The 286,146-nt window shown below is 47.9% G+C and overlaps 2 protein-coding genes and 1 long non-coding RNA gene across 3 annotated transcripts; 1 reads left to right on the forward strand and 2 right to left on the reverse strand.

The window, feature by feature from the left end:
- The first annotated feature begins 48,254 nt into the window (after positions 1–48,254).
- ATRN (attractin) lies at positions 48,255–197,435 on the forward strand. Its single transcript, XM_038134564.1, has 29 exons — positions 48,255–48,609; positions 83,595–83,678; positions 85,814–85,927; positions 95,067–95,195; positions 97,120–97,325; positions 98,278–98,446; positions 99,817–99,907; positions 100,924–101,167; positions 102,642–102,825; positions 105,151–105,305; positions 109,664–109,748; positions 111,436–111,656; positions 112,823–112,944; positions 113,458–113,596; positions 115,607–115,788; positions 117,961–118,177; positions 119,296–119,481; positions 121,646–121,879; positions 122,542–122,679; positions 128,779–128,872; positions 130,175–130,227; positions 131,826–131,920; positions 132,842–132,920; positions 133,319–133,476; positions 153,750–153,811; positions 164,022–164,100; positions 177,770–177,877; positions 190,648–190,762; positions 192,241–197,435. The coding sequence occupies exons 1-29, from the start codon at positions 48,302–48,304 to the stop codon at positions 192,363–192,365; spliced, it is 4,176 nt and encodes a 1,391-aa protein (XP_037990492.1). The 5' UTR covers positions 48,255–48,301; the 3' UTR covers positions 192,366–197,435.
- Positions 179,631–187,417, reverse strand: LOC119700126. Its single transcript, XR_005256676.1, has 2 exons — positions 186,596–187,417; positions 179,631–186,243 (listed from the first exon to the last, which is right to left on the reverse strand). It is a non-coding gene; the product is annotated as an uncharacterized LOC119700126 (long non-coding RNA).
- A 6,789-nt stretch (positions 197,436–204,224) lies between the features above and the next one.
- LOC119700717 (GDNF family receptor alpha-4) lies at positions 204,225–276,846 on the reverse strand. Its single transcript, XM_038136250.1, has 8 exons — positions 276,350–276,846; positions 223,286–223,564; positions 220,195–220,275; positions 216,520–216,865; positions 213,332–213,441; positions 211,316–211,450; positions 210,952–211,109; positions 204,225–208,667 (listed from the first exon to the last, which is right to left on the reverse strand). Exons 1-8 carry the CDS (start codon positions 276,564–276,566, stop codon positions 208,521–208,523), a joined length of 1,473 nt encoding a protein of 490 aa, XP_037992178.1. The 5' UTR covers positions 276,567–276,846; the 3' UTR covers positions 204,225–208,520.
- Between the last annotated feature and the right edge of the window lie 9,300 nt (positions 276,847–286,146).

Genomic DNA, 286,146 nt, shown 5'->3' on the forward strand with positions numbered 1-286,146 from the left:
AATTTTATATCTACAATTTATATTCCCATTTCCATATTTATATCTCTGTTTTGCTTATTTACACTGGTATGGCTGGGAGGCGGGGAGACGGGACAGGACGAAAGGGGACGAAACGGGAGAGGCACGGCACTACTATTATGATTTAAATAACACCCCTGCCTCTACGCAAATGCAAGCCAAAAAGAACCCCTTTCTTTTAAACAGCATTTTAGTTTGAGAACATGCCCTATTTTTACATTGCCATTCCCATTTCAAATGTCTATGGATGGGTAGTGCTGTCTGTAGTCTATATTAGGTCTCTTCGGCTACACTCGGCTGTTCTCGACAACACTCGGCTATGCCCCGCTCTTCGGCTGCACTCGGCGACGGTCGGCTATTATCGGCTCTTCGGCTAAAGCCGGCTATTATCGGCTGCACTCGGCTCTTCGGCTGCACTCGGCTACCGTCGGCTACGCTCGGCTCTTCGGCTGCATTCGGCTACTCTCGGCTACGCCCGGCTACGCTCGGCTCTTCGGCTGCACTCGGCTGCACTCGGCTCAGCTGGATTTGCGCGCCCTTTTTGCCGCCATCTTGAGAAGGTCAAACCAGTCCGCGACACGCCACACTCAACAGGGCGGCGGGGAGGGGACCTCGGCAGGGAGATAGGCGTTTAGCGCCAATGCCTGTCACAAACCCGCCGAAATACGCCCGCCCGCGGCGCCGCTGAGCCCACAGCCCGTCTCCAAGTACCCGAAGCGCCACAGAAAATCCCGCTCGCGCCGGCGCCGGCGTTCCGTTCCGGCAGTCCAGTAGACGGACCGCGGTCCTGCGATTTGCGCGCCTTTTTTGCCGCCATCTTGAGAAGGTCAAACCAGTCCGCGACACGCCACACTCAACAGGGCGGCGGGGAGGGGACCTCGGCAGGGAGATAGGCGTTTAGCGCCAATGCCTGTCACAAACCCGCCGAAATACGCCCGCCCGCGGCGCCGCTGAGCCCACAGCCCGTCTCCAAGCTACCCGAAGCGCCACAGAAAATCCCGCTCGCGCCGGCGCCGGCGTTCCGTTCCGGCAGTCCAGTAGACGGACCGCGGTCCTCCGATTTGCGCGCCTTTTTTGCCGCCATCTTGAGAAGGTCAAGCCCGTCCGCGACACGCCGCGCCCGCCCTGCCGCCCGCCGCCGCACACAGGCGTGCCCGCCGAGCGCCGCTCGGCCGCCGAGCGCCGCTCGCCTGCACTACCGCGCTCTGCCCACAGGGTGGCAGCACCGCCGCCCGCCCCACCCCACGCCGCGGCGCTGCCGCCGGGGAAGGCGGCAAAAACCGGCAGCTGCCACCGCAACGGGAGCCGCCCCCGGCAAAAAAACCCTCCAGAATCAATGCCCCCCCGACAACGCGAAAGGAGAAAAAGAAAAAAAAAAACAAAAACAAAACCCTGCCTCTACCCAAATGAAAGCCAAAAAGAACCCCTTTCTTTTCAACTGCATTTAAGTTTGAAAAAACGCCATATTTTTATATTTACATTCCCATTTCCATTTAAAATGTCTATTGATGTGTAGTGCTATCTGTATTCTATATTACATCTCTTCCTATCCCTTCTATTTATCTATATTTTATATTTCTGGAAATATTTTTTAAATCGTGATTATATGTCTCTCTATGTAGAACTGTGTAACACTATCAAGATCTGTATTATTTAAAATAAAATAATTAAAATAATCAATTAAAATAAAAAACCCCGCCTCAAACCAAATAAAAAGCAACCCCCCCCCCCCCCCCTTGATTTAAACCATATTTTTTAGAGTATTACATTCAAGGTATTACTTGTAGTATAGTGGAAATTTTTTAGGCTATTACATTTTTCATAATTATATATTCATATTTCCATTTATATTTTTATTTATTATGTAGATTATACATGTTATATAAAATACCTTTTAATATATTTTTATATATACATAAATATATATACATATATATGTACATACTATTCTTAGATATCTCTCTTACTTCTATTAATTCATAGGTAATATTTATAGATATCATTATAGATATATTTGGATCTTTGGATTTGTATTTTTAGATTATTTCTATTTATGTTACTGAGTAAAAAACCTGCCTATCAACTAATAAAAACCAAAAAAACGCCCCGTTTATTTTAAACTGTATGTCATTATTTTTATATTTACGATCTATAGTTAGATATTTTTGCGTATATAGAATAGACTGTGTTTTGTATATGTTATACCAGGTTACAAGAACATACTATATATTACAGTTTGATTTGTTTCGATTCTTATGTTTACCCTTATAATGTGATCTTTTTAAATGGATATTTCTTTCTATTTTAAACTAGATATCGAACCCCATAAATTCACTAACCTAACACATCAGAACCACAAAAATGCTGCACCCTCCTCGGCACCGCCACGCGCTCACATCCCAGCACAACACAGAAAAACAGAGCCCGCTCCTGTTGCCAACAGAGCGGAGATCCCACAAGGCTTCCCCCGATTAGAAACTCAAACAAACCCATCTATAAAGAAATGTAAAAATCCCATTAGAGCTAGCCCAAAACCTCCGTGCTTCCTCATCATAAACTTCCTCCTCAATCAATTTCTCAGAAACCCAAAAAACTCCAATACACATCCAAAAGGAAAGAACTGCTAAGAAAAACAAAAACCTGTACAAAATAAATCAAACCAGCTCCCTAAACTCCAGACTGTACAACTGACCCTAAACATTACTAAAAAGACCCCCGAAGCTCTACCTTTATGCTAACTCACAAGTAATGAACAATAATCTGTAGAAATAATTTTAAATTTAAAAAAAAACTAATGAAAAGCATAAAAAAAATTCTAAGCTATTAAAATGTCAAAAAATATCACTGCTAAAATTTTAAAAAAATATATACTGCCTATAAACACCCACCATATAAATGCTCCTGTCCCCAAAAAGAAAACTAAACCCCCCCCCCCCCCCCCCACACCGGCTGCACACAACATGAAGCAAGACAATTAATTCTAAAAACCACCTTAAGCCACTACGTAAAAAAACCTTTCAAAAATTAAAAACTGCAGGTAACAAAAGCCATCCAATCACTTAAACACCCAAAACTCCAGCAGCCGAGCTGCCCCTACCAAATCTCTGTGTTTATACCTACGATAAACTAAGCCAAAATCCCAGCAATACATCTCAGAAGTCTATTAAAGAAACCTGTTGAAATTAATTCTGCCTCAAATACAAACCAAGCCATCCACAGAGTTATCTTCGCTCAAAAAACAAATGACACAGAGTTAACAACACCAAAAAAGAAGACAACACACCGTACACCACCAAAGAGTATCACGTTGAAGGAAAAAAAAATAAATTATTTGGCTTTTTTTCAAACTAACTTCTTTTATTAGCTAGAACTAAAGCTTTCAAAACTCCATACGTATCGCAAGCAACGTGCAGTTCTGGTTTCTCCCCGTACCCTCTTTGTACAAAGGGCCTGGGCACAGCACAGGGCCGGGATTCAATGGAATGAATGCATCCCCCACGACCTTTCAAAGAGCTCCGGCACCGCGGCTCGCAGATCCGGACTGCCGTGCTCAGCTACCCTCACGGCCACGTTCAAGCACAATCCACCAGATTGCTCAGAGAATTCCCACTAAAACTCAGCTATAATCACTGAGCAGAAAGTCCTTTGGGGTGCTGCTCCATCTCTCAGCTGCTCCGGGCAGAGGGAAGATGGCTTCTCGTCACGCACGGCAGCAGCAGCGATGGATCCTGGAGGTGGGGGGGGGGGGGGGGGGGAGGGTTGGGGTTTTTTTTGTGGATGTAAAAAAAAGGGTAATGAAATTAAACCAGGTCTGATATAAATGTCTTGAAGCGCCATTCGAGCTTCTTAAACCCAAGAAAACCGTTCCGATTCCTGAGTCCGGTCTTGCGCTGCCTCCTCGCTCTTTGTGCTCGCAGCCCGTTGCAGGAAGCTCTGCAGCCTTTCTTCCCCATCCTGTGTTAGAGAGGGGACAGCTATTAGGGGCACGCACACGCACAAACGGTCTTCAAAAAGATCAAATGCCTGCAGTAAAAATTACATAAGTAATATCCTCTCTCAAACTGTTCAAGAAAAGGGAAACTGGAGGTTTAATGTCCCTCTGAGGGATATGGGATAAAATCTTCCCCCTGAGTGTGCACACAGTAATAAAATACTGATTTTTTGGACCAAACGAGGTAGGTCTGTATGAGACCTACAGCTCAGGGGGCTTTCACGGCTCCCGGCGATGAGGACTGAGCACAGAAGAAAGTTAAAGATGAACTGTTAGTCCCCTGAATTATTGCCCTGATGTAGGGGTTTTTTTGGTTTGGTTTTTTTTTGGTTTGGTTTTTTTTTTTTTGGTTTTTTGGGGGTTTTTTTGGTGCTTTTTTTTTTTTTTTCCCCTGCTAAGAGACATACCAGCTTCTTCCCTTTGTTTCTGGGTTTCCAAGTCACCCTGTAATTCGTAACCTGCACCAAGCTGACACGGCTAAGTGAGGAATCCGGCTGCTGTGCTCCAAGCCACGTGTCCCTGGCGTGACGGGAAGTCAGGAGTACAGAAACAGCTGTGGAAGAAAGGTGAGAGGAAGATCAGAACAGATATGCTCCTAGTTCCCCACAGCATTACCGAGCCAAGCTGCTCGGTACCTCCAGGACTATGCTTTAAAAGAGCTCCCTAACTCTTTTCCCACCTGGAGTAGTGGAAAAACAACAACTCTACTCGCAAGAAGGAATGAACCATTTTCCTGTTCAATCAAGCGGTTTGAAATTGGACCCCTCAGATGCTCTCGCTGACCAGCAACAGGGATCAGCAGCCAGGCTCAAGTGGAGCTGGCTTTTAAATAGCACACAAACTTAAATTAGCAACAAGCAAAAAAAATATTCCTAACACAATAAACCCCAAAAGGCCTCAAACTACCAAAATAAAAATACCACCTAGTAAGAAACGTGAAGGCAAAAGAGAAACGTAACCAGAAACACTATCTCCCAAAGGATCCGTAACAATCAAACATATGCTCCGATCAAACAATCCAAAGAAATAAAAGCCCTGTAAGATAAGAAACAAGAATGCGACTAAAAAGATTAAAAACCCCTCACCAAGTAACTACACGACACTACCTCGAACCCACCGAAACAAACGCTGCATACTCAAGCTAACAAAAGGCACCACCACAGAATCCAAAACCTAACTTCTACTTCATGCTACGACCCATAAAACCCACGGTAAACCCTAGAAAACATCATAGCGGGGGGGGGGAAATTTAAAAAAAAAAAAAAATCCGACCACAAAACTGAATTCAAAACAACCTACTCATCAACACCTGAGCCGAGAACCATAACATTCGAGAAGTACAGCACATCCCGTACCATCCACCAGCTGCAAACAAAACAAAACGATACAATAAATTCCTAAAAGCCGCGTCAAAAGCAGGACATCAAAGACCTTTCCAAAATCGCTCCCCGCGCTCCCGGCGCCGGACGGAGCGGGGCTCCCGGCAGGAAAGCGGCTCCTCCGGCGGCTCCTCGGGCGCGCAGGGGCGGCGCCGCTCCGGGAGAGCCCCGGCTGCTCCCCCCTGCCCGGCGGGGCCGGCACCGGGCCCAGGGAGCCCCGGCAGTACCCGAGCCCCGCGCCCGGAGCGGACAGAGCGGCCGGCACCGGCCGGGACCAGCGCAGCGCCCGCGCCGCCTCTCCCGCCCGCCGGCCCGGCAAAGCCCCCCTCGGCTCCGCACGGCTCGCACCGGCGCGGCCCGGGCAGTCCCGCGGCAGCCCGGCCGCCCCAAATTCCCCTCCGCCTCAGCAGCTCCCCGGGCGGTGCCAGCCGGGCTCCCGCGCGGGAACGTTTGGGGCCGGGACACCGGCAGAAGAAGCGCCCTGGAATGCAGCGGCACAGCCCGACTTCAACCCTGCAAACGCTGCGAGAGCTGGAGGCTCCTGCAGTTGAACCCCCGAAACTGACTCAACAGGGGGTGCTCACCTCTCTTCAACAAGGGCAAATAAATGCGTTCTCCCCTTCAATTTCAACCCGTATTAAAGCAGAAAAGAAGAGGTTTTCCTCCAGTTGTGCTAAAAGAGGGTTTTTTACCTCAATTCAAACCCTTTAAAAGAAGGGACAATAGGGCTGCCCCCTCAAGTTAGACCTGCTGATGAAGAAAATGCCGGGGGCGGGGGGGGCTATCCTCAAATCAAACCCATAATATGACAAGAGTATTTTATTTTTCTGGGGGCACCGGGGAGGGATTGGCAAGATGAAATTGAAAAGGGAAAGAGAAAATTCCCCGCTACAAATCAACACGGGCTCACCTGCTTGGCTGCTGCTTCCCGGCACAAAGCTTTGTCCCTGGGCACCTCCTTTAAGCAATGCTCCACGCATCCAAGCGCGTATCCAGGTGTGCCCCAGACCCTGTCAGAAGCTCTCAGCGTCCTTCCATGAGACAGCCCCGGGAGCCCCCCATAAACCTCTCTACTCAGCAGCTCCATGCAAAAGAAAGCTGAGGCAAACCCTCCCCCTAAAACAGCCTCCCCTGACAGGAGCCGCCCCCTCATCATCCTCGCAGCTCACACCTGGGGCTGCTCTGAGCCCTCATCACCCTCACAGCTCACACCTGGGGCCACTCTGAGCCCTCATCATCCTCGCAGCTCACACCTGGGGCCACTCTGAGCCCTCTTCATCCTCACAGCTCACACCTGGGGCTGCTCTGAGCCCTCTTCATCCTCACAGCTCACACCTGGGGCTGCTCTGAGCCCTCTTCATCCTCACAGCTCACACCTGGGGCTGCTCTGAGCCCTCTTCATCCTCACAGCTCACACTTGGGGCTGTTGCCACGCTCCGACAGCACCTCTCCCTCTTCAGCACGCAGCCCACTTGTCACAGACACAGACCAAACAGAAATCTGCTACGGGTGTTGGCTTTTCTTAGTCCATCTGGTGACACAATTAAAACACATAGGTGCATTTGTGGCATTGAGGGAAAGCTTTCCAGTGGAGAAAACAGTCCTTCTGGTAGCCCCCTTTGATACACCTTCAGAAAAAGCAGAATCAGCACCAACTCCTAAGACCCCTGCTGAGGAACCCAGCCCTCCTTGGGACACCCAATGCAGCAGACCTCAAAAAAGGAGGGGAAAAGTCCAGCTTGGCATGGAAAAAGAGAGCATAAGTACACCAGCCTTTAGAAAAAGCCTTCACACAGCAATAGTGGGAACCTGTCACATTTCTTCTCTCCTTGCTTTCTGTGATGACATAAATATGAAGTAAAAACACATGAAACACAAGGCAGAGCTAGGATTTTACAGGTCTTCATTTTGGCACCCAGGATGACAAACGCCTCTCCTGGGACTGCGACACAATTTGGGGACTGGCAGAGAATGGAGGCAAAAGGTGCCAGAGAGCCCTTTCTATTCCCTTCAGCCCCTGCAGCTGTTCTTATGGTTTCAGGACACAGCTTGGTTCATTCCTAGATAAAAACGTTACGGCAGTATTTTCAAAAAAATTACCCATCTCTAATCAGAGTTTCCTACAATTCTGTACACAAATGAGTGGATAGAGAGAGGGTTTCTTCCCAAATGAAGGTAGAGATAAATTCCCATTCTTTACCAATACCTTTAAAAACGAAAAACTTGCCAGGTTTTAGTATTCTACACACACCCTCCCTGTGAATTCTGTGGCAGCTTTGGGTGCCTCTGGGGGACGGCACCCAGCATGACCCCCCTCACCCGCCACCCGCCTGCTCCTCCACCGCAGCGCGGCTCCCTCTCCTCGGGACCGTGGGGTGCCCCAAACGACATCAGAGCCCTGAGACTTCACCCCCTTTTCCTGACCCCCCAAGAAGGCACAAAACGAGTCAAGCTGCCCTGGACAGCAGCACAGCGCTTCCTTCAAGCCTTTTCCACATGTACATCCTCCCAGAAAGGGACTCTGCTGCAACAAGAAAGGGGGGGCAGCCCCCAGAAGGGTTCCTCCCCAGCCTCGCTGTCACAGGCGAGGGGCAGAGAGAGGGTGTGGAAGCAGAGAGGACACAGGAAAAAAAGGAAGAACAGGTGAAATTGGAAAAAAACAAACAAACAAAAAACCCCAACAAACAAACAAACAAAAAACCCCAACCTGGGATGGGCAGCAGGACAGAGAGGCATTAAAAAATAGCAGGAACAGGGAATGGGACAAAAGGATCCTGTGAGGAACAGTGGCACAGGGAGCACCAGAGAGCCACAGAGAATAAAAAGGAACACAAGTGAGGCAGGGAGAAGAACAAAGAGTGCCAAACACGTCAAGGACAGAGGGATACAGAGACACAAAGGGAAACCAGGTCTCAGAGGGGAAACGACCATGGCACGTGAGGCAAAATGCTTCTCCTCCAGTCACTACACAAGTGCAGCTTCCCTGCAATTTCATGCTCAGCGTCTCTTCCAGGCTCAACAGGTGAACAGGTACTCCCAACATCTCCTTCCTTTAGGCAGCACAGACCCATCGGGAGAACCTGGAATCCATGGATGGATCTAAACATGGGAGTCCCACTTACTACTCTCTCCACCTTTTCTCCAGCTTAGCCCTGGGCTGGGAAACAAAAGACAACAAACATTTAAAACCAAAACTTGATGCGTCTTGAGGATGCCCAGGCCCTTCCCACCAGCCTCCTGGCCTTTCCCCACTCTGAGGAACTGTGGAAATGCACATCCAGACCCAGGGCGGACAGCCTGGGATGTTTTCTGCACAACAAACGCCACAGTCCCGAGCACCAGAAGCCTGGAGATGCTCTGGATTGCAATTCACAGCCTCAGTGGATTCTACGTGGGAGAGCCAAGTCATTTGTGCCCAGAGGAAATAGAAGTCGCCATTTTTAATAGTTAAAATATCTGTCGAAGTTACTGGCTGCTTACGGCAGAAAGGTTCATATGGCATTCCACACTTAGGGATTTATCAGAAGTAGTTTCTGGTTCCTTCCTTTTGGAGCCCAGCTCCAAACGGGAAACTTCTCACGACTGCTCCTGAGAGAGGCAAGTGGAACTTCAGGAGCTCAGGGAAGCGACTCCCTCCCCTGAGTCATGTCTCACCTGCCCGAGCACCCACAGTGCTTTTGTACCACCTCTCTCCCTGCTTTCCACGTTCATTTAAATGGGAGAACCCTGCAAGCTCTGCCTCCAGCCGCATCCTCCCTGCGCCCCGGCACTGCCCCAGCTGCTCAGGCGCTGCTCGCCCCTGGCCACGGGGCCGGGCGGGGAAGCCGCAGGTTTGCTTTCGCAGGAAACGCTCAGCCGGGCGGCCCCAGGCGCCTCCCCGCCGCGCACGTCACGGCGCATGCGTTTCCCTTTCCACAACACCACGCATGCGCCCGGGGGGGGGGGGGGGGGGGGGAAGGGGGTTTCCCTTTCGCCCTTAATGCCCACGCGCAAAGGGCTTCGCTGGGAAAAGCGCATGCGCGATGTCCCCCCGCTGCAGTACCGCCGCTCGCCACCAGGTGTCCCCGGCGAGCCACTGCCAGAGCCCGCGCGTGCGGCACTGCGGCGCCGCGCGCCAGGCCCCGCTCGGCCCTCACACCGGGAGCGCCGGGGCTCAGGGCGCTGAAAGGGCTAATGCCGGATCAGAATAAATCATTAACGAGTTGCAAGACTTCCAAGTTTCTCTCCAACCATTCTTACATGGAAGTCTATGATTTTCCCTCCTTCTTCTGGCAAAATGAAATTAGCCAGCTGTGCACTGGTCCTAGTCCAGTCCAAGCACTCGAGGAATAAACATCTGCTCCTGTGTGCCAGCAAGAGCTTTCCTAGGTGAAAGAACTGAAAAAGACTTGGCATAGTGCATTTTTTCCTGGAATAAGAGCACAGGTAGATGCAGCCTGTCAGCACTCACAGCAATCCCTTCTCGTAACACAATTCTGGGCACCTTTGCAAACTGCCTCTGCCATGTGATTTTCTCCAGGAGAAACAAAGGAAATTTTCATGGCAGTTTGGAGATTATGTTATCACAAATGAAAGAAAGTAAAGAAGAAATATTTCCTGCAAGAGCCTTTGGGACCTTCTGGGCTGAACGGGGAAGGGGACATTGATTCCCTGCATTGTGAATACACAACAATGTCCAACATAGAGCACGGACTGTCAAGTGGGGTCTGACAGCACCACTCTCACAAACCTCCTTGTCATTCTCTCTTTCAGTGACTTTTGCAATCAAAGTCTGAAGCTGACAAGCCCAAAAGCTCTGTCCAGCTGCCCAGGAACAAAAGGATACTCCCAGGGATGAGGCACATTCCTAGCAAACAGTCCCAACACAACACAGAGGCACCACTGCAGCTCATGTGTGGGGCTGACAAGGGCTGCCAGGAGGGCACAGCCCCCAGGTGGGGTGGCAGTGGCAGTGACAGCAGCAAACTGCCACGGTCTGATGGCACAACAGAGAGACAAAGGCCAGCAATGCCCACGGGAGGTGTAGGCTTCATTCTGCTCCCTGTGCTGCCACATCCCAGCAGGGGCAGGGATATAAACTCCCATGATGAAACAAAATGCAGTGTCTGTTACCCTGATCTCAGCGTCTGGGGCCAAACCCCACACCTGCAGGTAAACACTGACCTGACCTGGATCAGTCTCACCTCCAACATGATCCCAGAGGTTTCTTGCCCAGGGCTAAGAGAAATCTGACATAATGTTAATAAATAAACTTTGCTGAGAGCAGCCACCATCCCAGTCCTTCAAGCTTTGCAAGATTTTGTAATGAACAGACCCAACTCCTCATCCTTATGTTATGTTTGCCCAATTATGCAATCACAAATAAAAAAACCAAACATAATTAAATGTAGCAGCAATTTTAATGAGGTCGTTTAGAATATATAAAATTGTATACACTCAAAATATTGGCAGTATAATTTGGTTAAAAAGAGGTATAATCTGGTTCTTATAATAGCGCATAAGCAAAAAAAAATTACCGCGGGGTATGGAGTGCAAGGGCTCTGGGACCCCTGCCACCTCACATACAAGGTCATTAATGTACAATTCCCCTTTTTATGCTGTGTACCATCACCATCTCCTCCCATTTTCGATTAGTCACATCCGTATCTCCACCCTCATCATCATCTTCATCACGCATGCGCCACCATTCCTTTGAGGTGGTCACACCACTCTTTGGGGGTCATCTGAGGAAGGCTTCTCCTCTTCCTCAGGTGTCCTTTATTTCACCTTTGGATTACACATGCACACCAAGCTGGTATAGTATGAGCCAAAACTAACATTATATAAGCCAATGCCATGTTCTAACATTAAAGCAATAAATCTCATAAAAATTAACATGTTCCTGATTTCCACCCAAGTTTTCCCTCTCTTTCAGATAAATTTAGTAATACTTATCTGCTACTCCTTCCTGTCCCGAACATCTGCAGGAGAAAAGGGGGGGGGAGTGGACCCCTTCCTTCTTCCTGGCATTTCACTTTTTAACCATTTTATTATCTCCAAATATTAATTACTGAATCAACATTGATTACTGTTTCAATTTTGTCAGCACAAATCAACACCTATTTATCACACTTATTCTAAATTTCTAACAGGTTTTGTTAGAAAGCTACTGGACAGTAAATCAGACAACAGAATTAAAAGTCTGCACAAGGAACAACACAAGGTTTCCCATGAAAAACAAAAGGTCCTTTTCTTTTCCTCATCACAGCACTGCACAGTATCTCCTTCCCGTTTTTGGCTGAAAAACGGGCCAGGAGCAGCAGAAGGCTGCCTTTGCCCACGCGAGGCAGCCCACTGTCAGCTCACCTCACACCTCCAGACAGGTGTTTGTGCCAAACTTTGTCTCTCTGCGCACCGCATCGGCACCAAACACCCCAAAGGCCAGAGCTGCGCACGGGAAAGGCCGGCCGGGGGAGCCGCTCCCGCTCCGGCCGATCCCGGCCCGGCGGCGCTTCTCGTGCCCACCCAGACACGGCCACCCGCTCCTGAGGGACCCCCGCCCTGCTCGGGGCTCTCCGTGTCCCCTCCTCAGGCGGAGCCGCCGGGCTGATCGCTCCCCGGGGCGGGGGGAGGCACCGAGCGCCCCACAGCGAGCCCGGCCACGCCCGGGAGCCGAGCCCCGAGCACCGATCCCCCGAGCCCAGAGCCGCCCCCGCAGCCCCGAGCCCGCCCCGCAGCCCCGAGCCGTCCCCGCAGCCCCGAGTCAGCCCCGAGCACCGATCCCCCGAGCCCAGAGCCGCCCCCGCAGCCCCGAGCCAGCCCCGAGCCCCGAGCCCAGAGCCAGCCCCGCAGCCCCGAGCTCCGAGACCCGCAGCCCCGAGCCCAGAGCCAGCCCCGCAGCCCCGAGCCCCGGGCCCGAGGCGTCCCTGCAGCCCCGAGCCAGCCCCGAGCTCAGAGCCCAGAGCCGCCCCCGCGGCCCCCCAGCCCCGGGCCCTGCGGCCCCACAGCCATCCCGCCCGAGGGGCGGGGCGGTGCAGCCGGTACCCATTCTTTACGGGAACAAGTTTAATTAATTCTGAGGCTTCCAACAATTGAATGAACAGTTTCCTTGGAGAACTTTTGAAAGAAGCCCCTGATTTGTCTCTCATAAGTGCTTAGGTGCTTTGACAATGCGCTGATTTTTTCCCCGCGTATTTTAGAGTAAGTTTGAGTTTACAGAAATAAATATGAATACTTATTGAAAACTCTGGAAAGTAGAGACAGAACAGAAAGGAAAGCTTTATTTGATAGTGAAATACTAAATTGTTTTAAATGAGCAATACCATAGCTGATGCCACAATGTAATGTCCATTAATGCATTTAGTTATATGAGCAAATGACACAGAGATTTACAAGGATTTGACTTACCAAGCACTCTCCACAACCGCAGATGCACAACTACAAGGAGTCTCTGTGTCCACTGGAATTGCACATATAATGCAAGTTGAGAATCATGACCTTGAGAGTGAGTAGTGGTTAAGAAAAGAGTTCATCTGGTCATAAATAATTAGAGAGATATTTAATTCTATGTGGAATAAGATTACTTAAATTTTTCAGAGAAGTAGCATTGCAGATGTTAATATCAGCAAATCAGCTATTGAGAGTTCTAAATATTTTGAAGGAAACAAACAAAAAGTCTGCCAGTTGCAGCTTTTCATTTTGTTTTATTCAATTTAGTCTAATTTAATTTCAATCCATGAAATTTAATTTCATTTCATCTCATTTTTAGAGTCTCATTTCACTCCATAAAATTTCATAGAATTTCATTTCACTAAATTTCATTCCATTAAATTTTAAAATTTATTTTAATTTAATTCTATAGAATTTATTTTCTTTTCATTTCACTTAATTCCAGAAAGTTTCGTTTCATTTAATGAAATTAAATGAAATCATAGATCTACTACTAAATTGTGATTTTGAAATGCAGTTCAGGGCATGACAGCAAGACAGCAAGAACAGGGGAATATAAATAATGCTGTGCCCTATAAATAATCCTCTGGAAGCCCAGCTTCCTTACACCCATGGGGAGTGCAGAGCGGGTACCTGCCCCGTCAGCATGAATCGAACCAGACACCCCAGGAAACAAACAGGTCTGCCTAGAGATCTGCCCAGCAGATGCCAAGCCTGGTGATCATCCCAGGCAGATTTGGTTGCAAGGTGGATTTGGGTGGGCAGGGAATGCACAGGAGGTACAGGGCTAAACCCACGGCTCCTCTTCCCCCTCCTGGGAAATCATGGGGTGTGTCTTCAGGACAGTAAGCAAGGGCTAGAAACTACCCAATGAAGTTTGACTTCCAACCACATTGATGGGAGCAACAGGTAATATAAAACCAATGAAAAGCTGTGGCTGCCTCCGGATCCCTGGGAGTGTTCCAAACCAGACTGGATAGGGCTTGGACCAGCCTGGGACAGTGGAAGGTGTCTCTCTCCCTGGCAGGGGGATGGAAGAAGATGGTCTTTAAAGTCCTTTCCAACCCAACCATTCTGTGATTCTACCTTAGCCCTTACTCACTACTTAGCTGAATTTTCACAGCCTTTATTGCATTGTCTCCATGTATTCACTCCTTACACATGGGGTTTTCTTTGTCCAAATGCAGCAACATCACCTTCGATTCCTTTCTTTGACCTTTATGTACCAGAGGTCTCCAGCCACCTCCTCAGCCCCACTTCTGAGGTGCCTTCTCACAACTGGTTTTTCCATGACCATCATGACGAAAGATCCCTGCCTTTTTTTCCCCCCAAGAAGTCATGCCTCCCAAAAAATAAACTGTCTCTTTACTTTTCTTTGGGTCAGGTCAACAGATTCTGTTTTCTCCTAGAGATCAATATCCAGATGTCTGGGTGATTATTGCAGCTTCATGAGTCTGCAGATGGAGGTCACCTCCAGGCTTGTTCATAAAACATCATAAAATGTTATCGGTTATATAGTGTCAACAGTGTGATAAGTGCAACATAAGGCAATTTCACTGCGGCAGCCAACTTCCAATCTCTTTTCCTCTTGCTGGTTTTGTATCCAGCTAAACGGAGCACTGTGCAATTGCTCAACTCCTCTAGGGTGGGAGATTTGAACTTCTTGTGGTCTGTAGGGTCTTGCAGTTGATTTCCAGCCCATCCAAGATTTATCTCCCATGGTAATGGGCTGGAAGAACCTTTGCAATTTCATTTTCCCCCCTTCAGTACTTCAGCCTGAATCCAGCTGTCTGCATTTATCCAATGGTAAACTTTCCTGGCTCCTACACCATCCTGCTGCAGCTGTGAGGATGTGTTGGGGATGGGAATGAGGAGTGGAAATAGCTTGAGACAGGGAAAGTATTTCTATTTCTGGCCAATCTGTCAAGAAATGAAGGCTTCAGGCAGCTTCTTGCCTCCAGCACTGTATGGGAATGTCCAAACCCTCTGAGCCCATGAAGGTACTGGAGTAGCCCTGGAGAGTCAGGGCTCAGAAGAAAATTTTGCTCCTGCTGCATCACAGATGTTGGGGCAAATAGAGTCTCCAATTAGGCAGAGCCTCAGCTGGCCAATTAGACACTTCCAAGGAGTTTTTCCTAGTGAATAAGTTATTTCCACTGCTGGGACAGTCTCTCGTGAGAGATACCAGCAGCAGTTTGGTTATTTTAATGCCTTAATTTAGTCTGTGTAAATATTATCAGAAAGTGACCTTTAGCATCTACCAGCACGAGGTGAAGTCCCTTGCTGCCCAAAAACTGGTTCCCAGAGCCTCTGAACCACTTACCATATATTTAACTCATGCAGGAGGTGTTTCATTCTAAAAGAGCAAACTGGAAACTGAAATAACTCACAATGAAACATGATTTAATGAAGAGGTGGCTGTGCATCTCCTCCAGGGTGGGCTTACACCAAGAAAGGATGAAACCAAAGAGCAGCTGAAGTCCCCATTTCATGACTTTATAGCACTTTCCAGTGCCTAAAGGTGCTCCAAAAGAGCTGGAGAGGGGCTTTGGACAACGATGTGGAGGGATAGGACAAAGAGAAAGGGCTTCACACCAACAGTAGGTGTAGATCAGATATTAGGAAGAAATTCTTCCCTGTAAGGATGGTGAGGCCCTGGCACAGGTTGTCCAGAGCATCTGTGGCTGACCTTGGATCCCTGGCAGTGTCCAAGACCACGCTGGATAGGGCTTGTAGCAGGATGTTCTAGTGGAAGGTGTCCCTGCCCATGGCAGGGGTCAGAACTGGGTGATTTTTAAGGCCCTTTCAACACAAATCATTCTGTGATTCTATAATTCTATTTACTGAGGCAGATCAAAGAGTTGAGCTTCCCTGACACTGAAGATTTAATTAAAACACAGCTTGAAAAAAAAAAAATAGGAAGGGCTCACAAGTACTCTAAAGGTATCAAATAAAAATATTTTAACATTTTAAGTTTAAGAGTGAGGACTTTTCATTTTTCATTTTAGAAGGGTTTCTTACTTCAGTCTCTTATGTACTAGAAAAGAAAACAGTCAAAATAGAAACAGAACACTTTGATTGACCAGAAGTTATGAGGGACTTTCAGTGTTTCTCTCCAGCAGAAGTTGTAATGTTTTCTCTAAATCAGAACAAGGACCTGCTTTGGAATTGTGGCATAGTTTCATGATGAAGTGGGTTGTCTCTGCAACCCTCTAGTGATTAGAGATTATTCACACACTGGGTTTGAGTGAAGCATAGTGAGGAACAACATACAGTCATTCAAGGCAGGAAATAGGGTATTTTATCTTATCTGTCTGTGATCAGTGACAGGACCCAAGAGAATGGCTGGAGCTGTGTTAGGGCAGGTTTAGGTGGAGATCAGGGAGAGGCTCTTCCCCCAGAGGGTGGTCAGACACTGCCCAGGCTCCCCATGGTCCCAGGGCTGCCAGAGCTCCAGGAGCGTTTGGGCAATGTGCTCAGGCACAGGGTGGGATTGTTGGGGTGTCCTGTGCAGAGCCAGGAGCTGGACTCAGTGATCCTGATGGATTCCTTCCAGCTCAGGACATTCTGTGCTTCTATGATTGATTTTATCTAATCAAGGCAATAATAGGCTGGAATACTTGGCTTCTCATCTCCAGCTTTCAGAAACAATGTGGAGATCTGTCAACACTGTCAAGGCCTAGAGTAATTATAAAATCAAGGAATGTTTTAGGTTGGAATGGACTTTAGAGATCATCTCATTCCACCCCCTGCCATGGGCAGAGACACCTTCTACTAGACCATGTTTCTCCAAGCCCCAGTGTCCAACCTGACCTTGGACACTTTCAGGGAAAGGAAGCTACAGCTGCTCTGGGCAACCTGTGCCAAGGTCTCACCACCCTTACAGAGAATAATGTCTTCTCAATATTCAATCTAATCTTGCCCTCTCTCACTTTAAACCCAGCTTTAAACTGAAAGTTTAAACTGAGCCCTCTGCTTCAGGCAGAAGCAGTGCAGCCCGCCATGTTCCCTAAGAAAATCCTGAAGCAATGGACCTGTACAAGCTCGGGGGATACAGTTAAAAAAATTTGGTGTCCCAGACTTGGTTCATGGGGCAATGAATTTCCTCCTCTCTTTGTTTCACTCACCTGCTTCTTGGGATCTTGGCCATTATGTGGTTCTCATGTATTTTTTTCCTGTAAGATTGAGCAAAAAAGAAAAGCAATTCAACAGCCCTGATTTTTTTTTTTTTTTGTTGTTTTGAACAATCTCAATGCTACCTGCATTGCAGTTCTGCAAGTTAATCTTGTGGATGCTTGTGCACACACAGCATCGGTATGATTGCAATCTGCACATGAAAACCAATTCAGTGCAGACAGGAGGGAGGCTCAGGGGGGAAACACAGCCAGAAATCAATTGACTCCAGTCTGTGTATCAAAAGCACTGGAGAGAATCCCATCAATAAGATATAAACCACAAAACACCTCTACCTCCCTCCCTCCCTCCTGAAGCATTTGATAAGTGAATATAAAATACATGAAGGTCACGAGAAAGGCAGCAGCACCTCTGTGTTGCTGTTAACGAGAAAAAGAGGCAGAGAAAGCAGCAGTAGGAGAAGAAAAAGGGATATCCAGGGAACTTTGGAGAGAATCACAGAATTTTTTTAAGTTGGAAAAGCCCTCTGAGATCACCAAGTCCAGTTGCTACCCCAGCATTGCCAAGGCCACCACCAACCCACATCTCCAAGTGCCACACCCACACAGCTTTCAAATCTCTCCAGGAATGGGGACTCCACCACTGCCCTGGGCAGCTGTGCCAGAGCTGGGCAGCCTTTCCAGGAAGACATTTTCCCTAATACACAACCCGCAACTTCTCTGGAGCAACTTGAGGCTGTCTCCTCCAGAGTGGATAAAAGAGATAGTGAAGGATTGTGGTTCACACTTGCAGGGATGAATATCTGTGGATGTGAGTAGGCACCTTTGACTCTCCTGCTCCAGCTTTGTGCCTCCTCCTTTCCAGGAAAATGGTATTTTCAAAATGTGGGGTGCCACAAAGAATCCACAAACCTGGGGGGGTGTGAAGTACAGGAGGGCAGGGAAGGAAAAAGCTGAAGAACAGCAAGTGAGCATTTTTCCAACCTCCTCTTCTTGATCCCCCAAGAAAGAAAAGCAGGGTTGAAATCTACATGTGGAATTTGCCTATGGAGCTGGTTAAAGCCACTGTGAATTAAGATTCAGTTACTTTGATGGGCACAGCATTCAGCAGGAACAGCAGAATACATGAGAATCTTTAGGCCCCTTGCTTCCTCATCAGCACTACCAGGAGGATTTCAGCCACGGACATGACTGCTTGGATTAGGTTTAATGTGGAAGAGACCCCTTGGATAGCACAAACAATATTCACATCAATGAAGACTGGAAAAGGAATGATCTGAAGAGTGACAGGTGGCAAAGAATGAGTGCTGAAAGTTTAGGTTATATAAGATGCAAAAGAAATATCAGATAACAAACAAACAGATAAGAAAGAAATATCAGATAAACAAAGAAGCAAAAAGCTGAGGTCTGGGTGCTATATTTGGGTGAAAACCACGACGACAATCCCCATCTGTCCATCTGACACTTTCTAGGTGAGAAAAAACAGCCTGAAATGGAACCTGAAGCAAGGAATTGCATGTTTTATCTTCTCTTTTCATTCTTATTCATTAAAAAAAAAGGACCAAAAGGCAATAATAACCTCCTTTGTCTTATCCTGCAAAATACTTTGCCTTCCCAAATCCATGAAAATGAAATTCCTTTTTTTCATACAGTTCTCTACCAGCTATTTTGTCTCCTGTGCAAGAGAGGGTTGAGTACAATAACATATAGATGCTTATATCTCTTAAAAGCCAATAAAGGTGCTACACAGAGAGAAAGCCACCACACACTGTCAGTTGCACTTGGCTCCTTGGCCACATCCAGGGGTTGCATCCCTGCTGCCATGCTTGGGGCCAGAGAAGCAAGGAGATCATGGAGACCTCATACTGTCACCCTGTCCCCTCTCCATCCTCCCCCTCTTTGGGCCAGAAGATCTTCTATCTTGGCCAATGGCCCTGAGATGCTCTAGCATCCTCCTCATGTCCCTGCTGAATGGGCATTCAGCTTGCAGCCTGCATTAGAGGCTTTTAAAAGAGGAATATCAGGAAATTACCAAAAAAAACAAGCTAAGAATTTTTTTTTACCCTTCCTATACAAGCACAGTTAATACTAAGGAAATTTACAGATCTGGACCAAAAAAAAGGAGGTTAAGACTGAGGAGCAATAACCTCAATGTTAATGAAAAGGGTTCAGAGATGCTGCAGAACCAGACTAGTTAATCAAACTAATTAAATGACTGTGAGATACACTAGTAGCATGGCTCAGTGAAATGAAGAGAAATAGACTAGAAATTATCTGTTCTCTTTCTAGAAATATACTGAATTTTGTTTCCCCTGCAGGTCCAGCCAGGCAGGTTTTAGCTGCTTAGAAATCCTTGTTGTTGTACAGACACAGGAGCCTGTCTTTATTTACCCAGGAATTCCTGTAATACACAAGCTCTTCAGGCAAACCCTTCTTTAGGATTTAAGCAGTATTTTTAATGGGCATTTGAATGAGAGCTGGCACCATGATTTTGCCTTTTCTTGTGGAAACAAGCAAGGCAGTGTATCATAAAGCAGTTAATTTTCCTTCACAAAGAGGACAGTTACAATTTACTGTCCCTGTTAATATCTTGGACTGCCTGGTGATGAAATATTTAATGCCAAGGTCTTTATGCCACCTGCCAACTTGCCAAGACCACAGGGGTGTGAATGAGGGTATTAATTACTGCAGGAGAAAGGAAAGGCTTGTAGAGGTCAGAGAACAGCCTCTGGTGGAGCCCAGAAGTAACAACAGCAAAACATTTGTGATGAACATGCTATTTCCATGGAAAACAGGCGATGCAGTGGAACAGGGAACAATTTCATAGCCTGGCTTCAGTGGCAGGTGCTTGCCTTGCTGGGCCAGGAGGATGGGCTGATAGTCACAGAATCATGGAATGGTTTGGACTGGAAGGGACCTCAAAGACCATCTAATTCCACCTTCTGCCATGGGCAGGGACACCTTCTACTATCCCAGGTTTCTCCAAGCTGCATCCAACCTGGCCTGGAACACTTCCAGGGATGGGGCAGCCAAAGCTTCTGTTGGCAACCTGTGCCAGAGGCTCACCATCCTCACAGCCAGGAATACCTTCCCAATATCCTATCTAACCCTGCACTCTGGCAGGGGGAAGCCATTCCCCCTTGTTCTGCAAGGCAATCAATGCCTGTGTCTAAATTCCTTCTCCAGCTCCCTTGGAACCTCTTTAGTCACTGGAGGCTTCTCAAAGGTCTCCCCAGAGTCTTCTTTTCTCCAGGCTGAACCACCCGAGCTCTCTAGGGTGAATGCAGGCAGAATACGACCTGACACGCTGTGGGCCAGGGTGTTGGTAGCAGTCGCATTAAATGGTGGCTGCAGTCCCACTGGAGTGATTGGATGTGTTTCTGTTGAAGCTGTGATCCTGTAGAAGGGCCTGGTCCTTCTCTGAAGATCCAGTGGTGGTTATGGAGGTCTTGTCCTCTGGGAATCCAGTGGCTAGTGCTGCTGCTGATGTTCCAGACCTCAGCTGATATCCAGGTAGGAATGCTTGGTTCCTCCCCCTGGGCGGAGCATCTCACAGTGGGGTGATGTAATTTTGAGTCATGCAGGGAGCCCTTGATGGCCCATTAGCAGAAGATATCCCCAGGAGGGAGCTATAGGGGATGAGTCATGGAGAGGAAAAAGAACACTGTCCCTCCTATCTTAGCAGCTTATGAAGATGGTAACAGAAGACGTACTTTTGGTTACCCTTACATTGTAACCTAAGAGACAAAGGATGTGCAGCTGTCTAGCAGAGTCCTGAAATGCTGCAGTTTGGAATTTATTTCAGGGAATCCCTTAAGTACATAGCTAATTTTAAGGACATGCTTAACTCCTTCCCTTGAGCAGGTTTTCTTTCCCCAGCCAGAACCAAGGCAAACACTGTCTTTTATTTCCAGGGTATTCATCTGGAATTTTTCACAAGCCTTGAACTCAATAACAGTACTTCTAATTTCTTACCAGAAAACAAGTTTCGGTGGTCAGTAAAATATGAGTCCACCTAGAAGGATGCAAGACATCCTTTGATTGGTGTTCCTCGAGTTGTCCTTGAAGAAGAGGGTGGAAGCGGACAGAATAACTTTATACAGCTGCTGGCATTGAATTATTAAAACCTTTATTAATACAGCATATTATCTGTCCATGTGCCTTCAGGCATTTTCTGTTCTTTTTCTGCTTTTAAAGCAATTAATCTTGCAACTGCTCATCATTTTCAGAGTCAGTCTTACAGCTCTGGAGAATGTGTGAAAATTAGAGAAACTGGAGTGAGCCAGTGGCAGAGGAGCTGAGGATTCACGCTTCCCACCAGTGGGGGCTTGCAGGATGGGACCATCCTCAGTGGGATGTTTTCTGGGGTATTTTATTGAAAATTGCAAGTTCCCATGCTGGGACTCTCATCCCTTGGAGAGCTGCTCCTGGCTGTTAGAAAATGCATTTTCCATGTCAGTCTATTCTTCCTTATATTAATTCCATTACTCTCAGCTCTCTCATCTACCCCTGAATCACTTATTTCTTGCTTGCAGCCCTAGTCTACTTCCTAAGTGCCAAACAGAAAATTGTGTTGTTTTTTTCTTTCTTGTCAAAGTACTCTAAAAATCTAATTCTTCATTTACTTCTAGGCTTCACAGCAATGTTTCACCTAATATGAAACTATTTGGGCCCCTATAAATAGTAAAAAGAGTTCAGGTCTTCACAGCCTTCCCACTTTAATGTCTCCCAGTAGGAGATATGGACCAGGATGCTGCCTTGGAGGCCTGTCCAGGGGGATCCCAGACTCGCAGGCAGAGGCCGGAATTGGGGGAATGCTCTTCTCCATCTCTCTGCCCACATCAGGGCAATTTTTTATAAGTAATGAAAGAGAAAAAGAGAAGGTTTCTTCATTGTTTTTCTCTGTTCTGAGTGAATGTTCTGCACTATCAGCTCGAGCTGTTCCCAGCGTCACCTTAGTGATTACTTAAGTGCTTCACACTCAGCTGAACAGCTTGATCAGGACACCACAGAGCCCTGAACCATGTCAGGATAGCAGCCAGCCTTGTTGCTATGGCAGGGAAGAGAAGTAGTTCAAGTTTAAGCCGTGATGCATGGGTTTTAACGACCCTCAGATTGTCCCAATGGGCTACAGCTTAGGGTTGAAGGTATCGTGTGGGTCTGCAGGGGCAGGATGGTGCAGCCACTCACATTTCCAGTAAAACAGGGCTTCACCAGTTCCTCCAGCAATCCCTCTGCCCAGATTCTGCAGGACTTTTGCCTGGTAAAAAGAATTTGGCATGAATTTTTAAATAGTCTGGAATCTTGATTCTGGCAAATTTATCCTCGCTGAGAAAGCTTCTCCTGGCTCCAGTACAGCTTGTGGAAGCTGAGCTGCTCCAAATGCTGTCATGGGGAGTTGCAAAGCCTCCTCTGAGCAGTGTGGAAAGGAGAGCCTCATGGCTCGGATGGGACTTCTCACAACAGGGATGTTGGAGCCAAATCACTTTGAGTGCTGAAGATCAGCTCAGCTGGAAGGTGCTACAGATCCAATGCTACTGATGAGTGATATACAAGGTGATTACATCCAGCTCCAAAAGGAACCTCAGAGGGGGATGATGAAGAGCTGCCGAGAAGGCCACTGGCCCCTGGGCTGGGCCAGCTCTGGGGTGGCAGCAGGGCCAGGGCAGTGCCCTTGTCCCCTGTGCTGGCACTGCCGGGACACCGCCAGTGCTGGGGCAGCTCTGGAGAGCCCTGCAGGGGCTGGAGCGTGGCCAGGGCAGGAACAGAGCTGGGAAGGGGCTGCAGAGTTCCCGAGGGAGCTGGGAAGGGGCTGCAGAGTTCCCGAGGGAGCTGGGAAGGGGCTGCAGAGTTCCTGAGGGAGCTGGGAAGGGGCTGCAGAGTTCCTGAGGGAGCTGGGAAGGGGCTCAGCCTGGAGCAAAGGAGGCTCAGGGGGCCCTTGTGGCTCTGCACAGCTCCTGCCAGGAGGGGACAGCCGGGGGGGTCGGGCTCTGCTCCAGGGAACAGAGACAGGAGGAGAGGGAACGGCCTCAGGCTGGGCCAGTGTAGGGTCAGGGTGGACAGTGGGGAAATTAGGGAAAGGGTTGTCCAGCCCTGGCACAGCTGCCCAGGGCAGTGGTCCACATCCCTAGAGGGGGATTTCAAAGGCCTGTGAATGTGGCACCTGGGGGCATGGGGCAGTGGTGGTCCTGGCAGTGCTGGGGTCACAGTTGGTCTCAATGGTCTTGGAGCTAAATGAGTCTAAATGTTGTTCTGGGGTTTGTGACAGAAGCACATCCTGGGGAAACCCCTGGCATTTGGGATGTGATTTCACAGCTCTTTCAGAAAAGGACTTGTTGCATGGGGAGGTCTCTGGGAGGGAGCAGAGGTGGTGTTGGTAGCAGTGCCTGCACAGCAGCAGGGTGGTGGCAGCAGGGTTTGCAGAGCAGCCAGGAGATGGAGCCCACATACAAGACACCACAGATTCCAATCTCCTGCCACTATCCCAGGGTGCTCCAAGTCCCATCCAACCTGGCCTTGAACGCTGCTAGAAATGGGACGGTCACAACTTCTCTTGGCAACCTGTGCCAGGGCCTCCCCACCTTCACAGGGAACAATTCCTTCCCAATATCCCATCTAACCCTGCCCTCTGGCAGTGGAAGCCATTCCCTGTGTTCTGTCCCTCTCCAACTTTCTTGTAGGCTCCCTTTTAGGCATGCAGCCTGATCTCACCTCTGCCAGTCCATGTTGAATGCAGAATTTCAGCCCGGTGTGGGGGTGCTTTGGTGAGGAGCAGCTCTGGGCGTCCCCATGTTAGGAGGTTTGCAGGATGGCTCATCCCACTGTGGAAACCCAGAATTTCTCTGTCTGTTCTGGGGTGCCCTGACCTTCAGGGGAGCACTGATTTGACCCTCAAAAATGGAGAAAGTTTCCTACAATTCAAGATAGACTGGAATCCACAAAAGTGTGAAATAGATTATAGAGAGTAGTGTAGGTGTATCACTTGGTGAGAAATTTAGGTTTTGGGATTTGTAGTATGTCGTGGATGGAAGCAAGATGGAAGACACAGGGTGTCATCCTGGGTTTCTTCTTCAGGCTTCTTTTTCCTTTCTCCTCATGGGTTTGGGTGGCATTTTGTAATTGGACAGAAAAGTCTGCATTGCGGGCTCCTCAGGATCATTTATTGGGTTAAGAGGGAAAATAATCTAGGTGTCAGTTCTTAATTGGATAGTTTAGTCTTAAAAGACCTTATAACAAGAGATTGTTAGCCATTTTGTGCCTTGTAATGAAAAGCTGCTGAACTCACAGTTGTGAGACTGTTTTGACTGATAAGAAATAATAAACACCTGAGTCTGAACATGAACTACCATCTCAAGTGTCTTCAATTCAGACCCAGAGAAACTGATATCCCACCTTTCCATCTTCTCAAGGGCAAAGAGCCCTGATGGACTTTTCTTGTTGGTCTCAACACCCCTGAGTGTCACATGCATCCAATGACCCAAATGCAGCTCCCTTGCACAGGGGGCACACGCTGGGTTGTGGGTGGGCTCAGGTCACACATCTGGCCTGAGTAAAGGGACACATGTGCAGCTCTTGTGACCACATAGAGAGTCCTCTGCTGTGTGATCACATCTCCAACATGTGACAAGAGAGCTGGTTTTGGGGCAGACCTTGTCACAAAAACAGTGGAAAAAGGAAGGAGAGCACCATTCCCCAGAGTCCACATGTGGTTTGTGGCCTCAGCCTGCAGAGTTTGTGGTCCAGCACGGCAATATTCCTTGCTACTGTCACCTCCACATAAAATAGACCCAGGGTTGCATTTGCCTGATGCTTCTCTGCCTCTGCTCTGTTTGCAGAAGCACAGTCCTGGCTGGGGCTCACACAAACCAATTTCCTCCTCTTGAAAGGTTGGTTTGCTCACACCACAGACAAGATGATGTGTCCTTCTGCCGTGACAAGCACACAGGAAGAATTTGGGAGCTTCCATATCATTACCTTCTGGCTCAGCAAGACACCCTGAGATATGGAAACAGAAAATCATCCCTGACTTTTAGATCACCCTTTCTGAGGAAGGTTGTAGGTTCCTCTTGCCGTGGCTGAGTACTCAGCTGCTTTGTCTCAGCGTCTCAAGGCAAGTGGTCCTTGGGGCACAGACCAACAAAAGAAAAACCCCTCCCTGCAAGGGTGAGACCATGCTTATAAGCTCAAGATGAAGTCACGTTTGTTTTATCATCCATAACATGCTCATGCCTCCCTCCAGAGAGCGCTTTTTCTTGGCTGTTAGGCCTTCCTCATGATGCCAAGTGACGAAAGGCAAGGAAAATCCTTTCCAGAACCAAAGAGCCTGTCTTGGGCTTGTGGTCTGATCACTAATATCCCATTAAGCAAAAAGGACTGGATTTCAGCAGTTGTTATTTTATATTTTCACAAGAAAACAGGATTTTCTTGGTCTGGGACATCTGCTCAGTGGTATCAGATGCTCTGCAGCAGAGCAGAAGGACCAAGACCCAAACTCCTTAACCCCCATTCCAGCCATAAGTATGATGAGCATCAGTGAAGTTTTTCAAGTCAGATCATCCACATCTCTTGCTCAGCTTCCCAAAGAGCTTCTCTCTTCGTTGTGAGGATGCTCTGTGCAGGAAGGTGGGAGCAATGGGTCTAACCCCAGCACATGAGAGCCTGGTACACCCGCTCCAGTACAAAACATCTCGTAGAGATTCGCGCTTCCCACAGCTCCCTCTGGGGAGGATCGCCCCAGCACATCCCACCCATCCGTGGGGCCCCCTGCTCATAATGCCCCTTTATAAGGCTTCACAAAGGCCTTCTTGGTTCATCTCCAGGCTGCTCCGAAAGGTTGCCAAGGGTGTCTTTGCAAACAATAAGGGGTCTGTGTTTGCAAGGCGGCTGCAGTCACAAATGCCTTTTTTGTGAGACCTGCAAATGAAAATAGCTCCTTCTTTCCCTGCAGATCTTCTGCTGTGTCTTCAAGTCACCTCTGAGGGCTGGAGTAGTGTGGCAGCCATGGGGCTGCTGGGGGGAGGAAGCTCTCTCCCTTTGCCGACATCCTTCCAGCTGAGTCCTGTCACGAGCTTTTTCTTGCTTGTGCAGTCCAAGAGGCTCAAAGAGCGCTTGGCATCACCTAGAAATGGTCTTCATGATGTAATTTTGTCAAGTAATTGAGCAAGCTGGATGGAAGTCCTGCTGGACTCCTTGGGATGTGGGTCTTCCCTAACCATGCCACCAAATCAGGCTCTTAGTGCCAGGAGACGTCCCAGTGAAAGGATCTCAGAGGGTGCTTGAATACATCTCCCAGATGAGGCCAGAGCTGCACAGCCACGTGGCACACTGCATTTCTGCTCTGAAAATCATTAACTCACTGAGCTGTGGAAAAGCAGTGCCCCCACAGGAATTTGGGGTGTCCAAGGTTCTGCAGTACTGGAAGGTGTCAAAAGGGCCTTGCAGGGAGTGGATTTACTGTGCAAATGAATTTTAATTATATAAAATAAATTAAATATTAACAATGAAGTTCTTTCCTGTGAGGATGGTGAGGCCCTGGCACAGGCTGCCCAGAGAAGCTGTGCCTGCCCCATCCCCGGGTTGGACAGGGCTTTGAGCACCCTGGGCTAGTGGAAGGTGTCCATGCCCATGGCAGGGGAATTGAAACTGGATAACCTTTAAATTCCTTTCCAACACAACCCTTCTGTGATTCTGTGATTTCCTGGGCTCAGCCTCCCAGAAGCCAGAAGAAAAAAGGTCTTATGAAAGTCACATTTCTCCTTCCAACTCAAGCAGTTTTATGTGTGGCAAATTTGGAAAGCTCAGCATTATTTAATTTTTTAAGCCCAAAGACACTTTTGGGGTGGCACAGGAAGGGGTGTTGAACTCGACTTAAAAACCCTCATATCACAGTCAGGCCAGCTTAGTAACACAGAGAGCCAGGACAGAGCCTGTCCAGCCTCAGATTCTTCTCTAACCCTGGCCAGCTCAGAGACTTCCTTCTGTCCCCAGTCAATGCCCTCTATTGAAGGTGGTTGTTAAAAAATATTAAAAAACTTCACAGAGGCAGGTAGCTGAGAACAGAGTTCAAGGCACCCAGGCATGTGTCCCTTGGAAGCAAAGGTCTACATGTGTCCACCAAGGTAGTGATACAAGTGGTCTGGAGCTGGAGCAGGCAGAAAATTGAAGGATATATGGCTCCATCGAGAAGCTGATGGACATGGGAACAGTTTGTGTGACTCAAGTTGGTGTCAAGGCTAAGATAATGCCTGATGAGTGCAACCCATCTCAGGCATCCTCAGGATGGATGGAGGAGAACACAGAGCAATCCAGGCAGAGAGTAAGCAGCTCATGCACACAAAGCACACTGTGGCTTCCCAGACTTCTAGGAGTCCAGATAAACCCCACAGCCTGGGGTGTGGCAACAGAGTGGAGGAATGGACCTGAATACACAAAAATAATTTAAAGAAAAGAGTTGCAAGATGGCTGTTATAGGACAAAGCCCCATCAAAGGTTGTATAGATGGATAGTTCTTCAGGACGAACCTGGTCCTGTACTGTGCTCCTTCCCAGGATCCAGCTGAGCTCTTCTATTTCCCCAGGCATTCCTACATGGCCGGTGCAACAATTCCATATTTTCCGCTCTCCAGATTGCAGGTGGGCTTAGGAAGCTACAAATACTTAAGAGAACTTGTCAAGAACTGGTTGTATACAAATAAATTTTAAAGTGGTCTTGTAAAGCCTTCTACTATCTCGACAGTGGGAGGATGACAGAGAGGACAGACAGAGGAGAGACAAGACTTCCTACACATTCACAGTGCAGGGATGGGGTGCAATTTGCAGGAAAAAGAAATCCAGCTGGATATAAGGAAGGAAAAATGCACCTTGAGGTTAACTGAACAGAGGAAGAGGAACAAGTATTTTAGGAATCTATGTAATGAGGTGAAACCACTGATCAGTGGTTTCAAGGCAGATGTATGAAGGCTTGACCAACCCTCATCAACACCCTGTCTTGAATTTTTATTTGTACTGCATAGGTAGAAGTGTTGGATTAATGGTTGGACTCAATGATCTTAGACCTCTTTTCCAACCTACGTGATTCTATGATTCTGAACCTGACCATATTATAACATACCTGATCACCAAACCAGCAGAAAAAAGCCTGACCAAGAAGCTTTGCAACTTCTTGAAGCCACCTACAGCTGGAGCAACACTTAATGTTCATTTGCTAAATTAACAACATCTCTAGATAATTCCCTCCCTGGTTGCAGAGGACCTTCCCATCAGAGCCTCTCCTCCATGCTGCCTTTGCCCCGTGGTCCATCAGAGGCCATTCCAAAGGACATGACCACAACCTCTGGTGCATGGGGAAATGTGGAGACAACAGACAGTCCCCCAGCCCCAACAGATGAATTATGCTGCAGCCAGAATGGTTTTCCTGAGAAAAGGGAAGAGTTTCACCCTTGTGCTTTGAGGGAACAGCATTGAGGCTGCTCGGACATGGAAAAGGCATCACCTGGAGCTAGAAAATGTCCAGCTGTCCAGATCGACTTTCTGCCAGCACATGAACTCATGTGCTGGATTTGTGATCAACAAAGGAAACCAAAAGTAAGTTCACTTGCTAAAGCCTGGGAGAGTGGAGAACTCCAGTCTGAGGGCAGAGAGATGTAAAATTCATGAGAAAATATTGCTGCACACTCCTCTGACCAACACTTCCCAACCCAGTATGTTTTCCCTGTCTTGCTCCCTGAAGAGCAACATCATCTATTAATGGTCCTAAATGGCCGAACACATGCTTGTCTCCTAGTGAATGACAAACAAAACCAGATGACCCATGAATGAAAAATAAGGTGGTGACATGCTCTGAGCAACATTGTTTGATGATAAAGAGATATTGTCATGGCAGGATGGATTGTCCTACAATAAAAAAATCAGTCCCAGGAGTGACGGACTTGGCTTGCAGACTCAGCTCTTGAGCAACCCTGACATGGGCATAAATAAATCACTGCAAAAAATCATCAGGGCTGAGAACAAACCAGAATTCACAATGGCTGCGTTCCCACGATGTGTTCATCAGCTTGCTGTGATTAGTTTAGTGGCCTCCCTAGGCTAGACAACCTACTTCAGCAAAGCTGTTGGGAGTAATTACCTCTTTCTCTGGTAATATCAGAGGGATTTGGGCATGGAGACCACACCCCTCCTTCCTTATAAAGTGCATGGTAGGAAGGCTGGGTGTGAGATGAACTGCTTGGACAGAGAATTTTTCTGCTGGCAAGTCCTCCAGGGCCTAATTATATATACTATAAACTCATTTACATTGGGAATATTCCCTCCTGACTCACAGCAAGAGGTGACCGGGTTTTGGCATGCAGAAAAGCACTGAGCCACAGCAGCCCCTGGCTCGCTGAGCTCAGATGTGCCAACATCTCCCTTGGGGCGATCTGGCACAGAGAACTCAAAGAGAAATTGGAAAAATTTGTCTTCACATTGTGCTGAATCCATAATTTTACTCCATTACTTTGTTAGTTGTAGTATCTGAGGATTGTGGAAGAAAAAGGAGAATCAGTGGATTTACATTCCAGCCCCTTCCAGGACTTTCTTTTTTCCAGAATTATTGAGATAGGAATATTTTGCTCAGGATTCAAGTTATGCCTTTGATGGATAGTCAGCAGGGAGGGACTAGGGCGATATGACTCCTGGGCCTAAATCTTGAGCCATCTCAGACCCAGCCTGGGAGGTCATAGCTGATCGCAGTGACCCAAAAAATGCAGCTTGCCTTATTAGCCCCATGGTAGGGATGTCTTCTTCAGAGTGGCATGACCAGTACATACTTTGTGGTTGCAACTTCAGATGCTTCTGCAAAACCAGATAATATTACTATTAATCATTGAATGGTTGGAAAGGGACCTTAAAGATCATCTCATTCCAACCCTTGCCATGTGCAGGGACACCTTCCACTAGACGAGGGTGCTCCAAGCCCTGTCCATCTTGGCCTGGGACAGTTCCAGGGATGGGGCAGCCACAGCCTCTCCAGGCAGCCTGTGTCAAGCTCACCAACCTCACTCACATGGAAGAATCTCTTTCCAATATCCCATCTAACCCTGTCCTCTGCCAGTGTGAAGCCATTCCCTTGTCCAAAGTCCCTCTCTTGAAACCACTTTAGGCACTAGAAGGGGTAGTAGGGTCTCCTTGAAGCCTTCTCCAGGCTGAACACCCTCAGCTCTCTCATCCTGCTAATAATAATTTAGTTATTATAGTTACTTATTAATAACTACTAAGAGAGATCAGCCTGTTCTCACAGAGAGAAATGCCTTCTTCCACAATTAAGTATTCTCCTCCAGGGAACCTTACAACCACTTCCTTTCAAGATGACCATCTCCTCTACCCAACTCACTAATGGGGATGGTCTTTATTAACCCCCTAAAAATCTCAGCCCCTGACTCACAAATTATTCTTTGCAGCTCTGTCCTAAATCTGGGCTCATCAAAGCCCTGACAGTGAGTGCAGCCCAGCTGGGAGATAGGATAAATATCCCATCATTTCTATCACATTTTGTAGCTCCCATGGCTGAGACTGGGCTATTAGGAGATGCTGCTCAGAGAGGGGAAGCATGAGGAAAAATTGCTGCCTTAGGGAGATGCAGGGAGTAATGAGGGAAGATAGCAGCACAGGGTACTGCTGGCATTGCCGCCTGAACACAGGCACAGATAACAGCCCTATGCATGCGGGAGATAAGTCCCATCTGTGCTGCCTGAATGTGAAACGGGATGTAGAACACGGATGTAAGGACAGGAGATGGAATTGTATCCTTTTGGCTGTGCTAGGACATTGGGCTAAACACAAGGTGCAGGAACATTTCCAGTGAGATGCTGTAGGAGGTTTCCCAGCATGTACCAGGAATGGTGTGGCCAGCAGGACCAGAGAGGTCATTCTTCCCCTGTACTCGGCACTGGTGAGGCCACACCCTGAGTGCTGTGTCCAGTTCTGGCCCCTTGGTTTAGGGAGGACCTTGAGATGATCAAACGTATTCAGAGAAGGGCAACAAGGCTAGTGAAGGGCCTGGAACACAAGTCCTGTGAAGAGCAGCTGAGGGACCTGGGAGTATTTAGCCTGGAGAAGAGGAGGCTCAGGGGAGACCTCATCACTGTGTGCAACTGCCTGAAAGAAGTTGTAGCCTGGTGGGGGTCGCTATCTTCTCCCAGGGAACAGTGACACAGGATGAGAGGCAACAGCCTCAAGCTGTGCCAGGGGAAATTTAGGCTAGATATTAGACGATGAAAATTCTTCACAGAAAGAGTGGTTTGGCATTGGATTGGGCTGCCCAGGAAGGTGGTGGAGTCACTATCCCTGGAGGTGTTTAAAAAAAGACTTGATGAGGCACACTCAGTGCCATGGTTTAGCTGATAAGGTAATGTTAGGTCACAGGTTGGACTTGATGATCTCAAAGGTTTTTTCCAACCTAGTTTATTCTGTGACGCTGTGATAATCCTTGATATCCTCCCTGGAAGTGTTCAAGGCCAGGTTGGACAGGGCTTGGAGCAACCTGGGCTAGTGGAAGGTGTCTCTGCCCGTGGTGGCGGGGGGGGTGGAACGAGATGGTCCTTTCCAACTCAACCCATTCTGTGATTGCCTGATCATTCTATGATTCTGGTGGTTAAGAATGCCAAGGGTGATGTGGGAGCTGAAGATGTGGAGAATGATGGATCACCAGCACTTGCAGTCAGTCAGGGCTGGGAGAAACATGTTGAAAAGATCTCCAAGAAAAATAATTTTAAAAATGCAAATGCCAAGCCTTGTATTAGTTATATATATTATAATTCCAAGTCTTGTATTAATCCTGCATTGAGTTTCTGAAATTCCTGACTCCAGGTTAGGAGAGGGTTAAAAGAAAGCTCTGAGCTCTCTGACTGCATGGGATGCTCTCAAGGATGAGCTGAAATCTCCCTGAAAGGCATCCTACCCTTTTGACCAGACCCAAAACAGAATGTCTCTCATCATTAAAGTCAGTTCTTCCAGGATGGTTAGGAGGGGCATTTTCATGGCTGATTAGCTCTGCAGAGCTCAGGCCAATTCAGCTGCTATGGGCAGATATATTGTTCTCCTGCCTTGCAGCAGCCAGCCTGTTTGCTGGAGTGGGAAATCACTTGGAGCAGAAGACACTGCACCAAAAATCTTGCACTGGGGACTGAAGAAGGACAAAGCTGCAAAGCCAGATCTCAAAGCCTGAAGTTTCTTGTTTGCTGTCCAGACAGTGTTTATGTGTCAGATTGTAGAATAATACAGTCACAGGATGGTTTGGGTTAGAAGGGACCTTAAAAATCATTGAGTTCCACCCCCTGCCATGGGCAGGGACACTTTTCACTATCCCAGGTTGTTCCAAGTCCTGTCCAACCTGGCCTTGGACACTTCCAGGGATGGGCAGCCACAGCTCCTCTGGACACCCTGTGCCAGGGCCTCACCACCTTCACAGGAAAAAATCTGTCTGCATTCAACTGGAGCTAAGCCACGAGCTGAGCTGGCTGAATGCTGGGAGTGGGGCAGGGAAGTGAGGCACTTGGATGCAGAAGTTAGGCCCTCAGATGCTCTGCTCTGGAAAGCCAAGTCTGATGTCACTAAGCTTTTCCTTTTCATTCCCTTCTTCTCTTTCGACTACACCAGAAAAAAACCAAATCCTATGCAATGAATTTTTACCTTGCCTCCCTATAGCAGTTCCCATTCAGAAGCAGCTGCGGTGCATTTTGGGGAAGCCAAGGGCTGACAGAAGCTGTGAGGCTGTGAATGTGGCAAGAGCTGATGCCTTCTCAAGGGTGTCTCCTCAAGTAAAAGGCTTTGTTCCCAGTTGTTCATGCACTTGCTTTAAATGTCGCACAAAAATCCTGCAAAGAGAAACTGCTGGAACTTGTCTGTGGCTGGGGTCAGCTGGGGAAGGGTGAGTGCACGGCACAGAGGGGATGGTCTCCTGCATGCAGAATGGGGGGTTTCTGGATACTTGAGGTGCTGTGGCCTGACTTTTGCAAGCTGGAAAGGAAATAAGGTTGCTGGGGCTGTAGGCAGCTGGTGCTAGCTGGAGTGGACTGCAGTGTGTTCCTACTAGCATCAGGGAGCTGGGATATATCAGGGGTAATGAGGAGGAGATGGGAAAGTACAGGACTTTATCCTGTGTCTGCAAGATATCTGTCATCTGAGAGCTGGATGCCAAAAGTCGATTTGTAAGATAAGTCATGGGACTATGATGCATTGTGCCAAGGGCCAGTGAGCTGCAGCCTTCATAAAATCATGGAATGATTTGGGTTCAAAACGACCTTAAAGACCATCCAGTTCTGATGCCCTGCTGTGAGCAGGGACACCTTCCACTGTCCCAGGCTGCTCCAAGCCCCATCCAGCCTGGCCTTGGACAGTCCCAGGGATGGGGCAGCCACAGCTTCTCTAGACAACCTGTCCAGAGAAGGGCCTCACCATCCTTAAAGTAAAGAACTTCTTCCTAATACCTAACCTACTTGTGGGTTTGATCCAGGCATTTGGTGCAGAAACTAGAGATGCCAGTGGGATGGACAAGTCCTCTGCATAAATACAGAAGATGTGAGGGACAGAGAAGATGTCTGGGAGCATCTGTGATTTCTGGGTGCTGACAGAGCTCTGGGGATGCTCTCTGTGAATTTGCTTTCATGTAGCTTAGTTTAACTCAGCAGTGAAGAAGATGGAAAGCAGAGGACTTGACAGGCCAATTTCTATCTGTCTGTAGATTCTTGGTCCTGATTCTGTCACCCTGTAGTGGAGACAGGCTAAAGCAAAGGTGACCTGAACTGTCTGGGATGAGCTATCCCAACTTGGTGGCCTGGTACAGTGGCTTAGGGCAGCATACACACAGGTCAGAGCACCCCAGGGGTGAGGTTCTCAAGACTCACATATTATAAACAGATCCTCTGATTTGCAGACCTACTGAGGAACACCACTAGACACTGTGAAGAGATTTACCAGTTAATATCTTGAGCCTTCCCAACAAGGTTTTGCATGGCCCCATCCCTTGCAGTGTCCAAGGGTAGGCTGGATGTGGCCGCGAGTAACCTGATCTAGTGAGTGGTATCCTTGCCCATGGGAGGGGGTTAAAACACATGTTCTTTAACTCCCTTCCAACCCAAAACATCCTGTGATTGTGTGATTCTAAGTGGTTGTCACTCCTGCACCTGGTCATCTCCACTGACGCTGGTTCAGTGGTTTCTCCACCCATCTGATGTTAGTTTCCCTCTGGAGACAAGAGGTGGCCACTGATCCATGAAACCCCATGGATCACCCCCACTTCATCCCATGTGAAGTGTCCACTAAGTGTCTCCTAAGTGGAGTTTGAGTTCATGTAACAGATCTCAGTCCTGGATGACAGAGGGTAAAACAAGTTAATGATCTCAGTGTCTACAAAGAGAGTTCATTTCCCTGAGAGTGCCTTGCTCTTGAGTCACCCTCATCCACCCTCCTGCCTTGCCTGTTTATCAGCTATCAGCACTTTCTAGGTAGACAGGGGATTTTTATAGGATGACCTCCCACAAGGCAAATCCTCTAAAAACAAACAGCACAGCATTTAATCACCATCTTCACAGCGATTCTCATCCAAACACAAGACCATTTATCCCCTCTAGGCCTTTTTAATCCTTTTCCTCTAATATGACCTACCAGGCTGAGGAAAGTAACACCAGCAGTCCCAGTTCTTGGATGAGGTGTTCCTCAGAAGTTTCTGCAACTTTTCTAGCCATCAACCAGGAGCTTGTCATGCTCTGTGAGATTGGGAAGAAGAAGGTGGAGATATTTTCACTCCAGGAAAAAGCATATAGAAATGAGAACTTCTTGCCCTAAACCAGAACAAAATGATATATTAACATCCCTCACAAAACAGCTTTAGAAGAAATCAAGGGCCATGAGCAACCTGATCTAGTCAGCAACATCCCTGCCCAGGACAGGGGTTTGGAACTAGGAGATCTTAAAGGCCCATTCCATGGTTTTGTGAAATAACCCTTCTCCAGGGCAGGGGACTCCCCAAAATGGTGTCAGAAAGCACAGATTGCAGCATGGTACCGGTAGGTAAATTAGGGAGTTTGAGGTGTTAAAGCACTGGCAAATTATGCAGAAAACAGGTTTGCCTCTGGATATTTGATTAAAATACTTCCTCTTCACCTTTATTCGGACATTTTTATAAGACAATGTAAAAATGTTAATATTCAACAATGCTGTTCTGTTTATTTAAGTAACAACAATTGAGCTTGCAGGTGTTTCCTGGAGAAAGCCTTCTGGTGAGGAGCTTTCATGTTAACTACTCATTCATCTTCCTGTGAACATCCTGGTTTGACACCATGGATATTGAGGCTGCGACACGATCACTGTTGAGACTATAATGTGATCACTTAATGGTAGGTTGTTACTTCTTAGCACTTAATTATGGCAAGGTGCTTGTTGTGTGTCATTAAAATAATTCCAGCATGAAAATTCCCATTCTTTACCCCCTGGTCTCCACTCATAATTCCTCTTATCACAAGGTGAATTATTTTCCCCTCATGGTCCTCACTCTTTACCTTGAATTCTGGTGCATGTGAATCACCTCTTTCTTGCTATTTTGCCCCAAAGGTAATCCATTCATTTCTAAGCAGAGGGAGAGTGAAGGAGTAATAAAAGTAAAACAGGGCTCATTGCGAAAAACAGACACTTTATGTGGTCATGAGGTTTCTGTGTGAGCCGAAGGCTTGAGAGGTAGTCTGAGGATTTGGGTTATCTGTGATGCTCTGAGAGCACATTGGTACTCCCCCATTGCTGCTGGGATCATCTACCCAGCTCATCTCTCAAACGCATTGCTCTTGTGACCCCATCCTTCCCCTGCCTCGCAGTCTGAGCCTGCACCAAACAAAGCACCTTCTTTGCCACTGTCACCTCTGTTCTCCATAGAGCTGCAGCCTTTTGCAGCCCCCAGAATTCTACATGACATTTTTGCATGCTTTTTCTTTAAGTTGTTCCTCAATCTTGCCAGTGCACTGCCCCCCACAGTGCCTAGAAGGTCACCTCTTGCTGAAGTCTGCAAAAATCACAGCTCTTCAGTTCTATGCTCACCATTCCTCTCACCTTCTTTGCTTGGCTCCTCCATTGGCCAAGTCCTTCCTGCCACTCACTTCTGAGGTTCCTGCAGAAAACATCTTTTGCTTTGCTTGACATCCTGCACACCAAACCTCTGATCTCAGCTGAGGCCCTGAAAGCACATCTGTTACGTGTATGAGGATGTCTAACATGCATGTTACAGGCTGGAGCCCTTCTACTCTGGAGACAGACTGGGAGAGCTGGGGGTGTCCACCCTGGAAAAGAGAAGGCTCTGGGGAGACCTTCCAGCATGTTTCAGCATCTAAAGGGGCTCCAGGACAATTGTAGAGGGGCCTTGGACAAGGGGGAATGGCTTCACACTGACAGAAGGCAGGGTTAGATGGGATATTGGGAAGGAATTGGGAAGAAATTAATCCCTGTGCGGATGGTGAGGCCCTGGCACAGGTTACACAGAGATGGTGTCTGGTGCCCCTGGATCCCTGGCAGTGTCCAAGGCCAGGCTGGACAGGACTTGGAGCAGCCTGTTCTAGGGGAAGGTGTCCCTGCCCATGGCAGGGTATTGGAATGAGATGATTCTGGGATTCTACAAACTGCAGAAATCTACAGATTTTTGAGCTGCTGTATATGGGTGTCTGCAGCCCTGTGGTGTGTACTCTCTCCTGGATTTTAAAAGCTTTCCAAAGACTGCAGATAATTGGATCTCACACTCATCTGCAGACCAAAGCATGGCACAGTTTTCTGATTTCCTGTTTCAAAGACAAAATTTGCTTTGAACGTTTGTTTTGTACATCTTTCTTACAGGCCCCTTAGAAGTACTGACAGGTTGCAATAAGGTCTCCCTGGAGCCTTCTCTTCTCCAGGCTGAACAATTGCAAGTTCCTCAGCCTTTCCACATAGGAGACTTGTGATCAATTCTCTACTATCTACAGAAAAAACCTCTGAAGAAGACATAATCACAGGATGGGTTGGAGTGGAAGGGCATTAAAAGACAAATCTCATTCCAACCCCCTGCCCTGGGCAGGGACACCTTCCACTAGACCAGGTTGCTTCAACCTGGCCTTGAGCACTCCCACAGATGGGGCAGCCACAGCTTCTCTGGGCAGCCTGTACTAGTGCCTTACCTCCCTCACAGGGAAGGATTCCTTCCTGAAATCTCATCTAAGCATCTTCCAGTTGCTGCCAGTTTCACAGGCCTGCTGAGGTGAGTCCCACCCTTTGGGACAGAGGCAATGCTATCCATAAAATATCAAGTAACCTGTAAACCCCATGCAGCACTTCTGGCCTGGAGCAAGGATGGCGTTTGAGGCTCCAGAAAAGCCCTCACCTCTTACTCATTGCTGAAGCACAGTTCAGCCAAGGAATGCATTTTCCTGCTTCTCACTGACTGTTCAGGACTTAACCACAACAACTTCCCAATGCCAATCTCTGGACATCGTTAGCAAACCTGGTGGCCATATCAGCAGCTGACGCTGGTCCTTCAAGGTGGCTATTATTCCATGTGCTTATTAGTATATTTATCTGCCAGTACCAAACACAAGCTGACTCACAGATTCCCAGATAATGCTTCTATCCAATGTTATTTCTAAAACACACAGTACTGTTATAAAGACAACCCTGGGGCGTGTCTCATTGTGGAAAAGCCTGCTGTTTTCAGTCTGCATTCTCAAACACAGCAGCAGCCAGTTTTGTGTGCTCAGGGTAGACCCTTTCAGCAGAGTCTGCACAAGACAGTTCTGCTCCTTCTAAACCAGCATTTCATGTTTTGGCAGGTGTCTCGTCATCTCCCAACAGCTGTGAACCTGCACTTGCAGTTGTGCTGAATTGGAGGTGTTTTTTCCCCATTCCTTTGCCTCCCACCTTTCGTCCTCATCCGTCTTTGCTCAGACTGGACGCTCACGTGATCATGCTGAGGAGATCTCAAAGCAGTGCAAGAAATGTCAAAAGTCTTTTCCATATTTATTTCATAGATCACAACATTTTACATTTAAGCCACATTTATTTAAACTGGGGAAAAAAATTAAATCCAGCCCTCCAGACCTTTCTGGATTATAATGAAAGACTGTTTCCTCCCAAGGATTTCCACGGCAATCTCCTTCTTGAGTCAAATGTTCTGCTTCCTTGAACAGCTGCACAGGGCTCAAATTGCAGTAGCCATCACCTCACATTGTGCCACACAGCTGAGCTTTTCCAGCACAACCGGGAGCCCAGAGATGCGAGACCCTCTGGGACTGTGAATGGGGTAGGAGTACAGTCTGCACCCAAGGCAACAGGATGGAACCAAAATACAGGAAGTCAGCCTCCATGAGCTGATGGTCCCTTCTTGCCTCTGACTCCATGAACTGTCATAAATCCTACACAAAACAGTTGTATGGTGGCATCTGTTTCCTAATCTGTTCACTCCTCTCTCCCTTTCCCCACGACCCCTCTACCCAGATTTTGCAATGACTCACCCAGTGGGGCAAAGGCTGCTGCAGGTCTGCTCCAAGCAGTTATTCCTCCCCTCTGTGCTACCCAAAACCCATGCCCTGGTGGTACTCCTCCTGATGGAGTTACACTGTCTCTCCCAGGGAGATCAAGGGAACCAAGATGCTTCCTAGGTTCCTTTACTCCTAAAATTGGTTTAATCCCCTGTTAACCCCTGTTAATATGTAGGTATCTTCAGCCATACTGCAGTTAAGTTGCATGAAACTATTAATCTTGATTTAGTGCTCAGAGGTGCTGACTAGTCATGTACCTTCAGGCCCCAATTACTTCTCCAAGGTGGTTTGAGCTACATGGTGGAAGGGAGAGGGTTGGAAGGGGAGATTTCTTCCAATTCCAATTTTCCTGCGATTCCACAGTTCTGCTTACTTCATCCATAAGAATTCAGCCCTGTATTTTGTGTGTTCTCTGTATGTCCACCCCCTTCTTTTAGGCATTTCCTACTCTCCAGTGCTATTCATGCAACCTCTAGCAAAATACCTGCTTCAACTCTGTTATTATCCTGGGCTCTATTATCCCAATTATACTTTGCCCAACTATTTTGGACAGGTGTTTGGAGAACTGGTTTCAGTGTAAAATCAGTAACTCTTTACTGGTTTGACCTGTCACGACAGGAGGAAGCAAAATGTGTTGATATAATCTAAACCTCAAGTTCCTTGTGTGCTGTTTCAACAGGCCACAGACCAGCCCATGGGGAAGTTCCCCTCTTCTTCAGCTGTAGGCACAATTCAACTACACATCCATCCCCTCCCATGGAAGCCAGGCAGACCAGTCATTCTCCGAATGATGAGTCCATGTATAAAAGTTTGGATAAAGTGTAGTTTCATAAACTTTTTATAAATGTGAGGCTCTGAATCCCAGAGATTCCATGGCTAAGGAAACTCATTTAGCCCGAGGTGGCTGAACAACAGGGTTTGCATATGTTCTGCCAACACAGTCGTCAGCCAGTTATTAAGTTGATTTAAACCAGCATAACTTCACCCAGGGAAGCAAGCAGCCCACCCAGATCACTTACTGCTGAATGCTGCTGCTCCAGTACTAATTTTACTAAGAGAATCATAGAATCACAGAATGGTTTGGATTGGAAGGGCCCTTAAAGACCATCTCATTCCACCTCCAAGCCCCATGGCCAGGGACACCTTCCACTAGACCAGGTTGCTCCAAGCCCCATCCCACCTGGCCTTGGACCCTTCCAGGGATGAGGCAGCAAAAGCTTCTGTGGGCAATTTCTTCCTAATATCCTGTCTAACCTGCTCTATGACAGTGGGAATCTGTCCCCCCTTTTTTGTCACTCCAGGCTATTTTTCAGAGTCCCACTCCAGCTCTCTTGGAGTCCCTTTATTCACAGAATATTTAAAATTGGTCAGGTTGGAAGCAAGCACAGTGGGTCATCTGGTCCAACTTCCCTGCCCAAAAAGGGCCATCCTAGAGTACACAGCACAGGATTGCATCCAGATGGTTCTTCAGTATCTTCAGGCACTGGAGGAGCCTCAAAACTCTCCCTGGAGCTTTCTCATCTCCAGGCTGAACAATCCCAACTCTCACTGCCTGTCTCCAGAGCAGAGGTACAGTACCATACCATGAAAAGGAGCTGCCCTCCTATAGCTGATGGTATTTGACTGGTATGAAGCTGGAGCTCCCTTCAGGCAAGAAGCAGAGATTTTTGACAGGGAGTCACCAAAACAGCCCTGGAGCCCAAGGCTGGTGTCTCCTGACACAGCTGTTTCCTTGGCTGTAGCCAGGGAAGGTGGTTAATGCTTCAACCAGCTGAGAAAATGGAGCTCAGTATCTTCTCCCAGAGAGTGAATACCATTCCAAGATCTGTCCCAAAAGCTGGAAGGAAGCAACTTGATATGTGAGCCAGAGGGGAGAGAGAGAGAATTGGTGGTGGAATTGCACCCAGCAGAGGCTGGATATTGTTCAGGGTCTGTCTGTGCTGCAGCTGGAAACACACCTGCATCCCTGGAGCAGTGCCTGACCTCCCCATAGTCCCTCTGACGGGGCCATGTCTGTTCCCATGAAGTAAAAAACGCCAAGGGAATGGCAGTACCAGGGACTGACTAGGGAAGGTGTTTCCACCCCAGATATGTGAGTCAGCCAGTGCTAGGCTGCAAGTCAAGGGCAGCAATCACGTTTCCTTGTAGCTGTGTCGGAGAGGGTTGGGCAGCACTGCTTAACTCCCAACAGAAAGGGCTGAGGCAAGGAAGTGTTGCACTTCTGGAGCCTCTGCAAATGAGTTGGGGAAGAGGAGAGGATGAGGAGGCACTAATCCAATAGCATGTCCTTCCCTTCTTCCTCTTCCTCGTCAGTAAATCTCTCTAGGGGAGGTGAGACCTCCTCAGACATGTGGCACCATCTGCCTGCCTGTGCACCCTCGGGATGGTGTTAGCAGCGTGAGTCTTGCACCCATTGTGGGGCTGCCAGTGCTCCTGCTCTATCAAACCACCACGGGCACCCAGCTGAGGTTATCTCAAAATATGCCAGGACTTTGGAGGAATAGTTTTACAGATATTATGGCTCTGGGCTGGGAGCCACACTTCCCAGGTCTGGCCCTAATTTTAGTACCTGGTCTACATAAATCAACATTTTCCCAAACAGATATCTTGGTTTCATAGTTACCCAACTTGAGGCCATCGAATGCTGCTCTTCAGAGCCTACACATCTTCCCCCTAAAATCAGATGGAGGTAAATGAATTCCATGAGTCTCTGTCAAAACATGACCACAAATAGAAAATCTACAAGAGACAGGGCAGATACACTGCAAGTAACTTGGCTGCTGAGATACTATTTGCTGAACCTGGATGGATCCAGCAGCCTTCCTGATTCTACATATGATCTTTAATGTCCCTTCCAAGTTAAAACATTCTATGATCCTATGAAATACTGTTTATTTTGAGTTATATGGAAAACCAAACACCAAACTTCTGTAATCATTAGAATCCTTCCAGGGTCCTGCACATAACCCAAGTCCACATGATGTTTTCACAGTCTCACTAACCACTGTGTCCTCAACAGCTTTGGAAGAGTGCATTGTGCTTCATTTTCTCTCCCCATTTCTGTGCTTCAACAAAGTTTTATTAATAGCTTTCCCCTATCCTAAAAATCTAAAGCAACTGTGCAGATGTAGTTATTATTCTGCTACTCATCATTAATGTGCCTGCAAATCTCTCAGACCTTTGCTCCTGGCAGCACTTGAGTTACTTTATTTCTGCCCTTATTAAGCACTTTTTCAAAGGACCTTTGGCCATCCACATCTAAATAAAGGAATAAGAGAGATCAAACTAGACCTCTAGCAAACTCTGAATTTATACCTAAATGTGCTTAATAATTGGATTTGTACAGTCAAACATGCTCACAGCAGGACTTCCATTTGGGTGGGTAGAAAATAGAGGGTTTCTGTGCTTATGCCTGCCATTCTGACATTGGTATCAGCTCGGGAACTTGGGTGGAAAAGCTCTTATGGTATGAGAGGGAATTGTGCCAGTGTGAGGTCTGGGACAGGATCAAGGGAACCAAGACAAAACAAAGGTGAGTTGTTTGCAGGAAATCTGGAGAATAAAAGCAAAAAAATTTTAACAAGTCCTTTAAATGACCCAGTGAGTATTTTGAAGGAAGAATTGGGGCCATTCAGCCTGGAGAAGAGAAGGCTTCAGGGAGACCTTTGAGCACCTTCCAGTGTCCAAAGGGGTTGCCAGACAGCTGGAGAGAAACCTAGAACAAGGGCCTGGAATGACAGCCACTGGAATGACTTCCACTGCCAGAGGGCAGGTTAGAGTCGATATTAGCAAAAATTCTTCCCTGTGAGGGTGGTGAGGCCCTGGCACAGGCTGCCCAGAGAAGCTGTTTGCCCCATCCCTGGGAGTGTTCAAAGCCAGGTTGGAGAGGGCTTGGAGCAATCTGGGACAGTAGCCCCACCCACGGCAGGGGGTGGAACAAGATGGTCTTTAAGGTTCCTTTCAACCTAAACCGTTCTGGGATTTTACGATAAGACCACAAGGCAGTTTTAACATGTACAGTTGCCTCACATACCTCCACAGGCAGCAAACAATCATCTTGAGTGAATACATTTTGGTCTGGGCATGACTGTGTTTGGATTCAGACTTCACCGGTGCTGAGGAAGTGAAACACTCAGAAGTGAAGGAAAGAAGAGCTTTGAGGAAAATGGAAGGGCCTTCAACAGAAGAGACAGGGTGCAAGGTGCTGAGGATTTGGGTATGTGGGCAGAAGTTGTAATGGGTGTAAATAGCAGGTTGGGTGAGGAGTAGAAAAAAAGGCGATGCTGGGTTACGAGATAATTGGAAAGAGTTGATTCCAGGCCCTTGGCTAGGGAGTTATTTCTGAAGTTCAGGACTCCTGTGAGCTCATCTCAGCAGCAGATAAAAAGCTTGTACAATGCAGCATTATGCTTATGGTTTCATGTGATTTTTGATCTCTGATATCACCATGACTTGATCCATTGTGATAAACATACCATTGAACCAGCCTCCTAGGGCAGATTCACTGTTTACATGCCTGTGATACCCAGCTCAGCCATGACTCAGCCATCAGCAATGATGTTCTGACCTTATTAATACCAATGTAAATCTTCTTACTGCAGACATAATTTCACCCCAGAGGCCAATTCATTAATTAGCATATCCGGCTATCCTGTCATTGCGCATATTATGGGTAGTAACCTGGCTTATATACAGAGCAAATATGTGCTGAGTAAATATGGATTCAACTACACACATAATGACAACAGATGGGGCCATAAATGTTTGGCAGCAAGAGTGAACAGAGGTGAGTGTAACTCCTCATACTTCAGTGCTGGTGGTACTTGCTTGTTGTGCTTGCTTGTTTATAGTTGTCTAAAATTAATGTTCATGGAAATGGTTGTTGAATTGGTTGTTTATTTCACATACTGCATTAAGTTGTGTGACTCATAGAATATCATGGATAGAGTAGCCTGAGTGGGAAAGGATCCACAAGGATCATCAAGTACAACTCCTGGCTCTGCACAGGACACGCCACAAACCCCACTCTGTGCCTGAGAGCATTGTCCAAATGCTTCTGGAGCTTGCCAGCCCTGGGCCTCCACAAACCCTGGGGAGCCTGTTCAGTATCTGACCACCCTCTGGGGGAAGAATCTTTTCCTAATATTCACCTAAACCTTCCATGACACAGCTTCAGCCATTCCCTTTGGTCCTGTCCATGGTCACCAGAGAGCCAGGTCACCAGGTCACATCAGTCACTGAGGTGTTGCTCTGATGACGTTATGTTTTTAGCTGTGATACACAGGCCTTTCCATCCCTCAAAGCGATCCCCTCCCTATGTGTAGTTTGCAAAACCACCATTGTCCTGCTGTGCCCGTTGCCAGGAAAGGGTGTTTTAATCATTCTAGTATATCTATGATGAAATATTTTTGTCTTTTGAAATAAAAATAGGCAAGTCAGAACTCTGGGCTAACCTAACTCCTCTCCTTCCAAACAATATTTCATGTCAGCAAGTTGCCTGTAAATAATTTTAAAAAACCCCAAACAAAACAAAACAAACAAAAAAAACCCAAACCAAAAACAAAACAAGAAACCAAACCAAACCAACAACAACAACAACAACAACAAACCAGAAACATTTTTGAACAATTTTTGCATGTTAAAATAAAACAGATTTAAGTTAATATAACAATAATTGTTTCCTGCAGCTAGTGTTTGATACAGACAGTGACAGGGAGGACATCACTAACAAGGTTAGGAAAGGGTTTCTTCTCTTGTGCAACAATCACAGATGTTACTCTTCTCCCAAGTATTTGAGATTTGCCACAGGCAGCTGATGAACGCTCTATTAGGTGGGCTGTTGCTTTATTGTCAGAACTCTCTCTTCCTGTTCTCATTTACTGGGTGACCCTTCTTAACACTTTTTTAAAGTGATTTAAAGTTTGCTTGATGAAAAACAACGATCAACCACTGCACAAATCTAACAATTCCAGCTATCTGGTAGAAAACCTTTTGATTCTCCAAATGCAAAAACCTTTTGCCCAGGTTGCCCAGGAAAGTTGTGGCTGCCCTGTCCCTGGAAGCGTTCAAGACTAGCTTGGACAGGCCTTGGAGGAATCTGATCTATGGGGTGGTGTCCCTGCCCATGGCAAGGGGCTGGAATGAGACGAGCTTTGAGATCCCTTCCAACACAAACCATTTTGTGATTCTGTGATTCTATGACTGTTAAGGAACTACTGTGGGGAAAAGGGTGGGGAGAGATCCAAGGATAGATGGCATCTTGTGCTTTATCCATCTAGCTGGACAAAAACCCACATAAACTGTTGAGCACAGAAGCAGTTCGCTAAATCTGACACCAGTGAAGAGAAATTCAACTGATAATCTAGGATGGGAACAATTTCTCCAAGTTTATTTAGACCCTTACCCAATGTTTTTACTTTCTGTCTTTTGTGCAACAGAAAGCTATGTTTGGCAAGAAAGGAGGGAGCAGATGTTGTGAAAATATAAATACTGTTATCCCTGATAACTGCAAGTGAACACAAACAGATGTAAGGAGATACAAAGTAGAGGATGGGGGTAAGACTTGACAGCAGATGCCAACCCCAGCCCTGAGCTGGCTATATCTGGATAATCCATGCAGTGTTTTGGAGCCATACCAGCAACACTTCCACTGGTTGGAACCTTTTGGCATCACTTGGTGGGAGCAACTTGTGCTGGCAGCACCTGTGTGACTGTGCTGGGTTTGGGTTACCAGGCTGATCCGGGGGTGGCTCCTGTGAGGAGGTGCTGGAGCTTCCCTCCATGTCTGATGGAGCTGTGGAGAGTGTGGGGGTGCAGAGAGATCCACGTGCAGCTCATGAACACCCCATGGCAGAGCATGAGGATGCCCAAAGGAGGCTGTGCTCCCATGGGAAGTCCACACTGGAGGAGGGGCAGAGTGTGAGATAATCCAACCCCTGAGGAGGAAGGTGCGCAGTGACAACGTGTGATGGACACAGCCCCATTCCCTGTCCCCCTGCACCTCTTGGAAGGAGAAGGGAGAGAAACATGAGGAAAATTGAGCCTGGGAAGGAAGGAGGCATAGAGGGAAAAGTGATTTAGGATTGGAGTTTATTTCTTGTTGCCCTGCTCTAACTGGATTGGTAATAAATTAAATTGATTTCTTCCATCTCTTTTGCCCATGACAGTAACTGGTGACTGATCTCTCCCTGCCCTTATCCCAACTATGAGCCTTTCATCATATTTTCTTCCCCTGCCCAGCTGAGGAGGGGAGTGAGAGCAGTTTTAGGAGGCACCTGGTGTCCAGCCAGGGTCACCCCACCACAGTGACAATTCAGAGAGCAGTGTCATGCACTGCCTGTATCCTGAGCTGGCTGACTCTCAGAGCCAGACTGGCTTTTCTGGCAGCACTTTGGGAAATGACTGGGTATCTGAATCCACAGATTCAGGGCATGCTGGCAGTTGTCTGTGTCCCAGCAATATAGATGTATGTAGAAATAGCCTCTATGTGCCTCCATTTCTGTATAGCTTACAAGGGATTTGCAACCTATTTCTCAACACTCACACCTTTCTGGTTTGGGTTGCCTTTGAATACCAGGTCAGCCCAGCCCAGCAGTTTTAAACTAAACCCAAGAGTTCATCCTCCTTCTTGAGGCCTAAGGCAGAAAAGGCAGCATCTCTGAGCAATGGTTTTGCTAGAGATAATTGACTGACAAGAAAAACCCAACTACTCTTTAGAATGTTTTCTTTCCTATCTGCTCAACACCCTTTGTTATCCCAGTAACTCACAGAGAAATCACTAAGGCTCCCACTGAGAACCTCCCTCAGAAAGGTAAATAACATTTGAATTTCTAAACACAAATGAACTGTTTAAATATGGTGAGCTGCCTATTTCCACCCAGTCTGCTGTGTGTCTTTGCATTGCTGCACTTAAACTCTAGTCACCCTTTTGGAGGGAAAAATGTGAATGGTATCTTTTCCCCTTTTTTTTTTTTCTTTCAATAATAAATTCTGTCAGCTGTTGACATCTTTCTTCACTCAAAACAATTTGTGTAAGTCCAGACACAATAATACTGCTGGAGACAGACCAAAGGTAACAGTTACCCAAGAACTCCAAACACTGTCAGGTTTCTCATGTCTTTTTCACTCTTAAAAAATGAAAGGTTTGAAATTTTCATCCTTCCTGCTGCAAAGGATATCCTTGCTGTGTGTCCAACTGAGTTTGCTGCTTTGCACATTCAGAAGAGAATGACTTTTAATTTCTTTATTCCTCCTTGTTCAGGCCTTTGCTGTTACAAATTATGGCCCAGAAATCCTTGGAGATCACTAGCTTGTTTTCCCAGGTAGGAGGGTATCCTGTTTTTCAGATCCTCTTTTTTTACAACTAGAATCATAAAATCACAGAGTGGTTTGAGTTGGAAGGGATCTTAAATCTCATCTCATCCCACCCTGCCATGGCAGGGACACTCCCACTGTCCCAGGTGCTCCAGCCCCAGTGTCCAGCCTGGCCTGGGGCACTGCCAGGGACCCAGGGGCAGCCACAGCTGCTCTGGGCACCTGTGCCAGGGCCTCACACCTCACAGAGAACAAATTCTTTCCATTTTGTTTCCTAGGTTGCTCAGAGCCCCATTCAGCCTCGCCTCGAACACCTCCTTTTCCCTCCCCTTCGCCTCGAGGTCCCCCTGTGCCTCAGGCCCACGCTCACAGTGTGGGGTGGGGGGGGCTGGGGGGCATTCCCGACCTAGACGGGACACAACCCCACCTCTAAGGGGACCTTTTTGGGTTATGGTGGGATACGGTGACACCCCAGGATGCTGGTGGGACAGACGCCCAGCCAATCCGTGTCCATCGTCCATGTGGAGCCCAGCGTGGGCTGCTCCATGGCAGGGCAGTGCCCGTGCCCCGTGTGGCACTGCTGGGGCACCTCCAGTGCTGGGGCAGCCCCAAGCCCCCAGTTCAGGATGGACACTAAGGGGCTGGAACATGCCCAGGGAAAGGAACAGAGTCGAGGAAGGCTCTGCAGCACCAAGAGCGGCTGAGGGGGCTCATCCTGGGGAAAAGGAGGCTCAGGGGGGCCCTTGTGGCTCTGCACAGCTCCTGCCAGGAGGAGACAGCCGGGGGGTCGGGCTCTGCTCCAGGGAACAGGGACAGGAGCAGAGGGAACAGCCTCAGGCTGGGCCAGGGGAGGTTCAGCTTGGACACCAGGAGGAATTTCTTCCTGGAAAGGGTGGTCAGGCTTGGAAGGGGCTGCCCGGGGAGGTGGTGGAGCCTGCATCATCCCTGGAGGTGTCCAGGGAATGCCTGGATGCAGCACTCGGTGCTCTGGGCTGTTGGACAAGGTGGGGGTGTCACAGGTTGGACTGGGTGATCCTGGAGGGCTTTTCCTGCCCCAGTGATTCTGATTCTGTTACTCCCATTACTCCTTTCACTGGGGCAGTGCTCGTGTTGTATCTGTGCCAGCTGCTGCTTTCTCACCTGTAATATTTAACTAATGGGGAGCAGTAAAGGGGCTTTAATTTTACAGCTCAGTTTTAAATCGACTAATTTCCTGGGAAATGCCATTTCATGGTTTGGAAATGCACATGGTTTGCCATGTGCTTTAAACTCTGCTTGTTAACCTTGCTGAGATGAGAAACTCACCCCTACGTGAACAGCCCTGCAGCTGAAGCACGGCTTCCACTCTTTCTACACTGGAGAGTGTAATTAGTGGAGCGATCCTGTCACCGTGATTCCCCGGCCCGCCCCTCCCCGCCGCCATGGCCGCGGCGTGACGTCACTGGCCCCGCCCTCCCAGTTCCCCCCCCCACTCGCGGCCACCGTAGCGGGATCGGCGGAGGCCCCGCGGCGGCCGATGGTCCGCGTTGTGCCGCCGCCCCCCGCCCGCCCCGCTCCGACCCGGCAGCGGCCGCAGATGGCGCGGCGGGGACCGGGCAGGCGGGGCGGGAGGTTACCGGCACCGCCGCCGCCACCGCTGCTGGCGCTGCTGCTGCTGTTGGTGCTGGGCCCCGCCGCCGCCGCCGCCGGCGAGGAGGTGGCGGTCTCCAAGGAATGCGACAAGCCGTGCGCCAACGGCGGGCGGTGCCAGCCGGGCACCGGGCAGTGCGAGTGCCAGCCTGGCTGGGTGGGCGACCAGTGCCAGCACTGCGGGGGGCGCTTCAGGTGAGCCCCCGCGGGGCGGGGGGCGGGGACGCGTGGGCTCCGTGTGGACGGGGGTGAGGGACTGCTTCGGAGGTGCGGGGCTGGTTTGGAGGTGCGGGGCTGGTTCGGGGTTGGTTCGGGGCTGGTTTGGAGGTGCGGGGCTGGTTCACGAGTGAGGGGTTAGGTTTGGGGTACGGGGGTGAAAGGCTGGTTCAAGGGTGAGGGGCTGGTTTGGGTGGGGAGTGGGTTTGGGCCGTGGGGGTCGGGCTGGTTTGGGGTATGGAAGGGAGCGTGTGGCAGCCACATCAGGGATGGGCGTGAGGGATAGGGCAGGGGAGAAAGGAGACGACACAGCAGTGGCTCGGTGGCCCGGGTCAGGTTGCCCAAAGGAGCACTTGAGCGCAATAAGAGGTGGGTACGAGAAGCAGGTTTGGACACTCAAACGCGGTGGGAGGCTGAAGAGGGTCCAGGGGTGAGTGAGGGCAGTAGGGTCGTGGTGAAGAGGAAGGGCCGGGTGACAGTAAAGGTAAGGGGCGGGACCAGCTGAGGTGAAAGGTGAGCGGTAGATGGAAGTGACACTAAAGGTGAGCGGCGGGTCAAGGGAATGGTGAGGGACACTCAGGTGATGATAAAGGCGAGGGACAGGTCCAGGTGATGGTAAGGCTGCAGGTGTTAGGGCAGGATAGGAGTGTGTTGAGGGGACAATAGGGGCTGGGTCTCTAGGCAGTGAGGGGTGTGAGCGTGGGGCTCTTTCAGGAGGATGTGGGTGTAAAGGGGTAGGCAGGAGCGATGCAGGGGGAGAAGTGGGTGTGCGGAAACAGGCTTGAGGGGTGATGGCAGCCTGGGTGTGATGGGGTTACAGTGTGGAAGGCTTAGTCTGAATGTCCCCAGAGGAGGTTAGTGGTTGAGCTTCCTGGGGGAGCTCTCAGAGCAATGGCATGTGGATGTTTAGTGCCCCAGTTGGTGAGTACAGGATGTTTGTTATGCAGAGATGCACCTCTCAGTGGGCTGGATTTTTGGTGTTGGTTGGCTGGGGTTGCACAGGTGTAACTGGCGATCAGTTGTGATTTTAAGGGGCTGTGTAGGAGCAGGGATGTGGTTGTAGGGCACTGGATCAGTGGGGGTCTGGGTGTGATGGATTGCAGAGCCAGGAAAATGTTGGCTTTAAGTTTTAGTAGGTCCAGACAGAAAGTAAAGCTGGAGGGGAGTGGGTAGGGGGATATTTTTTTGGCAGCAGGGTTAGGTTTGGAACTTATAAATGGAAGTGTAAGGATGGTGGATGAATGGGGGTGGTTTTGTGTGTGGATGTGGCTGGAGCTGGAATCCGATGGAAGCGGTGAGGAGCAGGTGGACAGAGGAGGACAGCGTGGGTGTGGAGCCAGTTCCTGGGCGGGGAGAAGGACTAATGTGTGGACAGGACTACATCACACTTAGAACAGGTTGGAGGAGAAGGGCGTGCAAGTGGGCGTTGGGGCTGTGTGGAGACTCTGGAGGTGTTTGGAGGGGGGTTAAGGAAGCTCCTCTTGGCAGATCAGCAGGTGCTGATTTTGTTTAAAGGTTATTTCAGGAGAGGTATGTGCAGGGGAGAGAAGCAGTATCCTTATGGGAGTAGCTGGCTTTTGGGAGGCTCATCATCTGGAGCTGTAATGCTGCTGGCTCTTGGGGACAGACAGTGGGAATAGCAGCCTGGTGGCGAAAAAGCTCCTGGGCTTGTGGGGAGACAAGACTGGGCAGTGGGAGGGGATTGAACAGGACAGAGGGTATTGGGAGAGTCCTGCTGGTTCAGAGTAATTTTTTTTTTTTGAGGAAAAAAAGGCTAAAGGATGGCTCTGGGCAGGGGGATGGAATTCCCTAGCTCTGCACTGGTCCAGGCCATGTGCCAACAACTGTGTGTGGGAATGAGGGGTGTCTGCACAGGACAGTGATTTTTGGGCTGTATGCTGATGGAAAGTGCGTTTCTGCAGTGCTGGGGCCAGTTCTTTTAGTGTTGAGTTACTCGGTTGGGTTGTGCGTCTGAGGTGTATCCCACTGGATGAGAAAATGGAAATCTTCATGGGAATAGGCTGAGGATGCTCCCTGGCTTCTGTATTACGACAAGAATTTCTGTAAGATGGTTACCTGCCTTGGATTCGTCAGCTGTGGCAGTGAGAAAGCCAGTGTGTGTTTCTGCATGCATTAGGTGAATTCCCTGGCAGGGCTGCTTCCTGGAAAAGAAAGAAATGAGAAAAGGGTGATTATCCTAGGCAGTGACTGCTTTCTTGAGGAGCTACTGAAAGTACCAAGCACCCTTCGATGATGTTCCTTATGGATTTGGTAGGAGGGTAGCTGTCTATATAACCTGAACTCATAGAAGAAAAATACTTAAATTTTTCTTATTCATATTTATTGACTGTGTGATGAGTGTGTGTTGCAAGCAGTTTGAAAGAGGTTTTGCATAGAAATAGATTCCAGGCTAGGCAAGCCCTGGAAGTCCAGACCTGCCTTTTTAATGTCTTTTTGCCATGCCACTGTCATGATAAGCATTTTCTTTTAGCTGGGAGAGCACTTTAAGGAATAGCCTCATACGTGTTACTTTCTTGGAGAAACTTAGGATATTTGTGGTTTTAAGGGGACTGGATTTGAGAGGTTTCTTTTCCGAATGGTAATGCCAAGTAAAAAAAGAATTGGTATATATTCACTGCTAATAGAACCTGAATTTTTTATCCTCTTACCTGTTTTGATAAAACTTCTTTTTTTTCTTTCTCACATATAATTCTAGTCTAAAATTTTGCCTGAAAATATAATACATGTTTTTCTCTGTAGATGGTTTGTCTGTTTATTAGTTTATTAAGGAGTTTGAATTTCTAGTAATGTTTTTAAACTTGGAGCTCTGAGAAATGCAAACAAGCAGTGTTCATAGTTTTGCAGTCATGTATCTTCTTTCACGTGCCTTGAGTTTGCTCTGTCTCCTGTCAGAATTGGCTCTGCAGGAGGTTTTTGTTTGGTTCACAGTTGTCAAGAGTTTGGCTTTAAAGGATTTAATGTGTTATTAGATGCTGTAGGTACAAATGGGAAGTAGAAGAGCAGGTGAAAATTATTTTGTAGGTGCAGTGTATTCTATGTGCTTATCTGCTGGACTGAGAGATGTAGTTAAATTTGGCATGTTAATCATCCTATCTTATCTAGATGTATATGATGACTGTATTTGTGGCCTTGACTGTTTTCATTTACATTGTAAAGATACACATTGGGCTTCACTAACCTACTAATCTCTCGCATCTTCTTGTGTTCACAGTGAAGGATGAACATTGTAGCATCGAGTTGCAGTCTTCTAATATTCCATTTCCCTTTTTCTCTGGGAAAGCTTTTTTTAAGACTGCAGTTTAGATGTACGAGCACACACACCAGATCAGTGGTGCTTTTTAGAGGTGGAAGGCTGATTTAGGAAGAACTTCAGGTGACTTTTTTTTAAAATGTGGAACCAGCCACTTTAGTTGTTCAGAGATAGACATCTTGATGTTAATAGAAGCTGAAACAGAAAACACAATGTGCCTGATGTGCTTGTGTCTTCTATTTCAGTACAAACCTCCAGAGGGCTCTGGGCTGGCTGGAGGCTGCTGTGGGCTTAGAGCTGCCATGACATGGGCAGGAGAGGAGCTGCTGCTGGAGGGATGAGAAATTCCCTAGTCACAGAGCTGCAGCAGCATCCTGAGATAACATTTGGAACAGTGGAAGCTTGGGAGCTCCAAACTTGAGAGTGAAATTGGCAGCATTGATTATTGTACAGTCAAAAAGATGCTGCACACTTTGTTAACAGGCTCTTCAAAGCACTGTCTGCAGCTCAGTGACACTACCTCTCATCCTGCCTAAACTGAGTTGTCAGCCAGCTACCTAATTAGCAGAGAGAATTAAGGGTGAAAAAGCCCTCTAAGATCATCCAGTCCAGCCGCCCCCCAGCACTGCCAAGACCACCACTGACCATATCCACATGTTTTTAAACACTTCCAGGGATAGGACCTTGGCCACTTTCCTGGGCACTCTGTTCCAGTGCCTGACCAACCTTTCCATGAAGGCATTTTCCCCAGTATCCAGTCTAACCCCTGCACCACAAGTGCAACTTGAGGCCGTTTCCTCTTGGTCCTGTCTCTTGTTCCCTGGGAGTAGAGCCCAACTCCTCCTGGCTGCACCCTTCTGTCCGGGAGTTTTAGGGGGTGAATGAGAATGAGCTCTTCTCATTCTAACCCTGAGTTTTTCCAGGCTGAGCCCTCCCAGCTCCCCCAGCCACTCCTCACCAGACGACGCAGGTAAAGCACAGAGCAAGAAATGACCTCTGGTTCACTTACATTTATTGTCCTGAGATTGTAAAGGGTTGGATTAACAAATTCAGGATAATGATTGACTTCTTGAACAGTTAGTGTATGTGGATTGTGTGTGTGGGCTCACTGATGGGCAGTTTGATGTTCGATGGTAGCTGAAAATAATATTTTGACTGTATAATGAAATACCGAATTATTCCAGGAATACGGATTTTGTGTGTAAAGGCACTAGTGCTCCTTTCATGGTAATACTCTTTTTGTGCTGGGAGATGGCAAATGCTAAGCAGGACTTAACCATGCAACCTGATAGTTGGGGAGTGAAAAACAGATTAGAGTGTATCCTTTAAACTCCCTTTTTAGTAAAATAATGGGAGCAGTTACATGTTGCTGATTAAATGTTATGAAGGCCTTGGTAGTAATAGAGTGTGCTTGGCCAAAGAATATTACAGTGAAGAGGAATTATATCTCTAGGTTTGTGTAAATCACTACCTGAGAGAGTTGTGAGCTGGAAAAGAACTATCACAGTTCTCTTTGTTAAATAAATAGGAACTTTTGGTCAAAAGCTTAAATACAAACTGTTGTCTTTAAGAAGCTACCTGAGGCAGTTTGTAGATTTAGGAAGGTCAGGAAGATGCTTAATAGATCCAAGGATGTTGGCAATTTGAATCAAATCAGTTTAAGTGCTCAAATTAGATCTGGGGCCTGCACTTGTGCCTGATCCCCATTCTGTTCCTCCCTTTTCATTAGGATATGATTGTGCTTTAAAATGATTTTCTCTTCCATGCTGCTTAATGAAAGACTTGCTCAAACACTACACTGGTAAAAAAGAATAAGCTATTCAAGTAGGAAATACTTGAACATCATCAATTTTAATGAATACACTGAGAAAAAAAAGAACAATTATATGTTTTTATTTATTTCTTGGAGGTATGTGTGGATATCCTTATGAATGCATATCTATATTTCTGTCTATCCATTCATGTATATAATATATTAATATTATCTATTTTGTGGCTTGGAGCAACCTGGTCTAGTGGAAGATGGGACTAGTGGAAGGTGAAGGAGGTCTTCAAGGTCCTTGCCCACCCAGACCATTCCATGATTCTTTTAAAATGATCTGTTCATTAAGAAACTCATGGGTAATATTTAATCTGAATTCTCTGGTATTGCTCCTCTCACTGTTTTATTGGGCAATCTGATATTTTACTTGGGCTGTTTTATGACCAAAAGTTCACCTGTGAAATAATTCAGTATTTTTGAAATATCTGAGTTGTTCTGCAGTTTTTGCTGTGCACTAAATGAGCAGCATAAATATTTGACTTGCGGGAGGTTTTGTTAATGTTTGCAATAAGCTCACTGCTTATTTTCAGTCTGCTTTGTAGTAAGGAAGCAGTAGTGGAAAATTCAGAGCAGTCAGGCAAAACAGCTCATGCTGGATCCTCCCCATCATCTCTGCCTCGCACACATCCAGTGCCTTGCCTGTTGCAGCTTTAGTTGTTGGAATTACTGAACACTCCGTGTGTGTGAGAGAGAAGTCCTGTCCTGTTCCCGTCTTCCTGCTGAGCATGTCTGAGCAGGAGACCTCCTGGAACACAGCAGATGAAGGATAACATTCCTGTGCCTGCCAAATCCAGGAACATATCACTGACTTGGACTTACAAACGCCTCCTTATCTGCACCGGTCACCATTTGTCTCATTTCTCTGTTTCTGTAAGTATCAGGGAATACCTGCCTGAGTCCCTTAGCAGTTGTCTGACACTGCTCTAGATTTTTCCAGTATCTCAGTCTCAGTTGTTCCTTTCGTTTTGGTTGTAAAATAATCACAGAATGGTTTGAGTTGGAAGGAACCTTAAAGCTCTTCTCATTCTAACATACGTAACTTACATTGAAATATCAAAATTGCTGAGATTAGCACTGTTTTCACAGAAAATAGTTGCTTTCTTGAATTTAAAAAAATTTAAAATCTAGGACCAGTGATCTTTTTATCCCACGTCTTAGTAAATTTAAATCATATTTGAAATGTATGTGATGGATTTGACTTTCCTGGCTTGCTCCTCTGAAGCTTTTGTGAGCAATCAAATTTCAAACCCTGAGCTTCCTGCACCTAACATGTTTATGAAATCCATGTTGAAAATCCTATATTTAGGTAATGCTGCTGCTGATCAAGCTGTTGTCTTACAGTATTAATTTAGGATACCCTTAGGTCCTCTTTTCTTGAACGGTTTCCTTGAAGAATTTTTTTCAGATTTGAAGTTCTAATCACAGTGCTTAGAATGACCTTCTTGACCAGACAGAGCTTTGCTTTATTTTCCCTGCACTCAAAATACTCCCTGCAAGTAGAAGCTTTTAAATCACATCTTCTAAAGCATAGTGAAAAAACAGAGTAAAAAACAGGCTGAAGATGGGGTTGAGAATGATGTGATTTTGTAAGCAAAGTAGTTTTGGGGGAGCAGGGAGTTGCTCCAAACTGGAATTCACCGTAAGTAGGACCATGGCAGGTTTTTGCCAGTGCTTTGTTCTTGCACAGCCACATGCTCACATCTGCCTATTAAACCACTGCAGCATCTTGGAAGCTGGGCTGGAATATTTGGTGATCAATTTACAGCAGTGAACAGAGATGATAATTTGCTTTTGTGCATGATTTTGAATGAAATACTCATTTAGTCACCGAAACACTGGAGCAGTAATGATGTTTGCTTTTTGTTTCCTGCTTTTGTTCACTTGCTTTGTTTATGGCTGATCCTATGGCAGAAGTTCCTTTAGATCTACTTGAGACTGTCACTTTTCCTCCTTTTGCTTAAAATAAATATTAATTTGATGGAGAGGCAGGTTGCTTGCAGGGTTTTGGTGGATGTGTGCTGCATACAGATGATTCCAGGCATGGTTTGGGCTTGATTGGGAAATGCTTGGGATATTCAGAACGTAAGGGCTCTGTCCTTTATTGCAGAGTTGTGACATCATTAGGGTTGTTAAGAGCCCTTAATTGCACACAGAACAAGCTTTATGTAGCAATCTGATAACCTAAATTTGGGACACTGGCATAGTGGGGGATTTGGAGAATAATTGAAAGAAAATGGACTCCATTTTAGGCTGATAATAAGTGTCTTAGTGCATCTTGCATGATAAAGAAGAATTTAAATATTTTACTGATGAACTGAGCAATATTCCTGCTAAAGAGGGGCAGCTGATCAAAAACAGATTGTGAGAAGTACTTCTTGGACACCCCAGGATCTGGAAAATATTCCTGGTCCTAGTTGTGGCTTCATTTGCTAAAACAAGTTTCTTGCAGTATCACCAGATTCAGAATTTTCAGTTCCCTGAAAATGCAGAAGTGGAATTAAGCTGGTTTAAGGGACACCATGCTGACAGAGGTGGTCTGGGCATTCCAGCCAAGGGTTTTCCAGTGTGTAAACTACCTTTTATTCCCTGCTGTGTCTGCTGGGCTCACAGCTGCAGAAGTGAAAGCACTGTTGTACACAAACTTAGCTCGGGTGTGCTCAGTGCATGTTGCAAAAATTTAAATGGGAGGTTGTTGCTTTGTGAAGGTACAGGGTGTTACACATCATCTTTGGGGTGAAAATTATCCATAATGACCTTTACCATGGGACAGAGCTGCTCAGTTTTATGCATGATGTACAAATAGAGCTGTGAAAATCCCAGATTTTCTATTATTTGCCTTTAGCCTCTGTTTCCTGATTCTCAGAATCCTTCTTTTTTTTCTTTGCTAGTTTCTATAAGCTGAAAGAAAAAAAAATAAGGAAAGTTGTGCTAGGAAAACACTCTTTGGAAGACTTTCTTATTAGTGTTTGTATTGCTTGAAAATTTAATATCTGTCTCCAAGGTGGTGCTTGTCTACTGAAAGGATAAGAAGCTTGGCACAGATAAATTAGCATTTTTTTGTAAACTCCTTTTATAAAATCAAATACAGCAAGTGAGAGGTATTTTTCCATTCTGAAAATTTAGGTTGGGTTTAATATTTTTTCACGGCAAAGGAAAGAAATGTCTTCCATTACTTTGTGATTAAAAGCTATGTAGTTTTCAGTCATTGCAATGAAAAAAAATTATTCCTGCAGTGCATTAGCTGTGTATTGACTGCCTTTAGTGTTTGTTGGTTGGTTGGTTGGGTTTGTTTTTTTTAATTTGTTTGGTTTTGTTTTTGTTTTTTGGTGGTTTTGTTTTGTTTTGTGGGTTTCTTTGTTTTTTTGTTTTTTTGGTTTTTTTTCCCCTCACTTTCTTTGTGTTTGTGTCATTATCTCTTTCCTGCCACAGTTTAGTAATTTTCCGCATGTTGGTGTCATGTCACTGCTCCCAGATATTTTGAATGCAATTGCACTATCTAGGGAAAATCTATGATTCAGGTTTACCCTGAGCACAGCTTTTGCATTTTATTGCTTGTTACGATCAAGAATGTGCTTGAGTTCCTCTAAAATAAGCTTTTCAGGGTGGTTTTGTGAAGGTTTTTTACAGCAAGGTGCAACATGTTTCCTGCCAGAGTTGTGCACCTGTCTGCTTAATGATTAATTTACCAGTCAATCTCTCATTAATCCAGAGTGGAGAGTGTCACTTGAATTTTACAGTGATTTCAGAGTTTAGATCTCTAGTGTCTGCTTGCTACATACTTTGATCTTGTGTGAAATCATCAAAGGTGATGCTGCAAAGATTTCCAGCCTTTGCAAGACCTGAGTTGCAGAGTAGTGTGGAACTGATATGCTGACTGGGCAGGCCAGTGCTACAAGAAAAAACAAACAAACAACCCAGGGAAAACTCCAGCATTGTGTCCTATTAAGAATTTTAGTGCTACTAGAAAGAAGTATACTACTGTATCCAAATTGTGAGCATAGATTGAAGTTGCTGGCTTGCTGGAAGCGAAGTATTGAATTCCAAATAATACAGTGAGAAATAATTAGTTTTGAGGTCGCTGGTGATTTTAATTTTAATTTTTTTCATGGGGAGATCAGGAACAGGCAGAATTGTAGGGTGAGTTGCTTTTAGTTTTGTTGAAAAAGTTAAAATGTATTGTTCAAGATACACTCTGTTTGCATCTGCATTTTTGTATAGTTGCTGCCTCCTTGTTTGACAGTGTGTCAGCGCTCTTTAGTTAAGGGATTGATTTATTACACTGAAACACATAACAGGCAGCTCTGTAAATTTGGGTCAGTTGGTGTCTTTCTCACAAGCACAGGCTGCAGTGACTCTTTAAAGTTACTGGTTTTCATTTTGGGAATAGTAATGGGTGTTTAAGTATGCCCTCATTCAACTTCTGGAGGATGAATAATTTTGAGGAGGTGTTGATGTGGTTCAAAGTCAAAACCAGGATTTGACTTCCTGCCTATGCACACTTTTCCTGAAACATCCATACAAATATTATAGGAATTTTAAATTTTCTTGTGGATACTGTGATAGTTTATTAACTTGTTTTATCTGAGTTTATGTGATGAGCCCAAAGAAAACTCTAGAGCTACTGCAAGCATGTTAAACCAGTAATTTGTGGATCATTTTCAGCTTTTCTCAGTGCCTGAACTGATGAGAATTTCTGGGACAGCAGGCAAATGTCAGTACCAGCAGAATTCCCTTATGTGAATGGTACAATAACAATTTCTATGTGACTTTGATGTTTGAATGTGAGAGGATGGGGATTTGGATTTCTGGCAGAAACAGGAATGTGTGGTCTGACTGGAAAAGCTGAAATGACTTTATAGCCTCTAACTTTACTGTTCCCTTGAGAATAGATGATCACAGACTTCAGGAATCAATACAGTTCATCATCTAATCCCCTTGGTTCAGTTTCCCTATCAATTAATTAGGACAAATTATTTATATGGTCTAAAGATGTTCTGATGATGACTATTTACATGGGAATTTTGAGGTTTGGAAGCACATTTTAATGACAGTTTGGCATGGCAACTGGTATTCAGTTGTCTATTCTGAGAATACTGCCCTGCAGAAGAAATGTGGTTAATGTTACTATAAATATGCCTAAATCATCTTCACTGAGGCTGACAATAAAGGATATTGTGTGTTAAAAGTGATGGAGTTTAAATGTGATATTAATTTCTCTATTCAGCACTTACGGGAATTTGTCATGTGATATGGAAAGACAAGAAATCACAATGTGGAAATTGTGTTATCAGATCAAAGCTGGTTGAGACATCAGAGAGGCTTCTGTGCCTGAGCTTTGCTTGCTTGCAATGCAAGATGTGTGTGCATTAGCTAGGACATGGTGCTGGACATCCTTTTCTGTATTCCCACTGTCTAAATCCCACTGATTTTCCAGTATCCCAAGGCATGTAGGATTGAAGCATGAGTGCAGACATGAAGGTATGGTGACTCACACTATGTAGTTGTAGACCTGGGCTCCTCAAGCAGTGCTCTGTGGTGAGACGGGTTCTACATGAGTTTCACCAGTGCCAGTGAGATTGGCTGGGCTGGAGGTTCTCCCAGGGAACATGGAGGGAGTGCTTTCCCTTTTTCTTGCAGCTTGATGTAACTTCGTATGTCTGTTCTACTCTTTGCCAAGGGCAGAGGCACCTTCCACTGTCCCAAGTTGTTCCAAGCCCCATCCAACCTGGCCTTGGAAATTTCCAGGGATGGGGCAGCCACAGCTGCTCTGGGCACCCTGTGCCAGGGTCTTACACCCTCATAGGGAAGAATTTCTCCCCAATATCCCATCTAAACCTGCCTGCAGTCAGTGGGACAGCGTTCTCCCTTGTACTGTCATTCCATGTCCTTGTCCAAAGTATCTGTCCAGCTCTCTTGGAGCTGTTTTAGGTACTGCAAGATGCTGGAATTCCTTCCCAGAGCTTTCTCTAGGCTGAACAAACCCCAGCTCTCTCAGCCTGTGTCCATAGGGTTCCTTGCTTTTTACCTGTGGATTTGAAGAAGAAATTCTGTAGGAGACAGTCATGTGTGTGTCTATTGATTTTTGTTTGCACTTAAATTTTTCATACATTTCATATTGATTTAAAGCTATAAATTTGCAGAAGCCCGAGTCCTTCATGGCTAGGCTTTGTGGGGCTCTCTGGGCATCAAGGCTGTCTTGCATTTCTGTAGTAAGTTCAATAAATAATAAATCAACTTCTATCATTCACTGAAGGAGATCTTTCTGTTCAGGTTTAGGGAGATTAACAGGATTCTATAGACACAACTGAAATTGATGTTTCCTTAGTGTCTTGTAACACACTGAAAATATGAAAGTAGGTGAATGAAGGCCACTACCCATCAATGCTGGAGGAGATAAACCACTATGGATGACCTCTGTGGTAACTGTCATATCTGAAGAAGAAAAAGCACCTATTTTGAGGTTGAAAGCATTGTGGTTAGTTTTTTAATTCTCCTAACTTAAACATGTGATGATAACAGTTAAAAGGTGCCATGCCTGATGGCCAAAGTGAGTGTTGGAAGCCCTTTGACAGGCTGGGCTGTTGATCTGCTGAGGATTAATGGCAGGTCAGGACTGTGACTTGGCACGAGATGCTTTTCCTTTAATCTCCAATTAAATTAAAAAAGCGACAGATAGTTATGATTTTAATGGGGTAAAATATATACACACACACACATATTTTTCCCTTTCTCATAACTGACTCACATTTCAGCAGAGGTTCTCCTCTAATGACTTCAAGTCCTTTTATAAGCTTTTTTTTAATAAGTTGTACATGCTCATTATTAGGTCTTTAAAAACAAACTCAGGAAAAATTTGGCCCTAGTGAGTTGTGTGTCGCTGTAACTTCTGCGAGGAGTGAAAATAGTAGGAATGGTAAGTTTTGAAGCTTTCTTTTGGCAACTACTTCTGTACATAGTATGCATAAAATAATATGTAATGTAGGTAAAGTTCTGTGATTTCTGAGATGTGGAGTCAAAGTAATTATTGTGCATATCACTTATGTTCCATAATATATGGTATTCTATTTAAGTAATGGAGCTAAGGAGAAAAGAGAACAGGTCAGCAAGGTAAAATAGTTGTACAGAGTAGTTTTGATATATGTAATATATCAAATATATGTAAGATGAAGTATGTTATGTATCATCTCATCCTAATCTTGGTAGCAAAGGTCCTACTGATAATACAGTAAAATACCTTAAAACATATTTGGCGCTGAATTCCTGGACACATAGAGTAAACCGAACCCAAACTTTTCATGTGTGGGATTTTGAAATTAAACCCTGCTTAGGATCTAAAAATGTAAATAAAATGTTGTTATGAGCTGCCTTTTGAGGAACCCTATCCATAGACTGCACAGGACATGTTTGTTCTAAATGGGCACTGAAGTAAAGGTAGATGGCTGCAATATGCCACCTGCAGTCTTATTCCGGGGCATCTTCAGAAATATTTCCTGCAGGAGAGAAGGGGAGACTGAGGTCAGAGCTCACTGGGAACTGCAGTTCCTCCTGAGGGGCAGCTCTGGTCTCTGCTCTCTGTGACCAGGGACAGGACCCAAGAGAATGGCTGGAGCTGTGTTAGGGCAGGTTTAGGTGGAGATCAGGGAGAGGCTCTTCCCCCAGAGGGTGGTCAGACACTGCCCAGGCTCCCCATGGTCCCAGGGCTGCCAGAGCTCCAGGAGCGTTTGGGCAATGTGCTCAGGCACAGGGTGGGATTGTTGGGGTGTCCTGTGCAGAGCCAGGAGTTGGACTCAGTGATCCTTGTCAGTCCCTTCAAATTCAGGATATTGTGTGGTTCCATGTGGAAATAAAGCCAAACCCAGTACTGCAGTCTTCCCTGCTGTCCTTGCTTCCCGGTGATATCCGTAGCAAACTAGTGGCGGCAAACTGCAACAAGATTGAAAGTGGGGAAGGGAAATTGCTGTGCATCACTTGGTCTGATTTGGGGTTTTTTTGTGGGTTTTGTTTTTTTCCACAGTCAGTTGTTTTCTGTGTTTTCACTGAAGTTTCAGTTCAGAAGGGTTATAGCACACTTCCCTCTCCAAGTGCACTAAAACAGGATGGAATTACAGGACTGATTTATGAAGTGGATAACAGCTGTGATGCTGAATTGATTGGTACAAGGAGATGCTTTGCCCTGCAGACAGGCTGGGTGCTATCAGACTGATGCCATCAGAGTCTTACCTGCCAACCTGAACCACACCACACTTTTGGAGAATGGAGAGTCATTTCCCAAGCTGGCTGTTAAACTGCAGAGCCCATCCCGAGCCCTGGAGGGGAGAACAGGGGACGTGTCTTTACATGTTGTGTTACTTACATGCACCGAGGGAGTTTGTAGGACTAATAGTCATAACATTTGCATTGTGCTGCCCCTAAAATAGTCCATGTTGTACTTTGTCCCGATTATTTGTATACTGATGGCATTCACATTCACTGGTTCAAATGAGATTTTCTTCCTTTTTCATTGCTACTCTTTTAATCTTAGTGCTTTGATTAGATTTTCAGAAGGTTTATTGTATCCTCTATATCATTAATTCACTTTTAAAACCTTTACCTCATCTAATTATAGTTGAATTTTGCCCTTGAGCAGGTGTATGGATTATCTTTTAAAAACAGTTTTAAAAGTAGGGTGAAGAAGGTGAAGAGCTAGTCATAGAAAGTAACATTCGTTGAGTCTTTGTTTTGTGCAGCAGTGATTTAAAAAAATGAAGGGAAAGATGATCTGCTATCTTTAGACTTACCAATCTGACCTTGAGATCAAATTTAGGAATGTGTGAAAGAATAATAATACACAGACAGAAATTGCTAGGTTGATTTGCCGTTTCTAAGTGATACTGTGTAAAATACAATAGATACGTGTTTTGGATGTGTTATAAGCATCATTTAGGATGAAGGCACCTGTAAGAGATAAATAACTTCAATCTGGGCTTTGGAAGCCTCTTTGATTCCATGGCACCACCCAGAGCAGGACTGCACTGTATGACCTATGAAGAACTTTTCACCTGTGTGTGGTAGTCAGGAAATCTGGAGAGTTTTATCTTCCATTCTGCCATTTCTATTGACATAGAATTAATCAGGCTCCTTCTCGTAATACAGGTATGGAAGGGGAGCAGTTGGTGAGGTGGTCAAAAGAGGGGCCAAGGGAGGGGATTCTGCCCTGCTCAGGTCAGACCTCACCTGCAGAGCTGCCTCCAGCTCTGGACCCCCAGCACAGGAAAGATCTGGAGCTTTTGGAGCGAGTCCAGAGGAGGCACCAAGACGATCAGAGGGATGGAGCAGCTCTGCTGTGAGGAAAGGCTGAGAGAATTGGGATTGTTCTGTCTGGAGAAGACAAGGCTCAAGGATGACCTAATTGTGGCCTTCTAGTAACTGGAAGGAGCTGACAAGAAAGGTGTAAGGAGCCTCTGGACAAGGACTTGGAGAGACAGAACGAGGGGGCATGGCTTCAGAGACAAATGTTGATTTAGATTAGATATAAGGAAGAGGCTTTTTATGATAAGGGTGGTGAGGTGGCACAGGTTGCCTAGAGAAGCTGTGGCTGCCCAATCTCTGGAAGTGTCCAAGATCAGGTTGGATGGAGCTTGGAGCACCCTGGGCTAGTGGAAGGTGTCCTGCCCATGGTGGGGGTTTGGAGTTACATGGGCTTTAAATTCCCTTCCAACCCAAACCATTTCTTGATTCTCTTGTGAGAGATAAAATAATGTTTTGCTTCAGCCATAAGAATGTATACTTTATGTCATGTAGACAAAGATGTAGCTAGCACCTGACTCAGCTGCCATGTTTATATTAATAAATAGTTTTGCTTCGATGACTTTGTTCTCTTTCAACTTTATTGGTGAGTGAGTATTTCTCACAATTTGGGGAATTGTCTGGGAGACTTGATCTCTGACTGTGGAGCATGACAGTGGGAATAGGGGAGGGCAGACCCTGCTGACTCTAACAGCCCCTGACATGGAGTATCTTCTTATGAAATGTTGTTTGGATTACTTTATCTGGGAAGGGAGGAAAGGCTGCCAGTTCCTGAAACGAATGACCTGTAGCTCAAAAATTGTTTGCAGGCGATAATGCTTTCTTTTGCAGATGTTAGAAGAAAGGGGTTGTTGTTGCCCCAAACATCAGCCCTGGACATTTACATACATCAGGTAAAACTGGGAGATTGGATGTTGGTAAAATCTTGGAAACTTGACACTGACATGGGAAGATCCCTTTCCAATACGGTTGATAATTGAGACTGCAGTGCACACTACAGAGAGATGGTGGGCACGTGCAACCTGAATTAAAGGACCAGTGGAGTCACCTCCCAGGGACTGGACTGTGATACAGAGAAGTAACCCTCTAAAATTAACCCTTAAAAGATAATCTGTCCCAGAAATGAATAATTTAAATTTTACTGCCGGGATTATAATTTTAGTCCTAGTAAACCCTATTTTAGCTGACTGTTGCATTAAATGCCATAGAATCTGGAAAGTTGTTGGAAAAAATTAATGAGGTTTCACCCACCATCTCTGGCTCAATATGGCATGCTGTTCTGATGAACCTGCAAAATGCCAGGAAAGGATCCCTGGTGGAGCACAAACCTACTGGATTGTCCAGAATTTAGGAACATAGGCTCAAACATCAGAAAGCTTGCCTATGTGCCAGTAAGGAAATGGAACACAGTGTGGGATTCTCAGTGGTGGGATAACCTGTTTGGGAAAACCTGATGGAGAAAGATGGGCTTCTTTCTATTACGTGCCTTTGCTGGATTATTGCTTATACACTGTCTTATTCCCTGTTTTATCAGGTTAATTGCTAGTGTAGTAGAAGAAATGCAGGTGATCAGAATGCCAGTGAACCCAAACCTAGCAGCTGCTAATCAAAGAATAGGAGCCCAGAAGATCATGGTCCTAAGGAGACAAGATCAGAAAAGAGCGAAACCAGAAGATGACCTGCATCTTATTTTACACAAGCTAGAGCAAAGCCATGCACCTCAGCAGGAAACAAAGACCTAAAATTTTGGAATAAGCCTAGATCAGCACAAACAGGAGTTTGCAAAATAACAGGTCTGGAGTGTAACTGTTACATTTGAATAGAACCATTTTGTTGTGGGCAACAGGGCCCAGCCCACACCGACCAAACAGATAACCAAACCAAGGGCCTCAGCAAAAAGGTGATAAATTAAAAACGGGGTGGATTGTAGGGATAAAATAATGTTTTGCTTCAGCCATAAGAATGTATACTTAATGTCAAGTAGGCAAAGATGTAGCTAGCACTAGGCTAGGTCTCAGGAGGGAGCCTGGCATGGAGGAGGAGGGGAGTTAACTGATGTTTGTTCCAGGGGAGAGTAGAGGAGCTGTTTGTTTGAGTGCAGTGGGGTCAGAAAGAATGTAAGTTCCTGAGTACCCAGACAGTGGGAGAGGGAACAGGGGCACCCCCAGCCAGGGAGGGGCATAAAAGTTTGTACATTTTCGGGGGAGATGTGCCTCCTCAGTGAGATGAACCTGTCCCAGCTGCTGTGTTTATTAATAAATAGTTTTGCTTCAATTACTTTGTTCTCTTTCAGCTTTATTGGTGAGTGAGTGTTTCTTGCACTGTGAAAGAAAGGGAGAGGGTAGGAAGTTGGAACTGGAGCCTGATGCAGTATTTTCATTCATGGAGATGTGAAGAATGTGCACTTCTTACGCCACTGGTGATGTCACTGTGCAGCCTGGGTGCAGAGATCATACCATCATCTGGGCAGAGCAGGGGGAATGGAGTGACAGAGCAGGGCTGAGGTGTCTTCCCACTCATGGGGATTTACAGAAAAAGCCTGTTAAGATGGAGTTACATAAAAAAAAAAAAAAAGACCCAGAAACAGTTCTTTGAATGGTTGTTACTTGTCAGCATGATGTATTTGGGAAGACAAAGGAAAAAGGCAGAGAGGAGAAGGAAGAAAAGTGATACTATGGTTCAAATCCCTGGTAGGAGTATCTCCTGGGTAATACCATCACTCTCTGATCAGTTGGTTTCTTTACAATCATGTGTTTGCAAAGAGGGTTTTTCTGGTTTTGTTTTTAGGGGCTCTGGCTGTCATTTCTTTTTAAGTTTTTTATGTCTGTTGATCAGCAAATGCTCTTAGCCTGCAGCTGTTTCTTACCAGTCTAAGAACCGGGTGGTGTTCATTCCACAGTGCTTCATGGGTGCTAAACTGAAATTACTATTTCAATTACTGAAGGTAATTTTTAAATGGAACAAGTCCTCATGTTTAATCCAGAGACGTTGATGATTCACTCCAGCACCAGTCATTCCATGATCCTCTGCATCTCTCCCTTTACAGCCCAGTGACATCTGCTCAGATTAGAAACTACACGTCAATAATTGTGGAACATTTTGTCATGCCATCTTCCCTTTAAAAACCTATTAAGTTGTTTTAGAAATATTTTTTTATTATTTTTTGTTATACTTTGCTCTCCAGGTCACTGTGAACAGGTAGATACTTTATTTCTTAGTTGTCACCCTGTCAGCTTTTTCTGAAATGGAAAAAATACTTTTATATTAAAATTTAACTAGACATATAAAGGCTTGTCATACTCCTAATATAGAACAGCAGCCTCAAATGGAATAAATTAGAGCAAAACAATGTGTGTATGTTACCACTTCTCATGGAGAGCTGCTGACAGCAGAGCAGGCTGGGGGTGTCTTCCCCTCTGCATTCTGTCTGGAGCTGAAGTTCACCCCAAACCCACTGGTTGAGAAATCCTGACAATCATGACTCTTTGTGAGCCTCACAAGGCTTCTCAGGTGTTCTTCTGTATATAAAATTAACTTGCAGGAAGTAATTTTTTTTCCATTCCTTACAATGTTGTGATGGGGTTTTTTTGTTTGGTGTGTTTTGGTTTTTTTTTTGAAGCACAAGGTTGTATGTTTCCAGCTTTCTGCTGTAAATTCTGTTCTCCCAGTTTAGTTACCTTGTGTGATGTGTAGTCGCTGTTTTTGTAATGAAGTTTGTGCTTAGAGGATTGAAACACTAATTTCAACCATTGTATCTTTCAATGATTTCAAAAATTCAGATAAAACCTCATGTGGAACATTGTATTTTTGGTGTGGAATGGTGGAACCTGTGCAGAAGTGAGGTTAAAGTTTTTATGTGAAATGTCAGTAAGGCATGCTTGCAAATTACTATTTTTTTTCTTCCCCAACATTTATTTACATCAATTATTTTTGATTTGATTTGGGGGTTTAAAAGTGATTGTTTTTAATGCAGTGCTGAAGCGATACTGTTAGTAACCTTGCAAAAGTTTTGCATTAGCATTTAATTTTTATGTAATACTTCACTACACTGAGTCTTCCATAAAATCCTCCTCTTGCCAATGCCTCTGTGTTAGGGAATTGTGGGAATGTGGCTGGGATAGGCAGGATGCAAAGTGCTCTGCAGCAAATTAGTGGCTGGGTGAGGTCGTTCGTCTGGCAGAGCAGCCTGTGCTTATTGACAAGTCACAGCACTGCTCATGTAGAAATAATTTTGTCTCCAGAGAAAAGAGGATGGAGAGCCCTGGGAAGATGTCTGCTTTTGGGTTCAGTGTGGGGCAGTGAGGATCGCAGGCAAGAGACAGCTCGGAACAAACTCCTAATAAATGCATGAGCCACAGCTTTTGTCCATGAGGGAATTAAATATTGATCATTATGGAACCAACATTGACACCATGAAATCCTGTGTCTCACTGAGATAGCAAATGTGTCATGCAAATAGTAACTAAATTTATTTGAGTTCCAAAGCAGCAGCAAATTTAGTATGAACTGTGCAGGACTCCTGTTTCCCTCTGATGTTTAAAGGGTTGGTGTGAAAGGTCCTGTGGGTGAGTTTAATAATTGTCTTTGCCTGTAAAGCCCTGTTGGCTTTCAAGGGTTTTCTGTGTTTGCTGTCCATGAAACACTTTTGGATTCAGCCTTAAAACTGTTGCACACACACAGAAAATGATGACTTTAGTTAAATATTGAAATTAATGGTGCAAATCTTAAAAATGAGCATTCAGTATTTATCAGTTCTTGCCTTTTCTGTCTCTGAAATACCAGACAGTTATTTAGGAAGAGGGGGAAACAAAAAAAAAAAGTTATGATGGAGTTGATTGCAGAGGTCTAAATGCTGCTTGTCCTCCTTGCTTTGGAGGGTTTGGGTCAGGGTTAGCTGAGCTGATACTGACAGGTATTAGCTCATTCTTGGCTCAGTCCTATTTAATACTTTATTGATGGTCTGGATGAGGGGATTGAGTGCACCCTTAGCATGTTTGCAGATGACATGAAATTCTGTGGAAGTGTCAGTCTGCTGGAGGGCAGGAAGTTCTGCAGAGGGGTCAGGACAGCTGGATTGATGGGCTGAGACCACTGAGCTGAGGGTCAGCAAGGCAGGGTGCTGAGTCCTGTTCTTGAGTGCAGAAAACTCACAGAGCACTCCAGGTGACAGTGGGGCTAGCAAAGCCCCTGGAGGTGCTGTAACAGCTGCTGGACACGAGCCCAGGTGGACAGGGGGCTGATTGCACCTGGGCTGTGGCAGCAGGGCTGCAGGGCCAGGGCAGTGCCCGTCCCTGTGCTGGCACTGCTGGGGCAGCTCTGGAGAGCCCTGCAGGGGCTGGAGCCTGGCCGGGGCAGGAACAGAGCTGGGAAGGGGCTGCAGAGTTCCCGAGGGAGCTGGGAAGGGGCTGCAGAGTTCCTGAGGGAGCTGGGAAGGGATGGAGAGTTCCTGAGGGAGCTGGGAAGGGGCTGCAGAGTTCCCGAGGGAGCTGGGAAGGGGCTCAGCCTGGAGCAAAGGAGGCTCAGGGGGCCCTTGTGGCTCTGCACAGCTCCTGCCAGGAGGGGACAGCCGGGGAGTCGGGCTCTGCTCCAGGGAACAGGGACAGGAGCAGAGGGAACAGCCTCAGGCTGGGCCAGGGGAGGTTCAGCTTGGACACCAGGAGGAATTTCTTCCTGGAAAGGGTGGTCAGGCTTGGAAGGGGCTGCCCGGGGAGGTGGTGGAGCCTGCATCATCCCTGGAGGTGTCCAGGGAATGCCTGGATGCAGCACTCGGTGCTCTGGGCTGTTGGACAAGGTGGGGGTGTCACAGGTTGGACTGGGTGATCCTGGAGGGCTTTTCCTGCCCCAGTGATTCTGATTCTGTTACTCCCATTACTCCTTTCACTGGGGCAGTGCTCGTGTTGTATCTGTGCCAGCTGCTGCTTTCTCACCTGTAATATTTAACTAATGGGGAGCAGTAAAGGGGCTTTAATTTTACAGCTCAGTTTTAAATCGACTAATTTCCTGGGAAATGCCATTTCATGGTTTGGAAATTGCCATGTGCTTTAAACTCTGCTTGTTAACCTTGCTGAGATGAGAAACTCACCCCTAAGTGAAGAGCTCTGCAGCTGTAGCACCTAACCAAGAACTGCTTCCACTCTTTCTAAACTAAGGATTGTAATTAGTGGAACCATTTGACTCTGAGCCAGTTTGAACAGCCTGTCTTAATCTAAATAAAACTCATATGCTTTGAGCAAGTTTTGCCTCCGTTTTCCTCTGTCAGGCTTTAATAAATAAATTAAATAATGAGATGCAAAAAGCTCAGAATAGTACTGCAGAGCTCTTGGCAGGCAGGAAAGCAGCTGCTTCCCTGGGTGGGATGAAGGGAAAAGCAAGTTTGGTCCAAGTTTGGTCCCCAGCCTGCCCTTGCTTGTCCCTGTCACAGACTACTGTGACAGCTCGCCTTCTTCCCGGAGCTCATCTCAGCCAGTGCCACTCCTGAGAGCTGGACACCACTTTTCCCTCTGCTTTGGGAATCATGTTTCCTTTTTGAGGTTTCAGCTCTGTGTGTTCTGGTGTAACAGGGGTTTGACATGACTTGGGCTGTGGGAACCTCACCTGGTCAAGCACTCCTGATCCAGGTACTTGGGATACTCGGAGGGGCTCTGTAATTGGATGTGGGAATTTTAAAATTTCCCAGGAAACGTTGCACAGATATATTTTAAATTGTTTTTATCATGAAACCATGAATTTTTATTTGTACATTTGCATAGATAATTTTAGCATAAGAACAAAATGGTTCCTGAAAGCTGTTGTCCAGTTCCTGGAACCTTTGGGTTTTTCATATGTCTAAGAGGAATTTATCTTTTTGATTGCTTCACTTCTTAGTCCTTGTGCTATAAATTACCTCTGACATTAATTTGAAGCACAGGAGATGAGAGGAAGTACTGGCCTTATGATGCATTGGTGCATCTGTGGTTAGGTCTAAGAACATTCAGCTGGGATTTCCTCCTTTGACCTGAAGTTTGGTATTTATTGTGTCAAATGTCTGAAATGAGGGCTGACACCAAGATTGCCCTTGGTGTTGTACCTCTGCTGCACACCTGTGTGTGTTCCTCAGCCCTGCAGCAGGGCAAAGAATTGCTTTGGGCCTGGAACAAAAATACATCCAAGAGGAAAAGAGCCTGGTGGGCGCCCAAGTCATATTAGCACCTTGAAATGCTTCTGAGCATGGACAGTGCAGCCGTGTTGGAGTGTGCTGCAGGGCAGCACTCCGTGTGACGTGGCTTATGGGTTTTTGCTCTGCAGGACTCCACTTCAGTGGTTCTCTTAGTGCTCCGTCATAGGGTACAGTGAAGTGTCATTTCTTTGTTTAAGCAATTTTAAGGCAGGAATGAACTTTTCATTACAGGTTTAAGGGTGTGGACTGGGGGTGGTCAATGTTTCTATTTATAAAAATGTTTTAAGCCATCTTTGGTTTTGGATAGATACAATGAAGTGAAAATGTAGGAGGCTAAATGGGAAAGTGGAACGACGCAAAACCTTTTCCTTTCCTGTTTTTCTTAATAAACTAAGGCAAGCACAGCAGTATTTTGTGCACAATTCCTTGTTAGTGCAAACAGACTTTTAGAATCATGGAATAGCTTGGGTTAGAAGGCACCTTAAAGTCCCTTGCATGTTATTCCATTCCACTGCCAAGAGCAGGAACACTTCCCACTGTCCCAGGCTGCTCCAAGTCCCAGTGTCCATCCTGGCCTTGGACACTGCCAGGGATCCAGGGGCAGCCACTGCTTCTCTGGGCACCCTGTCCCAGGGCCTCCTCTCTCCTGTAGAGAATAATTTCTTCATAATATCTAATCTAAACCCTCCTTCATCTTAGTGCCATTTTCTGTGGACATTACCAGAGTGAGGAAAGATTGGTGGTGACTGAATCCTAAATAAGAAGTTGGGACTTCCTTTAGAGTTGTTTAGTAGAGAGGTGGCCTGTCAGTCATGTTCAGCATGGTGAAGTGAGGGGTTATTTCAAAACTTTGCATAACTAGTGTTGAGCCACTGTCTTTGTTTTTGTTGTCACAAATCTGTTGCGAGCAGATGGAATTTCATTTTTTCCCTGCTACCGTCCCAGAATAACTCCTTTCAAAGTCATTTTGGAGGCAATAGGAGAGGTGCATATGGCTGGGCTAGGGATGTAAGCCATGATTTTTACAGCTACACCTTCCCTCAAGTGGTTTAGTTCTCTGCTGGCTGGGTCGGATGTCCACAATTGTGGTATTTTTTTGATTGGCCTATTTGTCTGTTGCATTTGTTGTTTTGTGTTCTTGTTTTTTTTGAAGGAAGAGTTTCTTTGTAGTGATTATCAAGAGATCTGCATGTCAGACACAACCTTACTAGAAGAAAAGATGATACCCCCATCTTTCCCCCCACCATGCAGGAACATCTGTCTCTGCAGCTGAGGAGTCGCGAGGCTGTGGTGTGACATTGCCTGAACCAAGAGTGATTCACAGACAAACACTCCAGAGCTCCTTATCCTAGAAAGAAATGCTAACAGGGCTTGGATTATGAAGATATTGTCGTGAGACTGTTGCTAAGGCAGCATTGACACAAACCACAAATTCTGTGTAATGTGTCAATGAGTGCATTGCTTCTACATTTTCAAAGTTTGATCCAAAAATAAAATAGTTGCATGTAGTCTTTGCTAGATTAAAGTGTGTTTAAAAAGTCATATAATCACAGGGTGTTTTAGGTTGGAAGGGTCCTTAAAAAAGCCCATCCCATTCCACTCCTGCCATGGCAGGGACACCTTCCCACTCCCCAGGCTGCTCCAAGCCCCATCCAGTCTGTGCTTGGACACTGCCAGGGATCCAGGGGCAGCCACAGCAAATCTGGGCACCTGTGCCAGGGCCTGCCCACCCTGCCAGGGAACAATTCCCATTTCCCAAGATCCCATCCAGCCCTGCCCTCTGGCAGTGGAAGCCATTCCCTGGCTCCTGTCTCTGCAGGCCTTGTCCCCAGTCCCTCTGCAGCTCTCCTGGAGCCCCTGCAGGCCCTGCCAGGGGCTCTGAGCTCTGCCTGGAGCCTTCCCTTCTCCAGGGGAGCATTCCCAGCTCTCCCAGCCTGTTTTATTTTGTAGAAGGTTTTTTTTTTTTTCCAAAACCAACTTTTCTTGCTGCATCTTCTGCCCTGCTAAGGAATCAAGGCTTGGTGTTTTAATAGCCAAGAATATCTGTTGGTGGGTTAGGAAATACCTGATCTGGATTGTAAAATTTATTGTGCAGATGCATTTAATAAAGACATAGCAGTCTGTAGTGCCTAAACCCACCCCATTCCCATAGGGATTTAGTCCAGTCCCAGTGAGGCTGACAAACACACTCTGGCATATGAAAGTCCCTCCAACTCCTCACCTCCTGGTGTCTGGAGCTGTTGAGTTACTGGATGACTTTCACATTTGGTTTATTTGCTCAGGCTCTTGAATAAACACTGGGATGGTTTCAGCACCATGGGTTTATTTAATTCTTCCCAGGAGCTGGTGGATTAGGCTGGCTGGTGGAGTAATCTGTGGTTAAAGTAACCTGTGCCAACAGTAGAAAGTTTTCATTGAAGAGATTGAGATGATTTAATCCAAGCTACATGATATATGGCCTTTTCTCCGTGTGCTAAGCCAGGATTTTGGCTGTGTGTTTGAGTATAAAGTGCTGCAGGTTACTTCCCATTCCATAGGTGAGTGAGAACACGCAGATGGACAAGTGCTTGGTATTCACGTTTTTCTTATGTCCAAATAGTCTTGTGTAAATTAAAGTCATCTGTATTTTTCTTTATTTTTGAGTTTTGCTCTGCTTAATAAAGAGGATCTTCTCAAGGAAGCCAACTGTGTACACCTGTCTTCATTAGATACTGCAAGTGTTTGGTATTTAGCTCCTTTTTTTTCTATGTTGTGTGAAATTGCTTTCATTAACATGAGTCGTTTTGGAAAATGCCACTCATGCTTTTCTGCAAGGGGTTGCAAATCATTCTTTTTCTTGCTGTGATAATGAATTTAGCACAACAGTCTGTGGGAGTGAGAAACAGCTGGCTTGAATTGGAAAAGGGAAGGGAGAAGAACTGATGAAGTGTTTGTGGAAGTGTTTACAATTCTGTACCAATATGTATGTGGAAATAAGAAGTTCCTGTAAAACCAAAAATTAGGAGACAGCTTTTTTGTTCCTGTCTTTCTTTTTCCTGGATATTGGCAAACATGAGTGTTGCTTGTTTGTGTTGTAAAGTTGGGAGCTTATTTCCAATTGCTTCTGCAGGTGCTAAGAGATAGAATCCTGAAATGATTTGGGTTGAAGGGACCTTAAAGACATCTAGTTCCAAGCCCCCTGCCATTGCCAGAGACCCTGTCCACTACCCCAGGGTGCTCCGAGCCCCATCCAGTCTGTGCTTGGGCACTGCCAGAGATCCAGGGGCAGCCACAGCAAATCTGGGCACCCTGTGCCAGGGCCTGCCCACCCTCCACCCTGCCAGGGAACAATTCCCATTTCCCAAGATCCCATCCAGCCCTGCCCTCTGGCAGTGGCAGCCATTCCCTGGCTCCTGTCCCCCTGTCCCTTGTCCCCAGTCCCTCTGCAGCTCTCCTGGAGCCCCTGCAGGCCCTGCCAGGGGCTCTGAGCTCTGCCTGGAGCCTTCCCTTCTCCAGGGGAGCATTCCCAGCTCTGCAGCCTGGCTCCAGAGCAGAGGGGCTCCAGCCCTGCAGCAGCTCCGGGGCCTCCTCTGGGCTCTCTCCAGCAGCTCCCCGTGCTCCTGCTGCTGGCCCCAGGGCTGGGGCAGCTCTGCCCGTGGGCTCTCACCTGAGGGGCACAGGGACACCATTCCCACCTTTCCTCTGCCATCACCCAGGGCTGGGGCAGCTCTGCACGTGGGGGCACAGGGACAGATTCCCCCTCCCTGCTGCCCACACTGGGATCAGCCCAGGCACAGGGGGCTCTGGGCTGGGTCATGTCCAGCTCTCACCCAGCAGCACCCCCAGGTCCTTCTCCCCAGGGCTGCTCTCCAGCCATTCCCCACCCATCCTGTGTCTGTGCTCTGGCTTGCTCCAGCCCCATGCAGACCCTTGCACTTGGCTGTGTTGGGTTTTGCACTGTCCCAGCTCTCCAGCGTGTCCAGGTCCCACTGGGTGCCATTCCATCTCTCAGGTGTGTCACCCTCAGCACTCAGCTTGGTGTCAGCAGCTGTTGGTGGGAGGGAGCAGAGCTGGAATCTCAGCTGGGCTCTCTGGGCCAGCGCTGGCACTGACCTGGGCTCTGCTCTCCGAGCCAGCGATCACAGTCCCGCCTGAGGGCCTGTCAGAAACCCTTCAGGTGGCTGTGCTGAGGGACTGTTAGGAGAGAGAGGGCATGTGGCTCAAGGGATTTTGTCTGGGAGCAGATTCACTGAAATGGGGTGGAAAATGGAATAATCTAAGTAGATTTTAGGAGACTGGAGTGATAAAGTTGGTTTATTTTATTATTGGTGCTCTGTGGACTTCTTCTCCCCTCAATGAAATTCTTCTCTGCCCCCTCCTTCGAGACAAATATTTACATGCCTTTCATTCTTTACGGTAATACATGAGAGGAGAAGGACATTTATCAGACAGGTAGAATATCCTTGTATCATATAAACATACAGACTTTTTTTTTCCTGGAGGACCACACTTCCCTTGTTCTCTCAGGTTTAATATTTTATGCTTGAAAGGCTCCTTTTCTGTTGTATTATTTTTACTACTTGTGGCATCTTTGAGAACATCTTCCTTATTAGATGATCAAGGTGTCATTAAATTACGATATTGGCTGAGAATTTGTTTCATTAATAAATATAGTATTTTCATTATCAATTTCCTGATCTTTGCATGTTCTTACGTTGTTTTTTCAGCCAAAGCCCTTCTTTAAAAAGTCAAGAGGATCTATCATTCTGTAGGTTCACAAATGCCCCTCTGGATTTCAGGATGTACTATGACTATTTTAGGGATCTGTATCTGCGGATCTGTGTCAAAATCTGGTTTTGAGGCCTGAACCATACAGAAGTTAACAGCAATCTTTTTCCTAATTACTTTTATTTTTTAGGGATCAGTTCTCCCAGCAGGTAACACTGCTGCATAGTAGCTTAAAATCTTTGAATGTCAGGAAGGAAATAAAAGGAATTATTTCTATCCCTGTTAGGAAAGTGGGTCAGGCTGTGATGTTTATTTATAGATTGTCTCAATATTTTCACTTCTGTTGCAGACGGACTGATCTTTGGCTTGCGCTTTTCTGTAAGTGTGACTACCAAATTCTGAGCTCTGCATTTGGCCTAAAAATCAGCAGTGATGGAGGGTGGCAAGTTCAGAGGTAAATCAGAGTCTAAATGGGCTTATTGAGAGGTCAGTGGATTATTTTTGGGGTTTAGTGCTTAGGAAGAATAAGGCAACAGTTTTATATGCAGCATTGGAAAACAGAAAGGATTGCTGCTACTGCTTTTACATTTCTCCCAGAAGCTTGGTGGGTTTGTGTTTGTCTGAAGAAGTGCAGGAGGACGATGGTCCTCTGCTCCACAGGGATGGCCTGAAACTGCACTTGCTCCAGTTCCTGCTGGCCTGGAGGTTAAGTCATCTGCTTAACCTCTTTTTGTTCACAATACAGCACATGTTCTGCTAATGAATGCTTTTCCTGGTCTTAAATGTAGGCCTGACAACTTGAAGGCTTATAAAAGTGAAGAGCTCTCCAGCTGGAGGAGGAGATTGATGTCTGTCAATTCTGAGCATGTGGGCTTTAAAGAATTCGAATTATGAGGCTTTATTTACAAGGGTCACAAGTGTGCTGTACTGCAACTTAAATGATTGTATCGATGCTTGAGATCATTGGATAATTGAATATTTCTAATCTTGGGAAAGGGATGAAAATTCATCTTACAGACCTTGTGTGCATGAGCCTTTGATGATTCTCTTTAACCACTGCAATAATGTGGTTTCTTTGTCCTTTTGTCTGGCAGGGGGTTAAGTTTTGCGGTAAGACACTTGCAAGGGCTCTTGATCCAAGGTTTTAGGGGGTCATTGTGTGTGAGGGAAATAGAGGGATTGATATTTAGGTACACAGTTTGTGGTGACTGGCAGTGGGGTGAGCCCCATCCCCAGCGGGTGCAGCTGTGAGCAGCAGGTGAGCAGCACTGACAGCAGCGAGCCAGGGAGCGCCCAGGTGTGCTGAGCAACCAGAGAGGGCACAGAGGGCACACAGGGGCAGTGTGTGAACATGAGGGGATAAAAGGCTGGGCTGGAGAACAGCAAGGGCAGATGCCTGAAGCCTTCTGAAGTGACGTGGTGTTACTGTGTGTGGGGTGAAGCTTTCTGCTGTGGTATGGTGATACTCTGGGTATTGTGGCTGTCTCAACTGCGCAATACGCTGTGACACTGATACATTCTTTTCCTGCTGTAGTGAGATGGTTTATGATGTGTGAGATGCATTTGCTTCCACTGTGCTCTGCTGTCTCCTCCTGCCTGGTGTGAGTAAGACAACTCCCTACCACAAACCCCAGGAGCATTTCAGGACCACCTGGGAAGGATGAGACTCACATTTTTCTGGGCATTACAGACACTTTCAGCTAAATTATCCTTATTTCTAAGAAGTAGGCCAAGATCCAATAAGTGGATTTGGGAACAGATGGGGAAAGCAGAATGCAACTGTTGGGTTAGATTAGTAGACAGCTGTTGTTGTGTCCACCATCTGCATGGCTGGTGTCTCAGGTGCAAGTGGTATGGGTGGCCTTCAAGGGGACCTCAGGAATTACCATTTTGCCATGGTAATGTTTCTGCATAAAATAAAGGCACTGGGGAAGGTGTTCAAAGAAATAAGAGTGCCAAGACTGGAGTTCTTGCAGTGTGAAAGCAGAGATCAAAGATAATACAGAGATAACAGAACAATGGCACAGAAGAATGTGCTGGCAAACAGCACAAAATGTACTGCTTGTGTGAAGAACACATTCCTTCAATGTAATAATAATAATAATATATTTTATTCTTTGTTTTACCTGGTAAGTTTGAATGGGAGAAAAATCTGTAGTAAAGGTACACAGTGATGTTGACATTTACAGTGCAGCTTGGCTGGCTGGTTCAGCAGAGATGAAGCTGTGGTTATGCAGTGAATAAATGCTGCTTTGTGGTCTGAGATGAGGCTGGGAATAAAGAAATAGGAGACTGTGAAGGGACCTGAATTTGGGATATTTTCAGTTTAAATGTAAAACTTAGAGGCACAAACAAAGAGTGGAGTTCCAGCGTGTTTCTGGTGTGGCAAACACAGTAGGAGCACAAGGCAGCCTCTATAAATGATGTTTTGAAGCAGTGGGGAAGTGCTGGTGTTGCTTGGGATCCAGCACAGTTCTGTGGGGTTTTTTTTTGTTTATTTTTTTTCAAAGCTTCTGATGTAGAGAAATGGAGTTGGAGGAGGGAAATCAGCTTTTCCTTCATAGTTTCTGTTGTCTTAGTCTTGAGGTTAGGTAATTTGAATGATTTTTACAATTCAAATTGTTTTTTAAAATTATGTATTTAGGATAAAAATCTTTATTATGAGGAAAAAGTTCTTCCCTGGGAGGGTGGGCAGGCCCTGGCACAGGGTGCCCAGACCAGCTGTGGCTGCCCCTGGATCCCTGGCAGTGTCCAAGGCCAGGTTTGACATTGGGGCATGGAGCACCCTGGGACAGTGGAAGAGGGTGGAAAGAGATGAACTTCAAGGTCTGTCCCAACCTAAAACATTTGGTTTTCCATGATTATGCTACAGCAGTGACTTTTACTTGAGTTTGCTCATCTTGAGGACTTTAATCTCAGGAAACTGTGTGGAAGAGAGAGGAGGAGAGAATTCTCTGGGCACCTGGAGCAGTTAATTGTCTTTGTTTGCGGTACCTGTTGCTGTGTAGGTAAAATCCTTATCAAAATGGATTTTGCAGTAATGTCATTACCTTAATCTCTGAGACCTGGCCTGTAATTAATTACATCTTCCTAGCTTTACCTGTGATGTGGAACCCAGGTGGCAGAAGAAGGGATTTAGTTGTTCTTGATTAGGAATGCATGAAATAGTTGTGTGGATTGTTTATCTGCTTCTCTCATCCCCAGTGTGCCTGATCACTATTTCATGCCTATAAATTAAAGCATTTGCTTATAATAAATGTCCTTTAACCTCAGTGCTTTTAGTGAGAACATGAACAAAGTCAAATTATTAATCAATTTAGGATAGAAAGTGTTTGTTCCTGTAAGAGGCTGTAACAGCCCTTTCTTTGTGCCTTCAATTCCAAATATGCCCAAACCAGTGACTTTCAATTGTGAAGTGCTTGAGCACTTGGGAAGGAGGAGGAAGAAAGGAGGAAAACTCATTGCTTGCATCTGTCTCTAGATTTAACAACTATTAGGATGGACAAGGGGCTTTTGGGTTTGTTTGGTGTTTTTGGTTGGTTGTTTAGATTTTGTTAGTTCTGTTTGGTTGGTTTGTTTTGGTTTTTTGTTTGGTGTTTGGTTGTTTGTTTTTTTTTTTAGTGAAAAGGGTATGAAACTTCTCCAGACACAAGATGTTGATGAGTCTTCACTGTCAGTGTCACTCCAGTCTAACTGAAAGTAATACAAACCCATTTTGAGATCCAGTGATGACACTTAGAGGCTAAATTTTAATGTGTTTTATAAACCAAACCAGCCTGCTTACCTTTTCTGGAGAGTAATGAAGGAAGGACAAGCTGCATTTTTTCTTTATTAATACTTCCGATGAAAATAAATATATTCAAAACCCTGTTGCAAGCATATAATGTACCTTTAATGTCACAATGCTTTGAAGTAAGTGCTGCAAAGTTATTTAATCCTAAATTCTAAGGTACTTGTGAATTTTTATACTCACTAGCAACAGGCTTGCTTTAGATTTATTAGATGGTAATTAGTCAACAGCTTTGAGGCTTTGCTTTGTTGGGCAGTTCCTGCCCACAGAGGAATTTTCTCAGTGCATACTAATTTGTATTTGAAAAATATATGCTGCTAGTATTACTCACGTTATTATTAAAGAAACTATGGATTTGTCTGGTAATTTCCAATATCAGATTTGGCTGTTTACCCAGGAGATACCATTGATTGCTGCCTGATTTTCTTGGGTTGTTTTTGTGCTTTTCAGGGGCTCCCAGAATGAGTGGGGAGCAATTAAATGTGCAGAATATTTTTGCATGAAATATTTATTTTTGAATTTTTTTTTTTGGTTAAATCTCCATCCTTATCATTGCTTCCCTTTTGCCTTTTCCTTAAAAAAAAGCTGGAATAGGCAGCACTCAAGGTTGGAGCTCTCAGAATGTGTGCACTGTAGGTTCTACTCCCTTACTCTCTTTATTCACTTTGGTTCGTATATATGGCAGTCCAACTGAAAGTCAGTGAAAAATTTAGTGTACACAACACTGTTGTGAACAGTGAAGTTTGAAACAAGCCTTAAGTACTGTGTGTATATGCATGTACACATGTATTTCTGCAGTACACTTATATATGTTTTTAATCTGGGTTTTGTGAATAGATCCTTGCAGTTGTTTTTTCAACCCTGGAGGTTTTAAAGTTGATGTTGCAGTTTAGAGCCTTATAAGTATTGTAGGACAGGACCTGACTTACTGTTTTCCTAGGGTGTAGCAGCTGCTCCTTGCAGAGCAGGAGATGTAACCTTCAGGTAGAAGGGAAGCACTTCCTGTGTAGCAGCCACATATTTCACCAAGGTAGCAAAGACGAGTGGTATTTTATGTCTTTCCATATTTTCTGGTGTCTGATTTCTGTATCTTGAGTCATGAAATTACCACAGAATCACAGAATTGTTGGGGTAGGAAAAGCCCTCTAAGTCCAATTGTTCCCCAGCACAGCCAAGGCCACCACTGGCCCATGTCCCCAGGTGCCACATCCACGAGGTTTTGAAATCCGCCCAGAGATGGGGACTCCACCCCTGCCCTGGGCAGGGCTGGGCAGCCCTTTCCACAAGGAATTTCCCCAATGTCCACCCTGAGGCTGTTCCCTCTCCTCCTGTCCCCTGGAGCAGAGCCCGACCCCCCTGGCTGTCCCCTCCTGGCAGGAGCTGTGGCAGAGCCACAAGGGCCCCCTGAGCCTCCTTTGCTCCAGGCTGAGCCCCTTCCCAGCTCCCTCGGGAACTCTGCAGCCCCTTCCCAGCTCTCTCGGGAACTCTGCAGCCCCTTCCCAGCTCCCTCAGGAACTCTGCAGCCCCTTCCCAGCTCCCTCGGGAACTCTCCATCCCTTCCCAGCTCCCTCAGGAACTCTGCAGCCCCTTCCCAGCTCCCTCGGGAACTCTGCAGCCCTTCCCAGCTCCCTCAGGAACTCTCCATCCCTTCCCAGCTCCCTCGGGAACTCTCCATCCCTTCCCAGCTCCCTCAGGAACTCTCCATCCCTTCCCAGCTCCCTCGGGAACTCTGCAGCCCCTTCCCAGCTCCCTCAGGAGCTCTCCATCCCTTCCCAGCTCCCTCGGGAACTCTCCATCCCTTCCCAGCTCTGTTCCTGCCCTGGCCACGCTCCAGCCCCTGCAGGGCTCTCCGGAGCTGCCCCAGCACTGGCGGTGTCCCGGCAGTGCCAGCACAGGGGACAAGGGCACTGCCCTGGCCCTGCTGCCACCCCAGAGCTGGCCCAGCCCGGGGGCCAGTGGCCTCCAGTGGCCTCCAGTGGCCTCTTGCCCACCTGGGCTCGTGTCCAGCCCGTCACAGCACCCCCAGGCCCTTTCCCGGCCCTCTGCCCCAGCCTGGAGCTGCAGGGCTTGCTGTGAGCAGCGGCTTGCTGTGGCCTAACCCTAAGCCCACATTGCACACATGGCCAAAGCTTTCTGGGGCCAGAGGCCTCTGAGCCTGGGGGTGCTGGTGACAGCCTGCTAGTGCAGGCTGTGTGGCATAGGAGCCTTCTATGAGAGTCACCTGATGTATGTCCGGAGAGCTTTTTACATCCAAGTCCCTCATTCCCGGGGTGTTTTTCCCTCTGGAGTTACTCCGGTTCTCCCTTCCCAAGGCTCTGCTCGCATACAAAGCCAAATGCTTTGGGACATGTGCCAGCTGTCCCAACCCCCAGCCCCGTGTCTCTGTGGCACAGGCAGCACTGAGCATGGGGAACAGGGGCCTGTCTGCTTTTTACTGCAGCCTGGAGATCAGTTGATCTTTCTGTATTGAATGGAAAGATAAAATTCTAATTTCAGTTTGCTTTTGTGCTGAAGATTTATTTCTGTCTGGGAGAGTGCTTATAGAAGAACATGGATGCTACTGCCTGCTCTAGCCAGGCAGTGCAGGCTATTTATTTTCCTCTCAGAGATGTCAACTCTGAGCAGTTATAGATATTTAATAGATTTTTATTAATAGATTTTAATAATAGAGTCTAGATTTTTAATATCCCTCCATAATGGCAGGAAGTTTTTACTAATAGGGGATCAAAGAAGTTTGACTTATATTTTTAAAACTAAGTCCAATGTTTAGCTCAAACTTCATTGAATTACATTGTTGTTGAAATGCTCTCTTTTTTTCCCTCCTAAGATGTGACATACCTGGGGCCACAGTACTAACAGGATTATTTTATTTTATTTTTTATATCACTCTTGGGAGCATTTCTGTGGTGAATGAATTAGTAATTGCTTCCAGAAAAAATTGCTGCAGGAATTCTATGAGCAGAGAGGTTCCCTGAGAGCTTGCCACATGGCATGAGATTGTTTTTAGCTTGAGAGACTTGCTCAGGTTTTCAGAATCTCTGCTTTTGGTTGCAGGCAAAGTTCTATCAGTGTTGATACTGTTTGATTCATGGCTTTTCCATGGATATTATATTCATAAGGATAATTTTTTTAGACAAAAAGTCTAGATGTTCCTCCAACTTGGAAGTTTCATTTGGTTTTGTGAATTCCTGGTTGGTGGATAAGTAGTTTGAATTTTCAAAGATGTTGAAATTTTAAAAGAGATATAAATCACAGAATCATGGAATGGTTTGGGTTGGAAGGGACCATAAAACCCACCCAGTGCCACCCCTGCCATGGCAGGGACACCTCCCACTGCCCCAGGCTGCTCCAAGCCCTGTCCAGCCTGGCCTGGGACACTGCCAGGGATCCAGGGGCAGCCCCAGCTGCTCTGGGCACCTGTGCCAGGGCCTGCCCACCCTGCCAGGGAACAATTCCTGCCCAATATCCAGCCTAGATCTATACCTTCTATATGTGTATTTTTTTTTAATTTAATCTCTGTTTACACTGACATCTGTGTCTCCATAGAGGGCGCAGATGCTTTTTGTGCTTCCAAAAATCTGAGTTTTTTCTTCACTTGCTTGAATGTCCATTTCCTGCAGAACTTCAGTAATTGGCTTTTCAAAATCTTCGGCTCAACTTCTTAGGTTGAAAAGTACTGGAATAAATTCATTTAGAGACAGAGGAAGGTGCTTTTCAAAAACCTGTGAGTTTTGCCTTTTTAATTTGAATCAGAGATCAACCTTAAAAATGCTTGATGGAAAAGAGTTTGGAAAATAATTTTTGACTCAGCCAAAATGTGTTAAAGAGTGAGACATTAGCATTAACAGATCAGTGGGGAAAGGCACAGAAAAGGTTCCAAGATACCGGTTTGAGGAATTTCTGGTCTTGCTTTCTACTCTTTTTGCCAAGTTTAAATTTAGAGTGTTTTTGTTTTAGAGCTCTGTTGTAAGTAGGACAGTTGAATTTTGCCAGAGGGCTGTGAATTGCTCCGGCAGTGTGCTGACCATGGAGTTTACAACTTGCCTAGGAAGGAATCCTGGTTTGGGTGCCAGTGTATGCTCTACCAGAACATGGTGTTTGGGCACCTTCAGGTGCTGCTGCCTTCTGCTGCCATCCTCCCCTGTCATTTATTTTCAGCAGTTTCTGCAATACTTCAACCATTTGTTAGAACTCATCTGGAATATTCTGACTAGTTGATATGAGGCAGGAATGCATATCCCAATGGTTTTCATTTGCTGGAGTAGAATTTGCACTATGCAGCATTTGCAGATGTTGATAACAATATAGAATCACAGAATGGTTAGGCTGGAAGGGACCTTAAAGCCCGTCTCATTCCACCCCATCCATGGCCAGGGACACCTTCCACTATCCCAGGATGCTCCAAGCCCAGTCCAGCCTGGCCTGGGGCACTGCCAGGGATTCAGGGGCTTGGGGGTCAGTCCAACCCTCCATCCAGGAGGTTGTCAAGGAGTTTGTGGAGAGTCAAATACAGAATGAGTGAGAGGTTGCACCATGGCCTTCATCTGTACTGCATGCAAGAATGGTACAGTTTGTGTAAATCAATAGTTTAGGAATAATTTTAGCTTCTGTTGGGGAATTCCTTTTGCTGGTTAGGTGGTTATATCCATACATACAGGTTTGGAACCATGGCATCGATATGATAGAGAAGCCATCACTCTTGAAGTGATGTCCTTCAAGATGTCATTCTTGAAGAACAATCATCAGAAGGCCTGCACAGAGAGATCAACAGGAGACTCCCAGCTGGGTTTTATTGTGCTGTAGTTGGTTTGTTTGTAGTGGCTCTTAAGTGAATAATAGTAATCTAATGATGGATCTTCAAAATTTAGAAAATCCCTTCTGAATGTTAAAAACCACTGGACACTAATGTTTGTGTCTGTGTTTTTGTTTGCAGACTCACTGAAACTTCGGGGTATGTCACAGATGGGCCTGGAAATTACAAATACAAGACAAAATGCACCTGGCTCATTGAAGGAAGGTGAGTATTGGAAGCAGCTTGGGATTTTGTGTTGCTTATTGGCACTTTTAGGTGAGTTTTATCTGCACTGAATATTGTTAGGTCTCACGATTCTTTCTGGCTAATCTAAAAGCTAAATTGGGCAACACTTAGTTGTTCTTGGTAAATAAGTTTTTGTGCAACTGAGCCCTCCAAACTGACTTCTGATTAAGAGGTTTGTGTTGAAACAGCATGTGGTGAACAAAAATCAGTGTGCTTCTGTAAATAATGAAGGATTATGAATTACTTAACTGACATCATAGTGGGCCATTCAGATGAGAGGAATCTCTGCACATGGGATTTTTCAGTAGTATGAGAATCAAGAGAAAGCTCTGAAAGCTTTTATTCATGAAGAATCAGTTTCTGTAGTGATGAACTTCAGATGTTTCTTTACTCACTGAGCCATGAGGACTTCAGAGGAACCATTGACCATTTATTGCAAAGGTTTTCTAAACTGGGAGAAGTCTCTCAGATCTCTCCCCTCACTTTGCTGCCTTTCTTGTATTTGATCCTTATATGGCTTACAGCAGTTTCTTGCACATGTTTTTAGAAGTAGCATATTAATGTCTGTCCTCCATCACCTGATTGATGGTGCAGCAGTTCAGAGCATCTCACTTGTTGAAATATATTTTCGATAAAACCAAGCTGGTGCCAGGACTGTAAGATCCATTTGTTTAGTCTCTAAAGCTTTTCCATGGTCAGACATGATGCTGTGTGATAACATCTATGTGTTCAGTCACATTCCATGTTGTTCCCTGAATGTGCAGGTAGAGAGGGCTGTGAATTGGCAGGAGTTGTGTGAGAGTGTGAACTTGTACTGGACACTGCAAACTGAGGCCTCTTGGCATCTTAGGGGATCAGAATTTACTACAGTCCCAGAGGGCACTTTTCCTTAGTCTTCTCCCTGTGTTTAACGTATCTGTTGCTGACATGCACAGTGGGATCAAGGCACCCTTAGCAAATTTGCCAGTGGATACCAGGCCATATGGTGTGGGCAAGTCGCTGAAGGGAAGAAATGGCACCAAAGGGGGCCTGGACAGACCAGAGACACTGGACTCTGTGAACTTCATGATGTTACACAAGGCCAAGTGCAAGGTCCTGCATGGGGCTGGAGCAAGCCAGAGCACAGACACAGGATGGGTGGGGAATGGCTGGAGAGCAGCTCTGGGGAGAAGGACCTGGGGGTGCTGCTGGGTGAGAGCTGGACATGAACCCAGCCCAGAGCCCCCTGTGCCTGGGCTGATCCCAGCGTGGGCAGCAGGGAGGGGGAATCTGTCCCTGTGCCCCTCAGGTGAGAGCCCACGTGCAGAGCTGCCCCAGCCCTGGGTGATGGCAGAGGAAAGGTGGGAATGGTGTCCCTGTGCCCCTCAGGTGAGAGCCCACGTGCAGAGCTGCCCCAGCCCTGGGGCCAGCAGCAGGAGCACATGGAGCTGCTGGAGAGAGCCCAGAGGAGGCCCCGGAGCTGCTGCAGTGACATTTCGCTTGTTTGAGCAGTGGCTGAGGTCACTTGGTTTGTTCAGCCTGGAGAAGAGGATACTGATGGGAAACCTCATTGCAGCCTGCAGCTTCCTTCTGAGGCAGAGAAGGGGCAGACTGATCTCTGTGTGACCAGGGACGGGACCCATGGGAAGGGCTTGAAGTTGTGTCAGGGGAGGCTTAGTTTAGGTCTCAAGAGAGGCTCTTCCCCCAGAGGGTGGTCAGACACTGCCCAGGCTCCCCATGGTCCCAGGGCTGCCAGAGCTCCAGGAGCGTTTGGGCAATGTGCTCAGGCACAGGGTGGGATTGTTGGGGTGTCCTGTGCAGAGCCAGGAGCTGGACTCAGTGATCCTTGTCAGTCCCTTCCAACTCAGTATATTGTGTGGTTCTGTGATCTGTTCTGCACAACAGGACACAGTTTTCTGACCATAAAGAAAATTTTGCTTAATACCAGGAGAGCTACATACAAAAAAAATCCCCGAACCACAGCATGTTTAATGCACCTACAGTTACACCAAATGACTCAGTTTTAGTCTTGTTTGGACCAGTGCTTCACACCAGAGGAGTGTGTTGAAGGGATTTTTACCTGTGTGTTGAGTGGCTAATTACAAATATTTTATTTATTTATTGTTTCTTTACAGGCCAAACACAATCCTCAGGCTTCGATTCAATCACTTTGCCACAGAATGCAGCTGGGACCACTTGTATGTGTATGATGGAGACTCAATTTATGCTCCCTTACTGGCAGCTTTTAGGTGAGTTCCTCTTGGTGAGACTCTTAACTGTAGCCAGTGATATTTTCTTAAGTTAGACTCTGACTTACATGTGGCTTCTGACACTGTAAATGTGGTCCAGTAATCCAAATGTATAACACTGCAAGTGCAGCAGTGTAATATAACCAGTGTCCTTTTGTGCACTGTTTGTCAGCATAAACAATTAAGGAGTTGTTTTTAGCTTTTACAATGAACAAGTCATGTCACTGCACTCTAGCATTTAAGTATTATGTTTTCATTTCCAAATCCTGATTCTTTGAGAGACAAAAAAATTATTGTCGTCTGTCTGGGCTGGAGATGATTTGGTGTGCAAGCTCCTTTGAGAGGAGAAAACTGCCCCATTTATGGGTTTGAACATGATTTATGACTTAAACTTGCAGTGTGTTAATACAGACAGAAGGGCAAAAGCCAGCTAGTGTTGTAGACATGGAGGTCTTATAGAATTATGCTTATCTTTTATGTACCTTAAACTTCACATTTTTTTAGTTACTTGGAATATGTTCAGGAACAGCAATGATGGATCAACCTTGTAAAAACATAGAATCACAGGATGGTTTGGCTTGGGAGGGATCTTAAAGCCCACCCAGTACCAGCCCTGCTATGGCATGGACACCTCCCACTGTCCCAGGTGGATCCAAGTCCCAGTGTCCAGCCTGGCCTGGGGCACTGCCAGGGATCCAGGGGCAGCCACAGCTGCTCTGGGCACCCTGTGCCAGGGCCTCACTGCTGTCACAAGGAAGGATTCCTTCCCAATGTCCTGTCTCTCCTGCCCTCTGACAGTGGGAAGCCATTCCCTGTGTCCTGTGTCTCCATCGCATGGCAATTGTCCCTCTCCAGCTCCTGATGTGTAAAAGTTGCCGTTCTGCCAACAGGTTACAGGTATTTGGCTGGTCCATGTGATGAGACATCAGTGTGGCTGCTGGTGAGCAATTGACATTTCATCCTGAGACCTAAACATAACTTGTGTTTTTCTGTGTTTCAGTCTTGCAGTGACACCACCACCTTATGCTTTTTTTTCTTTAAACTGAAATTAGGAAAATAATCCCAAGTTATCTAAGTTATCTATGGAAAAAACGAACGGTTCCCCTGGGACTCTCTTTGTTCCAAGTAGCTGCGTAACTGTTTCCAGAATTAACCTTCTGCTGGGCTTCCTCCTATTTGTGAAATGAAGGTCTAAAAATACTTTGTGTTTGTTCTAAAAAATCCTTATAATGTCTGTGAGAGAAGATCAGCAGAGGGACAAAAGTTGATAAAAATTAAACCACCACATGTGGTTTTTTGGTCTTAAGCTGCAAATATAGAGTTGTTTTGGAGTGAAAGAATGTTTCCTGTAAAGCTTCAGACTAATGTGAGGTCCAAACAGGACACCTAATTTGAAGAAGAAACAACCTTTCTCTTCTAAAAACCCCCAAAAACGTGGCGATGCCACCTGGAAGTGCTCTCCTAGTATCGTGTTCTGATTGATGTGCAGGAAGAGGAGGAAATGCCATCTTGACCCAATGTCATTTTGTTCTAATCAAGCTATTTTTTAATACACTGGTGAAAAGGTGAAATGATGATTTGTGCCTGACGTTTCTTGTGTGTTTTCCAAAAGTTAATGGGCTTTTAAAACTGAAGTTCTAAGTAGTTCACAGCAATAACAGTTACGGTTCAGACTGGGAAATCTGTAAATCAGGAAGCCTGGGCCTGAGGACAAGCAAATGTGAGCTTAGTACAATAATGTTTTTTGAGGTAGGAGAAAAAACCCCAATTTTTTTTTAATTGCTTCTTTAGATGGCATTTGAATTTGACTTCATTAGCAGTGAGCTGTGGTGTTCAGTAATCCAAGTTCAGGAAATGGCAGATACTTCTCATTTTGGTGAAGTACCAGAAAGCATCTGTTGAAAAACACCTTTCTCTAATACAAAATAAATGCCTTGGGATTTTTTAAGAGCAGTGTTCATGTTTTCTCAATTTAGTCGGAGTATATTAAATTTATTATTACCATAACCATATTTCCTTATTATTATTTATTTATTTCCTTATTATTATTTATTTCCTTACTATTATTTATTTATTTCCTTATTATTTCCTTATTTATTTTTTATTACCATAACCATTATTTTTGCACCCTGCCAGGAGATTTGGAAGACTGAGCTTTATACAGTTGGGCCGTGTAAGCTTTCAGAGTTTGTTGATAAACACTAGAAATTCCTTTCAACTCAATTTTTGTTCCCTCCCTGACTTTTTACAGCAGTTCCCTGAACCTTCACGCCCTTCACTGCTCTCATTTTGTTTTCTTGACCTTCTGATGCTCATTTATGTTTGTTCACAAGATGATATTTATCCTGAAATATGTATATAATCTTGTGTGTATATATATATATATATATATATATATATATATATAATCTTGGGAATCCTCAGCACTGGACTGTAGGGAAGCTTTAAATTTGTTTTATCAATTTTTAACAGCAATAAATATTTTCTTAATGCCAACATTTATACAGTTCAAGTGTGTGCATAGACTAAACTCCTTGTATTCTGGGAGACCCCAGAGCTATCTGGTCCTGCACATTAAACTTTTTTTTTTTATTAAACAGTGTTAAAAATATCTTTGTTGGCTTGTATTTGTGACCACAGGCACAGTGAGACTCTGTAAATGTGCTGCTTCAAAAATGTAGTAAAAGAACATGGAAACAAATGCAGCATGTTTGTCAGCACTGATGAAGAAATCTGAATTAGATAAACTGCACTCAGCACTGTGAACTTTGTTGGTTTTGTTAACTTTACTCCGCATTAAACATTTACCAGAGCTGGTTTTGCACCTTTATTTCCATGTTGCTCTGGTGGGCGGGAGGTGTTTTCCTGGTCAAACCCAGTTGTTCTGCAGGACGTTTGGCAGTGGCCCAGCAGCTGCTGTGCTTGCTCTCAGGTGCCAGTGGAGGATCATGTGAGCCCGTGCTCCCTCAGGAGCAGCTCACCAGCCTTGTGGTACTTGTTGGTGAATATGGCACTTGAGCACCCAAATTTGGGTGTAGGGCTGAATTGGGTTGGAAGGGTCTGATCCCTTTCTCAAAGCAGCATGACCATCAGAGCCCTTTGTCCACTCAAGGTGTGAATTTATCTTTAGGATGGAGATCTTGTTGGTCCTCTGGGTCAGTGATCCAGAGATTGGTGTTAAAATAATGATATAAAATGAATCTAATGCTAATGTCTAGCCACAATCTCCTGCTGCAACCTGTGTGTGTTCCTCTTGTCCTTTTCTTGTGGGATCTCTGGTATTGCCTTCTCTCTAATATCTCTTGAGGTAGTTGAGGTCAAAAATTAGGTTTCACACTTCTTCAGCTCTCTCTCCTTGAAGTTAAAGAAACCTCACTGCTTCTACCTCTCCTCGTACATAGATCATATGGTTGACTCACCTCTATTTTTTCTTCTATTCCCTCAATTATTTGCCAGAAATTGTAACTGACCTTGCTGCCATGGGAATGTATATCCAGCTCAGGGGCTTCCCACAGCAGAAGGACCTTGAGCTGCCAGAGCAAGTCCAGAGGAGGCCACAGAGCTGCTCCAAGGGCTGGAGCTTCCCTGCCACTGAGCCAGGCTGGGAGAGCTGGGAATGCTCCCCTGGAGAAGGGAAGGCTCCAGGCAGAGCTCAGAGCCCCTGGCAGGGCCTGCAGGGGCTCCAGGAGAGCTGCAGAGGGACTGGGGACAAGGGACAGAGGGACAGGAGCCAGGGAATGGCTGCCACTGCCAGAGGGCAGGGCTGGGTGGGATCTTGGGAATTGTTCCCTGGCCAGGCTGGACACTGGGGCTGGAGCACCTGGGACAGTGGGAGGTGTCCCTGCCATGGCAGGGGTGGGATGGGATGGTTGTGAAGGTCCTTTCCAGCTTAAACTTTTCCATGATTCTTTGATAACAGCAGTCATGTAAGAACTGAGGAGATTTTTGTGCAAAGCCCCTGATCTGCAGGCCTCTGCAGACAGATAAGCTTCCCTGTGGTGGTGCTGCCGCAGCTGGGTCTGCCTGTACTCCACCAAAGGGAGAAGATTTCAAGCAAGGTTGTAATTTGCGGGGCTGCCAGCTCTATAGTGGATCTATAGTCTAGGGTTTTTTAGTATGTGTTATTACAATGTGTTTGTTTCCTTAAAAGTCCATGTTTGGGAGTCATCTTGCTGCATTTAAGACATTTAAATTTGAGATGTCTCCTTGTATTCTCCTCCCTCTTTTTTATTTTTTGTTTCTGTTTTATTTTTAGTCTTCTGTAACTTCTGTTTTTAGTTTGTTTAGTTTTACTCTTGTAGTTCTGAGTATGAATGAGATGCATGGACTGGTTTTTAGTAACAGAGAAATGTTGCCATTTTGTGTATGTGTGTGTCCAGATGGATCAAAGTATTAAAAAATAAGGATAATTTGTTTGCATTGGTTTTTGACGGATTGCAAAGCTGATTTTTCAGTATCATCTTTATCCTTTTATTCCTCCATGAGCTGTACTCTGTATTTTCACCCTTTCCTTTTGTGACTCCCAATTATGCTCTTTTTCTGCTTAGTAGAGCTTCTCATGCTTTGATCTCTAACAGGTTGTGTCTCTGGAGGAAATGTGGAATATGCCAGTACTGTGATACTGACAAAGCAAATTCAAGAAAAATAATAGAGGAGGTTCCCTTTGTTTTAAATTATTCTGATTTTTCAGTGCTCTGGGGGAAGGAACAGGGCAGTGTGTGCAGGTCAGTGGAGAAGTTGGGTCTTCTAGACATAATTGTAGACTTCCAGTACTTGAGGTGAGCCTCCATGATGCGTTGGAGAGAGCCTTTGGACAAGAGGATGGAGTGACAGGACAAGGAGGAATGGCTTCCTGCTATCAGAGAGTAGGTCTAGATGGGCTATTGGGCAGGAATTGTTCCCTGGCAGTGCTCAAGGCCAGGTTGGACACTGGGGCTTGGAGCAAGCACCCTAGGATAGTGGAAGGTGTCCCTGCCCATGGCAGGAGGTGGAACCAAATGATCTTTAAAGTTTCTTCCAGCTCAGGCCATTCTATGTTTTATTGATTCTCTGATACTCTTTTACTTTCTGCCATTGACTTCAGCAATCCAGCTTACAGGAAATAGATGTTATTTCAGTCCAAAGCAGAGGTTTGCCTTTCCCTGGGTGTCACTGGGCAGCTGAGCTGAGTAGGAGTGTTTATTTGCTTTGGAGTAGAGATGGTTGCAAAATGTTTTGAAACCTTATGAAAGGAAATAAAAGCAGTATGTTGTGAAACATGCTAATCTTGGCCAGAGTTGAGTTGCTCAGAGTTTCTGGATCATAATTTAAAGGAAGTTTTGCATAATCTTTTATCATTCTGATTCTGCCTATTGGATTCTTTTTCGTGGCAGATGTAAATTCTGATGTGCTTCTGTTTATTCCATGTGATGCTGGGAGCAGGTTGAATTTATTCACTGTTTTTGAGGTTCAACCTTTCAGGCATCTGATTGTTCCCGCTGTGTTGTGTTCTCTTCATGGCTTTTTCTGAAAGAAATTAAAATTCCCCATCCCTGGAAATGTTCAAGGTCAGGTTGGATGGGACTTGGAGCAACCTGGTCTGGTGGAAGGTGTCCCTGCCCATGGCCAGGGCTTGGACTAGATGACCTTTAAGGTCCCTTCCAACCCAGACAATTCTGTGATTAAGTTTCCTTAGAGTGTTTTAAATTTGTGTAGGTGGGATAACATCCTCTTTAGTTATTTACACATGAATCACCAGAAAAAGATGGAAATAAGGAGTATCTGGGATGCAAGCATTGTTATGAAGGTACCTGTGTTCTGGGGAAACAAATCCCAAATTTGAGATTTCTTTGAGAACATGAAGAATTGTCAAGGATAGTCCTTTTCTTAGGAAAGATTATTGAGGGGAATTTTTGTCTTGCCTTCCTCTTATTTTGCTCTGTAATATCACTTATAAGTGCTGAAGAAGAAACCAGAACAAAGCAATTTTTTTCTTGTCCCTGAGCTGCAGTTTGCCTCACCCAAATTATTTTCAAATGTTTGCTTTCCTGTGGTGGAGATGTACTGTCCTATAGTGTCCATTACAAAGGAATGTTATAAACCAAACAAGAGGTTTGTTAGGCTTTTTGTTCTTTGCTTTTGTGGGAGATGGTCTTTTGGGAGAGATAAACTTCAGAAGTCGCAGATGTTGAGAATGAAACAAGGCACCTCTTCCAGAGCGATGAAAAGGGAATGAATTTTGCTGTTTAATCCGGTATCATTCAGAAGTGAATGGGCAGTGGGGGGAAATCTGGCTTTCTCAGAAGAAAATATTTCTTGAAATGTGTATCAGCAGATGTGCTGGAGTTGCTTAGCCAAAACATGGGATCAGGTTCCACTGATTTTTATGGTGTGTTGGTAAAATGAAGGACATCTGTTTGTCCACCATAAGATTTCTTGTGCAGAAAGGGCTGTTGTGCAGTTTTCAGCGTGATCCTGTTGTATGTAGCTTGTTCATCTGCTGGTTTTGGTGCACATACCCCCACATCTGTAGTAAAAAGGATGCTGGGTGTCTGTTCTGTTCTTGGAGCACACCATTGTATTGTATCATGGGAACAGAAAAGTTCAGGTCTCAAAAAGTGCTTCCCAGGTGGTATTAGTAGGTGCTGTGGATAGCTGGGAGCGATTTCCTTGAGCAGATAAACTCATTTACTCTGTCCTAGGAAACTGTCTTCAACTGCATTAGCTTTCTATTCTAAATAGATGTGAAAAGAGGAAAAGTAAGTTCTTCTTGGGGGAAAATTCTTTTCATCATTGCTTTTTGCCTCTTGGGCACTGGGGAGTGGCGGGGCGGGGAACAAGGCCGGGCTGTTTGGAGCTGCCCCTGGCTCCCTGCCCTGCACACTCTGCTCTGCCGCTCGAGCACCTGCTTGTCACAAAGCTTTGACTTTGCCTTGGGAAACGGGAGTGAGGCTGGGGAAAGGTGGATCTGTACAGGAAAATAGCAGCTGACTGTGAACAGGGGGTGGTAGACAATGTGCTGTACATGGATAAAGGCTTTTAAAAACATAAATTCAATAGACTTTGAATTTGTGCCCACTTTGATGCCTTTTGTATGAGGGAGGAATCAACTTTTACTTTTTTTGGTTTTGTCAGGCTTCTGTTAAGTGAAAAAAAAAACATTCCCTCTCAGATACAAAGTGTTTACTGCAATAGGTAAATAGGTAGTAATTACTTTTTCCAAAGCTCATTTTACTCCAATTATTTTGACAAACCATTATATAAATCTGTAGTGTGTCTGGAATACTGTAGATAGTCTTGCCTACCATCTTTGCTTCTCTCTGCTAGTCCTGGAAAACTAAAAGGCTGGAGGATCTCAGAGAACCTGGAAGGGTGAGAGAAGCAGCCAAAGGCATGCAGAAGTGTGAAGCAAAGAATGAGGTGGGAGTTGAGAGTGTGACAGGCTGCTATGATAGAAAAGACAACAAACATGGATGTGATGAGTCAGGTAGCACTTATAAAAGAAGGGATGATGAGAAGATGTGGGGCAGTTGAAAAGCCTGAGGGATGAGATGGCATCCAGAGGGACCTGGACATGACCAAGGACTGGCACTGTAGGAACCTCATGAGATTCAGCAAGGTCAGGTGCAAGGTCCTGCATCAGATTGGAGCAATCCCGAGTATGAGAACTGACGGGAGGATGGAGGGATTGAGAGCAGCCCTGGAGAGGAGGACTTGGTGATGCTGGTGGGTAAGAAACTGGACATGCCCTGGCCTCGTGAGCTGGGACCCAGAATGCCCCCATGCCCTGGGCTGATCCCAGCGTGGGCAGCAGGGGAGGGAGAATCTGTCCCTGTGCCCCTCAGGTGAGAGCCCACGTGCAGAGCTGCCCCAGCCCTGGGTGATGCCAGAGGAAAGGTGGGAATGGTGTCCCTGTGCCCCTGAGGTGAGAGCCCACGTGCAGAGCTGCCCCAGCCCTGGGGCCAGCAGCAGGAGCACGGGGAGCTGCTGGAGAGAGCCCAGAGGAGGCCCCGGAGCTGCTGCAGGGCTGGAGCCCCTCTGCTCTGGAGCCAGGCTGGAGAGCTGGGAATGCTCCCCTGGAGAAGGGAAGGCTCCAGGCAGAGCTCAGAGCCCCTGGCAGGGCCTGCAGGGGCTCCAGGAGAGCTGCAGAGGGACTGGGGACAAGGCCTGCAGGGACAGGAGCCAGGGAATGGCTGCCACTGGGAAAGGGGAGATTGGGCTGGGATCTTGGCAAGGAATTCCTGGCTGGGAGGGTGGGCAGGGGCTGGGCTGGAATTCCCAGAGCAGCTGGGGCTGCCCCTGGATCCCTGGCAGTGTCCCAGGCCAGGCTGGACGCTGGGGCTGGAGCAGCCTGGGACAGTGGGAGGTGTCCCTGCCATGGCAGGGGCTGGAGCGAGGTGAGTTTTAAGTCTGTGGTTTAAGCTTCTAATGCAAACCAGTCTGTGATTCCATGGCTGACTGTTCGTATTTCTTATAGAAAAGGAACCCAACGGGCAGCAATTCAAAAATGAGTAGAATAATCCTTTTTCTGTTGTTGTGGAAATAAATTGTTGACCTCACTGCTGCAGATTTTTCATGTGAAAAGGATATAAATGATTAAGAAATGAATTGGATAGAAGCATGGCAGAGTGGTTTATTTAACTGTGCTGGCTTGGGTGCATTGTCCAGGTCTAAGCATCTGTACTGGGTGTCTGGAAGATGGATTACACATTGCCACAATGCTCTGTACTTGCTTGGTTTGCAAAAGCCTTTCCCAGTCATTTTTGTAGCCCACGGTCAGGAGGAGATCTGGGCTTAGCACACTTTTAGTTTGACTTCGTAATACAGATTTCATTCTTTTGGGACTCATTAATTTCTGTTTCCAAAGGTGCCACCTTGTTTTGTGAATGGGACTTGTTTAATTCTTTGCTGAGTGACAAGGGAGGGAACGGTTTTTGATATGGATATCTAACATTCCAAATAGTGTCAGGTTTTGTCGGGTGAAATACTTCCAACATACATTTTTTTATGATTCCACTAATTCATTATACTTCAAATAATGGAAATACATCAAGTATCAATTATTTTATTGAAATTCATTTATTTTATTGATAGTACTGGTGCATTTACTCTTGTTGCTCCTTTTTATTTCACGTCTAATATTGTTCTTTTACTTTTCCAGTGGTCTTATTGTTCCTGAGAAAGACGGCAATGAAACGGTACCTGAAGTTGTAGCTACTTCTGGATATGCCCTTCTACATTTCTTCAGTGATGCTGCCTATAATCTCACAGGGTTTAACATCACCTATAAGTAAGTGACACCACTCCACAGTGATGCTGCAGGTTGCAAAAAAGGAGTTTTCCCCTTTTCTTACTTTTGTCTTGAAATACGCAGTTGCCATTGAAGTGTGTAATTATGAGCAGACACCTGAAATTAGATTTCTATCTGTATTATACCCTTGCAACAGCTGATAAGTGGCATGTGCTCAATGTTACAACTTGTCATTTCTAAGTGTGGATGAATGTTTGCTCCAAGAGACATCTTATTATTTATTTTATGTTACTAGATTAACTTGATTCTGTCTAATCTACAAGAATTGATGTGTTTTGTGCATGTCTGTGTTCCTGAGTGTTCTGCAGAGATACTCTAGCGTAAACACACTTTTCCATCAGCCACACACTTCACTTGAGACACTGGGCACTGGGCTGCACGTGCTCTTGAGGGTCCTCATCTTTGGGATTTGCTTTCTTATTCAGTCTCTGGATTGAGTCCCTTCATCTGGCTTCTTTTCATTCTGGACTGGCTTTATATTCTTTCATTCATATTCTAAACAGATGGGTGCTTTCTGTTCACTGACATCTATTTGATCCTCATTAATGAGCTTTTTTAAAATTAATTCTGGTATGCTCCCTAATTCATCAACTGCTTTTAGAAAGGTTTTGTCTTGAGGTAAATGTGTGGACATACTCACAGAGATGGAAGGTTTTGCTTCTGCAGGCATCATGAGCTTTGGATTTTTTTTGCTCCTACAGATGCAAGTTATGTTTGTGCCACACTGGGAGATTTAATTTGGGAGTAACCTACAGAAGTTGTCACCTCTTTCAGAAAAAACAGCTGGAAAAACTTCAGTCATAACTGACTTCTTGCAAAAATTGACTTTCTCTTAATATGAGTAGCTTAGTTTTTGAATATCAAGTCTCAGTGCTTTCATCCTTAGTAAAAACATAAATATGTGCTTAATAACCCACATAATAGTGGATTTTTAAAAAATAGGGGACATCCAGGACCCCTTGAAAGCTCCAGAAGAAGATGAGGAGTGTATGCAAAGTTACTGGGATCAGAGGAGCTGAAGAGGCAGTGTTTTCCAAGTCTGGCTGATTGCATAAACCAGGACTCCATCTACTGCCTGCTGTTGGATTTGCACCATTGCAATAAAATACTGCAAGAACAATATTCTTTTAATTCATCACTTTCTTCATAATTTCAAACAATTTTCAAGTGCTATTTTGTGTTCTGGTTCTTAGGTTTCCTTGTAACATTTTTCCAGCAGGTAGATTGAATGGTACATAACAGTCTTCATGGTTATCACTGAGTGTAGGTAGTAGGTCACTCAACACTTGTAAAATTATGTCTTGGAGCCAGTGACAGTGAGAATATGGGTACTAATTCCCAACTATGAATTATTCTGGCTGATACACCAGCAAAAACTGGAGGCTGGAAATTATTATGATCTCAAAATTTGGACCTTTACCAAGGTTGTATCTGGTTTTGCCTCAGCTATGTTGCAGATATCATAAAATCAGAAATTATTCAGACCAGGCACGTCTTTGGCTTGGATTTCATCTCCAGTTGTTCTCTTGGTAAGCAGATCCCAGAATAGCACCTAATTGTGAGCACTTTAAGTATAAATTGCACAGATACCACAGCAGCCTTACACTCTGATTAAAGTCCTCACTTACTATTGGGTGTTTTAAGGCAAGTCGTTTGCCTTACAAATGGCTAAAAATCATATTGATAATTTTCTCAGAGGAGCTGAGAGTTTAGCTTGTGAAATGAGGCCGTTTTTTAGGAATAGAGTACAAATCTCTACAGGTGCATCACCCCAGGTAGCAGATGACTCTCTCTTGGTTTGTAAGGATTTGTATTTGCTTTGTTCAGCATCACTCTTGCCTTTGTTAATAATTCTTGGGAATCTCTTTCCTTCCTGACGAGCTGCTTTGTGCTCTGTCCCCAGTTTCAATATGTGTCCCAATAACTGCTCTGGCCAAGGGGAGTGCAGGCTCAACAGCAGCAGCATGGCCCCGCAGTGTGAGTGTGCCGAGCGCTGGAAGGGAGAGGCCTGTGACATACCCTACTGCCCGGGGAACTGCGGGGCTCCTGAGAGGGGCTACTGCAGCCTCAACGGCTCCAGGGCATGTGTGTGCTCTGCGGGCTGGCAAGGTGAGTCTCCTGGTGGGTACACGGAACTCTGGGGATGTATTTTCTATGGATGGAGCTGGCAGTTTAACTGGGAGTACATGGGAATTCTGCATGACAAGTATTAGCATTTTGACTAGGAACAGAGATCTGCTTTTTAAATTTAGGAGATCACACTTCATGTGGAAGGATCGATATGCTGGAGAGGAGGACACAGAGAAGCTCCAAGGGCTGGAGCCTCTCAGCTGTGGAGACAGTTTGGGAGAGCTGAGGGTGTGGAGAAGAGAAGGCTCCAGGGAGACTTGAGAGCCACTTCAGTGCCTAGAGGGCCTCCATGAGAGCTGGAAAAGGACATTGGATAAGGGCTGGAATGCCAGGACAAAGGGGAATGACTTTAAATTGAAACTGGGCTGCTTTATATTAGATACAAGGAAGAAGTTTTTTACAATGAGCGTGATGACACCCTGGCACAGGGTACCCAGAGCAGCTGGGGCTGCCCCTGGATCCCTGGCAGTGTCCAAGGCCAGGCTGGACACTGGGGCTTGGGGAACCCTATGGAAGGTGTCCTTGCCATGGCATGAGGGTGGACGACCTGTCCCAGTCTGTGATTCTGTGGTTTTTTATGACTGCTTTTAAAAGCAACTTTGTCACCATCCAAAGAGGGGCTAACCTGTGGTGTACAGGCATCCCTTCAAGTCTCATTCCTGTGCACCTGAAGCAAATTTGAGCCTGGTTGCCATAGCTGACCTGTTTGGACATGTGAAATGCCTCGTTCTCATGTCCAGCTGAGCTGATCAGCCACGTCCAACTTGGCAGTGATGTGGCCTGAGCATACATGTTTCCTTTGCGAAGACCTACTGACATGTAATAATTAGTCTCTTATTAAATACAACCAGCTACAGCACTAGCAGGAGATTGACCTCCAGCTGAAATACAGGCTTTGGAAAAAACCTGTTTTTAAACCTTCTTTTCCCAGGTCCTGGCTGTTCAATTCCTCTTCCTGCAAACCAGTCGTTTTGGACCCGGGAAGAATACACTCTTCCAAAACTTGGTAGAGCATCTCACAAAGCTGTCATCCATGACAATAAAATGTGGATTGTTGGAGGCTATGTCTTCAATCATTCTGACTCTCAGAAGGTTTTAGCGTGAGTAGAAACCCAGATAATAACTAAAGATAGGAACTTAGATTTGAGAGTTACTTTTAGGAAATGTCACCTGATGTGCTTTGCTTTGGTCTGTGCTTCATCTCCTAGGGAAAACAACCATAATAAAAACTCAGGGTCATGTTTGAGATAGGGGAAAATCTTGCTAAGGGGTGCTAATTTTGAGAAAGAAAAGCATAAAGTTCCTGATGTTCAGTGAGCTTTTGATTCATCTGTGTCTGATAGCCTTTAACTATTCTCTGTGTATTTCTGGGCCAGCTCCTAAATGATATCTAGCCTCATATTCAAAGACAGTCATTTTGCTTCAGTGTTCTTAGCCCTTCCCTGTGTTGTGTCTGTGTGACTTGAGTTTTTGGCTCCTTAATTAACACCTACTGATTACTCTGGATGGTTATCCACAGTGGATGGGACACCAAACAGGGAGTGGCATTAGGATGAGGGCATTTATGCAATTGTTTGGGGAGGTTTAACAGTAACTAAAATATAAAGTAATAATTGTGTACTTCATGGAAATACTCCATTAAAAAAAAACCAAAAACAAACAAACCAGCTTTTCTATTCTATTAGGGCAGATCTAGGCAAAAGCTGGATTTTTTTTTTCCCAGAGATACTCACATACCTCACTTTGATGGACCTAAGTGAGAGCTGTGTATTCTGCACTCACATCCTGAGGTAATAGTGCTTATAGGGGAAGAGGAGCTGAAAACACACATTTAAATGTAGAACAGTTGCTAGTTGCACCCACAATTTACTCCTCCAAAGTAAAACCTTGTTTTTTAATAGGATACCCTATGGCTTTGTTGAATGCTTTCTCAGAGATGATTTTATCTCACAAGGCCCTAACCTTGGCAAATATAGTGCCTTATTTTAAATGAAAAGCCACAAGCCATTTTCAGGGCAGAGGGTTTATGTTATTTTAAGCATAAATGGCAAAGACATAATTAAAAAGTGCTTTTTAAGCACTGGCAGAGTTTATTTTAATGAAGTAGTTGGAAATTACCTAAGTTTACTGTAAAGTTTTCCTGCTTTTTTGAGGGAGAGGTGGTGTAGGTTGTCACAGCTTAATAGGCAATGTACTAGCTCTTGGGTTTGTATGGAAAACAGGGCAAAGGAAATCAATATGTGGATGTTGAGTAACAGAGCAGGCTCAGCTGTTTTTTTTCAACCCATAAGTAGTTTGTATGAGCTTTGTGCATGCTGAAATCATGGCAGGATTTATTATTTCAGTAAACAATTATATCTAATGTACTATATTGGTAAATAATTTTCCCCAAATCTAAGAAAGAACAAGCAATCATATTCTCAGCTTTAATACCTGTTCCTTGGAAAGTAATTCAGTTTTAATTATACAGGTATGATCTCATTTCTGAAGAGTGGCTTCCACTGAACAGCTCTGTGAACTCAGTGGAGATGAGATATGGTCATTCGTTGGCATTGCACAAGGTAAGTTCAGTGTTCCAGACTCACTTCCCAGCTGATTTCCCCTTCTTCTCTCCTTCTTCCCACTCCTTATCCCAGATCAGCCTTGCTTTGGGAGAAGTGTCCCTCATTCAGAGGCTTGTCCGTGCTTAGCCCAGGCTGTACCGTTGCGCTCCAAGGAATCCTTGGGTGGCTGTCCTAGGAAGTCTGCAGTGTCTCTGCCTGTGTGCTCCTTCTTTGCCCTTTTTCCAGAGATTCTGATGATGACTTTTTGAGGCCAGTGAGTCCATTATTTCCTTCTTGCTGTCTCTGCCGACAAGAATGCCTGAGGCTGAGTTTGCTGCAGTTCCCCAGCTGCCTTTTATGTAGATCACATGAATATTTTTATGAGCTCTGTCGTCCAAGACACCAAAGCAGGGGGATTAGGGATTTTTGATACTTGCTCTGCAAGTAAATTTATGAATCTAATCTTCCAGCATCTGACACAGCAAGTGGATTTGACAGTTTTTACCTCCTTTCTCACCTGTGTGCCTTGTTGTAAGTGCAGGCCTCGGCAAAACTTAAGCATAAATACTCAAAAAACTCCACACACTCTCATTCACAAACAGAGCACCTGAAGAACCTCAAAGCACAGAAGTTCATCGTGGAATCACAAAATGGTTTGGGTTGTAAGGGAGCTTAAACATCATCTAGTCCCAGACGCCTGCTGCAAGCAGAGACCTCCCACTGTCCCAGCTGCTCCAGCCCCAGTGTCCAGCCTGGCCTTGGGCACTGTCAGGGATCCAGGGGCAGCCCCAGCTGCTCTGGCACCTGTGCCAGGGCCTCACGCCCTCCCAGGGATCAATTCCCAGTTCCCAAGATCCCATCCATCCTTGCCCTCTGGCAGTGGGAAGCCATTCCCTTGGTTCTGTCCCTCCAGGCCTTGTCCCCAGTCCCTCTCCAGGGGACTTTATTAAGTAACCTCAGACCAGTAGCTTCACTGCTTACCAAACAGCTCTTTCCTAAATGCTGCACTCCTTGCCCTTTGTACCTTCTTTCAGGATAACATCTACATGTACGGCGGCAAGCTGGATGCCACAGGGAACGTGAGCAGCCAGCTGTGGGTGTTCCACATCCCCAGGCAGAGCTGGGCCGTGCTGGCACCCCGGGCCAAGGAGCAGTACGCCGTGGTGGGGCACTCGGCACACATGGTCACCCTGCGGGACAACAGCACCGTCATGCTGGTGATCTTTGGGCACTGCCCCCTCTACGGCTACATCAGCAACGTCCAGGAGTACAACCTGGGTGAGGGAGCGAGGGAGGGAGGGAGGGAGGGAGTGCAGCCCTCCTGCCAGGCCCTGCCAGTGTAGCAGCTGGAAGTTATTTAAATGACTAGTGTTCAGATAGCAAAACACAGGCAAATGTATTCTCCTCCTCCTGTTTGTAGGTACAAGAAGTTGAACCTAACAGATTGGTATAACCCCATAAGCAGGCAGCCATGTGCCTCCAGCTTTATACACAGTGTTAGCTCCCAAAGATATAAAGCTGTAATTCAGAGGTGAAGCAGGGCAACTCTGGAACAATTTAGATTAGTTTTCCTCTCTCCCTCTGACAAAACAAACACTTCTGAAATTATTTTTTAATTCTGCAATAGAATAATGGCTGTAACAATTCAGGTCAAACACTTGCTTAACTTGACACCCATGTCCCCAGCAGCAGATGCTATGGGAAACAGGTGCCAAATTTCTGGATTCCCATATCCCTGATAGGGTCTGACCCCCATATCCTGGAATAGTCCAGGCTCTGATTTTAGGATCCAGAGATTTCTAGTATAACCAGTGGAGAAGCACAGGAAGCTTTCCAGACAAACTGATCTTGCACCTAGCTCAGAAATGGAGGGACATTCCTGGCTCCACGGACCATGTCAGGATCGTAGTTAGGCACAGGAGGTTCACAACAGAGTGTGCTGGTTATTCTCAGGAATAGTGGCCCTGTCTGTACTTTGGACCTGCTGTCCTTGTCCTCCAGTCATTCTGATCCAGAGGATCTACTGGAGCCTGGTTCTCTGGAGTCCATGTGAGCGAGATTTCTTCCTCGGAGAAATCCAGAGAGAACCAGGGCCTGTGGGGCAGTGATTTGTTTCTGCCATGTGTGAACTTGCAGACTGTTCACTTCCTTTGCCTTTGGTGTGCCTGCTGTGGCCTGCAGCTGGGAAGCTTGTATAGGATTTCATTCAGCACTTACTACAGAGATTTGGTGTGTAATGTGCTATTTTTATTTCAGTTGCCATTATAATATGTCTAAAGTGCTCCAGACCAATGTTATTTTAGTGAGTGAGATATAGGATCATGAATCACATATTAGTTTTTAACTGCAGTGTTCTCACAGTCAAACTTGGCTTCAGTGCTGTCTGGCTTTATATACATATTTATATATATATAAAAAGTAAAAGTGCTCTTAAGTCCCATTCCAAATCAAGTCACAGTGCTGGCATTTTCATGCCATTGAAATGCAATCTATTATTTGTCTACTTTTTATTTCTTATTTACTTAGTCTGCAAAATGTAAAAAATGACTGTGGAAGAGCTATTTCTGCTCCAATTAAAATACCTGGCAATGCTTCTTGACAACAGACTTTTTGAAGGGAAATATTTTTGGATATGAAGTGATAGAGACAGTGTCTAGATCTGAGTCAGGGGAATCCCAATTTATTTCACCATGTTGTTGATGAGTTATTAATGGACCAAAATGAACCATGTTTTGTCACTCACATTTTTCAGTGACAAATACCTGGAGCGTCTTGCAGACGAGCGGAGCTCTGGTGCAAGGAGGATATGGTCACAGCAGTGTTTATGATCCAAATACAAGATCAATCTATGTCCACGGGGGTTACAAGGCATTCAGTGCCAACAAGTACAGGCTGGCAGATGATTTGTACAGATATGAAGTGGATTCCCGCATGTGGTAAGTGGTTCTTCTTCTGTCTTTTTCCTGTTTACTGCCCTGTCGGTTTTGTTTGTAGTGAACAAGAGGATGGGTATTTGATGAGGGTACAGTGGTTTATATCTACTTGCATTCAGGATAGATGGTGTGCTCTTGGATCTCTTGTTTTTATGTCCCCTTATGAATAGAGAATGATATAATCAATATAATCAAAGCTGTGAACAAGCCAAGAAATCCATTTTAATCTATTGTTTGATTCAAGCTGAAAAGAAAAATATTTGGTGTTTTTTCTCGCTAGCCATACAGCCTGTGCATATTCCTGCAGTTACTGCAGTCAAGCAAGTGATAATCCATTCTACAGTTAAGACTGTAAAAGAATTTCTATTATAACCCTATTTTCTTCTGGCTTTGTAACTGCTTGAAATGTTCATTTCTTCAGCAGAAATATTCTGTGATTTGTTGCTGCCCAAAGGTGAGTTTTATTAAAAAGCTATAGCCACACTTCACAGCCTGGAGCAACAGAGGTGAAATACATTTTCCTTAATTCTGTGTTTTTCTTAATGTTGATTTTAAAGGCTTCTGACGGTCTTTTGGGTTAACAGATGTAAATGTGAGTCACTACAACTCTTACTGGGTGTTAAAATAGCTTGTGTTTTTGCAACATCTCTTTGTGAGTCTGTACTGAGGAGGAAGGTAATGAGTGACTAATTTCCAGCCCCCCTCCTTCCCACTCAGTTATACACACAGAAATAACCCCACTTCCTCTCTGTATTAATTGGATCTTCCACTTCAGCCATGGAGTGGACAAATCTGGCTGAGTAGGCAGAAACTTAACAAATGCGACATTGCTCTTCCAAACTCCTGCAGCACCAATTTTCTTTTGTCACATTTATTTTGTCAGTCTGGCAAGCCATGTTGAACAGGTGGAAAGTGTAGGACTGTCTCTTCATCTCTATGTCTGCTTTTTTTGTGTCATTGACTCTTTCTTTTATTCTTGAGTGATTTAGGCCCTCTCTTCCTTGTTAAATCTCATGAGCTTCCCATGGGCCCCCTTCTTGAGCTCCTCCAGGTCCCTCTGGAACAAATCCTGTCTGGCAGGCGTGTCAACCACACACTCAACTTGATGTCCCCTAGTGGAAGGGACCTTAAAATGCATCGCATTCCACCCCTGCCATGGGCAGGGACACCTCCCACTGTCCCAGGCTGCTCCAAGCCCCAGTGTCCAGCCTGGCCTGGGCACTGCTAGGGATCCAGGGGCAGCCACAGCAAATCTGGGCACCTGTGCCAGGGCCTCCCACCCTGCCAGGGAACAATTCCCATTTCCCAAGATCCCACCCAGCCCTGCCCTCTGGCAGTGGCAGCCATTCCCTGGCTCCTGTCCCTGCAGGCCTTGTCCCCAGTCCCTCTGCAGCTCTCCTGGAGCCCCTGCAGGCCCTGCCAGGGGCTCTGAGCTCTGCCTGGAGCCTTCCCTTCTCCAGGGGAGCATTCCCAGCTCTCCAGCCTGGCTCCAGAGCAGAGGGGCTCCAGCCCTGCAGCAGCTCCGGGGCCTCCTCTGGGCTCTCTCCAGCAGCTCCACGTGCTCCTGCTGCTGGCCCCAGGGCTGGGGCAGCTCTGCCCGTGGGCTCTCACCTGAGGGGCACAGGGACACCATTCCCACCTTTCCTCTGGCATTACCCAGGGCTGGGGCAGCTCTGCACGTGGGCTCTCACCTCAGGGGCACAGGGACAGAGTCCCCTCCTTCAACACAAATCCTCTCAGAAAAGTAGGAGAATCCTTCAAAAGATGACCCTCTGTGTTCAGTGCCATCAGTCCTACTGATGGAAGTTGAGATCGGTGGTGAGTTTGATTAGTGCTTCCCATGATTTAGTCACCAGTGAGCCAGCGTGTTGTGCACTTATTAACCTGCAGGGCTCCATTTTCAGGAGCCGTATAGATTTTCTTAAATAGAATTTTATTTGTGAGCAGAGATGCTGCACAGTGTGAAAAACATCTTTGTGTTGCTATAAAAGCAGAGTTACTACAAAATATTGGAGTCTTCCCAGGCTGACTATGTTCAAAAAACAAATGTGAAAACTTGAGAATCCCTAGGGAAAGAATTCCACAGCTTTGGAAAGAGGCTCTCATAGGTGTATTTCTCCTATAAATTGGCAAAGCAAATGGAAAGATGAGAATGAAATTACAGGTGGAATTGAACAATGTGGAATGTAATTGTTAATCAGCTCATTAGGAAAAGTAGTTAGATACTCTCCTCACCCTCGAAGTGTTCTTCAGCTTGGATTTATGGAGTGTTTTGCCTTTGCCAGGTACTTAGCAGTCTCATTAATAGATACATTTTTATTTCTGAAGGACTATTCTCAAAGACAGCCGATTTTTCCGCTACTTGCACACAGCTGTGATAGTGAGTGGGACCATGCTGGTGTTTGGAGGAAACACTCACAACGACACCTCCATGAGCCACGGAGCCAAGTGCTTTTCTTCGGATTTCATGGCCTATGATATCGGTAAGTTCTTGCAGAAATAATAACAAACCCCCAAATCCTTGGCTGTTCCCAGGGAACTGTCCTCAGTTTGTCTCCAGAATGCTGGTTTATGGTGGGTGTATTATCCCAAATGCTGCTGGGCACAGGGATCTGCAATCAGGAGAAGCTCATAACCTTGCTACAGAATTCCAAGCACATGAGGTGCAGTCATTCCCAATTACAGGCAGCAGCAGTTCCTTTGTTAACAGTTTATACACAACCTTGGGCATTAAAAATTAGGTTTTAAACTGCATATTGTTATGGAATCATAAAACCATGGAATCATTAATGTTGGAAAAAACCTTTAAGATCACCGAGTCCAACTGGCAACCCAGCACCACCACCATTTTCACCACTTAACCATGTCCTCAAGTACCACATCCACATGTTTTTGAATGCTTCCAGAGATCCATCACTGCCCTAAGCAGCTTATTCCAGTGTTTTGCAACTCTTTGCATGAAAAAATACTTCCTAATATCTAATCTACATCTTCCCTGGCCCAACTTGAGGCTGTTTCTTGTCCTCCCATCTCAGCCATAAATCTATTCTGATATTTGGAGTGTGTTTTAATCTATGATTGATCAAAAATTCAAGTTCTTAGGACAGTTACAAACACTAGACCCTGCTGAAACTCCACATGTACAGTGCACTGCTTTATTCAATCCTAAAGCCAAATTATTCGGTTGGACTTGCTGAGTTTCAGTAGCCAGGAGAGGGCAGCATTTATTTGTGGATTTGGATTCCAGAGAGTGTGAGTTTAAGAAGAACTAGGAAGGAAGACGTGAAATTACATAAAAGAAGGTGCATACACACACAGATAATTCACACTGGGGAAAAACACCACTCTGTACTCTGACATTCACCTTTTGCTCTCAGAATGCCCTAAATGTGGCTTCCCTGAAATGATCCAAGTGACTGTCCACCAAGGTCTCACTCCTGGTTTGTGAGAGGAAAATGCAAGTGAATACTTGGGCCATCAGGGTTTGGTATCCTTGTGCCCTTTTGCTCTCTGTTATAGCAGTCATTCCATTCTGCCTCCTGTGATTTCTAGCTACATCCCTCTGGAAGCTTTGTGTGCTCCTAGCTGGCTTGATTATGATTTTTTTTTTTAATTGAGGAGATAAAATGAGGTATTTGACCAGGTTGGATGGGGCTTGGAGCAGCCTGGTCTAGTGGAAAGTGTTCCTGCCCATGCCTCAGAGCTGAAATGAGATTATTTTAAGGTGCCATCCAGCCCAGAGTATTTTGTCATTCTGTGGCAGTCATAAAAAGTTTGATTTTTTTTAAACTTTGGTAGCAACAGTGATAGATTTTTCTTTCTGCATTCTGCTATCTGCCCTGACCTATTGAACTCTCTGTTAGGTGTAAAACACAAATTGCATTAATTTGACAAAATATGCCAGTAATGATGTTCAGGTTTGGGTAATGTTACATGACATGAGTGAGGTAGTCAACATCCTCAGTTCTTACCAGAAATACACTGACGTGAGCAGCTTACATGGTTTTACCTCACATGGTGGGTGAGAGGTGTTCTTGAGTCCCCTCATTCCTTAGAGAAGAGATTCTCAGCCTGAAAAGAGCAGCATTTTTTTTTCAGAAATGAGACCACTTCTGTTCTCTTCATTGCCAGAGCCATTGTGCATGATTTCCCCTATGCCATGTGACTAGGAAGGCATTAGGGTGGTGGCTCATCATCTGTGTCACAGCAGAAACACCTTTTCAGTGGTTCTTCATGCATGACCTGTGGAGTAGTTAATGAGCCTGGCCATGCTCCTGTTGGTGTCCATGGGAATAAGCCCATATAACCCCCCTGTTATCTATCCCTCGATGTTCCCAAGGCACGAGAAAATCAAGCAAGGTCAGTTGATACTGAGAGCCTTCAATGAAGAGGCTTAATAATTGTCTTTATTCCCTACTTTTATAGTATGCTGTCTGTAATTTTCTACATCTTCTTGATTAGCCGTCATGATTGATTAATGATCACAGTGATGATTGGAAGACTGGAGAGAAGTGGAATTAAACCCAGTCTGAAACAAATGCTTCAAATCTAGGTCTTCTCCTTAACCTTTGTCATTAAAACTTTTTTTGGTAGTAACTAATTTTATTTACATCATCAATTTTTTCTGGTTTTCCCTCCTCAAATTTCCAAGTAACCAGAGCACATGCACTGAGTGTTGGGAGGACATAAAACCTTTTTCCTGTGTGGGGCAATGCTAACAGCTTGCACTGAGATGTGTGCTAGGGGTGAGCAATAAAAATTCTTGAATGCTTCGTGTTCTTTATCCTCTACTTGGCCAGCTTGGGGCATATTCAATCCAAGTTGTCCAGGTGCTGCCTAGTTTGGGAAGGTTTCAGGATAACAGTCCAGCTGTGTGCATGTGTTATTCTCCATTCTCAGGACAAGCCTTTGGGTTGTTGACATTTGGGTTGGGTGAGCACTTGGGCAGAGCTGTCTCTCAGTATTTTCCTTGTTTTCTGCACACTGAAATGACCAATTAGCTCTTCCTATCCCCAAAATTGGTCTCTCTGGCCTTTGTCAAAGTTTCCTGCTCTGCAGCAGCTTTGTGTGGAAAAATGCCTCACTTCATCCTCCACCTGCTACTTATGTAAAGGTGCTGCTTTTAAATTGATCTTTTCTCCCCACAGAAGAGGCTAAAACTCTTCTATTTACACCATGAAAATTTTGATTCTGATGACAAGCACAGGGAGAGGCTGGATGTTTTTGTAGCTGGTATGTTTGAACAGTGCATTTAATAAATCCCAGCATTGTAAGTTTTAGGTTAAGTCAGGAAGGAGAAGATTCTTTGTAGTCTCAGAATTACTTGGTTTCTCCAATATTTGATCTCTGGTTAAAAATGGCAAAGAAGCTTAGAAAACAAAATATTCCAGGCCTTCTATTAATCTAGAAAAACATGTTTCTTGGGCTAACATAATACACAATTTGATGGCTAAAAAATTGCAAATTGCTGCCCAATTTTTCTGAAGTCTTCTGTTAAAAATTGGAACTGTCATGCTTGGCTTGGGAGTGGTGCTGGGTTAGGTTAAACTCTTTGAAAATGGAGCAAATGTCATGTAAAAATAAATTCCAGAATCACAGTTTATCAAAGTACTAAATCTGTGTCTTCTGTCTTTTCTTTATGAGTGTTTTTGAACAAAATTGCTCTGCATCTGTTGTTTTATCCAACAATTCTCCAATTAAATTTAGTAAAAAATTAAAACTTTGTTTTTCTTTGCCTGTTCAGTTTATCCATGGACTACTTTGGTTTGTGGGCTTTTTTTTCCCCAGAGGGTCAGTCTACTACGGTTTTATCTCATATTAAAGAGTCTTAGGAGTATTTGAGGGCCCTGTAGATCTTTACAGAAGATTGACTTTTCTGTCTTAATTGTATAAATTGCATCCAAGTGCCTCTGGGATATTGGCCCCCAAGGTGATCCATTCCCTTTATGAAGTTTAAGTGTTATGAATTGGACTGACTTTTCCTACTTCTGTTCCTTTGCTCAGTGGGTTACATGTTTCTTAATTTGTTTTTTTCTCCCATGCTGCCCAAAGAAAAAAAATTACCTGAGAAACCAAGTAAAAAAATGAAGCAGAACTTACAAATTTTATGCTAATAGAAAAAGATGAAATAATCTAACATTGTATTAAAAGAGAAAAACAGCCACAAATCTTTAAGCTATGATGAGTGAAAAATATTTTTAAAAACATGGATATCTGCCCTCTAGGAACATAATGGCAATGGAAAAAGTAAAAAAAAAGATAAGCCTCTGTTCTCAGTGACACTGGTTTGGGGCAAAACTGCAAATAATTCATGTATTAACAGATAAAACCAGAACTTGTTACATGGTGAAAAATTCTGCTAGTAAAGGAGGAAAAACAGTTTCTTCTTGTCCTGTTCCCTGGGAGCAGAGCCCGACCCCCCGGCTGTCCCCTCCTGGCAGGAGCTGTGCAGAGCCACAAGGGCCCCCTGAGCCTCCTTTGCTCCAGGCTGAGCCCCTTCCCAGCTCCCTCGGGAACTCTGCAGCCCCTTCCCATCTCCCTCAGGAACTCTGCAGCCCCTTCCCATCTCCCTCAGGAACTCTGCAGCCCCTTCCCAGCTCCCTCAGGAACTCTGCAGCCCCTTCCCAGCTCCCTCAGGAACTCTGCAGCCCCTTCCCAGCTCCCTCGGGAACTCTGCAGCCCCTTCTCAGCTCCATTCCCTGCCCTGGCCACGCTCCAGCCCCTCAGAGCCTTTGCTGAAGGATCCCAGGTGCCTGGGGATCTCTCAGGAAGAAACTGCTGTGTGAGTTGTTCTGTTCATTGTCCAGAGGAACATTTCTGAAATGTTTTTTGTCACTTGCAGCCTGTGATCGATGGTCTGTGCTGCCTCGCCCGGCTCTGCACCACGATGTCAACAGGTTTGGGCACTCTGCTGTGCTGTACAACAGGTGAGGGCACAGGTGTTCTGGGGCTTTGGGCACTGCTGTACAGCAGGTGAGGGCACAGGTGTTCTGGGGCTTTGGGCACTGCTGTGCTGTACAGCAGGTGAGGGCACAGGTGTTCTGGGGCTTTGGGCACTGCTGTGCTGTACAACAGGTGAGGGCACAGGTGTTCTGGGGCTTTGGGCACTGCTGTGCCGTACAACAGGTGAGGGCACAGGTGTTCTGGGGCTTTGGGCACTGCTGTGCTTTAGGGAATGGGTACAAGTGGATGAGGAACTGCAGCATGGCTGAGGGTCTGGCACAAACCTCCTTGTCCATAGAGCTTTGGACTGCCCCATCCCTGGAAGGGTCCCAGGCCAGGCTGGATGTGGTTTGGAGCAGCCTGGTCTAGTGGAAGGTGTCCCTGCCCGTGGCAGGGAGTGGAATGAGGAGGGATTTAAGGTTTCTTCCCACCCAAACCATTCTGTGAATCTCTGAAAGTTTTCAGATCTTCACTCTTGTAATGTTTTTAGAATTCACCTGTTCCCATCAGCCCTTCTTTACTGGGCTAAACTGTCTCAGCTCACTTAGTTTTTTCAATAGTTTGATTTTTTGTCATTATTTTTATATATATTTCTATTTTTTAGTTATTTAATAATTGTGCATTTCAATGCATTTCACACTTCTTTCTTAGTTGCACTGACAACATTTGTTTCCAAATCTGAATTTCCCTCATGCTTTTTAAAATTTGTCCATGTTTCACTTTACACACCTTATCCTGTGGGGCTGCTCTTCCCCAGGCCCATGATGTTCAGTATTTGGGTGTGATCTTAGGTGAGATTTTGGCTGTTAAGCCTTACAGGCTGTAGTGATATCCCTGCTTCCAGATTAACAACTGTTACTGGATCAGTGCAACCAAGTTTGAGATATTTATTTCATAGGAGTTCTAAAATAGAATTAAAATCATAATAAAAATACTTATTATTCAACCAGAACTTCTCTTTTCAGCTTTTCAGGCCTTGGCCCTTCTTCACTGTATTTTTAAATGTGCATTGACAGACAGATGCACAGAGAATTTCTGTATGACATTTTTGTATAAATGTTAAAGTTTAATGTTTTGTCTGGCGCAGCTGGGATACTGAAGGAGGTTTGAAATCCCCCACTCCTCTCTGTACAAAATATTATTTGTTTGGGATTTGTTTTGGGTTTTTTAGTTGACACAATGACTCTGCTCAGTTGTTACCAGCCATGCAAGCTGTGGTTTTCTTACAGAGGAGCAGAGAGAGTGACAGCAAAAAATTGTTTTGTCACAGTTTCTGAACTCTGGTTCAATGCTATGTTACAATCTCCCCAGTTTTTAGCTTTCCTCCATGTCTTGCCAGTGTAGATTACAGGAGGATCCCACATTTTTACAGCATTTTATGTATAATCATGTTGATCAGGTCCCCTCAAAGTTTGGACTGGAGGGGAAGATTGGTTGATGACCTTGAATAGCTTTGACTCTGTGTTGAGTCTCGCTGGCTTCTCCGAAACAGTGAAATTTGTCTGACCTTTTCTTTAGTGCCTCCCTTAACCAAGAGCTATTTATTTGGATTTATATATGCTGGCATGTAATAAAACACTTCTCTCAGACCTTAAATCCCATTTACTGGAGCAGTGCTCTTTCCATGAAAACAGCTGCGAGTTTTTCTCTCTTTGCTTCCATGTTGTCCAGCACCATGTATGTGTTTGGAGGCTTCAACAGCCTCCTCCTGAGTGACATCCTGAAGTTCACACCTGAGAGATGTGAGGCTTTTGGCAACGAGTCGTCCTGCCTGGGGGCTGGCCCTGGAGTCAGATGTGTGTGGGCTCCCCACCCTCCCCGCTGCATCCCCTGGGAAAATGCAACACTGGAGCAGCAGCAAAAGGTCTTTGAAGACTGTCCTCCCAAGCCAGGTATGGGTCCCCTTCTTTCTGTTCCCTTTTCTGAAATGTGTGCAGGTTCTTTTTCTCCTTCCAAACTCCTCCTGTGTTAATTGTGTGCCATTCCAAGGTCAGGTTTTACTTGGGGTGGGCTGTGGTTGGGTTTCCCTGTGTCCTGGGAGCCCTTCCTCTGGCCAAGGGTCATGGAGATGTGGAGGTGTTTCTCTCTTCTGCTCCTGAAGCTGCTTGTTCATGAGATCTTTTTCCTACCCTGCTTCTTGGACTTACTTTTCTATCCCTAACAAGCATCACCAGCCAGGGACCAGGCCTGGACCATCATTCTGTAAATGTTTGCTCCAAGAATTGACCTTGTGAGAGCCAAGAATTGGCTGAAGAGCACCATGGGGCAAGGGAGGGCATCTGGATCTGGTGGAGTTATCCTGTACTCTTCAAAGAGACAGCAGGAACACTGCTTTAGAAAAAGTTACTTTGTTTTTTTGGCGGGGGGTTGGTACGAGATGATCTTTAAGGTCCCTTCCAACCCAAACCATTCTGGGATTCTATGGTTCTATGTATAGAGGCAGATAAAATGAAATAATGTTTTAAGGTCTGATTCCTGTGTTTCCTTAGGATAATTTTAAACAACTTTATCCTGATACATTCATTATACAGCCCTTGATTCTGTAACAGATGTGCAGCTTTTAATTATTTAACAGAAACTGATGTAAGGGGACATTGCCTTGCTGGGCTCCCAATGCACAGTAAATTTTCACAAAACACGGGCAATAAATAATTGGAAAGATGAATGAAAAGTTCAAGCTTCACATGAAAATGCTCCACTTGAAAGCCAGACTTGCAGGAAGATGGGCCTGTGCTGGGGGATGGCCACTGTCCCTGTGGATATCCTCTGGCATCATTTCCCTGGGCATTAACGTGTCTTAGTTCATGTGCTTCCATGTCTTGGTGCATTATTTTCTGGTGGTGTGTTTTTGGGCTCCTTGGGTACTAAAAATGATTGCTGCTGTAAATTAAAGCAATTTTCTATCAGTTCAAACACATGAAAGTACCTGATTTTAGTTGCTAACAGAAAATCTACAGGCACTGCTATTTGGTTGTGTCTTTTGCTGTAAATAATCAAGTTCTTAGAGCTCTGTCAGGAAATGCCTGTTTTTGGTCATGCAGGTTTTTTTCTTTAATAGCTGTAGACAATGAAAAATGTGATCAGATTACAGACTGCTACAGCTGCACAGCCAACACAAACAGCTGTCAGTGGTGCTCTGACCAGTGTATCCCAGCACACAACAACTGCACAGAGGAACAGGTAATGGCTCTTAACACTTCCCTAGTTTAAATTTACCCTTTGGAATAGCAAATGTCCATGTTTCCATCTGTCAGTGTTATGATCCCTGTTTTGTTATTCCCAGTGCATATCTAGCTCAAAAGTGCTACATGTTTGGATTTTTTCAATTTGATCCAAGGGTTTTACAAGGTATTTTACAAGGAATTTAGGAAGATGGCTGTGGGCAGGGGAAGAGGTAGAGGTTTCACCATGGTATGATTATTCATAAATCACATTTTGGTTTTGATATCAATAGGGCTTTTCCTAGAAAAAACAAAATAGCCCTCTTCTAAAAGCTTTAGTCCAGAAAACATGTCAGACAGTGTTTTGGGTGAATATCTTGGATAACCAGTCCTGGCTGTGCCCAGTTCCACAGCTTTTGGATATAAATTGCTTTGTAGAAGTGGGCTGTGATATTTAGTGTTGTAATCATGGTTGGTATAAACCCACATGGCTGGATATCAGAAAAAGTCTCACCTGTGCTATTTATTTTAGGTTCCTGTTACTCTCTATGAGAATTGTCCTAAGGATAATCCTGCCTATAACTGTAACAAAAAGACAAGCTGTAAAAGCTGTGCCATGGATCAAAACTGTCAGTGGGAACCTAGGAATCAGGAGTGCATTGCTTTGCCAGGTAAGTACTGGTACCAAATTCACCCACTCCAAAAGTTGTTGTGAGTTTTTTAAAATTTTTGTTGGTTTTAACCCCAAATGTTTAATTTTTAGTGTTAAGATAGAGCAAATAGTGTTGTTTAATCATAACAGCTTTGGTATGGAATTTAATTTGTAGTGAATCCAGCAAGTCTACTGGAATATTTTTCATTCCCAGTTATCTGAAGAGGACTATGATCACTCGTATAATTATTAGGCTGTATGTCATCTCTCCCTTTTCATTTGATAAAAGCTGTTGATAATAGGCTTCTGCAAGATATTAGATTTAATAATGCATGCTATTTAATTTGGAAACTAAAATTGTGCAAAAGCATAATGGCACATACTGGACAAATGAGGCAAGTAAGACCTGAAGTGTTTAAGGAAAATTCTCCTATTAGAGTGTTCCCAGTGGAGCTCACAGGAGTTGGTTATTAGTTCCTTTGCAGTAATTTTTTTTTTTATCCTAATGACTGGGAGAGAAATACAGGATCTTCAGTGATTAACATTTGTAGGTAATAAAATATAGGGAAAGGGGAGAAAACCCATGAGACAGGACATTTTAATGGACATGGAAAGCCTTCCCCTAGGAACAGGTAGGTCTGGACATGTCCAGGTCTGGTGTTTGTCAGTCTTCAACAGTTTAAAATTGAGGAGACTTTGAAGAAGAACAATGAAAGTGAAAAAAACATCTTTTAGTGTGATAGATAAAGAGGTTGGTCTGTTTTATTTGATGTAGAAAAGGGGATGATCTGATCATGTGTGTAAAAAGCTCATCTGAAAAATTGTCACCTGAGAGCTTTTCCATCTGTTAAGTCTGAATTCACATTGGAAATGCCCATCAGGGTTTTTTCTGTACGGGAAATAATTAATCACAAAGTGTAAGGAGTTCTTCAGTAGTGGGGTTGTGCTCCAGTTAAGGCAGGGATTAATCCTGGAAGTTGGTGCTCTGGACAGGATTAGTACAAGAACCCTCTCTTGCCAAAAGGTCCCCTGACAGCTGTGGGTGAATAGGTGGCTTCAAGACATCAACAAAATGCAAATTTGTTTTATTTTTTCCCTCTTTCTCCTACAACAATTTTACTGTTCAGCCTTGTAATAAGTGCTTTGATTATGTACAAATGCTGATGTCGGACTTCAGCTCCCCTGAACAGATTTCCTTCTCCTCCAGTATTGTTATGTATCAACACTTCTCAGCACACCTCTAGGTCATACTGGCTTGGGATGGGGCTGTGGATATTTCTTAGTAGTAGGGATCATAGAATCATTAAGGCTGGAAAATACCTTCAAGATCGTCATCAACAACCTCTGTCCCAGCCTCACCATGGCCTTAAGCCACAGCACTAAGGGTCTGCTCATTTTCTGAACACTTGCAGGGATGGGGACTCCACCAGTGACCTGGGCAGCCCCTTCCAGTGCTTGGCAACCCCTTCAGGGAAGAAATTTCCCTGTTATACCACCTAAACCTCTCCTGGCACAACTTAAGGGCATTTCCCCTCCTCCCTGGGGGCAGAGCCCGACCCCCCCAGCTGTGCCCTCCTGGCAGGAGCTGTGCAGAGCCACAAGGGCCCCCTGAGCCTCCTTTGCTCCAGGCTGAGCCCCTTCCCAGCTCCCTTGGGAGCTCTGCAGCCCCTTCCCAGCTCCCTCGGGAGCTCTGCAGCCCCTTCCCAGCTCCCTCGGGAACTCTGCAGCCCCTTCCCAGCTCCCTCGGGAACTCTCCAGCCCCTTCCCAGCTCTGTTCCTGCCCTGGCCATGCTCCAGCCCCTGCAGGGCTCTCCAGAGCTGCCCCAGCACTGGCAGTGCCCCGGCAGTGCCAGCACAGGGACGGGCACTGCCCTGGCCCTGCTGCCACCCCAGAGCTGGCCCAGCCCAGGAACCATTGGCCCCTTTCCCACCTGGGCTCGTGTTTTTCAATGGTTGTTTCACTACCTTGATTGTTGGGAAGGTCATCTGCGTCTCTGGGTTTAGTTTCTTTCCCCTCCTTGTGCCCCAGAAAATATCTGCGGAACAACCTGGCATTTGGTTGGCAACTCCTGCCTGAAGATCACCAACGCCAAGGAGAACTACGATCATGCCAAACTGTCCTGTAGGTCCAACGGTGCTTTACTGGCTTCTCTCACCACCCAGAAGAAGGTGGAGTTTGTTCTGAAGGAGCTGCAGAAGATTCAGTCCTCAGTGAGTGCTTCTCTTGTCCGTCCCTTGCGTAATAAAGCTGTGGCTGTGGAGAAGTCCTTGCTGGACTATTGTGTGCTCTGTACACAATGGAAATGCCTCTTAACCAAAACCAACTGATTTTCTTTTGAAATTCAGTGTACCCTCTGGGTGCTTCTGAGCTGAAATTGTAGAGAATGTAAATGGAAAGGATAAACATAAACATACACAGTGCCTCAGATCACTTTCTGTGCAGGAATCACGCCCGCATTTGCCGGCTGGAATACCGGACTGCAGCAGGAGCCCTCTGCTGACCTGTGCACAATATTTGATAAATAAAAGCCCCTTTAGGGCACTGGCGGTGTTTATTGTAAAGTGTTGAGTTATTTACTCTGCTCAGAAAAGCAACTGTTTAAAATGTCACCTCCTCGTCCCACAGAGCTGCTTGGCTTATTGGGCGTTATTTGGGTGTCATTTAGTGGCAGGTGCTTTTCTGTCAGGCCCGGGGAGAAGTGAATTGGAATTTTTCCCTCTTCATGCATCAATGAAATAAATACATATTTTTTCCAGTCCCTGGGAGAAGAGGAGAGATGTTCAGGGCAGGTTGTGTAGGTGGTGCTACAGCCCTAACAAAGAATGATGCTGTGCATCTCTTCTAAAATCCTGGATTAGCCTGGAAAGCTGCTGTGGCCTGATGGCACATCAGAATAACAGCTCCTGGGTCCCAGAGGCCAGCGTGGGAAGCATTTTCTCTAGGAAAAATGAGGTTGGAGGCAATAGGATTGCTTTTTTTCAACAGAGAACATGCTTCAGTATTTAAGAGAAATATTCCCTTGTTAAAACAAGAACATTCCCTGCCTTGATTCCCTTTGTAATTTTAAAGTGGAGTTTCAATAATTACAGTGTTTTAGAGGGGAGTCAATTTAGCCAAGGAAAGGTAGGGTGCAGTTTAAACAAGACTGCACGTTAAATCTTTGGTAAAATGAGGAATCCAAGCCTGGGATACTGTAAAAAATAATGATTCTGGCAGCTCCAGGTGTTTCTGGATATTCCAGTAGCTGAGTGTAGAGTCAATTCCTAAAGACATATGGCAACCCTTCCCTCATAGTGTTTAAATCTTTACACTGTGTAAAAAAGAATTGTTAATTTGCAGGGTTCTTCTTCCACTTACGGAGTCCTTTGAAAAGTGAGCCTAAATAGACTAGGAGCCTGTTTTAATGGATATTAGGATAGAATGCTTATAAGGTGGGAAAGTATATCCTGAGGAGCTGATCCCAGCGTGGGCAGCAGGGGAGGGAGGACTCTGTCCCTGTGCCCCTCAGGTGAGAGCCCACGGGCAGAGCTGCCCCAGCCCTAGGTGATGCCAGAGGAAAGGTGGGAATGGTGTCCCTGTGCCCCTCAGGTGAGAGCCCACGGGCAGAGCTGCCCCAGCCCTGGGGCCAGCAGCAGGAGCACGGGGAGCTGCTGGAGAGAGCCCAGAGGAGGCCCCGGAGCTGCTGCAGGGCTGGAGCCCCTCTGCTCTGGAGCCAGGCTGGAGAGCTGGGAATGCTCCCCTGGAGAAGGGAAGGCTCCAGGCAGAGCTCAGAGCCCCTGGCAGGGCCTGCAGGGGCTCCAGGAGAGCTTCAGAGGGACTGGGGACAAGGGACAGAGGGACAGGAGCCAGGGAATGGCTGCCACTGCCAGAGGGCAGGGCTGGGTGGGATCTTGGGAAATGGGAATTGTTCCCTGGCAGGGTGGGAGGCCCTGGCACAGGTGCCCAGATTTGCTGTGGCTGCCCCTGGATCCCTGGCAGTGCCCCAGGCCAGGCTGGACACTGGGGCTGGGAGCACTGGTGGCTGTGCTGGGGGAGGCTCTGCTTTGCAGTTGCTCTTTTTTCAAGTAAACTGTATGTAGATGTTTAGTAATAACAAGAAAATATGTTGGTGTTAGCATGATATGCTTTGTAACCCTGTTGCTGTTGGAAGCTGCAGCTCTAGGGTATAAAAGTGCATAAAATCAGTTTAAAGTAGGTGATGTTTACTTATTTTAGCAGTAAAACCACATATTATACCAACAGAGCTCAAATGCTCCTCCCCAAAATGAAAGTGTGCCAAAAAATAAATTGCCACTAGAAATAGTTGTCTTATAGGATCTTAATGTTATGAAGTTTGTGGCCAGCAACACTAATTAAGATTTGATCTGCTGCTTTATTTCTAGCCCAAAACTTTGACTCCATGGGTTGGACTGAGGAAAATCAATGTGTCCTATTGGTGCTGGGAAGACATGTCTCCCTTCACCAACACCCTCGTCCAGTGGCTTCCCGATGAACCCAGTGATGCTGGATTTTGTGGATATTTAGCTGAGCCTTCCCAACAGGGATTGAAGGCAGCAACATGTATCAACGAGGTCAACGGCACTGTCTGTGAAAGGCCAGGTAACAGCAGCTGTCTGCTTGATTTATATTTCCTGGAAGGTAAAGGGAATGCAATTTATTACATTTTAAACCAGCTGCATCATGACTTTGCTGAAGAAAAATACTTCTGAACAAGTGTCTTGTGTACGTATTTCATGCAGGAAATAGAAATTTTAAAAATAGTTCAACATTTACGCTGTAAACCATAAAATATTTGAAGTGCATTATTTTAATTATTTTTTTCTTAATTGCATACCTACATGTGACATTTAGGGTAATTATGGTATGGAGCATCATTCTCCTGTTTCAAAGAAATAAAAAATTAATAGTAACTTTCTGATTGAATTCCCCTTTTTCCCCTCCCCTGCTATGTAGCCAGAGGAGGATTTTATCAAACTTTGAAATTAATTGGCCAAGACACTTTGGAGATATGAGAACTTTGAAAAAAACAGGCTATTTGCTTTTGGGAAAAGTCTTCCAGCTTTATTGAAACTGCATATCTTTTCAGATGGCTTGGTCTGTTAATTCTCCATTGTAGATGATCATTTCTGAATACCAATTAGTGCCTCTTCAAGTATTAGGGAAGTTGGTTGATTAAAAAAAATTTAAGTACACTGCACCAGTTGAAATCATTCTTTGTGGAAGAGCAGGATGCAAATCCTGAATGTGGAACCTGAACTCAAAATTCTGTGTTTTCACTTGCAGCACTTGGGTTAAAGCTTTGTGCTGGCTTTTATGGTCTGAGAACAGTCACTTGAAGCAAAACTTGAAGCATTGGCTCAGAACTACAAACTGCTGAGTTAGTTCAGTGCTTGTTTGATGTCTGGAACTGATCAAATCACTTAAAGCATGTGCCTGCGTGCTCATGTAAAACAGGGCTCTGCCCTGCACTTTGCTGGGGAGGGTAACTAAGGAATGCATCAGCAGATCCGCAGAGAAAAAGAGAGCACAGCTCCGTGCCCAGAGCAGCTGGGGCTGCCCCTGTATCCCTGGCAGTGCCCAGGGCCAGGTTGGGCACAGTGGGAGTGTCCCTGCCGTGGCAGGGGTGGGGTGGGATGGGCTGGGATGGTCCTTGGGTCCCTTCCCAGCGGGAGCATGGTGTGTTGTTCCTGCAGAGAACTGATGTTGTCCTTCCGCAGCCAACCACAGCGCCAAGCAGTGCCGCACACCGTGCGCGCTGCGCGCCGCCTGCGCCGAGTGCACCAGCGGCAGCTCCGAGTGCATGTGGTGCAGCAACATGCAGCAGTGCGTGGACTCCAACGCCTACGTGGCCTCCTTCCCCTACGGGCAGTGCATGGAGTGGTACACCATGAGCAGCTGTCCCCGTGAGTCACCGCGCCGGCTCGGGGCTGGGGGACAGGCCATGAGAGCCGTGTGGGTGTGCTGGGCATCCCTGGGATGGAGGGAACGAGGCTGGGCCGGATGGGCCTTGGAGCACCCCGCTCCAACGAGGCTGGGCCGTGTGGGCCTTGGAGCACCCCGCTCCAACGAGGCTGGGCCGTGTGGGCCTTGGAGCGCCCCGCTCCAACGAGGCCGGGCCAGGTGGGCCTTGGAGCGCCCCGCTCCAACGAGGCCGGGCCGTGTGGGCCTTGGAGCGCCCCGCTCCAACGAGGCCGGGCCAGGTGGGCCTTGGAGCGCCCCGCTCCAACGAGGCTGGGCTGTGTGGGCCTTGGAGCGCCCCGCTCCAACGAGGCTGGGCTGTGTGGGCCTTGGAGCACCCCGCTCCAACGAGGCCGGGCTGTGTGGGCCTTGGAGCGCCCCGCTCCAACGAGGCTGGGCCGGGTGGGCCTTGGAGCGCCCCGCTCCAACGAGGCTGGGCTGTGTGGGCCTTGGAGCGCCCCGCTCCAACGAGGCCGGGCCGGGTGGGCCTTGGAGCGCCCCGCTCCAACGAGGCTGGGCTGTGTGGGCCTTGGAGCGCCCCGCTCCAACGAGGCCGGGCCGGGTGGGCCTTGGAGCGCCCCGCTCCAACGAGGCCGGGCCGGGTGGGCCTTGGAGCGCCCCGCTCCAACGAGGCCGGGCCGGGTGGGCCTTGGAGCGCCCCGCTCCAACGAGGCCGGGCCGGGTGGGCCTTGGAGCGCCCCGCTCCAACGAGGCCGGGCCGGGTGGGCCTTGGAGCGCCCCGCTCCAACGAGGCCGGGCCGGGTGGGCCTTGGAGCGCCCCGCTCCAACGAGGCCGGGCCGGGTGGGCCTTGGAGCGCCCCGCTCCAACGAGGCCGGGCCGGGTGGGCCTTGGAGCGCCCCGCTCCAACGAGGCCGGGCCGGATGGGCCTTGGAGCACCCTGCTCCAGCAGGAGGCTTCTGCCTGTGGCTGGGCGTGGAACAACACAGCCTCTTTCCAACCCAAAGCGTTCTGCCATTGCCTGATTATCAAATCCGAATTAGGGTTTACACAAGTGTTTTATTCTGAAGTATTATCTACTTACAGATTGTAGTAGGAATTCCTACCTTATTTTAAAGAAATTTTTTACTTTTTTGCCCTTTTTAGGTAGATGAGAGCAAAATGCAATAACTTTGTAGTGCTTTAGAATAGTGTGTTTTCCTTTCAAACTGGGGTAAAAGGGCCTAAAAACTTAAAACAAGTGAAGATGTAGAAATTATTTTATTTATGTTGAATTCTGTAGGAGCTGGGTGTGAGCAGGGGCATCACAAGTAGCTCAAAATGTTGCAAAATAAGAGATGAAGAAAATGAATTTAAGGAACATGAAAGTATGAACTTCCCATATTGCCAGAGGTTAAAAGTTGGAGGAAGCATCAGGCAGGAGATGAGTAAGCTAAAATAATGGAAAACAAACCTTTTTTTTCTTTTTGAAGGCAAATATTGTCTATTTAAACATCTAAATAGAAAGTCTGCTTATCTTGCAACACCAAGAATCCAGAAAATATATTTCAAGATGGTCTGGGGATAGAAATAGAAAAAGTTTTAGTATGTAAAGAGTTTGTCACCCCTAAAATCCAGTCCCATTAGAGAAAGGAGGGGCTAAAGGGTAGAATTTTATTCTCCTATTTGTATTCTATGCTTTTTGCCTCAGATAAATACTTTAAATAATAGCATGTGATACTGAAATGTGGTAGGAAGAGACTCCAAGTGACTAAAATGGCTGGTGTTTAGCCTTTGCTTCCAGATGGCTCATTTGATCATCCGATCTATTTTAAATAAATCAGAGATGTTTTGTAGAGGGAACATTAACCTCTGGTGTTAGAGGGTGGCATGCAATGGTTCGAAAAACCTCTGTGTGTGTTGTGCTGTTTTGTAACTCACTGACTATTGGAACCTTTGTTAATAGTGATCTTAGATTCTGGAATAATTATGCTGATAGGAATGAACATGTTGTGAATATCAGAATAAATATTTCTAGATGTGATGAGATAAATATTTTGGTGAGATAAAAATATAGTTATAGAATACATTCTGCATTTTTTGTTGCCTGTGTTTGAGATAGTGATTTTTTCCAGAATTTTGTATCTTGGTTTGTTTTTTTTTTTTTGTAGCTGAAAACTGCTCAGGCTACTGCACGTGTGCTCAGTGCCTGGAGCAGCCGGGCTGTGGGTGGTGCACGGATCCCAGCAACACTGGCAAGGGCAAGTGCATCGAGGGCTCCTACCGGGGGCCTGTCAGGATGCCCACCCCATCCACGCCAGGGAAACACAGCTTGGAGCCTGTTCTCAATGTCAGCATGTGTCCTGTGGAGAACAGCTACAACTGGTCCTTTATCCAGTGTCCAGGTAAATGAGGGGTGTTTAATTGTCCAACGTTTTGGCTGAGTGCAAGGGGAAAGAGTTTTTAAAACTATGGTGGTGTCTTGTGTTCCCTCCTGTTAATGGAGGGAGGAGAAGAGCATGAAATATAAGGAGGAATTACACACTTGGAGATGGAAGGAGCTGTGAAGCGGCTGATCTGCACACGTTTGCTGCATGAAGACATTATTATTTATTACTTGGGAGAAATTTTTCCTTTCCCTACAAATCTTTACTGAGATTTTAACTTTTGTTTATTTATTTATTTTAAGGCTGTTTGAAAGAAAGGCAGATCTTCCTTTAAAGGTTGTTTTAAGAGTTAATAATGTATAGGATGATTTTTAACTAATGTTTTTGACACAAAACCAACACTCCCCTCCCCGTTCCTTGTAAATCCATCCCACCAGCAGCTTCCAGTCCAATGTGCACGTAATGTTTTGCAGTTCAGTTTTCCGTGTGTTGCTCTAAATTCCATTTTTTGATATACACCTGTCTTTGGGCCCATGTATCACTAGCAAGGGACGAGAACCTCTCAGGAAGGTGCACGAAATGGTTTCATTTGTCCTCTGCACAGCGCAGCCTCCTGAGGGTCTCTGTGAGCTGTATTTGAGCAGCAGTACTCAGTTTTCCTGTTTCCCTGTTTCCCACAGCCTGTCAGTGTAACGGGCACAGCCGCTGTGTGAACGAGAGCGTTTGTGAGAAGTGTGAGAACCTGACCACGGGCAGGCACTGTGAGACCTGCATCTCGGGCTACTACGGGGACCCCACCAACGGGGGCACGTGCCAGCGTAAGTGCTGCCCCAGGGCTCCTGCACGGGCTCCTCCATGGCTTTCGCTCTGCTCATTCCTCTGCTGTCTTAACACAAATGATATCCTGATAATTCATGTTTTCTTTCCTGCGGGCAAGGCTCAGTTTTTGTTTTTTCAAATCAAAGACACTCAAACTGCAAAGTGGAATTACTTTCATTGCATGTAAAGATGATTTTATAGCCTCCTTTCTAAACTTGGACCACAGTGAAAAATGTCTGTATTTTAGTCTTTGATGATCCTGTTTTTGAAAGAAACAGTGTTGATCCAAATGTCTTGAACAAATTTCTGCTTATCTAAGTTTCGCCTTCTATTCCTTTTGGTTAATGTGTTCTGTGTTTATAGTTAAAATTGTCTACTTCATAAAGGCTTGCAATGTTTCACTGAAGACTTGGCTGGATTTCAGTTGAGGATTAGGAGAACCCTGTTAAAATTGCATTTCAGTTTGTAAAGTGCTTTGGGACTCTTTGGCACAAAGAACCATTTTCAGCTCTGCAAGATCCAGCTAACAAACTAGGAAAAAGTCTTCCTTGAAAGACCAATGCATTTAATATTGACAAATATTCGTGGAAGACTTGGAGTTTTGACCTGCAACCTTGTGGCATAGTTTTGAGTTGTGGTGAATTTTTCAGTGCTGTGGCATGGGGAGACCAACTATAAACCAGAGACCAAGTGTGAGAGGTGCAGATGTGAGGGATGGTGCTTCTTGCTTCTAAGAGATTTAATCATAGAGTCATGGAGTTGTTTGGGTTGGAAGGGATCTTAAAACTCATCTCATTCCAATTCCCTGCCATGGCAGGGACACCTCCCACTGTCCCAGGCTGCTCCAAGCCCCAGTGTCAAACCCGGCCTGGGACACTGCCAGGGATCCAGGGGCAGCCACAGCAAATCTGGGCACCCTCTGCCAGGGCCTCCCACCCTGCCAGGGAACAATTCCCAAGATCCCACCCAGCCCTGCCCTCTGGCAGTGGCAGCCATTCCCTGGCTCCTGTCCCTCTGTCCCTTGTCCCCAGTCCCTCTGCAGCTCTCCTGGAGCCCCTGCAGGCCCTGCCAGGGGCTCTGAGCTCTGCCTGGAGCCTTCCCTTCTCCAGGGGAGCATTCCCAGCTCTCCAGCCTGGCTCCAGAGCAGAGGGGCTCCAGCCCTGCAGCAGCTCCGGGGCCTCCTCTGGGCTCTCTCCAGCAGCTCCACGTGCTCCTGCTGCTGGCCCCAGGGCTGGGGCAGCTCTGCACGTGGGCTCTCACCTGAGGGGCACAGGGACACCATTCCCACCTTTCCTCTGGCATCACCCAGGGCTGGGGCAGCTCTGCACGTGGGCTCTCACCTGAGGGGCACAGGGACACCATTCCCACCTTTCCTCTGGCATCACCCAGGGCTGGGGCAGCTCTGCACGTGGGGGCACAGGGACAGATTCCCCCTCCCTGCTGCCCACGCTGGGATCAGCCCAGGCACAGGGGGCTCTGGGCTGGGTTCATGTCCAGCTCTCACCCAGCAGCACCCCCAGGTCCTTCTCCCCAGGGCTGCTCTCCAGCCATTCCCCACCCATCCTGTGTCTGTGCTCTGGCTTGCTCCAGCCCCATGCAGACCCTTGCACTTGGCCTTGTGTAACATCATGAGGTCCACTGGGTCCCACGTCTCTGGTCCTTCCAGGCCCCCTTTGGTGCTTTCCCGGTACTGTTGGAGGCCATCTAGGTCCATCTGGGTGTCCCCTCTCCCCTCCAGCGTGCTGACCTCACCAGTTTATTGTCACCAGCAAACTTGCTGTGGGTTCATCAGTCCCAGTGCCCCTGTCACCAGCAGAGATGTTAAACAGCACTGGCCCCAGTGGATTATGTTAGTGGAGTATAGTGAGGTGGAATGAGACAATTAGATACAGTGATGGAAAAGGTAGAAAAAAATAAACATTGCTCAGAGCAGTGTCAGTACTTCTGTGAAATGAGTGTGGGTGGTTTGTGGCCAGCCGGAAAGAATGAAGTGGGGGTGATTAATGAGTGGACATTGAAGACTTTTTATTGCTTCTTCCAAATGTGGCGTCAATCCAGTAGAAAATAGTTGGATATTGATTTAAGATGTTTATTTGGACTAGTGCTGACCTTCTGGATGAACTTGAGGGTCAGTACCTGGAGCATGGAGTCCTGTTTCCTCAAGAGGAGGGAGGTAGTGATGGTTGAGGCTATGAAGAACTTCCCAATAGACAGATTCAAAGAAGGGGGTGAAAATCTCATAGGGATACAGCTGCCTTCCTTAGAGCAATGGGATATGGAATTCCAACACACGGCACAGCGACAGGGGTTCAAAGGAGAAGGTGCATCCCTGACACTTGATTGCACAACCTTATCTGCCAGATAAAATATTGCTGATACTCATAAACTCATTTCAGGTGAAGATACTTTGAAATGCTCCAAAGTTTACTTGAAAGTAATGAATAAATTAAGGCTTAGTTGCCTGAGAAAATACAGAATTCTACCCTGAGCTTTCAGTTTTAATCACTGGATCACAACGTGCCTGTTGGTAGGTGTTGCTTTTCCATGTGTGTGGAAATGGAGAGTAACTTCCTTTGGGCTCTTGTGCATGAGGATTGTCCCAAAATAGTTTGTTGTTGAGATAATGAATGACAGACTGAAATTATCCAGATGCCTGAAAAAGAAATTAGAAAATGTGGAGAGAGATTGTGGAACAGCATTCATTCCTTATCTGATGGAACCAGTAGCTTATGTCAGAAGTGTTTTGCTCTCAAGTGCTTTGGACCCAGGTTTTTAATTTGCTCTGATTTAACACTGTTTACTGGGAAGGGGAAAGAATGAGGGAAGCAGGAACCTGGGCAGAAAGACTGAGGTGGATTGGGAAAGGGAAAGCAAGAGCAAATCACCCTATCTGATGCAACCAGGCTGACTTCTGCCTATTAGTCATTTTTGCTTGGTAAAAACCTTTCCAGGGGGGAATTCTTCAGATAAGGATTGGCTGATGGGTAGCAGAGCTAGCTCCCGTTTTCTGCCTTCTCTTAACTGTGGTCCTTCCATCCTTTCCCATTAAAAATGTGCTGATTTCACTCTTTTTGTGCATTTGTGAGCAATGCTTAGTGCTGATCTGTTTTTAGAGCCCACGGTCACAGCCATGCTGCAGACTATTGTTGTACACTCCAGCCTGACACACAAACATCTGTGTGCTTGCACACTCACTGCCTAGTGTGAGTCCAGAGATCATGGAGTGGTTTGGTTTGGAAGGGTTCTAATAGACCATCCTGTTGCACCCCCTGCCATGGCAGGGACAGCTCCCTCTGTCCCAGGCTGCTCCAGCCCCAGTGTCCAACCTGGCCTGGGGCACTGCAGGGATCCAGGGGCAGCCACAGCAACTCTGGGCACCTGTGCCAGGGCCTCACACCCTGCCAGGGAACAATTCCTTCCCCATATCCTGTCTAACCCTGCCCTCTTTTATTTCAATGCCTTCAGTCCTGCATATCTCTGTAAAAAGTCCCAACACAAGATTATATTCCTTGTGTTGAAAATATTTTGTCAAACTGTAGTTCTTTCCCTGAAAAAAATTGTTTGCATCACATCATACACCCTGGTGTTGGCAGAGCTAGGCAGATAATAACTAAATGGCAGGTAAATCACTCCTCAGAGGTTGCTTTTAGGAAGCGTCCAAGTAGAGAAGTATTAATCAGGAAGGGCAGGAAATGCAGCACATCAAATGTAAAAATAGCTGCAAGGTGCTTTCTCTGCATTCAGGATTTTTCTGAATTTTCTGGTTAAAGTTTCCCATGAAAATATGCTGGTGGGAGATAAGGAAGTTATTTGCAAGTGAAGGGAAGGCACTATTATGCCTGAAATCAGATTGCAGCTGTGGCAGTGCTTCCGAACACATCCACGCGGCCTTCACTGGTAGCCCGTGAGTTGCTGGTGCCATGGACCTGCCTGATTCCCTCTCCCAGGGCCCAGGGGGGCCCTGCAGGGCAGCTGAAGCACGTGGCATGGAAGAGCAGTGTTGGGCAGGTGGGTGATGGTGTTGCCATTGGGAAGCTGGCCCATCAAAACACGGAAGGAGCAGTAAGGACCCCCATGACCATCTGTGAGTGAGCCTGTGACCTGTGGTTTGTGGAGAAGGTAGAAGGAACACCAGCAGGTGGAAGGTGCTTCATCATCTGGCTGTTACCATGATTCACAGTCAAAAAGCCATTTCCAGTGCTTGTGGGTTTCTCCTCTATCCTCTGACCCTGGTGGGAAATTGTCCTTTGTAGATTCCAGTGAGCTTGTCTAAAACATTCTATCAATAGTTTGTTTCCAAAGTTTAAAGTTCTCTGAGAAGCCATGAGAAGATGTCTCTGTGCATGTTCCAGTTATTTAGTGAATGATCTCCAGTTACAGGCTTGTAGGAAAGTGGATAAATGAATAGATTCTGTTGTTTTAAATACAGATATTTGAGTGTCTTCTTGATATGCTAAAGAGCAGAGAGGAAAGAAGAATTAGTGTTATTGCTCAAGATGCTGCAGTCTGCCTTTAAACAACCCGAGGTTAAAAAATCAGGAGAAATTTCATGTATGTTCATATTGAATATTGATCCAACTTCACTTTGCTTCCCCTGTGCAAAGCATAAGGAAAGAAGTACAAGACATTCTCAATGTCTCTAAGACTTATTTTTCTTTAAGTGGCACTAATGAAAAGAGTGTTTCCTTCGCAGAATACAATTATTTTGTTGAATTTTCATTCAGTCTCCTTGTTCCAACAATAGGCCTTTTTGCTTCTTCCTATTTTGCTCTGTGTTGCTGCTAGGAAACAACTCATCCACATCTGAGAAACACAATTAAGTGTCCCTGATACAGTATAGCTTCCATTATGTGCCAACAGAAAGAAGATACCAAAAGGATTCCTAAAATAAGGTCCAAGGCTGGCAGAGATATTCAGGATGGGGACTCGATGTCTAAGAATCTGCTGGTACATTGATTGGCATGGCTGCTTAATGAGGAGGAATATGTCTTCTTAACAAGGAGGCTCCAGCCTTTAAAGCATCTTGTTTCCAGCAAGCTCAAGGACCATAAACAAGGGATCTTTGCTTTGTGTAGTTTTTTCCTTATATTGTGCGCTCTTCTGTGCACAGCTCCAGATGGGTGCACCTGCATTGGCAGAATGACTCCTAAATGGCATCTACATGCCAGAAGTTGTTAAATCCTTTCCTGCAGTGATAGTGAACAAGATGTCAAAGTAAACTGGCTGTGTAGGGTTTGTTCTTACTTGTTGCTTTGGTTTTGGGGTTTTTGTGAATGTTTCTCCTCTACATCTTTGTAATTAAAGGTCTCAAAGTGTGTCAATATGACCATTTTGCTTAAATCAGGAGCATTTTTGTGAAGAAAATCTGTATGTCCTCACCGTGCTACCTTGGGTTGGATCTTGAGCAGACTCAGGTGTATGAGATGGTATGTTTTGGGCATGCCCCAAACCTGAAATAGTTTACGGCTGTGCAACCACAACTCAATGACATTCAGCACAAAGTTATCCTAAAATATATTGAGGAATGCCCCCAGCTAGTCCCAGCATGAACATCATCACCTTAGCACCAGATGTTTTCTGCTGATGCTGTTGATAATGACGTTGTTTCATCAGTAGGACTGATGAAATATTATTTTTCCTAAGGCCTGTTTGTTTATTTCTGGAAAAAGTCTCTGAAGTCCCACGGGCTTTGTTTTGTTTTCCCAATTCTTCTTTCAAGAGTTTTGAGTTTGGCTGAAATGTGTTAACAAGCCCAAAATTATTTCAAATATTGTCTTTTCCTTCCTAGTTATGATATCACCCCTGCTGTCTAACAACAGGAGAGGAAGTTAAATGAATTTTTGAGGCTAAAAAGCTGAGTCTGATGAAGATTTCATACACAACACCAGTCCCGGGTAGCCTGTGCTGGCTCTGTTTTGATGCAGGGTTCTATTTTCATCTGCCTTCTGTAGCACAAAGAAAGCAAAGGGGACCAAATGGGTTTCATCCGCACGTTAATTGTTGACGTATCTCAGTTTGACAACTAAAGGACTTAATTGCTATTGAATTTGTTTCTCTTCTTCATTCAAAGTTGCATCTTCTCCCCCTCTGCTCAACAGCTTGCAAGTGCAATGGCCACGCATCCGTCTGCAACACAAACACAGGGAAATGCTTCTGCACAACCAAGGGAATCAAAGGAGATGAGTGTCAACTGTGAGTTCATTTCCCTTTCTTACCTGCAATAAAAAATTGTGCACGTACCACCTTAGACACCTCTGCCCCCCCATTTTTTAATGGTTGTGTTTATGATGTCTCTGCTCGTTTCTTCCTCCTGACAGGACTGACTGCACTGAGGGTGCAGCCAGCCACGGGTCCCCTGGGGAATATCATGAACACGATGATTTCCTGAAGAATTTCAATTTTAAACACATGTCAACTGGAAATATCATGCAGAAGGGATGGGTGAAAAAATCCCCACACCCCAAACTATACATAGACTCACAGAATGGTTTGGGTTGGAAGAGACTCCAGGCTCATCCTGTTCCAGCCCCTGCCATGGCAGGGACACCTCCCACTGTCCCAGGCTGCTCCAGCCCCAGTGTCCAGCCTGGCCTGGGACACTGCCAGGGATCCAGGGATTCTCTGGGAATTCCAGCCCAGCCCCTGCCCCCCCTCCCAGCCAGGAATTCCTTGCCAAGATCCCAGCCCAATCTCCCCTTTCCCAGTGGCAGCCAGTCCCTGCCTCCTGTCCCTCTGTCCCTTGTCCCCAGTCCCTCTGCAGCTCTCCTGGAGCCCCTGCAGGCCCTGCCAGGGGCTCTGAGCTCTGCCTGGAGCCTTCCCTTCTCCAGGGGAGCATTCCCAGCTCTCCAGCCTGGCTGCAGAGGAGAGGGGCTCCAGCCCTGCAGCAGTTCCAGGCCCTGCTCTGGGCTCTCTGTGCTTTGCTTTATCCTTCAGTAGTTTCTTTTTAATCGGTATGTTTCACCGTCCGTGCTCTCTGATGTTGTTCATTGGGAGTGTAAATATATCCGAAATGAGCCTTTGACATTCAAGCAGTTTAATGGAGCAGTTTTAGAGCAACAAATTTGCTGGAGGTTTCTCTGTAACATAACAGAAATGCTTTTAGTGTAATGTTAGGGGAAATAATTTAATTCCAAATAATTTCATTGCCAGGTTTATTTTTAAAGCATTGCTCACATGAGTAAACATTTATAGGCTAGAACCTGGAATAGCCATAAATGACTAAGCTAATCCAGTTCCATGCATTTTGGAGAGCTAATAAATACCTTCCAAGTGGATGCAAATGTTAATATCCAGAATTGTATATTGCATTTTTACTGCATATGAGTTGGACTTGCAGGGAACATGGAATTTCTTCATCAGCCCAGTCTAGCTCAGACATTCATCTTTAATTGTGTAATGCTCTCAGCGCAGGTTGCGTTTTCTGGTATTTAGTGGCTGGGAATAAATAGAACTGCAAAAAAATTCCATTTATTAAAAAATGTATATTCTTTTTAGGTGTGAAGTTGAAAACAGATATCAGGGAAATCCACTTAAAGGAACGTGTTACTGTGAGTACCCTTGGGATTTTGTTTGGAGATAAAAAATGTGCTTGAAGTTTAAAATAACTTATTTAAAACTTGTTTCAGTTGCCTCAGCATGTGTTCTAAGTATGGGGGATTAAGGAAAGGACTAAAAAAAAGCTGTAAAAACCTTCACTTTTCTCAAATATGTTGTTTAAAGAGAATGAAAATACTTCTCTTGATAAGGTCCATGTGATGATTAGATCTTTTGAACAATGTTTTGAATGTTTTTCATGTGACTGAGATGAAATCTGGTCTTTTGGAGAGCACTCTCATCTATATTCCTAACAGGTAAAAAAAAAGAGTGTCCTCAGAATTTTTAGAAATGCAAAATACTGTTTATTTTAAATTCTGGTCCAGGTTAGAATGGATTTCAAAATTGCCACGTTTCCTCTGAAATGAGCAGTTGGATTCCCATGCAGTTCCAGAAGATCCTTTGCCAAGATTCAGATTACCTAATGGAAACTTTCCAGCTTCTGTTTGCAAATATTAGCAATCAGCAGCCTGGCAGGCGTGGAGAGATGGAATCTTAAGTTACATAAAGTCTCCAGTAGTGGTTTTGTTCAGCACAGAAATTATCAACTGGCTGGTTTTGGCTTATTTGAATTCTGCTTGTGTGGCCAAACAAGGGCACTGCTGGCTCCTCATGGCATCTCTGTGTAAGAATGACCAAATTCCTTGCTGAAATGGCAGGGATGGTTAAATGGGCAAAACGTGGGGAAAGGCAAAATTTTGCAGCTCTTACAGGAAGAACCTTGTGCTGTCCAGATCCAGTCTTGCTTGGTTTCATTGCCTGTTTCTTTGTGCTGTGTCCAGATGGACACCAGCAGCTTGTGTGACTTGTGTCAGTCCAGCGAGGGGAGGCAGTGAGAGAAAAACAGCACCTGGTGTGTCGTCAGTTCCTGGGTATTATTGCTGGGAATATCTCTGCATGACTTCAGGAATATGCACAAGTCAGTGTGCAGTAGTGGAAGAGTACTGAGGTGGGGGAGTGCATCCCCACAAGTGGCTGTGGCTTACACCAGCCCGGGCAGACGAGAGCAGGGAAGGACAGACAGACTGACCAGAGGCTGCTCCTGGCATGCCTGAGTGGCTTGTGTCCCAGAGCAGGGTGGCAGCTGGGTTCATTACCAGCCAGCTGCTCTGTAGAGCCTCTCCCAGGAAAATCTGCTGATGCACAGAAACCGGGAATGGGGGGACCATTGTCCCCTTCCAAGTGGGAATCACATGGTGGGAATTACACAGCTGCTGAACTTTTCTGCTATTCCCTTTGATCACAGAGGTATTGCAGGCTGGAAAAGTAAATCCTTTGGCATGTTTTTTACAGTGTGTAGGTAGGAATATTGATTTAGATCAAGGCTGTTGCCTGGCAAGTATAAGCCACCTCTCTTCCCTCTCTAGGCTCAGCTCCTGGAGTTTTTTGTTCCTTACGTGGGATCATATGTAGGTTGAAGTAATTTGTAGCAGTGTCATGATAGTGCCGTGTCCTGGTTGTCCAAGAAACCATTCAGTGACATCATGCCTTCCTTTATGAAAGTTACTCTATTCCAGGAGATGGGATAACTGTCTCCCTGCATTCCTTACAGATACTCTCCTCATCGACTATCAGTTCACCTTCAGCCTTTCCCAGGAGGACGATCGCTATTACACAGCAATCAACTTTGTAGCAACACCTGAAGAGGTACATTTTCTATTTTCCCTTTAACTTTGTCCTTTGTCTTCTCTTGGCCCTGGAGGCAATGAGTTGTTACAGTTGTGTGGGTCTTCAGGTTTAATTCTGTGATATGGATGGTGTGTCCTGCTCCATGAAGCAACCAGAGCTTTTTGACCTTGGCTTGGCTGTGCAGTCCCAAATCATCACAGGAAGATTTCATAAAGAACCCCAGCTGATTCTTACCAGTTGTTGGAACAACCTCTGAGCCATTCCAGTTTCTTTTAAATCACAGACTAGTTTGGGTTGGAAGGGACCTTAAAGCTCATCCTGCTCCAAATGCCCCTGCCACGGCAGGGACACTTCCACTGTCCCAGGCTGCTCCAAGCCCCAGTGTCCAGCCTGGCCTTGGGCACTGCCAGGGATCCAGGGGCAGCCCCAGCTGCTCTGGGAATTCCAGCCCAGCCCAGCCCCTGCCCCCCCCCCCCCCCCCCCCAGCCAGGAATTCCTTGCCAAGATCCCAGCCCAATCTCCCCTTTCCCAGTGGCAGCCATTCCCTGGCTCCTGTCCCTGCAGGCTTTGTCCCCAGCTCCTCTGCAGCTCTCCTGGAGCCCCTACAGGCACTCCTTAGGCACTTCCCTTCTGCAGGCTGAACAATCCCATCTCTCTCGGCCTTTCTCCTGAGCAGAGATGTTTTGCTTCTTTTAATCCCATATCTTGTGTCTCAGTTCTTCCTTTGATATTCTGTACACATGACTCCTTTGTTATGTTTTCCTTGAGGAGGAGAATACTTCTTCCAGAAAATATAGTATGCAGGTTTTAGCTTGATGTATTTTATTTATCTAAGTAACAAATTTCAGGATAATTTTTTGTAACAATGATTTCCTAGGAAACAGTACAGTAAAACTGCTTATCCTAAAAATGTGGTTTCTTTTTTGTTTCTTCCTTTAGCAAAACAGAGACCTGGACATGTTCATCAATGCATCTAAAAACTTCAACCTCAACATTACTTGGTCCACAAGTTTTGCAGGTAAATTGAAGATGATCTAAGCAACTCAGGAGCTTCTTTCATTTAGAAGTTTCTGAAAAAGGCAAATTTAATTGGGAAAGCTTTAGGGGGTTTTTAACCCATGTACTTTTTGCAGAGTGTTCTTAAATTGTCAGCCTGAGGGGGGGAAGTAAAATGTTTAAAAAAACCCTATGTTTTCAACTTTATTAGGGTATTTTGTAAATATTGAAAGTGCAAATTTGATTTTTTACAATGCAAAATCTTGGTACATGGTGGTTTTGATTATGCAGTGCAGCTTAACATAGTTGGCTTTGAATGAATAGTTAATTTTTTAAAATTAGAATTTAGGATGGCTTGCCCTTTTGTTTGCTTTCTTAAATACACCTTGAAATATCTTTTCTTACTACTCCTTACAACAGCTGGCACACAGGCTGGGGAGGAAATTCCAGTTGTTTCCAGAACTAATATAAAAGAATACAAGGACAGTTTCTCCAATGAGAAATTTGATTTCCGCAACAACCCAAACATCACCTTCTTTGTTTACGTCAGCAATTTCACCTGGCCCATAAAAATACAGGTAGGAACTGCTAATGTATGTCAAATTGTTTAAAGGTGCTTTTCCTGTTTCTCTCAAAACTGTGGCAGTTTGCTGAGCTTGGAGCAGTCCAAGCTGAACCAGGCTGGCATAATCCCATAGCAGACAGAGTTTGATGTTCCTGGGTAAGAGGAGGAAGGTGTGAGGCATCTTCTGATGTTGCCTCAGCCCAGTGGATCTGAAGATGTGCTGTGAAATAGAGTCACTCATTTATTAACAGGCCTGTGTTTGATGAGGTGTCTGACTTCAGATGTGCAGATCTTGATGTTGTAGAAAAAGACTGATAAAGCTAAAAAGGAAGCCTGGAAAGAGCAGACAGAGGAAATGCTTTAGTAGCTCTTTAGTGCCTGGTACTCAAAAGGCCCAGCTCAAGGGCCACCCCCTTTCTCCTGCTGCTGCCACAGGCTGGTGGCACGTGCGGGATGAGCAGCTCATCCTTCCCCTTTATTCAGGGTAGGTGGTTGGCAGGCAGTGCCTGGGGCACCAGGCTGGCCATGGTGATGAAGTGGTGCAGGAGCAGTGGATGAAGCTTGGTGGTAATAAAATCAGACAAAATCACTCTCTGGCTGGTGGTCTGAAAATCAGATGGAATCACTGTGATTGGGGGTGATAAAATCAGACAGAATTATTCTGTGATTTGGGGTGATAAAATCAGACAGAATCACTCTGTGATTGCCACCACAGATCCTGCAGCTGCTGATGCAGCTCACAACTCAGAGCAGCCTCAGCCACCTTCTTGCAGTGGGCTGGTCAAGTATCAGCTCCCTGTGTGCTCAGAGTGATGTGGGTGTTTGAAGGGCAAAATCCTTGGAGGTCTGGAGCGGAGATCATGGAATGGTTTGGGTTGGAAGGGACTTTAAAGTTGATCTTGTCCCATCTGCTGCCATGTGCAGGGACAGCTTTGGCCAGCCCAGCTTGCTCCAGCCCTGTCCAACCTCAAACAGTTACAGGGATGGGGCAGCCACAGACCTCATCTAATGCTTGGCATATTTGAATTCTGCCTTACTGAAGAAACTTGGTCAAATATGTGAACCCAAATCCTTCAATCTTCAGCCTTGTTCATGTGATTGTTTTGTGAAAGCTGACATTTCACATTAATGCATTTGGTGTTTCAAACATATTGGTCAGGCAAACTCAGTCTTTCAACAAAAATAATGCACAGGATAATACTGAGCAAGAAAATGAGATAATAATGCACAGGATAATATTGAGCAAGAAAATGAGATCCACCTGGAAAAAAGGTCCTTAAGCTATAGTGATATTTTTCTGAATTTTTAAAAAAGTATTAGGAGTACTTGAGAAATGTTCTTATCACCTTTTCCTAAAGATACTGGGTTTTAATTACTTGGAAAACTTTGTCTTGTTGATGGCAGACTGAAGATTTGACAGGTTGGCTTTGGACTCATTTTTGGACTCATTCCTCATTTTTAGTACCACTTACAGTTTTGGTAATCAGTTTGCAGCTGGAGAGTTTTTACCTCATAAAGTGGTAAAGTCTTAGTTTATTTTCAAGTCCTAATTTTTAAATATGGAGGAGTCGATGAGCTGCAATGTAAAATCTTTGTCATTGGATACTCAAGTAGCAAGTCCCAAATCTCCTCATTTTCATGAAAGTACTACTTGTCGTAGGGGAAGTAGCATCTGTCTACAAAGGTGAGCACTTACACAATGATTTATTTAAATATTTGAGCTTTTCTTTCGTCAAATTCTTAATTGCAGGAGTCTGGAAAAAAAAAGTCATTCTTTTTTTTTTAACCTTATGGGTCATTTTGATTGATATTTGATTTTCCATAATCAGTGCTGGACTGTACCTTACCCTGATTTATATCTTTGTTCTTTATTGGTGCAGAACTGTGTGTTAGGGATACAGCTGATTGGTTTTTCTCTTACCTCTCCTTACAGCATCCCCTCTTCCCTTCCCCTCCTGGCTTCCTTTACTTGTATGGCTGAAACATCTCTTCCTGCTTTGTTTTCATTTGCTGAGCAGTGGCACAGCTTGACTTCTGGCATTTCTTATTTTATCTCTCTACTTCTTGCTGGCTTTAAAGACATTGCTAATGAATCCTTTCCTCTCCTTAATACAAAGTCTCTCTAATTGATCCTCATGTCCCTTTCGAGGTTAGCTCTGAGGATGCAGCTTCAAATAGTTCTGCATCTTTGACCTGAGAGATATATTTAGATGGCAGCTTTCCCATTTCTGATCTCCTTATCCACTTGATTTTAGTGTTTGATTTCATTTCTCATAGTTAAAGAGTGAACTTTGATTCTCTAACAACACTTAACCTCTCTTTATCCTTAATTTAATGTGACTGTGCTTGTATGCACTCAATCCAAGTTAATGTTTTATCACCAGCTCTTCTTAATATCTTTATTACTTGTCAAAACAAAGTCTAAAATAGCATCAGCTCTTATTCATTGAGACACAGTTTTTGGAAGAAGTCTGGCAACAACCAGCAATCTGTGGTCCATAGAATTTCTGTTAGTTTCCTCTTCAGTGCACAGCTGAAAACCAGGACTCACCGTGTCCTTTCAGGTCTTGTGCAATCTGCCGTGAGGGATTGACCTTCCCTCAGCTGCAATCTATGTCCCTACCTGTCCTTTCCATACCCCAATTTTCTTCATTTTTGTGAAGTCGTGGCTCTCTGTAGTTTGTGTTTGATATGATAAAATAGAAGCTAAATCATGGTACAGGATTTGGGACAAAGATTTTTTTGGGCAAATGCCCAGAGCAGCTGTTGCTGCTTCATCCCTGGAAGTGTTTCAGGCCAGGCTGGATGGGGCTTGGAGCCCCCTGCTCTAGTGGAAGATGTCCCTGCCCATGGCAGGGGGGTGGATTGAGATGAGCTTTAAGATCCCTTCCAACCCACCTCATTCTCTGATTTTTAAGACTTCCTGGCCACCAGTCATTGACTCATCCCATGCTACATTCTTAGGAATAGTTTCCTTCTATTATACTTTCCTATACTTTCCTTCTCTCATTTGTTTTTCCAAGGGGTTCATCCCTGATTTCCCTGCAGAAGAGTTCCTGTGCTGTTGGGATCAGTCCTTCAGAGCAGACTGGCTTGTTAATTAAAACTCCATGTTGCAGTATGGGCAGGATGCAAACTGTTCTCTTATCTTCTAGCTTGTCTCCTCCAGTATTTGTCATTGCACCTCCACTATTAAACTGTCACACAGCGACAGAACATGTTTCAATTTCCTTTGGAAATTACACTGATTTTAATAGAGTATGTCGAAGTCAGGAAAACTCTGCTCCTGCCAAACTGCTGGAAATTATTCTGTCCTCATGTATGTGCATCACCTGGCAGCTCATGCGTGTGTTTGGGCTGCTCCTGGGCAGTGCAGCATGTCCAAATCATATTTCAGGGGTTTATTCTTTGTTTGACTGTCTTATCAAACTGTCATTGTGCATACACTCACCTGTCCTGGCTTATTTTCGATTTCAATACAACAGATGTATTTAAACATGAGTGTTTATGTCTATACAAAATCTTGCAACAGAAAACTTTATAAATGTAGTTTTTACTGCAAAGCAATTCTGCAATCCACCTTATTTTGTTTTTCTAAGTATTGCAAACTTTATCTTGAAGTCCTTGATTGAAATCTGTCTCTTATTTTTTCTCTCTCCTTGCCTGTTAAAATCTGCACTTGGAAAGTGTAAGTGCTCCTTTGTGTAAGAGATGGCTGTGTCTCTGCCAATGCTCAGCTCTGGCTCTTCTTTCCCTGTCTTGCTCCACCTCTTTATCAAACCACTGCATTTATTTTTTAAAGTACATTATTTTAGGATGTCTTTCCCCACCTGGTTAATGACTTAAAATGATTATTCAGTAAAAGAACTAAAGCAGCAAAATGCAGAAAGCCTTCAAAATACAGCAATCTTCTTAATCCTCCTTTCTGAGCAGTTCCAAGCATGAAGGAGTTCACTTAAAGCCTTACTTTGCCAAGCTTTCCTGAAAATCCTGGTAAAGTCTTGTCAGCAGTGTCTGGATCTTTCCATTCTCTCTGCTTTGTGAGCTCATCTTTGCTGCAAATGTTGGACACACGGAATTTTGAAGCATTTAGCAAACCCCAGCTGTTCACCTTCCTCTCCTCAGCCTGGCTCTAAACATTCCCTGTCTCCCCCAAACTGGGAGTGCACCCTTTAGGAAAGGACGTTAGTGGGCGTTGAAGGATTGAAATTTTTTTTCACTTACGCAAATGTAATAGTAATCTTTTCCCCACTATTCTTCCTCTTTGCTTAATCTTCACTGTGAGTTTGTTTTGTTATTCTTTCCAATTTTAGCTCAGAGTAGAAGAAAGACATTGACTGTAAATAATCTGCTGTACCATAGCAGAGTAAGAAGCAGAGGAGTTCTCTTCATGGGTTTCAATCCATGCAAAGTCAGCTCACTCTGAGGTGAAACTGCACTTCTGGAGCAGACAAGTAGTTAATGGTGAGAATTTGAAACTCTCTTAGATACCTGTGTAAATGTCAGCAGGTTTTAACACTGTTTAAACTTGAATGTATTTACCTGGGGCTGAGTCCAGTGAGTGAATTCCTCTCCAGAGTGTACAGGAGGGTGAACATTTGATCTGCTAATACAGGAAACTCTCCCCTGGCTGTAAGATTTCTTCTTCATCACAATTTACTGCTGATGGTGTTTGCTACCACTCACTAAATAAAGTTGGTGGTTTAGTCTTGTTTCATACCCAAACGATTGTTTATATTCACTAACATTCTGTCCCATTTGATACTTGATTTTTTTCCTCTCAGATTCTAAGCATCTGAGAAATGTGTAGGATGTTTAGGAGCTGATTAAGGCAAAACCAGTTTGTAATTGTATCATTAACTGGCAATTGCCTCCCGTCTTTCCTTCGTGTTGGTTGAAGGATTTTGATTTGAACACGCTTAAATGTTAATTATGAACCAAATGCTTCAAGAAACAAAAAGAGGCAAAGGAATTTTGCAGCCCTTGCATACAAAACGTACCATTTGCAAAATCTCATTAGGTATTCACTGTATATCATTTTCTTGGCAATTAATTGTTGTTTTGGCCTTCAAAAAGTGCCACTGTGACTATGCAGCATCGCTGCATGTGCAGCATGGTGGCAGCTGCAGCAGCATTGCATAGCTCCCACTGTTTGAAGTGCATTTGAGAACCAGTGGGAAACACTCAACTCACTGAAATTGTTGCCTTCCACTCAGATTTCATAAAGGCTGTAATGGAAAAATAGCTAAAATTGCCTCTGCTGTCTTCAATTTTAGTTTCTTAAGCTTTCTTCTGGTTTCTTCTACTTGATTTATTTCAGGATGGTCTATCTATATAGTCTCCTTTATATCTTTATCCCTTTTTACTCAGTTCATGGAACAAACAGGTTTGGAGGGACCTGGAAGACAATCTGTGGATTGTTTAGCTCAGTCACATATGTGCTGTCATAGTTATTCTGTCTCCAAAGATGCTGTTTACCCTGACAGGAAGGTCCTGGTGAGCCCACTCCAAATGCTGCATTACTCTCTTGTTCCTCTGCTGAAAGGGTGAGTGGTGAACTGCAAGGTGAACTGGCCCTTCAGTGGATGGCAGCTGGCACAGGAGATGTCAGGAGGGCAAGTGCAGAAACTGTCACTCATGGGGGAAACTGGGGACAGGCTCAAATGTGCTGTAATTAAACCAGAATTTGGTCTGTGGTGCTTTCTTTTGGTAGTGATCCAGGTGACTGTCACAGGTGACTGTGGACTGGCACACAGAATCCTGGAATCACAGATGGGTTTGGATTGGAAGGGACCTTAAAGACTATCTCATTGAAACCCCTGTCATGGGCAGGGACACCTTCCACTATCCCAGGGTGCTCCAAACCCCATCCCACCTTGCCTGCAACAATTCCAGGGATGGGGCAATCACAGCTTCTCAGGGCAACCTGTGCCATGGCCTCACAGGGAAGAATTCCAAATCCCATCTAACCCTTCCCTCTGGCACTGGGAAGCCATTCCCCCTTGTCCTGGAACTCCAGGCCCTTGTCCCCAGTCTCTCTCCAGCTCTCCTGGAGCCCCTTTAAGCCCTGGGGGGGCTAAAAGGTCATCCCAGAGCCTTCTCTTTGCAGGCTGAACATTCCCAGCTCTCCCAGCCTGGCTCCGCAGGAGAAATCCAGGTGTCACAGCTCCAGCTGCTCTGTACAGATCCATTGCAGGTGCAATCCCCAGGAAAGAGATGTCAGCCATTAGCTGAGGTGCTCTTTAATGAACCCCTTCCTTCGGGGCCCTCCCTTTCTGCCTTCTGTTGCCTTTGTTAAATTCTCATTGCCGGGATGATTGCATCCAACCTTGGAAGGAAAATGCTCATTTTAGTGCTCCGGTGAAGAGCTGCAGTGCTGCCTGAAGTGAGATTTCTGATAGATGTGGGAGGACAACTGTGCTCCCGTTAAACCTCTCGGAACTGCCACTTTCTTGGATTCAGGTGCCTTGTATATTAGACCTGGGACTACTGATTTTTTTAAGACCTTTTCTTCTATCCTGAGCTGTTTTAAGGGAATAGCTGAAGCTCTGTTCTTTCACAGGCATCAAAAGACTTCTCTGCCTCCCTCTGCAGCCCAAGGGTTTCCCAAAGGATTGTGTGATACTTACTAATTGCCTCCTTTGACCTGGGAACAGTTCCCACTGGTTTCCAGTGATAGGCTGAAAATGTCTGTAGGGATGTAGGAGTGCAAACTCCCTGCACATCTCCTTGGCTCAGCAGAGCTGGCAGTGATGTTGGAAATGGGTCTTTTCCCTAGCCCCGAGGTATTTCCTGTCTTGTTGGCAGGCAAAGTTTAGGTGGAGCCACCTGGTGTCAGCTGCCTTTTGGAGTCAGATGAATTTTGCACTAGGCTGAGATTCTGCTGAGGAATGGCTCTTGCTTTTTCTTATGCTGAATGTGGCTATTCAAGTTGGAAATATTAGCCCATATTTTGCGAACTGACAGGAATAACATTTTTAAGAAGGCTCCACAATCCTCAAACACTCGCTCTGATCTTTATCATTGTTTATTTCCATGTTTCATTGCTGTTGGGTCCTCCAGTATGTAAATACTGAAACCTTCTGAAATTCTCATTGTTCAGAGTAAGGCTCCTTCATTAAAGCAGTTTTGATTTGCAATTCTTCTTCTAATGCTCTTCCCCATCAACCTGCTAGTTTTATTTGCAACATTACTCCTAAAACAGGTGGTCTGCATTATCAAGAATCTTAATATCACTTTCAATTAAGCTTTAATTTTATTTGCCATTCATGTTTAGTGTAGTTCAGGAAGCATTTGTTTTTCTCCAGAGCTAAATGATGGATGACACTTTGCTGCAGCCAAGGAAAGCTTTGGGGTACCCTTAGCTCCTGCCAGGTGAGGAGGGTCCCAAAACAGAGCTGGAATAACAGCAGATCTCACACATTCCTTTTATTTTAGGCTTTCAGCCTCTTTAGGTGGCATGATCATTGCCAGCAGTGATGCTCTCTGCCTTTCCTTCTTTGAGGTTTACAGCCTGACTAAAAGGCTTTGATAATCCATGGAAAAAGAGAGTGAAGAAACCATCCACAGTTAAAAAGCAGGGCCTGAGCTGTCTCTAATGCCTTGATTTCTGTCTAGAAGGAGCACTAGGTATTTGATACAGGATAAATAACCCCTGAGGACTGAACATGGCCTGTGGAGATTTCCAGTCTTTCTCTAAATTAGTGTCATTCTCAAACCAAAAGTAACAGGTTCATCGAATGAGAGCTCTCAGTGAGGGCAAAGGAGGAGTATCTTTGTTGTTGGCCAAAGAGAATAAAGCACATTCAGATAGGTAGGGATTGCTTTGATAAAATAATTATGTAGGCTTGGAATTGCAGTGAGGTTGCTGATCTGGACAGCTTTCCTGCCAGGTCCTCATGTGCCTCGTGCATATTTAACAAGAAAGAGATGTAAGTGCAGAGATAAAATCATCCTTAACTCTCTGGGACTCTTTATTCCAAAAATGTTCTTTTTTTCTGATGCTTCTGAAAGCATTGTAATGCCAAAGTTGTTTGCTAATGATGTCCCTTGCCTTTGCTTAGCTGTAACTGCAGGTGCTTTTGAGCCTCTCTCCCTGCATCTCTTACGCCATGTGAGAGGTTTTCTTGAAACCCAACAATGAAATGTAAATCAATTTGTTAATCTGATGAAATTTGCTGTTGAATGTAATTACTTTTGGAGACATGCAATTACATGCTGATTTTTCAGAACAGGCAAACTGTCATCTTCTGCTGTGGGATGGAAGGATTTAAAACAGAACAGTAAAATGGTCCTTTAAAACATGAAACAGCTGCTGGTGTTTTATCTGCTTCTGCCACCTTATTTTTGGCATCAACTGATGACATTTTTCTCCTTTTAGAAGTTATTCCCTTTTCGATTAAGTAATATTTTGTTAGCACCTTCTAAAATCCTTTAAAAGGAGGATTTTTCTCACAGGCAGTTAACCCTTGGCAGGAGGTGGTGCCACTTCATTCCTTTTTGCAGGAGGTTGTAGTGTGAACAATCCTGAAAATTGTTCATGCCAGATTTTTCCCAGGTGCTGTGTTGGGGGGGGATTTTTATCAGAGATTCATGGAATGGTTTGAGTTGGAAGGGAGATGAAGGATCACCTCATCCCACCCCTGCCATGGCAGGGACACCTCCCACTGTCCCAGGTGCTCCAGCCCCAGTGTCCAGCCTGGCCTGGGGCACTGCCAGGGATCCAGGGGCAGCCCCAGCTGCTCTGGGCACCTGTGCCAGGGCCTGCCCCCCCTGCCAGGGAACAATTCCCAAGATCCCATCCAGCCCTGCCCTCTGGCAGTGGCAGCCATTCCCTGGCTCCTGTCCCTGCAGGCCTTGTCCCCAGTCCCTCTGTAGCTCTCCTGGAGCCCCTGCAGGCATTGAAAGGGGCAACCAATGAAGACTTGGGGTTTTACATCTGCAGCTTGGGACTTCCTGGGATGAACTGTAGTGACTCGCATAGCTTTTGTGAGGCTTATTGTAATACCTTTCTACAGCACTGACAGTCTTTCTGAATGCTTGTTGCAAAACTTCAGCTGCATAAGTAAGAAAAGTTACAGGATACCAGAGAGAGACAGTCTGCAATTCAGATTTAATAATACCAGGAGCATTTCTTGGGTTATGTTTTATTGAGATCTGACAGTGACATATATATTCATTGCCTTAATTTTAAGGGAGCTGATTTTTTTCTCTCTTTTTGAATGCAGGGCTGGAAAATATATAAAATTTTGCAGAATTAATTTTCTATGGAAGCTAAGTCTGAATCAGGCATTAATTTCTTTTGGGTGAGGCCAGTGCTGGTTGCGTGAAGTTACTGTATTTCTGTGATGAATAACTTGAAAATACCATAACCCACCAGAGAATGTAAATATAGACCCCCAAATTAAAATATACTTCAGAAAATGAGTGCTGTGGGCCATTGCTGAGAAGCTAAAAGAGCGAGATACTTCTCTTTATACAAAAGCTTATTTAAAGAGTCAGAATAGTGAGCAGAGTTAATGAAGGAGATAAAAGCATATTGGCAGTAAAATAGAAGAAGCCACCCACTGAAATGCGACAGTGGATTCAGCCTGGCTACATCACAAGGGAAAGTATATCCAGAACTAAGAGAGGGTGTGTCCTGGTTTAGGGCAAATTAGGGAGAAAACCTCCAAAGGGCTTCCTCTGGAAAGCAAATTCAAGCAGCCCCTCCCCAAACCAGTTCAGGAAAAGATTTCCTTGGAGAAAAGTGGAAAAACCTTGGAAAAGTGGAAAAACAGGCAAAGCCTTCACCAGCACAAAAAAAATGAACAATATGAAACAATAAAACCTCTTGCTGCTCCAAAAGAGATGACACACTCAGAAAGTCGCTCCGTGGGCTGTAGCTCGGCTCACTCAGTCCCTCCTCAGTCCCTCCTCAGTCTCTCCTCAGTCCCTCCTCAGTCCCTCCTCAGTCTCTCCTCAGTCCCTCCTCAGTCTCTCCTCAGTGTCCCCTCAGTGTCCCCTCAGTGTCCCCTCAGTCCCTCCTCAGTCCCTCCGTCAGCCCAGCCCTGGCCCGGTGGCCACAGGTGCCAGCTGCCGGTGCTCTGCTGGGTGTTCAGCCAGAGCAGGTTTGAACAGCTCCAAAGAAAGAGTAAAGCCACAGTCCAGGCAACTTCTGTGCCTCAGCGAGCTAAAACTAACTAAAAGCAAAGGAGAGCTCTGTCCTGCTGTCTGTCCGTGCTGCAGACAACCCAGCGCAGGAGCCGGAATGTGCAGGAGGGAGTGCAGTGTTTGAAAACAAGCTGTGCACTTCTTCTCTGCCCCTTCACTCTAAGAACCAGCCTTAGAAGTGCAGAACTCATTTCTGGGCTAAACAGACCAAGGGGGATGCGAGCATCATAAAGTCACCCCAGGGCAGAGTGGCAAACCCAAATGCCTGTGGCTGGTTTAGCTTCCAAACATGGAGCCAGAGACACCAGCACTCCAAACTTCTTTTTCTCTCACTTATTTTCCTGATTTTGTATTATTAAGATTTTGACTTTTTTTCCTGTATTGGCAAATGTTGCTCCCAGCAATGTTGGCAAGGAAGAGCAGGGGTCAGGGCAGGGTACTGTCACAGTCCTGTATAGGAATAAATTTCCAGCATGATTCGGGATTTCATAAGGTTTTTTTCTTAAATTGGTTCTCTCTTAAATTATTTTTTTGAGTTATAAATGTGATGTGTAGTTACTTCTTTAACCAGTCTGTTTTGCGTGCAAGATTAGCACCATTCACCTTCCCACACCTGGACCAAAAGTATGAATAAATTACATTAATATCTTGTCTGAGGATTGAAGTAAATTCCATCAATTGATTTGTCACTTCAGTATTTTACTGGGAAATTCTTCATGACAAAAGGGTGAATTACGTGTTCTATAACTCTTTTAGTGATAGGCAGTGACTACCTGGCCTTTTTAATGCAAATCTGAGAGCTTATAGAGAAGTTGGTCATTCTGTACCACCCAGCACTGTTATTTTTTTAATGTTAAGATTTCTTGAACACCAAATCATAGCCAAGGCTCTCAAGAGAAAAACCCGTGATGAATAAAACAGCCCAGCTCTATGGTTCTGATGTCACGGCTCTTTAAAACTGATCCGATGCTATGTGGTTTGTTTAAAGTAAATTTGGGGGTTTTAATTACTCCACTTCAGGTCATGATGTGACCTTTGAGATGACTTGTGGCTTCAGTGTTCTGTAATAATGTGACAATGTTGTCATTCAAAGGTATTTTAATTTGATTGTTTTTATAAATACCTATTTAGTTTGGGGCTGGAACTAGAAAATCTTTGGGGTCCCTTCCAACCCAAACCATTCTATGATTCTATATGTAATATGTATAAATATATATACACTTTGCTGCTTTGTTTTATTAAAGATGAGATTCCTGCAGCTGGCATATTAGAGGATGTTTTGCTACAAGTTGATAAACATGTTAAATTTCTCATCCAATATGACCCTTGGAACTCACAGCCTCCTGGGGAAGGAGACAGGGCTTGTTTTCCCCGTTAACACTTCTGCAACCCTCAGCTCTGTCTTGCATTTTCCCCCCTGTTTTGTCTGGTCAGAAATGATGCAAGACAGAAGGTTTTGCTTGTTTCCATCTGTCAGCTATATTGAACCCTTAAAAAAGAAACTTGCAAATATCACTTTGGCTGTTTTATACTTTTTATTCTTGATTCCCTCTTGTGTACTTACATCACCTGCCCATTAGGAAAACAACTTTTATTCCTTTTAAGCTCAGTAGACTATAAAGCTCATTTGTACTGGACTTCAAGGGTCTGAGGGAGAGTTTGAGCTGTTATGTGCTAAAGTTTTGATTTTCTCCATGCTGAACCTCTCCAGCAATAGTCAGCATGCTGCCGAATGTAACCGAGCCTGCACACAGACAGTGTCAGAGCTCTGCGGGGCACGGAGCCAGGAACGGGATCCCTCCCTCCCAAATGCCATGGGATCCCCCTTCCCAATTGCAGCGGGATCCTCCCCTTCCCAAATGCCATGGGATCCCCCTTCCCGAGTGCACCGGGATCCCTCCTTCCCAAGAGCACCAGGATCCTTCCCAAATGCATCCGCAGCAGTTGGGGCTGGAGGGAGGTGCTTGAGGAACTGGAACTCAGAGGGTTGGAGTGTTTTCCTACTGGTGAAGTGTCTTCTGTCTCAAGGTTTAGGATCTTTATTTTTAACCACTTTTTCCAAGTACCTCGGAGCTTCCTTGTCTCCAGAATAATTGTTGCAATTGCAGGATCACAGAATCATTTATGTTGGAAAACCCTCTAAGACAATGAGTCCAGCTGCTCCACAGCACTGCCTAGGCCAGCACTGGCCTGTGTCCCCAGGTGCCACATCTACATGGCTGTTAAATCCCTCCAGGGAGGGGTGTTCCATCACCACTCTGGGCAGCTGTGCCAGGGCTGCACAGCCCTTTCCCTGATTTCCCCAATGCCCACCCAGACCCTCCCCTGGCCCAGCCTGAGGCCGTTCCCTCTGCTCCTGTCCCTGTTCCCTGGAGCAGAGCCCGACCCCCCCGGCTGTCCCCTCCTGGCAGGAGCTGTGCAGAGCCACAAGGGCCCCCTGAGCCTCCTTTGCTCCAGGCTGAGCCCCTTCCCAGCTCCCTCAGGAACTCTGCAGCCCCTTCCCAGCTCCCTCGGGAACTCTGCAGCCCCTTCCCAGCTCTCTCGGGAGCTCTGCAGCCCCTTCCCAGCTCCCTCAGGAACTCTGCAGCCCCTTCCCAGCTCCCTCAGGAACTCTGCAGCCCCTTCCCAGCTCCCTCGGGAACTCTGCAGCCCCTTCCCAGCTCCCTCAGGAACTCTGCAGCCCCTTCCCAGCTCCCTCAGGAGCTCTGCAGCCCCTTCCCAGCTCCCTCAGGAACTCTGCAGCCCCTTCCCAGCTCCCTCGGGAGCTCTGCAGCCCCTTCCCAACTCCTTCAGGAACTCTGCAGCCCCTTCCCAGCTCCTTCAGGAACTCTCCAGCCGCTTCCCAGCTCCATTCCATGCCCTGGCCACACTCCAGCCCCTCAGGGTCTTTCATCTTGTAAGTGGCCTGAAAGAAGAACGGTGAAGTTCAGAGGATTCAGAAGAATACATTGAGGATTCAGAAGAATTGAGTTTTTCCTGGCCCTGCCTTGGCTTTCTTGGGGCACCTTTCTGTCATGTGGCGGTGTGCAGGGTCTGAGCTGAGTTTACTGTTTCAATATGGGACTTTCCAGAATTATATTTCCTAGTGCACTTTAAATTTAGATGTGCATCACAATTCTGCCGCTGGCTGTTTATTGAACAAATACTTCTCATTTGTGAGATTTGTGTGATAATTTCTGGGATGCTGTGAAATTTGAGGCCACGTCTTGAGCACTATTTTTAATTTAGAGACAGTCATGCCTGTGTTTGCTCTGCACAACATGAGAGAGTTCACATGGGAAGACAAAACACGTATAATTGGCATTTCTGAGCCAACTGCTCACTGCAGCCAATTAGCTGAGAAGTGACAATTTGTGACTACTGCAGGAAGGCAGCATAGTATTGGAATGTAAATTGATTTTCATCTCAGAATAAGTTCAGGAGTGAAGCAGGTTTTATATTTGCATGGTAGCGAGTATTTGTGCCATAAAGCTCAATGGCTCAGTTAATATTGCAGCAGGTGAGGAGTAAGTCATTAATCTCTTTCATCCTTCACGCAGGAGCAGAGTGACTCGGAGTAGTAGGTGTGAAAATCAAATTTGAGTGAGGATTAAATTTTTGCTTGTTGTAGAATGCAAATGTGAGCATGGGAACCTCTTCAGCTGCACCAAGTTTTCACTGATTTGTAGAAAGGTGGATTTGATGGGTGAACTGTTCAGTAGATGAGGAACTGGTCCAGAGGAGGCTGTGGAGGTGCTCCAAGTGCTGGAGCCTCTGTGCTCTGGAGACAGAATGAGAGCTGGGGGTGTTCAGCCTGGGGAAGAGAAGGCTCAAGGGAGAGCTCAGAGCCCCTTCCAGTGCTGCTTCTGATGTCCACACCAAAGCATCAGGTGCATTACAAACTCTCTGGGGTCTCCCACCTCCAAATTCTACTCCACTTCAACTTGTTGTGTGTCATAGTTTTCAAGTTACAATTAACTCCGTTAAGATCCTTTCTTCTCTGAAACTTAAGGTTTAACTTTCCATGTAGAGAATCTTTCCCTGTGGATCAGGTTAAATTTTCTACCTAACCTCCAAATTTGGGTGGAGTTTTGCTGTTGATTTAAAACAGAGGTCTGTGGTGCCTCTGCAAGAGAGTGTCCTTCTGCTTCCGTGGTGTGATCAGAGTAGGTATTCACCCAAAAGCTGTTGGATGGGGCTTGGAGCACCCTGCTCTAGGGGGAGGTGTCCCTGCCCAAGGCAGGGAGTGGAATGAGATGGGCTTTAAGGTCCCTTCCAACCCAGCGCATTCTGTGATTCTGGAGCAGCAGCTGGAGGCCAGGTGAGGTGTCCCAGGGCAGCTGCAATAGCTTTTACCCCTCTTTAGTCAATGAACGAAGCTCCCAGTGCATCCATGAAACCAAGGGCAAGGATGCACCATGGAAATTTAAACTAAATTTAGGGGTCTACAAATAGATGTCTTTGCATGCCTCAGTGTTTACGGTTCTGTTATGGATCTGGTCAGGTAATAATTTTTGTTATTTATTATTAGGCACCTGCCTTGGTCTGTTGAACCACAGATGAGGTTTCCATGGAGTGTAAAGGTCTAATGGGAATGCCCTTGTGACCCTGGATTTGGATGTCATAATTTGTGTCTGAAACCCCCAAATCGCCCACAGAGGTGAATAAATGCTTCCTCCTGGAAAGAGTTCCTTGGAACTGACACTGCTGAGATCGTTTAAGAGCCACCTGCCTGAAAAAGGCTTGTCTCAGGCTGCTGCTGTGCTTGCTCATCCCTCAGTGAGCAGGGTCAGCTCCAAAACCCCAGCTTCTGAAGGGTGTTTTTGAAAGGCTTTTTGCCCTTCATTCCTGTGATTAGCTCTCCGCTGCCTTAATGACTTCCATGGCTCATTAAAGATGTTCACAGAACACAGGAAGCAGCGGCACATGGCAGGACTGAGACCGTGTTCAGGTGGTGGAGCTGGATTGCTGTGCTGGCACATTCTTTCCCCAGTCCTCGCAGCCAGGGCCCTTGGAGTTGGCTGAGTGCTCCTCTGAGGGGAGAGCACCAGGAGCAGCGTGGGCCTTGGCCAGGAGTTCCACACTGTGTGTGCGTCTCAAGGAGAACTGGAACAGGCAGTGACAATACTCCTGAGCAGGAGAGAGGTTTCCCCCCAGCATTATTCTAGAGGGCAGAATGAATGTTTTGATGACTTTGGCATCACTCAAGAATACTTAAAGCCCTTTAGTTTTACAGCAGGTCCTTTGACAAAGGCACAGGCACTCAGCATTCAGACCATGGTGCCTGTGAGTGTTGTCTGTATTCGCCAAGGTCAGATTGAATCCTTGCCTCTAACCATAGGAAAAAAGAGACAAGACAGTGGAGTTTGGGGAAGAAATAGAGGAGGATGTGCAGAAATGTCACCTGCAGCTTGTTTGGCTTGTGGCTTTCTCTCACTAGAAGCCTCTTCGCCTGTAGAACTCCCAGCTTTCCACTTTCCCCTGCTGCTTTTTGTTCATTAACTTTGGTGCTGGAGCTAGATTGAAATAAAAAGCAGAAAGCAGCCCAAAACCCTCTAAATTTCTGTGTGGTCCTGTAGACTTTCAAAACACGAGTGCTGTAGCATTCTCCCACCTGCCAGGTGAGGTTAATGGATGTAGCAGTTGGACCTTTTGATATCTTCTGAATTCACAGCAAGCCCCAAGCTCTGGGAGCCAGCTTCACATTGTGCTGTCTCTGTTGGGTCACTCTGGTTTCAGAAGTTAATTAGAATTTTATTTTTCTTTTTCACACAGTTCTATTCTAGGCACATGTCCTGTGCAAAATACCATTTTCAGTTTCTCTTTTTCTCATCCCTGATATGAAATAGGGACGAAAAGGAAGGCACTATGGTGGGAATTCAGTCACTTTATATATTTGTGAAGAAAAATAGAAATATAATGTGTCAATAATCCTGAGTTGTTACCAAGGTAAAAAAAGTAGTGGAAACACTATTTTCTGTGGTTATTCGTGTTTTCTCAAGTGTTTAGAGACCCAAAATATACCAAATTATGGTATGAAATTGCCATACTTGAAATATTCCTCAGTACATTCACAGAATCCCAGAATAGTTTGGGTGGGAAATGACCTTAAAGTCCATCCCTGGACAGGGACACCTCCCACTGTCCCACGTGCTCCCAGCCCCAGTGTCCAGCCTGGCCTGGGGCACTGCCAGGGATCCAGGGGCAGCCACAGCAAATCTGGGCACCCTCTGCCAGGGCCTGCCCCCCCTGCCAGGGAACAATTCCCAATTCCCAAGATCCCATCCAGCCCTGCCCTCTGGCAGTGGCAGCCATTCCCTGGCTCCTGTCCCTGCAGGCCTTGTCCCCAGTCCCTCTGCAGCTCTCCTGGAGCCCCTGCAGGCCCTGCAAGGTCTCCCTAGAGCCTTCTGCATCAACCCCAACTCTTGTGTTTTCAGTTCTTTAGTTCACTTTAGATTAGGGGTGCTAATATTGTGTATAATATTGGATTTTTATTTTTTTTTTAGTTTGGAGAAGCTGTTGTCCTAATCCGATTGTGGTGAATAGTTTGGCTTTCTATAAAATATCAGTAACTTCCAGCGCAAGTAGAAAGAGTTATGCTGTGCTGAATTACCTGTACATCTGCTTGTTACAGTTAAATGGGAGGAGTTGCTCAAATTTAATCCTTGCTGGATTTAACAAAAAATTTCTACATAATTTTGTATTTGGTTGTGGACTGATTTTTCTTAGTGGTATGTGAAACTCAATTTGTTTTTAAAGAGTTCAGAACACTTGCAGATCACAAGATGAGAGGTTTAAGTAATTTTAGGTATTGTTGCATGCACAGGTTTACGGTTAACTTAGGTCTTAGTTGGCCTAATTTAGTACAAAATTGTTATCTCAAAATTATTTTCAGTTTTCTTTTCTCTTGAAGAACAAACTCTGGTACTTATGCAAACCAAGTCCTGGTATGTAATTGTTCTAATTGGATTTTCAAAATTTCTATCAGCCACAGGCTGAAGTTTAGCTCCAGCAGTATTTTGAGTTTGAAACACCAACTGTTACTGAAATGTCTGTTGGGTTCAAATATACTTTCCCTTTGCTTATATTATTTTGTGGCCAAGTCATTTGCCATTGAGTCCTTTGAAATTTGCGTGTACTGATTTCAAAGCCAGTGCAATTTTTAGATGTTGGCTAGTTAAAGGAAGCCAAATTTTCTTCTTGGCTTCATATTTTATGCTAATCAAATGATAAAAAATGTAAAGCTCTTCATTACAAATTTTTGTTAGTCCGTGCAGCCAGCTACTTCTGGTTCTCTGGGAAGCAGGTGGATCATTTTGGTACTTGAAATGATGTGGCAGCAGGAAAAGCAGCACAGGCGGCCGTGCTCTCCAGGGGACCTTTCCAGATAAGATAAACACAAGCTTTGTAATGTTCTGTGGAATTACCATGACGAAGTATCTGAGGGTGCCGTGTGTTCCTAAGAACAGGGTGTGAAACCTCCTTGGATGGCTTGGGAAGGGTCAGGGAGCTGCTCCATGGACGGGGACCTGGGGTGCTGTGCCACAGTGGCTGAGGGGGACTCCAGGTGTGCCCAGGGAGAGGTTTAAGGTGGATTTTAGGGGAGATTTCTTCCCAGAAAGGGCTGTCCAGGCCTGGCTGCCCAGAGCAGGGCTGGAATCCCCAGTCCAATCCTCCCCCTGCAGGGATTTCACAGCCCTGTGGATGTGGGGCACTTGGGGACATGGGGCAGTGGTGGCAGTGCAGGGGGATGGCTGCCCTGGATGGGCCCAGAGCCCAAACCTAAACAATTCTGGGATTCTTTGATGTGAAAGTGGGGATTGGATGGTGCAGCTGAGCCCGGCTTCTGCCCCGTACCTGGCATGAGCCCCATGGAGCTTTCCTGCACTGAAACTGCTTCAGCCTTTGGTACAGAATTCATTTTTTGAGAATGGATAAATGAATCTTCTACTGTCAGCTAAACTTAATTAAAAACCCGGCCTGCTAAGAAATTGGTGCCATATTTTTCATGGATCCAGAATGAACAGCCTACTTTCAACAGCTATTTCCAACCAAACTTTCAATGTAACTGAATTAATTAAGTCCTGGGAACGGATTATATTGGGGGAAATTAAGCTCTAAGTAAGCAAACCATTAACAATTATGAGACCAAATTGCCTGTGACACAGATTGGTCAGGTTTGATGGCAAAAAGTATTTTCAGCTTGTGAGGAATAAATTGTAGAAACAATCTGGTTTTTTTAATCCATGTATGAGGTACAGGTCCTCAATTGGGCTTTATAGGAGAAGAACTCCAACAGGTAGAGAAAATAATCACTGCTGGTAAAGCATTTGTAAGGCTTCTGTGTGAAATAAACCTACATTATTTTTTGTTTGTTTGTTTTTGTTTTTATTTGTTTCCTGCAGTTGTTATCAAAAAATGAGAAGCCCTTCTCTGGTAACAGTCTCATTAATCTTTAATAGAATCTCTCTTATTTTAAAAATAACAGTTTCTTGTTTCTTCTAATGGGAGCAAGTTTTGGTTTCCATCACAGAAACTGATCCTAATGGTCATCCACAGGGGACTGGCCTGTCAATGATTCCTTTGTGCTTTTAATTTTCTTTTTCTGCTAAAGGATTGTTGATACATAACAAGGGCTTTATTTTGAAATGCATATTTTACAGTCACTCAGCATCATGGCTATTCTCAGAAATAATATGAAAAGGTTTTCTTTTATACAGGCTGTGTTACATGTTGGTATTTTGGGATGAGATATTTCAGTAAGGATTATCTTTGCCTAAAATACATTCCAGAATATTATGTTTATTCTGGAATATCCATTTATGCCAATACTGTACAACTTAAGTTACTAGGCAGTGATTTTTTACACAAAAAGTGAAATCTTGCTCACTATCTTTTAATAATTAGAAGACTAGAGGGAAGCACTTCAGAAGCAAAGACCAACAAGAAACTGTTTTCTTGTCTTGTATAGGCAGGACTGTTGAGGTTGCAGCATTTGGTGTGCAGGTTTGGAGTTCACTTTCCAGCCACACAGTGGTTGTGAACTGCAGAGGAACTTTCAACTTCAAAATATGTCAATTTATTGATAAGAAAACTATTTTTGCCAGCTTCTGTACCAAGTTACAATGGATATTTAAAGCAAATATAATCATAGAAAATGTTTCAGAGCAACAGAAACCCAAGCAATGAGTCATTTTACACATATTCATTAATTCTGGGATGGGGCTGTTACTGGGAGGAGGGATTTATGTTTATGCTAATGTTGCCATAAGTACTCTTTATTAAGGGAGAAAAACAACAAATGACACCAGAAACGGATTCAATATCCAACAAGCTTTTGTCAGTGCAGATTTCACTTTAATTCTGAATGAGTTCTGTTACTTCATGAAAGAGTTAATATGCTGTTGTGGTGCTGAGAGATTGATAGGCAGAGGAAATAGGTGGTACCTGGAAAGAACTTCTGATCCCTAATATTGCACAAGTTGCTTTTCTCTTGGCTCACCTCCCCTCCACGTTGTTATTTTTACCCAGGCTCCCTAATCTTCCCTTTTGCCTCTAACCACCTCCCAGTTTCCTGTTGGCCTCTTCCCTCTGGTTTTGTCCCAAGTGTTCTGGTGTTTTTCCCTGCTCTGCCGTGGGATTGCAGGGCCGTGAGCTAAGATGAATGCCATAGCTGTTTTCACAGTGTCTGTCATCTTCTGTGTTTCGTGCCTCTTTGCAGCTCTTGGTGTAAGTTCCTTTTTCGAGGAGATTTTGTTATCTGGATATTGTTTGAAATGTAAATACTAAATTTTGGGTTGCTGTGTAAACAATAATTAAAGATTTTCACTTTTAATTAAAGATTATTTGCAGCTCTGTGAAATCTCTGTTCTAAGTTTTTGAAGTAGTGTTTTCTTCAGTGTGCACTGAAGAATATTCCTTGGAACGTGGCTGGGAGACAGAGTTACTTGTTCCGCTTCATTTCTGGGATATATGTTATAATTTATTTTCTTTTCCCTCAGAACATTTCCATTCTTTTTCAAAAACAGTGTTGAAAAATATAAATTTATCTGAGTGAAGGTGCTTTTCATTGTCATTTTAAATCCTTTTTACAAATCTTGAAATATGAATTTTCCTTCCAGTAAGTAACAGAAAGCATTTGCTTTTCTTTTGCAGATTGCATTCTCACAGCACAGCAACTTTATGGACCTGGTGCAGTTCTTTGTGACATTTTTCAGGTACTTTTCATTTAAGACAGCTAAATGTTACTTCCTTAGGTTCTGGGCTTCAGAGTTTGGGTTCTTCTTGGTCTGTTTTTTTTAACTTAAACATCCTGCTTACAGCACAGCCTAGAAAATGGAAATCCTCACTCTGATTTAAATGTTTAATTAGGAATTAAGAAAATTAATTGTGCATCTTTGCCAATGCGTGATGCCAGGGCATGCAGGGAGAGGGAGGATGGGGCTGGGAGAGGCTTTTGGAAAAGGAGAAGTTCCTTTTGAGAGGGTGTGGAAAACATTGACTCGCCACAGCTGTGTGTGACTTACTGCAGGTTGTCACACCTTGTCAGACACCAGCCATAAACCAGGAGAGTTATTTTGCAAAGAGTTAAGTCTGGGGTAATTTCCAGCTCTTTAGGTACCACCTTTTGTTTTTAAACTGAACTCTGAAAGTATGTCAATTTAAATACAAACATATGTTACAGTTCAGTGGAAGCCAAATACTTCTGGTTTTCATACACAGCTCCAAGTTCATTTCTTAGTGTCAAGTGAGCTGATGATTCCCTCAGAGTGGGAACCAACAGAAGCCATTTCAATACTTGTCTCCTCTTCATTCCTCCAAAAAATACAGACCTAACAAAGAGGTGAAACACTTGTAAAGCACAGCAGGCCTCTCTTGAAAGCTCCAGAATCCAGTGTACTGGCCTCTGTTTTAGGGACTGCTAATACTCCAGAAGTGGAAACCAATACCTGATGGATAAGGGGTTCTACAGGAGGGATATGCATGGAATAATCACTACTCCAGGTCTTACAGCCTGTTTTAAAGTAGGCAATATTATGCCTGGTATTAAATGAGCAGTGGGAATAATATCTTGCTTTAGATTTCATGCTAAATTTAATTAAAGCAAGAAGCTCCAGACAGATCCTTCAGACAAGTGGTTTATGTAATTTTTTTTTTCATTTGGAGCTTTTAGAGAATAGAATCTGCTTCAGTGCAGTCCCTGGGAATCTCAGTAGGTTTGATCCCTGGGAGTCAGAACCACCACCTTCCTGCCATTGGAGAAGAGTAGGTGGTTACTCCTGGCTCAGGCTTAATCATTTGTTTTCCTGAATTAATCACAGTCAACATCTTCCCTAAAAATCTTTGTGGCAGGGTAATTGCTTATTAGGAAAATGAAGAGGGAAGCAGTTGGTTCCTTAATTCTTTTCTAATTGTATAAGATAAATCTGCACTACAAAACCTGTCCATTAGTGCTTTACAGACCCAACTACATCTGCACATGAGGGTTTAAACTCCTCAGGATGAGGGATTGCTCCAGATTCTTTATTTGAAGAGATTCCCAGAGCAGCTGTGGCTGTCCCTGGATCCCTGGCAGTGCCAGGCTGGACACTGGGGCTGGAGCAGCCTGGGACAGTGGGAGGTGTCCCTGCCATGGCAGGGGAGTGGCACTGGATGGGATTTTTAAGGTCCCTTCCAACCCAAATCCTTCCATGATTCCAGTCCCAGGTTAAAACAGAAGATAAGTGCACTCTGTGTCTCAGTGAGCACATGCAGCTGAACATACTTGTCCCAAGGCTGCAAGTTTCCTTTCCTCCATCACTGTTATCACATGGCTCTCCTTGAGAAGTAATGTTGCAATATCATTTAACATCCTAACAAGCCAGAGGAATAAGAATACGTGGATTTGGGAGAAGACAGTTTACTGCTGTTTTCCAGTTAAGCATTTATAGTGTGCTAGAAATTCTTTGATTCTTTCACTATTCCTTAGCTTCTCTCCAGGTGTTTTATTTTACCATAACTCCCTAATTAACCAGTGGATTAAAACAGTGTGATTCATCTCACTGGGTGTAGGGGAAACTATTGAAACATTTGAATTTTTAATGCTCTAGGGCACATTTCATAATTACTGTGGGATCCAAGGCAAACCATAAATAACTAATACCTGAGAGCCCCATGTGCTGTTAAAAAGCGACAGTTGGCTGAGAATTTGCTCCTTAAAATAGTGGCAAGGAAAATGCTTTGTGAAAACCTGAAACCAGTTGGTATCATTAACACCAAACTCAAAACCTGGGATATGTATCAACTTCTTAGGTGTAATGGAGACCTAAAGAGTTGTTCTGGAAAATAGATGTTCAGAGGCTTTCTGTTTGCACATTTAAGGGTGTTGCTTCATTTTGCTGTTCTGCAGGAAATGCAGGAGTTGCCCAGGGCAGCTGTGGCTGCCCCATCCCTGGCAGTGTCCAAGGCCAGGTTGGATGGGGCTTGGAGCACCCTGGGACAGTGGAAGGTGTCCCTGCCCATGGTAGTGGGACTGGAACAAGGTGGTTTTTAGGATCACTTCCAACCCAAACCATTCTGTGACTCAGTAAATTTGGGAAATCATTCGGAGCTGGATTTTTATATTTTTATAAATATATTTATATATATATTTTTATATTCTGGAAGCCACTTCCACCACTTGGTTGTAAGCCCATCCTAACTGTGCTTTTTCTGCTGTGCAGCTGGAGGCATCATCTGTGCCTTGAGCTGTGTGGAGCACCTGAGAGGGACCTGGGGGATTTTCAGTTTCACTGCTGACATTTGAGATGAACTAGGTCAGTGCAGTCCTTGCAGAGAGCTGTGGGCTTGCCAAACCCCAGCCCTGCTGAGTTTTGATATCCCAGGCACTGGCTGGGCTGCCTGTGAGGTGCACAGGGGCATGGAAAAGCAGAACCTGGTCTTGCATTCAAACAGCACCAGTGGAGCAGTGTGGAGCAGGACACAGGACTGGTTTTCATTTCATTTAGGAGCTGGCTCCTGTGATCAGAGGGCTGTGCCTTGCATTTAGAGGGGCTCTTGGATTCCTGGAGTCCAGCAGCAAGCCAGGCAGGGGGCTGTGTATGACCCTTAATTTGTACACATGAATGTGTTATTTTAAGCTAAGAAAATGTCAGTGGATAAAGGTTGGGTAGAGCGGTGAAGTTCCGAGATCATTAATATTGCATTATAATCAGAGCCGGAGGAGAAATTATATTCCAACCATTGTTAACCTTTGCAAAGCTATTGAACTGCAAGGAAACTGGGTTTTCTCTTTCCTCCTCTCTGCTTTTCATAACACAGCTCTTTAATTTACAGCTGTCTTTCAGCACATAGTTTGAGCTATTTTAACAATTTCTAGTGAACATTTTTTATTCATCCTTATCTTACAAAAAATCTGTCTGCCAGCACACCTATCACAGGTATTAATCACCAGTGCGCCTTTATGTACAGAAGATGTAAAAATATTTGTGGCCTTGTAAGCGCATATTACTGCCCAATAATCCTTCCCCCTTTTTATTTCCACCTTTTTCTTTCCCCCTTTTTCTTTCTCTTCCCTTCTTCCATTCTTCCCTTTTCCTTTTCTTCCCTTCAACCGTCAGCCTAGAGAGCACTTGGGAGACCTTATTGGGATCTCTACATCCTTAAAAGGGGTTCAAAGGAAGATGGGGTGGACATTTAAGTGGCACCTGTAGTGATGGAACAAAGGGTGATGACTTTTAATTGAAAGAGGGTCTATTAAGACTAGATCAGGGAAGAAATTTTTTATGGTGAGGATAGTGAGACACTGGAGTAGGCTTCCCAGAGGAGGGGTGGATACCCGTCATTGAAACATTCCACTCCAGGCTGGACAGGGCTCTGAGCAATCTGACCTGGTTGAAGATGTTCCTGCTGGCAGCAGAGCGGTTGGATGAGATGGCCTTTTAAGGTCTCTCCAAGCCAAACCATTCCATGATTCCACTCTGTGATCTCATCCTGAGCTTTACTACATGGATTTACCATATACCTCAGGTGTCTTCTACTGCACTTCTCTGCTGGCTCTCACATGCACAGCTTATTTTGTTTCTTGCCTGCTGTTTGTCTTGTCTTCATTATCTGTCCTTGAAACACCCTTCTAAGGGAGTCCAGTGTTTGCTCCAGTCTAGGGGGAGGTGTTGCTGCCTGTGCAGGGTGGTTGAAGCTGGATATAAGGTCCCTCCCAGCCCAAAGCAGTGTGTAATTCCGTGATCCAGCTGAAGCCTTACAATGATTGTTAGAGAAATGGGTGTTATTTCACAAATGGAATAAAAGCTGCAGTTTAGTGTTTTTGTGGTGGCACATCAAACCTCATGTGCCCCTATTAGGGTCTGAATATCAAATGGAAATGGTGTAGTTTTAGTTTGATACAAATAATTGGACTTGTTCCTCAGAAAAACTTGAGCAGGAGCACTGTTTGCTCAGTGCAAGACTCAGGCAGATGGTTTTATGTGTTGTATATTGTTTTCCCTGACTGTATGTATTTTCCCAGTGTTTTCATTAAGTGGGAATGGCCTCCTGCAGTAATTCAAATCTGTAGTTATGCTGCAGATATTTTATTTACTCTTGTTGCTTATTAAATAATTTTTTTATTGCAGCAAAAATGGCATTACTGCATATGTGCTTAAAATACAGTCTTGTTTTTTATTTCTTTGAAAAAGGAAGAGCTTGGGAATATCTTCACATTATTTCTAAGAAAGTGAAGAAGGTTACCAGTTCAGCATCCATAACTTCCTTCTTTCCACGTTCTCAGCACTCTTTACTTCATCTCCATAACCATAGAATAGAATCATAAGATCATTGAGGCTGGAACAGCCTCTCAGATCAGCGAGTTCAGGCACTCCCCCAGCACTGCCACCACTGCCCATGTCCCCAGGTGCCACATCCACAGGGCACTGAAATCCCCCCAGGGATGGGGACTGCACCCCTGCCCTTTCCATGAGGAATGTCCCCAATATCCACCCTGAGGCTCCCCTGAGGCCGTTCCCTCTGCTCCTGTCCCTGTTCCCTGGAGCAGAGCCCGACCCCCCCGGCTGTCCCCTCCTGGCAGGAGCTGTGCAGAGCCACAAGGGCCCCCTGAGCCTCCTTTGCTCCAGGCTGAGCCCCTTCCCAGCTCCCTCGGGAACTCTGCAGCCCCTTCCCAGCTCCCTCGGGAACTCTGCAGCCCCTTCCCAGCTCCCTCAGGAACTCTGCAGCCCCTTCCCAGCTCCCTCAGGAACTCTGCAGCCCCTTCCCAGCTCCCTCGGGAACTCTGCAGCCCCTTCCCAGCTCCCTCGGGAACTCTGCAGCCCCTTCCCAGCTCCCTCAGCTGCTTCTCATCAGACTTGCTGTCCTGGTTTTGGCTGGGATAGAGTTCATTTCTTCTCAGGAGCTGTTCTAGGGCTGTGTTTTGAGTTCAGAGTTAGATTAATGTTAATAATAATACACTGATGGGTGTTGCTATTTGGGTTTTGCTAAGTTGTGTTTCTCAGAAGTTTGTTGGTTTTGGTTGTTTTCTCTTGCTCAGCCAGTGAGGAGTTACTCAGACTGGTAGAGATCATGGCTGGGACAGGTGAGCCCAACTGGCCAAATGGATATTCCACAGCTCAGAGCATCATGCCCGGTGTGTCAGCTGGGGGAGTTGCCTGCAGGAGTCTGATCTGGGAAGGGGGGCTGGCACTGGTCAGCAGGTGCTGAGCATGGTTGGTTGGCTTCTTTAGTTTCTCTTTTTAATATCATTATTATTATTAGCTATTTATTGTATTTTATTTTGTTTTCCATTATTAAACTGTTCTTCTCTCAGCCTACAAATTTTACATCTGATTCTCCTCCCCATGCCACCAGGGTGGGGGAGAAGAGAAGGGGGTTGGGTGGCTCTGCAGTGCTTCCTTTCCACCTGGCTTCCCTGCCTGCACTGCCCTCCTCTGCCATGACCAGGGCGAGCTGTGGCTTGTTGAGCCTTGTGCCACCTTCAGCAGAAGGATGAGGCCAGGAATCTGGCTTGGTGGGCTGCAGGCAGCTGTTGGGCAGAGCCCAGCCAACCAAGTGCATGTTATACACTTGTTACAATTATTTCAAGGATTAATGCGTCCAGTCCTTTAAAATGTGTCCTGTAGCTCTCCAGCATATTAAAATTTACCTGTAAATAGCACTTAAATGGCTTCTAATTCATCAAAATAACTTGGGCTGTGTTTCTAGTAATCATGGCAGTGCTGTCTGAAATTATTAAGTGACCTGTATATGTTAAAGCACATTAGCAGTGAGGCTGCTGTACATTTTGGTGTTTAAAGCTGCCATTTTTTACAAGCAATTCTGATGTGGATAAACATTTCACGAGGGTTTAATAATTGGGCCCTAATACTCCAGACGGATTTTCTTCTCCCCTCCTGAGAATGGATCACAGTAAAGTGCTGATGGAGTTTTCCAGACATCTAAAAATGAAAGTGTACTTGTTTGAAAAGCTTTAAGGATACCAGGAGTGGAGAGAACATTCTCTCTGTGGAAAAGGAGATTAAAGTCCAGAATAAAACTAGACAGTGTGTTTAAGTTCAGGTTTTTGTGTCACTGTGGGAATACCCTGTGGTAGCCTGAAGGCTGATCAGCTGAGGTTTCATGTGTGTGTTGAGGCCAACTGAGGAGAGATTATTTATAACCACATTGCTCATTTATTGTACTTAAATAATCTAATGAATAATTAAGAATGAATTAATAAAGCTATTTGCCAAATAGACTATTGTCCATAAAATTTAAATGTATCTCCTCCCTGCATTGCAATATTTATGCTGTGTAAGCACAATTTTTTATAACTGTGTGAGCCAGTGGAAGCTCTCCTTGGTAGGACCTGGCTGAAATGGAGTAATGTTCAAATTTCCCTGGGATTAAAAACTCTCCAGGGTGTTAGGTGGGTCTTGATGGTTCTTTTTGCTTCCAGTCTGGTTCCACACCTGAGTTTGCTGGTATCCTTTTTTCTCAAGCTGGATGTTGTCACAGGAAAATGGAAATCCAACAGTTGACAGAAATACAGAATAGTTAGGGTTGGAAGGAAACTTAAAGATCACCTTGTTGCCCCCCCTTGCCATGGGCAGGGACACCTCCCACTGTCCCAGGCTGCTCCAGCCCCAGTGTCCAGCATGGCCTGGGGCACTGCCAGGGATCCAGGGGCAGCCACAGCAAATCTGGGCACCTGTGTCAGGGCCTCACACCCTGCCAGGGAACAATTCCCAATTCCCAAGATCCCATCCAGCCCTGCCCTCTGGCAGTGGGAGCCATTCCCTGGCTCCTGTCCCTTGTCCCCAGTCCCTCTGCAGCTCTCCTGGAGCCCCTGCAGGCCCTGCCAGGGGCTCTGAGCTCTGCCTGGAGCCATTTGAGATGGGCGAAGCTGCAGAGAGAAGACTTGTGTGAAGAGTGGATTTCTGGGATGAAGGATGCTCTTGGTAGGCTGTTATTTTTGGAGGAAAAAAGAGGAGAGGGCAAAGCAAATCCTGCAGTAAATGTTTATTTTGAAAGTCATTTGTAAGCAAGTGGATATTCATGGCAGAGATGTGTCTGAAGCTGTTGAGAGAGCAGGGCAGAGCACAGCTCTACCCAGGACTCTGCCAGCCTCAGCTCTCACTCCAAATCATTTCCCAACACCTCTCTCTCTGCATGCAGCTGCTTCTTTCTGCTGCTTCCACATCTACAAAGTTGCTTTCCCAGAGAAAGTTGGAAAAAACCCTTCTTCAGAGCTACTGATGCTCACATCAGATCTTTTAACTTATTTCAGGATGGTTTAGGCTGAGTAAATGCAACAATAGATCTTGACTTTGCTCTACCCCTGGGGCTCTTCCAGCAGGTGATGGACTGCAGCAGGCTCTGCCTTTTATTTCTCCCCAAGTGCTTCCAAGGGATGTTAGTTCAAGGGGGAAAATATATTTCCTTAGTGATTTTATAGCTTTTGTGGGTATTTGCTGCCTCCTTGTGACAATACAAAGATGTATGGTGCTGTTGCTTTGAAATACAATGGTACTGTGGTGAGCATTTTAGGAGAAGTTTTTATTAGTCTTTAATTGTTAATTCCTCTCTGTATTTTCTCAAGAAAGTCTTGGCTGTGGTGCCAGAAATGGGCAGGAAAGAGAAACCAGTGGAGGACTCTGGAACACGCAGAGTTGTGCAGTGTTGCGTTTTGGAAAGGGGGTTAGTAGTAAAGGTGATCCTCTTAGTTCTTCACTCTAGCTTTCTTCTCCAAAGGAGTAAATAATATGTAGGGAGACATATTTACAGTGCCACCAAAAATGTGGCCTCTGGTGACACGGTTTAGTGGTGGCCTTGGCAGTGCTGAGTTAATAATGGTTGGACTTCATGATCTTAGAGGTCTTGTCCAACATTGGTTCTGTGAGTCTATGAAATCTTCTCAAAATAAGAGGTCCAACTGTTTTCATTGCTGAGGTCACTATTTTCCTAAAAAGGGGCCATCCTTGCAGCAGTTCAGCATGTTTTGATGTGTGTTTTCCATTTGCTGTGTGTATTTCTGGAGCTGTCTGATGGATACTGGAGCATGTTGTTTTGTAAAGGTGGAGACCTCACTGACTTTGTGGCTAAGGGTGGCACAGTGCAAGTTCATCTGTATGCCTGACCTCCTGAGAAACTCCTCTGAAATGGGTAATTTACCAGAGGTGCTTGAGATGAATGGCATTTTTGGCACTGCTGGCATTTTCCTCTGCCCTTTGGATTTCCATCTTGTTTCCCCAAATAAAGCTGTACTGAGGAGGTAAACGCTGCTGAGCCCTGGCAGCAGCTCATGTTGCACATAAACTGCATCTGAAATCATAAAATCATGGAATGGTTTGTGTTGGAAGGGACCTTAAAGCCCATCGAGTCCCATGGCAGGGACACTTCCCACTGTCCCAGGTGCTCCAGCCCCAGTGTCCAGCCTGGTCTGGGGCACTGCCAGGGATCCAGGGGCAGCCACAGCTGCTCTGGGCACCTGTGCCAGGGCCATGCAACTCAAACAACTGCACACTTTTTAATATTATTTAATATTATATGCTGTATGATACTGAAGCATATTTCTGTGCATATGTAAGCCTGAAAATCCCATCACTGACTGGCTGCCTTTGGGTGTCTGTGCCCCGTCCATGGAGTTTTCATATCACGTAGTCTGTAGATGGTGATATGGCAATGAGAACTGTCTCCTCACCATTTCTCAGGCAATGGCTCCTGCTGTCCATCCTGGTGTTTAATTATAGGCATTTCCAAGTCATAGTATCACAGAATCATTTAGGTTGGAAAAGTCCTCTGAGATCAGCAAGTTCAAGCACTGCCCCTACTGCCCCATGTCCCCAAGGGCCACATCCACAGGGCTTTGAAATCCCCCCAGGGATGGGGACCACTTCCCTGGGCACTTCCAAGGCATGACCACCTTTCCCATGTTGGAATTTCCCCAGTGCCCGCCCTGAGGCCAGCCTGAGGCCATTCCCTCTGCTCCTGTCCCTGTTCCCTGGAGCACAGCCTGCCCCCCCGGCTGTCCCCTCCTGGCAGGGTGCAGTGTGAGAGCATCCCTGCAGTCCTGGGCAAGTTCTGTCTTGGAGACAAAGCCCTGTGGGAGCATCCAGAGCCCATGGTTACTGTGAAGGCTGCAGCTGAGCACATAGGTCACCTGTTCTGATTAATCTTCCTTCCATGGAAACTTTCCTTTAACCTGTCTTTCAGTACACGCTGGAAGGTGGGGAGGGCTTTGGAGATGTTTTCTGTAACCCATCAGTGCAGTCCTTGAGGAAGGAGGCTTCCACCGGGGCTCAGATTTGGATCTTAGCTTGTGTGCCTTGAAGTTGCTCATTAGATATTCAGTGTGATAAGATCATATATGTCAATACAGTCGGTTATTATTGTAATTAATAATAATAATTATTATTATTATTATTACTACTCATTTTTATTATATCTGCTTCCCTGCATTTTCCCCAGAAATTGATATATCCATTTATCCTTTTCCCTTCCTCTTCTGATGAAGAAAACCAATACAAATTTGGGGAAATCAAGAAATGCCTGTAGCTCTGCAACAGCCTGCCTGCTCTACATTATATCTTATTTTTGTAATTTGGAAAGGAAATAATAATCGATTTTCTCTCCTTCTTTCAAGGCTTTTCTTCTCAGTTAAAATATCACCAGAGATAGGCAGTAGTGGCTTTTTTAATCTGATTAAATCTTTCAGCCTTACTGTCATTTAAGTAAGTCAGATAAGAAACTTAAAAAAACCCAATATAAATAATGAAAATAAGTGTGTCATTCTTCACTGGGTATCAGAAGCATTGAACTGTGCTGGATTATCTTTCTTCAGTGTATCTCTAATATACGAACTTTTCATTTAACTTTGCATTTCCTAGAGTTTTTCAGCTGCCAGTGTGTTATGAGCAAGAGCAATAAAATATTATTTTCTTTATTTTTGCCTTTCCTTTCCAGCTGTTTCCTGTCATTGCTCCTGGTGGCAGCTGTGGTTTGGAAGATTAAACAAAGTTGCTGGGCATCACGACGGAGAGAGGTGAGAGGGATAAAGTGTTGTTCCTTAAATGACTTTTTAATAGTTGTTCTCTCTAGATGCATATTTATTCACATATGCATCACATTAACCTTAAATTGAAGGCTAAGCTAATTCAGTTAGTGCTGCTATTTAGGCCTTTAGCATATTTTTGATTACAGTTTCAGTGACAAATAATGTTATTTTACTATCCTGATGCTGCAGTTTCTGTGAAGCACCAAAAAAATAGGGGTGAATATCCTGAATTCCCAGAACTTCTATTTCTAGACAGCATGAGTACCCAACCACATAAACTAGGACATTCTTTATATCTGTTTCAAACTAGGAAATAGAAAATAGAAACATTAATTCTTGTGTAATACATTAAAAAAAAAAAAGAAGTCAAATCCCCATTTTCAAATTAAATCTTACTCAGCTATTTTGGGTGGTTGCTTTTTTTTTTTTCCCTGGAACATTAGGGGTATAAGAAAAAGGTGGGGAAGCCACCCAGTAGCTTACTCCTCAAAAATGTGAATTTTAGGGCCAAAGTTTTTTCCTCTTTACCTACCCATGGTCCAAATGAGCTTCACAACTTTTTGTGTTTGCTTCATGTAAATAACTTAGTGCTTTACACCCCCAAAATCTGGTTCCTCCTTGTTTATCCCTAATTTATTTTTGTTCACTACCTTCCTTTCTTGCTTCTCAGTGGAGCCTGATCTCCTGTTCCACCCAAAGCACTCAGGGTGCCCCAGCGAGGTGGCTGATTGCTGTGGCACAAAGAACGTGTCCTCAGTCCCCATTTTTCAGCACAAATGCCCACATACACCAGTTGTGTTTGCAGAGAAGTCCTGGGTGCCACAAGCAGCTGCCCACACACCCATCAGGTTTTCCTGGTGTCTGGGTGCTAGAGGCATGGAATGTGCAGCTGTCAGAGGTTGGGCTGGGCTGCCCCTGGAATTATTTTTGGGAGCTTTGTCTTGTGTTAATCTGTTTGTATGCAAAATGAGAGAAGCCAGACATCATTCCAGTGAGTTCATGTGCAGTTTCTGTACATAGTTATCTGTATGTCATCACCTGAGGTCAGATTCCCTAAGGAATAGGGTGTGTTTCTCCCCTGCTTTGGGATTTTCACTTGAGATTTGCCCAATCCTCTAGGTTTTCCTCCCAGCTGTCCTGCTGGGATGAAGCTCTTGGCAGCTGCAGACCCACCTGTGTCACTGTTGTGTTCAATGTTCCCATGTAGGAGTTGATCAAGAGGATTTGGGGATTAATTTTTACGGTGTTGGAATTCTTTGCAAGTCCCTGTTTCCTGCATATCTTCAGAAATCTGTAGCTGGTTGTACTTCGCAGTGCAGTGGTGTGAATAATAGGAATTTATTCCATATGAGGAGCTCCTCTCTGGTAATAAAGCAGGATGATGTCTGATAACTCTTCTCCTCTTCTTTCTCTTTCTGCTTCAGATGTTTCTGCTCTTACTGGTGAACTCACTGCAGAATATAATCATTGCTTTTCAAACAGATAACCCTTAATCTTGGAAATAATGGAAGTCTTTGAGGCTTTCTGTATTCTCTGAAGGTAGATAAATTTTTACTAGGGCAGCTGTTTTTTTCCTGCTTGCTTTCTTGGCAAGAAACTAAGCTGGAGTCAGCATAACATCCCCTGTGGCTCCTGGGGTTAAATGTTATCTAGGAATGTATAAGGAATATAGACCAAGGAGTTAATACTGTGCTTTGGAGTTGAAGTATTTGAGTGGTGGCCTAGGTGAGAAATGTCTCTATAAATTAAGTTACAGTCTGATACATGTTTTAAGGAAAAAAAAACAACCCTGGACTACTGGCAACATATTGGCATGTTTCAGTCTAAATTCAATCTACATGTGTGGCTGTTTGACAGGCAGTTCATCAGGGTGGTGTTTTCCAGGCACATTCCTGTCTTCTGCTGTTATTTATCTTGCTCTCTCTTTTTATCTAGTGACTCTATCTTGTAATTAATGGATCTCTTCTGTTCCATTCATTTTCTGTTAAAAATACTTGTAAGTCTTGAGGAAACAGTTTAAAATCTTTGTTGTGCCATAATTACATATATTAATACACTTTCTCCAGAAGCAAAAGTCCACCCAAGAATTTGTTATCTAAGCTGACTTTATAGCTTGAAGGTGGAGGAATTTTTTACTGATTCGTGAAAAACCCAAGCAAAGGTGTCTTTAGTAGTTTTAAGTAATGATCAATGCCCCATCCCTGGCAGTGCCCCACGCCAGGCTGGACAGGGCTTGGGGCACCCTGGAATAGTGGAAGGTGTCCCTGCCCATGGCAGGGGTTGGAACTAGAAGATCTTCAAGGTCCCTTCCAACCCAAAGTGTTCCATGATTCTACAAAATGCTGCAGCCCTGAAGGAAGATCTTTCTCTGGTTTGGGCTGGTAGTGAAGTTACAATCACCTGTTTCTCACGTCTGCAGTAACTCTGTAACTTCCCATGTGTGTAGTAAGTCTGTGCTTGTTCTCTGATTTTAGCCCAGAGGCCAGTGAGATATGATGCAATGTGCAGGTAATTCCCAGCTGTCCATCCCTTCTGCTTCCAGCAGGAGCACTGCAAGTGCCCACATCCTTATAGCACTGCTGAGTGGAAAGCTGGTGCCTGAGGCTTATCTGAGATACGTGCAGGGCAGGAAAGGAGTGTGCTGACAGGTTTGGTGGTCAAAATTACACAGCCAGGATTGCTTGGGAAGTGTGCTGGGAGAAGGCAGACAGCTGTGCTTGGTGTGGCTGGGGAATGGAGCACAGCGGCATCATTCACTTGAAACCAAGTTTGCTTTGCTCCTTATGGAGGAGGCAGCATGCTACAAATCCAAAGTCTCCATCAGGATCTTGTAGAACACACAAGATTCTCCTGACTGTCCTTTTCTGTGTTGCAGCTAAACCTCTCTGCCCAGCTGCTTGCAGGGGTCTGTGTCAGTGCTTCTCAGCCTCCAGGGTCTGTGGGGTGGGCAGACACAGTGCAGCCAATGTGGGCTTGTAGGAAAATGACTTGGGAACACTGAGCTGAAGTTCAGGCTTTGCAAAGAGTAAAACTTGACCTGCAGTAAAAATGGGAATTATTTGTGTCATATCAGGCATTCAGAAGATGGAATTGTAAACTGTGTGTTTATTCCCTTACCACTGAGCCCCATGTTTGAGTATCTTCAGACATCTTAAAAAGGGAAAATAGAAATAAAAAGGCAGCTTTTATAGGAGGCTTAGAATGAGGTGAATGACATTAGGAAATAGGGATAGGAAACCTCTCTGTCTTGTCTGTAGAAAATTACATGTTAAAGGAATCACAGTGGTAATAGAGAATAATGCACAAAGTATGAGCATGATGTTAGAATTTCAATATGCTCAACTGCTGTCAGGAATTTTCTGTCCTATTGTTCTGTTTTTGCATCCAAGTCCTCTTTACCCTCAGTCTCCTTTGTTTCCTTCACTGGGAGCAAGGAATAGCTCCATCCCAGCGAAGGGAGTGTGGCTGACCCAGGGTGGGGAGGATCAGCTGGATCACTCCCTGTGCCTCTTTGGAGTGTGGGGGGAGTATCAATAGCAAGCACCTACAGAGATAACTAAATTTGGGTGTCTAGAGCTCCATTTCACCCTTAACAAAATGATCTGTATTTTGCCTCCTTTCTTGCCAAGGCTATATAAGACTGAATATTTTTACTCTGCAAGTCACCCAGTTATTCAGGAGGAGGTTTGTGTATTGATTTACTGCAGGAATTATCCTTCTCTGTCTCGACCTTGTTGCTGAAACCTTTTTCCCTCCCAAGTGTATTCAGAACTTAGTCATGCTTCTATTTCCACTGGCATCCTCTGCTGTAGCATCCATGCAAAGATGTTCCAAGGGATCTGTGCTGTGTGTTATTTATTGCCCTGCCTTCATTTTCTTCCCCTTCCTGCTCTCATCCCTTAGTATTTCATTCATCTCCTAGATCTTCTCTCTTAGAATGTGATTAAGGGCATCCTTGGTCAAAGAAAAAGCTTTAGATTTGGAATATTTTCAACTAACTGTAATTCAGGATCTTCGTCATTGTTTAGAGTCTTCAGTGGTGTTTTGGACCAGGATCTGCTCCAAAGGATTTGGTATCAAACTAATGGAGAAATATTAAAAGGTCTGGCAACAAAATTCTCTAGATTTGGGCAGTCTCAGGTACTTTGGAGGGTTTACTGGTGTATTCTCCAAGCTCTCAGCAGTCATTTTGCACATAGATCTTCTTGTTCCATAGCACTGACAGCACTATTTGGTGTCTGTCAGCAAAAAGAAAATATTAAGCTTGGATTTGGGGTGGTTTGTAGGGAAAACAAGAATTGGAGGAGTGAGAAATCACAGCCAGCAGGTGACTGAGGAGGTTGAGTCACACCACAATTGTGGTGAGCACAATAATTTCTCTCATTACAGTGGGAAACATGAACCTGGGTATCTTTTTTTTATGCAGTGAAGATGGGTTTACTTCCCAGAATAGCTGTTCTCAGGACAATAGACTGAAGTGATGGTGGCCATGATGTTTTTAAAGCTGTATGTAAATTTCCATTTCCTGCATTTATGAGTAGTAAAATAAGAACTCAGTGTCACTATTAGGTGTAACCAGTTATTGGAGTACTGTGTCCACACTACTCTCAGCAATGTTTTGGGTGTTGCAGATAGTGGAGAACAACACTGCAAGGTTAATTTGTTATCTGGAAGATAAGCAAGTGTTTAAAGCATCACAAGTTCCTCATTTTCTCCAAGGAAAAACATACTGAGGTTTGGTGATGCAAATCAGTGGCTGCAGAAAGGAATCATATGGGAAATGGATTTGTAGAGAATTTTTAAAGTTTGATAGAAGGTTTATATAGAATCATAGAAGACTCATGCTGGGATGAGGATCTTCTAAAGGATCAGCCAAAAGTTTAAACAGTATGTCCCTGCCCATGACAGGGGATTGGAGTTAGATGAGCTTTAGGTCCTTTCCAAACCAAACCAGTCTGTAACACCCAATGTCTGCAACTGGGCGTAAAAAAATCAAAAATTGTTCTGTTTTTCTCCTGTTTTTAATGGTGAGAGTGGCAATGCCAATAATTTATATTTTTAGAAACATGGCTCTCAGAATGAGTGCTTTTGGAAGGACCTTTTCTAGGTCAATCACATGGTGCAATTCAGTGACTCGTGCTAGGCAGGAGGTCAGATCAAATAATCGTAACTTTCCGCTCTCCCTAAATTTAAAATCCATGAATGGGAGCCAGCTCATAGTGCCAGGAGGCTTTTTCCGAAATACAAACACGGGGTGCTCTGCAGTGATCCATGTGGCTTTGGTCACCAACTGAAGGAAATTGCAGCAGAAATAAGAGGTGCCCTGAAGAGGAAAAACATCCCAAAATATTAGTGCTGACAAGAGATTCCTGCTTAGGGGGGAAATTGATGGTCTGGTTTTGTTTGAACATGCTCCTGTCACTCCTGTGCCCAGTGCAGCTCCTCTCGGGGCACTTGCAGATGGCCAGTTCCAGCTGATGAGTTGGATCCCTAACCTCCCTGTGTAGGACACCATCAGATGGGGCTGGCAGCCACAGACGTGGCGTTGGCAGACCATGGAGCTCTTGTGACAGAGTCCTCAGGGGAGTTGGTGCTAGAAAATTCAGTTGGTTTTATATCCCAAAGAAGAGCTGGTGGGAGCTTGAGCAAAGATGAAGGTGGAGTATCAAATTAGATGAAGCTCGAGTGTCCTGCTTGGGATACCAGCCCATTGGATCAAGCCTTCTGTTTGGCAGGGTGTGGAACTGGACGGGCTTCTAGGTCCCTTCCAACCCAAACCACTCCATGATTCTATGATTCTATCAAGCCCAGCTCTAGGAGAGTTCAACCTTATTTTAAAAAAGCCTGCTACTGCTGTTTTGAAGCTGTTCTTTTTTCAGAATCCAAGCTCTCTTTCTGATGGTAGGCATCAGTTATACAGGTATCTAATTTAGTTATTTGGAAAAATCAGGGAGAGATCGTGTAATTATTCCAGAAGAGCTCTACTCAGTCAAAGCTTCATTGTGCTATTGTGTAATTATCACATATTGGTGTATATTTTAGTCTGCATGGACTAGATCCTTCTGGTCTTTTAAAAATGATCTCATTCTTCATATTAAAGGTCAGGATTTCTATGCTCTCCTACTGGGCATGATTATGATGAATAACTTGCTTATCTTAATCAGCCCTGAATTAAATATCTTCTGTCATTTCAGCATGAGGCAACTTCCCAGCAGCTTTGCTTTGTGGTTTGTTATAGTTTTGAAGTGTGGAAATGCCTGTTGAGAAGGATTTGAACATTAATTCTCTCCTCCTCTCTCTTTCAACATAGCCTGCAAAGTCAGTTACAAAACTAATTAGCTAACATTAATATGTGCACTGCTCTAGGGGCTTAAAAACTTAATTTTCAGTGATGATGAAAGCATCAGAGAAAATGTTTGTTTGTTGACTTATATGGTAGTTAGTATAATTGTAGTTAAATACTTTAAATCACTTAGTTCTGAGACATTTGTGGCTCATCTTCATGGAATATTTATGGCTTGTATGTTTATGTTTTGCTGATGCCAATTTTTATTTTGGAAGGTAACTCCCTTTCCCCCAAGGTCGCCAAGTTATGATGACATAAAGCAAATGTTCCTACAGCAGGATCTATATGTTACTTCCAAGTAACGTGCAGTGATTCTCCTATGGAGGCAGGCTGGGAGAGCTGGGAATGCTCCCCTGGAGAAGGGAAGGCTCCAGGCAGAGCTCAGAGCCCCTGGCAGGGCCTGCAGGGGCTCCAGGAGAGCTGCAGAGGGACTGGGGACAAGGCCTGCAGGGACAGGAGCCAGGGAATGGCTGCCACTGCCAGAGGGCAGGGCTGGATGGGATCTTGGGAATTGGGAATTGTTCCCTGGCAGGGTGGGGAGGCCCTGGCAGAGGGTGCCCAGATTTGCTGTGGCTGCCCCTGGATCCCTGGCAGTGCCCCAGGCCAGGCTGGACACTGGGGCTGGAGCAGCCTGGGACAGTGGGAGGTGTCCCTGCCATGGCAGGGGGTGGGATTAGGTGGTCTTTATTGTCTCTTCCAACCTAAACCAGTCCATGATTCCATGGGGTCTGAGCACCTGGTGGAGCTGGCCCTGCAGATGTGCAGAGCCTGCCACTGCCGCCAGGGCTGGAACCTTCTCCGTAGGTCCTGGGGAGCCCCGTGAGGATGGTGTCCCCTTCTCGTACTGATTGTCAGCAGCCTGCAAGCTGCCATTTTGGGAGATGTCATTACAGGTGGGTTCTGGGATGTGTTCTCCCAGCTGAGTTAATCATGCTGAAAATAGGGTGTTGATGGTTTATACGGGAATAGTTATTTGTGCATAAATGGAACATGCGGCCTGCTGAATTCAAATGGAGCCCTTGAAGCAAAAGGATTTGCAGGAATAAGCTGAAAATACCAGTCTGAACAACCCCAACTAACTCAGCCTTTACTCATAGGTGTTCTATCCCTCTTATCAGCTCCATCTTCCTTATCTTTCTCCCTCGCTGTGACAGCAGAGCTGGGACGTTCTGGCCAGTCCATCAGTGCGATGCTGGCAGGGGTGTGGCTCAGAACACACAGCTGATTTTGGAGTCTCCTGGGTTTTAAAGTTGGCTGTGGGCAGCATGGAGAGCGCAGTGTATGATTTTGCTTGTTCATGACAGAGTGAAGCTTGATGTTTTCCATAGTGGCACAGAACTCCAGAATCAGAGACCCAGTTCAGCAGGGGCTTGGTCATAACTGTAGCTTTGAGGCACCATCTAAAATTCATAGCAGCCTTGAAGCTTGTCATTATGAATTTTCAAGGATGACTTCTAATGGTATTTGTCTCATCAGGACGAGAGGAAATGGCCTCAAGCTGTGCCAGGAGAGGTTTAGGGTGGATATAAGGAAAGGCTTGTCACAGAAAGGGCTTTCCAGTCCTGGCGCAGCTGCCCAGGGCAGTGGTGGAGTCCCCATTCCTGGAGGGGTTTAAAAGCCGTGCAGATGTGACACCTGGGGACTTGGGTTAGTGGTGGCCTTGGCAGTGCTGGGTTAATGGTTGGACTCGATGGTCTTAGAGGGTTTTGCAGCCTTAATGATTCTGCGATTCTGTCAAAGTAGAGGAACGTGTAGCTTGCTCTGTGAATGTCTTCAACACGTGTTCTTCTCAAACCAAATGTATGTCCTCAGAATGCTCAGAGTAGCTGTACCTCTAAAAAGAGCAACCAGTGGGTTCTGAAATTCAGAAATACCTTGAAAAATTAGAGCTATGAATTTTGTAGGGCAAAACCCACTGTTGATCAGACCATTGCTCTTGTCTGGCTCCCCTCCACCTCCTTCGACCATGGGCTGGTGCAATGGTACCAGACACACCAGCAGACATTCAGGCTGCCTGGCCTGAATACATCATGTCTGCTGGAATTTCCTCCCCTTCCTGTGGGGTGCTGCTTGCTTTTACTGTCCCTTAAATGAAAGCTCTTTGATGCCCACTGCTCAATTAACACACCCATGGGTTTACAATCATAGAATGGCTTGGCTTGCAGGGGACCTTAAAGCTCATTTTGTTTCCCCACCTGCCAATGGCAGGGACACCTCCCACTGTCCCAGGTGCTCCCAGCCCCAGTGTCCAGCCTGGCCTGGGGCACTGCCAGGGATCCAGGGGCAACCCCAGCTTCTCTGGGCACCTGTGCCAGTATTTCACTACTGTCATCCTTGAGTTCCTACTGTTTTCCTTCTTTAAAAAAAAAAAAAAAAAAAAAAAAAAAAGAGAGAGAGACAAATTACTCATGTAGATACTGGAGTTCCTTACAAGTTCTAGATCACTGTTTTGATAAGCTTGTTTTTAAGGCCATTCTTCATAAGGAGCAAATAAAATCCAGGATATGTGACTTCTGGAAAAATCACTGTTATTTCATGGCTGAAAATACCTGAGCCCCATCCCCAAGGCTGCCGGGGCCCTGTGGTCATGAAGCAGTCTCTGCAGGGGCAGTTGCTGAGATGGATGTAAGCAGGATGGTTATACTGAGCCTCGTGGCTGCTTTATGGTGGGAATAAAATGTCCAGGCTTTTCCTGTCAGGAAACACAGCATAGGTTATATTAGTCAATTAACCTGGTAACCTGAATAGCTGTTTGTCTTCTCTGAGAGAGCCTGCACTACTGCCTGGCAAGGCTTTCCTCACTTCCTTGGGAGGTTTTTCTCCCATCAGTAACACACACTTCATTTTAGATTGTCCATTACTAAATGTGTGTGAATTAAAAATATTCCTGGTAGGAATCACTTCATTTGAAGGGTTCCAGGCTGGGTTGGACTGGGCTTGGAGCAGCCTGGTCTGGTGGAAGGTTGTCCTGGTTTAGGGCAAGTTTGGGAGAAAACCTCCAAAGGGCTTTCTCTGGAAAGCAAATTCAAGCAGCCCCTCCCCAAACCAGTTCGGGAAAAGATTTCCTTGGAAAAAAGTGGAAAACCCTGTTGATTTAACCGGCAAAGCCTTCACCAGCACAAAAAATGAACAAAATTAAATAATAAAATCTCTTGCTGCTCCAAAAGTGATGACACACTCAGAAAGTCACTCTGTGGGCTGTAGCTCGGCTCACTCAGTGTCTCCTCAGTCTCTCCTCAGTCTCTCCTCAGTCTCGCCTCAGTCCCTCCTCAGTCTCTCCTCAGTCCCTCCTCAGTCCCTCCTCAGTCCCTCCTCAGTCTCGCCTCAGTCCCTCCTCAGTCCCTCCTCAGTCCCTCCTCAGTGTCTCCTCAGTGTCCCCTCAGTGTCCCCTCAGTGTCTCCTCAGTGTCTCCTCAGTGTCTCCTCAGTCCCTCCGTCAGCCCAGCCCTGGCCCGGTGGCCACAGGTGCCAGCTGCCGGTGCTCTGCTGGGTGTTCAGCCAGAGCAGGTTTGAACAGCTCCAAAGAAAGAGTAAAGCCACAGTCCAGGCAACTTCTGTGCCTCAGCGAGCTAAAACTAACTAAAAGCAAAGGAGAGCTCTGTCCTGCTGTCTGTCCGTGCTGCAGACAACCCAGCGCAGGAGCCGGAATGTGCAGGAGGGACTGAGGAGAGACTGAGAAGAGACTGAGGCATTTGCTGCTTTGGTTGTGTCCTGGACCTCTGATTTCATCTGGTTCGGGCATTTTTATGCTCAGGTGAGAGCCCACGTGCAGAGCTGCCCCAGCCCTGGGTGATGGCAGAGGAAAGGTGGGAATGGTGTCCCTGTGCCCCTCAGGTGAGAGCCCACGTGCAGAGCTGCCCCAGCCCTGGGGCCAGCAGCAGGAGCACGTGGAGCTGCTGGAGAGAGCCCAGAGGAGGCCCCGGAGCTGCTGCAGGGCTGGAGCCCCTCTGCTCTGGAGCCAGGCTGGAGAGCTGGGAATGCTCCCCTGGAGAAGGGAAGGCTCCAGGCAGAGCTCAGAGCCCCTGGCAGGGCCTGCAGGGGCTCCAGGAGAGCTTCAGAGGGACTGGGGACAAGGGACAGAGGGACAGGAGCCAGGGAATGGCTGCCACTGCCAGAGGGCAGGGCTGGGTGGGATCTTGGGAAATGGTAATTGTTCCCTGGCAGGGTGGGCAGGCCCTGGCGCAGGGTGCCCAGAAGGGCTCTGTCTTTCCCATCCCTGAAATCATTCAGGGCCAGCCTGGACAGGGCTGGGAGCAGCCTGGGATAGGAGAAGGTGTCTCTGACTGTGGCAGGGGGTAGAACTGGAAAGTCTTTGGGATGCCTTCCATTCCAAACCTGTGATTCCTGTGATTCTATATTCTCAAATCTACTTTTGACTTCAGTAGGAGTCATGTTGCCAAATTGCACATTTTCTTTAGTAAAATAACTTCCTTTGAAGAACTAATAGCTTTTAGTTCGTCAGTCTCTTGGACATCTTCATCAGGACAGCTTGTTCATTGATTTTATAGCCATTAAACAAAGCACTTTGCAATAGCTGAAAGGGACAATTACAGGAACAACAACCCAGCAATCTGTTTCACACTTGCTTTCGTCTGCAATCTGCTGGTGTGCTTTAAATACCCGAGCACTCCTCGTGTCCTTTTCCCCAAGTGTGAGTTACACACAAGTTTGCTTACGAACACTCCATTTGTGTGGATTTGTTGGGTTTTTTCTTCGTGACAGTATCTACAATCTGCTCAAAATGCCTTTTTTTCCTCCTTTCTTTTTTTCTTTCAAAAAATTAGGGAAAACTTTTCCAAATGCATTTTGTGGCAGTAAAATTTTACAGTTTTTTTTAGCTAGACTGAGAGCCATAGAAGCTCATACACCCCCTGAGCTTACGTACATTGACTTCATCATGCCTTGCGTGCACCCCCAAGTTACAGACACAGTCCTCTGCTGTGAAAGAGTCTCAAAATTATAGGTGATTTGGCAAAGCAAAGGCCATAGAAGGTTCCCAGAGGGTGGCCATGAGAGGCATAGGGTCTAGTCGGAGGCCTGTGTCTAGTGGTGTCCCCCAGGGCTCTGTACTGGGCCCAGTGTTGATGGTTCGTCAGTGATTTGGGTGAGGGGTGGGTGGCTCCCGGGCAGTTCCCAGTGACACAGAGGTGGCAGGAGCCCCAGGGATCTGTGCTGCCCTTCAGATGGACCTTGCCAGCTGGGAGAGATGGGCAGAGAGGAACCTGCTGAAATTCCACAGGGATAAATGCAGGATCCTGCACCTGGGGAGGAGCAGCCAGCAGGTCCTGGTGGACGCCAGCTGTCCTGAGCCAGCAGTGCCCTGGGGGCCGAGGAGCCACTGGGACCCTGGGGGCAGCAGGGAGAGCAGTGCCAGCAGGGCAGGGGGGATCCTGCCCCTGTGCCCGGCCCTGGGGGCACCTCTGGAGTGATCCTGCCCCTGTGCCCGGCCCTGCAGGCACCTCTGGAGTGATCCTGCCCCTGTGCCCGGCCCTGCAGGCACCTCTGGAGTGCTGTGTCCAGCTCTGGATCCTCAGCACGGGTGGGAGGACATGGATGTCCTGGAGCAGGGCCAGCAGAGGCTGCGCAGCTGAGGGAGGGCCTGGAGCATCCCTGTGCCCAGGAAAGGCTGAGGGAGCTGGAGCTGCTCAGCCTGGAGAGGAGCCCCAGTTGTCAGGAGCCCTCAGCCCTGGCTGTCCCAGTCAGTCCCTGGCTGTCCCTGTCTGTCCCTGGCTGTCCCAGTGTCCCCCAGTCTGTCCCAGTCTTTCCCTGTCTCTCCCAGTGTGTCCCTGTGTGTCCCTGTTTGTCCCAGTCTGTCCCAGTGTCCCCCAGTGTGTGTTCCTGTGTGTCCCTGTTTGTCCCAGTGTCCCCCAGTGTGTGTTCCTGTATGTCCCTGTTTGTCCCAGTGTCCCCCAGTGTGTGTTCCTGTGTGTCCCTGTCTGTCCCAGTGTCCCCAGTGTGTCCCAGTGTCCCCAGTGTGTCCCAGTGTGCAGAGGGCAAGGCAGGCCCAGCGATGGCCCCGGAGCCACGGGCAGGGCCTGAGCCCAGGAAGGGGGAGGCACTGGATGGTCCCTAAGGTCCCTTCCAACCCAAACCATTCTGGGACTGCGTGATTCTGGGAATCAGTTCCAGACAATGTTGCTGGGTAACAGCACCTTCCTTTCACCCTCTTCTGTGCTGCATGGGGATATTGGGGCACAGTGCATTTTGTGGGGTTTTCCGTGGTGCTTTTTGGGTGCTGTAAATGATCAGTTTGGGCTTGGAGTGTCAGATTGCCCAGAATTAATGGGAAAATGCAGGTGGCAATGGTGGGAGTTCTGGAGAGCATTTGGTGGTGCCTCAGTCCAGCTTAAAAATAGAGGATAACTGGTATTGCTGTAATAAGTAGTGACAGTAAATGTGTAAATCTGTGTGAGAGCATTGGGCAGTTTCTGCATTGAAGGTTAAGAGCATTGGGTTTTCTCATGCTGCACAAAGTGTTTGCCTCTTCCCTTATTAAATAGAGACACCGAGTCCCATTGGACCCCTTGCCTCATGGAATTCTGGCTTCTGCCTCCCCTGTCAGGCTGTGTTGTCACTATCAGACATTAGTCACTGGAGCCAAAAAGAAGTGTGTCCACAGCTCAGCTAAAACTGAAATGCTGTTTCCAGCCCAGCTGTGTAGAAAGTATCTGGTTTTTGTGTTTTAAAAAAGGGGAAGCTGCATTGAAATGCTTAGAAGTGCTTAGGAGCACAATAAAGAGATGTCTTGTGTCATGAGGGGTTGTGGGGATTAGCCCAGGAAAAGGTTTTTTATTTTAATAAAACATTTTACAATAAGGACATGTTTGCCATTTTCTGTATTCAGCAAGGAAACAATAAAAAAAAGGGATTATTCAATAGAAACCTGACAGTGTTTTGCTGGTGCTGTTATAAAAAAAATAGCAGCTTCATTCTTACAGTAGTTACATACTACTGCTAGTTTAATTTTAAAATGATTCCCACAAATCCTATGGAGTGGGAATCAGACGGGTGATGACAAACAACAACTTAAAAAGTAAATAACTGCTTTATGGAGACTCAGTCAGGTTGTTTTCCCTCCCAGAAGTGTCAGGCTCACATTGTGCATTCAGCTTTACTTCCAATAACTTGTTAAATTGTCGTAATGTGAATATTTACCATTATCTGTATTCTTTAGGCCATTAAAGCCCCTGGAGGCTTTTTTTCCATATTCATTGATGTCCCTTTGTATTGGGCAAAACCTTTTAGATACATTTGTCTTTCATCTTTGTGTCAGAACAATATGATGATAATATTTTTCTGTTTAATAAATTAGCAACTACTACGTGAGATGCAACAGATGGCAAGTCGCCCCTTCGCCTCCATCAACGTTGCCTTAGAAACAGATGAAGAGCCACCAGATCTCATCGGGGGAAGCATAAAGGTGAGAGCTGGGGCTTTGGGATGGTCCTCACCACGATTAACCAGGGGTGTTTTACACAGCAATCCCAAATCCTCTCATTTTTGTATATACCTGCAAGAAACTGTAAGTCCAGGAGGTCCAACAGGAACCATTTTAATTTGCTTTTATCCCTTCAGATATTCACTTAAAACTCTTGGGCTGGTTCAGATTAATGTTATACTGGTGCTGGGTTTGAAGTGTTGGGTTTGCCTTGCTAGTTTTTATGCTTTGAAACAGAGAAGAATTTCAACTTTACACCAGAGAACACTGGGCTGGAAATAGTTGTAGGTGCTGCAAATAGAAACCCTTCCCCGTGATATCTCAAGACAAATGTGAATATAATCATGTCTGTGTACTGGGTAATGTTAACATAGTTCTGATTATAAATATATATTCTAATATATCTTGTGATTAGCAAATAGGAGCATGAAGAAATCATGGTCATACACCAGGCTAGCTCATTCTTACACACATGTTGAATTTTTACTAAAAGCATATTTAAGAGGGGATTAATTAATTCAAAGGTCTTTTTGATGTGATGCTTTGAGCAGCACAGACTTTTGTACAAAAAGAAAAAATTAAGAACCTGAAAACACTGATTATTTTTCTTTCTCATACAAGGCAAATTGATTGTTTTGTTTTATTTAGACTGAAGTTTTTTGGAAGTTTTTCTCATTAAGCTTTAAGGTTAAGAAGGGCAGATGTGGATTAGATATAGGGAAAAAATTCTTCTCTGTGAGGATGAGGCCCTGGCACAGTTGCCCAGAGCAGCTGGGGCTGCCCCTGGATCCCTGGCAGTGCCCAAGGCCAGGCTGGACATTGGGAGCAGCCTGGGACAGTGGGAGGTGTCCCTGCCATGGCAGGGGTGGCACTGGGTGGGCTGTGCCACCCAAACCATTCTGAGGTTCTATGATTAATCCAGGTACTAAGTTTCTCACACTGTCTTACTGTAACAAGAGAGCTAGTTCTTTAAAGAAACAAACAAACAAACATGTATTTTAATCATTGTAAAGCACTTGAAAGCAGTCTGACCTCAAAACTTCTATTAGGTGAGTAATGATTTTTAAATCTTGGCCTCAGTACAGATGTTAAGATTGCCCGTGTAGCTTTAGCTCTTACATATGTGTAGATACGGTCTGGCATGGCAAGTTTTAATACTTTTTTGTGTGATTGTAGTCCTGCACCACGTTCTGGGTGGACATTGTATGGAAGCAGCTTTTCAATATATTGAATCACAGAATAGTTAAGGTTGGAAAATCCCTCTAAGACCATTGAGTCCAACCACTCCCCCATCCCTGCCAGGGCCAGCACTGCCCCATGCCCACACAAGTGCCACAACCACAGGGTGTTCAGATCCCTCCAGGGATGGGGACTCCACCCCTGCCCTGGGCAGCCCTTTCTGGGAAGGCACTTTCCCTAATTTCCAGTCTAAACCTCTCCTGGTGCAGCATTAGGCTGTTTCATCCTGTCTTGTACCTGGTTTGGAGCATAGTGGAAGTAAAATTTGCAAAGGTCCTCAGTAATTCAGGTGATTGAGTATCTGGACCTCTCCTTGGATGCTCTGACTGGTTCTCCTGCCTACTGACTTTCTTTTGACTCCAGATCCTCAGATTTTTCTGATTTTTTAATAATTTCCCTGCTTCTGTCATGAGGCTGGTACTGGGAGTCATTATCTCTAACAGCTCACCAAGACTTGGGAATCCACCCTTGCAAAATCAGACTGTCACTCACCAAATGAGACTGAACCTTTATTTCATTGCTCATCAAAAAGGCCGTGGGATGCAGATGGATGTTGCATGGGGCTGGAGACAGATCTGGGAGGATGTAGCCTGGCTTCTGATGGTTTTGGGTTTCAGTCTGGCTGTCTGGGGCCCTTCCCTTCATCTTCTGTTGTCTGGAAGTAGCTAAAAACACCTCTCCTGTGGGATCAGGCCAGAACAAAGCTGTTCTAAACTTTTTGATCTCTGACAAGTTGTCTGCACTCAAACTACTGAGAGGATAAACTCTGGATCTCTTCAGTTCTGATGAGTGTGTTATTCCTCCTCTTGTTCTGCTGCCCTCATCTTGTCTGGCTTCCTTGAGTTCCTCTGGAATGGATGGAGAAGCTGGTTTGAAGCATAATAAGACAGACTGTGGAGAAATATCCTATTTTAGACCCAGAAAGCATTAGGAACTGGTAATTACCTCTGTGCTGATAACTCAGATACATGTTTCTTAATCAATTTTGGGCACAGATGAGGTGGTCTGATTCATGCAGTGGCACAAACCCTGTACAGGAATCTGGAGCTGAAGAGATGAATGTGCACCTGAAATGTTGTGCCAATGGGTAACTCCATAAAATCAGTCAATGTTTTGGGTTGGAGGGGAGCTTAAAGATCATCCCATTCCAGCTCCCTGCCATGGGGAGGGACCCCTACCATCATCTGCTGGTAGGTGTAGCTGCAGAACAAGGGTGCCTCTGCATGACGAGGAGAGTTACTAGATTTGATGGGGTTTATATAGTTTTTTCTCATCTTGGAGAACTTGGCTAAGGAATAAAAGTAGTTGTAAAAGGCCAGAGTGTTTCACAAAAGGAGAGGAGGCTCAGGAAGGTTGTGGGTTGGAAGCAACTTGGGGAATGATGTTTCTGAGATAGTCTGATCTGTTGGTCCCTGCATGGAAATGAATTTAAATAGAAATGAAAAACCAGTCTGAATATGTATGGGGTGTTATGGTTTAACACCTCCTAGCCAGGAGCTTGGGTTTTTCCGCTCATCCCTTTTGCACCTGCATAGGAAAAAGCTCTTGGCAGGAGGGAGCTGCAGGAAGATGGGCTGGGGCAATACAGAATTGAACAACTGTGCTTCTCTTTGTGGTCGCTTTGTGATCTGGCTGTTCTTTAACTCTAAGCCAAGAAAAGAGGGGAATGTTACTGTGGTGCTGGATGTTATATCTGCCCTCCAGTTCCTCTGCCATCCACTATGTCAAAATTAGAGTCTTCATTTTAATGCAAGAAAGCCAGACTTACATTATCATGAATTCAGTAATGCTTTTCTTTCCCCATGGGAATCAAAGCCGTTGGTTAATGACGAGTTGATTTGAAGGTTACAAAGGAGAAGTGGAAAATGGTATGTCTTGTCTGCAAAAGATTAATTTCCTATTCCATTGTCCGTAGCCAGTTGGCAGCCAGTGTCAAGCTAGTTCCATCCTAAGCTAATGTTTTCCAGCTGGACAGTATTAGAACTGTGTTTTCAATTAGTAGTTTTCCTGGGGTACTTAGGAGTAATAGAAAGTGATTTACCTGCAGGGAAGCAATTCCTATTAGAGGCTGCAGCTAGGCAACACGTAACTAGCTGCTTTGGTTTATTTGCCACTCAACAAATACCCACTGAATCACAAATCTACCACTAAATTTGCTTAGTTATTACAAAATCTGTTAGCTTCTCTCTGCAGCTCTTTGTGCGTTCAGACGTGCTGAATATTGCAATGATTTTTCTAAGTGTGTTTAACTTCCTTAGGTGCCTGGGACTCATCCAAGTGTCTGAACTGGTATTGCTGTAGCTCAGGCTTTTTTAGGGCTTGTTATCGGATTAATCTAAGTCTTGTAATCCTCTGCAGCCATGCTTAGAAGCTTTCCCGAAAGAATTTGGGAAGTTTATAATTTTGACATTGATTTCCACCTATCTTGAAGTTGCTAAAGGCAAGAAGTTACCTTGGAAAAAACATGCACAGCCTAGCAAGCAAGTGCTGAGGTTGAGCAAAGCACTTACAGGGTCAACAAGAAAATGGTTGCATTGGGAAAGAACGATCCTCAAGTTGGAAAAAAATTATTTTTGAATCTTTTAGAGCAGAGCTGGAGCAGTCTCTGGTCTGCTGTGTTCAGGGATCCAGCACGTGAAGCCAGTGCTAAGTGTTGATTATCTTTGCATCCATGATCCTTAGTTTCCTAAAGGGAAAGGGAGAAGCATTTGGTGAGCAGAAGTTCATTTAGTGTGTTCTGTTCCATTGTACCAATGTGCATTTAATTCTGCTGTTTGAGGGCTTCACTGCAAATCCTGAATCAGACAGCGAGCTGATTCCTTAAAAATAGCAGATAAATAGATGGGAAATAGCATCTTATTCTAGTAATTAGTTTGCTTTGTTATGGGAGAAAGTGCTTTTGAGTGGTTCAAAGGCTGCCAGAAGATCCCATCTGTTCGCGCAGTGCAGAGCTAAAGTGATGAGCTGATTTAGGAGTGGGTAGGGGGTACCACAGATTAATTAATATATTTTCAGTCTATTTGTATTTTGCATCTGAGCGATACCCTTGTTAAATTCCTTTTATATTGCAATGAAACGGCAACCAGCAGTAAAGGAGCAGAGAAATGAGTAGTAAGTCCTGTGCTACAGGGGTGCAGGGTTTGGGGAAGCTGCAGGGTGAGGAATGATTTGAAATGAAGCATCTGCCAGCTCCAGCACTTCTACAGGGTGAATTCATGTTAATTTTGACATGTAGCTTGATTTTGGGCTGTTTCATGCAGCTGGAGTTCAGCAAAGAACTAAAGGCCAAAGAACTGATGGTTTTTACAGCTTTTATCCTGTTCTGGTTGTCATTCTTGATGACTCACTTTCCCCTTTACTTCACATGTTGCTGACCTGCTTTTGGTCCATCAGATTTGCTGATGGACCAGCTTTTGTGATGTCTCCCAGCCTACTCACCTTCAGTGAGCTGGGTTAGTGTAAGCAGGGCAAGGACAGCTCCAGTGAGCTGGGACTGGGGGTCCTGTGCAAGAGGAGGATTTGGAAGGAGGCCAGGTGTGAGCTGTGATGCACAAAAGCCTCATCAAGCAGAAATGGCCAGGCTGTGTCAAATCATAGAATTGGTAAGGCTGGAAAATCACCTTTAAATCACCACGTGCATTCATGAACACAGCACCAGCACCGTGTTCACCATTAAACTGTCTTCAAGTACCACATCCACAGGGTTATTGAACATTTCCACGGATGGTGATGCCCATTTCCCTGGGCAGCCTGTGCAATGCTTCACAACTCTTTCCATGAAGAAATTTTCCCTAATACCCAGTCTAAACCTCCAGAGGCACAATTTGAACCACTTTTCTTTTTGTCTGATCAAGATGTGTTAGAGACAGAGCAGCTTAGGGTTTTTCAAGGATGATACAAATAGGCTGAAAGTCATTCCTGTCCTCAGAAGGATACTAGTTGCAGTGAGGGGATGAAATTGAGGGATGGGGGGGGAAATAAAGGGAATAATCCTGATCTGCTGTGGCACTTGCTGGAGATGGATCACATGCAGCCTTTGAGACCAGAAAAGGCCAGTGTGGTTTTGCCTGACCTGGCTAAGGTAGGCTCTGGGTTTCTCAACTTGCCTTTGGAAAGGCAATTTAATTTTTAAAGTCTTATTTCTGGGCTTTCTGGCAGTTACTGGGTCTAGGAGCTTTTCCATACATTAACACAGAGGAATTCCAAGGCTGTCTGTGTGTAGCTGTCACTTTGTCTTCAGCAAAACCACTTCCACTCTTTAGGCTTCCTCCTGGAGCATCAAGGTGACAAAGGAATATACAGGGAGGACACCCCAGCTTGTACTTTCTATTTGGTGTTTTTTCCTCATATGCTGCCCCAGTTTTAGGGCATGGAAAAGTGTGGGATCCCCTTTGAAGGAGTACCAGGAGTAGGAAGGGAGCGTTCCCTGGGCTGTTGAGGTGTGTAAAGTGGATTAGCTGCACTAGAACTCCACAGAGGCTGGCTGTGATCCCTCCTACCAAAACAGCAAGAAAAATACCTGATAAAACCTTCACCCAATTAATTATTTCCAGTAAACAAGTTTCCAGTATCTTATTTTGAATTCTATTGCAAAATTAGGGAAAAAAATAGGGGAAACTTTTTCTACTCCCATGATATAATATTGAATATAGATCTTTAGAAGAGAGCTGTCATGAGATCAGCAGACATATCTGTTAAGCCTGCCTTGTGTTTAGGGAACATTTGGCTGATAAGTGATTCTAACTAGTTTTAGGTTTGAAGACTGTAAACATTTCCGCAGGTTGGACCCTGATTTTAGCTGATAAGGAGGAATTTGCTGGAAGGAGAGGAAGGAGCGTGAAGTTTCCCACAGGAGAAGGAATTTCTAAGTTCATTTTTTCCCTCTAACGAGCATCTCTCTGATTGAAGTACTAATAACACCAGCAGCTTCTTGACAGCATTATCAAGGACTTATTTGCATTCATTTATGCCAAATAGTTGTTTTGTGTGTGGTGTTTGCAATCTTCATCCAGCTGTCCCATTTAGTTGGGTTTTTTACTTTGTTTTCCTGTGCAAAAACCAGCTGAATGCTTGAAAAGAACTGTAAAGGTCCTGCCCCTTCACCTGTACAAAATCAAAATAAATACCCACCACTGCACATATATATGCACATATCTCCCAGATTTGCTCCCCATGGCCTCATCCATCCCTCCCTGGGGTGTGGCTGGGAAGTGAAGGAGGATGAGTGTTGGCATCCGTGAGTGGCCAGGCTCAAACCGTGACACAAGATTTGGTCATTTCAGGGGAGCTGCCTTGGAGATCCAAATTCACCTCACAAATCCCTCCCCTTCACCCGAGTGGTGGCTGGCTGCTGCTGGACTCGCTGGAGCCCTTGAGAGCAGTTGTTAAATAAGGGGCAGCAGACTCGGGGCCCCGGGGGGCTGGTGGCATGTGGGCTGCAGATCCGGGGTGCTCAGATCTGTGTTCCCCATGTCAGGCTGCTAACATCCATCTGAGGGCTTGAATGTGATTTTTGTTAGTTCCTCTCAGGCAGCAACCCAGTTCTGGGACCAAGTCAGTTCATTCCCCAGCCCCTCTAAAATTCCAAGGCAGCTATCAGGGACAAGGTAAATGTAAATTTTAAATCTAAACTCATTTACTGTGAATTATTGCTAGAAGTTCATTCATCTCTATCTTGCAGGACACACATACTACCCTGAGAATATAATTTTTAAAGTTTAATCATCTATTTTTAATAGGAAATTGCTTGTAACTTGTTTTGCAAATGTTCACTCAGATTTTAATGGCACAATTTAAAAACTTGCAAATGGAATTTGACCCTTTTTCTACAGAGCGAAATTACCTGAACAAGTGGAATCAAGTAATAAAAGTGAACTGTTTGGGTAATGTTCCTTTTCTCATCCACCACCATAAGATTTTTCCTTTATTTTAATTTCCTTCCTGGAAATTGAAAACCGTGTAAGACTTATTTGATCAAACCACAGAAACATGTTTTCTTGTTAAGGAAAAAAAATTCTCCACAGTATTTTTTTAATACATCTTGAAACGCAATATGCTGGCAATGTATCACAGAACCTAAATAAAACTGATGCTGTGTTTGTGAAATTATATAGAATATTTATTGTTCTGGCCATTAGTTTTATGTGACACATTATTAACTTTTTGAATTTGTCAAGTAAAAGCAGCATAAATAGAAATAATGAGATAAAATAAAAGTGTTTAGGTTGAGCATCACACAATTCAGCCTACTTGGGGAAAGTATTTGGCTGTGAAATTGACTCCCAAGGGAACTGGTGGTGTATTCCACATCAGGGTCCCCTAGAAATAGCCCAGTCAAATCCCTGGGAAATGCCCTGTTCATGTGGAAAATCCTGCTGGAGAAGCTGGACTAATGAAATCACCTAATCTGTTTCTTATTGCTTTTAATGTCTATAATGGCTTGCACTTTATGCATGCTAAATACACATCAAAACTCAGAAACAACTGGAATTACTTGGCTTTTAGTGCTGGTTTGGGCCAGTAAAATCATCTGTGGAAAGCAACTGAGAGCAGCTTTTGCTGCCTCTGGGAGCACGGGGCTGTGCCCCCACCTGTAAAGCACCATGAGCTGTTTGCCCCAGACAGGGCTGCCCACGGGCTCCAGCCTGGGAGGGCTTGACTGGCTTTCTGCTGTTCTTGCTATGTGTCCAGGGCCAGTGACTGCGGTCTTTGCCCACCCACTCGAGCACCAGGGCTTTGTTCTCCCCTCTGGATCTGCTCCCACGATGGGACTCTGCTGTTCAGGCGCCTCTCAAAGCAGTCCTCTTGTGCTGAATGTCTGAGAGATGCACCTTATTTGAATAGATTTGAATAATGTCTACTTTATTGTGCCATTAAGCCTTCAGTAAAAAAGAATCACATCTGTAATTCAACAAAGGGTTTATCAAAACCTCTGAATGGAAGTTGCTGGCAGAGGCAGGTTTTAAGCATCTGATAGAGGTTGTTACAAAATTTGGAAATATACCTATTTTATGTACCTTTTAAAAGTTTACCCTTAAGAGCCATCTCTCACATCTGATCTCTGCTTTCCAAGTTCACTCAAAATCTTCTTGCAGGAGAACAGCTTGGATCTGCAACCAAAGAGGATATGGAGCTGTGTCAGGGGAGGTTTAGGTGGAGATCAGGAAAGGCTCTTCCCCAGAGGGTGCTGGCACTGCCCAGGGAATGGGCACAGCCCCAAGGCTGCCAGCAGTCCAGGGGCCTGTGGCCAGCGCTGCCAGGGATGCCCAGGGTGGGATTGTTGGGGGTCTGGGCAGGGCCAGGGGCTGGGCTGGGTGATCCCTGTGGGTCCCATTCAACTCAGGGGATTCCATAATTCTATGGTAAAAGCACTCAGAAACCACTCGAGTGGGCAAAGAAAGGAGACCTGAGGTCTCCCCACCAAAATTCCACTTGATGAATTTGTGTCCTGGTGACACTTACCTAGGTCACATCAGGTGACAGGCAGGGCAGGGCTGGTGCTGGGTGAGGTCTGCAGTCCAGGTCACAATGAAGCTGCTTGTTGAAATGTCACATTTTCCTCCCTGAGTGCAGAATCTGGTCCCCGGCTCCAGGGCTGGTTCTGCCTTGCAGAGGGTGCAGCGTGTCCTTCACTCCTGTGACCTCCCTGCTCAAATTCCTCATTCCATCACTCAACTCACTCCTGCCCTCCCTGCTCAAATTCCAAATTCCTCATCCCTCACTGGCTCTGAGTCATTCCCTCCCTGCTCTGTCTCCCGGCCTGGAGAGCAGCACTCAGAGAGGAGATGCACAATGAGTCACAGTTCAGAAAACAGGTGCCTGAGCTGGGGCTGTCAAAAATAAATGTGCAGGACTTGATTCTTTAGGCGAGTTTTTGTTGTTATTAACTGCAGCTTGTCTCAGGAAAAGCTGGATTTGATGGACAATAGGCCATTTTTCCCCTTTTAGTTTTAAGATGGAGCTTAGCTGCAGCAAAGTGATGTTGTGCTTAATTCCTTCCAAATTAGTTTGCAGCTCCCTGACAGATTTTGGGTGCATCATTATCCTTGCTGTTCATGGTTGAGAGAAATAAGGTTCCCCATGCAGGGAAATATTAACAATATTTTACCAACCCTCATCTTTTTTGGGGTTGTTCAGCCTGGAAAATGAAAGGTTTTGTGTTGACCTAATTGTAGCCTTTCAGTACCTGAAGGGCCCACCCGGAAAGATGGAGATTTTACAAGGGTCTGGAGTGACAGGACAAAAGGAAGGGCTTCCCACTGCCATAGGGCAGGGCTGGATGGGATCTTGGGAGTTGGGAATTGTTCCCTGGCAGGGTGGGCAGCCCTGGCACAGGTGCCCAGAGCAGCTGGGGCTGTCCCTGGATCCCTGGCAGCGCCCCAGGCCAGGCTGGACACTGGGGCTGGAGCAGCCTGGGACAGTGGGAGGTTTCCTTGCTCCCTGAAGGGTATGAGATGAACTTTAAGGTCCCTCCTAACCCGGAACATTCCATGATTCCGATTGTTTTCTGGGCAGGTTGACAGTGGAAGGAAGGAGGCTTGGGGCTGCATCCTATCCCCAGCTATCTGTGCTGTGGAACCAGGAGAGCAGAGAGAAGCAAGATGGGTGACCTTGAGGACCAAAATAAAAATTCCATGGGAAGGGAAGATAGTGCCCACAGGGACTCATAATGAGAGTTTCTGCTGCACACTCAGGGTTCATTAGTTGGAAAGGGCAGAGGAGGAGAGAGGGTCTTGCCTGGGGCTGAGAGATGAGCTAAATTCCTCTCCAAGTCCCTTCAGCTCTGCGACTGAGAGCTATACAATGAACAACTTCTGTTTCTTTCTGTTTTATGATGTGCAGGAGACTCAGAGGGATTTGGATACCACAACAGGGGCATTGTCAGAGTCTGAAATGCCTCTCAGGTCACTGGTGAGAAGGAGGTGCAGAGAGGGGCTCTTGGAGAGCTGCAGGAGGCAGTGCTTGTGTTCAGAGAAGGAATTCAGAGTTTTGCTTTTCCAGTTGATCCAAAATAATGTACAGCAGGGTAAAGCCCAGGGAGAAGGTTAAGGCACAGAAGAACGTGAGGCAGATGAATAAACTGAAGTGTGAACAATTTGAGGTTAAAAGAAAGTTTCTGGTGGCAGAGTCGTGAGATCCAGACCAGGGGATCTGGAAAGGTCTCACAGAGGGGATGGCACAGGCTGAAAGTGTAACTACTCTGAAAGCAGAGAATTATGCCTGTGTTAGTGGAGGGCTGGATTTGGTGACCCTTGAGATGGATTTTCCAACCTCCTGTTTCTGCAGGTTGGCTGGAGGATGGTGAATGTGCTGCTGAGCATCCTCATGGGTTGGGAGGGACTCTAAAGGTCATCTTTCCATGGTCTGTCATGGCAGGGACACTCCCACTGTCCCAGGCTGCTCCAGCCCCAGTGTCCAGCCTGGCCTGGGGCACTGCCAGGGATCCAGGGGCAGCCACAGCTGCTCTGGGAATTCCAGCCCAGCCCCTGCCCACCCTGCCAGCCAGGAATTCCCTGCCAAGATCCCAGCCCAATCTCCCCTTTCCCAGTGGCAGCCATTCCCTGGCTCCTGTCCCTCTGTCCCTTGTCCCCAGTCCCTCTGCAGCTCTCCTGGAGCCCCTGCAGGCCCTGAAAGGGGCTCTGAGCTCTGCCTGGAGCCTTCCCTTCTCCAGGGGAGCATTCCCAGCTCTCCAGCCTGGCTGCAGAGCAGAGGGGCTCCAGCCCTGCAGCAGCTCCATGGCCATTAATCCACTGAAAACAAATACATTAAAAAGTAGTAAAAAATACAGTCTCTTATTCAGTTGCTCCTTCACTGTCTTCCCTCCATCAGTTCTGTGTGTGGTCCTTGCTGCCCGTTCTGCTCAGTGCTGAGGGTGAGCACAAGAGCTCTCTGTAACCCAAGTGCCATCCTCCAAGCTCTGGAATTCAGCAGATCTGTTTTATTAACAGTAGAATAAGTAGGATACTTGAGTCTCTCCAAATGAAAATCAGCTTTGTGTGGGGTTCTTGCTCCCCCTGTAAGGCAGCAGTCCGTGGGCTCTATTCCTGCAGTTCCTTCTCCCTGCTCTCTCCATTGCCTCTGGCGGTTGAGTCTCTGGGTTACAGCACCAGGGTGTGCTTGTTTCCTTCTGGGAAAGCTTTACTCTGAGTTGGGTCCCTTTGTTGGGGGTGGGGAGATGAAGAAACCTGCTGTCATAAACCAGGCAGGCAGCAGCTTCCATCTTCCAGCCCGAGCAGCACGTATTTATCTGCCTGGCACAGACCAGCAAACACTGCTGCAGTCATTGCAGTAAATGGGAGATATGGAAAGTTTTAAGTTTCATTTTGCTTGCTGTTGTCTCCTTTTGTCTTTTTTATTGAGCAGCAGTAATTTAACAGCATGTTTGACTCCTGTTTGGGCTTTTTCATGGCTTACATTGCATTGAGTTTCTGTTGAATATTTGAGTACTGTGGTGTAGTTTGATGCCTGATGGAAAAAGAACTAATTATTTAATTAACACCAGAGTAGAATTTGTCCATACTAAACAAGAAAACAGAAAGAACTGAGTGTATTGGGTAAAATAGTGTTTCTCAGCTTTTTTAGCTGATGTGGAACAAAAGAAGAAACTCTCCTGAACCGGTACTCATTGGTGAACACTTGCATCCTAATCTGACTGTTGTTGCAGCCCACAGTAGCACTGATCCTGTGTTCTTGTGCATGGGTTTTGGGGCCCAGGTGAGAACATACTTTAGTTTCTGGGCTGGGCTGTTGCATTTTGGCTTTCTAATGATGTACTGAAGCTGGCTGTTGATCATTCAGGTAAAATCTTCACAGGAGTGCAGTGGGAGGGAGATGGTCACAGACACCGAGCATCAGCAAGCGATCCAGTCCTCTGCTCCTCCAGGGAGAAAGCTGACTGCCTAGTAAACATTAGAATCACAGATTGAAAGGGCCCTCAAAGCCCATCTCATTCCCCCTGCCATGGACAAGGACACCTTCCACTAGACCCAGTTGCTTCAAGCCCCGTCCAACCTGGCCTTGAACACTTATTTTTGTTCTTGGGAAAATGTTCTTTACTGTGTTAATGCATAGAGTGCTGTTAAGGTGGTAGATGGACTTGAATTCTGGAAATAGAATTTGGAGTATCGAATCGCCGTGGTGGTGCGTGCTGATAGCAGCGACAGGCTGCTGATGGGGTCGATGGAACAAAACCCTCAGTCCTGCTGATTACATAAGCTGCTCCTTTGTTATTGAATTTAGGGAGAAATACAAGCCTTGTGTAGTGCTTGACTTTTTAATAGCCTGATTTTTATTAAGTGAATGTGTTTTCTTGTGATGACTCGTGTTTTGATTGTTGCTGACAGTGGTTTTAGCTTTGCTGGCTGTGTGCTGGAAATCTGCCCAGCACAGCAGTGTGGTTCATGGTGGTTCATGCCCTGGGGCTTGTAGGAGCTGGAGGAGCGATGCTGGGGGAGGAGGGAGGGTATAACACACTGTTTAACATTTGTTTTCTCCCGCTGCTTCCCTCGCTGCAGACTGTACCAAAGCCGATCGCGCTGGAGCCCTGCTTTGGGAACAAAGCAGCTGTTCTCTCCGTGTTCGTGAGGTTGCCTCGAGGGCTTGGGGGTATTCCACCACCAGGACAGTCAGGTGAGCATTACTGTTGTCTCTGATGGCTTGGAATGAACTCTGTACTCCTTCCCCAGCCTCACAGGTTCACCTTTCCTGATCCCACAGAAGCTGCTGTAGCCACAGCTCCGCTTGGGATGTGCTCGAGGTATTTTGGTATTTTAGGCTCCCTGCTCTGGACCCTGCTGGCTTCCAACATGAGTTTTGAGTTAATTACTGAGGTCAATTGATGGATGAACATTTGATATTGGACTATGCTTTAATTAACAGCTGGGTGGGGCAAAGAGCAATGTGGTACAGGCATGTTTGCAGTAGTTGCCTGTGAAGGTAACTTGTCACTTGGCCTATCCGACTTTGTTCCCAGCTCCATTTGCAGGGGAACATCCAGTCACAGAATCATGGAAAAATTTGAGTTTGAAGGGACCTTAAAGATCATCCAGTTCCACCCCCTGCCATGGGCAGCAACACCTTCCACTATCCCAGGGTGCTCCAAGCCCCGTCCAGCCAGTCCTTGGACACGTCCAGGGATGGGGCAGCCACAGAGCAACTTGTGCCAAGGCCTCCCCCACCTCACAGGGAAGAATATCTCCTCTAACTCTGCCCACTGTCAGTCTGAAACCATTCTCTCTTGTCCTATCACTACAAGTCCTTTCAGAGCATCTCTGCCCTCCTCTTAGGAGCTCTGGACAAAGGGCTTTTCCTCATCCAGCCTTGTTCTCAACCCCTTCACACCTAAACCTGGTGTCAGGGCACTGGCACAACATCTCCTGGGCAGTGTGGCATTTAACTGAGGTTCCCCAGTGCCCAGTGAGCTTGGTGAAGCAAGGGCTTTAGAAAGAGAGTTAGCAGGGTTTGAATTGGATAGTTTGGTGTTGAGCTGGATTGAGCTAAGTCCCAGGTGTGGTTTGTCTGTGAATAGAGTAGGGAGGCCCTGGCATGGGGTGCCCAGAGCAGCGGTGGCTGCCCCATCTCTAGAATTTTCCAGGCCAGGTTGGACAGGGCTTGGAGCACCCTGGGATAGTGGAAGGTGTCCCCGGCCGTGGCAGGGGGTGGAACTGGATGGGCTTTAGGGTGCCTTTGAACCCAAACCATTCCATGACTCCCTGATCTGCCATGAGGAGGTTGCAGAGGTGATGTATCCAGGGGAAGGCAGGGAAACCTCCATGCACATTTGCTTTCAGGTTTATTGTAGTCCATCTAATGATGCAGAGAAAGGCACCTTCAATATTAAGGGTTCAGGCTTCAGCATTTAGAGTTTTACATCCAGTAATACCCACCCTTATTGCGTCTTTTCCTCCTGCTGTTGCTTCTAATTAAACATGTAGTATTTCAACTCCTTTCAGAATATTGGCTGGCGTTTAATTATTGGGCCACAACACTTTTCTAGTTTATTAAAACAATTCTACACATTTTGTGGCCTGGAGGGATTTTCTCAGCTCTTCCTGCAGGGTTTGTTGCTGTGGCTGTTCTGGTGCCTGACTGCTTGTTCTGTTGCCCAGGTCTCGCAGTGGCCAGTGCTCTGGTGGACATTTCACAACAGATGCCAATTGCCTACAAAGAGAAGTCGGGCGCGATCCGAAATCGGAAGCAGCAGCCCCCTGCACAGCCAGGAACCTGTATTTGATGCATGGACATCAGAAACTGTCTAGGGTTTTAAACAAAATGGAAAAGTAATACCAAGGAGGAGGAAGATTTCCAAGTTGTGTCCCAAGAGACTAGAAGCACCCGGAAAAAACCACAACTTCCTTGAACCCAGTTTTTTTCTCTCATCTACGTGCTAGTTGGCTTTATTTGACAGCTGCTCCACTTAAGTTTTACTGACACATGGCTTCAGATTGCTCCTTTGTTTTCTTCAAGTTTAAAGCAAAATGATTTCATTGCAGGTGCGGTGAGGTTGGATGCCACCACTCCTGGTCAGTGTAAATACAACAGTAGTCCAATGAATGACACTCAGGTTTCTACATGGAAAGTGCTTTGTAGTTCATGTATTTATCAAACTGTACAAAAAGAAAAAGACCCAGTGTTTACAGGTGTCAGCTCTCAACACATAAACACTACTATTAATCTTCAAAGCATCTTCATTCTTTGTTTTCATTTAATATTTAATTGTTCCCTCATTATTTCAGTGGAACTCTCTTCCAGGCACAGCCTTTTTGTAGTCATCATGGTCCAGGAATGCAAAAGCTGGGATGGTTTAAAGGTTGATGTTGCTCAGACCACATGAAATAACTGGAAAGCTGGATGTTGCTTTGGAAAGACTCAGTGTTTACATAGTCTTAACCTGCTTGGAGTACACCACACACAAGTGCCTAGACGTGAACAGATCTAGGGAGTGAGGAGACTGCTACACATGCTGCTTTTTCACATAGGTAAATTCCTTTAAAGGTATGTATACTCACATCTAGAGTCACCCAGGCACTCTGTGTCCTCTGTCCCGTGCAGTCAGAGGAAAATCGCATTTTCCTGACCAACCAAATACTCACCCAGGTGCAAATATCTGGAAAGCACGTAGAGTTTCAGTATCCCATTAGAAAACTCCTGGTTCCACCAGCATTTTCATAGAAGCAGTCTGTGTTCCAGGTCAGACACATCACATTTTTCTGATTTTGGCCTCTTTCCTCCCCCTTCCCTCCCGCCATCCTCTGGATGAGAGCTGAGCTTGGAGGCATTGCTCCTCAGTGGTTATGGTTGGTCCATGTTCTTGCAGGGTGTAAAAAGCAACACTCCGGGTGCCAGATCACTTGAGGATGAAGTAAAGAAAGAACTTTTAATAAAAACCAAGCAGAGCAGCTTTGTTTTGCCACAGGTTTGAGTTCTACACGTTCAGATCCTGGTATTTCCTGTTGAGCTTGAGCTCTGTTAGAGGTTGAAGTTGTTGCTGGTTGGTGAAAGGACGAGACTTTTAAACAGCAAAGAGAAGGTTTGGTGTTTGGGGGGTGCATCAAACCACCTGAACTGCTCTGACAAGCTGGGATTGTGGTTTGAGGCTCAAGGTTGGACTGAGCCCACCCATGTGTGTGTGGTGGTGTCCCTGGAATGTGGCACAGGGCCAGGGCCACCCGGCGTGGTGGGGCTGCAGCTGCTGGGAGGGTGCTAGTGAAGGTGCCAAATGAGGAGTGTAATTGTGGCTCCATCAGAGTCATCATGGGCTCGTCCCGGTCACTCAGCTGTGGGTTCTGTTGAGGACATCTGATATTTATTAAATGGAGAAGTGACGCATGGAAGGGAAGTGCCCTTGGGTGTGGCCAGGCAGCGCCTTTCCAAACTGAAACCCAAATAACTGCTCCTTTTTTGTGCGTGTTCTGGTGATCAGTCACATATCAGCCATTCATTTCTGGGGTGGTTTTTTCCTAACCATGTATTTTGAAGAAGCTCTTTGGAGCCTGGCAGCGTTGCAATAAAGAGGTGAACTGCTGTGTGTGTCCAGACAGTGGTGATGGGAACAGCCTGATGGCTTAAGGACTGTGGTGGATGGTAATTCTGATTTAATGTGTCATTTACCAAGTGCAAGGGGACTGCAGAAAAATATTGGGAACATGCATTATATATATAAATATATATAAATGCATCTGTTTCTAAACTAGAAGTTTCAGTGCTCTGTGGGAAGAAGGAATTATGATGGGAAAAGGGTTGAGATTTGTCTTAGAATGAAGGGATTTAGACAATTTAAGTTTTACCTGGTGCATGGATTACCTCAGACAGATTCATCTCCTGATAATATTTTCTAACTTGCTCAGTGATAGGGTTAATCTGAACTGGAGAAATAAGACTGGACTAAAATCCCTCCCCTGTTACTGTGTGTTTTCAGCCACGGTGCACATCCTGATGTTTGCAGATTTCTTCTTGCTGTTTTTGGGAGGAGAACTGCCAGCCCAGATGGTGAAAGCCCCTGTGCTGGAGTTTCCCTCTTCAGGACAGCTCTTGGGCAGGTGCTTAAAATTGTTGGGCTTTCATGATCACAAACAGCTTTCAGAACTATAGGCCTGGAGGAGTGATAGATTTTTACATTAATAAAAAGACATAAATACAGAGTTTGGGACATTTTCTCACTCCTGGAGAGCTGGGCTGTCTCGTCTGCAAAGCCTACAGTGTGCCAGGAGTGTGGCCAGAATGAGGTGTCAGATACTGAAAAAATGGGCAAAAATTATCAAAGTCAAGGTTTATCAGAACCAAAAATGTAACTAGAGCAACAAGAGTTACTTATGTAGCTAAAAGGAACTGGCTCCTTTAGGATGTGGCTCTGCCCTGCGTCTGATCTCCATCCTGATGAGGGAGAAGAGAACTCATACATAGCTCTGCTGCAGTTTCATCCCAGCTTAGAGGTAAACAGGGGAAAACATGGGAAAGGACAGGGGAAAGAGGAATTGCTGGCAGTTTATCACCAGGTCAGTATCAAAAGTGAAGGATCTTTGGGTGTATTTCATTTGGAGGTGAGGTGGGGGAGAAAGAACAACTTTATTTCATGGGAGAATCTGTAAATAAATGACAGATGGCACACAGATTTTGCACTTGTACATAAGCTCTACAGTAACGTGCAGAACATGGAGAGATTTAAAATGTATATAAACCAGAAAAAATATTGAATGTATTTTTGATGATTTTAAATTATGTATGAGTTTTGTCTTAATAACTCCTTCATCTGATCAGTAGTAGATAACTTTCCAGAGCTTTAAACAACAGATTATATCGTGATATCTTGCAAAGCAGGGAGGCATAACTTGACTTTTGTGTGTTCAAATGTATTTCACTTAAATGTAGAAACCAAGTTAAATAATGGCTTTTCCATTTGAAAGGGGGAAAAGCAACATTTGGATACAAGTAATAAAGGTCCTTAAAGTGGTCACTAGTGGAGGAATAAATCTGTAGTTTAAGGCCTTTGTTACTGAAATTGTGGCAGTGTTTCCATTCAAAATCACTATTTTCAGGTGTTTATAACTGGCTGAAAATCAGCATTTGACATCTCGACTCTCAGAAGATTTTAATTCTCTGAGAGGAGCCTTTAAAAGAAATTAGTAATGAAATTTCAGAACTGTTGGGGCCCTTTTATTCGAGAAAACAGTGATGCCAGTGGATCTCCAAATAACATCTTTTTTGTTTTTTAATTCACCATTTTCCATGAGTTTTAGCCCAGAATTGTCTCTGGGCTGGTGTAGCATGACCTTGCCACGCTCTGGCTCAGTATTTTGGATACAAGAATATTTACGAGACACAACTTTTCAGTTGTTGTTACCACTTTCCCTGGGCTTAAAACACATTGTAGTGAAATTACCAAAATAAAGCTATTTTTGATGGGAAATGCCTGTGATTAACATCAAGCCATGGCATATAATGTCCCAAATTCAGTGGTGTGGCACCATGGGCGTGGCAGCCTCTGCTGGCAGATCCCCACTCCCGAGGGGTGCTTGTGTCCTGAGGGTGCCCGGGAGCTCCAGTTCTTGCAGGAAACGTCACCAAGGTCCCCGGGCCTGGGTTTGGGGGGGCTGTCACTGGCACCCAGCTTGCTGAGCTGGAAGGAGGGCTTGAGGCTGAAATCAAACTGGGGGCCTTTTCCACAGCCCCTGGGGCTCCAGTGCCATGGGGCTGGGCTGCCCCTCCGTCCTGCGCTGCTCCAGGTGTTCCAGCTGCTTTTCCTTCTCCACGAGACCCTGAGTTAGGGACAGGCACCAGCTGCATCTCGGAGCCCTCAGCCCCTTCCCACTGAAACTGGGATTCCTTTTCTGTGCTGTGAGACAGCAGCGAGCGGGCTCTGCGTGCCCGGGCAGCCCCTGAGCTCCTCTGCCCTCCCGGGTTTGCCCGTCTGGGAGCACCAGGGGAGGGAGGAAGGGGCTGCCTGGGCAGAGCCTCCTGGAGCTGCGGGACAGGGGGCAGGGTGGGCTCTGCTGGGAAGGTGCTTGCCGAGTGCGGGGGCTGTGGAAGGGAGGGAAGGGATGGCTTGGGGTGTGCTCCTCATTTTTGGGTGTGTTCTTTGCAATTTTAGACAAATTCCTGCCTTTTCTGTTGGTAGCTGCTGAAATGAGCTGAGTTTCCATGCCAGGACTACTACAATATGTGTATCTGCTGATTTTTTCTGCATCAGGGCAGGTTTTGTTCAGTCTGTTTCTTTGTTCACACAGACTATTTGTGTGCGTCTTCCAGGTACTAGAATTCTTTACATTTCCTCTCCATTTAGTATTGATTCCACAAACCTCACCAGTAGAAAAATAGAAAAAAAAAACCCAATTGTCGCAGAGTGTATCAGTCCATTAAAAAAAAAAAAAAGAAAAGGAAAAAAAAGAGTTTTATATTACTCTGAAATTTGTGCACAATAAATGTTCTTTAAACTAAGATCCTTGAATTGTATTCTGGATTTTTTTCCCTCTTTGTTCTGTAATTATTTATGATTCTTATCTGTGTTCAGACTTGAGCTTAGTTTGTTAATATGTATAATTTAGCATTTATTGCATTCATATGTAAATAGGAGCAAGTATTGTAAACTATTTCATTGCTGGGGTTGTGGGTGTTATACATACACACATTTAGGATTGCAGTTTTTTGGTATAATTTTTTGTATTGTAAAATAACAGCTAATTTAAAGCCGGAACGAGAAAATTCTTGGGAGGTCTGTGCATTTTAAATACAAATGTGAAGTACATGTATATAAATAAAAGTAAATAATGCAAATCTTTCCTCTGAAATAAAAAGTAGATCTGGTTAACATTTTCCTCATTTATTTTCTTAAAATGGGGGGGCAGGGGAGGATAATTCAAAGTGTTTTGAAGGCTTCTGGCTGAGGTGAGGGTGAGTTTCTGCTGTGGTGGTGCTGGGTATCAGCGGGCTCCTGGCAGGTGCTGGATTTGGGAGGAGGAAGGAGGGACTTGTCTTCATGTCCTCTGGATGGGGGATGGATGGATGTAATTCAAAGAGTTAAATCTGTAGATTTTTAAGACAGAGACAGTCATTAAATAGCTTCCATTTCTGCCCTCAGGTTCACTTTCCCCCAGGTGCCCCTCGTGGGGAAGAACCTTTCCTGACCTGCAGCCTGACCCTCCCTGGCTCTGCTCCAGCCATTCCCTGTCCCTGTCCCTGTCCCAGAGAGCAGAAATCGGAGCTGCTCCTCTGCTGCCCCTCCTGACATAACCCCAACAGAGCTACAAAATCTCAGCCCCTTCCCTTTCTTACTCTCACTAATAATTTTTCCCAGTAAATTTCTTTGTTTAAATCCAAGGAGGAAAAGCTCTCCCCCATGGAAACTGTATCACCGGTTTTGCTATGATTTATCAAGCGTTGGCAGCAGCTGGAGAGGGAGGCAGAGGTGGCTGCTCCTCTCCCACCGTGCAGCAGGACATCTCCCACCTCAGGGATTTACCTGTTGTTTGTTAGCTGCTGCAAGGCTTCTCGCCCTTCACAAAAGCTTGCAATTTTGTGAAATTACTCACTGAAGACCGCCTGTCTCATGGTTATTCAGGTACCAGGGGAGTGACACTACTAGCTGACAATAAACATCTTGCTGTGGAAGCAAGACTGTGGAAAGATCAGCTGGAGGTTTTGACTGACAGACACTCCACTTTACAAACTACAAAAGCTGCACCAAACTTCCATGAAGCAAAATTCTTCTGCTCATTCCCTAGAAATTTGTGGGGCTTTTCCCCAAAGCTGGGACATCAGTTTTGTGGTTACTCTCTCGAGGGCTGAGTGGAAGGACTCTGTATACCCTGTGGGTGGTAAGTTCCACTGACTCCTGTTCTCTATTGTGTCTTTGCTAGCTTTAATATATATAAAAATAATGTGTAACAATATATATTTAATATATAACAATAACCTTATGTTGAGCACTGTTTTATATAATCTCTCAGCAGTTCTCTTGTTTTGTACCGTGTAGGAACTGTTCAAGGCCCTTTGTCTGTTACCTCCTGTCTGTTCAATAAATAACACATTTTATAATAGCCCTAATCAGCCAGCCTTAAGACCTTGCGAGCCAGAGGGATTGAGGTGCAGGTCACCTAAGCAGAGCTGCTGCCAAAAACCTGTGCCTGAGGCAGGGCCTGTCTGAAGCTGTCACTTGATCCGTCACACCCAGGCAGCCGCGGCTGAGTCCTGCCGGGACGCAATCCGCTGCTCTCCATTTATTTTTATGTCACTCTCCAACTTTGGAATTAAGCACTGCTGGGACGAAGCAGAGTTGAACCTGACATTTACGAGCCATCAGGGTTTCAGCTGCAGTCGCGTCCGAAGGCTGTTGGGCTGCTTCATTCCATGGCATTAAACTGGGATGCAGGAGCCCAATTCCAGCAATTGCTGCAGAGCTGAGCAGAGGATGCCAGGCTGACAGCACAGCATGGGGTGTCCAGACTTGAAATGAAATGGGCAGGGGGTAGTGGTTTTAGAGCTGCTTTAAATTTATTTTGGACAGCAAGAAAAACCACAAAGGGCTGGAGCTATTTTTCATCCCTGCTCTGATTTTTCTTGTGTTGTAGCAAAGAGGTTTGAAGGGAAGAGAACATGGAGGTTTTCCAAGGCTTTGTGTCCACCCAGGATGATGGTCTTTGTCTTCAGCTGTCATTAATGAATGGTTTTGGGTAAGGAGCCAGAGAGGAATTTGAGGTCCAGCTTTTCTTTCCACAAAGCCTAAATATCAACCATTCACAGCAAGAAGGGACATTAAGTCTTTTTAAAAACCAATTCAACTCCCCCAGAAATCCTGGAGTGGAGGCTGGGTGATGTTTCTTCCACCCAGGAAATGTGGGGTTTGGGGCAGCTCTTGGGTAGTTCCACATGGCAGAAACACCAACATTTCCTTTTTTCCCCATTGATGGGAAGAGAGAAGGAAGAGAGGCATACAAAAGAGCCGGAGTTCCATAGCCAAATGCCATTTGGGAAAAAAGAATTAGCAGATTCTTGAATTTCTCCCTGGGGTTTTTGGTTTCTGAACTAAGCAAGCAGCAAAGCTTGCTTTGCAGGGACAGTGGTACCACTGAGATCTTGCCAAAGGCATGAGGCGGGGGGAGATTTTCTAATGAGGAGAGAGCACCTGCTGGTGATTTTTCTGGCTGGAAATGAGGCTGCTGGACCAAGGTGTCAGCATCACTGGAGGTGGGCTGAGCTCCTCACGTTCCTCATTGCAGGGTGGCTGGGAACAGCAACACATCCCCAGACTGTGTCAGAGTCCCAACATCCTTGGCCACAGGATTTTGGGTCACCATTGTCACCCTAAGGAAGCTCTGAGGTACGGTACATGATGTCCTATGGGACATTGGCACGTAGGGTTGGGACAAGGGGGAATGGCTTCCCACTACCAGAGGGCAGGGATGGATGGGATATTGGGAATAAATTCTTCCCTGTGAGAGTGTAAGGCCCTGGCACAGGTGCCCAGAGCAGCTGGGGCTGCCCCTGGACCCCTGGCAGTGCCCAAGGCCAGGCTGGACACTGGGGCTGGAGCACCTGGGAGAGTGGGAGGTGTCCCTGCCATGGCAGAGGGTGGAATGGGATGGGCTTTACAGCCTCTTCCAACTCAAATTATTCCATGAGTCTATGATCAGCTGCAGGATCAGGCCCTTCCTTCCCCCTCTTCTCTGTGTTCCTGGGCCCCATGCATCACTCAGAAACCACGTCTGCAGGGAATTCAGCCAAAAAACCACTGCCTGGGCCACTCTGGCTCTACCAAGAATGACAGCACCTTTCCCCTCTTGATTTCCCTGCTGCTGACAAGAAGCCCAGGTGCAGCGCCACAAACCTGTGAGGGCAGGGGCTGTTTCTGATCTCTCGCCAGCATGGTGAGCAGCAATGCCATGGGAGGATGTGATTTAATCTTTCCTGGTCATCATGCTGATCCCTGAATTCAGTTTGGAAGCAGAACTTCACTGGGTAGGCCTGGATTGTGGTGGGTGACCATGAAGTACGGTCTGGATGGGGAATTGGAGCAGAGCACAGACATGTCTGGGGTCTCCGTCCATCCATCATCCATCCATCATCCACCCATCATCCATCATCCACCCATCATCTATCATCCATCCATCATCCATCCATCATCCATCATCCATCCATCATCCATCCATCATCCATCCCATCCATCCATCATCCATCATCCATCATTTATCCATCTATCCATCCATCATCCATCCATCCATCCATCATCCATCCATCCATCCATCCATCATCCACCCATCATCCATCATCCATCCATCCATCATCCATCATCCATCCATCCATCATCCATCCATCCATCATCCATCCATCATCCATCCATCATCCATCCATCCATCCATCCATCATCCACCCATCATCCATCATCCATCCATCCATCCATCCATCATCCATCATCCATCCATCCATCCATCCATCCATCCATCCATCCATCCATCCATCATCCATCCATCATCCATCCATCATCCATCCATCATCCATCCATCATCCATCATCCATCCATCATCCATCATCCATCCATCATCCATCCATCATCCATCATCCATCATCCATCCATCCATCATCCACCAATCATCCATCATCCATCATCCATCCATCCATCCATCATCCATCATCCATCCATCCATCCATCATCCATCATCCATCCATCATCCATCCATCCATCATCCACCAATCATCCATCATCCATCATCCATCCATCATCCATCCATCCATCATCCATCCGTCATCCATCATCCATCATCCATCCATCATCCATCATCCATCCATCATCCATCATCCATCCATCCATCATCCATCCATCATCCATCCATCCATCATCCACCAATCATCCATCATCCATCATCCATCCATCATCCATCCATCCATCATCCATCCATCATCCATCATCCATCCATCATCCATCATCCATCATCCATCCATCATCCATCATCCATCCATCATCCATCATCCATCCATCCATCATCCATCCATCATCCATCCATCCATCAATCCATCCATCCATCCATCATCCATCCATCATCCATCATCCATCCATCATCCATCCATCCATCATCCATCCATCCATCATCCATCCATCCATCCATCCATCATCCATCCATCCATCCATCATCCATCCATCCATCCATCATCCATCCATCATCCATCCATCCATCATCCATCCATCCATCATCCATCCATCCATCATCCATCCATCCATCCATCCATCATCCATCCATCATCCATCCAACATCCATCCATCCATCCCACCTCCAGCTGGCTGTTTTACCATCTCTGCCTTCCAGGCTGCAGCCACAATGTGCCTCCAACAGAGTGACTGGCAGGGTTTCCATTGACACGTTCCCTGAGATCCTCACTCCCACCAGAAATCATTTCCATTTCCCCTTAGAAAAAAGCCCCACAAAATGACTTGAACATTTTTCATATCAGAGCTAATTCTGCAGCTTTTCCCTTTGGCAAAAATCCACTATTTTTGCAGAAATTCAATGTTTTAATAACCAAAGCAAGATGTCTCCATCCCTACCAGCACTTTGGCCCTGTTTGCTTGGAGATAACGTGTGGCAAATTGTTGTTTCTGATCTCAACATCCCCTTGCAGCAGTTGAACATCGGCTGCAGGATTTCACTCGCGCTGTGTCTGCAGCCACAGTGTGATGGGGACTGCGGGTCCTCTCTGCAGGTCTCTGCTTCTCACCTGCCGTGCTGCCCCGGGCTCTGGTGTGTCATGGAAACATGGAATGGTTTGGGCTGAAGGGACTTTATCTGGTCCAAGCCCCTGCCATGGGCAGCGACACCTTCCACTAGACCAGGCTGCCCCAAGCTCTGTCCATCCTGTCCTGGGGGCTCCACAGGTGAGGTAAGAAAAGGTAAGAGCTTTTCTCTGGGGATGTGGAAAAATCTCTTCCTGTGCTCTTTCCTCAGTGTTTAATGTCTGGGGCTGTAGCAGGGAGAGGTGCTCAGTTTTGCTGTGGGCACAGCCAGCATCCCCAAAACCAGACCCAGAGACAGTGTAGAACTGAGGGTCAGCCGAAGCTTCTTCCAGCTATTAGTGCTTCTCCTGCTCCAGAATCTCCTCACCCTAAATTTAGGATGATTCCTTGGAGCCAGTTGCTCCACCCCAGAGCAGGGCTGCTGCAGCCAGCCCCTGAGCCGAGCCCCCCGTGCTGGCCCTGTGCAGAGCCTGGGGGAGTCCCACTGGGGAGTCCTGAGATCTCCTTGAATGCCAGGAGCCCCCGGACCCCTGCAGCCCCTTCAGCCCGGCACGTGTGGCCCTGGACTGCCCCACCAGTTCTGCGTGCTGACCTGGGTGGAGCAGCTGCTTGCCAAGAGCCAGGGAAAATCCCTCACACCTGCAAGGCTCCCACAGCATGTTTCAGGTTCAGCTGGCTGGAACCTCCTCAGGAATTGTCCTTTGAGTCAGCAGAGCCCAGCCTGGGCACTGTGGGGAGGGAAAAGGCTTTGAGGAGAGTCCAAGTCCTTCCCTAACCCTCAGGTTCTGCTCCTCATCCACATCCTCAGCTGCTCCATGCACACATGGAGGCAAACATGAGTTCTGGGAGGAAAAAGTGCAACATTTATGTGTTCAACCTTGAACTCACTTTAAGAACTGACTTGAATTTTATTCATTATTTTTATAAAAACTTTATGTACATTTATTTTCAATTTTTTCCCCTACCCAGAATTGGCAAGAAAACATTCCATTTACCTCTAATCAATTTTCCTGTGATTTTTTTTTTTTTTTTAATTGCCAAAAATAGCTCACGGGTGTTCATGGCATGAGCAGAAGCCTTCCTGGCTGGCATGAACCACCACCCTCCCTTCTCCTCCATCTCCCTTCCTCCTGTGCCCAGCACAGGGGGCAGCACCAGCCCTTCCCAGTTATTTCCACTCCGTGGGTCACTGGTGACATCCTGGCGCCAGTGGCTCCCCAGCCCCTAATTGCAGGTGCAATTGCTCCCATCCCTGCTGCATCCTGCACTGCTTCCCTCCTCCTGTGCTGGCACCAGCTTTGAGCCAAACCTGCCCAAATTTCTCCCAAACTTTTGCACATTTCACCCCCACAGACAATACAAACAGCCCCAGGACTGTGTGGGGACTTGTGTCTCCTTCCCTGATGACACTGGTGTCTCCATCTCCGCAGAGCTGGTTCTCACCTGTCACCCCTCCTTGCTGGGAGACACAGCACTGGGGCTGGGGCTGGGATTGGGGCTGGGATTGGGGCAGGAATGGGATTGGGGCTGGGATTGGGTCTGGGACTGGGGCTGGGGCTGGGATAGCAGCTGGGATTGGGGCGGAATTAGGTTTGAGGCTGGGATAGGAACTGGGACTGGGTCTGGGGCTGGGGCTGGGTTTGGGGCTGGGATTGGAGCTGGGTTTGGGTTTGGGGCTGGGTTTGGGTTTGGGGCTGGGTTTGGGGCTGGGTGTGGAGCTGGGATTGGGGCTGGGGCTCAGATTGGGGCTGGGTCTGGGTCTGGGTTTGGCGCTGGGACTGAGGCTGGGGTTGGGGTGGGTTTGGAGCTGGATCTGGGGCTGGCTTTGGGGCAGGGTTTGGAGCCCTCAGAGCTGTCTGCAGCTCCACCCGAGGGCAGCTCCAATCTCTGCTCTCTGAGACCAGGGACAAGACCCGAGTGAGCAGCTGGAGCTGGGCCAGGGAGGCTCAGGCTGGAGCTCAGGGAAAGGTTCCTCCCCCAGAGGTGCTGGCACTGCCCAGGGAATGGGCACCAAGGCTGCCAGAGCTCCAGGAGCCTGTGGCCAGCGCTGCCAGGGATGCCCAGGGTGGGATTGCTGGGGGTCTGGGCAGGGCCTGGGGTTGGATTGGATGATCCCTGTGGTTCCCTCCCAGCTGAGGATATTCCAGGATTCCATGATTTCACCCAAGCACGGCTCATCTGAGCCCCACCACTCTTCCAACCTCCAGAGAACATCCCCCAGTTTCTTCCAGCTGCCCTTCCAGCACAGGAGCAGGGCTCAGCTCCATCCAGGACGTGCTGACAGGGACATGCTGGCATGGCAGGCAGGAGCCAGGGGTCAGGAAAATGCGTGTGTGCTTTATTCATGGATATGTTCGAATATTGACATGTACAGAAAAGGAAAGCACAAGTTTGACCCCAGTTTGGGCTGGCACCCACCACCCTCCCCTCCAGCAGGGGCACACATGGGGTTCCTGCTCCAGCACCATCTCCCAGCCCTGGGTCTCCCTCCCAGCTCCTGCTCCCACCTGGACAATGCTGGACGTGACGTGACATGACAGGTATAAGCACATACACAACATTGCACAGGCTCTCAGGGCTGCCAGCCACTGGGAGTAGCACTGTGCAGCCAGAAAATAGAGTTCAGTGGCTACAGAAAGTCTGGCTGGTCCTTTAACTGTGGATTTATTCCTTTCTTTTTCCCATGATTCTTCTTTGTGCTTATGGAAGTTGTCAGGAATGGAGTAATTCCTAAAAAAAATTGTCTCCCTTTCTGTCTCTTGGCTTGCTCAGTCTTTTGCCTTTACAAGCAGCTGCTATGACTTCTGTGGTTAATCAAGAGACTTAAAAATGAAGATCCATGGTTCACTTCACAGAATTCAGCAGAGATGGAATTTCATCCAAAAAAATTACTGACTTTTCACAAGGAAAAAGCAGTGGTCTGTGCACACATGTTGGTGGGTGGGAGAAGAGTAATCACGTTTGATTCCTCCAGCAGAAAGGTTCAAAAGTCATCCTTTTTTGCAAAGTTTGATTCATGAACAGGCTTGGAGAGAGAATCAACATTAAATATTCGTGAAAAGAGTAAAATAATCTGAACAAAGCCATGAAAGTTTGGGGATAATTTTTTTTGTTGTTGTTAATTCCCACTCCCCAGCTCTTTCCTGCTGGGTGAGAGGCTCCTTGCTCTGTGCCTCATTCATTTCACCCCAAAGCATCTGTGAACCCCAAGGAACCCCCAGGGGGGCAGGACCTGGCCTGGGACAGGGCTTGGAGGACAGAACGTGGGAACTGAGGATCTGGTTGGGCTCTGGTGCATGAGACAACAAACATCTGCAGAGCCTTTAGAGCAAGACAGCCCTGGAAGTGTCCAAGGCCAGGCTGGATGGGGCTTGGGAAGCCTGGTCTGATGGGAGTGTCCCTGCTCATGGCAGGGGGGCTGGAACAGGATGAGCTTTAAGGTCCCACCTGAGCCATTTCATGATCCTGTGATGTGAATCCAGGGGAGATGATGGTGTCTCTCACTGAAAGCGTTGAAGTGGGTGCTGATGTGGGACATGGTACCAGGATGAGGCAACCTCTGGAGGTCTCCTCCACCCCAACCAGACCTTGACTAGGATTCTCCACACCTCTTTGTACAGCACACCAGTCTGAAGGCAGAGGTGAGGTGGGGCCACCAGGCATCCTGACAGCCCAGGAAAACTCTTTCTGTGCTGAATGAGAAGGAAAGTGGCACTTCACCATCACTGACACTGACACATGAGAGACACAGGAGAGGGTGCTCCTGGAAAGCAGCTGCCACTTGCATCCCCATCCTGGGCCAACGCTCAGCCTGGGCACGACTGAAAGCTGGTGGAGACTGGTTTCATGGGGCCAGATGTGGAAAAGCAGAGCATGACTGCAGGACTGGAAAGGAAAGGGGCAGAAGAATGCAGTTCCCAGCATGACCTCGTGGTGTTGAGGTAGTTCCTTGCCTTTGAAGGGCTGAGCAGTCAGGGTTTCATCCCTCTCCAGCTGCAGCTGTGAGGACACGAGCTTTGTGTCACTTGGTCTCTCGGGAGACACTGCTGAGAGATGTTCACAGCAGCTCTGTGCATGTGTGGGGTCACTTTGAAATGGCTTTCCTGCCTGCAGCTCTCCCTCCTGGTCTGCTTTCCCGTTCAGAGTGAGCCCCTCGGCCATGAAGTTCTCACGTACAACCTTTGGCTCAGGGTGTGACTTGTCACCCTGCACACAAGCCTTGGAACTTGGCGTGCTCCTTTGCACAGCCCTGGATCAGGAAAACCAGGTGCTACAGCCCTGAGCCCCTCAAGGAGCAGCACTTTGGACAGGATGCAGCAGGAGGATTTCAGTTCCTGTCAGACACATCCACAGCTATTCAGCTGAAAACCAGAAGGGTTTCTCATTGGAGCAAAAGCCAAGGAAGTTGCTGCAGTTTCTCAGAAAATCTGAAGCAATCAACAATAGGAGAAGTTTTGCAGGAAATGGGAATAAAAAGCAATGGACTTTGCTGTGTCAGATGCTTCCTAAGCCTTTCCATGCATTCAAATGCCAAGGAATTAATGATATTTATTGGAGGAGCACAAACCAAGGAATAAATGGGCTGCTGCAAAGGGCAGGCCTGAACACACTCAGGGGGATTCTGGGGCTATTGCTCTTCCTCCCATGGCACTCAGCATGGGTAAGCATTTATCTTGGGAAACCTTCTCACCCTTCCTTACCATCTTCTTTCCTGGCTTTAGTAAAGGGGTTCAGCCCCCCAAGAGAGCACTGGGACTCCTCAACTCACCTCCTCAAGGAAAGACCCTGGATGCTCAGGTAGTCCAGGGTCTCACACCTGGATAAAGGTGCCCCAAGACACCAGAGAGACATTGATCCTCATTTTCCCCCCCTGGGTCTGGCTGTGGCTCAGAAGAAAGGGTCACTTCAGCAGCCCCTGCTTAAATGACACCCTCACTGAAAAAACAGGAACAGGCAAGAGGCTAAGCCCTTGGCCTGCTCACCTGGACGCAGGTGGTTGCCTCTGCCAGTTTTTCGAGGAGGGGAAACTGTAGCAATCCAGCCCCTATCCATGATATAATTCATTACATGGCCTTTCTTGGCTGGGGCTTTCTGTCTTCAGGATGGTTTTTAGCAAACCTCTCCCATTCTATCTCTTCCCAGGAAAATGAACGAAATCCCTTGGCTGGAGACCCTGTGCCTGTGAGACCAGAGGATGAACAGGTGAGAGTGGGATGTGCTGGGCTCACGTCAAACCCTGCCCATGGGCTCACACACTGGCCCCTGGCGGAGAAAGGGTAGCCTGGAGTGGGACAATATTGGCCTCTGGTTGTTTGGATGTGACAAAAATGCCCCAAAACACTGAACAGGACCAGCGGATAGAGACATTTGGGTTGGGACACCAAAAATTCAGCCATAAACAAAATGCAACACACATGTTTCTTCCTGAATACCATCAACACAGGACACAGGTTTCCCGAAGAAGGAGGGCCCGAGGGGAGGTGACAGCTGGGACGTGGATGCTGGTTGCACTCTGGCCATGGTTTTGAGAGGGTGGATAATCCCTGCCAGCCAGTTCAGAGTGTATTTACTTGGTCCTCCACAGAGGGGTTTCAGGTTCCTCTCCAGTGAACAAAACCAACCACCTTCCCCCCATTTTCTGGTTTCTTCAGTCTGAAGGAACCAGGTGCATTGTCCCTCAGGTCCTGAGCAACCGTGCAGACAGTCTGAACTCCACATGTCCTGTCAAGAGCCCCTCAGTGTGGGCTTCAGGACACCTCCTGACAGGTCATCCACTCATCCATCCATCAAAAGTCTTTCTCCTCTTGGCTGGGGCAGGAAAAAGCATTTCCTTTGCAGCTCTCATTTCTTGGATCACCTCTCTCCTTCATGTTTTCCAAGGAAATTGTCCATGGCTTCAGCCCTATCCATAGAGAGCTGGAGAAACAACAACCAAGCTGTGGTGTGGAAAGGTGGCCAGGACCAAGAATGAGCTGGTTGTCAACAATGCTGATCATATAAAATCAAATAAACTGGCAGACAGATGAGGAGGAGGAAGGGATGCCCAAACACTCGCCTTCCCTTCCCTTCCCCTCCCTTCTCCCTGCTCTCCTCCTGAAAAAGTTACCAGTCTGGTTGTTCAGTAAAGAAACCAACACGAATCGAGTCTCTGCCTGTGTGTGCCAGCCCTCCTCACATCACGGGGAGGCTCAGCACAGCAGGGGCGAGGAGAAGCCACATCTGCAGCAGAGAGGCCGCCCAGCAGGGAGGGGCTGCTGGGCTGGAGGTGCCTGAGGACAAACGAGTGGAGCCACGCAAGAGCCTCTCCTCTGCAGACACCTGAAAGAGACAGCAGACAGCGTGGGGTGAGAGCTGTGGCTGATCATGGAATCCTGAAACGGTTTAGGTTGGAAGGGACTTGTAGATCATCCAATTCCAATCCCCTGCCATGGGCAGGAACACCTTCCACTGTCCCAGGTTGCCCCAAGCCCTGTCCAGTCTGGCCCAGAACAGCTTCCCAGGGCAGCCACAGCTTTTCTGGGCAGCCTCCATGTCTCTAACCAAACTGGTGTCCCTCCTTGGTGCCTCAGAGGATTTGGGGTTCAGGGGCTGTGTGTGCATGTGCAGAGAGGCCGGGGCTGATTTCAGCACCCAGACTCTGGCCCGGAGGCCAGCACAGCTCTTCAGCTGTTGGTGAAGGTGGTGTCACAGCAGCAGAGTCATCTGTGGGCACTGCACTTGTTTGGACACTGGCTGGGGGTGTCTGTGTGAGGTGGGTGCGTGGGTGCCCTCTCAGGGCAGTGGCCATCCATGTATCTTCTGGAGCCACTGCTGGCCAGTGGCTTGACCTGGTGACCTTAAAGGTGGGTGTGGAATATACCTGCATGGTGCTGGGAGACATTTCACCAGCTCTCCCCCTCAGGTCCAGAGGTGCCAACCTCATTAAATGCTGAACAGGATCTGGATTTGAAGCTGAGTCCAAAGTCAAGACCCAAATCTCTAGTTTCCAGCAGGGACCACACTCCAGCAGCACTCACACCTCAGAGGAGGGACGTGCTGCTGCCACGAGGAGGTTGGAGATGAGGCAGGGCCATCCTCCACTGCAGCTGCTTTTTCCAGCCTCCCAATTGCTGTTGGCAATACTGTCCTGGTCATAGACAGTTCACAGCTTCTCCTTCGCTTCCAGGATGAAGTTCTCAGTGCTGGGTCTGGACCTGAGGCACTACTTGGATTTCTCCAAGATCTGGGGAGCACCAGCTGGAGGGAAAGCCCCCAGATCTGTTGCGTGCCAAGCTCATGGCCTGGTGGAGGTGTCCCTGTGTCCTGCAACAGTGCCACCATTCCCTGGAGAGCAGTGAGGGAGCCTGGGGCCACTCTTCTCCACCTGCCAACCTGCCGCTTCCTGACACAGGATGACCCCCAGCCAGGGAACAATGTGCAGTGACTCCATGATTCAGCAGGCTGAACAATTGCTTTGTTCAGCTGTACTGCATTATATTGCACTATACTATACTGTACTATACTGTACTAATACTAAACCATACTGAAGAAAAAGCCATGAGCCCTTACAGACACTCACAACCCAGCTTTGACCTAATTGGTCAATCAATCAAAACAACCATCACCAGTGTCCAATTAACAAATCACTTTTGGTAAACAATCTTCATAACACATTCCATATGTGCCAAACAAGAGATGCAGCAGGTAGAGATAAGAATTTTTTTCTCTTCTTTCTCTGAGCTTTCTCACTCCTTACCCAGGAGAAATCCTGGGAAGGTTGTGCCTGCTGCTCTCTGTGAAGAGAGCTGCAGCCACAGCCGCTCTGTGAAAACAGGGTGGAGAGAGGTGAATCAGGTGTTTTCCCAGCAAAAGAAACAGTGATAAGCCTTAAAATAACCCACACTTGGAAGTTCTGAAGGTATCAGTCAGCCCAGTGCAAAGCTCAGTCCTTGGAGTCTAGTTAAAACTGACAGCTTCTGTAACCTGAACGTTCAGCAAATCAGGGTCACTGTTAATTATTCAATAGGAAAATAATTGAATCTGAAAATTACTCTGGTGTGGCAAGTCAAGGTCATTTTGTTTTACTTAAAAATGAAATATTTAATGCCTATCACAGCCATCATCAGTAAATGAATGTTATTTGTTTTAAAATAATTTCAATTTAATATAATTTTGATAGTAATAATTTACTGATGAACAGAACCTTTCCTTTTAAATTTTCCAATGCTTAGCAAACCTTAAACCTCTGCATTATGACCTCTAGAATCCTCATCTAACAAGGGAGGAACTTGTGTCCTGGGAAGTTGAAATGCTTGTCTGAAGCTGAACTGATGCTCTGAAGGATGGTGAGGAGCCAAGCCAGTGGTCCTGGGTGAAAACCCCATGGATTTCCCAGTACTTCTAAATGAAACATATCTCTGAATAATGAAGGGAAGGGAAGGGAAGGGAAGGGAAGGGAAGGGAAGGGAAGGGAAGGGAAGTCAGGCCTCCAGGAGGTGGAGGGCAGGTTGGATGCCTGCATGTGACTGAAATGACACAAATGGAAGAAGGAGTTGAGATGAGGAGGCTGCAGGAGGCACAGACATGGCCGGTCATCCCCCGGGCCAGGCCTGCCCTCTCCTACCTTGGTGGGCTGGAGGTGCTCCAAGCTGTTCTCTCTGAGGGTCACCACAGCTCTGTTGGCATTTCTCTCCTGCTTGTACATCTGTGTGGTGGGGGGGATGGACGGGGCCACGGCTGTGTTTAGGTGAGTCCCATTGCCAAAGGCCTGAATGGCGTTTTCTTGGTGAGGGAAAGGTGGAGAAAAGGCTTGTCAGGGCAGGGGGAAGCCTCCCTTTCCCAGCCTCTTTCTCTGCATCACCCGAGTGGATGCCTGAGGCTCTGCAGAGCTCCTTTGTTGGTAACACAGGGAGCTGGACACCTTCAGAACCTGGGGCGCCGTGGCATCTGCACGTCCCCATCCACAGAAGCCCCCCACTGCCACTTACGGAGACAGATGTTGTTGGTGAAGAGGTGCAGGAAGCTCTCGCACTCGTCCTGCCGGTTCCCGCTGGCGTTGCAGGTGCACCAGGGAGCTATGCTGGACGTTGAGTTGTCGATGTAGTTGGGGGTGATGGGGCTGCCTGCCGGGACCGACGGACAAGTGTTACTGCAGGGCAGGGACTCCAGGAAGGGGCAGTGACATCCCCTCGGGCTGCTCTCCTGGTTACCCTGCCTCAGCCAAGCTCCTCCATGACAGCAGCAAAACCCTTCAAGTGCTGATGTCATGGGTCTGGTTTGCTCCTAGCGAGGAGAAGAGGAGCACTCACAACCCTTTTGGTCACATTACCATCACCAAAGCCTTCTGTCAATTAAAAAGTGCTATCAGTCCAAGGAAAGGGCTGTTTCTGGGAATTCAGGCTCCCTAATGGCATTCAGAGAATAATGGAATGGTTTGGGTTGGAAGGCACCGAAAATCCCATCCAGTGCCAGCCCTGCCATGGCAGGGACACCTCCCACTGCTCCCACCTTCCACCTCCCAGGCTCCTCCAAGCCCCAGTGTCCAACCTGGCCTTGGGCACTGCTAGGGATCCAGGGGCACAGCTGCTGCCAGGGCCTCAGCACCCTCCCAGCTAGGAATTCCTTCCCAATATCCCATCTGATCCTGCCCTCTGGCAGTGGAAAGCCATTCCCCTTGTCCTGGCACTTCAGGCTCTAGTCTGAAGTCCCCTCTCCAACTCTCTTGGAGCCACTTTAGGCCCTGGGGTGGGCTCTAAGGTCTTCTTGAAGCTTTTTACTCTCCAGGCTTAGCATTCAAAAACTGTGTATAAAGGTTTTCATGCTGTCATTGAAAAAGCCAATCTCAATCTCCAGAATGAAGGATTAAAATGGAATGAAATGTTGGCCCAAAAATGTCAGTCTGTCTCATCTATCGGGACAGACCTGGTCCAAAGGCCACTGGCTTGGACTCTTGTTTGTGCCCATGCCAACTGCTGCCAGCTGGGCTCTGCAGCATCTGAAACTCCAATCTGACACCATTTGAAGTTGGCAGAATGGCAGTGCATGGTGGTTTCCAGTGGCATCACTGGTGACAGCATCAGGGAATCCCTGGCAGAGCAGACACCCTGGGACAGCCCATCTATTTCCACCGGAGAGAGAAGCTCCAATCTGTCAGCAGCCCATGGCTTTTCTCCCTCCACTGCAGCCATCCTAAACTTACCCCATACCCATGGCTTAGTCATGTCACTGAAGGGAGAAAGACCAGCACCAGACTGGATGTGGCTTGGAGCAACTCGGTCTGGTGAAAGGTGTCCCTGCCCATGGCAGAGGGCTGGAATGAGATGGGCTTTACAGGTCCCTTCCAACCTAAACCATTCCATGACTCTGTGACATCCCGGAGAGCTCAGCTCTCCAACTTACTATACTTATAGCCAGAGTAAAAGGAGAGGTTTCCCACCCAGAGGAGAGGTTTCCCTCCCAGAGGAGATGTTTCCCACCCAGAGGGGAGGTTTCCCACCCAGAGGAGAGGTTTCCCACCCAGAGGAGAGGTTTCCCTCCCAGAGGAGATGTTTCCCTCCCAGAGGAGAGGTTTCCCTCCCAGAGGAGAGGTTTCCCTCCCAGAGATGTTTCCCTCCCAGAGGAGAGGTTTCCCACCCAGAGGAGATGTTTCCCACCCAGAGGAGAGGTTTCCCATCCAGAGGAGATGTTTCCCACCCAGAGGAGATGTTTCCCACCCAGAGGGGAGGTTTCCCTCCCAAGGAGAGGTTTCCCACCCAGAGGAGATGTTTCCCACCCAGAGGGGAGGTTTCCCACCCAGAGGAGGGGTTTCCCTCCCAGAGGAGATGTTTCCCACCCAGAGGGGAGGTTTCCCACCCAGAGGAGAGGTTTCCCACCCAGAGGAGATGTTTCCCACCCAGAGGGGAGGTTTCCCACCCAGAGGAGGGGTTTCCCACCCAGAGGAGAGGTTTCCCTCGCAAGGAGAGGTCTCCCTGCCCTGCTGGGCAGCACCGGAGGCCGGCCCTTACCGATGATGCCGGTGTAGGCCAGCAGGCAGGCGGCGTAGCTGTCCCGGCGGCAGCCGCTGGCAGCCTGCGGGGACGGCTGGCAGTTGAACTGGAACTCCGCGTAGCGTGACCTGATGGAGCCAGAGCACAGAACGGGACGTGTTACCTCAGGTCTGTGGCAAAAGGGATGTAACAGCACACTCGTGGTGTTCACAGAGGGGAGCATGTTTGCAAAATGCTGCTGTAGGTGTTCTTCAAATACTTGGAACAGATGTCCTTTTACAATCTCCTGCCCACCTCAACAAACCCAGGAGGAGGTTTTGAACAGGTTCTGCAGTCAATGTTTTACAGGCTTCCTCCAGGACTGCAAGGTAAGTCCAGTCTTGGAAGAAATGTTTGCTTTCTGTTGTGGGTTTTTGAGGGAAGAGCTGTTGCCAGGAAGGAAATCAGTCTGTGTTGCCATTTTCTATCTTTTGGGTGATAACTTTGCCTAAAGACCTCAGCTTTATTTTTAGTCTGATTTGATGAAACAGAGAATTGCTCTGGTCCAGTTTCTTTCTCTAAAGACTCTAAATACAGCTGAGGTCACCTCAGATCAAGAGAAATGTCCAGAGGTTCAGACATGAAATGTCCTACCCATTGCCAGGGCTGCTGCCCATCCTCTGCTGCGCATGCCCATTCTCAGGAGAAGGATCTCTGGAGCCTGTGGAGCAGGCAAATCATTCTGCCAAGCAGTTACCTGCCACCAAACTCTTTAGGCGTGAGTCAGCTCTTGGCACAGGGTGGTGTTTGGACATGGTAGGATATCTGAGGCATCAACACAGGCCTTTCAGGCAGGACACAGCAACAGCTGGAGACCCAGATCCATCTCAACATTGGTGGCCAGGCAGGAAGGGATTTCACATGGCATCTGAGCTGCTTTGGAAACTCAAGCAAGCAGCAGCACTGACAACACCTGAAGGGAGGGTTCTTTAGGTGACAACCTATACCATCTGAGCTGAGAACTGAGAACCTCAAACGTTTACCCTGCCTGGGCAAGCTCAGAAAAACTGAGCATGTTGCTCCTCCCAGACATCCTCTCTCTTCCAGACACGTTGCTCTTGCTCCCAGTCAGTGTCAGCATTCCAGTTTGCACTTTCCAGCCCACTTCTCCCCTGCACCCTTCTTTTTTTTCTCATCTTTGTTCCCATATTTGCCCCTTATCAACCCTTTTCTCCTGTAACATGGACAGGCAAAATCTTCTTTCCCAAAACTTGCTGCATTGTTTGGAGATTTAGAGAAGGGAGATAGTGACTGCAGATTTGATATAATCCATATTAGTAAAACCCACCCCTCTGAGCTGGGAAGTTCAAAGGGCTAGAGCTGTGCAGGAGCTGCAGGGCAGACAGGGTGAGACTTGGAGTGTTTCACTCCACTTCTTTATGATTTATTCCTGGCTCTCCTCGTGGATTCTGCACTGCTGGCTTTGACCAGGTCACATGTCAACCTCTTGCTCCCTTTGTGTCTCTAGAGGATATTTTATATTATATATTCAGAGACCAAGGGACCAGATAATTAACAGCTGTGCTGCTTGCAGGAAATAGTTTCCAGTCTCCTGGGGAGTAACACTCTCCCCTTTGAACCTCTTCCTCCCCACTGGGCCCTTTTGTCATGTTAGAGAGAGGGCAGTACCCGTCCATTTCAGATTCCCTGGGTAGCCAGGGGACAACATCTGAGCAGGACAACACCAGCCCAGGGGCTTTGCATCTTTCAGAGTCTACTTCTGCACAGTTCAGTCGTTCCCTGCCTCCATATTTCTGGGGTGCAGAGTGCTTGAGGGCATTTGTACTTTCATGCTTCCAAGAGGATGCTGCTGCTCTCACCTTCCTTTGTGAAAATACATAATATTTTTATTGTAATTAACGTTGCTGTGCTGGGAGGGGATGGCTGCTGGAAGTTCAGCTCAGGAAGTCCCAAACCCCACAGCAATTAGAGACTGAGACAATACAGGGAGGTGTGTCCTACACTTGTTCTTGTGCTCTTCCCCAGGTGTCTGCTCACGGCCCAGCTGCACGCAGGGCACTGGGCTGGGCCCCATGGTGCTGTTATTGCCTTACATCTCTCCCTGCCAGCTGGGCTCCACTCCTGAGAGCTCTGTGTGCATTAACCTTCTGGAATATCAAAGACTTTCAGAAGCAGGGAGGTGAAAATAGTGCAGATGAAGGAACAGCACTGAAGGGGTTTTGCTATCAGTGGGCACATGGGATGAGTCTGTGTGTGTGTGATTGGGGCTTGATGGAAACAGAGCAGCAAACCAGGCTGGCCACAGACTGTGCTGTGGATCTGAAATCACACCGTGACTCTGAGACTCCTGTGCAATCACCAAAGCATAGAATCACAGAATCACAAATGGTTTGGGTTGGAAAAGACCTAAAAATCATTTCATTCCACGCCCTGCCATGGTGGCATGGCCTGTCACTGTGGCATGGCCTGTCACTGTGGCATGGCCTGTCATGGCAGCACGGCCTGTCATGGCGGCACGGCCTGTCACTGTGGCATGGCCTGTCATGGCAGCACGGCCTGTCATGGCAGCACAGCCTGTCACTGTGGCACGGCCTGTCACTGTGGCACGGCCTGTCACTGTGGCATGGCCTGTCATGGCAGCACGGCCTGTCATGGCAGCACGGCCTGTCACTGTGGCACGGCCTGTCATGGCAGCACGGCGTGTCACTGTGGCACGGCCTGTCATGGCGGCACGGCCTGTCATGGTGGCACAGCCTGTCACTGTGGCATGGCCTGTCATGGTGGCACGGCCTGTCATGGCGGCGTGGCCTGTCACTGCGGCACGGCCTGTCATGGTGTCACGGCCTGTCACTGTGGCACAGCCTGTCATGGTGGCATGGCCTGTCACGGTGGCACAGCCTGTCATGGTGGCACGGCCTGTCATGGCAGCACGGCCTGTCACGGTGGCACGGCCTGTCATGGCAGCATGGCCTGTCACGGTGGCACGGCCTGTCACGGTGGCACAGCCTGTCATGGTGGCACGGCCTGTCGTGGTGGCACGGCCTGTCACTGTGGCATGGCCTGTCACGGCGGTGCGGCCTGTCCCAGCTGTGTGGGACGGTGCCCCAGGAGCACCCAGCAGGTGAGGGCGGTGGCTCAGGGCTGTCACCAGGCCCTGGCCCAAGCGAGAGCTCTCCGTGGGGACCAGCCCTGCGTGGGAGCATCACCTGCAGACGTAGTTGTCCCGGCAGGAATCCAGGGGTGCCAGGCAGTTGGGCTTGTCCTTGGACTCGTAGGAGCAGGCGGGGACGATGGTCTGGCGCCGGCGCTCGGCGCAGGCCGTGTCCTCGCAGGGGCAGAAGAGCAGCTCGTGGGTGTACTCCGGGGGCACGCGGTCGAAGAACTTGCGTAGGGCCTTGTGGCACTTGGAGCGGTTGCAGGTGTCGGCCCGGGCCAGGCGGCGGATGCAGAAGGAGACGTACTCCGTCCGCAGCCGCTGGCACATCTCGTCCACGTTGCAGGCTTTGGCGGCGTCCAGGCACCGGTTCACCTGTGTCACCTCGTTCTCAGAGCCTGTGGGGTGGTGGGACACGGTGAGGTGGTTCTGTGCTGACCCCCTCATCAGCAGCACCACCCCTGAGGCCTTCACCCCCTGCTCCTGTCCATGGCCTCCGGGTGACACCACGCTTGCTCCAGGAAGGCCGCGGCCAGGGTGAAGTGCAGGTGTGCTCCGTGGGTCCTGGTAGGACCAAATCCCCTTTCCACACTCATCTTTTTACAAGAAGTGCCACAGTCGCATACCAGACTGCACCACCCAGAGCTCACTTCACCAAGCTCGCATCTTTAATAAAATGAATTTTGCTTTAATCTGGGCATCTGGTAACATTTTACTAGTGCAGATTATCCAGCCTGAGGCCTGGAAGACAGCAGGCATTTGAAAGTGCAGCTACTTATGGCCGTGAGTGGATCCATCAAGTGTTGGGACCTCCACTAATGGACCTTCTTGTTTCTGCAAGTTGCTCAAGATCAAAGAGTGAGTCTCTGCTACAGGGGTGGTCTGCACTAGTTCCTGGCACCTCAGCCTCACTGCCCTGGACAGGGAGTTTCTCCTGGCCTCTGAAAGGTCATGTCTGGCTTTGGCAGCAGCTCTGTTTGTTCACCCCAAGATCTGCCCAGCTTAGTGAGACCTGTCTGGGTCGCAGTGTGCCCCATGCAGACCAGTCTGAGCCAGTATCCCCCTGTCCCCAGTAGTGACAGTGCCTTCACAGGGTGGGATCAGAGGTACCATCCACCTTCGTGGCCCTGGGACCTGATGCTGCCTGCACGTGAGTGCATGTGTCTCTCTCCTCACACCCTTTGCAGGGTCACCCCTCACTCACATCAGCAAAATCACTCTGCATGTCCACCCTCCTGAACAAGAGGAGAAAGAATGTCCCAGTCTGGGTGGGAGAGCAGAGATGAGCTGTGGGATGCAGGGAAGGTGGAGGAAACCTGCAGTAAGGGGAAAGGTCAGGAAAATAAAGCAAAAACTGTAGTGATGGATGAGAAAAACAGTATCTTCAGTGGGAAAGTAGGGATCTCATGAGTTTATATGCCAACAGCCTTCTCTGTAAAAATAAGGAAGAGGAAAAGGCATTTGTCTAACACCAGACGTAGGGCTGCTTCAAAGGTGGATGGGGGTCTGTTTTATAGAGGGGGAAAATGCTACAGGGTCCCTGGCAGGAGTCAGTGGGAACATCAGACTGTCTGATCGAACAGATAAAACAAGGGTCCTTCAAGCTTGAGAGAGAAAATGAATTTGAAGCTGGTTTTCACCTCTCTGAATTAAAATCATGACCAGCAGCACACCAGAAGAACTTTTTCCCCAGCCTAGAAAGATTTTTCCACTGAGGAAGAATCCCCAGAATGATAAATTTTCAATGCAGAGTCAAGCCCGATCTTTGACTGGGAGTTAAAACCAGCCAGTCACTGCTGACAAGTGTTAAAACATTGACAGTCCCCCTGAGCCCTTCAGAGCTGGCTGCCCTCCTTTATTTCCCTGACTTTATCAGATACTCTTTCTCCCAGCATTTATTTTTCCCTTCCTGTTGCCCCCTGTTGCTTACAGTGAGCTGGAAGACAAATTCCAAGTTTTTCAGTTATTTTATGGTGGGTGAAAGTTTTGCTTGCTGTGATCCCTTCACTAAACAGTTACCTTTAAAACTGCCCAGAGATGAATATTGTCAGAGCATCAGTTTATGCTGGGAAGCTGCCAGCTAATGTGTAGGAAACAGTTACTTGGAAGGGTTTCATTACCCATTCAGCCAATAAATCACAGGGAACATGTTGGATTTTCTCCTCTTCCCACGCAACACCAGCAGATGTGCTTTTTAAATCACTGCTACAATTAGAGTGGAGGGATATGGTTCCATTTGTACAGTTTTAGTAGTGGCCATATATTGTTTATGTAAAATTCAGTTTAATATACCTGTTGTTCACTTGGCCTATGGTCACAGGGGTGTCTTATGTTTCAAAAAGTTCTTGGGATTTCTTTTTGGTAGATTTGAAAGAGGGTCCTGTGGAAGTGCTGGCCATATGACCCTGGACACTGGACAGGCAGAGGGCAACAGGTCGTAAGTTATGTAATAGAAGTTATGTAATTGATTAGTATGAATAAGGACAAAAAGGCTAAGAAATTTTGTGTCCCTAAGTGGATGCCAAGTCTTCTGAAGAATCCCTGCTGCTCTGGGCCCATTTGCTTTGGTGCACAACCTCTTTCAATTTGTTTTAAAAACCTGAGAGTGTATTAACCACACATAAAAATCCACATCCCTTGATTTCCCCATGCTCTGAAACTTTCTGGGACTCAGCAGAAGGGGAAAAACTCCAGTAAAGAAAACCATGACCCAGCAAAAAAATTCCCTGTCAATGCACCAATCTGCCAGGTGGAGTCAGTAAGAACGAGTCAGGGAGCACCTCCCATCCCCTCTGCTCCCCTTGTCCAGGGCTGATGTGTTAATTTGCTGCTGGACATTTTCACCCAACAAGTGCCTGGCCATGGTGGGGACTGCAGACATTCTCTGCTGCAGGGACATGCTGCTCCTTCCTCCCTTGGGTGCACTCCAGCTGTGGATGTCACCCCAGAGCAAGGCACACATTTGGGAAAGCTGTTTGGGCACATCTGCCAGAGACACAGGAGGAGCACATAACCTGCTCCCAGACAGGTAGTTTGGTAAAATGCCCACTCTTGGAAAGCTTCCCCACGGTGTGGAGCGCAGGCTGGTTGCGGTGGCAGCTGTGCCAATGGCACAGGGTTATTGGCAGCCACACCGACCTCTGAACTGTGGAGCCCTTGAGGAATTAAAAGGTGTCAGGCTGCTCTGCTCAGCTATTAACAGGGTAAGATGTACAGCAGAACACAGCTCTGGGTTCTGAGGTTGCCCTCAGGGCAGGTGGTTAAAGGCTGTGGCTGGGATCAACACACAGGTTGAGCTACTGACCTCTTTTCCTGCAGAGTTCATCCCATGACTGATGTGGAAGCACCTTCTCAAACCTAAGAACGCCCAAGCAGCTCCTGTTTGATGATCTGTCTGCATGGAACAGATCATCCACCTGCTATGGAGAATGAGTGTGCCTGGCATGGGTCATTGGAAGGGGTCTTTGTATCACATCTCTAAGTTCCAGGCCTCCATAGTACAGATATGAAACAGCCAAAAGACAAAAATCACAAGCAGTTTTCCCCAGAACGTGTAACAGCTTAGCAAAGGAGTCAGAGGCACCTCCTTGGAAAAAACAACTGCCAGACCTGAACCATGCAATACTCATGAGGAGCACAAAGGACTTCCCAGTCTGCAGCCCTTGACCCCCCGCCAGGGCCCTCCCTGTGTGCACAGGAGGTGCCAGAGCATTTCCCACCCACCTACCTGCAGTGATGGATGCCAGCCGCACGTAATCAAAGCCCCTGATGAACGGCTCGTAAGGGGAGCTCTCCAGGACATTCATGCCTGGGGGGAAGAGAGAAGCTGGTGAGAAGGCAGATGAGGCTCCTGAGGGATGGCTGAGATGCACGAGGTTCGACATCTGCAGTGAAAGATTGTTAGGTGGGTGCAAGGGAACCATGCTCTAAAGGCCATGAGTAAATGGACACTCAGAGTCATGGGAACAGGTGTGTGAACTCATCCTTGGAAAAGGGAATAGAATGTAAATGGCTTTTAAAATGTGTCTCCATTTTGGAGTGGGGCAGCCTGTCAGGAACTGTTGAGTTGCAGCTCTGTAGCTCAAGCTCTGGAGCACACTGCAGGGATGGCCAGAGAGGACACCAGACTGTAGCACAAGCTCCTGCTCATGGGCAGAGCTCAAATCACCAGCTTCCTACACACACAGGGTTTCCATCACCATTACTGCAATTTCTTCTATGTCCCTCCTGGGTCAAAGGTCCTCACCTCTCTTTAGGACACAGACAGGCTGTGCACAGGATTATGTGGGTGATGACACATTCCATATTTACTGTCACCTCTCCCTTTCTCCTTGCCGACAGCCTTTTCTCACTTGGCACAAAGCTAATGACCCACAGCTCCCGCAGAAACTTCCTCTCGTAGTTTTTAAGTCTCTGGGAGCCTGATTTTATTCAACTGGTGCTTCCCTTTCATCTGTGCAATGGTCTGTAATGCCCCATCATCCTGATGGATACCATAGAATATTACTGAAGCAAACAGCTCAGTATCTGTTGGTTTCTTTATTAGACATTTAGATGGATGTGGACAGCAGCAGCAGATGTGCTGGCTGGGATAAAAGGGCTGTCCAACCTCACACTCTGGACACGTGCTGACCTCCAGCTGCAGCAAGAGGCAGCAAGAAATGGCTCCCAGTGTCCACAGACCTGTGCAATCACCACGACACATTACAAGGCAGCTTTACACCTTCATTGAAATATCTTGCATCGTTACTGACTAGAGAGGGGCCCATTTGTATTTTCCAGCATAGCAGTTTTATGTCCTGATGATAAAGCACCTTATCAGAGAGTTGTTATCGGGTTGTCGTCATGTTATTGTGTCTCTAAGTGGGAAGGTGGCTAAACACCAGCGTGCTCAAGAGAAGCTGAGTAAATAGTGTGCTTTGTAAATTCCCTGAGCACGCACTTCCACAATTGCTTTTGCAAGAGGCCTTCTAGGAAGCTTTTTGCAGCCTCCTGGGTATGTCTGACTGAGAAACAAAGCTCTACATGGACCGCGTGGATTGGCTTCCTTTCTCAGTCAATTAAACATGCGTAAGGACTCTGAAACATGGGACTGCTACGAAATATATCTCCCTGGGGAAATTAAGGCGAGGAACTCAAAAGTTTGGTGTGCAAATCTGCATTGCAAATGAAGTCAGTTGTTTGAGAAAGTGTGGGGCTCGGGACATGACAGCAGTGAAGTGGAGTACAGCTGTTGTCAGCCTCCAAGGACAGCCCTCTCCCAGTCATTCCCAAGGTGGAAGGCCCCAGCAATGGGGCAGGGAGTCCATCCAGCACCAAACTGCTATTCTGCATCTGGAGACACAGAGCCAGCCCCTGCCTGCTCTCAGCACTCCTTGCCAGCCTCTCTCTTCTCTTCCTTCCAGAGGAAGGCATCTCTCCCTGCCCACGACAGGGGCTTGGAACTTTCAGGCCCCTTCCAACATAAACCATCGTGTGTCCCAGAGCCGGAAACCCTCATGACAGCACTGTCCTACACAGCCATGGCACAGGTGACCTATTTCCAAGTTTGAGCCGAGAAGGTCACCTGGGAAGGAGCTGTGACACCACCCACTGAGATAAATGGAGAAACAGGATTGCCAGCTCTTCCCTGGACTTCCCTTCAATGGAAACAAATCTGGCACATAATTATGGGAAAGACCAGGTACTGCAGGGGTGCTCAGGTCTTGTATTTGCCCAGTCAGTTCATAGCACCATGCTCTGCACCCTGCAAGCTGTGGCACCTGGAAGCTTCCCAGGAATTTGATCAACCAGTTTCCATCCTGGCAAGCCTGTGCACTGCGGTGTCCATCCTCTTTGTTTTGCTTGGCCTTTTGGCCTGTGGTTTCACCCCTGCACTTTTCCTTTCAGGTTTCAGCCAGCAGCGTTTTATTAATCTACTTCACAGCCCACGGCTGGAAGGGTTTGTTTTATTCCCCATTTTAATTTTCATGGTGCATAAAATACTCACCAGCCTGACAGGGAAGAGTTATGGTCACTGAGGTGCAATTTTATGGTGACTCTTAAAAAACGTCAAAATCCAAACTTATTGAATACTGGCTCTGGGAACACTTTAAGTTCCAGCTTGATGTCACCAGCCCCAAATCTTCACTAACACAAAGACACTGGTGCACTTGAGACATTCTAAGAGTGATTTTTTTGAAGTTCATGCTGTTTTTCCTCAATGCCTGGGCTTTATGTTGTGTTTCTATAAAATCTACAATGTTTATGGTCTTGGTTAACATACTTAGATACAAAATACGCTGTGCATTTCTCCAGCAAAAGATCTCAATGTATATTGGGAATGTCATAAAAGAGAGGTTGGGTTAAAAAAAAAAAAGGAAGGAGGCATCTCAGGTTTTCAGTAGTGCTTTCTCCAAAATGTCAATACCATGGGGATCAATAGGATCATCAAATCTCTTGAGTTGGAAGGGGCCCACAGGGACCCTCAAGTCCAATTGCTGGCCCTACTGGACACCTCAACAATCCCACCCTGTGCCTGAGAGCGTTATTCAAACGCTCCTGGAGCTCTGGCAGCCTTTGGGCTGTGCCCATTCCCTGGGGAGCCTGGGCAGCGTCTGACCACCTTCTGGGAGAAGAACCTTTCCTGATAACCAACCTAAACTCCTCCAACACAGCTTCATGCTGCTCCCTTGGGTCCAACCAGCGTGCCTTGAGACAGAACAGGATCATACAGGGGTATTCTGCAGCAACTTCAGAGCTGGGGAGCTCTGTGGAACGGCCCGCGAGCGACTCCCTTTTAGGGAGATCATCAGAAAGGAGCTCCCCGTCCTACTGACCTTCCATCAGCGTGTGGTGGATGCTCCAGTAGACACTCAGGCAGTGCTTCTCCTTTTTCATGCCGCGCTTGCACTTGCAGCCGTAGAGCTGGCTGGAGAGCAGGGCGCTGACGGTGCTGCGGCACTGGCTCTTGGCGTCGGGGCCCAGCTTGTTGGCGCCGTTGCCCGCGATGCACTGGCGCAGCGTGCGGAACTTGGCGCTGCACACGGGGTCGGTGGTGCACGCCTCGCCCGCCTGCAGGCAGTCCCTGCTCGAGCCAACGGCGGCTGCCATGCCTTCTGCAAGGGAAGGGGAGAGGCGTCAGCGCCACGGAGCAGCCCCACGGGAAACGGAGTGTGTCTCCCGCAGTCTCCTTCTCCCAGGGGGCCCAGAGAAGTTGTGGATGCCCCGTTCCTGGAAGTGTTCAGGGCCAGGCTGGATGGAGCTCTGAGCAGCTGGGACACTGAAAGGTGTCCCTGCCCATGGCAGAAGGGTGGAACCAGATGAGCTTTGAGGTCCTTTCCAACCCAAATCATTCTATGGTTCTATGACAGGATCAGCCTGGCAGCAGGATAGTAAGTGACAGAAACTTGACCAGTTCCTGGTGGTTGATTTTTCCTTCTTGGAGAATGAAAATATTTTCAAATCCTTTCTTTCCCAGCTCTCTATCTCATGCCTGCCCTCCAAAGTGAACAGCAGCCCAGTGTTACAGAGACCCTTGCCTCTGCTCCTTAAATATGGTTTAACTGCACCTACACCTTCCTGCAGCTATAAATGGCTCTGCGTGGGTGTTTTGACATGTAGTCAGCCCACATCTATCCCAGGAGTTGGCCCTTGTTCACTGTCACCCATCTCCCCAGGACTCCCACTGTTTCTGCCTTGGCTTTTTCCAAGCTCTTGTAAATTCTCTTCAGAGTTCCTTTACCAACACAAAGTGCTGTGCTCTCCATTTGGAGAGGAGAGCCCAAAGCATGGGAGGAAGATGGTATCGCTACACATACACCAATAAATTAGCTCATCAGGGCTCAGTGGTGCTGTGCCTCAGTGCCAGGAGCAGACCAATCTCGTGTTATTTATTGCTCTTCCTCACTAAAGCAGGCTGGGCACGTCCAGGCTGGGTCCTGGGGTGTGCTCAGCCCATGGCTCGTGGCTGCATCGCTGCTCCTGGCAAAGGGCGGCGGCTCAGCCGTGCTCAGATGTGGTTGTGTGGCACCCAGGGTGCACAGAGGGGACTGCTATGATGGTCTGGAGCATTTGACAAAGGTCAGGCAGGACTGCTCCCCAGCTTGGGAGAGTGAGGAAGAGGCAAACCTGGTTTGTGGAAGGGGAGAATCAGTTCCAGTGCCCCTACAGGAATTTTGGATCCTGCTGAACTATCAAAACAGAAACTGCTGTCATGACCTTGAAGGAGAACTTCTCCAATACTTGCCAAAGGAAGTCTCTGTCTCTAACATAACTTGTCTTCCCTTTGGGTAGGAACCAGAAGGGGAGGGACAGAAAAGACCATCTGCTTTTTGACTCCCTCTGGTGTCTGCTTCTAGTGACACCCAGCTTGGACAATATTAGAAAATCCCGCTTCCTGAGAAAAATGTGAGTCCCTGATCTCCATCTCTGAGGGCTTCATGAAATCTCTGCTTTCTCCAAGACTCTACAGATCTCTTCATAAAGTCCCCTTTTCTGCCTTCCAACTGCTACCTCTCCTTAATTTCTGCACCTCCCAGTTGAGCACTCGAGCCCAGGATATCCATTTCTGTTCCCTCAGCAGTCACCGTGTGTTTGCTAAGAAGGAGCTGCCTCTGTTGCTCTTGATTAGAGTAGAAAGTAGCAGCTGGAGTTCAGATACTTCAATTACGTTTATTACAAACTTTGGGTGAACCCACTAGGAGGTTTCCTCCTGAAATATCCCAGTGGAATCTCAAATGAAAAACCTTTCATCTAACTGCAGACTATTTCAAAGTGCCTCATGGCCAATGTCAAGCTTTCAGGTATTTCAAATCTCAAATTTGAGTTCTCCTGCCCCTGATTTATTCATAGACCTAGTTTATTTAGCACTCAAGGCTTGTTTGGATCTGCCAAATGTGGAGAGAGAAATTATTTCCAACATGTGGGAAACTCTGCCTTGGGCTGTCATATACTGAAGAACTTCGAACACAGGGAACCAGTTTCCTTGAAATATCATTTGGGCAATTTGCAAATTCACTGAGATCCATAAAATGAGCTAGAGAACATATCTGAGCAGAATCCATAGGAATAAAGGAAAAAATACTTTACTTATTTCACTCTGGCTTTTTCCAAAGGGTCTCCTCTGAATGAGGATAAAGCCCAGCAGGCTGTATTCCAGAAGAGATGACTTTGTCAGTGTCCTGTCACTGCTAGAAAAGTAGGTTAAAATAGAAGTGATGACCTTCCTTCCCTTTCTCCGCTACATGAATTGCAGAAGATACTCCCCAGGATGGTTATAAACACAACCAGCCTGTAAAAGCTGTAAAACACTCTGGGATCTCACTTTAATAAATCAAGCAGATTGACCATTTGAGAAATTTTCCTGCAAAATTTTAAGTAAATATATCCTCAAACTGAGCCTTGCTTCATAGAACAAAGGCCAGGGGTGAATATTTGCAGCCCACACCCACAGCATAAAACACCTCCATTCAGACTTTATGACAGAGGTGCTTGAAGCCACTTGGAGTGTCATGAATGACCCGTTCCGTAATTGTGTCACTTAAAAACCAAATCATTCAGGGGCTTTTATTGTTAGCGGTGTCTTTGCAACTGAGACAACACAGCACCACGTTTTTCTCCTCACACTGCCCCTGAGAGAGTAATTTTATGCAACATTAAGACAGCACCTCTTAGGGAAAAAAATAAATCTCCATGACTTATAAAATTGATGGTGCTTCCTAACAGGCAGGGACAAGAGCAATATTAGTCTTCTCTCCCAAAGATGGAGTGGCCTTTCTGGTTTTGCCTTCAAAAATAGCTCCTGGCAGGCTCTGTGCCACGGGATTTTCCTCCTCCTTGACTAACCAGGGAATTGGGATATGCACGGAGCTGTGTGTGGCTTGGGCTTTCTGTGTCTCTGCTTTTCTAATAGCAGCCCTTCCAGCTCCCTCTGCTCCCTTTAAAAAGCCATTTGTCTGGAGTTTTATTCCTCACTCCCTGCTAATTTCACGCTGTTTACGGTGGGCAGATGGAGTAATGAGTTTATTTTCACATCCTGTTTGTAGCTGTGCTCCACATCTGTTTCTGCTCGCTCTTATCTCAGCGCCATTCACCCAGAGTTGCTCCTCAAGTGTGGGAGTAAGAGAAAATCCTGTCTCTTCCCATTTTAGCAGACCCTCAGCTCCTCTCAGATAGGTGTCTCAAAGTGCATTGTGCTGACCAACCAGGTCTGACTCTCCTCCAAGGACATCATTTCCCTTCTCAAGGAAGTGCAGCTGTGTCTGGGGTACAGAACTGTGAAGGTGATTCTGTGTGGGTGGAAATAGTGAATAAAATGCCTGGAGAGCACCAACATGGAGTCACTCTCCCTTTCTTACTCAACTTGGGCTCTAGATGTTTTAGCAGGAACCACACCAGTTCCAGCAGGGGCTTTGGGATACATCTCCCTTCCCTCCCCTCCAGTTTATATATGAATTCAGTGGGAATCTTTACACTCCTCATTTAAGGGGCTGGAGAATGTCCAGAGAAGGGCAACGAAGCTGGGGAAGGGTCTAGACAGTAAATCCTATGAAGAGCAGCTGAGGGGGCTGGGAAGGGGGCTCAGCCCAGAGAAAGGGGGATCAGGGATGTCTTGAAGGAATATTCCTAGTATTTCCCAACTATCCATAAACCAATAGTCATGCATGAATGGGCCCAGGTGGCTAATGCAGGTGGCCCCTGCTAAACCTTCTTAAACTGTGTTTTCATGTCATGATTTCACAGCCAAATGCTCAGGATCACACAGGGAACAAACTCTTGTACACAGCTCAAATTTCATTTCCCATTTGCTGCTGAAATACCTGCAGAGCAGCCCCAGTGATAGCTCTGCCATACCTATGCTCCTTCCCCCAGCCTGCTTGATACCAGCCCTCCCAGGAGATCCCACACGCCTTGTCCAGAACGGAGAGCTGCCACCTGGGTTTTGTAGAGCCCAGAAACCTCCTTTGGGATGCTGTTCTCCATGCAAAGGGAAGCTTCCTTCCCTTCCACCTGTCCTGCCCTGATCTCAGTGCAGGTTCCATGCCCCAACACCTCTCTGAGGGCTAACCCTGTGCTTCCTGTGTTAACTCAGAGCAGCTCACCTGAGGAGGACACCACCACTCCTTGCTGACAGTCCTCTGTGGGCTTTGATGGTTTTACCAACACAGCACACAGATCATGGAATCCCACACTGCAAACGGATCTTCTCCCAGTCATCCTTCCCAGCCAGCACTGGGGTGGTGGAGTTTGCTGAGAACATCTCAGGAATGCAAGGTCTGAGGGTGTTAAAGCAATACTGGAAAGTTCAGGCCAATAACGTGCTGCGTTTCTTGATCAGGCATTAAATGTGCTCCCTGACTCTTTGTCCCTCCAGCTGTGACCCTTCACCCCTTCCCTCCACGTTATGAGCAATATTTTGTCTGTATTTGATCTGTGCCTCCACACAGGGCTTTACAGGCACTGAGGAGATACAAATAACCACAGCAACACCCACTGAATATTTCCCTCTCCTCTAATCCATGTAGGAGATAACCACTCGCTGTATGGACTCAAACCCAAAGGAAACATTTCTCTGGCTGTTTATCATAGATTTATACATGACACCCAGATACCATGACAAGTTGTATCATGTCTCCATTACCCTTAAGGAGAACAGAATTCATCATGAAAGCCCTCACGATGACTTGGGGTAAAGTCTCCCTGGATATCATTACTCCCCTACACTAACACATCCTTTTTGACAAGGCTTCAGCCTTTGTTTTCTAAAGATGCCTCTGGAATGCCCCATCCTGCTGGACTGACTCAGCCAGACTAACCACCAAATCAGCTATAAACAATATTTTTATGAAAGGAGGATGAAAATCAGACCATCACGCTCAGTGCATGACCTGGTTGCAAACAGTTGGGTATGTATTTTAAATAAGTTTAATCCATCAGACCAGGAAGAAGGCTTAAAACTTTTGTGGATCCATGACGTCCCTAAGTGGGTACAAGTTATTCTGAAATACTGTGTATCTGAAACACAGATCACACAACTAGCTACAAGTTCTGGCAGAGAAAATGATGTGCCACATTCATCCTCACCGAAATCCAGGGACACCATGACACTGGCGTATTGGGAAGCTTCAGTCCCTGATTTCTGCTGGAACAGAGGCTCTTCTCCCACTCCCAAAGCTAGGCAGTCATACCAGACAGGGTGACTGGGCTTTGTGATCACCAGGGTCTCAACACTGGAGCACTGTATCCCACAGTTATCCCATCCTGTGGGATAACTGGTGGTCTCTGGATATCAGCTCCTTGTATGCCACGGTGAGGGAACATCTAGCAGAGAGCACTAAGGACAACTGAGGTCTCAAGGGCCAGAGGTGACCTTTAAGTACTTACAGTAGATGTCTAAGACCTCAAGTTCCACCTAAATTTGACTTTAAAATGTCCTGGCCCATGGTAAAGACATGAAAGTTCTCTGCTGAGGCAGAGCAAAACAAGCTTAGACCCGGAGACAGCTCCTTTTTCGGTCTAACTCTGCCTGGGTCTGCCAGTCACATCCCCTTGTGACCTTTCCCAGCTCTGACCTATCATGCTCCCCATCAGATATCTCCCCCTGTGCTGGGCAGGGCTCAAACACGTCCCTGTTCACCTGAAAGATGATGGTGACGAGGAAGTTTGCTCCCTTGTCTTTCTGTGGCTTCAAGTCTAATATTTGACCTGCCCATAGAATCCTGGAACCATTTAGGTTGGAGAAGCCCTTTCAGATCACCAAGTTCAACCATTCTCCCTGCACTGCCCATGGCCCCAAGGGCCACATCCACAGGCTTTGAAATCCCTCCAGGATGGACACCACACTCTCCTGGGCAGCCAAGGCCTGACCATAATCCTGTGTCTGACCAAAATGCTGCAGAAAACACATTCTCAAGGGAGGTGACTCAATAAGAATGTTGAGGATTCTCAGTACTCAAATGATCTTGACTCTCCCAGCCAGGCTGATCCCCAGAGGATACTGTGAGCACCCTGTCACACCGAGGAATCCCTCGTGTGTTTTCCTGGAGAGCCGTGGCACAGTCAGGCAGGGCAGCTGGCCATGGCTGCAGAGGGGAAAGCATGGGCTTCCAGCACCTCTCTGGGCAAACAACAACCACAACTGCAGCGTTGTGACTCTCTTTGTACCAGCTCTGAGAGGCCGATGGCCTTGGTCATCAGCTGGATTTGCAACACACAAAGGAAACCAAAATTCCATGGCCTAGATGCAAGCCTAAGGTAAGGAACCAGCAGAGGGATATCAGTCTAAGGCAAGGAGCATTCTGCAGGTGCCAGAAGCACAGGAGAAAGGGGCTTGGCCCTGTGCAGAGGCATGCCAAGACAAATGAGGGCTCTATATGGGGAAACTGGGAGAACTAAGGAATAATTTAGGCAAGGCAGTATTCATGCTATCAGCAACATGCTGGACACTCACTACAGTCTGCCCCACTGGGGTTACATGTTCAAGCTCCTGACCAGTGATTGCTGTGGGGCTGATTTTCAGGCCTTTAGAGGAAAGAAAGTGCTGTGTGCTGCAGCTCCTGGTACAGTGTGTCCCTGGTGCTCCAAATGGCTGCACAGCTCCTGGTACAGCTCCTGGTGCTCCAAATGGCTGCACTGCTCATGGCAGAGCAGCCACAGCACAGCATCCTTTGGCTGCAGTCACTGAGGTCCCCAAAGAGCTCAGCACAGAGGTGTTTGGGGTTCCTCAACAGGCACAGCTGGAGCAAGATTCACTGAGATCCCCAAAGAGCTCAGCACAGAGGTGCTTGGGGTTCCTCAACAGGCCACACCTGGAGCAAGATTTATCTTTAAAAGTTTCATTGGCCGACATGGTGACTGGATACTGGAGCACACATTGTGACATGTTTTCCTGGTGTCTTTCCCAGACAACCTCATCATTAAACCCTTTGCATCTTCTCCTTTTATGAGCAAAAATTCTTCTCATGTTGCAGTTGATGCTCGTCTGCCACTAAAGCAGCATTCAGGAGTCATCAGCACGGAGTCTGAAGTAACTGAGCTCCTCAAACATCACTTGATTTTGTACATGTACTTTTATTTCTCTATCTGTGCATCAAGATCAGCTCAGCTTCCCAGCCCAGATTTGGATAAGCAAGGCAGCCTAATACTCATCTTTCTGAGCAAAATTTCAGCTAACAACACCCAATGCCTTAAAGGCAGTCTGCTTAAGTCCAGCAGAGTGAGATCCAGATATTTCTCAGTGCTTGTAATGGTTTTATACACATATAGAATTAAATATCTGAGATTTTTTTAACTCCCTTAGCTCTACTTTGCTTCAAATCATTTGACTGAAGAGTTCTGGCATTCACCAACTCCTCAAAATCTTGCACAGTCCTATTAATTAACTGTGCACCGATGTAAAAAATGACCACTTCTGGAAGCCCATATGTGCCACAGAAAGGTTTATTGTTTCCTACGGAGTAACTTAATATGAGAGTCTCTAATAATGCAGTCTCAGTGCCATGGATGACCCCACACGTCCACCACATCTGACCCAGCCTCGCTGGTTTTTGTCTCCAAGGTAGAAACTCCTGACACATTTCACACATATCTATTTCTTCCATCCCTGCGTGCATTGGTGGCCAGTGCAATGGATTTTCACGATCTCACAGATTCTGTAGAATTCCTCAGGGCTGTAGCACTGACACTGCTAATTCTTGCATCTGTGCGCTGTGCTCTCAGTTACAGAAAGCTCTGATCTGGATTAATATGCAGCTCCCAAGTGCCTTCTCCTTTGCCATGGCTCCCAGAAGTTTATTCCCAATGATGTTTGAGATGAGAGAAATCTCTTCCACTAGATTTCCATGGCCTGTGCAGCTCTCCACCAGCCCTCAAGAATGATGCTCAAACACTCCCAGGACAGCAGTGCCTGCTCTCAGCTCTTGCTTTCCTGGTTTACACTGCTCAAACTCCATGGATGCAGCTGGAAAATTAAAGCTGACCACCCTCCTGTCTTCTCACAGGTGAACAAGCTATTTCTTTACCAACAGTGAAACTGGGGTCAATTTTTTTTTGAGATCCATTTCCCCAACCTGAATATTTTTCTTTAACGACTCCTGCAGCAAAGGCATCCCTCTGTACATGAAGGTGCTTTTTGCAGAGTGGTTGAGAAAACAATTCCACCAAAGTGCACAGGAGTTCTGTCACACTGTCCCGAGTCATTCGCAGAGGGATTTACTGGCCAGGTGGTTGATCTTGAGGTGAAATATTCAAGATCAGGTTGGACAGGGCTCTGAGCAGTGTGATCTAGTGCAAGATGTCCCTGCTCATTGCAGGGGGTTGTACAGACAACCTTTAAAGACCTCTTCAAAACCCAAACTATTCTCTAATTCTCTGGCACAGCTTGCCCAAACGCAGGTGCTTGCTTTCCTCTCTTTGGCTGGCAAAACTCCCTGTCCACGCTGGCACTCCTGTTTCACTCGGAATCCTGAATAACAGCCCAGAAAGAACAGTCAGCTCATTTAATTCCAGGAGCCAAACCCTGCAAATCTTTCTTAGCTGTCAAAGCAGCATTTCTGTATTCACATGGCTTTGGCCAGAGTCTGTGTACACGTCAATTCACTTACACTTTCTCCCAAATACCCCACATTTCTGACTTCAAATTAGATTTCTTTTGCCATGCCCCATTTTTTGACCCTCTTGCTGCCCTCTCCCCTACCCCACAGTCTATGTGGACTGCAATGTCCTTATTTCCTTCAAATAATTCTTGCATTTTCGTGTCAAAAACCTTAGGAGCAAGTTAAAAACCAGAGGGAAATTTTACGAGGAACATGTCCCATCAGGGGCATTGGAAATGCAGACTTGGGAAGTCTTCTTGGTGGCTAGTGCAATTTGCAAAGACCCAAGAGGGGCAGATCACGGGATGAAGAAACCCCACATCTCCAGCTGTTGTCTTCAAAATACCTCCCTTGGTACACAAGGGAAAACATTTTCTCTGAATATTCCTATTGAGCTGTTTGGGATCTAATCTCCATCTGAGGGACTTGTGCTTCTTTCCCGTTGCTCCCAGGGGCAGGCATATTGCAGTGACTTCTATTTTGAAAAAACTGTTTTCAGTGTTTGCAGATAGTCCAAACCCTTCCCTTAACTTCTGCCTCATGAACAGAGCAGCATTTCTGGAGGCTGCACCGAGGGTTCAGGATCTGACAGCACAGGTTTCTATGCCCTGCTCACCAGTGCTGTTAAAGACATCTCAACACTGTTTTATTTTCTCCTTTTCCCCTGGTCTACACTTCCTTGCAGTGCATCACTTCCCAGATACCATCCAGCCATTCACAAAGCCATTCCATCCTTCTTCCCATTCACAAAGCTCTTCCATCTGCTGTCTCTGGCTCTGGCCAGTTCCCAGGGAGGAGCTGTTGACCAAGCCAGAGATGCTGGAGCGAGGCTGAGGGTGAGGAGAGGGATGGTTGTGCTGGTGATGCATTGCTGCACAGCTGCTGCCTCATAAACTGGGAACAGAAATGGATCTGGCATTCTTGCCATGGGTTTCTCCCTCTCTGGCATAACTGAGAACAAGACCTTGAACTTCTGCTGCGGCACAGGTCAGAACGTGCGATGGGTGACGACAGGGGCAACAGCCCCAAGGCCATAAAGTCATTTGAGGACATGGACCCTTTTGGGCAAGACCTTCAGAATGACAGCCAGGCTGCTTCTGTCATGTCCCACCACACTCTCCATAGAATATCAGATTTCCCCCTCCAAATTCTGCTTTAAAGTCCATTTCCCCTCATGCCACAGAATTGCTTACACAGAAATACATTCTCCCAGGGGCTGCTGGACCCTGTCAGAGACTCTGTGCATGGGAGCTACTAGAGATGGTAGAAAGGCAACATCTTTATCTTTCCAACTCTTATGAAGAAAGGTAACATCTTTATCTTTCCAACACTCCCCAAAGGAGTGGGAAAGGAATGACCTTTTTGAAGAAGCAGGCAAAAGAACCAGATGAATTATGGATCCATGGATAACACTGTCCAGGAAAATAGGTGTGACATGTGATTTGACCTCTCCAAGACACCTGGCACAGGTCCAGGAGTGAGTGGCCTCTGAGCAGTCACAGCCAAGTGGGTGCTCATGAACACGGAGCACCAAAACCAGAAAAGGCACATTTTCAGAGTCAGAGGTGTTTGAGAGTCTGTCCTGAGTCTGGCACTGTTCAATATTCCCATAATGGCTCCAGTGATAGAATAGAGAACAGATTTCTGTAATTTGTGGCTGACAGAAGATGAGGAGGGGGTCACAAGCAACGGGCAAGACAAGACTGGAATTCAAAATTATCTTGGTCTGTTCAAGGCAGTGTATGAAATCAGGAGGATGACACTGACCAGAAGCAAAAGTGGCACTGGCAGATGTGAGTGTGAAAAGACAGGAGGGAAAAGCAAAGCTAGGAAATAGAAGCAAGGGAGATATGGCCGTGGGGAGAGAGACGATCACAGGCTGAACAGGGAAAAGAAACAGGATGAAAACCAGAGAACATGTGGTCTGGGGCATAAGTGGTGTGTGTTTATCACAGGAAGAAATCATTCTGCACTTCTCAGCCCCGGTAAGGCTTTAGCTGGAGTTTGGGACATCTTTTGATAGGACAACACAGTTAAGGAAGACTACAAGATCCCAGAGGAATTTTATTAAAATTATAAATGGTTTGCAGGCTGAGGTGAGGATGAAAGAAAAGGATTTGTGTAGTTTAGGATGAAGGCTGTGAAGAAACAAGATCAGAGCACCGAAATACATAAACAAGACATTTTAGATGTGGACAGTGATAGATATCCCTCCACTGCTGTGGGACATGAGATGAGATGTAATTCCGAGTAAATGGGCAGCAAGGGAGATTTAGATCAATATTGAGAAAAATGTTACATGGGAAGTTAAAAAGTGGAACAGATTACGGAGGGTCTGTTTAATCCCCGGCAGTGGAATTATTTACAAAAGCACCTGTCAGAAGCAACTCTTGCATCCTCCCTCTCCTGCTGGAGCAGTGGGTGTCGTGCCCGTTCTCCCTTCCCGCTCTCTGTCCCCGTGACACCTTCACGGGACACCCTGCGGCAGCCGTGGGCTTGTGGAACGAGAACAGGCGCCTCCAAATCAAACAAACCACCCTGGAGACAGGCACAAAGGGAAGGGGAACAGAGTCTGTGTGAAGTGTGGCTCCCTCAGAACAAGGCATCTCCCTCCTCAAGGCCAGACTGGACACTGGGGCTGGAGCAAGCTGCGACAGAGGAAGGTGTCCCTGGCCAGCACTCCCTGGGCAGCCCTTCCCTGCCTCACCAGGCTCCAACACAGCTACTAACACTCTGTTCCTATCCACTGGCTCCCACCAAATGCTGACACTCCCACCAAGCTGCAGAAAGGTGGCTGGATTTTTAAAGCACATGCTGGAGGTCCATGTCCTCCTTTGCCATTCCTGCCAGAGATCTGAGGGAACTGCTGTTCCAGGGCAAGCTGAGCCCATTGCACGCCCCACAGCCTCCTCTGTGCCCGGAGCAGCTTGGAAGGCAGAGCACGGAGCATCCCTGTCCACGCTGCCAATAACAACATCAGGGCAATGCCTTCAGAACCAGAGCTCTGGGAACACAGAGTTCACTGAGCTCTCCAGGGGAGCTGTGATGCCCACGGCATCAAACAGCCCTAAAAACGTCTGATGCTCTTGGTTCAGCAGGGTCCAGCAGTCATTTTCAGGTCTCTGTTCTTGCTGTAGAGAAGTGAGGAGAAAATTGTGTTTTCCTCGTTTGATCTCTGGCACTTGCTGGATCAGAGAAGTCTATGGGTGTTGAGTTTGAACTGCTGCCAGACCAACAATTGTTAGCAAAAATGGACAGTATTTGGATCCTGCCTTCAGCGGTTTCAGCACTCTTATCTGTCCTGCACATCATTCCATATAACTAAGTGCTGGAAAACCTTCCAGCTCTGCCTGCAAAACACAAGAGCAGCCAAGATGGGCCAAGACAACTGTGCAGACCTTGAGCATTCACTGCTAAGGACAGACTCTCACCCGTTTTTAAGGGGTCATTTATCAATGAACTCTCTTCTTAATGTACCTCTTTGAAGCACTTAAATGCCAGCGTGCTCTGTGCTGCATGGTTATGATGGGGATCCCAGCCATGTGTCAAGCAGGAACTGTGACCCCTTTTTCTGTGATTAAGTTCATTTTTGTTCCATCCAATTTTTTTTTGTACATGATTAACCGGTGAATAAAAAGGCCATTTTTTATTCTTCTTTGCAAGGGCTGAAGCAGTTTTAATCATATATAATTCAACACTTGCTATGCAATTTGTATTCCCTGCTTTAAGATGAATTTGGCACTAAACAAGCACTCAATTACACTCCCCCGCCTCTATTTTCTCTGGAAGTTGCAAAATTCATTCAAACAAAAGCTAAACCCTCCTGAAGATTTATGAAGATTAATGATGATTAAAATGAAAGGACAGAGATTCTCCTCCTGACGTTAGGAAGCCACAGGGCTCCAATAAATGTCCTCCAGTGACACTTTTCCAGGCAACCCTGGGTTCAAAGACAAAACTGTGTACATGTCTGTACCAGCACAGGTCATTGCATCTATCCATCATCCCTTCAGCTCTCACTGACCTTTTTATGCCTCTGACACTAAATATTAGACACAAAGGCTGGAGTTTGTAAGCCCAAATCACAAGTGAGGACGAATAAGGCATACAGCAAAACTGGAAGAGGGAGCCAAGGTGGGAAAAACAGGGAAGATTTTAGCTGAGGAAGGGAAAAGGCAGTGAGAAGTGAGTGGTGACACAAAACAACTGGAATTTAGGCATATAGCCATACATATGTATTTACACATATAGGAAAATAGTCAGGGAATACAAAGAGGAACCCAAATTATGTACTTGCGGTTACTCTCTGGAATCACTCCTGTGCCCTCAGTGACTTGAGGAGAGCCTGGGGAGCCTCACTGAGCTGGGACAACTCCCACAGCCTGTGGAGCTCATGGGAGTGGAGTCAGACTACAAGCAGAGGGTGGGAGGGCACGGGGGAGAAAGGCAGGATGTGTTGGAGCAGCAAAACCACAAAACCATGAGAACTTACACTGGAATCAACAAGACTCCACAGCAGAGAGGCACTAGGCTGTAACTGCAAGGATTCACAATCTGAGACATGCCATGAATAACCCAGAAGGAGCTGAAATCCATCCTCCCATCCCACAGCAGCACAAGGGCACAGTCACACAACAGCCCCAGTCTGCACATTAATCCAACCTCGCACACAGGAGGGATTCTCATTACACAGACCATCAGCTGGCTGACAGTCAGACCAGAGATCCTGTTTTAATCATCAGACCTGGGTGAGAATTGTACCTGTGGAGGCAGTGCAAGCCTTGTGTCTGCACCTCGTGGGATATTTAGAGTGCTGTGCCGAGCAGGGAGAGGCTGCATTGTGAGATCTGCACGGCCTTGGCAAGTCTTTCCTAACGCCTCTCATAAAAGGGAGAGCAAAAGAGATATTTCAGCTGGGTAACTGAGTCATAAAAAGTATAAAACCAATGTGGAGGACAAAGAGTGAGGAAAAACAGTGGAAACATGGTGAGAAAGAGAGCAGACGAATGGATCATGTCTTGGGGTGGCTCCAAAACCAGGATGATAAATTGGTTTCTCCTAGGGCTGCTAAGTTGAGGCATTGGGAAGAAATGGACAACAAATGAACAACAAAGGCAGTGTGTTAAAAAATAAAATATAGAGTATAAAGCAAATAGTAGATTATCTGTCATATAAGGGTGGTACAGAGGAAAAGAAGTCAAGGCCTGCTTGGAGCAACCTGGTCTAGAGGAAGGTGTGGAAGGGGCTGGAACAAGATGAGCCTGAGGGTCTCTTCCAACCCAAACCATTCCATGGTTCTCTGATAATTGTGTTGCTTCCCCCTCTGAGATGGGTGTCCTTGTTTCTGCGTCACTGAGGGGCCAGCTGTGGGTATCCAGTGCAGCCTGGGATGCTCCAAGGTACCCGAGGCAGGAACGGGGCCACAGATGGACACAGTCCCACGGGAATCCTGCCCGCTCCTGGAGCAGCAGCTGAGCAGAGCCCGAGGCAGGGCAGCACCTCAGCTGGGGCCTGACAGATGAAACTGGAGGGAGGCAGCCCTTGGAGCCCAGTCCTGGCCCACGGCAGCAGGTGCTGAAGGCGCAGGGAAACAGAGAGAGGTGATTGTGAAAATGAAGTCCCAGTGCCAAATGAGGCCACAAGGCACCTCGTTGTTCAGAGAAGGCCCTGACCTGTGTCAGGGATTAAAAAAGCACCTGGAGCCAGTCTGCTGAGGGTGGGACAGGCTTTTCCTGCTCACCACAGCAGCACGGAGCCAGCAGTGCCCCCTGCCACGGACACAGCAGCGCTTCCCAAACTCCAGGGGAGGAGCAGCACCCTGGAGCCACGGGGTCTGCACCTGAACCAGGCCTGCAGCTACAGCAATGACATGTTCCCTCCATCCCAGAGGTCCCAGGGGGTGGAAAGAAATGAAATAATAATAGATTATTAAGCAAGGTTTGAACCTTTGTGCTGAACTTTCTCCTTACACCCTCACAATTTCTGCCATGGAAATCTGCTTTTGGTCTCAGCTTAAATAACCAAACATGAATTTTGCTGTAAGAAATTATCCTTAATCCAAGACAACTTGAGCCATACAAAGGTCTAGTAACTTGCTTGAAGGCTTCTTTTACCCTTGTAGAACAAGAGTTCACCCAGCAACAGGAGCAGAATCCTAATATTTAATTACTGGCTGCAGTTCACACGCAATTATTTATGACACGCTTTCAATGATTATTCATAGGTTTCATATTGGGGGCGGGGAGAGGTCAGCAGGCTGCAAACAAGCCTGAAATTCAGAATTACTTGCTGAGGAGAGTTGAGGAAAGATGATTATGATGGAAAATGCAAGAGAAGAGCATAAAGGAAATTGATCATGAAGATTCACCAGGAACATGTGTACTATTAAAAACTCTATTGCACATCAGTGAATTTCAGACACTTAAATCAACAGAACCTTTAAAGGGAAATCATATTTTTTATCATCTAATCAATGTAGATAAAAGAGTTGTTGGTCTCTCTTCCCTGTTCCCTGTTGACTTCAGCTTCCCAATTTAGAGAAGCTTAGAGTTCAATCTAATTTTAAGTGTCATGAAGTTTGAATAGACCAGAGGCAACTGAAAAAGGCAGAAGTAATAAAGTTCAGCTTTTGTCCTAACTCTCTGTAAAATCCAGCTAATCCCAGCTCTCCTTGAATGGTGTTTGTAATTTCAATAACCCTTTTCCCCCCACATGGAGCTGCTCTCATCCTTGTGCTGCCCTGCTGAAGAAAACACAAGCTGTGCCAGTAACCCCACATTAGGGATGTGGGGATCCCCTTGCTCCACCTGACAATGAAAAGCACCTCTGGGTTGTCTGGGGCCCGGCCAGGGACCACATCTCTGGTCAAGTGCAGTTCCTCTGCTGCCTTTCACCCAGAGTCCCAGCTGTGTTTGCAGGAGCTGCTGCAGCCAGGGCCAGCGCCCGGGGCTGGGTGCAGGGACGAGCCAAGGGCTGCACTGGCTGCTTTCCACCTTGCAGTGCTTGTCAGCTGTGGATGAACTCAGCATCCCAAGGAAGTGCCCTTCCAGTGCCCAAGGAAGAATGAAGCTGCTACAGCATTTCCCCGTGGCACCCTCAGTGCTGGCCTTTCTGACAGCAGAGGGGTTCTGGTGCAGGAGAGGGCTGGAGGGTCCCCCTCAACTCAGAATATCTGATTCTGTGATTCTGTGCAGGCTGGGAATCACCAGATGAGGCAGTGACTGCAGTGCCCTGGTTAAAAGAAGATCACAGGACACCTTGACTTGAATGAGACCCACCAGGATCATCCAGTCCAGCCCCTGTCCCTTCAGAGACACCCCAAAATCCCACCCTGGGCATCCCTGGCAGCGCTGTCCCAACGCTCCTGGAGCTTGGGGTGTGCCCATTCCCTGGGCAGTGCCCAGCACCCTCTGGGGCAAGAGCCTTTCCTGAGATCCAGCCCAAAGCTGCCCTGGCCCAGCTCCAGCGTTCCCTGGTCCTGTCCCTGGGCACCAAAGATGCCTACACCCGTTTGAAAAGACAGAAACACGAGGAGGAGGCGACAGCCAGGAGGGACCGGGACCAGCCCCAGCTGCAGCAGATGCACCCACGGAGAGCTGGGGGCCAGAGGAGCACACTGCTGGCTGTGCAGCACGGGGGCCTCTTCAGGTGGGGCTGGGAGGGCAAGCTCCCTGCCTGGGGTGGTCTCTGCTGAATTACTAGCGGGTGTAGTGGAGGAAACAAGGTCAAGGAGAGGCTACAAGTTAGGGGTTGTAGGAATGAAGGATGAACAGAGGCTGGATGTGCTCACTGATCAGAGCAGAGCTAATGTGTCTAGAACAGAGTGGTGTCCAGAAGTGGTTCAGTGTAAGCTCATTTGGAGCAAAAACCACCCCTGGGTGGAAGAGGGTGAAGGTCTGGAGCCCTGGCCTGGCCCTGGCAGGACCTGCACTGAGCAGGACGTGCTGCACCAGCTCTGCTGAGATCACCATGCAGCTGATGCAGCCCAGTGGGGTCTGCGTGGGGCCAGGCAGGCCCTGAGGCAGCAGAGCACGGGGTGAGGCAGAGCTGACCCCTCCCTCACACAGCCCAAAGGATTGCATCCACTCATGGTGGTCACGGCCCCAGCAACTTGTCTTTGGCTCAAGTCTGTTTTCCAGAGAAGAGCTCTCATTGACAAGAAAACCTCAAGAGAGAAAGAAGTCTGTCATCCCAGGAAGTTTGTTCCAAAGGTTAATCACACCCCTTCTAAAACGTGCTTTCTTTGGCTCCTTTGGTTGTAAATGGCCCAAATTCTTCCCCCACCTCTTTTTTGCTGCTTTCCTGTGAGGATTAAATTCTTGGAAACCCTTTGATAAAAGAATCAGTCATCACTCATCACTCTGCCACAAATTCACTCCTTAAAGCCTCTGTCCCTGGGAGGTCTTTGCAGAATTCTAGCCCATTTCTGCAGTCCTCCAACCCACTGATGCAGAGGCTCAAACCCTGCCCTCCCAGGCACGGACGGGTGCCCGTCCCTGCTTTTTCTGACATCCACCTCAGCTCTGCTGGTTTGCTCCAGTGTGGAGCTCTCATCTGTGTGCCCATGAAGGGTTTGAGTACTGCACACAACATCTCTGCAAATCATCAGCGCTGCCTGTCTGCCACGGCCCCTGACTCCTCTCTCTGCTGAAATATCACCATTCTGTCATGAGGGATTGTGTTTTCCTCCCATCCTGGAAACCCAGAGCCTGCATCCAGCTCAAGAAAACGCTCCCAGCATCTGCCTCGCTTGTCTACCAAAGATGAGGATTTGTGTCTTCAGTTATTCAATACCTCCACACTACAGATTTTTATCTTGCCCAAGAAGAGTATCAATATTTTTAATCATGCAGTTAAAGACCATATCAGAATGGAAACGCACGGGGGGAAAGGAATTACACGGCACAGACAGCCTTGGATCTGTCACCGCCTGTCTGCTGACTGCTTGGCTTTCCTGCCTCAACCTTCTCTGATAGTATCACACCCTCCTCCCTCACAAGTGGGTCTAATGGACCTGTGCTGACCTCCCACTGTCCTCGGAATGCAGAGTAAACACAAAATAAACACTAAGCACTTCTCCAGCTGCCTTAGAGAGCAGCACAGGCACCTCATCCTGCCGTGCTGAGCCCTCTCCCTTCCTGAACCCTCTGCACCTGCAGAGCACCCTGGGGGTCAGCAGCGAGCCCCACGTTCTCCGGGGAGGACTCAGAGCCTGTTGGGGATGTGTGCCTGCTGGGCTGCACCTCAGGCGAGGGCTCCTGGCCTTGCTTCTGACAGTGGAACTGCTCAGCCACTCCAAGCCTTGTCTCCTCCAGCTGGGAGGCGAGTTTGGAGATGCTGGCATGCAGCTTTGAGACCCTGGGTGCTGTGCCAAGTAGGTGACAGTCACAAGGTGTTTGTTGGCTTTGGAGTGAAGCTGGGGCACTGCAGAGCTGGGAGCAGGCACAGGACAGTGGTGTCTGTGCATGGCTGGCTCAGCTGGCCAAGGGCATTTGCTCAGGGCACGGCTGTGCCTGGGAGCAGGTCCCAAAGCGCAGGGCCCCTGATGGCACTCGGTGCCCACGGGACACAGGGAGCCTCCAGTGCTGAGCAAGAAGCCAGTTCAGAAGTGTGTGATTAAATAAGGAAGAAGCTCCTAAATCCTGGAGGGGTTTTGATCATTTCAGCCTAACTTTGTTTTTTGGAGCTGAATCCCCTCTCTTTCAAGGTGCCTCTGTACCACTAATGGCCACATCCCCTCTGAAGTGCTTATTTCATCCTGCACCCAATTCCAGCTTTCCTTGAGCTGTCATGGGGCATTTTCAGAGACAGAGTTCATGGAAACACAATTGAGGTGGGTTGAACTCTGGCCTGAGAAGTTCCCCTGAGTTCAGCAAGCATCCTCAAGCCTCCTACCTCTACCACAGGTCTGGGCTGATGGTTGGGGGCCAGGTATTGAACCCCACAGTTCCCCTGGCAGTCACAAACTGCATTTGGCATTGCATCACAAACAGATGCTGGTCACAAACTCCATTGCCCTCTGGCTCTGAAGCCTGGGCCAGCACCACCCCTGTCCATCCACGCCCTGCAGGCAGTCCCTCTCTGGTCTGCTGTTGTGAAATTTGTACTACACTTGTGCTGCACGTTCCCAGCTCGGTGCAATGCCATTCTCCACTGAGAAACCCCCGTTTCATGGAGTTAAAGCTGGCACAGCTGAGTGAAGACAGGGCTGACTCAGAGTGTTCTGATGTTATGCTGATTTACAGCGGCCTGGGGGAAGCCACACTGCTTCTCCGTGTCTGTGACTGAGCAGCCACGGGCACAAGAGAATGAACAGATGACAGGATCAGAGATCATCAGTCTAGAACGTGCAGCTGGAATTTCCCCAGCAGACTCACAATGCAAAACACCCCAGAAAAGTCCTGTGAAATATGAATTAATGTAAGGACAAGGTTTTAATCATAGTCACACCACTTTCAAACCACAGAAATTCCACAGAGCTCAGCTTGGTGACTCTGGGTGTTTGCTGACACCACAGATCTCTAGAGCACAAGGAACAGGCTTTGATCTTGTTTTTGATGGCGTCGGTTCTGCGCTGCAGTCAGTGGTGTATGGAATGTGAGATCAAAGGCAAGTTTCAGGAGCTGGTGTGCCTGGGTAGCTCTGCTTCCTCTTTGGGACACACAAACGTGTCCTGGCCCTGCCAGTGGTCAGCAAGGTTGTTGCAGAGTTTCTGCTCTGAACCACAGAATCACAGGATCATTCAGGCTGGAAAAGACCTCCCAGACCATCAAGTCCATCCTCTGCCTGATCCCCACCTTGTCCCCAGCCCAGAGCACCGAGTGCCACATCCAGGCATTCCTTGGACCCCTCCAGGGATGGGGGCTCCAAACCTCCCTGGGCAGCCCCTGCCAAGGCCTGACCACCCTTTCTCTGAAGAAATTCTTCCCAATCCTCAGTGAAATCCTCTTTGTGGTGAAAATCAGAAGCGAAGTAAATGAAAATCCAAATGCTGGCTTTCATTTGCCACTTACAGCACTGTACCAAATGGAGCATCACAACCAAGCTGCTGCTGAGCCCTGCAGGACTTCAGCTGCTCTGACAGCAGAGAAGAGTCCTCCAATCCATGCTGAGCAGCAGGAAATTGTGTGATGGATGTGTCTGTCCCATCCCTTGCCTTGTGGCACCTTTACTGAACCATCTACAGAGACTCACCCTCTGCAGCCCAGACTCTTGCCTGGTGTCACCACAAGGCCACCTGGGAGCAGGGGGGATCACCCATTTTGGGTGGGAAAGAGGAGGGGTCTGCACTGCTCGTGTCCAGGTGAAATGCAGACACCTCACGCCCGTGTTTCTGGAGTGTGGGCGAGGCTTGGCTGTGCCCCCAGCTGGGGTGGCTCTGGGCTGGGGTGGCTCCCAGGGGAGATTTATCCACCTCTACACAGCAAACTAACCCAGGGGAAGGTGTCCCTGCCCACGACAGGAGCTGGATGAGCCTTCAGGTCCCTTCCAACCCAACCCTTTCTGGGATTTTACAATTAGAAGACAGGAGAGGAAGACTGACAGAAATGAGCCTCGCATGCCGCCCGGGTCCTTCCAGGCTGTGCCTCCCGGCTGCCTTTGGGTGGATGCCATGCACAGGGCAAAGCAGAGGCAGAGCCCTCGTGCAGGGCTGGCCAGGGCCAGGGCCCTGCCATGGGCACAGCAACCAGGGATTTCCCCTGGTGCTCTGTTCTGTGAGGGTCGTGCTCCTAAAACCACAGAACCCTTCTGGAAATGAGGCTCCCAGCTCCCCTCGGTGCTTCTGAATACAGAGCTCCCAATGAGAAAAACACAGCGGTGCTCAGGTCCAGAGAAATGACAGATTTCCTGTGGGAATCGATGTCACTTCTTGTAAATTAAGAAAAATATTGCATTGACCTTGAATGTGCTTGGCTGGGTAAAGGCACTGTCTGGTGGCTGCCCATGGGGAGGGTGAGAGGCCCTCTGTGACCCCACTGCTCCTGCCACAGAGCGCTGGAATCGGAGGAGCAGACCCAAGCTCAGCTGTGTAGCCACTGCACAAAGCAGACTTGGTAAGAAACTTCATTGAAACCAAAAAGGAAGGGTTTGCTTCAACTTATGTAACCCTCCCCTTCCCCTAATTAAACAAACCCTTCCCTACATTTTATTTTGGGCAAGGCCTATTCTCAGAGAAAAATTGTCCCAAAACGCAATTTTAAAAGGAAAATTCCTTCCAGAATCATAGTTATTATACAGAACCACAGATTAAAGGTCAGATGGGATCCTAAAGGTTGTCCAGTTCCAACTCCCAATTAATAAACTCTCCAAGAATGGCCTCCCAAAGTGCTGTGGGATCAAACACTTCTTTTCACCCACCCACAGAGAAAATGGAGATGCACAGGCAAAAAGATGGCATATTTTTGGCTATAAATAGAAAACCCAAATGTCCCAAACTAAGACAAATGTGGCCTCTGAACTGCTGCCACTGGGTGTCCTGCAATCTGGCCAGTTCTGCTCAGAGTTTTGCAGCTGGAGCTCATCTCAGCTCAGGAGCCAAACCACCTCTTTTTTGGCCAAAACCCATTTTCTCTTTTGCCAGAAATTCATCAGGTTGCTGGGACCATCTTTCTTGGCTCTGATTTGTCAATTTTTCCCAGAGAGCAGAGTCAAACTCTGAAGGTTTTGCAGCCCACTCTCAATTAGAGCCCCCGCCAGTCCCTGGGGCTGGTTTTCGGCTGGGGCTGCCCCGTGGGCCGTGCCAGAGTGGCCCCACAGCCGTGTTTGGGGTGAGCCAGCCTCCTGGGTGGCCTGGCCATGCAGCCTGCAAAGGGCTGTGGGATGAGCCCCACACCCAGAGGCAAAGTGCTCCGTGGCCCTGCACATGCAGCGGGGCAAACGTGCTGCCCAGCTCGTGCAGCTCAGCAGCACAAGGCAGCTTAGGGACAGGGACAGGGACAGGGACAGGGACAGGGACAGGGACGTTCAAACGTGCTGCCCAGCTCGTGCAGCTCAGCAGCGCTGGGCAGCTTGCAGGGACAGGGACAGGGACAGGGACAGGGACAGGGACAGGCACAGGGACAGGGACAGGGACAGGGACGTGCAAACGTGCTGCCCAGCTCGTGCAGCTCAGCAGCGCTGGGCAGCTTGCAGGGACAGGGACAGGGACAGGGACAGGGACAGGGACAGGGAGCTGCCGGGCTGATCAGTGCCTGCAGTGCCTGCTCACGGCTCGCTCAGGTGCCACTGGGCCGTGGAATCCCTGCGTTGCTTGGTGTGGCACTTGGGGACAGGGCTGGCCTCGGCCGTGCTGGAGAATGGCTGCACTTGGTGGTCTTACAGGGTTTTTCCAACCCAAATGATTCTTTGATGTTTCTATCAACCCCTTCTTATACGGGAAAACCTGGGATTCTGGTCATCAAGACTCACCTCGGGGATCTTTTGATTGTGCAAGGACAAGAGAAGGTTGAAACCTTTACTGGGCAGTTTTGTACCCAGGCTTCTCTGAGCCCTCCACAAGCATCCCTGACAGATGTGCCCCTCGCTTGCACCTGGCACACCTCCATGATATCTTACAGTCCAGGGTTTCTCCTCCCAGTGCTCAGAAACTTCTAATCTTGGCTCATGATAAGCCACTGACTCCTTGCCTTTGTGAAAGTGTGCACTGGGTGGATCCCTCCTCTGCTGCTCACAGCTGCATCCCCTGCACCCCCAGACCAGATAAATCCCACTGCCCCTCTGGTTCCCCTGAAAAGGGCTGGGGCCCAGTGATAGCCTTAGTGAGTCTATAACTCCATGACTCTGATGAAAATATACATTTCTTCCTGAAGACCCAGACATCTGCAATTTTTGAGACCCATTTCCAAGGAGAAACCAGCATGAGAAGAAGAAGAACCCGGTTTTGTTTTTCAGGGAGTCTCTCCAGTATAAGAAAACAAAAGCTGATGGAAGGCAAGGTTTAGCTGTGCTCAGAATGGGCACAGCTCCTCATTCCTCACTCCTCACTCCACCCACAAGGCCAGGGCAGACCTAGGGACGGGTCCTTGCCAAATCATCCTGCGGGCATTAGCAAAGAGCTGCTGGCCCTCAGGGCAGAATCTCCTCTGCCCAGCTGCCCAGCTCTCTCTGCCCCCCAGCTAACCTGCAGAGAAACAGGGACAGAGACAGCACCTCACCCAGGGAACCTGGTGAGGCAGAGCTCCTGCTTGGTCATGTACACTCAGTAAATGTGCTTTTAATCTCATTAGTGTTTGAAAGAAGCAGTGGTGGATGAATCATCTGATGCAAATGGAATAGTTTAGGGAATACATGCATTTTCATTAGCCTAACTTCTCCTCCAGCCCTACATATTAGCATGGAATTAACCCATTAATTCTATTGATTTCAGTTAATATTGTGCATTCCATTAGCGCTCGAATCCCCACAGACTCCTTTCCAACCTTCTATAGAAACTGGCTTGTTTAATCAACACTGAGCAACTAATTGAGGCAACAGTTTGGGTCATGAAGTGAAGAAGAAAATTATTTCTAACTGAGAGAACAGGAGGAATTTGGGGAGGCAGGATAGAGTTATTACTGCTGGAGCAGGGCCAGGGTGCCAGAGATCCCACTGCTGCTCTTGGCAGAAGGGCACAGGAGCTGTTCTGTCAGCACAGCTGGTGGAGGCAGGAGAAGATCATTCCACCTGTTCAGGAATGCCTTGGGCTGGAAGGGGCCTTTACAGCCCATCCATTTCCAACCCCCTGCCATGCCAGGGACACCTTCCACCAGATCAGGGCTCCCAGCCCTGTCCAGCCTGGCCTTGGGCACTGCCAGGGAGCCAGGGGCAGCCACAGCTGCTTGGGCACCTGTGCCAGGGCCTGCCCACCCTTATCCTAAAAACATTTTCTTTATATCTAATCTAAATCAACCCTCTTCTATTTTAAAACCATCACCTCTCATCCTGTTGCAGCAGGTCGAGCTAAAACACTTGTCCCCATCTTTCTTTCAGTCCCTTTGGGCACAGGAAGGTGTTTAAAGCACCCCCTGAATCCTTCTCTTCTCCACACTGAACACCCCCAGGTCAGCTTTTTCCTATGGGAGCAGGGCTCCATCCCTTTGTCCTCTCCTCCCAAAATCCAGCCAGCACTGTGCTGCAGGAAACCTGCACCCTAAAATCCAGCCAGCACTGTGCTGGCAGGAAACCTGCACCCTAAAATCCAGCCAGCACTGCACTGGCAAGGAAACCTGCACCCTAAAATCCAGCCAGCACTGTACTGGCAGGAAACCTGCACCCTAAAATCCAGCCTGCACTGCACTGGCAAGGAAACCTGCACCCTAAAATCCAGCCAGCACTGTGCTGGCAAGGAAACCTGCACCCTAAAATCCAGCCAGCACTGTGCTGGCAGGAAACCTGCACCCTAAAATCCAGCCAGCACTGCACTGGCAGGAAACCTGCACCCTAAAATCCAGCCAGCACTGCACTGGCAGGAAACCTGCACCCTAAATTCCAGCCAGCACTGTGCTGGCAAGGAAACCTGCACCCTAAAATCCAGCACTACTCTATGCTGGCGAGGAAACCTGCACCCTAAAATCCAGCCAGCACTGTGCTGGCAGGAAACCTGCACCCTAAAACCACTCTGCTCTTCTCAACCATCTCCTGTCTGTGTGTCACAGGCTTTCATCACCTCTGCCACAGCAGTGCCTGGTTACCTCTCACACTCCGTGTGTGGTGTGTGTGTGTTTTTGTGTGTTTGTGTGTGTGTGTTCACAATCCCCCGTGCCCCTGCAGCCCCTCGGGCCAGGCGTGGCTGAACTGCAGGTCCACTGCAGCCCCCCTGGGCTGGCTGTGGCCCAGCTCTGCCCGCCAGGGTGGTGCTGATGGAGCCTGCGTGGGGTGCAGCCCCTGCAAGCAGCTGCTGCCACACGGGGCTGAGAGGAGGTGCTCAGAGTGCTGTGTCCCCATGCAGGACGAGGAAAACTTCCCATCTGTGCAGCGCCAAACATTTCCCTGCCACTTTAACGTAGCTGCAGGAGGGATGGTGTCACTTGGAGAGGTTCAGTCACCAAGGGACAGGGAGGATCCCCAGAGACTGCCAAAGTCAGAGCAGGGTCACAAAGTTGGTGTTTCATGTGTTTAGCTCAAAGCCTCTGGACTTTTTTTATTGCTCAGGTAGAAGGGCAGCTCTGCCTCTTGTAGCCTTTGCTTGGAGGAGAGGATAAATGAGGTCTTTGATGTAAAAATCCAAATGAAAGCGAACGACAAAGTTGCTCTTTAAACTTAGCTTATTCACCAACCTCTAGTTCTGGCACTCACCTCCCTGGGCAGTCTGTGCACTGGACTCACCCTCCCCAGGACTATGCAGGCTGACACCATATCCATGACATTTTTTACAGCACTCTTCAGCAATATTTCCTCTCAAATTGCCTTTGTAAAGACTGTCTTTCTTCCCCTCATGATGAGCCCTGCCTCATTTTCAGCAGCAAGCTGAACTCTCTCTCTCTTGCATCCTGGCCTAATTATTAAACAACCCTGTCAAAGTACTCGGTTGTTTGATGATATTTTACTCTCAATTAGAAGTATGAATGTGCTCCATTAGGCTTCTAATATCCTTTATGCTCAGCCTGACATTTGGGGAGCTGTTTTATTACAGCCGACACTCTGGGAAATGGGGCTGCCATAGTTAGCATCAATAATGGCGTTATTGACCCCAATTTTATGAATGCAGGAGGATGTCTGGATGTTACACACTCAGTATCTCGAGGGCTCTCACCGTCTCACACCAGTGTCTGCTCTGGGAGCTCACGTCCCTGCCTTTTTGTGGAAGTGCTGGCTGTTTTCTCACTCTGTTAAGCTCAGAGACACTCTCCTGATCAAGTGTTTGGCAGCTGGTTAACACACAAAAAGGCTCATCAAGATAGTGAGGACTGAGGTTGAGTTTGTCATTGAGAAGCCTGACAGCCTCTGAATGAGCATCACACACAGCCAGGAATCCTCAGGGCTGTTCCCACTTGTGAAACAGGCTGGTGGCACCTGGACAAGGCGCTTCCCTTCCGTGTTAGCTCATTCTGGGGCTGAGTGCAGTTCCCCTGCACATCACCGCCTCTCTTTAAAGCATGGAATCACGGAATGCTTTGGTTGGAAGGGACCTCAAATATCATCCAGTCCCACTCTCTGCCGGGGGCAGGCACCTTCCAGCACACCAAGCCCCCGTGTCCAGCCTGGCCTGGGACAGCTCCGGGGACCCAGGGGCAGCCCAGCTGCTGCGGGCAGCCTGTGCCAAACCACAGAGAGATGCTCCCTGCTCCGAAGGCTTTCAAGACCCAAGAGAAAGCCCTGATCCAAACAAAAAAGGATAATTGGGAAGCTGGTGTTGGGAAGTGGGGATTCCCAGACACCGTTCTCAGCTTCAAACCCGTCCCACCCAATTCTTGCCATAGAGTCTGGGAGGGCTCCATGTGCCTTTCCTGATCATTGAATGGATCTCAGCCCTGATGATGGGACTGCTCTGGTGCCCCTCCTGCAGCAATTCCAGAGCACCACGGCCCGGAACAAAGCTGGGGCAGGGAAGCAGCAGTGCTGCACCAGCACTTGGTGCTGAGCCCCTACACGAGTCCTGCATCCCCTCCTGCCAGGACAGACACATGGCAACTCCTGTCTGCCCAAGAGGCTCTGGAGCAGCTTCCTGAGAGGTTCCAGAGGGGGATACACGGGCATGGCTCATCCATAACCCAAAGCACTGTGTTTCTGAGGCTGCATTTGGGGTGAGCTGCAAGAGGACACAAACTTAACCCTGCTGGGTCTTTCAGCAAGGACTGCACAGCAGGCTCAGTGTCAAATTCAGCTGGAATTTGTATAACCCATGTCTGGCTGATGCTTTCACCCTTTCTTCCTTAGCAGACTACTGCACAGACTACTACAATTTCACAGAGCAAGAAAATCCTCCCCTTTTCTTTCCCCTCTTTTCCCAGGAGAACATAAGGACCCTGGGACAAAAAGAAATGGACATTTGGGAACACAGGAAAACACCTAGCTCTCATCAATTTGAGATCATTGCTGAGCTTTTGCTCCATTTCAATGCTAAAAAGTGGAATATCTTGTATTGAGGGCCGTTATTGTACTCTAGAGCCTTTTGAAAATCATAAAAAGCAGCATCCATCCATCCATCCATCCATCCATCCATCCATCCATCCATCCATCCATCCATCCATCCATCCTCAATCCTCCATCCCTGTGGGTCTGGCAGGCATGGGCCTGGCAGGGTGGAGAGGCTTCCCCAGGGAATGCAAAAAATCTGTGGCAGGAAGAGACAGCCCACACTTCCCCTGTCCTGTGGTTCCAGTTTGTATTCACCCCTGACCTGAGAAATCCAGCTGAGCCTTGGCTCTGTTCTGCCTCTGCTTTGTGTCTGCTGCTCTGGCATGGTGGTGGTCTGTCTGTCAGAGGTTAAACCTTGCCCATGTGCTCCAAAACCAAGGGGAGTCAGCTCCTGTCCAAAAGCATCTGGGTGTTTGTGTCCAGGGATTCCACCTGGGCTCCTCTGTCTGGAACAATTGCACTCGCACTGCACTCGGGATCTCCAGCCCTGCTCCAAAACACCCTTTTGAGCACTTTCAGCAGCAGCAGCAGGCCCTGCCAGCCACCAGCAGGGACCAGAGGGGAGCCCCAGTTCAGGCAGGAAGGGATGTGCAGCAGCAGTTTGGGATGGCGGGTGCAGCTCAGTGCCACGGGGGGATGCAGGAGCAGGGACAGACTCGGAGCTGCCCCAGCTGCACTGCAGCAGGGCAGGCCCTGGGCAGCCCCACATCCCCATCCAGAGGTGCCTCTGGTGCCTTCAGAAACGCAGGGCTGTATCACGAGGAGCTCTGAGCTCTTCCTGACAAGGGATGGAAGCTTCCAGAGCCAATCACCAGCCAGGAGCTGTTTTCTTTCCCAGCTGGGTCTGTCCTTGGACACCCACACAGACCCAGCCCTGCACTGGCACCCCGTGAAGTCCAACATCCCTCGTGCTCCCCGCAGCCTGCCCAGCACACACAGCCCTCCTTCTGCAACAACAAAGCTCCAGCCTCTGCCTCTGAACACTAAATCTTATCTCCCAAAACCACTCCAGCTCCGCTCACCTGGGATCCCATCTCTCCCTCTCATCTGACTTTAATAGCAACACCATTCCCCTCAAAAGGAGGAGGACGGAGCCCAGATTAAAAGGAGCTGTTTAGCTGGCAGCAATATTCCCTTCCTTTGCCCTTTGATTTTTGATTTTTTTTGTTGTTGTTGTCGCTCTTGCATTTTTTATTGAGCACCTGGGCTGAATGGCAGAATAAAATCGAACTTCCCAGCTGAGACCACACCACAGCTGCTTGGCTGTGCATACCTTAGGGAAAAACGTGGGCAATTTCCATTTTGGCCAATTATTGTGTGGGGGAATCTTTTATTCTGGTGGGAAGGTGGACAGGAGGAAGAAAAGCCTTTGCAGGCACCAATTATCTTTTAAAGGAATGCTGGCCACTTGAAATTGTTGAGCCAAAACTCCAGCTCCCTGAATCAGCAGAGATCCCTCATAAACATGGGATGAAAGCTAAGAATTTAGCTGGGAATCTGGGGGTTGGGGGTGGATACGCCCGTGTTTGTTTTTATATCACTGCAATTCTCTTTTAATTTGCTTTGTGTATTTTTTCCCCTTCCTTTTGCCCTGGGCATTGGAAATCAGCTCATTTGCTTGGGATCACATTTCTGTGATTTAAATTAATCCCAGGACACAAGCACTCCTTCCTCCTACCCTTGCCAAGCATTCACAGGTCCTGCACTGCTGCTCTTTGTGCAAGCCCAAACTCCACACTCACAAATTAACTTTATTAACTTCGTTTGTGCCCAGATACTTCCCAGAGCACCTTCTCTTCCTCTCTCCCTCTCCCTCTCCCGTGTTCTGCTCCCTCCTGAGCGTGTCCAGGCACCTCTGCTGTGCTCATCTCTCTGTGTGTTTTCCCTTCCTGCCCCCGAGGCTGGAGCACCCTGCAGGACCATCCCAGGCTGCCCCCCTGCCCCAGGGCCAGCTCCCTCTGGGAACAGGGCTGTGGGGACCCTGCAGGACCATCCCAGGCTGCCCCCCTGCCCCAGGGCCAGCTCCCTCTGGGGAACAGGGCTGTGGGGCTGGAGAACCCTGCAGGACCATCCCAGGCTGCTCCCTGCCCCATGGTGAGCTCCCTCTGGGAACAGGGCTGTGGGGACCCTGCAGGACCATCCCAGGCTGCTCCCCTGCCCCATGGTGAGCTCCCTCTGGGGAACAGGGCTGTGGGGACCACGGGCAGATGCCTGAGGATGGTGAAGGTGGGCCCAGCACATGGGGCTGTCCCTGGTGCCTTTCTAGCCTCCAGCTCCTCTCACCCCGTGGGCGTGGAACCACGGGATTATTTGGGCTGGAAGGGGCTTTTAAAGGTGTTCCAGTGCAACCCCCTGGCAGGGCAGGGACACCTTCCACTGGACAAGCCCTGCCCAGCCTGCCTGGGACACTGCCAGGGACAGGACGCCCTCCCTGAGCAAAAAGGGGTTTCTGTGCAGGTCAGGGACTCTCAGAGGTTTCTCTTGGGGACCATGTCCAGTGTCTCCACAGGCCCACGTGAACATCCAGAGTGTCCTGCTGTGGGGAGCTCCACGGGTTCTGTCCTGGCATCTGCCACCTGGAGCCACTCCAGAGCCTCAGAGCCACTCCTGCCAGCCTCAGAACTTGCAGGAAATGACCCTTCCTGGAGAAACAGGGGGGATCTGCACAAAGCAGGGACACGGGAGGGGGATTCCACCCCTTCAGCTTCACTCTGACAGATATTCCATGCTGGAATTCCCATGGGGAGCTTCCACCCTGGGTGCCTGGCGGTGCTGCTGTTGCAGCAGGGTTTCAGCTGGGGCTCCTCTCTCTGTCTTATGACACCCAAAAAGTGACTTGCCAGCCTGTAAACCTTCTTCCTGAGCAGAGGCAAAATAAAGAGGAAAAATCACCCATCCCAGGGCTGTCCCTGCTGAAAGGCTGTTAGGAGGAGAAAAGTTCTCATGCTTTAAACACTGAAAATACAATGCAGATGGGTGTTTGATACAATGGGCCAAAAAAGGCTGTGTGGTGCGGAGTGTAAAAGCCTCCCCACAAGATTTTAAATAAAGAAAAAATTACGGAAAGGCTGCAAAAAAAGAGAAATGACCTTTTGTGATGCCAACAGACTTGTCCTGTGCAAACAAGAGGAATGGGAGGGGGTGTGTGGGGGAAATAGAGTTGGATGGTTTAACTACTTGGCTTTGGTTCCTGGATCTTTTCTTGCATTAGGAAAAAATGAAGTTAGAAGGGAAAATATCAAGAGATGTTTGGAATGGCCATGTAACAACAGCCCTGAGCCATAGGACAACTGCAGCCATGAGTAAAATTTCCAGAATCACTCTCTCTGCCTTAAGGTCAGACCTTTGAAGGGAAAAAGAGTGAAAATGAGAGTGCAAGTATGAGGAAATCCATTTCAAATATGTAAAATACATAATGGTTTTTAGCTGCTTGCATTTGGATTTGAGAAGAGACTGTTCCCATGGGGACAAATGGACAAGAAAACAACCTGGAGAAGCAGACCCCGGGCTCACAGAGACCCCAGGAAGCTGTCAGTGCCACGTTTGTGACCCCAGGGAGTCCGAAGGGGGGACTGTGAGAGTCCTTCCCCCAGGGCAGCCCCTCTGCACTGCCCCAGCAGGGTCAGAAATCCCAGAGAACGGGAGTCCCACTGCCCCAGGCCCCCTGCACAGGGACTGCAGCAGGGAACAGGGTGTCCTCCCGCTGGGCTGCACACTTCCTCCTTTTCCTTTCCAAGTTTATCAAGTTTCCAGTCTTGGGATGCTGAGAAAGCCTGCATCAAACACTCCATGACAGGCCCCCAGGTGTGGCCTGGAAAGCAGCAGCTTCTCCCCAGTGCTTCTTGCTCCTAAAGGAATGTGGGGAGTTCATTTTTCAATTGAGGGGGAGGGCTTTCCCAGACACTCAGAAAAGGGTGTCAGAGGATCTCCCCAAGAGCCACTGGAGCCTGCACAGCCCATTTTTGCCCATTCACTACCAGCTTGAGATGGATTTTCATTTTTGTTTAGTTGCTGAGCTAAAATCCCTTGTTTTGAACTCCTGTGTTCCTCTGCCCAGCCAGCTGCTCCCAGATGAAAGGCTGCTCCTGCTGCAGCCCTGAGCCCCTCTGGGCAGGGCTGGAGCCCAGCCTGCTCACACAGCACTCGGTTCTGCAGGGCAGAGCTCCCACCTCTGCTTACAGACTGATAAATCCTCCTCCAGAGCAGCCTGCAAGGAATTGTCCTGGCAGCATTCCTCAGCAAAGCGTTCTGGGGTCATACAGAGAATCCTGCAAACCATTCCAAACCCAAAGAACAGTCCATTTGCATATTAAGGTCTAAAGAGCAAAGAAGACCCATTTGAAAACCCTAAATAGCAAAGAAGAGCCACGAAGCCCAGGCCTCCAGGCTGGGATCCCGCGCGAGGAGATGGAGGTGCTGAACCCACAGATGTGTGTGTGCCACGAGGCCCCCATGGGGCTCGGGTGAGAAGGAATGTGTGTTTTAAAGGTGAATTTATGGCTTGGTCAGATCTGATGCTGAAAATTCACATGCAGATCATCAGGGAGGCAGAGGAGAAGCACACAGCTGGCTAATTCTGGAAATCAGCAATTCTTTGTTGTGAAAAGCAAAGACAATGAGTGAAGAGCCCAGGGTGTGTTGAGGGGCAGACAATTGCCAACCGAAGCACAGCAGCAGCGCAGGGGACACTGCAGCCTCCTGTGCCTGTCCCCCAGCAGTGACAGCACAGCTGGGAGCGTGGCCAAGCCCTGCCAGTGCCCATCTCTCCTCCAGCCCAAACCCAGCCCTCAGGCTGGAAAGGCAGGCAAACAGCCCTCCATGGTTCTGTGACCCCCTGGGCATCAGGGAGCTGTGACATCTCCATGCACCCCGAGCTCGTGGCAGCCCCCGGGGTCTGTCCCTCTGTCCCAGCCTGGGGCTTTGCTCTCCCCAGGACTTTGCTCTCCCCCTGCCTGCTGCAAGCCAGCGGCTGTAACAGAACGCAGAAAGGCCTGGGTTGGAGGGGACATTTAAAGGTCACCACTGCCACCCCTGCCATGGCAGGGACACCTTCCACCAGCCCCAGCGTCCAGCCTGGCCTGGGGCACTGCCAGGGACCCAGGGGCAGCCCCAGCTGCTCTGGCACCTGTGCCAGGGCCTGCCGCCCTCATTGTAAAACATTTCTTCCTTATGGCCACTCTGAATCTATACTTTCTTAATGGGAACCCACTCCCCTTTTCTATCACTACAGGCCCTCGTAAAGAAGTCTGTGCCCATCTTTTTTACAACACCCCTGAAGTGCTGACAGCTGTATGCACTGAATGCTGCTCTGGCTCAAGCTGGAAGAATTTAACCTCAGGAGATTGGTCTTTCTTCTCCCCTGACTTGTGCCTGCTTTTGCACACACAGAGGGTTTCACAGCTCGCAGCCTGCTTTCCAAGGGCTGGCAGGCTGCTACCCCATCCCCCTGCTGCACTCAGACAGTTCCAGCTGCTGCTCTGCAGAGGTGCCTTTGCTCTCGGGCACCTGAGCCCTGCTCTGTGACCTGCACCCCGAGAGCAGCGGCTCACAGAAAGCCCCAGAAAGCAAGTGTGGTGCTGCAGAGGCTGAGAATAAACCAGCCCCACAAAGTTATCTCAGCTATAAAATATTACTGCATCATCAAATGCAAAGCTGGGTCTGAGCTCCCCGAGCTTTCACGGCGGTGTGAGTGACAGAACAGCGGCCGTGCTGCTTTAATTAGTGCCTCCAGATTCCTTCATTCCTTCTGCCAGTTCAGTCTGTAATTTTTGGAGTACCTATCCTCCATTAAAATAAAGAGTCTGACTGACTTTGGAGCCTGAAATACCTGCTTTTTTTTCATACAGCTGGAGGTCAAGGCCCAGGGGTTTAAGACATAGTGCTGCTAAAATACCCTTGAACCTGCCCCTCCCTGCACATCAGCCAGCAAAGCCTTCACACACACCAGGAGCAATCCCCCCTCTGTGCCAATCCATGTGCTGTGCCTTCTGCTCAGATATTGAACACATTTTTGTGACTGATCCTCAAATGCAGCAGGGCCAGGGAGACTGGTCATGACTTGTCTTTCTTAAAACCCCCTGTGTTTAACTGTTTTCTGCTGTGCTCCAGAATCTCCCAGTTGAGGCCCCCACACTCAAAGATGTAGAAAGCACCTCTCCAAGCTTCACTTATTCAGGAATTTGACCGAGCTGTCCCATGTTCTGGGGGCTCTGAAGGAGTTCTCAGTGGGATGAGCCTGAGAGGAGAAGGAGCTTCTCACAAGACACGGGAGGGAGCTGCCGTGGAGGAGGAAAATCAGCCTGGACAGAAAGGGTCGAGGTGGACTCGAGAAGAGGGAATGTTCTGAGATGCTGGGGCAGCCCAAAGGGTGCAGCAAACACAGGTGAGACTTGTGGGGTCCCTGACCATGGCGGTCTCTGGTGATGGACGTCCTTTGTTGGATACCTGGGGGAGAGGGTGGCTGAAATTCCTAGGAAATGGAATGTCATGTACTGAGGGTCAAAGAACACTTCAATGCATTTATGAAAATAAACAGACTAATCAAGACCTTTATGTAATAAAAGGATTTTTCTGCTGTTAGTCAAGTTGTCTTTGTCTCAGTTTGATCAGCGTTAATAATGATCCTGCAGCACTGTTCTTGTTCCCTCCTGTTCAATCAAGAAGCAAAATGGGAAAGAGGAATTTCTCCTTCCTGCACACAGAGGGGATGTGGCCTTGCCCCGTGTTTCAGGACAAATCCATTAAAGCCCAGGATGAGCCCTAATTCTCCCCCTGTATCACAACGACCCAGCACTGAGTTACCCGGGCTGTGAGCTGCACTGACCCTGCCACGCATTTTCTCTGCTGTTTAGCAGCTGTAAGGAAGAAAAACAACTGTTATTATCTTTTGGATATTTTTTTAATCCTATTCTGAACCTGTTTGTCATCACAAGACGGAGTCAGAGGAATTCAGCCTCTGCAATGAGCATGGGATGGGGATGTCGGCACTTGACAAGAACTGTGAGGCTCTGAGTGATGTGCTGGGTACTTAATGAAGCCACCTAGAAAGGCTGACATATTTGCATTCCTGTTAAAAGAAAATAATAACAATAATTTGAGGCTGTCAGCTCTGCCCTGACAGTGCTGGAAAATGCCTCTCATTTCCCCCAGACACAAAGCAGCCTCTGCTCCTGCCGTGCTGCAGGGCTTTCAGAGACCCTGCCTGCTCTGGGACACGGCTGCTCCCTGCTGAGGATGGCCCCTGGGCCACCTGCACCCTGGCCCAGGCTGGGGGCAGCTGCCAGCTCTGTGCCCCTGTCCCACGGCCCTGGGGCAGCTGCAGGGCAGGGCCTGGGGGCATCCTGCTGCAGGGATACCCCCGGTGCTCCTGCTGAGGCGGGCAGCAAAACCCAGCCCAGCCCCAGGGCAGCAGAGCCCAGCCCAGCCCAGCCCCAGGGCAGCAAAACCCAGCCCAGCTCAGCCCCAGGGCAGCAAAACCCAGCTCCAGGGCAGCAAAACCCAGCCCCAGGGCAGCCCCAGGGCAGCAAAGCCCAGCCCCAGGGCAGCTCCAGGGCAGCAGAGCCCAGCTCAGCTCAGCCCAGCCCAGCCCCAGGGCAGCAGAGCCCAGCTCAGCTCAGCCCAGCCCAGCCCCAGGGCAGCAGCATCCCTCCCCAGGGAGGGTGGCAGGGGCTCCTGTGCCTCCCCCTGCACAGCCCTGTCCTGGACCTCCCTCCCTCCATCCCCTCCTGCCCTCAGGACCCTGCCCTGGCCTGCACTTGGGTATTTCAGTGTCAGAACCACAGCTGAGGGACTCTGCAGCTGCTGGGGCTGCTGACTCAAAATCAAATTCTGCTCTTTTTGCTGAGGTGTGCTTTGGTTTCGCGTGTGCTGCCTCTGGGTTTTGTCCTTCCTTGGATCCTCAGAGTCTCTCAAGTCAAACCTCAGCCTGCCTGGAGGATTTTCAGCATCCCCAGTGCACCCATTACAGAGGCTTTGAGGGTCAACTCTCACTTTTCTCAGAAAAGCAACTCGCTGCTCTCCCCACAGTGCCACATCTGAGGTGACGTGAGAGCTGCTGGGACCCTGAGAGCACAAGCTGCCGCTGCCCAGCCGTGGGTGATGGCAGGTTACATGTCCAGCTGTGCTGGGATGCACTCAGGATCCCCAGCTGCAGCTGGGCTTTGGGCTGGGAGCGGGGCTGAGCCTCTGCTCCACTCTACAGAGCTCCCGCTCCACACCAGCCTCTGCAGGAGAGGCTTCACCGCAGAGAAAGGCACCAGGGAGGAGAGCAGTGGTGAGAAGTAACAAGGAGAAAAGCAAAGAGAACTCTGGACTGGAAAATTTCTGCCCAACAATTGTCTCTAATAAGGTTTGACTGTATTAATTAATTGAGATGTGCCTTGGAGAGTGGGAGCTGCTGCTGATGGAAGCCAGCCAGGAAGGAAAAAACCCTCATTTTCTCTGCAAACCTTCTGACTAGACCACATCTCTGAGGTTTGGTGTGGCAGGCTTTGGGGAGGTGGGCAGCTTTTCAGGGCCTGTGACACAGCCACAGGTGGAATTTGGTTGTCACAAACTGCCAGGGAAGTGCCCAGGGGTGGAGGAGGACAGGGCTTTGCAGTGGGACCAAAGTGGGTCATTCCCTCGCACAAGCTTTTGATTAATTTCCTACGTGAAGCCAAAAGGGCTGCACCTTCCTTGCCTGAGTAGGAAGACGGACAAAATAAGGATGTGTGTCATTCCTCAGAGGTTCAGGTCACTGGCAGGGCCAAGTGCTGCTGTCCCAGTCCCCAGGGACACCTCTGGCAGGCAGAGCCACGGCTGGGCTGGGTGGGACTGCAGCAGGGACCTCAAACCAGCCCTTCCAAACCCCTGCAGAGCCTGCAGACCTGGAGCTGGGCAGCAGCGTGGGGCAGGTCCCTGGGGCAGGAAACACCTCTGCTGGAGCCTGTCCTGCAGCCCGTCCTGGGAGAAGCAGAGCTCAGGTGGGCCAGCCTGGGCTCACATCCCCGGAGCACACAGCAGGGGCAGGAGCAGCTCCACGGCTCCGGCACACAGGGAGCACACGTCCAGAGCTTGCACAGAGCTTCCTGAGCCTCGGGAAGCGTGCTGGAAAAGATGCTCTGTGCTCCTTTCCAGTCTAAAGGCCGGCTAAGGAGTGGCAGGGAGAGGACAGAAGTGAGCTCTCCAGCCCTGCCCTCCTGCCATGCTCCCTGCTTTGAGGGCTGGGGGGCAGCAGCTGTGCCCCCAGCCCGCCCATGGATCCAAATTCCTGGATCTCCAAGGACCCTCCCCTGCCCCTGCGAGAAGTGATGGATGTGGAAAACATCCTGCAGCCCTGTGACCTGACAGCAGGGCACGACACAGACATACCAGCTCACCCCCGAGACAAATCCCCCCAGAACAGAGACATGTCTGGGTAGACTCCGTGTGCCCCAGGGTGCTCCTCATCTGATTTTTCCTCTTGGAAGTTTCAGCCTGGGAGCAGAAGGAATCTTTTCTATAGCTGTTCACTCTTCCTATTTTTTTCCTAAAAAATGTAGCTCCTTTGATTTGGATGTTAGTGACTGCATTTAAACTAAACAGAGTAAAAACGTTCCTGACAACCCCTGTCACTCCTATCACAGTTTCTAGACCCAGGAGTTGAGGAAATGTTGGACAGAGGTGGGTTCTGCCTGGCACAGGGTTCAGATGTGCAGGAATAAGAGATGTTGAGAATCCCAGTTCTGGGATTCCCTCCTGTTCCCTTTGGGCATGATTTCAGCACTCTTGGAAAGAAACTGTCCAGCTTTCCACAGATGCTTTTTCTGCCATAAGAGGGAAATAATCGAGACTGAAACCACTTCCACTAATTGCCTGTATTTTAAATCTGAAGTGGTGCCAAGTTCCTGCTTGGAAATTGTTCAAGCAGCTGCTGTTACCAGGCTCCCGGGAGGACGTCTGCACAGCACATGGGCACTGGGACCCTGGACACGGGTCACTCACAGCCCATCCCGGTGAGGGACGTGGGACACGGGTCACTCACAGCCCATCCCAGTGAGGGACCCTGGACACGGGTCACTCACAGCCCATCCCGGTGAGGGACCCTGGACACGGGTCACTCACAGCCCATCCCAGTGAGGGACCCTGGACACGGGTCACTCACAGCCCATCCCGGTGAGGGACCCTGGACACGGGTCAGCCACAGCCCATCCCGGTGAGGGACCCTGGACACGGGTCAGCCACAGCCCATCCCGGTGAGGGACGTGGGACACGGGTCACTCACAGCCCCTCCAAGGGATCGACCCTGGACACGGGTCAGCCACAGCCCATCCCGGTGAGGGACGTGGGACACGGGTCACTCACAGCCCCTCCAACAGATGGACCTGGGGACATGGGTCAGTCACAGCCCATCCCGGTGAGGGACCCTGGACATGGGTCAGTCACAGCCCCTCCAAGGGATCGACCCTGGGACGTGGGTCACTCACAGCCCATCCCGGTGAGGGACGTGGGACACGGGTCACTCACAGCCCCTCCAACAGATGGAGCTGGGGACGTGGGTCAGTCACAGACCACCCTTACATCCCTCCCAGTGAGGGACGTGGGACATGGGTCAGTCACAGCCCATCCCAGTGAGGGACGTGGGACACAGGTCACTCACAGCCCCTCCAAGGGATCGACCCTGGGACGTGGGTCAGTCACAGCCCATCCCAGTGGGGGACCCTGGACATGGGTCAGTCACACAGACCATCCTCACATCCCTCCCAGTGATGGACTTTGGGGCATGGGTCAGTCACACCCCCTCCAAGGGATGGCCTTGGGGACATGGGTCAGTCACTCAGCCCCTCCTCACGTCCCTCCAAGGGATGGGACACAGGTCAGTCACAGCCCCTCCTCACGTCCCTCAAAGGGATGGCCTTAGGGACACGGGTCAGTCACTCAGCCCCTCCTCACGTCCCTCCAAGGGGTGGACAGGCTGCCACGTTTCTGCCTGTTGAACATTTTTAGCTCTGTAAAGGCTACATCATGACATAACTTAAAATCCCAGAATAAAGCCAAAACAGAAGGCAGATATTTCCCCCAAAAGACAAAGGAGTCTAAGTCTCTGCAGAGGGTGAAAGACACGTATTTGCAGAGGAAGAAGCGGGATGAGATGTTTTCAACGACCTTTGCTTAACCCAAGAGACCCCCAGCTCACGAGCCCTTGGCTGGTGTCAGCCGTGGCCATTGCTGTGGTGCTCTCTGGAGCCAATGGCTGCAGAAATCATGGATGTTTCAAGCAGGGGAGGCCACAGGACTCCGGGAGAACAAGAACCAGAGGAATCACGGTGATGAGCTCAGCTCAAACAAACTCACCCAAAGTCTAGACGTGGAGTAATACCTGGCTCAGGCCCACAGATTCACCTCCTCCTCTGGTACCCAACCCTCCCAGGAACCCATGGGAAGCTCAATTGCCCTGAGACAATGAAAATGCCTCAATAGTTTGGAAGGTATTACACAAGGCAAGAAATTCCTGGCTGAGAGGGTGCTGAAGCCCTGGCACAGGTGCCCAGAGCAGTTGGGGCTGCCCCTGGATCCCTGGCAGTGCCCAGGCCAGGCTGGACACTGGGGCTGGAGAACCTGGGGCAGTGGGAGGTGTCCCTGCCATGGCAGGGTGGCACTGAATGGGATTTAAGGTCCCTTCCAACCCAAACCAGTCTGTGAATCTGTGATTCTTCCTTTGATATGCCAATCACTGCTTTTCCAGCAAGCCCTTTCACCAGCACACAGCCATTGGCTGCCTGGGGTGTGAACGGGTCAAACCAGCAGAAACTCACCCAGCAGAAAGGAAGAGAAAGTCCCTGTCCATGAAAAAGAGGAGAGTAACGTGGATGTACCAGCAAAGCTCCGTGCCTCGTGTATCTCCTATTCACATTTGCTGGCTGCTGTCCCATTGTAACCTGGCCTCAGAGCGTGCCCGTGGTGCTGGGGAGCAGCCAGGAATGCTGGGGAGCAGCCAGGAACGGGGGGCTGGGGAGCAGCCAGGAATGGCCAGCTCCTGGAGGGAAGCCTTTCTCTGGAGGCTGGGCTCAGCCCCGTGCTGCTGAGGCTCTGGGGTTTTAGCTGCATGCCCACACAGAGCCAGCCTGGACAGCATCTCTGCCTCTGGGGTGAGAGAAACACAATTATTGAATGGCCTGAGTTTAAAGGGCATCTAGTGCACCCCCTGCAATGAGCAGGGACATCTTCAACAACATCAGGCTGGTCAGAGTCCCGTCCAACCTGGCCTTGAGCATTTTTAGGGATGGGGCAGCCACAGCTCCTCTGGGCACCCTGTTCCACACTGCTCCTGGCTCTGTGGGCTGCTTCACCTCCACAGAAGGTGAAATTTGGCCTCATCCCACGTGTAGGTGTGCCTGGCCTGAGCCACGTGGGTGTGCCTGAGGAGGTGATGGCCACGTGCTCGTGTGTGTCCCCACGGGGAACCTGCTCTACACTAAAGATGCTGTGGCATTAATGTGTAAATTAAAGTACAACTGCAGTAATAGTCAAAAGGGAGCCCAAAAGAGAACAGAGAAGATTGATTATGTGCATATTTTAAGTGCTTTGTGACTGTGAATGTTTATCTGAAAAATAAGAGTGAACACGAAGCACTGATGCTACAAATAAAAATAATAAAGGGAAATACATCTATTTTATTATTAAATTATAGATTAAAATAGGAAACAAGGGGAATATAGAAACATATATCTCTTTGTGGAGGCTTTCTGTAACAATCATCATAAAATAACACAGCAGTACCTGACAGCTTAAATAAAGACAGGAGCTGAGGCTCCTATCTACACATTTATCTCCTCTGATCCAGACAGGGTAAAGAGGCATAAAAGGCTGGGATAATAACATCTTCCCTGCACAGCAGCTCCCAAACGATAGGCAGATTTTATACTCGGTTACTCCACATAATGTCAACATTGTTAGAAAACAAAAGCACCATGAAGGAACATCTTTCTCCCTCCTTCTCTTTCACCCTTTTTTCCCTGTGATCTGTAACCCTGTGGTTTCTGTGTCACGCACAGAGGGGCAGATCAGAAGCTCTGCTGCCCTGGATTTGTGGGGCAGCAGGACAAGAACGAGGGCAGGGGGCAGTGAGGCTCGGATGGGAGCACACCACTCAAACTCAGGGGAGCAGAGGAAGCACCAGGCAGTTCCCCTAATCCCTGTGCAGGGTCACGGGAGCTGCTGGAGCCAGCTCTCCTGCCCCCCACACGATGTGGGATGGACAGAGCTGTGTCCCTGTGTCCCACCCGAGCCAGCAGCCCGGGGAGGCACACACTGACCTGGGGCTGGAGCTGACAAAGAGCCTGGGACAGCCAGGTGCTCCCTGTTCTCCAGGCTCTGGCTGCCCAGAGGGACTCACACCCTGGGAGCTTCTACCTGAGCCAGTTCTTTCCCCAGTTCCCTCATCACCAACAGACTCCTGCTGCCCCCGAGCGATTCCCCCACTCCCTCGGCACGTCCAAGGTGACACCACAGCAAGAAAATACAGCCTGGAGGAGTTCCTGCAACGAGCCACCCACACTCCTAAGCAAAAACACTCACCTGGTGTTGCAGCACACGTCACTGTTGAGATGGCCAGCATTCACAGCTGTCACCACACAACTTCAGAAGGCTTTAACCCATACAGAGCTACCACGTCACTTCAGAAGGCTTCAGGCATCTGCCCTTGCTGTTCTCCAGCCCAGCCTTTTATCCCCTCATGTTCACACACTGCCCCTGTGTGCCCTCTGTGCCCTCTCTGGTTGCTCAGCACACCTGGGCGCTCCCTGGCTCGTTGCTGTCAGTGCTGCTCACCTGCTGCTCACAGCTGCACCCGCTGGGGATGGGGCTCACCCCAGTGCCAGTCCCCACGAACTCTGCGCCTCCAGCCTGGCACAAAACAAGCAGCACTCTGAAAGCAGCCGCATTTCTGCATCTCCTTCCACACGAACCTGCTCTGCCCTGAACCCTCCCACAGTGGCAGCACGAGCAGCTCGTTCCCATTCCCCAGCTCGTGGGATCTGAGCTTCCTCGGGAACTTCTCATCAGACAAGGCTGGGTGGGGCTCGGAGCAGCCCGGGCTGGTGGAAGTGTCCCTGCCTGCGGCAGGAGGTGGAAGGAGATGAGCTTTTAGATCCCTTCCAGCCCAAACTGCTCCATGAGTCTGTGATTCTGTCTGATCGCCCAGGGGGGACAGACTGACATACACAAGATTCATTTTCTCAGGAAAACACAGTTGGAAGAGCAACACAATTGAATTGTTTACCTTTAGTTGGATCAACGTGTTAGTTCCTCCCAGCCTGAAGGGTTTTCTCCAGGCACACCTACATTTGCCCAGCTGGTTTGTCATGAGAGGACAGAGCTCTTGGCACTTACTGGAGGAGAGGGGAAACCGTCTTGGCAGCAGCAACCCATATTTTTTTGGAAACATTTACTTTTGAGTCCCAGCACAATGGAGGTGACAACAGGAGTGGCTGTCCAAGCTGGACGTGGAGCCAGCCCGTGGGGAGGGGAGCCCCAAACTCCTGCCTGGCCCAGCTCCATCCCAGGGGGAGCGGGGCTGGGGGCAGCAGCTCTGTCCTGGCAGGGGGGCACTGGGTGAGGGTACCACGACTGCCCGGGGGCACAGCAGGAGCCAGCTCAGCCCAGGAGCCACCGGCAGAGCCCAGGGTCACCCAGACCCTGCTCCAGCCCCGAGCCCCTCCCAGCTGCAGCCTCCAATGGCACAGAGACCGAGCAGCACCACCTTCCCTCGGGACCTTCCCCCAGTTTGGGATGTTCTGGGGAAAGGGGAAGAGCTGTGGCCAGCCCTGGGCTCCACGTGCTGCAGGCAGCAGGGTGACCCTCTGCCTGGTGACACTGCTGCTGGCTCAAAGGCCACACTGGCCCTTGTTTAACTCCAGGGTGCACCCAGGACCTGCAGATCCTACACAGCCAGGCACTGGGTACTCCTCATGCCTGTGACTCACAGCTCCCCTGGAAAAATTCATCAAGCCTCAAGGATAACTCAGACTGAGAACCTGCAATTTCTTTTTCTATTATAAATGAGAAAGAAAAATAGCCCAAACATTTCACTCCTAATACTCCAAACTTTTTCCTTCAGTGCTTCACGCTGTCTCTGCTCCCCTCCCTGTCTTACAGGAGTGTGACTAATCCTCCTCTTCCCCTGGCACTGTTACCTTGAAGGTATTTATAGAGTGTGATCATGTTCTCTCCTGTGTCTTTCTTCCCTCTGCAGCTCTGGATAAACCGGGCACCCCAGGCATCTCCCACGTGCCTTCCCTTGCTCTTTGAGGCCGTGCTCACTGCAGTGCAAGCCACGAGAGGCTCTGCCTGCTGGACTCCCAGGGGCTCGGGATGAGCTCCTGCTGGCCTGGCACCCAGCCTGGCCCGGGGCTGGCTCCGTGCTCCGGGGCTGCTCACACTCCAGCCTGGGCAGCCAGACTCCCTGCTCCCGAAATCAGCCAGGAATCATCTGCTCTGTGTCAGCTCTGCCACAGCCAGGGCTCTGCCTGGGGCAGGGGCAGCAGAGAGGGAGATGGATGTGGGGGAGATGGAGCTGAAACACGGCCAGGGCTCTGCCTGGGGCAGGGAGGGGCAGAGGGAGATGGATGTGGGGGAGATGGAGCTGAAGCATGGCCAGGGCTCTGCCTGGGGCAGGGGCAGCAGAGGGAGATGGATGTGGGGGAGATGGAGCTGAAGCATGGCCAGGGCTCTGCCTGGGGCAGGGGCAGCAGAGGGAGATGGATGTGGGGGAGATGGAGCTGAAGCATGGCCAGGGCTCTGCCTGGGGCTGGGGCAGCAGAGGGAGATGGATGTGGGGGAGATGGAGCTGAAAGGTTTGTCCAGCAGATTGGGGAGCTCCTGAGGAGCAGGCAGGGCCTGGCAGGGGAAGGGTGGTCTCAGTGCCCTGCCTCCCTCACTGAGCCCAGGAGAGTCAGGGTGCAGGTCCCAGGGCCCCAGAGCTGCCCCAGCCAGGCTGTTAAACTCTGCCTTCTGCAGAGCAAGCCCTCACACGCCAGCTGGGAATGGTGCTTGGCTTGTGAGCAGCCCCAGGACAGGACTGGCCATGGCCAACACCTCTTCACGGACTTTAACAGGTGGGACAAGCAAATTCCCATGGCTCCAAATGCTCCTGGGCTCTGGGTGGCCTCTGTGACCACCAGAGGAGTCACCAACCCCACGTGGTTCCAACCACCATTAGGGCTAGAGCCATCAGGTCTGTGAAACAGAAGTTTCTCACTGGATTACTTTCTTTCTCTTTCAACCATGGAAAAAGATGTTCCCTGGGGAAATTTGGGCAAGTTTCTACTTTGCAAGTAGCAAAACAAAATGCTAAATAATGTTTTAATCTAATTTTCTTTATCTTTCCTTTCTTTAGTTGTATAGATTGAAATGATGGGTCCTTGACTTCTCCCTCCAGCATCAGCTGCTCCTTGGAGGACCACGAGGGCTTGGTGGCCTCAGCTGAGTTCATCTCACTGCTCAAGGAAAGAGCCTAGAGTGTCACTGGGATTGGCTTTGAAGTCCTTGGGGGTAACACCAGCCTGCAGAGAGGAGCAGTGTCCCTCCAGGCCTGCCAGCTTCGCCTCTCAGTCGAAAGGAGACGTTCAGAAGACCAGGTGAAAACCAGGTGGGATGAAACACAGCCCCCTGTCTGCTGTGTGTGTGTGGGCAGGGGACAAGTGAGAGACAGATTCCATTTCTCTTCCTGTCCAAGGCCCCTCTGGGAAGACCATTTTCTGTTTTCTTAATAAAAGCAGATAAAACAGAAGAGGAACATCTGCGGCTTCATTTTAGTCCTCATTTTTCTTCCCCTGGAATTATACTTAATAAGCATTTTATTTTCCACTTGCTATCTTTTATTTCAAATTTTACTGTTCCTGATCTGTCGTTGTTGTTCGAAAGTCAAACGGTACCAAAAGCCCAATATTTTTCTGGGAAATTAGCTTCTGCTTTCCAGCCTGCTCTTCTGCCAGAGGCTGTTCTGTCCCCCTCCCTGGCTGCTCCCCCAGTCCAGCCCTCAGCAGAGCACCCCCAGTCCAGTGCCAGGCAGGATCCCTGCTCCCCTGCATCCCCGGGGTGGGGGAAGGTTTTCAGAGCACTTCACTTGAGCTTGGTCCTGCCCGGGCACAGAGGAAGAGCTCAGTGGGGGCTCAGGCAGGGGCTGCTGAAAGTCACCTTGTTCCTGATCCCAGCTTGGAGTTTGCTGCTGGCCCCAAACACAAATATCCCGGGTCAAACACTCCTGCTTCTGCCTCACAAGAATTCCCTCACCTTAAAAATATCCTGATTTTACACCTGGATGAAGTGAATTTGCATCATTATCCAAAACCTGAGAGGCCCGGAGACAGATGCTGCAATTCCTCATCCCATGGGGCAGACTCACCCTGCAGATCAAACACTTCTGGGGGGTTCACTGGATTTCTTCTTGCTATTTGGGTTTTTTTTTTTTTTAATTCCTGTTTGTTAGTTTTTTGCTCCAGCCCTTCCATTGTGATCAAAACTTACTGGTAATGCAATAGCATCTGCTGCAGTCGATTAGAGATCTGGCCCCTGGAGTCAGGCAGTTAATCACCCACAGCCTTTCCAGCGCACATTTAGGGCTGCCCTGGCTGGTCTGCCGGGGAGGAATGGAGCAGTGCCAGGAGAGGGAGGGAGATGGCCTGCACCCGTCCCAGGAGGTGCGACTCTGCCGCTGCCCCTCCTGGCCTCTGTGCCCACAGCCCACGCTGGCAGATGGCCCGAGCTGTCCCCTCACCTGCCGAGAATCACACCACCCCTGGCAGGAGAGGCCAGCCCTCAGGGCTTCCCGGATCCAGGAGGGGTCTCAGTTCTTCCCATCCTGCACGCTCCTCCTGCCAGCCCCTGAATCCCTGCTCCACGGGCAGCTCCATCTGCTCCTCCTGTCTCACACCCCGGGAGCCTCTTCTCCTCCACATCCCACCTCCGGGGCAGAATCTGCTCAGAACCTTCTCCTCCGTTCCCTTCCCAAACCCTCTGGCCCTGACAGAGAGCTCTTGTAGTGCAAGTTCAGCAGAGCTCCCAAAACAGCAGGAGAGCCTCTGGAGCTGTGTCCTGCAGGAGGTTTCTCATCTCAGGATTTCTCATCTCAGGACATTTCCTTTCAACATCGCAAAAAGGAGACAAGATTTCTAACTGGAGAGGGAAAATCAGCACATTCCCAGGGAAGGGGGCCCCCAAGCACTTTTGGGGAGTTCCCCAGGGCAGCACTTTTGGTTGAAGGTTTGCTAATTCTCCAAAGCCTGACAAGTCCTCCAGTGATCCCATCAGCCCTCTGAGGGGAAACCGGCTCTTCTCCCTTCAGGTAATTTGAAATCAAACTTTTATTAATAGGACCATGGAACCTTTCAGGTCAGGCAGTACCTCTGGGATCACAGAGTGCCACCGTTTCAGCTCCTGCTGCAGCAGTTCTCTGCCAGGCAGCAGACAAAAGGTGTGAGCCCACGGTCTTGCCCAAATTTGGGGCGCTCAGGGTGAGGTGCCAGAGCCCCAGCAGGGTCTGTTCTGGAGGAATGGCATTCCTCACACTCAGCTCGAGCTCCTCCTCACTCCAGCTCCTTGTGCAGACACCTCTGCCACGTTGCCTTGAAGGTTTCTCCGGGCTCTGGGCACCACGACCCCCGAGCACTTTCCCCCACTGGAGGAAAGCTCTGTGTCCCCAGGGATTGTTTGTGTCCCCTGAGACAGCAGCCCAAGGTGAGCAGTTTGTGTCTCACGCAGCCTCACTGGGTTATGCTCTCTTACCAAGAGGAAGAAACAAGACAAATGTCTTGGAAGGGGGGAAAAATGTACCGTGAAATTGCTGTAACTCGTGTCAAATCAACTAACCTTGCAAGGAGGAGTGCACTCCTCAGCAGCAGGAGCCACTGCAGCACACTCAGCCTCACCAGGGCCACACAAACAGCTCCAACGCCTTTGGCCCTTCCCGAGCCCGAGGGTTCAGCACGCAGCTCTGCTCTGCTCCCCACACCAGCACCCTGTCCTCCCCTGCAGCCTCCCTCACAGGAGGTTCCAGGGGCTTCTGTCACCTCCAGCCCCGTGACAGCTCTTTAGGGTGCCCTGTGCTGCCCACACCAACGTGCCAGGTTAGCTGCAGAGCCACTGCTGCCTCCCTCAGGCTGCAGGCCCCAGCAGCGGGGCTGAGCTCTGGGGCAGGTGAGCTCTGGGGCAGGTGAGCAGCAGGGCTGAGCTCTGGGGCAGGTGAGCAGCAGGGCTGAGCTCTGGGGCAGGTGAGCAGTGGGGCAACTGAGCAGTGGGGCTGAGCTCCTGGGGCAGGTGAGCAGCAGGGCTGAGCTCTGGGGCAGCTGAGCAGTGGGGCAGAGCTCCCAGGGCAGGTGAGCTCCCAGGGCAGGTGAGCAGTGGGGCTGAGCTCTGGGGCAGCTGAGCAGTGGGGCAGAGCTCTGGGGCAGCTGAGCAGTGGGGCTGAGCTCCCGAGCAGCAGGGCAGAGCTCCCGGGGCCGCTGGCTGGGGCAGCTCTCTGCTCTGCACACGCAGGAGGGGACAGGCAAACAGCTGCTCTGGCCAAAAGCTGCCGATCCAAAGCCACACACAGGTCAGCTGCGAGCTCCTCTGGCTTTCCTCACCGGAGCAGCCCTGGGGAAGGGGGGAGGGCTGGCTGCAGGACGAACCATTGCATCTGCAGGCAGCCCTGTGGAGCTGGAGAGCAGTGCTGGGGGATGCAGGGCACTCAGCCTTGGAACCCTGGGATGGGTTGGTCTGGAAGGGACCCTAAAGCTCATCCTGGTCCATCCCTGCCACGGGCAGGGACACCTTCCCCTACACTGACAGAGGGACAGAACGACGTTCAAGTTGTCATCAGGGTGCCTTTGGGGGATCCAATTAGAGCAGCAAGAGGAAAAAATAAAACGCAGTGTTCAGTAAAGGCTGCAGCAGTTAAGTAAGGTGGAGGTGACACTTATGTCCGCCTTAGGTTAGGGTGGACGATTAGGGGGATCCAGTTTGGGCAGCAGGAGGGGAAAAAAAAAACCAGCGAAGAGTTCAATAAAGACTGCAACAGTAAAAGAAGATGAATTGAGAAATTCAAACCCCTTTATGATTGATTTGACTGTTTATGTAAAATTCTCACGGACAGGAGCACATGAACTCTGCAGAGCGGTGGCCCAGACACCGTGTTTGCTCAAAAGCATTCACAGCCATGTGCGAGTGAGGGCTCCCTCCCCACGAGGCTGTGGCTGCCCTGTATTTCCTTTGCTCTGATTAATCGAGGAGGATGGGATTTCCCAGGAGGCACCAGCCAGCCTCACTTGATGCAAAGCTCGAAGCAAAGCCTGATTATTTTGCAGAGATGGAGTTCACTTCAGCGCCTCTTTAGGCACCCTGGAGCTCTCTCGGGACCTCTCCTGAGCCCTTGCTGGGTCCAGTTCAGCTCTGAGGCTCCAGAGACCTCAGACCATGCCGGGGCTCCCCGAGCTGCTCCTCGCTGGCTGTCTGGAGCTGAACTCCCCCTCGGGCACTTGCAGCCCCCTGCAGCCTCGGGCAGCTCGGGTCCCTGGAGCAGAGCAGAGCTGAGCCCCCGAGCAGCTGCAGCTGCAGCTCGGGCAGCAGCACTGCAGGTGGGGTCAACCCAAGTTATGTGCCTGCCTTCTTTTTCATCGTACAAGTAACAGGAGGCGAGGAGGGAAAACCCAGCAGCCTCTCGAGTCTGAACCCACAGCCCGTTAGCATCTGGAGCTGCTTAAGCTGCCATCCCAACGTGCACTGCCACCCCCTTGGGGCAACAGAGATGGCTGAGCTCGGAGGTGTTTGAAAGATGAGCAATTTGATCCTCCTTTTGGAAGAAGCACCAAAAAATCTGTCCCATTCCTTTCTCTTCAAAACCCATCTGCCTGCACTCTGAGTCGCAGCAGCCCTCGGAGCCACATGTCATCAGCAGAGGGGGAGTGCTGCAATAACTCTGCCAGAGCCCTGGGTGGGGACAGGTATCACACACGGGGCCTGCCAGCTGGATCCCATAAATCAGAACCACAGCACAACTGCTCCTACTGCATCTCTCATGCAAACTGCTTTCCAGATGGATTTGCATGGAAAGAGAAAAATAGAGTCCCAGAATTATTTAAATCGGAAAAGCCCTCTAAATTGGAAAAGACCACTGAGTCCAACCATTGCCCAGCACTGCCAGGGCCACCACTGCCCCATGTCCCCAAGGGCCACATCCACAGGGCTGTGAAATCCCCCCAGGGATGGGGATCCCACCCCTGCCCTTTCCATGAGGAATGTCCCCAGTGCCCACCCTGAGGCTCCCCTGAGGCCGTTCCCTCTGCTCCTGTCCCTGTTCCCTGGAGCAGAGCCCGACCCCCCCCTGGGGCTGTCCCCTCCTGGCAGGAGCTGTGCAGAGCCACAAGGGCCCCCCTGGGCGTGGAGGGGACGCCTGTGGAGGAAGGAGATGGATTCACATGAAGGGAGGTGAGACTTGAGAGTGACAGGATATGGCCAGGGCAGTTTAAGCTGGAGAATATTTGTCTGACACAAGAGGACACAGGGAAGAGCTTTTCCCCACGAGGACACGGGGGCAGTGAGGTTTGTTGTGTCTCTGGGGCATCCATCCCTGCAGCAGCCAAAGCCCAGAGCCCCAGCAGCTGGGCCAGGGGGCAGAGCACAGGGCAGGGGCAGGCTCTGAGGGCAGCAGGGATGTGGGGTGAGCAGGGATGCCATCCCCAGGGGCAGGGACAGATGTGCCACCGCTGAGGGACTAAAGGGCCCCAAGGGCATCCGCAGCTGGGCAGGACTTCTCACCACAGAGGCACAGAGCAGTCTGGGTTGAAGGGACCTTTCAAAGTTCATTTAATCAAAAATCCCAGCCACAGACTGGTTGGAGTTGAAAGGAGCTTTTCAGGAGCAGAGACATCTTCCACTAGAGCAGGTTGCTCACAGCCCCATCCAGCCTCAGCCTGGCTGCTCCCAGAGGTGGGGCCTCCCCCCCTCTCTGGTGAGATGCAGGGAGATGCCTGGCAATACCCATGGGGATCACAGCCACCAAGCTCACAACACCCACCAAGCTCACTCCAGCTCAGCCAGAGCCAGCTGTGGGAATGAGCCACACCTGGTATCAGCCCCAGGTCCTGGATGACTCACGGGTGATTTAAATGTGATGTGACCTTCCTGCAGACTCATTTTCCTGCCTTGTGGCACTCCCAGGTCCTCCTTGCCCGGGATAAATGGTGGCTTCACCTCTGGAAACCCTCCTTGCCCTGTGCGAGACAGCCCTGGGTCCGTGTCCTGCCCCACCACACCCTGCCCAGCCGCACCGGCGGGGCTCTCCTCCCTCTCCATCTGCAGGGGAAATCACCACCCCCGGTCCCACTTCCCACCCAGCCCCCGACTCTCCGTCCCAGCCAGGAGGTCTCTCCCAGCCCCGCAGAGCCCGGCAGGGCTGGACCAAAGGGGGCGCAGGGACCCCGGGCGGGTGAGCTCTGCCCAGCCTCCCCCTCAGCCCAGCGGGCACTGCCAGGAGGTGCCACCAGAGGGGATTCTGACTGACGCTTTTCAAACAGGGGAGCTGTTCTGAACTGAAGATTGACAGGAACAAGCTTTCCACGGTTTTGTTCCTTTTTATTTTTTTCAGTGAAATGTGTTCTTCTGAAAAAATTCTTCTAGCGGGAGAACTACCTTTCAATTTGTCCTCTCTCACTTTTGGGTTGAGAAGAAAGAGGTCATTTATATATTTTTTAAGGAAGCAAAAGGAATATAAAGTCCACTAGAGGGAAAAAGAAATCATGAATATCTTGGTAGCAGGGTATTTTTATCAAAAGGTGGCAAACTTTAGAGACATTAGAAGTCATGTTTTAAAATGACCAAGTGGAAAGTTATAAAAATGAACAAGTCTTGTGTGAAAATGATGAAGGGAATTTCAGGCACAATAGAAATCATCTGTGAAAATTGCCAGGAGAGCAGAGAAGACATTTCTGTCTCCAAAAGCAAAATAAAATGCTTTTCACAGTAATTCATACTAATTATTAGCCTTAAGTAGTACTAATTTTTACCCAGCAATAATTACTATTTAAGGCTCCAGAGCTCTGGAAAAAGTATTTTCTGGGTGTGGTAAGGTCCTTGCAGAGGGATCTGCACAGCATTTGTGGGCAGCCTGTTGAGGGAGAAGTTTTATTTCTCCTCTGCACCAACACGGACAGACATAAATATCCCATTCCTGTTGATGCAAATAACGGATTGCTCCCGTCAGAACTGACAAAGGCGCTAATTTAGGGAGAGTTTCCCTCTTTCACACGCACAGATGCATTTTTCAAGAGGTTTTTTTCTGCTGTTCCCCTGGGATCTGAATTCCCAAACCAGGTGAAAATCTGCCAGACGCTCCCGTGTTTGGGGGGATCTGAGAAGAGCCTGTGGCAGAGGCAGGCCAGGAACCCTGCGAGTGTTTGATGGGGTCTGAGAAGAGCCTGTGGCAGAGGCAGGCCAGGAACCCTGCGAGGGCCCAGCCAGGAAAAGCTGCAGCAGGAACCCGCCCTGCCCCAGAGCTGCCTCCTGCTCCCCGGGCACTCCACAGCCAGCTGCTGCTCCAGCTGTGCCCAGGCTCCATCCCCGCCTCAGCCCAGGTTCTGTTTGGCAGGGGCTGCTGTGTCCCCGGAGATCCTGGCAGCCCCTGGGGCTGCTCACAGGTGTAGCCCGGTGTCCTTGTCAAATTAATCACACTCTGTAAACGCAGCTCTGTCTGTGCTTCCTGGAGCCCTGCTTCTCCACGAAGTCTTCCCGAAGCCTCCCCACTGCCCCGGGAGTGGGATTTCCAGTCAAGTAAACACCAGGGGAAGCTACAGCAGCCACGAGCTCCCCCAAAGCCATGTCCCTCGTCCTCAGGGGTGGCACTGTGCTCCCGCTGTGTCCTGGCACTGCCGTCAGTGGGGGCCAGCGCAGGGAGCTGATCTGGCTGAACAGCAGCTGAGGAAGATGAGGACATGGCTCAGTTCTGCAAGGTGCCTGCTCCGGGCCAGCCCGTCTGCCTGTGCCAGCAGGAGGCTGGGGTCTCCATCCAGCTGCTGATGGGGACCCTGCCATTAGGAGAGCCCTAATCTCACCAAGAGCTGCCTCCTGCAGCCAGGATCGTCCCAAAAGTGCCGCAGGGGACACGTCAAAAGCGAGGAGCTGGCACTGCAGCCCACTGGGATGAAGCTGGGAATTGCCAGGCCCCCTGCCCTCTCCAGCCCTGCACCCTGGATCCCTGCAGGGGATCCCCCCGGCACATCTCCATGTCCATCCACAACACAAACATCCCAAAAATACCTAGGGAAAAGGCTGAGGGTGTCCAGGAGCATCTGCTGGGGTGGTGCTGTGCCTGCGGGGGTCAAATGCCAGTCCAGGGGTGAAAAGGTCCCCCAGGACCAGAAGGGCAAAGGGTGAATAGCAGCTGATGGCCTTGCTCTGGCTCGGAGCAGAGGTGACAAGTGTGTCCCTAACACCTGTCCCCTATTCCCAGTGGCACTGCCGACAAGGGGACTGGCCATTTGCTCTTTTCTCTAAGTCCACTTTCTCCGGAGAAATCGACCGGCCCACCAGCCAGTCAATCAGGCAGTCAATCAGTGAGGCAGCCAGTCCGAGCCGCTTGGAAAACAGATCCTGCAGAGAGCGGGACTGGCCCCCGAGCCCCGAGAGCCTCAGGGAAAGCTGCAGCCCCGGGGGAGGCTGAGCCCCACAGCCCGGGGCAGGGGATGGAGGAGCGGCCAGCCAGCCGAGCGCCCAGCCCGGGCACTGCCAGCCCCCGAGCAAAGCGGCCCTGGCTGGACACGCCGGGCCCTCCTGGGGGGCGGATCTGACACCCCCACGCACCTTTGGGACTTGGAAGAGTTGCTGCTGCTGACATCTAGTGACAGGGAGAGCCGGCACGGGGAGTCACCTGGAGCTCCGGCACAGCCTCCCCACCGCGGGAGAGCCCGCTCGGTCCGGCCAGGGGCTCGGTCCTGCCCAGGTGCTCGGTCCTGCCCAGGGACTCGGTTCTCCCCAGGAGCTCGGTCCTGCCGGGTCCTGCCCAGGTGCTCGGTTCTCCCCAGGGGCTCGGTCCTGCCCGGAGCTCGGTTCTCCCAGGAGCTCGGTTCTCCCCAGGTGCTCGGTCCTGCCCGGAGCTCGGTTCTCCCAGGAGCTCGGTTCTCCCCAGGAGCGGGGCTCCAGCGGGATGCGGGCCGTGCAGGCAGCGAGTGCCGGGCGCCCCACGATGTCCCAGCCACTTGCAGTCACCCCAAGACCTTTTCCTCCTGCAGTGGCACCCGAAGAGCCCCGGCGCATCCCGTTCCCAGCTCCCCGCAGCCCTTCCTGGTCTATTTAAGCACAGGCTCAGTGCTGGCTTTGGTGTCTCATCGGAGCACAGGGAGGGGACAGGATGCCCCAAGGGGAGGAGCCGCGGTGGCACCCAGGCAGTGCCCAGCCGCTGCCGGGGCTGCAGCCCCTTCAGCCCCGCTCCCTTCCTCCCAGGGCCGCGGGAGCCCCGGGAACCGCGCGGGGGAAGCGGCCGCTCCGGGCTCAGCGGAGGGAGGATGCGAGCGGGATGCTCCAAGCTCGGGAGCTGCGGCCGCATCCCCGCGGGCTCGGGGGTCGCCCAGCCACGCCAGGGGACGAGGGCTGCCACGGCGATGGGGGGAGTATGTGGGGTGCGCGCTCCCTGCTCTCGGTGCAAGAACAAAGCCCTGAGGACAGCTGTGTCCGGGGATGTGAGGGAATCTCAGCAGGGACCCCCCCGGCAGACGCGCGGCTCGCTCGGGGCTGTGACAGAGCGGTGACAGAGCGGTGACAGAGCTGGGGCTGCCACCCCGCACGCACCTGCCCCAAACCCCGGCACCTCCCGGCCTCGGCACCTCCGGGCGCTCCCGCGCCTGCAAACCCTGCCGCCCCCTCCCAGCACGGCCCCTGCGAGCCCCCTGCCCCGAGCAGTGCCCGAATCCGCGGGGCACATCTGGGCAGAGCAGGACGATCCGAAAGGACAGAGCGAGCCCAGCGCTCGGGTCCAGAGCACAGGAGGCAACAGAAAGCTGCTGGATGAGCACGGAGTCGCGGAATGGTTTGGGCTGCAAGGACCTTCTCGAGCATCTCGTTCCGACCGCCCTGCCACGGGCAGCGACACCTTCCCCGAGCCCGGGCGGCTCCCAGCCCGTCCAGCCCGGCCGCGGCGATGCCAGCCGGGCTCATCGCCGCTCCCGGAGCGCTGGGGAGCGGAGAGCCCCCTGCCCGGGGTGCCCGAAATGCCCCCGCAAGCGAGCCCGGCGGAAAGTTGTGCCCCCGCTCGCCCCGCGCCGCGCTACTCACCCAGGAGGATCAGGGTGCAGAAGCAGAGGATGCCCCTCATCCTCCCGCTCGGCTCGGCGCGGACCCCCGGCCCGGCCCGGCGCGGCTCGGCGCGGCTCGGCGGTGCCGGAGGATGCGCGGAGGGCTGGGCAGGGCGGAGGGAGGGAGGCGGCCCCGCGGCCCGGCCCGGCCCCCCCGGCCCGAGCGCTGCCCCGGCCCCGCTCCGGCCCCGGGTCATGCCCGCAGCCGCGCCGGGCTCCGCGGGCTGCCCGCCGCCCTGCGCGCCATCCTCCGCCGGGGGGCCGCTCCCGGGATGGCCGCAATTATTTATGCCTATTGATTATTTAATTTTCCTTTCTTCTTATTATAATTTTTTCTTTTTTCTTTTTCTTTTTTTTTTTTTTTCCCTCTTGTGGTGTGTTTTTATGTTTGTTTTCTCCTCCTCTCCCAGCAGCGGAACTCGCGGCGGGAGCAGCTCCGCCGTGCCCGAGCGCCGGGGCAGCCTCGCCTTCCCCGGGCCGCCCCCGCCCCGCCGCGGGCCTGGGGAGGGGCTTGGGGCCCGGCCCCCTCCTCCTCCTCCTCCGCCCCGCATCCCCGGCCCCGCATCCCGCATCCCCGGCCCCGCATCCCGCATCCCGCACCCCGCATCCCGCATCCCGCATCCCCGGCCCTGCATCCCCCGCATCCCGCATCCCGCATCCCGCATCCCGCATCCCCCGCCCCGCATCCCCGGCCCCGCGCGGGGGTTCTCTCGCTCATCTCGGGCACCCGTGCCTTGGGCATGGCCCCTTCCACCGTGCAAGCCCCAGGCTGGCTTCTGCCTCGCCCGTGTCCTCCTGGAGGGTCCCGGCATCTCTCCCCTCCTCCCGTTCGGGTGGAAGCACCGGCCTCGTCGCACTGGAGATGTGTCCTGTTCCCTGGTGTCGGCAGCGACACTGCCCTGAACGCTTGGGCCGTGTCCTACCCCCTCCCGGCCACAGCCCCTTCCAAAATCCCCTGACACACGATGACCTCCCAGTTCTCCTCCGAAACCCTCTGTAAATTCGGGTGATGTGCTTCCATGACCTCCCATCCAGGTCCCCACCCCTCCTCCACCCTGGCGCACTGGTCCCCCACCACCGTTCCCTGCGGCTTCCCCAGCTCTGACCCCCACGGCCCTGGGGGGCAGGCGACCCTGGCTTAGGGAGCCGAGCAGCAGAGCTGGCTCCTGAATCTTTATGATGCTGAGTGGGCATCGCTTCTCACCGCCTCCATTTCACGCATGGAGCACCTGAGACACAAAACGTGAAGGGACATCTTCAGGTTCCCCAGTAATGAACTGACCCGTGGAGTAGGGACAGCCTGGGTCTGAGCCAGTGTGCTGTGCTCAGCCTCCTCCTGCTCCTAACACAGCCTCCCTTCCCTTCCCTTCCCTTCCCTTCCCTTCCCTTCCCTTCCCTTCCCTTCCCTTCCCTTCCCTTCCCTTCCCTTCCCTTCCCTTCCCTTCCCTTCCCTTCCCTTCCCTTCCCTTCCCTTCCCTTCCCTTCCCTTCCCTTCCCTCCCCTGGCTCCCTGGATGATCCAGGGCATGACCAGGACGCTTTTCCCACAGGCAGTACTTTTGGATATTTGCAGCGAGAGCTTTTTCCCACTGCTGGCTCAGATCTTTTCACTGAACAGGTATTTAAATGCTCCGGGAAGTTTTTTTTTTCCCCGCTGGAGCTGTTCAGGGTTCTTAACTTGCATTTCCTCGTGGCATCACCTCATTAATCCTTCCTGCAGAGGAACTGCACGCTTTTATTTTTCAGGAGTAAAACAGAGAAGGGAAATAATTCCTACACCCATTTGTCGGTGTTATATATCAAACAGAAAAAGCCAAGGAAGTACTTTTTATTTCCTTCTTTCCTCTTTTTTCTTCCCACTTGGCAAATCAAAAGGAAAGTGTGATCCTTGGCTTTCCTCCCTGGCCTTCCTCTCCTTCTGAAAGCTTCTACCATGTTCCAGGCTGGAACTATCCATTTAACAGGTTTCCTAGTCCTCTGCCAGAATTGAAGGGTTGTAAATACATGAATGTCTCTAGCAACTGCATTTCACACCCAAAATGAGCATTTCCTGCGCTACTCAGTGGGGAAAAAGAAAGTGTTAATAAAGCCTCATTTGAGTGAAAAACATTGCTCTGGAGCTGGGTTTTTTGGGTCCTTTAAGAAGAGTATGATTATGTTTAAGCAAATTTCAAGCTGAAATTGCACTGAGCTGCAGTTAAAACATCAACTGGGAAACCGGGGAAATGATTGGATTTTTCTGCTTATTATTATTTTAAATTATTTTGCAGATTCTTTTTCAGTGTTCTATTTTTAAAGTGGCCGTTTGTCCAGGGAATAAAAAAATCACTGGAACATATGTGAGTTTTAGTGGGATTTTTAACAAATGAAAAAAAAAAAGTTTTCCTTGGAAAACGTCTTGGCCTCCCTCAGGAGTGAGGAATTCTGCTGCTCTTGGAGCACAGGAGGTGCCCTGAGCCCATCACGTCAAGGAGGGGTGGTTTGGCTCAGTGTCCCACCTCACACAAGAGAGCTGGCATGCGAGGACTTGCTTTCCCCGGCTCTGTCTTGTCCCTCTTTGAGGGCTGAGCAGCAGGAAATCCTTCCTTCTGGTCAAAGCAGGGCAGCTCATGAAATCCCTGCATCCCCACAGCTACAGAGCAGCGTGGAGGCTGCCTTGGTGTCACCTCTTGGGCTGAGGCTCGGTCCTCCCCCCGGACAAGGGGAAGCTGCCAAGGAATCAGCGCAATTAAAGCATCGCTTCTTCCTGAGTCTGAAGAGGAAATAAAAAAATGGGGAGTTTGGGGACGAGGAAAGCCCAGGCACAGACAACCCCCGCTGGCCATCCCACCAGGGAGGCATTTCCTGCCTTCTGTAATTACTCGTGGGACAACCAGGACAGACAAGAGTTGCACTGGGAAAAGCTGCCCAGAAAAGATCCTACAAATCCTGTGGGGAGAGAGGTGCCATTGTTCCCTGCTGCCTCGTTCATCAGAGCTGGCTCTCCCCTCCTCACTGGGTGGGCGCTGGGATGAGTGGAGGGAAGTGAAACCACTCCTTCCGTGAGTGAAGTAAAACCACTCCTTCCGTGAGTGGAGGGAAGTAAAACCACTCCTTCCGTGAGTGGAGAGAAGTAAAACCACTCATTTCATGAGTGAGGTAAAACCACTCCTTCTGTGAGTGGAGGGAAGTAAAACCACTTGTTTCATGAGTGAAGTAAAACCACTCCTTCCGTGAGTGGAGGGAAGTAAAACCACTTGTTTAATGAGTGGAGGGAAGTAAAACCACTCATTTCATGAGTGAAGTAAAACCACTCCTTCCGTGAGTGGAGGGAAGTAAAGGAGTAGAGCCACTCCTTCCACCCCCCCGAAGTCACCTGCTCCCTTTCTGTGCAGATGAGTCAAGGCATTGATCAGTCAGCTGGAAAAACATCCCATTGTTGCTGCTGTTAGACCTATCCCCAAAAGCTGCTCCCCAGAGCTCCAGACAGCAGATTTAGCAAAGGCAGCGAAAGAAAGGATTGTTTGGGTGGGCCCGTGGAGAAATCACTGGGCAGAGAAAGCACAGAAAATGCTGATTAAAAGAAATGCACTTGTGAGAGTGAAACTGGTCCCACTGGAAACTGAGGACAACTTTGGTGTGTGTCCTGCAGTCAAGTTTGCTGTGCAGGACCCTGCCGTGCACAACCCCATGGCCAGAGATGGCCTCCAACTCCCAAAACAGCCATGGGAGCAGGCAGGAGAGCTGCAGTGCTGCTTTCCGTGGGTGGTGAGGTCACTGCCGAGAGCAGCCACCCTCTCCCGAGCTGGAGAGGCTGCTGGGACCTGCATCCCTTGCTCCTGGGACCTGCATCCCCTGCTGGCACCTGCATCCCCTGCTGCTCCTGGCACCTGCATCCCCTCCTGCTGGCACCCGCATGCCCCGCTGCTGCTCGGGCTCCAGCTCACCTGGCCTGCAGCCCCTCTCTGGTCAGGTGGTCGCTCCTGACGGAAGGAGGGGCAGGAGGAGGGTCCTGGCTCTGGCCTGGCAGCTGTTTGGGAGGGTGCAGGAGCTGTGAACTGAAACCTGGGAGTTGTGTGTGGGAGCTTTTCCTCTTGCTCCTCTTTATTGCTTGCAGGTGTGTTCTTACAGGGCCCTCTCATTGCTGAACTCCTGGAACACCTCAGCCTCTGAAACTGGACTGGCAGGAGAGCAGGAGAGTTGCTTGTTAGCATTTAGGATCAAATCAAACCAAAGCAGACCCCAGTAACTGCAGCTGCTGTGAAACCTCTTCAGGAATATCTTCGTTCTCCCAAGGACCTTGGAGGGTCTCAGCACCTGTAGGATGTGTAAACTCAGTGCCAAGCAGGTTTGACTTGCCACGGCTTGCAATAATTTTGGTGTTTCCAAAGGGAAAAGGGAATCTGAGTGATGTAATGACCCCAGTCTCCCTGTACTCTTTGTATATTCATTCAGGGGACACATCAAAAGGAAACAGCGGAAGCTGGGCAGACGCTGTCCAGAAGTGAAGGAAGAATCACAGCTGATGCCCAGTTGTGTGTTTGCCTTGGTGGCTGTAAGATTCCTCAGAAAAAAATCAATGTGACAACTTTGCTTTCTGTAATATGAACCACTGAGGAGGGTGGAAAATGCAAAGTGCACCGAGAAAGAAAATGTGCTGAGAAATGAGAATTAGAGATTCATGGAATGCTTTAGGGTGGAAGGGCCCTTGGAGCCCATCCTGCTCCACCCCTGACACTTCCAGTGCCCCAGAGTGCTCCCAGCCCCGTCCGGCCTGGCCGTGAACAACTGATTTGTTTAAGATTTGCCACAACAACTTGGGCTCCCAAGATGGAAATTAGGTTCTAATGGGAACCTCCACGAAGTGTAGCAGGAGCTGAGCATCTCACAGAAGCCCTCAAGAACGAGCAGAAACAGGATGCAATAGCTCAGAATTGGAAGTCACAAACCTGCCAGTGAAAGTTTCCTTGCAAAGGGCACTCCATAAACCCTTTTTGTGCCAGGTGGGATTCCCAGTGAGCCCTGGCAGGGTGAGCTGGCCATGGGCACTCGTGCGCTGAGGGGCAGCACTGCTGGTCACAGGGAGATGCTGGGGGCACCAAGCCCAGGTGCAGGGTGTGCTCTAAAGCACCTGAGCCTCTGAAAAACCAAACAACCCCTGCTGGAGGCTTGCTGCTCATCACCCCTGTGCAGCGAGGAGGAGGAAGGACTGTGTTGGGAGAGATCCCTGGGAAGGACAGATCCCTGGGTCAGACAGCCCAGCAGCGTGCTGTCCTGCCCAGGTGTGACACCGTGCCTGGTCCAGCTCCCAGTTCCTGAGATGGAGCCACTTCTCCTGAATCCACTTCAGACGTGCAAACAGCCCTGTCAACAGCAGCTCGCCAAGCCGTGTGGCTTTCTCTGGGCTGCAGTAGCCTTGGTAACTCTCAGGGAAAAAAATAACCTAATTTTCTCTTTCATCCATAAGCTGAACCCTTTAATTTGCTTTCAAGTGAATTAAACATAAGCCTCCATTTTTCTAATTCCTTTGTCCTAATTTGAAAGTACTGACATTTATCAAAGGAGTTTTCTGGATTCCCCATTTGCAGCTCATTGTTTTAGTATTTTTTAAAATAAACCAGAGAGGGATTTTTTTTATTGCCGAAATGCTTTCCTTCCCTCCCCCTTTTGTTAATAACAAGGGGATATTGTTCTCATTTCTAAACTTTCTGTGGTGACCTGGAGAGCAGCCTGTGTCCTGCAGCCCTACCCAGGTGCCCGTGGTTCATAACTGAGGTTGCCATCATTGTCCTGGGTAATGCAGGAGCATCCTCGAGGGCACAGAGCCTCGCTCAGTGTCCCCAGTGCACCTTCCACCCTTCAAAATTCAATACCCAGTGACCCACAGTTCATCCCTCGGCGTTATTAGAGGTGCCAGGTGCTGCAGAACAGCCCTGGTGTTATGAAAACATTGATACAGCCGCACCAACCTCTTTGTATTCCCAGAAACAGCAGCTGCTTGGGCAGCTTTCACCCTGAAACGCGGGTTTGGTGCCCTTGGTCCTTTCTGAACAAGAGATTTCGCTTGTTCGGTGTTTGCACAACATCCCCCGCATGGGAACCATCCTCTAAACACAGCACAGCATACAGCCTGGGGCCAGGAACCGCCTGCCGTGCTGGGAGACCCTCCTGCAACGCCTGAGCATTTGCTTCCCGCACTTGTTTTTCCTCTGGGGTGCTTGGGATGGTCTGCAGGCTGAGGGGCAGCCCCGGGCAGCAGAGTGCTGTGTTTGTCTCTGCCTGCAGGGTGACACTGGAAATCTTCCCCCAGGGCTGGGTGGCCCTCCCAGAGCTCTGCTGGAAGGACAAGGGGACGAGGGCACCCGTCAGGAGGTGACAGCTCTCCTCCAGACAGCGTTATTCATGCCAGCACCAGGCTGTTTTTCAGTGCCTCGTGACAAATCCCCATTTCCCCTCAGAATTATGGGTTGTGTTTTCGTTTGCTTTCTGACCCTGCTAGCCCTTGCACCACGCATTGAGTTATCTCAGAGCAGCTGATCTCCCGTCAGAGTTAATCTTGGGTCTTGGCGTTTGGGGAGGAGTGATGGGAAGCGTTTAGCACAGACCCAATTCCACAGCCTCTCCCGGCTTGGGCAGTCAAGGTCACATCCTGAGGCTTGCCCCTGACAGCATTCCTGTCTGCTTCCAGACCTCCCTGCCCGCGCTGGGGGCTAAGGAGATCACCACTAAAGCAAAGGCTGGGTAAAATAGAATTATACTTTTAAAGCCTGGGGAACCCTGGGACGAACTTAGCTCAGGACGGGGACTAGGTGTCAGCAGAAGTTACACTGCACGTGGGGAGGAACGAAGCTGAAGGCAAATTTAAGCTATGGATTCCTTATCCTTTTGCTGGGGTTGGGGAGGATTTCCATAGAAGCTTCTCCCTCGTGCGTGTGGCCAGCGTGGGGCTGAGCCTTGCCCTCTGCAGGCGCTGTGCCTCCTGCATGCCCAGCCCTGCCCACGGCGCCTCCTGCCCGGGCTGGAATGGTGAGAGGAGTCAGAGCAGGCTGGAGCTGGAGCTGCTGTCCGGGGAGGGTTAAAGCTGGGACTACAGGCAGCTGCCCCCAGCAAGGGGAAATGGAGCTAGGAGCGAACCTGGAATGACAGAATCCCTCAGGATGGAGAATCCCTCTGAGCCCATCGAGTCCAACGTCCCCAGCACTGCCAGGGCCACCTCTGCCATTGTCCCCGAGTGTCACACCCACAGGGCTCTGAAATCCCCCCAGGGATGGAGGCTCCAAAACTCCCTGGGCATTTCCAGTGCCTGACCCCCCTTTCCATGGGGAAATTCCTGCTGGTGCTCACCCTGAGGCTCCCCTGAGGCCGTTCCCTCTCCTCCTGTCCCTGTTCCCTGGAGCAGAGCCCGACCCCCCCGGCTGTCCCCTCCTGGCAGGAGCTGTGCAGAGCCACAAGGGCCCCCTGAGCCTCCTTTGCTCCAGGCTGAGCCCCTTCCCAGCTCCCTCGGGAGCTCTGCAGCCCCTTCCCAGCTCCCTCGGGAACTCTGCAGCCCCTTCCCAGCTCCCTCAGCCTCTCCTGGGGCTCCAAACCCTTCCCCACGTTTCCTGATTTCCACTGGCAATAGCTTGGGTGCAGCCCCTCAGTGCAGAGGAGAGGAAGAAGAGCTGAGCACGGGGCCTTTGATTTGCCTTTGATTCCTGTTATCCATTGCTCCTGAATCCATCTCAGTTGCCAATTGCGAGGAATTGAACTTTAAAAGGAAAAACCAGCACGTTGTTTTTCGGTGAACATCTGTCCTTCACTCCCTGGTGGACATTTTCTGTTGAAGTGCTTACAAATAAGAAAGTTTTCTTTATAGACTTAGAAAATACTCTTTTAAAAGTAAAGTAAGGTTTCAGTCTCTTCTGGCAGCAATTAAGAATACAGGGTATTGTGCCTTTGAAAATTGAACCTCTTATTTAACTGTCTAAATAGAGATTTAATTTTCCTGCTTTTGGCACCTAAGCTTGAAAATTTTCTTCTTACAGATGAAAACAGAACATTATAGAAATTGAGTCTGTGGCATTTTTATTCTGCTTTGTGAGAGAGAAAAAAATGAGGAAGATAATTTATCAGCATTTGCACCTCTATCCTAACCCCTTTGAACCAAAATCCCTCATAAATGTCAGCTCTGGCTCACTCTGGATGCACAAAAAGGCTGATTTTAGTGCAGACCCAGAGGCAGCCAGCCCATGCAGGTGGGCAGGTGCTGCCTGAGCTGCTTCCCTCAGCGCTGTTCCAGCGAGCCCCGGCAGAGCCGTGCAGCACATTCGGAGTGATGAATAAGGAGAGGCCTCCAAGATCAGCCACAGCAACCCCCCCAGCCCTGCCAGGGCCACCACTGCCCCTGTCCACACCCACCGCGCTCTGAGATCCCCCGGGGCTCCGGGGCTGTTCCAACCCCACGGATCCTGAGAGTGCCTCCTGCCCCTGCGGGGTCCCCTGTCCTTTGGAGCAGCATCTGACTCTTCCTCCAGGTGTGCCTGACAAGGTGCTGGTCTCCAGGTGTGCCAAAAATGGTACTGGTCTCCAGGTGTGCCTGTAAATGGTGCTGGTCTCCAGATGTGCCTAACCAGGTGCTGATCTCCAGGTGTGCCTGACAAGGTGCTGGTCTCCAGATGTGCCTAACCAGGTGCTGATCTCCAGGTGTGCCTATAAATGGTATTGATCTCCAGATGTGCCTAACCAGGTGCTGATGTCCAGATGTGCCTAAAATGGTGCTGATCTCCAGGTGTGCCTAACCAGGTGCTGATGTCCAGATGTGCCTAAAATGGTGCTGATCTCCAGGTGTGCCTGACAAGGTGCTGATCTCCAGATGTGCCTAACCAGGTGCTGATCTCCAGATGTGCCTGTAAATGGCGCTGATCTCCAGGTGTGTCTGACAAGGTGCTGATCTCCAGGTGTGCCTAAAATGGTGCTGATCTCCAGGTGTGCCTAAAATGGTGCTGGTCTCCAGATGTGCCTGACAAGGTGCTGGTCTCCAGATGTGCCTAAAATGGTGCTGATCTCCAGGTGTGCCTAACCAGGTGCTGATCTCCAGGTGTGCCAAAAATGGTGCTGATCTCCAGATGTGCCTAAAATGGTGCTGATCTCCAGGTGTGCCTGACAAGGTGCTGATCTCCAGGTGTGCCTAAAATGGTGCTGGTCTCCAGATGTGCCTGACAAGGTGCTGGTCTCCAGATGTGCCTGTAAATGGTACTGATCTCCAGGTGTGCCTATAAATGGTGCTGGTCTCCAGGTGTGCCTAAAATGGTGCTGATCTCCAGATGTGCCTATAAATTGTATTGATCTCCAGATGTGCCTGACAAGGTGCTGATGTCCAGATGTGCCTATAAATGGTATTGATCTCCAGATGTGCCTAACCAGGTGCTGATCTCCAGATGTGCCTATAAATGGCACTGATCTCCAGGTGTGCCTGACAAGGTGCTGATCTCTAGGTGTGCCTATAAATGGTATTGATCTCCAGATGTGCCTAACCAGGTGCTGATCTCCAGGTGTGCCTAAAATGGTGCTGGTCTCCAGGTGTGCCTAACCAGGTGCTGATCTCCAGGTGTGCCTGACAAGGCGTGGATGTCCAGGTGTGCTGACAAGGTGCTGATCCCAGGGGCTCTCCAGACACCCCTGGAGCTGGGTTAGAAAAGCAGGTGCAGGGAGCCCCGTGGTGTGACCCACCCGTGCACCCCCAGCCTCTCGCCTTGCCTCATCTCCTGCGCACCCCGGGACACTTCTTTCACGGAGAAGGAGTGTCTGGGCTCTGCTCACG

This window comes from Motacilla alba, chromosome 4 (genome assembly GCF_015832195.1).
Source record: "Motacilla alba alba isolate MOTALB_02 chromosome 4, Motacilla_alba_V1.0_pri, whole genome shotgun sequence".
Classification (NCBI taxonomy): domain Eukaryota; kingdom Metazoa; phylum Chordata; class Aves; order Passeriformes; family Motacillidae; genus Motacilla; species Motacilla alba.

What these genes read in the sequence shown, in the direction of transcription:
- ATRN (XM_038134564.1), top strand. Translation starts at nt 48,302, where the DNA reads ATGGTCCGCGTTGTGCCGCCGCCCCCCGCCCGCCCCGCTCCGACCCGG. An exon ending in ACAACTGCACAGAGGAACAG is followed by an intron (nt 112,945 to 113,457) that starts GTAATGGCTCTT and finishes TATTTATTTTAG; the next exon opens with GTTCCTGTTACTCTCTATGA. An exon ending in TGCAGAAGATTCAGTCCTCA is followed by an intron (nt 115,789 to 117,960) that starts GTGAGTGCTTCT and finishes CTTTATTTCTAG; the next exon opens with CCCAAAACTTTGACTCCATG.
- LOC119700717 (XM_038136250.1), bottom strand. Translation starts at nt 276,566, where the DNA reads ATGACCCGGGGCCGGAGCGGGGCCGGGGCAGCGCTCGGGCCGGGGGGG. An exon ending in CACCAACAACATCTGTCTCC is followed by an intron (nt 211,110 to 211,315) that starts GTAAGTGGCAGT and finishes TCCCTCACCAAG; the next exon opens with AAAACGCCATTCAGGCCTTT. An exon ending in AGCACCTCCAGCCCACCAAG is followed by an intron (nt 208,668 to 210,951) that starts GTAGGAGAGGGC and finishes TGTCTCTTTCAG; the next exon opens with GTGTCTGCAGAGGAGAGGCT.